The sequence below is a fragment of the Erythrolamprus reginae genome, chromosome 2, assembly GCF_031021105.1.
Source record: "Erythrolamprus reginae isolate rEryReg1 chromosome 2, rEryReg1.hap1, whole genome shotgun sequence".
NCBI classification, from domain to species: domain Eukaryota; kingdom Metazoa; phylum Chordata; class Lepidosauria; order Squamata; family Dipsadidae; genus Erythrolamprus; species Erythrolamprus reginae.
In genome coordinates this window covers 13,583,221-13,851,965 of record NC_091951.1, presented here as the reverse complement: position 1 = coordinate 13,851,965, position 268,745 = coordinate 13,583,221, and the positions used below count along the sequence as shown (strand labels likewise).

General features: G+C 43.0%; 7 protein-coding genes across 14 annotated transcripts; 5 read left to right on the top strand and 2 right to left on the bottom strand.

Moving 5' to 3' along the window:
- Positions 1-1,844: 1,844 nt before the first annotated feature.
- On the top strand, positions 1,845-19,846 carry LOC139159766 (zinc finger protein 665-like). 2 transcript variants are annotated; one of them, XR_011557847.1, is made up of 6 exons: positions 1,845-2,007; positions 6,596-6,733; positions 8,506-8,632; positions 16,261-17,857; positions 18,807-19,240; positions 19,643-19,846. XR_011557847.1 is itself a non-coding variant. In XM_070737144.1 (5 exons), exons 1-5 carry the CDS (start codon positions 1,981-1,983, stop codon positions 19,054-19,056), a joined length of 2,139 nt encoding a protein of 712 aa, XP_070593245.1. In that variant the 5' UTR covers positions 1,845-1,980; the 3' UTR covers positions 19,057-19,846. The 2 variants fall into 2 exon arrangements, 1 of the variants encoding a protein (XP_070593245.1); XM_070737144.1 differs by having other exon boundaries at positions 18,807-19,846.
- A 4,786-nt stretch (positions 19,847-24,632) lies between these two features.
- On the top strand, positions 24,633-31,195 carry LOC139159768 (zinc finger protein 665-like). The gene is made up of 3 exons (XM_070737145.1): positions 24,633-24,969; positions 26,012-26,138; positions 29,104-31,195. Exons 1-3 carry the CDS (start codon positions 24,889-24,891, stop codon positions 30,924-30,926), a joined length of 2,031 nt encoding a protein of 676 aa, XP_070593246.1. The 5' UTR covers positions 24,633-24,888; the 3' UTR covers positions 30,927-31,195.
- A 16,661-nt stretch (positions 31,196-47,856) lies between these two features.
- On the top strand, positions 47,857-216,256 carry LOC139159147 (zinc finger protein 850-like). Its single transcript, XM_070736499.1, has 13 exons — positions 47,857-48,166; positions 50,179-50,246; positions 53,197-53,323; positions 56,668-58,104; positions 62,957-62,992; positions 65,041-65,251; positions 65,428-65,620; positions 66,673-66,790; positions 66,944-66,981; positions 69,642-69,768; positions 74,074-75,735; positions 98,105-99,478; positions 215,585-216,256. Exons 1-13 carry the CDS (start codon positions 48,064-48,066, stop codon positions 215,827-215,829), a joined length of 5,739 nt encoding a protein of 1,912 aa, XP_070592600.1. The 5' UTR covers positions 47,857-48,063; the 3' UTR covers positions 215,830-216,256.
- LOC139159765 (vomeronasal type-2 receptor 26-like) lies at positions 113,929-128,729 on the top strand. The gene is made up of 5 exons (XM_070737143.1): positions 113,929-114,210; positions 119,565-120,377; positions 124,033-124,260; positions 126,637-126,763; positions 127,819-128,729. The coding sequence occupies exons 1-5, from the start codon at positions 113,929-113,931 to the stop codon at positions 128,727-128,729; spliced, it is 2,361 nt and encodes a 786-aa protein (XP_070593244.1).
- Positions 135,515-146,132, bottom strand: LOC139163197 (vomeronasal type-2 receptor 26-like). The gene is made up of 4 exons (XM_070744158.1): positions 146,049-146,132; positions 143,142-143,951; positions 138,251-138,377; positions 135,515-136,416 (listed from the first exon to the last, which is right to left on the bottom strand). The coding sequence occupies exons 1-4, from the start codon at positions 146,130-146,132 to the stop codon at positions 135,515-135,517; spliced, it is 1,923 nt and encodes a 640-aa protein (XP_070600259.1).
- Positions 166,663-173,568, bottom strand: LOC139159769 (zinc finger protein 85-like). 4 transcript variants are annotated; one of them, XM_070737148.1, is made up of 4 exons: positions 173,508-173,568; positions 172,984-173,034; positions 169,927-170,036; positions 166,663-168,590 (listed from the first exon to the last, which is right to left on the bottom strand). In XM_070737148.1, exons 3-4 carry the CDS (start codon positions 169,958-169,960, stop codon positions 167,839-167,841), a joined length of 786 nt encoding a protein of 261 aa, XP_070593249.1. In that variant the 5' UTR covers positions 169,961-170,036; positions 172,984-173,034; positions 173,508-173,568; the 3' UTR covers positions 166,663-167,838. The 4 variants fall into 4 exon arrangements, with proteins under 4 accessions (XP_070593249.1, XP_070593248.1, XP_070593247.1 ...); XM_070737147.1 differs by having other exon boundaries at positions 173,476-173,522; XM_070737146.1 differs by lacking the exon at positions 173,508-173,568 and adding an exon at positions 173,405-173,486.
- A 12,116-nt stretch (positions 216,257-228,372) lies between the features above and the next one.
- Positions 228,373-258,749, top strand: LOC139159763 (class I histocompatibility antigen, F10 alpha chain-like). 4 transcript variants are annotated; one of them, XM_070737137.1, is made up of 7 exons: positions 228,373-228,926; positions 233,789-234,064; positions 242,583-242,858; positions 246,265-246,546; positions 249,108-249,203; positions 252,238-252,279; positions 256,220-258,749. In XM_070737137.1, the coding sequence occupies exons 1-7, from the start codon at positions 228,857-228,859 to the stop codon at positions 256,246-256,248; spliced, it is 1,071 nt and encodes a 356-aa protein (XP_070593238.1). In that variant the 5' UTR covers positions 228,373-228,856; the 3' UTR covers positions 256,249-258,749. The 4 variants fall into 4 exon arrangements, with proteins under 4 accessions (XP_070593238.1, XP_070593240.1, XP_070593241.1 ...); XM_070737138.1 differs by lacking the exon at positions 256,220-258,749 and adding an exon at positions 254,480-254,508 and having other exon boundaries at positions 228,802-228,926; XM_070737139.1 differs by lacking the exon at positions 249,108-249,203.
- Positions 258,750-268,745: the final 9,996 nt, after the last annotated feature.

The window sequence follows — 268,745 nt, the reverse complement described above, 5'->3', positions numbered from 1 at the left end:
GTCTATCTAGTCTGCCCTTATACTATTTTTTGTATTTTATCTTAGGATGGATATATATTTATCCCAGGCATGTTTAAATTCAGTTACTGTGATTTACCAACCACGTCTGCTGGAGGTTTGTTCCAAGGATATACTACTCTTTCAGTAAAATAATATTTTCTCATGTTGCTTTGATCTTTCCCCCAACTAACTTCAGATTGTGTCCCCTTGTTCTTGTGTTCACTTGCCTATTAAAAACACTTCCATCCTGAACCTTATTTAACCCTTTAACATATTTAAATGTTTCAATCATGTCCCCCCTTTTCCTTCTGTCCTCCAGACTATACAGATTGAGTTCATTAAGTCTTTCCTGATATGTTTTATGCTTAAGACCTTCCACCATTCTTGTAGCCCATCTTTGGACCCATTCAATTTTGTCAATATTTTTTTGTAGGTGAGGTCTCCAGAACTGAACACAGTATTCCAAATGGGGTCTCACCAGCATTCTATATAGCAGGATCATAATCTCCCTCTTCCTGCTTGTTATACCTCTAGCTATGCAGCCAAGCATCCTACTTGCTTTTCCTACCACCCGACCACACTGCTCACCCATTTTGAGACTGTCAGAAATCACTATCCCTAAATCCTTTTCTTCTGAAGTTTTTGCTAAGACAGAACTGCCAATACAATACTCAGATTGAGGATTCCTTTTGCCCAAGTGCATTATTTTACATTTGGAAACATTAAACTGCGGTTTCCATTGCTTTGACCATTTATCTAGTAAAGCTAAATCATTTACCATATTACAGAGGCCTCCAGGAATATCAACCCTATTGCACACTTTAGAGTCATCGGCAAATAGGCAAACCTTCCCTACCAAACCTTCTCCTATGTCACTCACAAACATATTAAAAAGAATAGGACCCAGAACAGACCCTTGTGGCACACCGCTTGTAACATGTCTCTGCTCAGAATACTAGCCATTAACAATAACTCAAGTTATAATATATAACTATATCTATAAAGGGTGGGGAAAGCTTATTTTTTATTTATTTATTTTATTTGTCACACCATTATAGAATGGTAAATTTGTACAAATAAACATTAAATAGGTAATGATAAAAAATAATGATAGAAGACAATAGAACATTAGGACAGGGACGGTAGGCAGGATGGTGCGCTTATGTCTGCCCCTTACAAACCTCTTAGAAAGGGGGAGAGGTCAATTGTAGATAATCTAAGGTTTTTGTTTATTTTTTATTTTATTTATTTACTATATTAAAACTGATATTTTTACTTTATATATCTATATATATTCTATAGATCAGTGTTTCCCAACCTTGGCAACTTGAAGATATTTGGACTTCAACTCCCAGAATTCCCCAGCCAGCATTCGCTGGCTGGGGAATTCTGGGAGTTGAAGTCCAAATATCTTCAAGTTGCCAAGGTTGGGAAACACTGCTATAGATGAAGTTTTTATTTTTTATTATTATTACGATGACTTCCACTTTGAGCGGAGCGACTGTAGCTCCACTAAATGTTGTATGTTATGTCTCTTATGTTTGTTTGTTTGAAAAATCAATAAAATATATTTTTTTAAAAAGAAAGAAAATAATTAGAATTAATTAGAAAGAAATAATTATAATTAATTAATGAGAAATAACTAGAAAATAATTGCAATAAATATTTAGGTGATCTATCAAAATATTTATATTTGTAAGAGAGAATCTTAACTTTTATAAATGAAAGGCTTTTTCATGCCCCCCCCCCCCACTTTCCCTCCCACATCGAGGGAAGCAAAGGGGGAAGAAGGCGGTGCCTCTCTAGGAAGAAGCGCTCTGTGGCCCGTAGTCCAAACCTCCCGGAGGAGAGGAGAGGTTGGTTGTATTTCACCGGCGGCGGATTCCCGGATCCCGAGATCCCTGGGAAGGTGCGATCCCGCTTTCCCCGGAAAGGAGGAGGAGGCGACGGCCACAAGAGGAGACGCGGCGGGGCAGCCCGATGGAGCTGGCGGCTGAGGAGGAGGAGGTCGGGAGCAGACGTCGGCGGGATCCCGGGTGGTCTGCAGCAGCTTCGCCCCCGGAAGGCTGAAATCCCGGGAGGAGGAGGAATGGGGGTGGGGGGAGTTGGTCCTTCCCGGGGTGTTCCCGAAGATGTGGCGGGCCGGCTGCGGGAAGGCCGGGCGGAGAGCTGCTCCCTGACTGCAGCTTTCCGCTCCTCGGGTCCAGGACGGGTGGAGGCGGCGGCAGGTGAGAGGGATTTGGATCCCCTCCTGGGCGGAAGATCCAGTTCCCTTATTGGGCTCAGATAACAGGTCCTATCAATAGAAGATGCTTTGGTTTCCCTTCATAGAATCCTTTGTGTATCCAACCCCATTACAAGTGGTCCCTGATTTACAACCGTTCATTTAGTGACCGTTCGAAGTTACAACGGCAGGTGAGGGTCTCCCCTCCTGGGCGAAAGATCCATTCCCCTTACCTGACTCAGATGACAGGTCCTATCAGTAGAAGATCCTCTGGTTTCCCTTCATAGAATCCTTTGTGTGTCCACCCCCACCCCATTACAAGTGGTCCTTGATTTACAACCGTTCATTTAGTGACCGTTCGAAGTTACAACGGAAGGTGAGGGTCTCCCCTCCTGGGCAGAAGATCCATTTCCCTTACCTGACTAAAATAACAGGTCCTATCAGTAGAAGATGCTCCCGCCAATTTAAATGCTAGAATCCTGTGTGTCCACCCACAGTCTCCACTCCACTCAAAGGCAGATTGTATCAATAGAAGATGCTCTGGTTTCCCTCCACTTGCAATCCAAGAGTTCTCTTTCCCCACCCAGATTACAGGTTGTCCTCAATTTACAATTTATTTATTTATTTATTAGATTTGTATGCTGCCCCTCTCCGTAGACTCGGGGCGGCTAACAACAAGAATAAAACAGCGTATGACAAATCTAATAATTAAAAGTAGTTAGCAAAAACTTCAGAAGAGAAGGTTTTAGGGGTAGTGATTTCTGACAGTCTCAAAATGGGTGAACAGTGCAGTCAGGCGGTAGGAAAAGCAAGTAGGATGCTTGGCTGCATAGCTAGAGGTATAACAAGCAGGAAGAGGGAGATTGTGATCCCCTTATATAGAGCGCTGGTGAGACCACATTTGGAATACTGTGTTCAGTTCTGGAGACCTCACCTACAAAAAGATATTGACAAAATTGAACGGGTCCAAAGACGGGCTACAAGAATGGTGGAAGGTCTTAAGCATAAAACGTATCAGGAAAAACTTCATGAACTCAATCTGTATAGTCTGGAGGACAGAAGGAAAAGGGGGGACATGATCAAAACATTTAAATATGTTAAAGGGTTAAATAAGGTTAAGGAGGGAAGTGTTTTTAATAGGAAAGTGAACACAAGAATAAGGGGACACAATCTGAAGTTAGTTGGGGGAAAGATCAAAATCAACATGAGAAAATATTATTTTACTGAAAGAGTAGTAGATCCTTGGAACAAACTTCCAGCAGACGTGGTTGGTAAATCCACAGTAACTGAATTTAAACATGCCTGGGATAAACATATATCCATTGTAAGATAAAATACAGGAAATAGTATAAGGGCAGACTAGATGGACCATGAGGTCTTTTTCTGCCGTCAGTCTTCTATGTTTCTAAGTAGTCCTCAATTTAGAATTGTTTGTTTAGTGACCGTTTGAAGTTACAATAGAAGGTGTGGGTCTCCACTCCACTCAAAGGCAGATTGTATCAATAGAAGATGCTCTGGTTTCCCTCCACTTTCAATCCAAGAGTTCTCTTTCTCCACCCAGATTACAGGTAGTCCTCAATTTACAATTTATTTATTTATTTATTTATTAGATTTGTATGACGCCCCTCTCCGTAGACTCGGGGCGGCTAACAACAATAATAAAACAGCGCATGACAAATCTAATATTAAAAATAGCTAAAAACCCTTATTAAAAAACAAACATACACACAGTTGTTCCTTTAGTTACTGTTCAAAGTGACAATGACACTAGGAAAGAAGTGGTTGTTTTTCACACTTTAATGATTGTTGTGATATTCAATTCAATTCAGTTTATTAGATTTGTATGACGCTCCTCTCCATAGACTCTGGGTGGCTCACAACAATAATAACGCAATATATATCAAATCTAATAATTAAAAGTCATTAAAAATCCCTTATTAAAAGAAAACATACACACAAACATACCATACATAAACTGTATAGGCCCGGGGGAGATGTCTCAGTTCCCCCATGCCTGATGGCAGAGGTGGGTTTTAAAAAGTTTACAAAAGACAAGGAGGGAGTTCTAATCTCCGGGGGGAGCTGGTTCCATAGGGTCGGGGCCGCCACAGAGAAGACTCTTCTCCTGGGTCCCGCCAGAGGACATTGTTTAGTCGACGGAGAAGGCCAACTCTGTGGGACCTAACAGGTTGCTGGGATTCGTGTGGCAGAAGGCGGTCTCGGAGATATTCTGGCCTGATGCCATGGTCACATGACTTTTCAGTCAGGTTGTCAAGGTTCCAGGTAGCATCCAAGCTAAATCAGAGTCCAAGTCAAAGTACTTACTCAAAGTTCCAATTTATTTCCGGAGCCATCCTAGCACCTATGCTGGGAAGCCTGAATTTGAGTTTCCCACCCAGTTGAAAGTTCACATCCCTTTTCCCCCCTCTCACCCACAAACTTGTCACGTTGCCCACTCAGATTGTTCCAATTTAGCCAGTGCTCCTTCTGCTTCCACCCAGGTGGGTGCACATAGGATAACCTTGAACCATTTGAAATAATGTTTTGTGGCTGCATCTGTTCCCTCATGAAAATCACTCCTCCCAAGTCTATTTATTTATTTAATTTGAGTCCTATGCTGCCCAATCCCAAAGAACTCAGGGTGGCTCACAATAACATAAAAAAGATACAAATACAATAAAAAAGAAGTCAAATGTAGAAGTCTAAAACTATAAAACCCCAGTGGAAAAACCCAAAAAATTCCCATAAACATCAGGCCTTCTTTAGATAGTATGGCAAGCCGTTAATGTATCACCAACGCCTGCACCGAGTCTTCGGAGAGGGGCGGCATATAAATCTAATAAATTGAATTGAATTGAATTGACATAGGCGCGAGTGATCAACCAGTGGAACAGCTTGCCTGAGAAGATTGTGGGAGCTTCAACACTTGAGACTTTCAAAGGGAGATTGGACTCCCATTTGTCCGAAATGCTGTAGGGACTCCTGCTAGAGCGAGGAGTTGGACTAGATGACCTACAAGGTCCCTTCCAACTCTAATAATCTCTAAACAGTCCCAGAATGATGTTTCTCCATCCAGATTATTACACAGGATGGAGAAGTATCCAAAGGGAATCCAAATGGATATAAGGTTGACTCAGCCTTCCACCCTTCCGAGACCAATGAAGCAGTGGAAGTGATGTGCCGGTGCCTGGAGGCTGTTGGAGTCTGGATGGGTGTCAACAGACTCAAACTCAACCCTGATAAGACGGAGTGGCTGTGGGTTTTGCCTCCCAAGGACAATTCCATCTGTCCGTCCATCAACCTGGGGGGGGGGGGGAATTACTGACACCCTCAGAGAGGGTCCACAACTTGGGCGGCCTCCTCGATCCACAGCTTACATTAGAGAACCATCTTTCAGCTGTGGCGAGGGGGGCGTTTGCCCAGGTTCGCCTGGTGCACCAGTTGTGGCCCTACCTGGACCGGGAGTCACTGCTCACAGTCACTCATGCCCTCATCACCTCGAGGTTCGACTACTGTAATGCTCTCTACATGGGGCTACCTTTGAAGAGTGTTCAGAAACTTCAGATCATGCAGAATTCAGCTGCGAGAACAATCATGGGCTTCTCTAGGTATGCCGATGTTACATCAACACTCCGCAGTCTGCACTGGTTGCCGATCAGTTTCCGGTCGCAATTAAAAATGTTGGTTATGACCTATAAAGCCCTTCATGGCATCGGACCACAATATCTCTGGGACCACCTTCTGCCGCATGAATTCCAGCAATCGGTTAAGTCCCACAGAGTTGGCCTTTTCTAGGTCCCGTCGACGAAACAATGTTGTCTGGTGTGATCCCGGGGAAGAGCCTTCTCTGTGGCGGCCCCGACCCTCTGGAATCAACTCCCCCCGGGAGATTAGGATTGCCCCCACCCTCCTTGCCTTTTGCAAACTCCTTAAAACCCAACTCTGCCGTCAGGCATGGGGAAATTGATTCCCCTGGGCCGTTTCCGTTTTACATATGGTTTGTATGAGATGTATGATTGTTTTTTATGTTAAGGGTTTTAAATTGTTTTAACCATTGGATTTGTACTGTTTTGTTGTTGTGAGCCGCTCCGAGTCTCCGGAGAGGGGTGGCATACAAATCTAATAAATAATAATAATAATAATAATAATAATAATAATAATAATAATAATCGGTAAAATGAGGACCTAGATTGTAAACCGCTTAGAGTGGGCTGTAAAGCACTATAAGGTGGTATATAAGTCTAAGTGCTATTGCTATTGTTATATAGCATGGTCCATTTGAGGGTGGGAGAAGAAGCCCCTTTCATACAATGTTCAGTTGTTATAATCTAATAATTTTTCTGTCATTCTGGCTGATGGTTTCAAATGCAGGAACCTCTGAAGCAGTCAGTCTTGGTAACTCCTGAAGGAAGAGAAAGTTGCTCCCATCCTTCATCTATGAAGCAACTATGGAGAGGCATCTTTGAGGAGGATCAAAATCTTCGTTGTCATGGATCATCAACAGCTCAGGTAGGAAAGCTTTAGAAGAACAACACTTCAAAAGAGACATTGAAACTCTGGAGAAGGTGCAAAAAACAGCAACCAAGATGATTAAGGGTTCGGAAACCAAGACTTACAAAGAGAGACTGCGGGAACTGGGCATGGATAGCCTAGAGAGAAGGAGGGCCAGAGTGGACATGATAGCAGTCTACAAGTATACGAGGGGATGTCACAGAGAGGAGGGGATCACTTTATTCTTCAGGGCACCAGAGGGCCAGATGAGGAACAACGTCTGGAAGCTGACCAAGGAGAGATTCAACATGGAGATAAGGAGGAACTTCCTGACGGTCAGAGCGATCAACCAATGGAACAACCTACCAGCGGACGTTGTGAACTCCAACACTCTGGACATTTTTAAGAGAAGATTGAACTGCCACTTGACTGGTGTACTATAGGGTTCCTGCTTGGGTAGGGGGTTGAACTCGATGGCCTTTATGGTCCCTTTCAACTCTAACAATCAATCAATAAATAAACAAACAAACAAACAAATAAGGAAACATTTTGGGATCTGGTTCTGTCATGACACTCAATGCAGATAAGGAGGTCAAGTATCACCATTAGGATTCAGTGGCACAGTCCTGTTTCCAAGTTAGTGGGTGAAGCAGGACATATTGAGAAGAATATATTCATGGAATCATTTGTGCGTTTGCCGGGGAGGAGGTTGTGCTCTTTTGTGCCTTCTATATTCTTAATATATTAGTTGGGAGTACTCACAAAACAACCAGAGAAACCTATTTAGAGCAAGAGAATAGAGTTGGAAGGGACCTTGTGGGTCATCTAGTCCAGGGGTCCCCAACCACCGGGCCGCGGACCAGTACCGGGCCGCGGGGCATGTTGCACCGGTCCGTGGAGTCAGCAGCTGCCAGTCCTCCTGCCGCCGCCCCCTCCCTCCAGTGCTTCATCTCCCGCTGGGAAAGAGGCCTCGGGAGGCAGGTTCTGCCGGCCACAGGGCGATGGACGGGACAGAGGGGCGGGAAGGACCGGGAGGCTCAAGCCTCTTTTGGCTTCTGCCGTGGCACGCCTTTGCGTTTTTGGCTGGGGGGGGGGAGGCAGGAGGGTCGGCCTGACCCCCTCCCTCCAGCGCTTCACCTGCCGCCGGGCAAGAGGGTTTGGGAGGCAGATTCTGCCGGCCACAGGGTGATGGTGGGAAAGAGGGGCGGGAAGGACCAGCACCCCCATGCTTAATCCCGCCCCCAACCACACCCCTTTCCGCCCCCACCGGGCCATAGAAAAATTGCCTTGCTGAAACTGGTCCCTGGTGGAAAAAACGTTGGGGACCACTGATCTAGTCCAACCCCCTGCTCAAGCCCCTACAGCACTTCAGACAGATGGCAGTCCAAATTCCTTTTGAAGGTTTCAACTGTTGGAGCTCTCACAAACTCCATAAGCAAGTTGTTCCACTGCTTGATCGCTCTTCACAAGTTTGTGAAAGGCAAGGAGGGTGGGGGCAGTCCTGATCTCCGGGGGGGGAAGTTGATTCCAGAGGGTCGAGGCCACCACAGAGAAGGCTCTTCCCCTGGGTCCCGTCAGACCACATTGTTTCGTCGACGGGACCCGGAGAAGGCCAACTCTGAGGGACCTAATCGGCCCAACTCTGTGGGACATAGCCCAATAAATTGTATTTATTGCTACTGTTTATCCTTGTAAGCCGCCCTGAATCTGCGAGAAAGGCGGCCTATAAATCTAATAAAATAAATAAATTCTTGAGTCTCTTGTTAAGGTACTTTTTGTTTGACTTTCAGGATCCAGTCTCCTTCGAGGAGGTGGCTGTGTATTTCACGGAGGAAGAGTGGGCATTGCTGGATCCTAGCCAAAGAGCCTTACATGAGGAAGTCATGCTGGAGAATTTTAGGAGTGTTGCCGCTTTGGGTAAGTCTCCATTTTGTTCTGGGTTCAAATAATTGTGGAAATTGTTTGTGATGAGATGATGACGACACCTTTTTTTCTAAAAAAAAAAAAAAAGAACATTCTCGGCCTTTTTATTTCTAAGATCAAATTAAATTTATGTAGAGGTTGATGATCACTAGAAATACTTTACTGCACATTTCCCCAATTTACCGGATTGGCAGCCTGGAAATGGAGGCAGGAGGAAAAGAGAGGATCATTTTGTGGGAGGGGCAAGCACCTGTGCATCTTTGTGCGCGTGCACAAGTGCCCACAATGTTTGCAGCAACACAGGCACGAGGGGGGTCATGAGCGCCCATGACAACGCTTACACAAATAGGGCTTTGAGTGCCCATGACAATGCTTGCATGCCTCAGGGTTCGGTCCTCTCCCCCCCCCCTGCTATTTAATATCTACATGAAACCGCTGGGTGAGATCATCCAAGGGCATGGGGTGAGGTATCATCAGTATGCGGATGATACCCAGGTGTACATCTCCACACCATGTCCAGTCAACGAAGCAGTGGAAGTGATGTGCCGGTGCCTGGAGGCTGTTGGGGTCTGGATGGATGTCAACAAGCTCAAACTCAATCCAGACAAGACGGAGTGGCTGTGGGTCTTGCCTCCCAAGGACAATTCCATCTGTTCGTCCATTACCCTGGGGGGGAATTATTGACCCTCTCAGAGAGGGTTCGCAACTTGGGCGTCCTCCTGAATCCACAGCTAATATTGGAACACCATCTTTCGGCTGTGGCGAGGGGGGCGTTTGCCCAGGTTCGCCTGGTGCACCAGTTGCGGCCCTACCTGGACAGGGAGTCATTGCTCACAGTCGCTCATGCCCTCATTACCTCGAGATTCGATTACTGCAATGCTCTCTACAAGGGGCAACCTCTGAAGAGTGTTCAGAAACTTCAGATCGTGCAGAATGCAACTGTGAGAGCAATCATGGGCCTTCCTAGATATGCCCACGTCTCATCAGCACTACGTGGCCTGCACTGGCTGCCGATCAGTTTCCGGTCACAGTTCAAAGTGTTGGTTATGACCTTTAAATATGCACCAAGACAAATTCCTTGTGTGTCCAATCACACTTGGCCAATAAAAATTCTATTCTATTCTATTCTAAAGCCCTACATGGCATTGGGCCAGAATACCTCCAGAACCGCCTTCTACCGCACGAATCCCAACGGCCGATAAGGTCCCACAGAGTTGGCCTTCTCCAGGTCCCGTCAACCAAACAATGTCGCTTGGTGGGCCCCAGGGGAAGAGCCTTCTGTGTGGTGGCCCCGGCCCTCTGGAATCAACTCCCCCCGGAGATTAGAAAGGCCCCCACCCTCCTTGTCTTTCGCAAATTACTCAAGACCCACCTTTATCGCCAGGCATGGGGGAACTAAGACATCTCCCCCAGGCTTTTATATTTTATGTTTGGTATGTATGTGCTGTATGGTTTTTAATTGTTGGGGTTTTATATATCTTTTTATTATTAGATTTGTTCTATTGTTCTATTGCCTTTTTATTACTGTTGTGAGCCGCCTCGAGTCTTCGGAGAGGGGTGGCATACAAATCTAATAAATAATAATAATAATAATGAGTGGATCCATGATGAGGTTCCCACAAGAGGGCCATCCTCTCACATGGCTCAGTGGCGATTAGCCTGTGGTCTGGTAGTGGGCCACAGGCCACAAGTTGGAGACCCTTGCTTTATGGGAACTTTGTTATTTGAGCATTTGAGGAAGTTCTTCAGTGAAGATTGTCATTTCTTTCTGATCCAATTGTAGAGCAGGTGAGGAAGGTACTGACCAGAATGTCTCTGACATCTATTTTTTATAATCCCCCAGTTTCTTAGGTTGTCTGGTGACAATTTTCATACTAGCTGTTGTTGCGGCAAAACTCAGTTGCCAGTCAAGGGAATGGAGACCACAAGGAGATCGCATAACTCAGGTTTATTTGATGCATGCATCAGGTTCAGAAGATATAAAAGCAATGTCTGAACGCCTTGGATTGTTTTTTAGGGCTCTTTATACATTTCCAAAGGAGTACAAAAAACACACGATATTAGCCAATCAGATACTAGTTGTCAACGTTTCCTTATAAAGAAAGTAAAAAAGGGTTACAATACTTTGGAATACTGTGTTCAGTTCTGGAGACCTCACCTACAAAAAGATATTGACAAAATTGAACGGGTCCAAAGACGGGCTACAAGAATGGTGGAAGGTCTTAAGCATAAAACGTATCAGGAAAGACTTCATGAACTCAATCTGTATAGTCTGGAGGACAGAAGGAAAAGGGGGGACATGATCGAAACATTTAAATATCTTAAAGGGTTAAATAAGGTTCAGGAGGGAAGTGTTTTTAATAGGAAAGTGAACACAAGAACAAGGGGACACAATCTGAAGTTAGTTGGGGGAAAGATCAAAAGCAACATGAGAAAATATTATTTCACTGAAAGAGTAGTAGATCCTTGGAACAAACTTCCAGCAGACATAGTTGATAAATCCACAGTAACTGAATTTAAACATGCCTGGGATAAACATATACCCATTGTAAGATAAAATACAGGAAATAGTATAAGGGCAGATTAGATGGACCATGAGGTCTTTTTCTGCCATCAGTCTTCTATGTTTCTATGTTTCTAATATAGATGTAGAATGTACAACAAAAAGGAACTTGCGGTTAGTATGTGGGTTCATGCATGAAGCTATGTGCCTTGAGAGCAGGTGGCATATCTATCTATACACCATCAAAGCCATGTCCTTTTCCTGTAGCACAGCTATGTTCCACCGGCTGCAAGGCATAGATTATAAACACAAAATGTACTTTTGTACCCTAAATATGTCAAGCATTACTATATATGTGGGGCATAGGTTAAGGCTTAAGAAATGCAGAATTTGGGCCAGCACTAAATATGAATGTATATCTCAGGCTAGCTTCCTCATTGTTACTGCATTTTTCAGAGTATTAGACGCACCAGAGTATAAGACACACCTTAGTTTTGGGGGAGGAAAACGGGGGGGGGGGGGATCTGCCTCTGCCTCCCAGCAACTTGTATCCCAGAAAACAGCACAGGTGATATACACTGTTTGCTGTGTATTTCAATGCATGTGTGCCTGATCTGTAGAAGTAGCAAGGAATTGGAGAAATGTGCATTATGGCAGTATATTAATGCCAGAAAGTTTTCTTAAATGGAGTCACACTATCTCCTCCCATTTATTTAAGTAGATCTACTCCAAACATTACTAAGTCAAGGTTTAACTCAGCTGCCATATCTTAATACTAAAACAGGGACACTGTTACATTTCAGACTATGCTTGTACAGATGCTGTTAAAATTGATGTGACTTTCTGGAAGTACAGTTATACTCTGCTATTTAAAAGAAGATACAATATTATTTTTATTATTATTATTATTATTATTATTATTATTATTATCATCATCATCATCACCACCACCACCACCACCATCATCATCATCATCATTATTATTATTATTATTATTATTATTTATTAGACTTGTATGCCACCCCTCTCCGAAGACTCGGAGCAATAGCACTGGCCCTCTTCAGATCAAGCATTTACACTGCTCAAAAAAAAATAAAGGGAACACTTAAACAACAGAATATAACTCCAAGTAAATCAAACTTCTATGAAATCAAACTATCCACTTAGAAAGCAACACTGATTGACAATCCATTTTGCATGCTGCTGTGCAAATGGAATAGTTGTGCAAATGAAATATTCAATGAGAATATTTCATTCATTCAGATCTAGGATGTGTTATTTGGTTTTTTTGAGCAGTATATTTTAAAAAGCTTCTTCATTTTGTTGAGTTGTCTAGAACAACAATAAAGAAGTTTTAAAAAATAAGTCTAATAATTTGAACATTCTACAGACATTTATAGTTATTGACTTGCCTCCTTGCATCCAGGATCAGCAGTCTCATTAGCACAAAAAAATAAAAATCTGCCTCTATCTCCCAGCAATTTTCCTCCTTGCAGCTTTAGTTTCACCTTCAGTTTAACATGTGGCTTGCCTGCCTAAAGCCTCAATCATGCTTAGTACCGGGAATAATACATGCATTAATGGGAATAAGGAGATCGCTGACCATTTCAATAGCTACTTCTGTTCAGTTTTCTCAAAAGACACCTTACAAAATAATACTATAGAGGGATATAGCATTGCTTCCAGCTGTACGGATTCAGCTCCAGTGATCTTAGAAGCCGATGTCTTAGAAGAACTTGAACGATTAAAGATAAATAAGGCAATGGGTCCAGATGGCATCCACCCCAGAGTTCTTAAAGAACTCAGATCTGTCATTGCTACCCCCCTGACTGATTTGTTTAACCAATCCTTGTTAACAGGAGAAGTTCCTGAGGATTGGAGAATGGCCAGTGTTGTGCCTATTCACAAGAAGGGCAGTAGAGAAGAAGCTGGTAACTACAGGCCAGTTAGCTTGACATCAGTTGTAGTTAAAATGATGGAGACTCTACTCAAAAAGAGGATAAATCAGCATATAAATAACAATAACTTATTAGACCCAAATCAGCATGGCTTTACTGAAGGCAAATCATGTCAGACTAATCTCATTGATTTCTTTGACTATGTCACAAAGGTGTTGGATGAAGGTGGTGCCGTGGATATTGCCTACCTGGACTTCAGCAAAGCCTTTGATACGGTTCCACATAAAGAGCTGATAGATAAATTAGTGAAGATTGGACTTAATCCCTGGATAGTTCAATGGATTTGCAGCTGGCTGAAGCGTAGACATCAGAGAGTTATTGTTAATGGCGAGTATTCTGAGCAGAGTCAGGTTACAAGCGGTGTGCCACAAGGATCTGTTCTGGGTCCTATTCTTTTTAATATATTTGTGAGTGACATAGGGGAAGGTTTGGTAGGGAAGGTTTGCCTATTTGCCAATGACTCTAAAGTGTGCAATAGGGTTGATATTCCTGGAGGCGTCTGTAATATGGTAAATGATTTAGCTTTACTAGATAAATGGTCTAAGCAATGGAAACTGCAGTTTAATGTTTCCAAATGTAAAATAATGCACTTGGGGAAAAGGAATCCTCAATCTGAGTATTGTATTGGCAGTTCAGTGTTGGCAAATACTGAAAAAGAAAAGGATTTAGGGGTAGTGATTTCTGACAGTCTCAAAATGGGTGAACAGTGCAGTCAGGCGGTAGGGAAAGCAAGTAGGATGCTTGGCTGCATAGCTAGAGGTATAACAAGCAGGAAGAGGGAGATTATGATCCCACTATATAGAATGCTGGTGAGACCACATTTGGAATACTGTGTTCAGTTCTGGAGACCTCACCTACAAAAAGATATTGACAAAATTGAACGGGTCCAAAGACAGGCTACAAGAATGGTGGAAGGTCTTAAGCATAAAACGTATCAGGAAAGACTTAATGAACTCAATCTGTATAGTCTGGAGGACAGAAGGAAAAGGGGGGACATGATCGAAACATTTAAATATATTAAAGGGTTAAATAAGGTCCAGGAGGGAAGTGTTTTTAATAGGAAAGTGAACACAAGAACAAGGGGACACAATCTGAAGTTAGTTGGGGGAAAGATCAAAAGCAACATGAGAAAATATTATTTTACTGAAAGAGTAGTAGATCCTTGGAACAAACTTCCAGCAGATGTGGTAGATAAATCCACAGTAACTGAATTTAAACATGCCTGGGATAAACATATATCCATCCTAAGATAAAATACAGAAAATAGTATAAGGGCAGACTAGATGGACCATGAGGTCTTTTTCTGCCGTCAGACTTCTATGTTTCTATGTTTCTATGCAGCCTCAAATCAGCTGAGAGTCTGGAAGCTGATAATCAGTTGCTTGGGTTAACAGGCTCTGTTCTGTTTGCTGCAAGGAGGAAAATTGCTGGGAGGCAGAGAACAAAGGGTGCAGGTGGCTGTGTGGGGCTACATTCAGTGTATAAGATGCAACCAAGTTTTCACCCTCTTTTGGGGGTTAAAAAGCTGTGTCTTATACTCCACAAAATACAGTAGATCTTTCTGAACAATGATTTCCCTTGTCTGTAGCTCTCAAAAGTTTTCCTACAAGAAGAATGAAACCAACTGGAGGGGTGTGTGTTCGATCCTAGATAGAGGCAGATATTTCTCTCTCTGGAAACAATCAGAATATATCTGCTGAGCAAAGCTCCTCATTTGGCTCTGAGTAAATCATTTTTAAACTGAGAATAAGTGGCATTTGCTTCAGCCCAAGATAGTTTATAGGTTACTGTTAACCTGTTACTGTCAACAAAGCAGTGGAAGTGATGTGCCGGTGCCTGGAGGCTGTTGGGGTCTGGATGGGTGTCAACAGACTCAAACTCAACCCGGATAAGACGGAGTGGCTGTGGGTTCTGCCTCCCAAGGACAATTCCATCTGTCTGTCCATAGCCCTGGGGGGTGAATTATTGACTCCCTCAGAGAGGGTCCGCAACTTGGGTGTCCTCCTCGATCCACAGCTCACATTAGAGGAACACCTTTCAGCTGTGGCGAGGGGGACGTTTGCCCAGGTTTGCCTGGTGCACCAGTTGCGGCCCTATCTAGACCAGGACTCAGTGCTCACAGTCACTCATGCCCTCATCACCTCGAGGTTCGACTACTGTAATGCTCTCTACATGGGGCTACCTTTGAAAAGTGTTCAGAAACTTCAGATTGTGCAGAATGCAGCTGCGAGAGCAATCATGGGCTTCCGCAGGTATGCCCATGTTACACCAACACTCCGCAATCTGCATTGGTTGCCGATCAATTTCCGGTCACAATTCAAATGTTGGTTATGACCTATAAAGCCCTTCATGGCATCGGACCAGAATATCTCCGGGACCGCTTTCTGCCGCACGAATCCCAGCGACCGGTTAGGTCCCACAGAGTTGGCCTTCTCTGGGTCCCGTCGAATAAACAATGTCATTTGGCGGGACCCAGGAGAAGAGCCTTCTCTGTGGCGGCCCCAACCCTCTGGAACCAGCTCCCCCCAGATATCAGAGTTGCCCCCACCTTCCTTGCATTTCGCAAGCTCCTTAAAACCCACCTCTGTCGTCAGGCCTGGGGGAATTGAAATTTTCCCTTCCCCCTAAGCTGATAGAATTTATACTTGGTATGCTTGTATGTATGATTGGTTCTTTAAATTGGGGGGGTTTAGATTATTTTCAATATTAGATTTGTTCACATTGTCTTTTTTATTGTTGTTTGCCGCCCCGAGTCTTCGGAGAGGGGCGGCATACAAATCTAATAAATACAATACAATAAAGAGAAGGTGCTGTCTGGAAACCTGATGCGATTTCAAGAACATAAGTAGCAGTGAATCCAGTTCATACCTTAAACTATTACACAGCTGCCACACAAGCAATTTAAATTTGTTTTTTAACATTTCTGCAGTGATATCATGTGCAGTGGCAGTTTAGCATCTTCTCAGCATTCACATGACATTTAAAGGAAATCATAAATGTACAGTGTTCTATGTATATAAATAGTGTTAACTATGTATGTATACATAGACAAAACCAGCAAAATTTTGTTTGTGCGAAAATGTTTACAGTGCTTTCCGTTCATGAATATTTTATAAAACTTTTTTTTCCCCTTTTTGTGGCTTTTTCTTTCTTCCAATCAGCTTATGGACAAGAGCAGAAGAACTACAGGGAGCAAATGATCAAGTCTGAAGAAGACATGTCTGCAGATCAAGACCTGTCACAAGGGATTAAGAAAACCTGTAAATTGAACAGAGGGGAGGAATCTCCAGCATACAATGAAGTCCTTTATCTGCCAACCCAGGAAGTTGACCAACAAGCAGAAGAGGGAAAATATCCCACATGTGGCAAAGGAGACAAAGAGAACTCTGATTTTGCTAAATATTCTGTAACCCCGACCGAAGAAGAACAATATGAATATCAAGAGGATGAGCAAAGTATCAGCTCTACCTCCTACTTTGATTTACATCGTCCATCGTCCATCCAAGAGACACCGTATGCATTTATACATTGTGGGGAGAATTTCCGTTTTGGCAGTGATAAAGTTTCCCATAAAGAGGAGAAACGGTATGAGTGCGGAGTGGATTTCAATAAAAACCAATTACTTACTTTACCTCCCAAAATTCCCCCAAGGGAGAAACTTTATGAATGTCTGAAGTGTGAAAAGACATTTGCTCAGAGGGGAAACTTGGCCATACATGAACGGACCCACACAGGGGAGAAGCCGTACGTATGCCTGGTGTGTGGACGGAGTTTCAGTCAAAGCGGTCACCTTACAAGACATCAACGGTCACACACGGGGGAGAAACCGTATACGTGCTTGCAGTGTGGAAGGCAGTTCAGTGGACGTTCGAACCTGGTGAAGCACGTAAGGGGCCACACGGAGGAGAAACCCTACATGTGTACGGAGTGTGGGAAGAGCTTCCGCGACAACAGTGTCCTCGTTTGCCACGTGAGGACCCACACGGGGGAAAAACCCTTCAAATGCCTGGAGTGCGGGAAGAACTTCAGGCGGAACTGTCACCTTGCGGAACACAAGAGGATCCATACAGGAGAGAAACCCTACCGGTGTTCGGAGTGCGGGAAGAACTTCAGTCAGAAAAGCAACCTTTTGCAACACAAGCGGATTCACACGGGGGAAAAACCTTACACGTGCTCGGACTGTGGAAAGAGTTTTAATCAGAGCAGTCAGTTTATTTGCCATAAAAGGATTCACACGGGAGAAAAACCCTACCGGTGCGCGGAGTGTGGGAAAAGTTTCGGGCACAACGGTAGCCTTTTGCAGCACAAAAAAATCCACACGGGAGAAACCCCCTATAAATGTGCGGAGTGCGGGAAATGCTTCAATCAGAACTATAAGCTTTTGCAACACCAGCGGATTCACACGGGGGAGAAGCCGTACCACTGCAAGGAGTGTGGGAGGAGTTTCGGTTGTAGCAGTGACTTTATTTGTCATAAAAGGATTCACACGGGAGAGAAACCATATACGTGCCCAGAGTGTGGAAAGGGGTTTAATAAAAGCAGCCGGCTTACGTCTCATCGAAGAAAACACACAGGGGAGAAGCCGTATAAATGCACGGAGTGCGGAAAGAGATTTTCCTATAGGGATTGCTTCACAAGACATCAACGAACCCACACTGGGGAGAAACCCTACGTATGCTTGATTTGCGGAAAGAAATTCAGTGGACGTTCAGGTCTTCAAATCCACGTCAGAATCCACACAGGGGAGAAACCCTACAGGTTTGTTTAAAATGTTTATGAGTGACGTAGGGGAAGGTTTGGTAGGGAAGGTTTGCCTATTTGCCGATGACTCTAAAGTGTGCAATAGGGTTGATATTCCTGGAGGGGTCTGTAATATGGTTAATGATTTAGCTTTACTAGATAAATGGTCAAAGCAATGGGAACTGCAGTTTAATGTTTCCAAATGTAAAATAATGCACTTGGGGAAAAGGAATGCTCAATCTGAGTATTGCATTGGCAGTTCTGTGTTAGCAAAAACTTCAGAAGAGAAGGATTTAGGGGTAGTGATTTCTGACAGTCTCAAAATGGGTGAGCAGTGTGGTCGGGCAGTAGGAAAAGCAAGTAGGATGCTTGGCTGCATAACTAGAGGTATAACAAGCAGGAAGAGGGAGATTGTGATCCCCTTATATAGAGCGCTGGTGAGACCACATTTGGAATACTGTGTTCAGTTCTGGAGACCTCACCTACAAAAAGATATTGACAAAATTGAACGGGTCCAAAGATGGGCTACAAGAATGGTGGAAAGTCTTAAGCATAAAACGTATCAGGAAAGACTTAATGAACTCAACCTGTATAGTCTGGAGGACAGAAGGAAAAGGGGGGACATGATTGAAACATTTAAATATGTTAAAGGGTTAAATAAGGTTCAGGAGGGAAGGGTTGTTAATAGGAAAGTGAACACAAGAACAAGGGGACACAATCTGAAGTTAGTTGGGGGAAAGATCAAAAGCAACGTGAGAAAATATTATTTCACTGAAAGAGTAGTAGATCCTTGGAACAAACTTTCAGCAGACGTGGTTGGTAAATCCACAGTAGCTGAATTTAAACATGCCTGGGATAAACATATATCCATTGTGAGATAAAATACAGGAAATAGTATAAGGGCAGACTAGATGGACCATGAGGTCTTTTTCTGCCATCAGTCTTCTATGTTTCTATGTTTCTATAGGTGCACGGACTGTGGAAAGAGCTTCTGTAAATACAGTAATTTCCTTTGCCATAAAAGGATCCACACAGGAGAAAAACCCTACAAATGCCCAGAGTGCGGAAAGAGCTTCACGCAGAACGCGAACCTTGTCAAACACAAAAGGATCCACACGGGGGAGAAACCCTACAAATGCGCAGGCTGCGGGAAGTGCTTCAGCCAGACCAATCACCTTTCGCAACACGAAAGAATCCACACGCGAGAAAAAACATAAGGCAGAAACTTTCCTTCCAAATCTTTTCTCGTGAAAAAAAGGACGCTTGTGGGGGAAAAAATAATAGAAATATGTGCACTGTGGAGAAATGTTCAATCAGAGGAGTAACATGATCAGGCCTAAAAGAAACCACATGGGAATATAAACATGCCCACTGGGAGAAAATATTCAAATGGATCTTTGAATTCATTATTATTATTATTATTATTATTATTATTATTATTATTATTATTTAGATTTGTATGCCGCCCCTCTCCGTAGACTCGGGGCGGCTCACAGCAATAATAAAAACAATATATAATGACAAATCTAATAGTTAAACTCTAAAATAACAAGAATACATTTTAAAAAGTCTAAAAACAAAGAACCCCAATATATAAAAAACATACATACAGTCATATACACATAAAACTACATAGGCAGGGGGAGGTGTTTCAGTTCCCCCACGCTTGACGACAGAGGTGGGTTTTAAGGAGTTTACGAAAGGCAAGGAGGGTGGGGGCAGTTCTAATCTCTGGAGGGAGCTGATTCCAGAGGGCCGGAGCCGCCACAGAGAAGGCTCTTCCTCTGGGTCCCGCCAACCGACATTTATGGCTTCATTTTCCCATGAGATGTTATTTTTGAGAGAAATGCCTCGCATACATACAAACTCTGAATAACAGGACTGACCCTAAACTCACAACGTGAATTTGAATGAGCTGCACAGATTAAAAGTGTTGTGATAAAAGTGTGAAACTGACTGATACACAAATACCTCAATGGACTTTGAACTTTAATAAAGGCTAATACCTACTTCCTCAGCTCCACAAGCTTATTCTACCCAGTTATTCAAAAAATCGGCTAGAATTCTCTCTTAATTTAATTATTGAAGAATCTATTTGAAATGGTTCCCCACACACATCTCCACCCTTTCTCTTGGAACATGCTGCTTTCTGGGGCTGTATCTTTTGTAAAATTATAGATAATTTCTCCTCCTCCCCTCTTTTTTTAAAATCCTCAATCTCCAGGCGTAAATGAGATGTTTCTATCCATGGGCTGTAGTGGCGCAGTAGTTAGAATTCAATAGAATAGAATAGAATAGAATTTTATTGGCCAAGTGTGATTGGACACACAAGAAATTTATCTCTACGGCAGGCTACTTTTTCTGACTGCGGTCTGCCTGCAATTTTGCAGATCCAAACTCACCAGGTTCAAAGTTGACTTGGCCTTCCATCCTTCTGGCATAAAATTTACCTTCTGGTAAAATAAGGACCCAAATTGTTGGGGACAGTATTCTGACTCTAAGTCACATAGAGAGGGCTGTAAAGCAGTATACAAGCTTAAGTGCTATTGCTATAACTCATGACAATGTTTCCCATCTGGTCAAAGCTAGGGGCTGAAGGAAGAGTCCCCACAATTCCTTATTTGGGGGAAAAGTTTTAGTTGTTTTGGAAGTAGAGTGAAGCTGCTGGGGAAGAGGTCAGGGGAAAAATGCAGGATTCATGTCTTATGTAGATTTCATATCAGATACTTTTTAATTCATGACTGTGCATTAAGTAGTTCCTTGTACTTTTGTCTCTTGTCATTGAATACTATATCCTATCCCAGTGATGGGTAATCTTTTTGTCATTGTATGCGGAAAGCATGTGTGTGCACAACCATAATGCAATGTGCATGTGGTGTGCCCCCTGCACCCACATACAACCTCCCTACACTCCTCAACACATGCGCACACAACCCCACACACTCCCCCCACCCCACACAGGTCCCCCTAACCCATTTTTGGCCTAGCAGGGCCCCCTGCAGCCTCCTGGGACCAAAAATATGCCATGTAGGCGGGTTAATGCTGGGAGAGGAGGGGTCCTCCCCCACCCTTACATAATTGGGGGTCTGGAAGGGGGAGGAGCTTGCAGTTGCGAAAGTTTTTTTACTGTGGGTTCACTTCATGGCTTCTGGGGGGGGGGAGATTTTATGACTGAGGAGCTGGAAGAAGTTTCCAATCCTCCCTCCTCTTCCGGCTAGAGCCCTAAGCAGGGGGTTGGACTAGATGACCTACAAGGTCCTTTCCAACTCTGTTAATTTGTACCTGTAGAGCCGGGTGGCTGCTAGCTGCAGTAACTGTAACCGCTAGTTGAAGTTCAGCAGTTCAAATCTCACCACCAGCTCCAGGTTGACTCAGCCTTCCATCTGCACCTCTATAACTCTGTTTTGGTTCTGCAACCCAATAAAACCGACAAAGACTTCAGAGGATAATCAGAACTGCAGAAAAAACAATTGCTGCTGACCTGCCTTCCATTGGGGGCCTGTATACTGCATGAGTCAGAGGGCTGGGGAAATATTTACTGACCCCTTGCATCCTGGACACAAACTGTTTCAACTCCTACCCTCAAAACGTCGCTACAGACCACCGCACACCAAGACAACTAGACACAAGAAACGCCATCACTCTGCTAAACAAATAATTCCCTCAACGGTGTCAAAATATTTACTAAGTCGGCACTACTATTGCTACTAGTTTTTTCTCATCATTCCTACCAGCCATTTCCTCCCACTTATGACTATGACTGTAATGCTTGTATCCAGGGCCGCCGATAGACGGGTATTACTGGTAGCGGCGTCCCGGGCCCCGGCCAAATTGGAAAATGGGGGGGGGGGGGCCGGTGCCCGCCAAAAACTCCCCAACTCCTATTGAGACAAACTCTGCCTCTGCGGCCCGCACCTTCTTCCCACCCCCACGAGGAAAGAAGGCAGGGAGGCCGGCAGACAGGCAGGGAGCCCCGATGGCAGCCGCGGAAGGAGGAAAGACCGCGGGGTTGGCTCAGCCCTCTGGAAGCCAAGCCGCGCTGCTGGGGAAGCGGAATTGGGGAATCCGGGAGAGGGCTGAGCCCGGCCGGCTTCTCCGCCGGCCTTGTGTCCCCCCGAGGATTGCAAGGGCAAGAGAGCCGCGCCTTTCGGCTTCCGGAAGTGCTGGGCCGGGGGTTCGGGGGGGGGCATGAACGTCGCCCGGAGCCAATGGCTTCTTTTGGGCTTACTTGAATTCCTGCTGCTGGTAAGCGCGCGCGGGTGGCCGGGTGGGAAGGGCGAGGCGCGAGGGGGAGGCAAGTGGAGAAGCGGAGAGAGAGAAGTGGACCAAAAGAAAGAAAAGGGAAAGAGAGGGAGGGAAAGAGAAATGGAGAGGAAGGAAGGAGGGAGGGGAGGGAGGGAGAGAAGGAAGAGAAAGGAGGGTAGAAAGAGGGAGAGAGAGAGGAAGAGGAGAGATAGAAAGGAAGAGAGAGAAAGAAAGAGGGATAGAAAGAGAGAGAGAGTGAGAGATGCTCAGTGAGCCTTTCTTTGAAGTTGCCTTTCTTTGTTTCTTTCTTTCTCTCTTTCTCTTGCTCTCTTGCTCTTTCATTCTTTTTTCTTTCTCTTGCTTTCTTTCTTTCTCTTGCTTTCTCTCCTTCCTTCCCTCCTTCCATTTCTTTCATTCCCCCTCTCTATTTTTATTTCTCTTTCATTCTTTCTTTCTCTCTTTCTTGCTTTCTTTCTTGCTCTTTTTCTTTCTCTCTTTTACCTTCCCTTCCTCTATTTCTTCTTTTCTTTCTCCTTCCTACCTTCTTCCCTCCCTCCCTTCCTTCAGTCCTTCCTCTCTTACTCTCCCCTTTCATAAGTTTCCTTGCTTCCTTCCTCTGTTCCTGTCCCTTCCCCCTTTCTTTCTTTCTTTCTTTCTTTCTTTCTTTCCTTCCCTCCCTCCATTTCTTGCTTTCCTTCTCCTTCCTCCCTTGTTTCCTCCCTCATTCCCTTCTTTCACTCCTTCTTCTCTTACTCTCCCCTTTCACACCTTTCCTTGCTTTCTTTGCACCCTTCCTCTGTTCCTGTCCCTTCCCTCTTTCCTTCCTTCCTTCCTTCCCACCCTCCGTCCATTCATTCACCCATTCCTCTCTTGATCACCCCTTTTACCATTCCTTCTTTCCTTCCGATGTGGGCCCGGGCCGGCAGAGTAGTTTGCTTTTGCACCCCATCTCGAGCTCCCTTGGTGCCAACCCGGCCCTCCCCACTTCAGAGAGAAGGGGGAGAAAGAGAGAGAGAGAAAGAGAAAGAGAGAGATAAAAAGAGAAAGAGAGAGGGAGGGAGAGAAAGAGATAGAAAGAGACAAAGAGAGGGGGAGAGAAAGAGAAAAAAGAGAGATAAAAAGAGGAAGAGAGAGGGGGAGGGAGAGAAAGAGAAAGAGAAAGAAAGAGAGAAGGGTAGAGAGGGAGAGAAAGAGGTAGAGAAAGTGAAAGAGAGAGGGAGGGAGAGAGAGATAGAAAGAGAGGTTGGGAGAGAGAAAAAAGAGAGAAAGATATAAAGAGAAAGAGAGAAAGGGAGATAAAAAGAGAGAAAGGGAGAGAAAAAGAAAGAAAAGTAGAGAGAGAAAGAGAGACAAAGAGAGGGAGAGAAAGAGAGAGAGAGAGATAGAAAAGCAGGTGGGGGGGGGGGGCACACCTATTTTGCCAGCCCTCGGATGGGCCATAGGGATCCGGTGTATGTGGAGGGAGAGGTCCCCAGCTTCTGTTCTGCAGAGGGGAAGCCAAAGCCCCCGCATGGGTTATGCAGAGTGCCAGTGTTTGGGGCAAGGTGGGGGGTGGGGGTCTTCCTTAACCCCCATTTCTTTGGTGGGGCTAAGAGGCCTGCCCAGCAGGGCTGATGTGTTGCGGAAGGTCTTGTCGAGGGAGACCAGTGGAGCCCCCCCCCCGCTCCCATCCCCAGGGAAGGGGGTTCTGGCATCACTGCCACTGGCTTTGGAAAGAAGCCCCTGGCCTCTTCAGGGGGTGGAGGGAGGGGTCCGTAGCACAGGGCTGGACAATGGCTGAAGACAGTTGACTGCAGCTTTCAGAATTCCTCAGCCAGGAATATGAAGAAGACAGTTTGAAAATTTAAAAGGGAAGGAAGGAAGGGAGGAGGGAGGGAGGGAGGAGGGAGGGAAAAGAAAAAGAAGAGAAAAAAGGAAAGAAAGAAAAAGAAGAAAGAAAGAGGAAGGAAGGAAGGAAGGAAGGAAGGAAGGAAGGAAGGAAGGAAGGAAGGAAGGAAGGAAGGAAGGAAGGGAAAAAAACCAAAAGAGAAAAAAGAAAGAAAAAGGGAAGGAAGGAAGGAAGGAAGAAGGGAGGGGGGCCCCAGACACTTAGGCTGTATGGGGCCCCAAAATTCCTGATGGCGGCCCTGCTTGTATCCTTAAGATTTTTATTAACATTGTTTCCTCATTGCTTATTTGACCCCTATGACAATCATTAAGTGTTGTACCACATGATTCTTGACAAATGTATCTTTTCTTTTATGTACACTGAGAGCATATGCACCAAAGACAAATTCCGTGTGTGTCCAATCACACTTGGCCAATAAAGAATTATTTTCTATTATCTTCCAAAGTCTGGAAGGAGCACACAGGTTATTAAGCTTTCTCCCTTCAGAACGGGACGGGGCATGCGTGAAAGAGTTTTGACAGCCGTCGCCTTTTGCGGGAGGAGGGGGTTCAGCGACCTCCGGGGATTTTAAAATGGAGCCGGAGATGAGGGAGAGTGGACGCTCTAGGAAGGAGCGCTCTCTGGCCCCTAGTCCCCAGTTTTCCCAAAGGCAGGCGGAGATCCCGAAGTGAATTACAGCTGCGCTTCCCCGAATCCAGATCAGGACGAAGCGCAATCCCGCTTTTCCCGGGAAGGAGGCGAGGAGGGGAATCGGCAGCGAAGCCGCCGGGTTCAGAGACCGAAGCGCTTCCGCAGTTTGGGTCTCCCGGGCGTCGGGTGATCTGCAGCCGTCTGCAACAGCTTCGCCCCGGCTGGCTGAAGCCCCGAGAGGAGGAGGAGGAGGAGGCGAGCTTCCGTGGGTGGAGGAGCGAAGGAGATGGCGAAGAGTTGCTCCCGGGCAGCTCTGACCGGAGACTTCCCGCCCAGCCTTCCTCGGGTCCGGGAACGAAGGCTGCAGGTGAGCGGATTCCACCACCCCGGGAGGATCTCCTCGTGACGCAGTTTCCTTCAACTAGCCGTCCACCTAAAATGCAGGTGGTAGGTGGCAATGGAAGAGATTTTGATTTCCCTCCCATTTTCAGCCCCATATTTTTCTCCCCAACCCCTCCAGATTATTCCACAGGAGGAAGAGGGAATCCCAAGGGAATTCCGCATCTCTAACTATCGATATGACAAAGTCCCAACTTTGGAGACACAAGTGCAAGTTGTAACAATAGAAGAGATTTTGGGTTCCCTCCCCTTTCAGTTCCAGGGTCCTGTTTCCCCCATTCAGATTATTCTACTGGTGGAATAATCCCAAAGAATCCCACAGGCAATTTTCATCTCCACCCAGGGATATAAAATAACAGAATAACAACAGAATAAGAGTTGGAAGGGAACTTGTAGGTCATCTAGGAAAATAGCTTGATCTCTTCCTCTCTGTGGCTGCCCCTGAGATATTGGAACACTGCTATCATGTCTCCCTTGGTCCTTCTTTTCTGTAAACTAGAGATACTGAGTTCCTGCAAGGGTTCTTCATATGTTTTAGCCTCCAGTCCCCTAATCATCTTTGTTGCTCCTGACTGCACTCTTTCTAGAGTCTCGACATCTTTTTTATAGTGTGGTGACCAAAACTGGATGCAGTATTGTAAGTGTGGTCTTACTAGATCTTTATTGAGTGGTTTTAGTGCCTCATATGATCTTGATTAAATCCATCTGTTAATGCAATTTAGGATTCCATTGGCTTTTTGGGGGGGTTACCTTTCCCTTCAGATCAATGGTTCCATTTGGACCTAAAGAAAATCTCTCCAGGATGACTATGTTGTTACTTCAACATGCATGTTTTAATTCCATCCTTGTGCACTTGTGAATGCTTCCGAAGTGAATCTTTAGAAAGGCTGCTATAAAATCCAATGGTGATATGTCATTCTCCTTTGCAAAACTCATCTTTTGAAGAATTGGAAATCTGGAAGGAAACTTTCTGGGACATTCTGCTGAGGGACATATCCTTTGACTTCCAGGGTTTGGTATCCTTTGAAGAGGTGGCTGTGTATTTCACGGAGGAGGAGTGGGCGCTGCTGGATCCAAGCCAGAGAGCCTTGCACGAGGAAGTCATGCTGGAGAATTCTAGAAATGTGGCCGCTCTGGGTAAGGCCCTGTTTTGTTCTGGATTCAGGTATTTGTGCTCACAAAGACATTCTGGGGCTTCTTTCTCTCGAAGACTAAAGTAAATAACAGAGTTGGGAGGGACCTTGTAGGCCATCTAGACCATCTCCTGAGTCTCAGGGGAAGGGCGGCCTAGAAATCAGATAGATAGATAGATAGATAGATAGATAGATAGATAGATAGATAGATAGATAGATAGATAGATAGATAGATAGATAGATAGATAATCAGATAGATAGATAATCAGATAGATAGATAGATAGATAGATAGATAGATAGATAGATAGATAGATAGATAGATAGATAATCAGATAGATAGATAGATAGATAGATAGATAGATAGATAGATAGATAGATAGATAGATAGATAATCAGATAGATAGATAGATAGATAATCAGATAGGTAGATAGATAGATAGATAGATAGATAGATAGATAGATAGATAGATAGATAGATAGATAGATAGATAATCAGATAGATGATAGATAGATAGATAGATAGATAGATAGATAGATAATCAGATAGATGATAGATAGATAGATAGATAGATAGATAGATAGATAATCAGATAGATAGATAGATAGATAGATAATCAGATAGATAGATAGATAGATAGATAGATAGATAGATAGATAATCAGATAGATAGATAGATAGATTATCAGATAGATAGATAGATAGATAGATAGATAGATAGATAGATAGATAGATAGATAGATAGATAATCAGATAGATAATCAGATAGATTATCAGATAGATAGATAGATAGATAGATAGATAGATAGATAGATAGATAGATAGATAGATAGATAGATAGATAGATAGATAGATAGATTATCAGATAGATTATCAGATAGATTATCAGATAGATAGATAGATAGATAGATAGATAGATAGATAGATAGATAGATAGATAGATAGATTATCAAATAGATAGATAGATAGATAGATAGATAGATAGATAGATAGATAGATAGATAGATAGATAGATAGATAGATAGATAGATAGATAGATTAAATAGTTAGACAGACAGGGTTCACCCAGTCCACCACCTGAGCTCTATTGCTCTTCTTGAGCTTCAGCCATTGATAGTAAAGCTGCTGAAGGTGGCTGTAAACTTCCTGGGGTCCCTTGGATAAGACAGATAAATAGATGAATGGAGTGGTGACCCTAAATGGTTTCTGGGCTGAAGTGATGACCCTAATGATTTCCCTGAAGCCTCTGGAGTGCAAAAAAAGGGCCATCCCCAAGGCCAAAAATCAGATGGCCAGCCCATGCATGCGCACTGGAGCTGACATAGGGCAATGATTCATGTGCCCCCCAATATGGCTCCGTGTGCCATAGGTTCGCCACCACGGTTCTAAGTAATCTCAAAAATACCTTTTGCCTAATTCTTCCCTTTCAGCATCATTCTCCCAAATTTCATCAGTTCCCACTGCTGCGGCTAACTGCTGCCGGAGACTGTGAGTTCGATCCTAGGTAGCAGCAGATATTTCTCTCTTTGAGCACAATGAGTAAATGTCAGTTTCAAACTCTGCATTGGTGACAGGAAGGGCATCTGGCCAGGAAACGCTCAGCTCCATTCAGTTGCCCCAACTCCACTCTCATGCAAGGGATTATTACAGGATCATTACAATACCGGGGGCCCGGGGGGGAAGCTGTCCCACCATGAACTGGTTGTGGTGAGTTGGCCGTAGCCAGTTGGCAATGGCGAATTGACCATGATGAGTTGACTGTGGTAAGTTGTCCCAATCCGACAGGTTTTACATTTACAGCCATTTGCAGCATCCCAAGGTCACTTGATGGTAACTTTTGGTATTTTTTGCTAGTTTCAAGTGTTTACTTCTGATTCCTGCCAATGAATGCCCATAAGAGCAAACCAGTTTGCCTAACAATTGCCACATTTGTTTAACAAATTCTGCAAAACACATCATAATATTGGGCAAATTCACTTGGTGATCCATTCAATCGCCACCACAAGCTATGTTATTAATTCAGGGCTAAGTTACAGTTGTTTGTCAAGGTGCACTGTTGTGATTTGTTGGCTTGTTTCGGTTAGCTAGGCCAGTGTTTTTCAACCAGTGTGCCGCTGAGCTTCATTCTTCATGCCTTCCTTCTTTGCGGCAGATGAGCTTTGGGGCCCAGCAGGAGAGCGCTGGTAGCAGCAGCATTGGACGGTAAATATGAATAATGTGCCGCGGCTCAAAAAAGGTTGGGAAACACTGAGCTAGGCTATGAAACCTTCGACAACACCGAGCAGAGAATTTTAACAGAGCATGGATGTGTGATAAAGCCAAGACACAGACTTTGTTAAATAAGTATTATTTATAAACAATCCAGAATAAGCACTTAGCAAATACAGAATAATAAGCACTGAGCAATCACAAGATAGAAGCACAATGCAAAATACAATATAGATAATAAGCACGAAGCTTATACAAGCACGAAGCTTAAACACAACTCCCCCCTTCTCAGGCAAAAGTAAAAGGAAATGACTGAGCAGAATAATGAGCTTTTATAGATTCAATGAGGAAGTGACGAAACAGCCTTGAATATTAACTCTTCAAGTACAAGTTAACACTTTAAGTGCACATTAACTCTTTATGTACAAGTTTGGTACAAGTGTACAACAGTGTTCCCTCTAATTTTTTTGGGGGGTGGGCGGAAAAGTATAGTGTCTGAGCGGCAGTTCCTTTGGGACTGGGCGGCACTCTTTCCCTCTCACTCTTTCCCTCTCGGCTTCTGGGCAGGTTTGAAAAAATCTGAGTTGATGATGATTTTTAAGTGAGCCATTGCTCACTGCTCAGCTTAGAGGGAACTATGGTGTACAATATGCAGTTTACAATGGCAATCCCTAACAACCATGTACCCTGTACTAACAGTTGTTATTGGCTTTTTGTCATGTACTCAATAATTCACTTCTATTTTTCATTTTCTTCAAATCAGCTTCTAGACTGGAGCATGAGACCTCCATCAAATCTGAAGAAGACACACTTGTAGATCAAGAACCTTCACAAGGCAGTAAGAAAAGCAGTAAAGTGAACGGAGGGAATGAATCTTCTGGATATAGTGAAGTCATTCATCTCCCAGTCCAAGAAGTTCATCAACAAGAAGAAAAGGGAATATATCTCATATATGACAAAGAGAACTCTGATTTCATTAAATATTGTGCAACCCAAACCGAAGAACACTATGAATATCAAGAGGATGGGCGAAGTATCAGCTCTACCTCCTACATTGCATTACATTGCCCATCGTACATCCAAAAGACATCATATGCATTTGTAAGTTCTGGGGAAAATTTTAGTTTCAGCAACCATATAATTTCCCATAAAGAGGAGAAACCATATGGATGTGGAATGGATTTCAGTAAGAAACGATTGCTTCTTCTACCTCCCAAGGTTCCTCCAAAGGAAAAACCCTATAAATGTCTTCAATGTGAAAAAACATTTACTCAGAGAGGTAACCTTACTATACATGAAAGGATCCACACGGGGGAGAAACCCTATCAATGCCTGGATTGCGGAAAGACTTTTGCTGAGAGAACCAACCTTGCCACGCACAAAAGGATCCACACAGGGGAGAAACCGTACATATGCCTGCTGTGCGGGAAAAGATTCAATCAGAGCGGTCACCTTACTAGACATCGACGGACTCATACGGGAGAGAAACCGTATACGTGCCCGCAGTGTGGGAAGAAGTTCAGTGGACATTCCAGTCTTCTGAAGCACGAAAGAAGACACACGGAGGAGAAACCGTACCGATGTATGGAGTGCGGGAAGAGCTTCCGCGACATCGGTGTCCTCAATTACCACAAAACGATCCACACGGGAGAAAAGCCGTACAAATGTGCCGAGTGCGGAAAGAGCTTCAGGCAAGACTCTCACCTCGTGAAACACCGAAGAATTCACACGGGGGAGAAACCCTATCACTGCTTGGAGTGCGGGAAGAACTTCCACCTGAAAAGCAGCCTTTTGCAACATAAAACCATTCACACAGGGGAAAGACCCTACCGGTGCTCGGAATGTGGGAAAGGCTTCAGTCAGAACAGCACTCTTTTCCAACACAAAGCTGTTCACACGGGGGAGAAACCGTACGCATGCCTGGAGTGTGGGAAGCGCTTTAGTCAGAACTATAAACTCTTGCAGCACAAAAGGACTCACACGGGGGAGAAACCATACGAGTGTGAGGTCTGCGGGAAGCGTTTCAGTTGTAGCAGTGACTTCAGCTGCCATAAAAAAATTCACACGGAGGAAAAACCGTATAAATGTCTGGAGTGCGGGAAGGGTTTTAATAAGAGGAGTTGCCTTACATCCCATAAGAGAAAGCACACAGGAGAGAAACCATATCAATGCAATGAATGCGGAAAGAGGTTTTCTTATAACTTTGTCCTCCGATACCACCAACAAACCCACACTGGAGAGAAACCATACAAATGCTTGAAGTGTGGAAAGGCGTTCAGCAGATGTTCAAATCTTAAAATCCATCTAAGAATCCATACGGGGGAAAAACCATATAACTGTCCAGAGTGCGGAAAGAGCTTCCGTAAGGACAGTGACTTTATTCGTCACAGAAGGATCCACACGGGAGAGAAACCGTACAAATGCCTGGAGTGCGGGAAGAGTTTCACTCAGAACGCGAACCTTATCAAACACAAAAGAATTCACACGGGAGAGAAACCGTACAAATGCGCGGCGTGTGAAAAAAGCTTCAGCCAGAAAAATCACCTTTCTCAACACGAACAGACCCACAAAAGAGAAAAATCATAATTTGGGAGCTTTATCCTAAATGTTTTTTTTTTTTCTTAAAAAGGAAAAAACCCTCCTGGAAAAAAACCATAGAAATGTGCAATCTATGGTATAATGTTGGGTTGGAAGAGTAACCTTATCAGGCCCAAAGGAATCCATGCACAGTGTGGGAAGTGATTTATTTATTTATTTTTATTCATTTATTGGATTTGTATGCCGCCCCTCTCCACAGATTCGGGGCAGCTAACAACAGTAATAAAACAGCATATAATAATAATCCAATACTAAAAACAGTTAAAAACCCATTATTATAAAAACCATACATACATACACATATACCATGCATAAAATTGTAAAGGCCTAGGGGGAAGAGTATCTCAGTTCCCCCATGCCTGGCGGCAGAGGTGGGTTTTAAGCAGCTTACGAAAGGCAAGGAGGGTGGGAGCAATGCTAATCTCTGGGGGGAGTTGGTTCCAGAGGGCTGGGGCCGCCACAGAGAAGGCTCTTTCCCTGGGTCCCGCCAAGCAGCATTGTTTAGTTGACGGGACCCGGAGAAGACCCACTCTGGGACCTAACTGGTCATTGGGATTCATGCAGCAGAAGGTCCCTGAGATAATCTGGTCCGGTGCCATGAAGGGCTTTATAGGTCATAACCAACACTTTGAATTGTGACCGGAAACTGATCGGCAACCAATGCAGACTGCGGAGTGTTGGTGTAACATGGGCATATTTGGGGAAGCCCATGACTGCTCTCGCAGCTGCATTCTGCATGATCTGAAGTTTCCGAACACTTTTCAAAGGTAGCCCATGTAGAGAGCACTGCAGTAGTCGAGCCTCGGGGTGATGAGGGCATGAGTGACTGTGAGCAGTGACTCCCGGTCCAAATAGGGCCTCAACTGGTGCACCAGGCGAACTTGGGCAAACGCCCTCCTCGCCACAGCTGAAAGATGTTTCTCTAATGTGAGCTGTGGATCGAGGAGGACGCCCAAGTTGCGGACCCTCTCTGAGGGGGTCAATGACTCCCCCCCCCGAGGGTGATGGATGAACAGATAGAATTGTCCTTGGGAGGCAAAACCCACAGCCACTCCGTCTTATCAGGGTTGAGTTTGACTCTGTTGACACCCATCCAGACCCCAACAGCCTCCAGGCACCGGCACATCACTTCCACTGCTTCGCTGACTGGATTCAGAAGGAATTCCACCCTTATTTTCCAGAAAAAGCTTTTTGTTGTGAGGAATGTCTGGGTGGTGGGGAAACCTTTCAGGAACATCACCGGAATAGAATTAGCAGAGAAAATGTCTTATGTCAGGGGTCTCCAACTTTGGCCCCTTAAAGACTTGTGGACTTCAATTCCCAGAATTCCTCCATCAGCTATGCTGGTTGGGGAATTCTGGGAGTTGAAGTCCATAAGTGTTAAACTTCCCCAAGGTTGGAGACTCCTATTTGAAAAGGAATGCTTGAAAGAGGGGTAAAGATTGAAAGAGCCCCAATTAGGAATCCTGACAAAGTATTATTATTATTATTATTATTATTATTATTATTATTATTATTATTATTATTTATTGGATTTGTATGCCGCCCCTCTCCGCAGACTCGGGACGGCTAACAACGATAAAAAACAGCATGTAACAATCCAATTAATAAAACAACTAAAAACCCTTACTATGAAACCAAACATACACACAAACATACCATGCATAACTTGTAATGGCCGAGGGGGAAGGAATATCTTAACTCCCCCATGCCTGGCGATAAAGGTGGGTCTTGAGTAGTTTGCGAAAGACAAGGAGGGTGGGGGCCGTTCTAATCTCTGGGGGGAGTTTATTCCAGAGGGCCGGGGCCGCCACAGAGAAGGCTCTCCCCTGGGGCCCGCCAAATGTCATTGGTCGATGGGACCCGGAGAAGGCCAACTCTGTGGGACCTTATCGGCCGCTGGGATTCGTGCGGTAGAAGGCGGTTCCGGATGTATTCTGTAGTAGCATACAAGTAGCATAGAATTGCAGTGAGGTCTCAGGAATGTTCAGGCTGAATAATCTAAAGTTGGCAAGCCTGGTGCTCTGTGGATTTAGCCAAAAGAAGGAAAAACCAGAAATGCTTTTTAGCTTGTATTTAGCTGGTCTGTATATGGGCTGTCCTTAGTACTCACTGAGCTTGGTTGTTTTGTTGCACATGTTTCATTACCAAAATGCACTAGTGGTATTACCTAGTATGGTAATGAAACATCTGTAAGAAAAAAAACAAGCTTAGAGACCACACCATTCACCCCTGAGCTACAAATATTCTATTCTTCGTAGAAGGGCGGCATACAAATCTAATAAATAATAATAATAATTGCTGGTATTTTATCTTTTTTGCCACTGAATTTTTGATTATGTAATTCCTCAAGACCTAAAAGTGTAATTTCATTTATTTCTACCTTTTTCAGTTGTACATACAAAGAAAAATTAATAATGTTTATATGAATAAAGCTATAAAAATATAAAAGACAGTGAAAAAGGGGAACACGTTTCAATATAAGGTAGCTGAGAAGTCTTCAATTACCAGCAGTTTCTGTATCAAATGCCCAATGTATTCTATACATTGTTAATAAGTTACAGCAACACTATAGAGATATCCAATTTCTAGTAAAGTCTCTACGAAAATATTGTAGAAGTAGCACAATGTGCAAGTCTAGGAAAAAGGTTTACTTATGGTGCTGTGACATCATATAACCCTAACTGCTCTGACAGTTTAAGGTAGAGTTTCCCAACCTTGGCAACTTGAAGATATTTGGACTTCAACTCCCAGAATTCCCCAGCCAGTATTCACTGGCTGGGGAATTCTGGGAGTTGAAGTCCAAATATCTTCAAGTTGCCAAGGTTGGGAAACACTGGTTTAAGGGAAGCAGGAAGGGGCTAATGCCTCTCTGATAGCCCTGGGATAGAGTGGGAGAGGTAGAGGAGGCTCCAGACATCCTCATCAGACTGAGATTTTAAAGTCATTTTGATCCCATGATTGCCAAACTTGTGGCTTTTACTGGTCCCCCTCCAAGGTACTAAATTTGACATCATTGTTGCTTTGATGCAGATTGGAGTTGAGTGCAAGAGAATAACCTTGGCACATAGGTATCAAGTACACAAGGTGAAATATTCAACTAACCTCTTTTTCCATTGGATGTAAGTCAGTGTGGAGCGATGGCACAGTAGTTAGAATGCAAGTACCTGCAGGCTACTTCTGCAGGGCCATAATAAAAATTCATAGCAAGAATTCCTCCATCATTCATTCCTAAAGTTTGAAGCATACTTGCTCTTCTAGCTTAGAGACTGTTCTGCCGGACTGTCTGATAGGAGCCTCCCGAAAATTCAAGGGTACAAATTTCAGACACACACACGTTTGAAAATTCAAAACAATGTTCTTTATCACAAAATGCAAAATAAACTAAGCACTCTTTTTGTATTGCAAAGAGCACTCGTCCCCAAACAACCGGGTAGTCTGTACAATTAACCTTAAGCAGTCATTAAGTACTTAGCTAGCAGCTGTGAAGAAACTTCACACCCCTTCTTCCAACAAATGAGACACACACACACACACACATACGTTGCTCTGCTTTGGTTTCAAAGGCATAAAAATCAACAAAGTCTAGAAAACAGCAACACACGATTCCTGAAGAACTGCGATCAGATACTCTTTCACAATGGCCAAACCCATACGCTGCAATTTATAGCAGCAGCCCTAATTACTGGAGCCCCACCCAGCCACAGGTGGCCTCATTTTCTCTTGTAATAATCCTTCAGTTGTTGTCTCCTATGCATCACTCTACACATGCGTGGATGTGTCATTAATTCTTGTTCAGAATCCAAGGATGATACAGATGATTGATCTCCCCCTGGGCTGTCTGCCAGACTCCCCTCTTCCCTGCCACTCATGCCTCTTTGGTCAGAGGAGGCTTCATCAGCAGATTCCATCGGGAGCAAAACAGGCCTGTGGCATGTGGATGTCTCCCCCACATCCACCTGCACATTCCTGGGGCAGGAGCTGGGCCAGAGCTAACCACAACAGAGACTCTGAAGCCTTAGGGTACCAGGGACCAATTCCATGGAGGGAGGGTTTTTTCTGTGGATTGGAGGAGATGTGGTTTTCCATGCTGCCTGCACATTGTGGATGGGCATCACTTCTTTGGCCCAGTTTCTGGTATGCCATGGCCCAATGCCGGTACACAGATCAGGGGTTGGGGGACCCATTTTAATCCAATCGCAGGACAAAATCCTCTGGTTTTTTTAAAATAATTTTTATTGGTATATAAACTTTAAAAGCAAAATACAAAAAAGAAAATACGTACAAAAATGACATTATACAAAACAAATCAAAAACAAAACAAACATTATCTTACGGTCATTTTATGGTATACATATTGACTCTTATGCTTATAAACTATTCCATTCTTAGTTTTATTTATATTATCATTTATTTGTTAGGAATTTTATTATAACACCTATCATTCATATATTTCTAAATACTGTATTAATATTATACAATATCCTATTCATTCCTCTATTTGCCAACAAGTGCACGGAAACAGGACACATTAAAAAAAAAGGCACAAATGGATATAAAGAAGCAAAACGTAGCCATAAGCATATAAAATGAGTACATATAAATGAGGACAGGGACAGGAGGCATGCTGATGGGCTTATGCACACTCCCTTAGGGACCTCTTAAGAAATATGTAAGGTCCACGGTTTTGTGGTTAGCTCTGGCCCAGCTCCTGCCCGAAGGAATGTGCAGGTGGATGTGGGGAAAACATCCACGTGCCGCAGGCCTGTTTTGCTCCCAATGGAATCTGCCAATGAAGCCTCTGACCACGGAAGCGTGAGTGACAGGGAAGAGGGGAGTTTGGCAGACAGCCCAGGAGGAGATCAACCATCTGTATCATCCCTGGATTCTGAACAAGAATTAATGAAAATGAGGCCACCTGTGGTTGGGTGGGGTTGCTGTAATTAGTGCTACAGATAAAAGTGCAGCCTAGTGTTTTAGCCTCATGGCAGTTTATCTGATTCATTGTTTCGTCAAAATCATGGTTTTTGTGCTGTTCAAGATTGTGTGTGGACTCTCTGGACTTTAGAATTGGACTCAATTTCCTAGTAATTGGGTGAGCAATTGGATTGCATTTAATCTGTGCCTTGTGTGTACCAGAAAATCCCTTTGACATTTAAAAAGGAAGCTGTTTCTATTTTTTTGTTTATAAAAACCTTTGGGTTTTCCTTTTATCATGTGGCGTGTGTCTTCCTGGACTAATTACCCTGTAATTACGGGCACTTGAAACACGCTGGCAGAACACACGGTAGACTGCTTAAGGTTGGTTAGAGAAATTAACACCAGGATAAGTGTTCCAGACATTTACTACTTTATTGCAGGTCTTATTTTCTGCAATCAAGATTAGAGCGGATTTCATTTAAATTTTTAATTTATTGATAGCCCTTCTGTTGAGTCCAGAAGAATCCACTTCTGAAAAGAAAGACTAGGAGAAATAATAGCAGTGTTCCAATATCTCAGGGGTTGCCACAAGAGGGAGTCAAAAAAGGCAAAAAGAATCAGAACTCCAAATACAAACTGAATAATCAAATTATCACAGATAACCTCCATTCAGATAAGGACCTCAGAGTACTAATTACAAAAGACCTAAGTGCCAAAGCCCACTGCAACAATATCGCCAAGAAGGCTTCAAGAGTAGTTAATCTAATCCTACGTAGCTTCTGCTCTGGAAATCTCACACTACTTATCAGAGCATACAAAATTTTTGCCAGACCCATCCTAGAATACAGCTCATCTGTTTGGAACCCACACTGCATCTCAGACATTAACACCCTCGAAAATGTCCAGAGATACTTCACCAGAAGAGCCCTGCATTCCTCCTCCCATAACAAAATACCGTATGAAACTAGACTTACAGTCCTGTGCCTAGAAAGCTTAGAACTAAGACGCCTTAAACATGATCTAAGTATTGCCCACAAGATTATATGCTGCAATGTCCTGCCTGTCAACGACTACTTCAGCTTCAACCACAACAACACAAGAGCACATAACAGATTCAAGCTCAATATTAACCGCTCCAAACTTGACTGTAAAAAATACGACTTTAGTAATAGAGTTGTTGAAGCATGGAACTCATTACCGGACTCCGTAGTATCATCCCCTAACCCCCAACATTTTACCCTTAGACTGTCCACGGTTGACCTCTCCAGATTCCTAAGAGGTCAGTAAGGGGTGTGCATAAGTGCACTAGAGTGCCTTCCGACCTCTGTCCTATTGTCTCTCCTATATCCCATATATCTTCTCTTCTATCCCTATATCTTTCTTCTATTCTTTCTCTAATTCTATTTCCTCGAAGGTGTTCTCTATTACCTTCATTGTGTATTATTGTGTATTGGATAAATAAATAAATAAATAAATAAATAAATAAATAAATAAATAAATAAATAAATAAATAAATAAAATAAACTATTCTCCAAAGCTCCTGAGGGTAGAGCAAGAAGCAATGGGTGGAAACTAAACAAGGAGAGAAGCAACCTAGAACTAAGGAAAACATTCCTGATAGTTAGAACAATTAGTCAGTGGAACAGCTTGCCTCCAGAAATTGTGAATGCCCCAACAATGGGAAGTTTTAAAGAAGATGTTGGATAACCATTTGTCTGAAGGGGCAGGGTTTCCTGCCTAAGCAGGGGGTTGGACTAGAAGACCTCCAAGGTCCCTTCCAACTCGTCGTCGTCGTGGTGGTTGTTGTTACTTTCAACCTCTTGTAAGAGAGTCCTGCAATGGCTTAAGAACACAGATAGTCCTACCACTTGGGACCACAATTGAGCCCAAAATTGATTATTACTAAGTTACAGATTTGTTAAGGGAGCCTTGCCCTCATTTGTAAGGACTTTCTTTGCCACAATTGTTAATTGAATCAACAAACTTCTTAACTTAGTAACCTGGTTGTTCGGTGAATATGGTTTCCCTCATGGACTTTTAAAAATCAATTAATTTATAGGCCACCCAACTTCTTATGGATTCTTGACAGAAGGCCCCATAAAAGGAGATCCCACGAAACACCCCCCCCCCATGCTGCAACCAGTCATAAATATGAGTCGGTTTCCAGTCGTTTGTATTTTGATCCCATGCTGTAACGGTTGTTAAGGGTGAACAACGGTCCCGACCGTGTTACTTTTTCCCCCAGTGACGTTGCAACTTGGAACGGTCGGAAGTCGAGGACTATCTGCATTGCCAGCAAAGGCCGCCCGCAAAGGGGGGGGAGGTCCCGAGGGATGGAGGCAAGAGCCCTTTTTTTTTTCGGGGGGTGGGGGAGCTTAGCCTCTCTAGGACAGTGATGGGCAACCTTTTGAGCTTGGTGTGTCAAAATTCACCAAAAAACCGAGCATAACTCGGGTGGTGTGTCACCTTGAGAAAAAAAACATAATTTTGTGATATTTACAGGACCTAAATTTGGGGCTCAATTGTAATTGCAATTCGAGGACTACCTATAATGACATTCATAATCACGATAGTTTCTGACACTGGATTACACTAGGATGGGAAATACCAGGTGAAACGGGATGAACCAGAAACTCAAATATACTGCTCAAAAAAATAAAGGGAACACTTAAACAACAGAATATAACTCCAAGTAAATCAAACTTCTGTGAAATCAAACTGCCCACTTAGGAAGCAACACTGATTGACAATCAATTTCACATGTTGTCAGCACATTCAACTTTGTACAGAAAGTTGAATGAGAATGAGAATATGTCATTCCTTCAGATTTAGGATATATTTTTTGAGTGTTCCCTTTATTTTTTTTTACCAGTGTATTTTTTCGCAAAGCGTGTGTGCACACTTGTGTGCATGCTTGTTTCTCTCTCTCTCTCGGCGTGTGTGCATTTTGCATATATGAAACATTGGCGATCTGATCAGGGTGCGTTTCCTCCCTCCCTCTGCCTGTGTCGGAAAAAAATATACTGGAAGCTCCTTGAAACCAAACCCAGCGGAGCCTTATTTTACAAACGAAACGGCTCGTTCCGTCCAGCCCAGTGAGTTTGCCTAGCTCTCCCCCCTACTGCTACCTCTTCAGCGCTGTGCTCGCCACAGAAGCGCCTGCATAGGGCCGGGACCATCTTGCAAAGGGGAAGGAGAAAGGAGGAGTGAGCCACCGGGTGGCCTTGCGGAGGAGGCGGCAGTCGGGAACAATGCCAATAAGCATTGGCATTGGGCCAATTGGCATTGGAGGAGGGCCGGGTGGGAGCCAGGTGGGAGAGGGTCCCGAAGGAGTCGCCTGATTCAGAAGACGCTTTGGACTTTCTGGGCGGTCTCCAGTCCACCTGCAACTGCTGGCTGAAGCCCCGAGAGGAGGAGGAGCCGAACTCCCGGGGTGCAGGAACAGCGGCGGGTAGGGGGAGAGCCTCTTCAGGAGGGAGAGGCAGGTGAATGGCAGGTGAGGGGGGGTAGCCCCTCCCAGGAGGATCTCCTCATGGCGTGGGTTTATTTATTTATTTATTTATTTTGTCCAATACACAATGAGGGTTTTAGTGGGTATACACATAGTAAAATCCATGATGAAGGTTATAGAGGTGCGTGCATAAGCGCACCATTGTGCCTACCGTCCCTGTCCTATTGTCTACTTTTTATCATTACTTATCTAATGTTTAATATGTACAAATTATCACCCTATAATTGTTTGACAAATAAATAAATAAATAAAAATAAACAGAGGATATACTCATAGTAAAATATATCTAAGAAAGAAGAGAAGATAACCAGGGGTAGGCAAAGTTGGCTCTTCTATGACATGTGGACTTCAACTCCCAGAATTCCTGAACTAGCATGATTGGCTCAGGAATTCTGAGAGTTGAAGTCCACATGTCATAGAAGAGCCAACTTTGCCTACCCGGTCCTACACCATTTCCGACAAATGGCAGCCCAGTCTCCCTTTAACTAGTCGTCCACCTCAAATGCAGATGGTAGATAGCAATAGCAATAGCATTTAAACTTATATAAATGTGGAAGGGAGGTTTCTGGCATTTCGGCTGAGGAATATAATATCCTTTGAATTCCAGCACCCGGCAACCTTTGAAGAGGTGGCTGTATATTTCACAGAGGATGAAATATACAGCCGGGAGCTGCTGGGAGCTGCTGGATCCCAGCCAGAGCTTTATATGGAGAAGTCATGTTGGAGAATTCTAGGAATGTGGCTGCTCTGGGTAACGATGTGCTTTGATCTGGCTTCACTTAATTGTAGAAAGTCTTTTTTATCATCCAGACTCTGATAAAGATGTTCAAAGTTGAGGGAGACATTCCGTTTTTGTTGTTTTTTAAAAAATTGCGATTCCAAAGTAAACACAGGGGAAAATTGATAGGGGGGCGTTTGCCCAGGTTCGCCTGGTGCACCAGTTGCGGCCCTATTTGGACCGGGACTCATTACTCACAGTCACTCATGCCCTCATCACCTCGAGGTTCGACTACTGTAATGCTCTCTACATGGGGCTACCTTTGAAAAGTGTTCGGAAACTTCAGATCATGCAGAATGCAGCTGCGAGAGCAGTCATGGGCTTACCTAGGTATGCCCATGTTTCACCAACACTCCGCATTCTGCATTGGTTGCAGATCAACTTCCGGTCCCAATTCAAAGTGTTGGTTATGACCTTTAAAGCTCTTCATGGCACTGGACCAGAATATCTCCGAGCCCGCCTGCTGCCGCACGAATCCCAGCGACCGATTAGGTCCCACAGAGTGGGCCTTCTCTGGGTCCCGTCAACTAAACAATGTCGGTTGGCAGGCCCCAGGGGAAGAGCCTTCTCTGTGGCGGCCCCGGCCCTCTGGAATCAACTCCCCCCGGAGATTAGGACTGCCCCTACTCTCCTTGCCTTTCGTAAGCTCCTTAAGACCCACCTCTGTCATCAGGCATGGGGGAACTGAGACATCTCCCCCGGGCATATACAATTTATGAATGGTATGTTTGTATGCATGTGTGTTTAGAAAATGAGGTCTTTTAAATATTTTTAAACAGTAATTTAGATTTGTTGTACATTGTTTTTTCACTTTGTTGTGAGCCGCCCCGAGTCTACGGAGAGGGGCGGCATACAAATCTAAATAATAAATAAATAATAAATAATAAATAAAGATGCTTTTCAGGATACTTTCTCAACTGAGTTTTTATTCTCCTCTTGCTTCAAGGCTACCGACCCTCTGGAACCAACTCCCCCCGGAGATTAGAACTGCCCCTACTCTCCTTGCCTTCCGTAAACTCCTTAAAACCCACCTGTGTCGTCAGGCATGGGGGAACTGAGACATCTCCCTCGGGCATATATAATTTATGAATGGTATGTGTGTATGTATGTGTGCTTAGAAAATGGGGTTTTTAAAATGTTTTTAGTAGGAATTTAGATTTGCTGAAACTGTTTTCTGTTATTCTGTTGTGAGCCGCCCCGAGTCTGCGGAGAGGGGCGGCATACAAATCTAAATAAACTAAACTAAACTAAACTAAATAACAACAACAGAGTTGGAAGGGACCTTGGAGGTCTTCTAGTCCAACCCCCTGCTTAGGCAAGAAACCCCACACTACTTCAGACAGATGGTTATCCAACATCTGCTTTAAAACTTCCAGTGTTGGGGCATTCACAACTTCTGGAGGCAAGCTGTTTCACTGATCAACCATTTTGATTGTCAGGAAATTTCTCCTCTCTCCTTGTTTAGTTTCTACCCACTGTTTCTTGTTCTACCCTCAGGTGCTTTTGAGAATAGGTTCAACTCCCAGAATTCCTCCATCAACCATGCTAGCTGGGGAATTCTGGGAGTTGACGTCCACAAATCTTAAAACTTGCCAAGGAAACCCCTGTTTGAAAAGAGATGTTTGAAAGAGGAAAAAAGATCGAAAGAGCCCCAAATAGGAATCCTGGGGGGGGGGGGGGAGATTTCCAGTGATGGTCAGAAATATTCAGGACATTCAACATTCAGTTCTAAAGTTGGCAAGAAATATTCAGAAGATCATGTCTTCTGCCCATTATATCATCTCCCCCGTCTTCCTCAGCCCTCCCTTCCAGGTATTCCTTCCTTCTTTTTTCTTTTGTGACAACTACGAAGGTGTTTTTCTGAGATAATTTCTCAGCTTACAGTTCTGCCCTGACGTTCTTTTATCTACTGTTGTCTTGGTGATGGTTCTTCCTCCTTTTTTCCTCAAGGTTATTCCTTCTTCATGTTTACAGGTTCTTATAGAAACATAGAAACATAGAAGTCTGACAGCAGAAAAAGACCTCATGGTCCATCTAGTCTGCCCTTATACTATTTTCTGTATTTTATCTTAGGATGGATATATGTTTATCCCAGGCATGGAAGTTTGTTCCAAGCATCTACTACTCTTTCAGTGAAATAATATTTTCTCATGTTAGAAACATAGAAGTCTGACGGCAGAAAAAGACCTCATGGTCCATCTAGTCTGCCCTTATACTATTTTCTGTATTTTATCTTAGGATGGATATATGTTTATCCCAGGCATGGAAGTTTGTTCCAAGCATCTACTACTCTTTCAGTGAAATAATATTTTCTCATGTTAGAAACATAGAAGTCTGACGGCAGAAAAAGACCTCATGGTCCATCTAGTCTGCCCTTATACTATTTTCTGTATTTTATCTTAGGATGGATATATGTTTATCCCAGGCATGGAAGTTTGTTCCAAGCATCTACTACTCTTTCAGTGAAATAATATTTTCTCATGTTAGAAACATAGAAGTCTGACGGCAGAAAAAGACCTCATGGTCCATCTAGTCTGCCCTTATACTATTTTCTGTATTTTATCTTAGGATGGATATATGTTTATCCCAGGCATGGAAGTTTGTTCCAAGCATCTACTACTCTTTCAGTGAAATAATATTTTCTCATGTTAGAAACATAGAAGTCTGACGGCAGAAAAAGACCTCATGGTCCATCTAGTCTGCCCTTATACTATTTTCTGTATTTTATCTTAGGATGGATATATGTTTATCCCAGGCATGGAAGTTTGTTCCAAGCATCTACTACTCTTTCAGTGAAATAATATTTTCTCATGTTAGAAACGTAGAAGACTGACGGCAGAAAAAGACTTCATGGTCCATCTAGTCTGCCCTTATACTATTTTCTGTATTTTATCTTAGGATGGGTATATGTTTATCCCAGGCAGGTTTAAATTCAGTTACTGTGGATTTACCAACCACGTCTGCTGGAAGTTTGTTCCAAGGATCTACTACTCTTTCAGTAAAATAATATTTTCCCATGTTGCTTTTGATCTTTCCCCCAACTAACTTCAGATTGTGTCCCCTTGTTCTTGTGTTCACTTTCCTATTAAAAACACTTCCCTCCTGAACCTTATTTAACCCTTTAATATATTTAAATGTTTCGATCATGTCCCCCCTTTTCCTTCTGTCCTTCAGACTATACAGATTGAGATCATTAAGTCTTTCCTGATAGGTTTTATGCTTAAGACCTTCCACCATTCTTGTAGCCCGTCTTTGGACCCGTTCAATTTTGTCAATATCTTTTTGTAGGTGAGGTCTCCAGAACTGAACACAGTATTCCAAATGTGGTCTCACCAGCGCTCTATATAGCGGGATCACAATCTCCCTCTTCCTGCTTGTTATACCTCTAGCTATGCAGCCAAGCATCCTACTTGCTTTCCCTACCGCCTGACTGCACTGTTCACCCATTTTGAGACTGTCAGAAATCACTACCCCTAAATCCTTTTCTTCTGAAGTATTTGCTAACACAGAACTGCCAATACAATATCCTTGCTGGAAATGTTCAATTTCAGTTTGTAGTTGAAACATTGTATTTTCAGAGATTTCTTGATGTTTGCAGACAAAGTATACTGTGGGACAGAATAGAATAGGGATGTATTAATTGTATCCTTTTCCCTCTTACTTGAAATACCTCCTTGAATTTCAATCAGTGTATGACTGAACAGTGTAGGATGTTCCTGAAACTGCACTTGCTAGGATAAATGTCAAGGGATCCTTTGAAGAGATTTACACCCATAGAAAGTAAGGTGGACTCCACTCAGGAGTGAAATAAAAAAAAAAATACTTGTAACTCATATTTTAGATTTTTGGCAGTGGTTTGCTCTCCAAAGTTGTTTCAATCTAGTTTCTGAATGTTTCGTTACCAGATTAGGTAACAGCATCAGCAGGATTTTCTTGTTCTGGTCTCCTTAGGTTATAAATGTCTTATGTGCCAGTTTGGTCAGTTGCTCATGTGATTGATTGTTCGTTTGGATCTATGTTTAAATTCTGAGCAGCTGCTTGGTTCTCTGGTCAACTTCAACTCCCATGCTATGTTGGCTGGAGAATTCTGTGAGTTGAAGATCACAAGTGTTAATGTTGCCAAGTTTGGTGACCCATCTTCCACGAGCAGAAAAGGCATGTTTCTTCAGTGTCATCAGACATACAGGGGGTGGACAAAGAAATGGAAATACTTTACTTTTTGGCATCATGTTTGAACATGTTCAAAACAACCAAAACTTGATATATTTTAATGTTTTTTTTTAAAAAAAAATGATGTTATTTGATATGGTTTTTTTAAACTACCTTTTTTTTAACAGAAATTTAAGGAAATTGTAACTTCTAGAAATGGCAGACCTCTCAGACTTTCAAAGAGGCCAAATTGTTGGTGCTCGAATGGCAGGCGCTAGTGTAACAGAAAGTGCCCGAATGTTTGGCATTTCAAGAGGTAATGTCTCAAAAGTAATGACTGCTTTTGAAAGAGAAGGGAAAACGTCTTCAGCCAAACACAGGTCTGGTCGAAAGTCGAAGTCTGAGAGAGACCGTCGGACTCTAAAGCGAATTGTTAGAGCAGATCGCAAGGCCGCAGCTCCTAAAATCACTGCAGAGCTCAATAGACACATACAGAACCCAGTTTCCACAAAAACTGTTGGAAGGGAGCTTCACAAATCTGGATTCCACGAAAGAGCTGCAACGTGTTTCCATTTTTTTGTCCACCTCTGTATGTTCCAACTGATGGCCTTCCCTGGTTTTTTTTAATCCATGGCTTTGAATTGATGAGACTCCAATTTTGTTGGCATCCCAGACAAAGGTTTTTACAGCTACCCATTGATCCAGTGGATGCCTAAAGCCACTTTCTGTGAGTTTTATTGCTGTCCCCAAGATGCTAAAATTAAAGTTGCATTTTGATGTATGTCTCATTTATATATATTATTTATTTATTTGTTTATTTATTTATTGGATTTGTATGCCGCCCCTCTCCAGGGACTCGGAGCGGCTAAAAGCAACAATAAAACAGTGTACAATAGTAATCTAATATTAAAAATGATTAAAACCCATTAATATAAAAAACCAAACATACATACATACATACCATGCAGGCCTAGAGGGAAAGAGGATCTCAATTCCCCCATGACTGACGGCAGAGGCGGGTTTTAAGTAGCTTGTGAAAGGCAAGGAGGGTGGGGGCAATTCTAATCTCCAGGGGGAGTTGGTTCCAGAGGGCTGGGGCCACCACAGAGAAGGCTCTTCCCCTGGGTCCTGCCAAGCAACATTGTTTAGTTAATGAGACCTGGAGAAGATCCACTCTGTGGGACCTAACTGGTCGCTGGGATTCGTGCAGCAGAAGGCGGTCCCTGAGATAATCTGGTCCGGTGCCATGAAGGACTATATATGTACATTTGTGTGTGTGCGTGCTGTTTTTAAAATTACTTAATAATTATTATTTTTTTAAAGTCATAAGTCTTTTTTTCCAGGGCCAGCCATTGTAACTTCGAGCAGTCACTAAGCAAACTGCTGTAAGTCCAGGGCTGCCTACACAAGTGGGGGAGGGAAAGGGTGAGTTGGATACACAATAGCTGCTCCCACCCCCCAGTTCCTGGAGTCTGGACCCCCTTCCCCAGTCCCGATGCTCGCTCTCTCTTTTCCTCTGGGTCGGAGAATCACTAGACAGCTCTCCTCGTCAGCAGTTTCCTCCTGGAAGAAAGGGGCGGGGTGGTCGCCAGGGTCCTTTGAAAGGAGGAGGGGGAGACGGAGGAGGGGAAGGAGGCTGTCGGAGCGTCGCCTTTCTCTCTCTCTCTCTGGGAAGAAAAGCGCCCGGTCGCTCAGGTCTCAGGAGAGAGTGGATTGCCGGGGAATCGGATCGGTTACAGCTGGGAAACGCGACCCCGCTTTTCCCGGGGAGGAAGAGGAGGCGGCAGGGAAGGGGAATCCGGAGCGTCCGGAGGCTGGCGGGACAGTCCGGTGGCCTTGTGCAGGAGGAGGAGGAGGTCGGGAACAGCGCCGAGGAGGAGGAGGGCGGGGAGGAGGAGGCCCGGGCAGGAGCCAGGCGTAGGATCCTCGAGGATCCGCCGGACTCAAGAGGCCGAGCGCTTCTTCAGTCGCTTTGGGTTCCCCGGCGCCTGCGGGGCTCTGGGCGCTCTGCAGCTGCCTGCAGCAGCTGCCTGCAGCAGCTTGGCCTCGGCTGGCCGAAGCCCCGAGCAGGAGGAAGAGCAAGAAGACCGAGGGTGGAGGAAGGGGAGATCCCTGAACGGTTCCTAGACGGGCTGCCCCTCCGGAGATGGCGGGCTGGCTGAGGGGTCAGGCGGAGATCTGCTCCCGGGTGGCGGCGGCCCTACGGCCCTTTTCTTGGGCCCAGGAACGAACGGGGGCAGATGAGAGGGATGGCTCCTCCCGGGAGGATCTCCTGGTGGCCTCCTTTCCTTTCACTAATTGTCCCCCTCAAACGTAGGTGATTAGCAATAAAAGAGCAATAAATTGTCCCCCTCACACCCAGGTGATTAGCAATAAATGTAACTTTGGTTTCCCTCCCCTTTCAGACCCAAAGGTCTCTTTCTCCCCTCCCGGGTTTATTCCACAGGGAGAAAGGAAAATCCCAAGGGAAGTAGCATCTCCAACTATTGATCTAATCGTCTTTGGACACACTTGAATGCAAGTTAAGTTAAGACCCATCTTTGTCGCCAGGCATGGGGTAACTGAGATAGCCTGAGCACATATAATTTTATGAATGGTATTGAATGTATTGAATGGTTCTTAATGATGGGCTTTTTAAATGTTTGTTTCTTTTTAAACATTGGATTTGTATATTGTTGTGATTGTTGTGAGCCACTCCGAGTCTCCGGAGAGGGGCGGAATACAAATCTAATATATTATTATTATTATTATTATTATTATTGTTATTATTATTATTATTATTATTATTATTATTATTATTATTATGACAGTCTCAAAATGGGTGAGCAGTGTGGTCGGGCGGTAGGAAAAGCAAGTAGGATGCTTTGCTGCATAGCTAGAGGTATAACAAGCAGGAAGAGGGAGATTGTGATCCCCTTATATAGAGTGCTGGTGAGACCACATTTGGAATACTGTGTTCAGTTCTGGAGATCTCACCTACAAAAAGATATGGACAAAATTGAACGGGTCCAAAGACGGGCTACAAGAATGGTGGAAGGTCTTAAGCATAAAACGTATCAGGAAAGACTTAATGAACTCAATCTGTATAGTCTGGAGGACAGAAGGAAAAGGGGGGACATGATCAAAACATTTAAATATGTTAAAGGGTTAAATAAGGTCCAGGAGGGAAGTGTTTTTAATAGGAAAGTGAACAAAAGAACAAGGGGACACAATCTGAAGTTAGTTGGGGTAAAGATCAAAAGCAATAGGAGAAAATATTATTTTACTGAAAGAGTAGTAGATCCTTGGAACAAACTTCCAGCAGACATGGTTGGTAAATCCACAGTAACTGAACTTAAACATGCCTGGGATAAACATATATCCATCCTAAGATAAAATACAGAAAATAATATAAGGGCAGACTAGATGGATCATGAGATCTTTTTCTGCCGTCAGTCTTCTATTATTATTATTTATTGGATTTGTATGCCGCCCCTCTCCGCCCCTCTATTATTATTATTATTATTATTATTATTATTATTATTATTATTATTATATTGGTAACCATAGAAGAGGTTTTGTTTCCCTCCACCTTCAGTCCCAGAATTCTTTTTTCCCCCTGCCCAGATTTTTTTCCCACAGGAGGAAGAGGGAATCCCAAAGATTTTGGCATTCCCAGCTATGGATATAATCGGCTCTTGGAGACACAAAATGAACCCCTTGTTTCAATATTTTAATTTTTTTTGTTCTTCTTTAAACACTGGCTATGTTTTAAATTGCAGGGGTTGATGGCCACGGTGCCTCCTGAAGGCCGAGACGATCTCTCTGGTCTCCCAACGGAGCAGGTGTTGGGTTTCTCAGAGGAGGATCCAAATCAGAGCTTGTTGCCAGGTAAGTGAAAAGTCATTTCATTCTTCGGTTTCTTCTCCGCCTTTTAGATTAGATTAGATTAGATTTATTGGATTTATATGCCGCCCCTCTCCGAAAACTCAGGGCGGCTCACAACAAGGTAAAAACAATACATAATAACAAATCCAATACCCACCAATCCAATTTGTTTGTTTGTTTGTTTGTTTGTTTGTTTGTTTGTTTGTTTGTTTGTTTGTTTGTTTGTTTGTTTGTTTGTTTGTTTATTTATTTATTTATTTATTTATTTATTTATTTATTTATTTATTTATTTATTTATTTATTTATTTATTTATTTATTTATTTATTTATTTATTTATTTATTTATTTATTTATTTATTTATTTATTTATTTATTTATTTATTTATTTATTTATTTATTTATTTATTAGATTTGTATGCCACCCCTCTCCGCAGACTCGGGGCGGCTCACAACACAATAAAAACAGTTTGTAACAAATCTAATAATTTACAAAATAAAATATTAAAAAACCCCATTATTAAACAAAATACACACAAGCATACCATACATAAATTGTATAGGCCCGGGGGAGATATCTCAGTTCCCCCATGCCTGACGACAAAGGTGGGTTTTAAGGAGTTTTTAAGCTAAAAAATTCATAAAAAACAACCCCAGAATATTTAAAAAAACAAGCACACAATCAATCTAACACCAAAACAACATGGGCAAGGGGGAGATATTTCAGTTCCCCCATGCCTGACGGCAGAGGTGGGTTTTAAGGAGTTTGCGAAAGGCAAGGAGGGTGGGGGCAATCCTAATCTCAGGGGGGGAGCTGGTTCCAGAGGGTCAGGGCCGCCACAGAGAAGGCTCTTCCCCTGGGTCCCACCAGACGACATTGTTTAGTCGACGGGACCCGGAGAAGGCCAACTCTGTGGGACCAAACCGGTCGCTGGGATTTGTGCGGCAGAACAGAAGGCGGTCCCGGAGATATTCTGGTCCGGTGCCATAAAGGGCTTTATAGGTCATAACATAGAAACATAGAAACATAGAAGTCTGACGGCAGAAAAAGACCTCATGGTCCATCTAGTCTGCCCTTATACTATTTTCTGTATTTTATCTTAGGATGGAGATATGTTTATCCCAGGCATGTTTAAATTCAGTTACTGTGGATTTATCTACCACATCTGCTGGAAGTTTGTTCCAAGGATCTACTACTCTTTCAGTAAAATAATATTTTCTCATGTTGCTTTTGATCTTTCCCCCAACTAACTTCAGATTGTGTCCCCTTGTTCTTGTGTTCACTTTCCTATTAAAAACACTTCCCTCCTGGACCTTATTTAACCCTTTAATATATTTAAATGTTTCGATCATGTCCCCCCTTTTCCTTCTGTCCTCCAGACTATACAGATTGAGTTCATTAAGTCTTTCCTGATACGTTTTATGCTTAAGACCTTCCACCATTCTTGTAGCCCGTCTTTGGACCCGTTCAATTTTGTCAATATCTTTTTGTAGGTGAGGTCTCCAGAACTGAACACAGTATTCCAAATGTGGTCTCACCAGCATTCTATATAGTGGGATCATAATCTCCCTCTTCCTGCTTGTTATACCTCTAGCTATGCAGCCAAGCATCCTACTTGCTTTCCCTACCGCCTGACTGCACTGTTCACCCATTTTGAGACTGTCAGAAATCACTACCCCTAAATCCTTTTCTTTTGAAGTATTTGCCAACACTGAACTGCCAATACAATACTCAGATTGAGGATTCCTTTTCCCCAAGTGCATTATTTTACATTTGGAAACATTAAACTGCAGTTTCCATTGCTTTGACCATTTATCTAGTAAAGCTAAATCATTTACCATATTACAGACGCCTCCAGGAATATCAACCCTATTGCACACTTTAGAGTCATCGGCAAATAGGCAAACCTTCCCTACCAAACCTTCCCCTATGTCACTCACAAATAACCAACACTTTTAATTTACACTGCTTCCCACCCAGCTTCCAAAGATTTTTCATCCCTCTCCTTTGATTACAGGGAAATCAAAGCTGTGGATGGAAACTGCTGCAATGTCTCCTTTATCTGGTGGAGCCGTAACATTTCAGGTAAGGAAGACTTATCATAGCAGGAAGTCCTTTAGGTGCTATTCTGCCTGACTGGGCTCAGGCGATAGGAAAAAAGATCAAACACACAGGTGCTTTGCTAATCAGCAAACTTGTATTAAACAAACAGAAAAGGTTAAAGAAAACTGTCCTTATTGTCAGGAGTAAAACACAGTTCGAGGCAAACAGTCAGCCAAATACAAAGTGCAGGAAAAAGCAAACAAAGACAAACTGCACGGAGCAGAAACTGTTCAGGAGTTCTCTGGATCTTTGAGTCACGAGAGCAACAGCTAGTCCCAGAGTTTTCAACTCCCACTTGCCTGAAAATGCTGGGTTGAAATCCAAAGGCACGGAGCAGAGGCTTCAAAGCAGGAACCACAAAGTCACACAAACCACACAGATAAACACCCACAGTTTGCCTCTGCCTCTGTTCTCTTTTATACAGTGGTACCTCATCTTACAAACGCCTCTTCTAACGAACTTTTCAGGATACGAACCCGGTGTTTAAGATTTTTTTTGCCTCTTCTTCCAAACTATTTTCACCTTATGAACCCAAGCTGCTGCTGCTGGGATGAAGGGGTTTCTTTTTTCCCCCTTTTTTGAAGAAAGAAAAGGGTGGGGCGGCTTGGAGGGGGAAATGACTGCATTTAAATAACTAAGAGAACAGCGTGTCTGCAGGCACTGAAAGGGTGTCTTTTGAAGAAAGAAAAGGGAGGGGCGGCTTGGAGGGGGAAATGACTGCATTTAAATAACTAGGAGAACAGCCTGTTTGCAGGCACTGAAAGGGTGTCTTTTGAAGAAAGAAAAGGGAGGGGCGGCTTGGAGGGGGAAATGACTGCATTTAAATAACTAGGAGAACAGCCTGTTTGCAGGCACTGAAAGGGTGTCTTTTGAAGAAAGAAAAGGGAGGGGCGCCCCCTTCCCTTTCTTCCTTCCCACTCACCCTTTAGCCTAGCCTTGCTTCTTCCACCCACCCCCTTTAACTGCTCCTCCCTGCCCTCTGTTCGCCTCCCTTCTAAAGTTTGGGATTTTCCTGAAGGATTTGCACGCATTATTTGCTTTTACATTGATTCCTATGGGAAACATTGTTTCATCTTACGAACTTTTCACCTTACAAACCTCCTCCTGGAGCCAATTAAGTTTGTATCATGAGGTACCACTGTAACTGTAGCCTTCATTATGGGGACCACACCCAGCCACAGGTGCTACTATGATCACCGGTGATAGTCCCTTAATTGAGCCCTCCGTTGCATTGCTCTCCGGCTATGCATGTCTATTAGCTGTTCAGCACCTGAATCCAATGAGGAGAGGCTATCGGACGGGCTGTTTACTAAATCCCCTGGGCTGTCTGCAAGGTCCTGTGGGCTGTCTGCCAACTCCTCTGAACCATCTGCCTCATCCTCTGGGCTGTCTGCCACGTTTTTCTGGCTGTCAGCCAGGCTTTCGCAATCACTTTGTGATGCATCTCTCACATATGTGGGGGCAACAGCTGGCCCAGGCCCAAACACAACAGGTGCGTGGCCACTAAAATAAAATAAAATAAATAAATAAATAAACAAAATAAATTTATGAATTTAAATAAATTTATAATTTAGTAAATAAATAAATAAAATAAACTTCAGCTGGTGCAAAATGCAGCAGTCCATACAATTACAGGTGCACTAAGCTGCATTGGTTGCCAGTCAGTCTCCGAATGCAATTCAAGGTGTTGGTTATTACCTTTAAAGCCCTAAATGGCTCAGGGCCAGACTATTTACGTGACTGCCTCCTCTCTCATACCTTGCTGTGGCCAGTAAGGGCCCACAATTGACCTTCTCCAGGTCCCATCCACCAAACAATGTTGGCTGGCGGGACCTTTGGGAAAAGCCTTCTCTGTGGCGGTTCCGACCCTGTGGAATCAACTGCTCCTAGAGATTCATATTATTTCCTCCCTACGGTCTTCCGGAAAGCTGTTAAAACTTGGCTTTTCTGGCAGGCCTGGAATTAGGATTGAATGTTAGTAGTATTTTTTTATATATATAGTAGTTTTTGTACTGTAGATTTTATTGATGCTTTTTATCTTTTATCTTTCTATCTGTATTATTTTTATAACTATTGTTAGCTGCTCAAGTCCGTTTCGGAGTGAGTGGCAGATAAATGCAACAAACAAACAAATAAAATAAATAAAATAAAATAAAATAAAAAATAAAATAAAAAATAAAATAAAAAATAAAATAAAATAAAATAAAATAAAATAAAAATAAATAAAAAATAAAAAAATAAAAATAAATAAAATAAAATAAATAATATAATAAAATAATATAAAATAATAAATAAAATAAAATAAAATAATAAATAAAATCTACTAGAATAGAACAACGATCATGAATCGGTCTATGCAAGTGATGGCAAGACTCGAAACACGCCCTTGTGCAAAGAAAAAAACCCTGAAAAGTTTTGATACTGACGGAGATGTAACAAAGTGTATCACTGCTTCAGAGTCTTTCAATCGAAATGAATCATGGTAGGAAGAAATTCTAATTAGACAGGTGGATTAGGTTTAGGTTTAGGTTTATTGGATTTATATGCCGCCCCTCTCCGCAAACTCGGGGCGGCTCACAACAATAATAAAAAAACAGTACAGTACACAATACCAAATCCAATGCCCACCCATCCAGTTCCAATTTAAATTAATAATCTCATAAAAAACAGTATATATAAAAAACAGGCACACAGTCAATCAATCAACAAAACAACATGGGCAAGGGGGAGGTGTTTTAGTTCCCCCATGCCTGACGGCAAAGGTGGGTCTTAAGGAGTTTACGAATTGTCAAAGAGGCAGCTGTAAAACCCTTGTAGTACATTATGTCAGAAAAGAAGCGTTTTCTGTCATCAAACTCACGTTTAGTATATTGGAAAGGTGGGAGAGCTCTTCCTGGGACGTCTTTTGAGGAATGTTTACCTTGATTTTCAGGGCTCAGTAACCTTTGAGGAAGTGGCTGTGTATTTCACGGAGGAAGAGTGGGTGCTGCTGGATCCCAGCCAGAGAGCCTTGCATGAAGAAGTCATGCTGGAGAATTCTAGAAATGTGGCCGCTCTGGGTAAGGCCCTGTTTTGTTCTGGATTTAGGTATTTGTGGAAAATCTTTGGTTGCCGTAAATGCTCAGAAAGACATTCTGGGGCTTCTTTCTCTCGAAGACTAAAGTAAATGGAGTGGTGACCTTCACGTTTTCCAGGCTGCCACGATCCATATGCCCAATTCTCGGCCCTAAAGTTCTACACTTCCCTCCCCACAATTCATTGGTAAGTTGAATAATGATAAGCTTTGAAAGGAGCAAAGCAATTCAATCTTGACACACGAGCTGGGTAGAACTGTGGCTGGTAACCAGCTATTTAGTCTATTTTCTCTTTATTTATTTTGTCAAGCATGTATTTGATAATATACGTAAGTATAACATTATTTGAATACATAAGATGGGTACAAGTAAAAGGGAACATTTGGACAGGGACAGTAGGTACACTGGTATGCTTATGCATGCCCTTTACTGACCTCTTAAGAATGGGGCGAGGTCAACATAGAAACATAGAAACATAGAAGACTGATGGCAGAAAAAGACCTCATGGTCCATCTAGTCTGCCCTTATACTATTTTCTGTATTTTATCTTAGGATGGATATATGTCTATCCCAGGCATGTTTAAATTCAGTTACTGTGGATTTATCAACCACATCTGCTGGAAGTTTGTTCCAAGGATCTACTACTCTTTCAGTAAAATAATATTTTCTCATGTTGCTTTTGATCTTTCCCCCAACTAACTTCAGATTGTGTCCCCTTGTTCTTGTGTTCACTTTCCTATTAAAAACACTTCCCTCCTGGACCTTATTTAACCCTTCGACATATTTAAATGTGTCGATCATGTCCCCCCTTTTCCTTCTGTCCTCCAGACTATACAGATTGAGTTCATGAAGTCTTTCCTGATACGTTTTATGCTTAAGACCTTCCACCATTCTTGTAGCCCGTCTTAGGACCTGTTCAATTTTGTCAATATCTTTTTGTAGGTGAGGTCTCCAGAACTGAACACAGTACTCCAAATGTGGTCTCACCAGCACTCTATATAGCGGGATCACAATCTCCCTCTTCCTGCTTGTTATACTTCTAGCTGTGCAGCCATGCATCCTACTTGCTTTTCCTACTGCCCGACCACACTGCTCACCCATTTTGAGAGTGTCAGAAATCACTACCCCTAAATCCTTCTCTTCTGAAGTTTTTCCTAACACAGAACTGCCAATACAATACTGAGATTGAAAGATTCCTTTTCCCCAAGTGCATTATTCCTCCCCATTTTTATGGGGAGGAAACCACAGAGTCAGATAGTGAGTTCCAGACATTAACCACTCTGTTGCTGAAGTCATATTTTCTGCAATTGAGTTTGGAGTGGTTCACTTTGAGTTTGTATCTGTTGTGTGTTCTTGTATTGTTGTGGTTGAAGCTTGAGTAGTCATTGACAGGAAGGATGTTGTAGCAGATAATTTTATGAGCTATGTTTAGGGCATGCTGAAGGCAACGTAGTTCAAAGGTTTCTAAACCCATAATTTCAAGACTGATAGCGTAAGGTATTCTGTTGCGAGCAGAGGACTCTTCTCGTAAAATATCTCTGGACATACTCTATTGTATTAATGTCCTGTATGCAGTGTGGGTTCCAGAGTCTAATTCTGAGTCAAACTTTTAACATGGGATCGTTGTGTTAGAAGAACTTCTTTTTTTTTTACAATTTTTTTTACATAGATAATAAACCAAACAACAAATAAATAGAAAAGAAAAACAAGCTAAAAACAAACACAATACAATAAATATGATATGCCAGTATATAAACAAAACATATACATACAACATTTGGGAAACAAAAGCTTCCCCCCTGCTTTTTTTGGGTGTTCGATCAGAGAATTTTCCTTTGTCACTTAACATTAATTCTTTTATTTGACGTGTTGCTTTGCTTGAATTTCAATTATTTCTCCATTGTTCTTTCCTTTAGCCAATCGTAAAAGTGTTAGAAGAACTTCTAACCCACCTCTGCCCAGTTCTTATTCTTACCAGGAAAACTCAATTTCAGTTTATATTTCTACCAGAAGATTCTCAGAAATTTCTTTATGTTTGGGGGTCATGTTCACCTTAGGAGAGATAGTCTTTTGATTAAAGTAGTCCATTACTCTGTACTTTTAAATGCCCTCATGAATTTAAGCCAAGTATATCAGTATATAACCTAAGACATTTTTAAAGGCTCCATTGTAGCTGTAACTCAAGGACTCCCTGTACAATGTAGGATATTTCCAAAACTTGTGTTTGCTGTTAAGCATCAATTGAAAGGCCCGCAACTCCTTCTTACATTTTGTTCTTGATAACCCATGCTCCTGATTATTCAGTCTTCAAATAATGAAAGAATAGTTTTTTTTCAAGGAAAAAAAATTACAGAAATACCTCAGGAAAATAAGTGTGTAATCATCCAAAGGGATATAATGACTGAGGTTAAATTAAAGCTTTGGGCAAACAAAGAGGAACCTAGCAAAATCTTGGAAATTGAAAAATAATGGATTTTAACATTTTTCTGTGATTAAAGAAACTAAATATAATTAATAGTTAACCAAAATAATTAATGTGCTGAGGTGAGTGGCAAAGGGCAAAGAGACAGGTGTGGGTCCTAACACTTGCAAAAGCTGTAACTTTGGGAGTTAAATATTCCTCAAACCACTGTTAAATTTCAGTAGTGGCTGAACAAGTACAGTGATACCTTGTCTTACAAACTTAATTGGTTCCAGGACGAGGTTCTTAAGGTGGAAAGTTTGTAAGACGAAACAATGTTTCCCATAGGAATCAATGGAAAAGTGATTAATGCATGCAAGCCCAAAATTCACCCCTTTTGCCAGCCGAAGCACCCGTTTTTGCACTGCTGGGATTCTCCTGAGGCTCCACTCCATGGGAAACCCCACCTTCAGACTTCCGTTGCCAGCAAAGTGCCCTTTTTTGCAATGCTGGGATTCCCCTGCAGCATCACAAAAACATGGAAGTCCGGAGGTGGGGTTTCCCATGGAGGGGAGCCTCAGGGGAATCCCAGCAGTGCAAAAACCGGTGCTTCGCTGGCATCGGAAGTCTGAAAGCGGGGCATCCCAGCGGCAGTGGTGGGTTTGTAAGGTGAAAATAGTTTGTAAGAAGAGGCAAAAAAATCTTAAACCCCGGGTTTGTATCTCGAAAAGTTTGTATGACGAGGCGTTTGTAAGACGAGGTATCACTGTAATTGCAACTTGGTGGACTATCTATATAAGATATTATATATATATATCTATATAAGAAAAACATTAAAAGAACGCAGTCCAGGAAATGTGCAGAATTAACAGGTGAACCATTTTTCTGTGATGAAACTAACAAACTTTTTTTTCCTTTTTCAAATAAGCTTATGGACAGGCGCATGAGAATAACAAGGAGCCAAGCCTAGCACTTTTTGAAGGGATCCAGCCTGAAAATGGGATGGCTGGAAATCGGAGAGAAGCTCTGAAGAGAGTAAAAAGCTGTCTAAGAAGAAATAGGAAGAAGAAATCTCCTTCTAGCCACAAAGAAGTCCTTGGCCTCCCAACCCAGCAACTTCAGCAACAGGAAGAAGTCGGAAAGCATTTTGGATACGGCAAAATAGACAAAGCAAAATCTGCTGTCAGTAAACCTTATGTGAACCAAAAAGAACATGGTGAATGTCTAGAGTATGGGCAAAATATCAAACTTATCTCCTCTATTGTTTTACATCAACCACCATACATCTCAGAGACACCGTATGCACTTACAAATTGTGGGAGAGAATTCACTTTGAACAGTCATAAACAGGAGAATCCATATGAGTGTGAAAAGGATGCCAGCCAGAAACAGTTGCTTATTTTACCCCCAGAAAATCCCCCAATGGAAAAACGATATAAATGTCCAGAGTGTGGCAAGACCTTCACTCACAAATGTAAACTTACGGTCCACGAACGGACCCACACAGGGGAGAAACCATATACGTGTCTGGTATGTGGAAGGCAATTCAATCAGACTGGTCACCTTACCCGACATCAACGAACCCACACCGGGGAGAAACCGTATTCGTGCCTGCAGTGTGGAAGGAAGTATAGTGGAAGTTCCAGCCTTATCAAGCATGTAAGGAGCCACACGGGGGAGAAGCCGTATAAATGTACAGAGTGTGGCAAGAGCTTCAATCAGAGCAGTCACTATATTCGCCATAAAATGATCCACACGGGTGAAAAACCCTATCAATGCCTGGAGTGCGGAAAGAGCTTCGGGCGTAACTTTAGCCTTATGCAACATAAAAGAACTCACACCGGGGAGAAACCGTACCAGTGCCTGGTATGTGGAAAGAGTTTCAGTGGATCCTCAGATCTCCTGTATCATAAGAGGATCCATACAGGGGAGAGACCGTATAAATGCCCGGAGTGCGGAAAACGATTCAGCAGGAGAAGTCGCCTTACCGCTCACAAAAGGAAACACACCGGGCAGAAACCGTACATATGCCTGGTGTGCGGAAGGCGCTTCAGTCAGAGTGGTCATCTTACAAGTCATAAAAGAACCCACACCGGGGAGAAACCCTTTGGGTGCTTGAAATGCGAGAGGAAGTTCGGTAGGAAATCAAGCCTTGTGATACACATGAGAATCCACACAGGGGAGAGCCCATATAAATGTGCAGAGTGCGGGAAGGGTTTCCGTCAGAGGACTACCTACATCTACCATCGAAGGATCCACACAGGAGAAAAACCCTTCGAATGCTTGGAGTGTGGGAAGAACTTCAGGCGCAACTGTCACCTTAAGAAACATAAAAGGATGCACGCCGGGAAGAAATTGTATCAGTGCTAGGACTGTGAAAATGACTTTTATTCAGATATGGCTTTATCATACAGGTACTCCGGGACCGCCTTCTGCCGCACGAATCCCAGCGACCGATTAGGTCCCACAGAGTTGGCCTTCTCCGGGTCCCTTGAACTAAACAATGCCGTTTGGCGGGACCCAGAGGAAGAGCCTTCTCTGTGGCGGCCCCGACCCTCTGGAACCAGCTCCCCCCAGAGATTAGAACTGCCCCCACCCTCCTCGCCTTTCATAAACTCCTTAAAACCCACCTCTGCCGTCAGGCATGGGGAAATTGAAACATCTCCCCCGGGCCTATACAGTTTATGTATGGCATGTTTGTGTGTATGTTTGCTTAATGGGTTTTTTAGTGTTTCTCTTAAATTATCAGATTTGTTATATATTGTTTATTATTGCTGTGAGCCGCCCCGAGTCTACGGAGAGGGGCAGCATACAAATCTAATAAATAAATAAATAAATAAACTTATAACAGTTCATTTAGTGACTGTTCCAAGATACGACGACAATGAAAAGAGAGTCCCATACGTGAAATATTGAAGTGGTGAGGATGACTGGAGTGACATTCAGTTCAAAATGGTGTCTCGTCAGACTGCCTTCTGCCGCATGAATCCCAGCGACCAGTTAGGTCCCACAGAGTGGGTCTTCTCCGGGTCCCGTCAACTAAACAATGTCGCTTGGTGGGGCCCAGGGGAAGAGCCTTCTCTGTGGCTGCCCCGACCCTCTGGAACCAACTCCCCCCAGAGATTAGAATTTCCCCCATTTCCTTGCCTTTCGTAAGCTTCTTAAAACCCACCTCTGTCGCCAGGCATGGGGGAATTAAGATACTCTTTCCCCCTAGGCCTTCACAATTTTATGCATGGTATGTCTGTATGTATGTTTGGTTTTATAATAAGGGTTTTTAACTGTTTTAATATTGGATTGTTTATATGCTGTTTTTATTACTGTTGTTAGCCGGCCCGAGTCTACAGAGAGGGGCGGCATACAAATCAAATCAAATCAATCAATCAATCAATCAATCAATCAATCAATCAATCTACATGGAAGAACCATAAAAATGCCTGAACTGTTCAAATGGGTTAAAACATGGCACTTCTCTTATTTCCCATAGGATATCCCATGAGCATAAATGAACGTTTGGTACCAGTAGCCCACCCACTCTTAAGAAAATACGTACATATCTTGAGTTTGATCTTCAGGAACACTAAACCTGTGGATTGAAGAGCTGATCCATGTAGGAGGGAAAATATATCAAAAAATGAAGCAAAGCCACTATTTAAGAGGATTTAACAGATTAACAAGAGTTGGAAGGGACATGGCAGGTCATCTAGTCCAACTCCCTGCCCAAGCAGGAGACCCTACATCTGCCTCTATCTAGGATCGAAGTTACAACTTGTGAGGCAAGAGTTCTACCTCTAGGCCACAGAGGGTGCAAAGATAAGCAAACATATCCTGAACTTTTCTATCTCTCTGTCCATCACCTGGGGGGGGAGTCATTGCCCCCCTCAGAGAGGGTCCGCAAATTGGGCGTCCTCCTCGATCCACAGCTCACATTAGAGAAACATCTTTCGGCTGTGGCGAGGGGGGCATTTGCCCAGGTTCGCCTGGTGCACCAGTTGCGGCCCTATTTGGACCGGGAGTCACTGCTCACAGTCACTCATGCCCTCACCACCTCGAGGCTCGACTACTGTAACGCTCTCTACATGGGGCTACCTTTGAAAAGTGTTCGGAAACTTCAGATTGTGCAGAATGCAGCTGCGAGAGCAATCATGGGCTTTTCCAAAAATGCCCATATAACACCAACACTCCGCAGTCTGCATTGGTTGCCAATCAGTTTCCGGTCACAATTCAAAGTGTTGGTTATGACCTATAAAGCCCTTCATGGCACCGGACCAGATTATCTCAGGGACTGCCTTCTGCTGTACGAATCCCAGCGACCAGTTAAGTCCCACAGAGTGGGCCTTCTCCAGGTCCCGTCAACTAAACAATGTCGTTTGGCGGGGCCCGGGGGAAGAGCCTTCTCTGTGGCGGCCCCGGCCCTCTGGAACCCAATCCCCCCGGAGTTTAGAATTGCCCCCACCCTCCTTGCCCTTTGTAAGCTCCTTAAAACCTACCTCTGCCATCAGGCATGGGGGAACTGAGATACTCTTTCCCCCTAGGCATTTACAATTTATGCATGGTATGTTTGTTTGTATGTATGATTAGTTTTACAATAAGGGTTTTTTAGTTGTTTTAGTATTGGATTTACATGCTGTTTTTTATTATTGTTGTTAGCCGCCCCGAGTCTACGGAGAGGGGCAGCATACAAATCAAATAAATAAGTAAACTTGCAGTTATAATTATCCAAATTTATCTTCATCATCATAATTTAACAACCCCATCATCCCTTGTGGAGTGGAGTCTGGGAAACTGAATGGAGCTAGCAGAGTGTTTAATGGTTGGATACCCTTCCTGTCACCAATGCAGAGTTTTATTCAGCAGATATGTATTATTCAACTTCTATGCCACTCAACCCCAAAGGGACTCAGGGCGGCTATATATACTGCTCAAAAAAATAAAGTGAACACTCAAAGAACACATCCTAGATCTGAATGAATGAAATATTCTCATTGAATACTTTGTTCTGTACAAAGTCAACTGTGCATGACAGCATGTGAAATTGATTGTCAATCAGTGTTGCTTCCTAAGTGGACAGTTTGATTTCACAGAAGTTTGATTTACTTGGAGTTATATTGTGTTCCCTTTATTTATTTTTTTAGCAGTGTATATTCTCATTGTGGCCAGAGAGAGAAATATTTCCTCACCTACAAAAAGATATTGACAAAATTGAACGGGTCCAAAGACGGGCTACAAGAATGGTGGAAGGTCTTAAGCACAAAACGTATCAGGAAAGACTTAATGAACTCAATCTGTATAGTCTGGAGGACAGAAGGAAAAGGGGAGACATGATCGAAACATTTAAATACTGTATGTCAAAGGGTTAAATAAGGTACAGGAGGGAAGTGTTTTTAATAGGAAAGTGAACACAAGAACAAGGGGACACAATCTGAAGTTAGTTGGGGGAAAGATCAAAAGCAACGTGAGAAAATATTATTTTACTGAAAGAGTAGTAGATCTTTGGAACAAACTTCCAGCAGATGTGGTTGGTAAATCCACAGTAACTGAATTTAAACATGCCTGGGATAAACATATATCCATCCTAAGATAAAATACAGAAAATAGTATAAGGGCAGACTAGATGGATCATGAGGTCTTTTTTTGCCGTCAGTCTTCTATGTTTCTATATTTCTATTTGCCTCTACCTAGGATCAAACCCACAGCCTTCTGATTGTGGGGCGAGAGCTCCACCTCTATTCCACTGCACCACTTAGGGAAATTCTATAAAAGAGTGGAACATGGAAAGAGTTGGGTGGGGTTTTTTTTAATTTCATAAGTCTTCACCAACAAATTATGAGCCCCTCTTCACATTGTTAGGCCAATCTTGAATATTTTTCTTGAACTAATCTGGGACTGTTCTATGAGAGGCTGATGAGGATTATATGGTTGGTCACAGTTCACATCCCATGAAAATAGACTTGATGTCGATGGAAATGTTCAGCCGTGTTTTTAAAAAAAGCAGGCAAGAAGTATTTAATATCTCGTGTTGAAGTATTTGATGTGATGTCCCATAGATGAAAGGTTTGTTCTGCAGTGCAGAATAAATATAGTAGAATCAGGTTTAATGCTACAGAAATATTATGATAGTATGAAACTCTCAAACGTTTAATAACTACTTCTGCTGAAAACCCCTCCCCCCTAATACATGAAAGTATACTTTTTCCTTTCTACAACTTCCCATTTTATGCAACTTTGTACAAATTTACTATGGTGCTTGTCTTTTAATTTCACAATAAAATATTGGAGCTTTCTAAAGACTGTGAGTAGTACTTATTTATTTATTTATTGTTAGAGTTGGAAGGGACCATGCGGGTCATCAAGTCCAACCCCCTGCCTAAGCAGGAACCCTATAGCATCCTAGCCAAATGGCAGTCCAATTTCCTCTTTAAAATGTCCAGAGTATTGGAGTTCACAACGTCCGCTGGTAGGTTGTTCCACTGGTTGATCGTTCTGAACGTCAGGAAGTTCTTCCTTATTTCCAGATTGAATCTCTCCTTGGTCAGCTTCCAGCCGTTGTTCCTCGTCCGGCCCTCCGGTGCCCTGGAGAATAAAGTGATCCCCTCCTCTCTGTGGCAACCCCTCGGATACCTGTAGACTGCTATCATGTCCGCTCTAGCCCTCCTTTTCTCTAGGATATCCATGCCCAGTTCCCGCAGTCTCTCTTCATAAGTCTTGGTTTCTAGACCCCTGATCATCTTGGTTGCTCTTTTCTGCACCTTCTCCAGAGTTTCAATGTCTTTTTTGAAGTGTGGTGACCAGAACTGAACACAGTACTTCAGGTGTGGTCTGACCAGGGCGTAGTAGAGTGGTATTAAGACTTCCCTGGTCTTGGAGTGTATTCCCCTGTTGATGCAGCTTAGGATTGTATTGGCTTTTTTGGCTGCTGCTGCACATTGTTGGCTCATGTTTAGTTGATTGTCCACCAAGAGTCCAAGGTCTCCTTCGCCGTCGCTACTGCTGAGAGTGGTTTCTCCCAGGCTGTATGTGTGTCCAGGGCTTTGCTTTGCAATTCTTTGAATTTACGATGGACAATCCCCAAAAGAGTAATATGAGCCAGTTTTGGACTTCGAATGGTGGCATTCACCAATCAGAATAGAGCTGGAAGAAGTCTTGGAGATCTTTTAGTCCAGTGATGGTTAAACGAGCATTATCAAGGAAATGGAGCACCTCCCTTATGAAACCAGGTTGCAACGCCTTGGTCTCTTCAGCCTTGAAAGATGGTGTTTAAGAGGTGACTTGATCAAAGTGAATAAAATCATGCATGGGATAGAAAAGGGGGTTAGAGAAAAATTCTTTTCTCTACCACACAATACTAGGACGAGGGGGTACTCCCTAAAGCTCATGGGTAAGAAAGTGAGGACAAATAAAGGGAAATATTTCTGCACCCAGAGGGTTTTTTAGTTTATGGAATTCACTTCCAGAAGAGGTCATGACAGCTGTCAGCCTGGATAGCTTCAAGACAGGATTAGACAGATTCATGGATGCTAAGTGTATCAGTGGTTATTGAAACGGATGTCCATGTGCCTCCTCTATGTTGGTTGAGGCAGGCAGGATTCCCTTGGGTACCCTTTGTTGGGGGTCAAGGGAGGGTTTTGCCTTCTCTTTCTGCTCAAGATCGCCATGTACAATTGGTGGGCCACTATGTGATGCAGAATGCTGGACTCAATGGGCTTTGGCCCAATTCAGCATGGCTCTTCTTATGTTCTTATGTTTCTTCACAAAATGAACTTTTTAAATTGAGGACTACCTATACCAAGTAGGGATGGTGGGTGGTGGAGAGAGTTTCTCCCTACCCTGATTGCAATCCTCTCTGAAATCATTTGTGAACTACAACTGCTCCCTAGGCTGCTCGGGGTCTTCACGGAATCAGAATGTATTTCAGAATAAAATAGAGCTGGAAGGGACTTTGGAGGTCTTCTAGTCCAGCCCCCTGCTCAAGCAGGAGAATCCTTTGAGAGATCTACCAAAGAGAGGTCTACCAGATTCTGTAACTGCTTTGTTCCCTAGGCCAGTGATTTTCAACCTTTTTTGAGCCGCGGCACATTTGGTACATTACAAAATCCTGGGGCACACCACCAACCAAAATGACACAAAATGACACCTTAAGGCACTCTCCTCTCTTTTTCCATCCCTGTCTCCTCCCCACCCTTGTGTGTGTGTGTGTGTGTGTGTGTATACACTCTTGAACCATTTCCAAAAATAGGTGAGGGCTGGGTTTTTTCTCTCTCTTATTCTTTGGGTGCTTTTTATCATAGGCTTTTAATCAAGAGTCACTTCTCCCTCTCTTTTGTTTCTCTCTCCTCTCATTCTCTGTCTCAATCATTTTCTCATTTCTCTTTTTTCCTCCCCTTTTTGCTCATTGCTCTCTCTCGCTCTCTCCTTTCCTCTCCTTTTCTCTCTCTCTCTCTCTCTTGCTTTCTCTCTCTCTCTTTCTCTCACACTCTCTTTCTCTCTCTCTTGCTTTCTTTCTTTCTCTCTCTTTCTTTCTCTCTCTCTCACTCTCACTCTCTCTCTCAGCAAAAAGTTGTGAGGCCGGAACCTGAGCTTCCTTCTTCGCGGCACACCTGACCATGTCTCGCGGCACACTGGTTGAAAAACACTGCCCTAGGCTATCCCTCTGGTAAAGTCACAAAATTCGTTTTTCCTGCCATGTACATACATCCAAACTAGACTGCGTTGTCTCTCTGCGTCATGTAATATATGTGGGTACATGGACACTCATTCATTCATTCATTGTCTTGTTCACATAGTGTATCTTGGAGGTGGTGACCCTTGGGGAGCTGAAATGCAACAAAATTTCATTTTAATGTATGCCAATTAATGTATATAATTTTGGATTGACTGATTGATCAATTGATTATCATGTTCAGGTAATGTATCCTGGAGGTGGTGATCCTTGGGGAGCTGAAATGCAATGAAAGTTTATTTTAATGTATGCCGAATAGGGTTGACAATAACGCTATTCTATTCAAAGGGAAACCCCACCCCCGCGAGCTTTTGCGAAACCGAGTCCCGACAACTTCAGACACTTCTCTTCTGTTCTTTCTTAGATATATTTTACTATTTTATATTTTATTTTTATATTTTACTTAGATATATTTTACTATGTGTATATCCTCTATAACCTTCATCATGTATTTTACCATGTGTATACCCACTAAAACCCTCATTGTGTATTGGGCAAAATCAATCAATAAAATAAATAAAATAAATTGCGCTGAACCCCAAGGCGGGAGCCCTCGTTAGCCCGTCTCATCCCGTCTCGCAGGAAAAAAGACGGAGCGGCTGGTCGCTGCTAAGGAGGCTGCAAAGGAGCCTCGCCCCCCTTCCGAAGGCAGAAGCGCGCACTCGCCTCTTCCCAGAGGCCGAGGGGGAAGTTACGCTTATGAAGTCGGAGCGGAGAGCGGGGGGTCAATTGCAGCCGGGCTTCCCCAGATCCAGACCGCGAGGAAGCGCGATCCTGGGAAGAAGGCAGGCAGGTGAATCCGGAGGATCGCGGAAGGGCTGAGCGCAACGGAGCCGGGCAGGAGAGGAGAGGAGCAGACTAGACGCGGCGGGGCAGCCCGACGGCCTAGTAGAGGAGGCCCGGGCTCAGCGGCCGAGCGGTCCCGCCGCTTGGACTGCCGGGCGTCTGCAGGGCTCCGGGCGATCTGTAACCGCTTGCAGCAGCTTCGCCCCGTCTGGCTGAATCCCCAAGAGGAGAAGGAAGAAGAACAGCCGAGCTCCCAGGGATGGAGGAGGAGCGGGAGATCCCGGAGCGGCTCTTGGCTGGGCTGCCCCCGGAGATGGCGGTGGCCCTGGCCGAATGCTCCTTGCTCAGCCAGGCCGAGGAGCGGAGGCGGCGGCAGGTGAGGAGATCCCCTCCCGGAAGAAAGATCCGGTTCAGATTCGAGTTGTTGCCATAGAAGAGACTTTCTTTTCTCCTCCACTTTCAGCCCCAGAGTTCTGAAATAACCCATCCAAGTTATCTATGGGAGGGGGGAAAAGGGGGAATTTAACATCTCCAACTATGGATATAGCACCGTCCAGCTTTGGAGACAGGGTCACTTCCTTTGCTTAACTGTTTTAAGATGTCTTGTTTTTTCTTTCTTTTGTTTTAAAAAAATGCAATTTAATTGCAATTTTACAAGTAAAAAAAAAAGAATGTACGAAACAAACACATACTGTATACATAAAATATAATTTTGCTAATACGGCTTTCCGTTATTGGCACTTTCTTCCCAGTTCTACATTTTCCTAATTATGGCTGTTGTTTTATAGCTAAACATTTTTTATCTTTACCTATTCACTATGTACACTATTATTTATTATCCAATAATTTTTATACTGTTATATACATTATCTTACAACCATTAAGATTTAGGGTTACATCTGTCACATTTTCCCTTTCTTATCACATTTCTTATGACATTTCATTCTTATCCTAATTCACACATTAATTTTACTTTTCTTTTCAAGCCAATCATGCCATCTATCCCAAATTTTATAGTACTGTACCTTGTTTCCTCTCTCTCTCTCTCTTAATTCCATAGTTGGTTTGCTCGTTTCTGCACATCCATCCATCCATTCATTCATTCAATTTGTATGCCACCCAACTCCCTAGGGCAGGGATGGTGAAAATATTATTTTACTGAAAGAGTAGTAGATGCTTGGAACAAACTTCCAGCAGACGTGGTTGATAAATCCACAGTAACTGAATTTAAACATGCCGGGATAAACATATATCCATCCTAAGATAAAATACAGGAAATAGTATAAAGGCAGACTAGATGGACCATGAGGTCTTTTTCTGCCATCAATCTTCTATGTTTCTATGTTTCTATCACTGCCCTAGGGCCTCTAGGCAGCTCAACCCCCCCCCCCCATTCTTTTAAAACCCTGGCTATATTTTAAATGGCAGGGCCAGCCGATGAAGATGGCCACAGGACACCCTGATGGCAGAGAAGCTCTGTCTGGTCTCTTGGTGGAGCCACGGTTGGGCTTTTCAGAGGAGGATCCAGCTCAGGACTTGTTGCAATGTAAGTGAAAGATGCCAGGCTGGTGAAACCTGAAGATTTTCAATCTTCAATCTACACAAACTTCTGCCTTTAATTTATAGCACTTCCCAATAGCTGACTTCTTCAGCTTCCAAATATTTCTGGTCCATCCATCTCCTTTTATCTTGATCCTAGGGACTTCTCCTCTGTCTGGTGGAGTCGTAACAGCTCAGGTAAGGAGCCTTAATTTATTTATTTTATTTTATTTTATTTTATTTTATTTTATTTTATTTTACTTTACTTTACTTTACTTTACTTTACTTTACTTTATTTTATTTTTATTTTTATTTAATTTAATTTAATTTAATTTTATTTTATTTTATTTTTTATTTTTATTTTTTATTTTTTTTATTTATCTATCTGTCTGTCTGTCTGTCTGTCTACCTACCTACCTACCTACCTACCTACTTATTTATTTATTTATTTATTTATTTATTTATTTATTGTTAGAGTTGGACTTGATGCGGGTCATCAAGTCCAACCCCCTGCCTAAGCAGGAACCCTATAGCATCCTAGCCAAATGGCAGTCCAATTTCCTCTTAAAAATATCCAGAGTATTGGAGTTCACAATGTCTGCTGGTAGATTGTTCCACTGGTTGATCATTCTGACGGTCAGGAAGTTCTTCCTTATTTCCAGGTTGAATCTCTCCTTGGTCAGCTTCCAGCTGTTGTGCCTCGTCCGGCCCTCCAGTGCCCTGGAGAATAAAGTGATCCCCTCCTCTCTGTGGCAGCCCCTCGTATACCTGTAGACTGCTATCATGTCCGCTCTGGCCCTCCTTTTCTCTAGGCTATCCATGCCCAGTTCCCGCAGTCTCTCTTCGTAAGTCTTGGTTTCTAGACCTCTGATCATTTTGGTTGCTCTTTTCTGCACCTTCTCCAGAGTTTCAATGTCTTTTTTGAAGTGTGACCAGAACTGAACATAGTACTCCAGGTGTGGTCTGACCAGGGCATAGTAGAGTGGTATTAAGACTTCCCTGGTCTTGGAGTGTATTCCCCTGTTGATGCAGCTTAGGATTGTATTGGCTTTTTTGGCTGCTGCTGCACATATTGGCTCATATTTAGTTGATTATCCACCAAGACTCCGAGATCTCTTTCGCCGTCGCTACTGCTGAGAGGGGTTTCTCCGAGGCTGTATGTGTGTCCAGGTTTTTTTTACCTAGGTGAAGGACTTTGCTCTTGTTGATGTTGAACATCATTTTTTTGGTGTGGGCCCACCGTGTTAGTCTGTCTAGGTCTTTCTGTAGTTTGAGCCTGTCTTCTAGGGTATTGGCTACCCCTGCCAGCTTGGTATTCAGAACAGGAAGTCCTTCTCTCTTTTTAAATGAAAAAGGGTTTTTTAATTTTTATTCTCATGCAGATGTTTTTCTGTTCTGAGTGGAAACATGCCCTGTTAAACTGCTGTAAGATCATGGCCACCATGCTGCAGCTCAGTTTCAGGGTCTTGGCAATCTTATAGCCTAGGCCTGTGATGGTGAACTGATGGCACATGTGCCATAGGTGGCACACGGAGCCATATTGGAGGGCACATGAAGAGTTGCCCTATGTCAATTCCATGTGCGTGCTAGCCAGCTGATTTTCAGCCTTGGGGAAGACCATTTCGCCTTCCTAAGGCTTCCCCCAAACCCCGCAATGCAAAAAAATACCCAACAGGCAAACTGGAAGTTCAGAAAAACGGACTTCCGGTTTCCTTGTTGTGCTATTTTTTTCATAGAATAGAGTCATAGAATTTATTTTTATTTTATTTATTTATTTTGTCCAATACACAATGAGGGTTTTAGTGGGTATATATCTATATACACATAGTAAAATACATGATGAAGGTTATAGAGGAGATACTCATAGTAAAATATATCTAAGAAATAATAGAAAAGAAGGTGTAGTAATAGAACATATCAATGAAAGAATAGAAGAAGAGATATAGGAATAGAAGAAAGGTATAGGAGATATAGGAGAGCAATAGGACAGGGGACGGAAGGCCCTCTAGTGCACTTGTACTCACCCCTTACTGACCTCTTAGGAATCTGGATAGGTCAACCGTAGATAATCTAAAGGTAAAGTGTTGGGGTTTGGGGATGACACTATGGAGTCCGGTAATGAGTAATGAGAATCATAGAGTTGGAAGCAACCTCCAGGGTCATCGGGCCCAACCCCCTGCTCAATGCCGGACTCATTAAACCATCCCAGAAAGATGACTGTCCAGTCTCTGTTTGAAGACCTCCAGTGAAGGCGAGCCCACCACATCCTGTGCAAAACTGTTCCCTTACTGTTAGAAATTTATTTCTGATATCTAATCTAAATTTACTCCTTGCAGTTTCATTCCATTTTTTCTAGTCCTTCCATGTGCTAATGAGAATAATGCTGATCCCTCTGCTCTGTGACAGCCCTTCAGATATTTAATTAGAATTTTAAGATTGTTTTTTAAGGTATAATTGGATTGTTATTATTGTTTCCTGTTTTTCTGTACATGCTGTGAGCTGCCCCGAGTCCTCGGAGAGGGGCGGCATATAAATCCAATTAAATAAATAAATTTACCTTCTCCGGGTCTTGTCGACCAAACAATGTCGTTTGGCGGGCCCCAGGGGAAGAGCCTTCTCTGTGGCAGCCCCGGCCCTCTGGAATCAACTCCCCCCGGAGATTAGAAATCAAATCAATTAATTAATTAATTCTAACCAGACAGGTGGGTTGTCAGAAAGGCAGGTATCAAACCTAGTAGTACATTGTGTCAGAAAAGCAGCATTTTCCATCTTACAAAAACTTACTTTTAGGATATTGGAAATGTGGAAGAGAGTGTTCTGGAATGTCTGCTCTGAATAACATTTCCTTTGAATTTCAGGGCTCTGTATCCTTTGATGACGTGGCTGTGTACTTCACCAAAGAGGAGTGGTCTCTGCTGGATTCAAGCCAGAAAGCCTTACACAGAGAAGTCATGCTAGAGAATTCTAGGAATCTAGCTGCTGTGGGTAAGGGCCTATTTTGTGTCAACATTCTTCAGGAGGATCTGTTTTGCTCTAGTATTTAGGCATTTGTGGAAGCGTTTTGCTGTCACCATAAATGTTCAGTAAGCAGCTTCTACCTAGAAGAAGGACATTCTGGGATTTCTTTTTGTTTTTATAAGACCAGAGTAAGTGGAGAAGATGTTAGATACTTTACAAGATTTTTATTTATTTTTATTTATTTATTCATTTGTCCAATACACAAATACATAGGAAGAAAAATAGACATGTAGTAATATATATAAGGGTAAAGTGAACTTAGAGGAGAGGATATATGAAAGAAAGAAAATATATATGATAAGTGAGAGAAAGGAAAGACAATTGGATGAAAGGCACACCAGTGCACTCAGGGCCACCATCAGGAATTTTGGGGCCCCATACAGCCTAAGTGTCTGGGCCCCCCGCCATTTTAAAACTATTTTAAGTGGCCGAGCCACTCCATCCCCTGGGGATCATTTCCCGCTTCACGCCAAGCGAGGCGGTCCCATAGGCCAGTGTTTCCCAACCTTGGCAACTTGAAGATATCTGGACTTCAACTCCCAGAATTCCCCAGCCAGCAAATGCTGGCTGGGGAATTCTGGGAGTTGAAGTCCAGATATCTTCAAGTTGTCAAGGTTGGGAAACACTGCCATAGGCTATTTCAGGAACTGGGTTAAGCCGATTGTGTGGACTCATTTATTTATTTATTTATTTATTATTTGGATTTGTATGCCGCCCCTCTCCGAAGACTCGGGGCGGCTCACAACAAGTGAAAAACAATCCAATACAATCCAATTAATTAAAATATTATAAGTTTAAGAAAATCCCCAATACTAACATACACACATACAGGCATACCATATATAACTTCAACGTGCCCAGGGGGAGATGTTTAGTTTCCCCATGCCCGACGGCAAAGGTGGGTTTTAAGGAGTTTACGGAAGGCAGGAAGAGTAGGGGCAGTTCTGATCTCCGGGGGGAGTTGGTTCCAGAGGGCCGGTGCCGCCACAGAGAAGGCTCTCCCCCTGGGGCCCGCCAACCGGCATTGTTTAGTTGACGGGACCCGGAGGAGGCCCACTCTGTGGGACCTAATCGGTCGCTGGGACTCATCCAGGAGAAAGAAAGAAGCAGGAGCGGCGAGGGAAAGAAAGAGCCTCCTGGCATTGGTCAGGCGGAGCATGGCTTATTTACGGCTCATTGGCACTTCTCCCTTCTTGGAAGAGGCCTTGTTGACAAAACCATGTGCTTTCTAGCGAGGGGAGGGGGATCCCACACCTGGCAGCCACTGGCGAGGAGCTGGAAAGGACGAGGGGAGAGAAAAAGCAGGGTACCAGCAGTCGGGCAGGTGTCTTGAGGGGGCACTCCCATCTGGAAGGAAGGGAAGAAAGGCGAGGGCGAGCTATGAAGGAAGGAAGGAAGGAGGAAGGAAGGAAGGAAGGAAGGAAGGAAGGAATGGTAAAAGGGACGATCAAGAGAGGAATGGGTGAATGAATGGACGGAGGGTGGGAAGGAAGGAAGGAAAGAGGGAAGGGACAGGAACAGAGGAAGGGTGCAAAGGAAGCAAGGAAAGGTGTGAACGGGGAGAGTAAGAGAGGAAGGAGTGAAAGAAGGGAGTGAGGGAGGAAAGAAGGGAGGAAGGAGAAGGAAAGCAAGAAATGGAGGGAGGGAAGGAAGGAAAGAAGGAAGGAAAGAAAGAAAGAAAGAAAGAAAGGGGGAAGGGACAGGAACAGAGGAAGGAAGCAAGGAAACTTATGAAAGGGGAGAGTAAGAGAGGACGGACTGAAGGGAGGGAGGGAAGAAGGTAGGAAGGAGAAAGAAAAGAAGAAATAGAGGAAGGGAAGGTAAAAGAGAGAAAGAAAAAGAGCAAGAAAGAGAAAGAAAGAAAGAAAGAGAATGAAAGAGAAATAAAAAGAGAGAGGGGGAATGAAAGAAATGGAAGGAGGGAAAGAAGGAGAGAAAGCAAGAGAAAGAAAGAAAGAAAGAGAAAGAAAAAAGAATGAAAGAGCAAGAGAGAAAGAAAGAAAAAGAAACAAAAGAAAGAAAGAAGGAAAGAAAGAAAGAAAGAAAGAGAATGAAAGATAAATAAAAATAGAGAGGGAGAATGAAAGAAATGGAAGGAGGGAAGGAAGGAGAGAAAGAAAGCAAAAGAAAGAAAAAAAGAATGAAAGAGCAAGAGAGAAAGAAAGAAAAAGAAAGAAACAAAAGAAAGAAAGAAGGAAAGAAAGAAGGAAAGAAAGAAAGAAAGAGAAAAGAAAGAAAGAGAATGAAAGAGAAATAAAAATAGAGAGGGGGAATGAAAGAAATGGAAGGAGAGAAGGAAGGAGAGAAAGCAAGAGAAAGAAAGAAAGAAAGAGAAAGAAAAAAGAATGAAAGAGCAAGAGAGAAAGAGAGAAAGAAAGAAAGAAAGAAAGAAAGAAAGAAAGAAAGAAAGAAAAAGGCAACTCCAAAGAAAGGCTCACTGAGTGGATGCATGAAAAGAGGGACCTGGATTTCCACTTGCCTCCCCCTCGCGCTTACCTGCTCCCAGCGCCAGCAGCAGGAATGCAAGCGAAAAGAAACTATTGGCTCCGGGCGGCGGGCGGTGTTCACGCCCCCCCCCCACGAACCCACGGCCCAGCACCTCCGGAGGCCGAAAGGCGCGGCTCTCTTGCCCTCGCAATCCTCCGGGGGGACACAAGACCAGCAGAGAAGTCGGCCGGGCTCAGCCCTCTCCTGGCTTCCTCAATTCCGCATCCCCAGCAGCGCGGCTTGGCTTCCGGACCCCCACGGTGACTCCTCCTTCTGCGGCGGCCATCGGGGCTCCTTGCCTGTCTGCCGGCCTCCCTGCCTTCTTTCCTCGCGGGGGTGGGAAGAAGGTGCGGGGCTGTCGGAGAAGCTCCGCAGAGGCAGAGTTCGTCGCAATCGGGGTTGAGGAGTTTTTGGTGGGCGCCGCCCCCCCCCCCCCATTTTTCAATTTCGCCGGGCCCGTTACACCACTCCCAGTCTATCGGCGGCCCTGAGTGCACTTATGTAGTTTGTGGACGTTCTTTAGCTAAATGACTATCAGACTTTAGTCTGATTCCAGAGCAGATAACCAAAACAGCTTTAGGTGAGAAAGACCCTGCATTGAATAGCTGGTCCTTATAACCACTCCGTTTCTTAGGTTGCCTCATAATCCGTGGCAGTTTCTCATACTATCTATTTGGACCAAAGGGCCCTCCCTTTATCTCTCAGGTGAAGATGTGTAAGTTATTGAAATTTGTTGCAAAAATCAAAACTAGAAACACTACACAGATGATTGATTCAGCTGGATTCATAAACTTCTTTATAAATGTAGTAATGTATGTATGTATGTATGTATGTATGTATGTATGTATCAAATGTTTTTAGCTGAAATTTTAAAATATATATGTCACATGCTTTTTGCTGAATTTGAAAATTAAGGGAGACTAGGATAGATCTATTTCGGCCTTATTTTGGCCTCATCAGCTAGCCATACCCTCACTGGGACTTGAACCTGCAACCTTTGCCTTGTAAGGCAGAGAATTAACCTCTAAGCTACAGAATCCAATCCTTTCAGCTCTGTACCAAGGAAGGGTTACATTTTGTGTCGAATCACCCTGGTATATTGAAGGAACATCACAGCTCCTTTTTTGCCTCTCCGCCCAACCCAGGGCCATTTTCAAGGCAGTTAATTTTATTGATAACCGACAATTCTATCTGTATGTGTCAAATGTTTTTGCTGAATTTGAAAATTAAGGGAGACTAGGATAGATCTATTTCGGCCTTATTTTTGCCTCATCAGCTAGCCATACCCTCACTGGGACTTGAACCTGCAACCTTTGCCTTGTAAGGCAGAGAATTAACCTCTAGGCTACAGTATCCAATCCTTTCAGCTCTGTACCAGGGAAGGGTTACATTTTGTGTCGAATCACCCTGGTATATTGAATATATATATTTGCAATACCATTAGCAGAGTTATTCTTTCATGTAGCAACAGTTAAAAGTAAAACACAAGCAGCTTCTACTTCAGAGAGGACAGAGAGTGCAGAGTGGACTGAGCCACACCCAGCCTTAAGATTAAACTTTCCAGTTTCGATTCACTGCACAGACTGAAAAGTGGTCAGCTCCCATTGGCTGACTTAGTTGCCATGCCTCTTTATTGGCTGACCTTGTTAACATGGCTCTCCCAGCTCATGAATATCTTAACGTAAGTTCCCTGTAGAAATCAGAGCAAGCAACAATAACAGTTGCTGGAATTTTTCTGTAATGAACATAATGATTAATTATTTTTTCTGTTTTTTGTCAACTCAGGTTATGGGCAGGAGCATGAGAACTACCAGGAGCCCAGCTTAGCGCTACTCCAGTCTGAAGAAAGGAGGCTTGGAATTCAGGGGGTATTTCAAAAGAGTATGAAAAGTTTCCTAAAGAATGGAAAGGAGAAATCATCTCCTTCTGATCACAATGAAGTTCTCGGCCTACCAACCTGGCAATTTCAGCAACAACTAAGAAGTGAAAAATATTTTGGAGGTGACAAGACAGAGAGAGCGAATTTTGTTTTTAGTAAATATTGTACAAACCAGACTGAAGAGGAACGCTATGAACATCAAGAGTATGTGCCAAGTATCAGTCTTAGCTCTTCTCTTGTTTTACATCACCCATCATACATCCAGGAGACACCATATGCCCTTATAAATTGTGTAGAAAATTTCACTTTGAGCAGTCATCTTATGTCAGATGCAGGGGAGAATCCATATGACCATGGAAAGGGTTTTAGCAAGAAACAGGTGCTTATTTTACCCCAAGAAAATCCTCCAATGGAAAAACGATATAAATGTCCAGAGTGTGGCAAGACTTTTATTCATAGATGTAAACTTGCTGTCCACGAACGGACCCACACGGGGGAGAAGCCATATATATGCCAGTTGTGTGGGAAAAGATTTAGCCAGACTGGTCACCTTACAAGACATCAACGAACCCACACTGGGGAGAAACCATATACATGTCTTCACTGCGGAAGGAAGTTCAGTGGAAGTTCAAACCTTATCAAACATGTCAGGAGCCACACGGGAGAGAGACCGTATAAATGTACAGAGTGTGGTAAGAGCTTCAGTCGTAAAACAACTTTTATTTATCATAAAAGGATCCACACGGGAGAAAAACCGTACACGTGCCTGGAGTGTGGAAAGAGTTTCGGGCGGAACAGTAGCCTTATGCAACATAAAAGAACTCACACCGGGGAGAAGCCGTACCAGTGCCTGGTATGTGGAAAGAGTTTTAGTGGATCCTCAGATCTCCTGTATCATAAGAGGATCCATACAGGGGAGAAACCGTATCAATGCCTGGAGTGCGGAAAGCGATTCAGTAGGAGAAGTCGCCTTACGGCTCACAAAAGGAAACACACAGGGCAGAAACCGTACATATGCATGGTGTGCAGTAGGAAATTTAGTCAGAGCGGTCACCTAACAAGACATAAAAGAACCCACACCGGGGAGAAACCATACGCATGCGTGAAATGTGGAAGGAATTTCAGTGGCAGGTCTAGTCTTGTGATACACGTAAGAATCCACACGGGGGAGAAACCATACAAATGTACTGAATGTGGAAGATGTTTCCGTCAGAGAACTACCTACATCTACCATCGAAGGATCCATACAGGAGAAAAACCCTACAAATGCCTGGAGTGTGGAAAGAACTTCAGGCGAAACTGCCATCTTAGGAAACATAAAATGATGCACACGGGCGAGAAACCCTATAAGTGTTTGGAGTGTGGGAAGAGCTTCAGTGTTCGCTCGGATCTGAACTGCCATAGGAGGATTCACACGGGGGAGAGGCCCTATAAGTGTTTGGAGTGTGGAAAGAGTTTCAAATGCAGCAGTCACTTTATTTGCCATAAAAGGATTCACACGGGGGAGAAACCATTCAAATGCTCAGAGTGCGGAAAGAGCTTCAGTCAACAGAATCACCTCTTGCAGCATAAAAGAATCCACACAAGAGAGAAACTGTAGCTGGGGAGGTTTCAGGACAAATGAAGGGAACTTTTCTTCTAAAAAGATTATGTTGATGTTCGTCCATTGTGTTCGAAGAGAACCTTGACATCTAGCAGGTGGTGGGCTGTTTATGATGTGTCCTCAGGTGGCTGGTGCTCTGGATTCTGGTAGAACTTTGGTTACATTGAAAATAACACTTACTGAATGCAGAATATCATAAACAAAAAAACTCAATTTTTATTCTCCTCTCCTTTGTATTCAAAATACAATACAGACTGTCACATTCCTCTCTCTTTATCTTTAGCAATTAGAGCCCACAAACATTCCTACATGGGGCTACCTTTGAAAAGTGTTTGGAAACTTCAGATCGTGCAGAATGCGGCCGCGAGAGCTATCGTGGGGCTTCCCAGATTCGCCCATGTTTCTACAACACTCTGTGGCCTGCACTGGCTGCCGATCAGTTTCCGGTCACAATTCAAAGTGTTGGTAATGACTTTTAAAGCCCTACATGGCATTGGACCAGAATACCTCCAGAACCGCCTTCTACCGCACGAATCCCAGCAGCCGATAAGGTCCCACAGAGTTGGCCTTCTACGGATCCCGTTGATCAAACAATGTCGTTTGGCAGGCCCCAGGGGAAGAGCCTTCTCTGTGGCGGTCCCGGCCCTCTGGAATCAACTCCCCCTGGAGATTAGAATGGCCCCCACCCTCCTTGTCTTTTGCAAATTACTCAAGACCGACCTATATCGCCAGGTATGGGGGAATTAAGACATCTCCCTCAGGCTTTTATATTTTATGTTTGGTATGTATGTGCTGTATGGTTTTTAATTGTTGGGGTTTTATATATCTTTTTATTATTAGATTTGTTCTATTACTATACTGCTTTTTATTACTGTTGTGAGCGCCCCGAGTCTTCGGAGAGGGGCGGCATACAAATCTAATTTTTTTTATTATTATTATTATTATTATTATTATTATTATTATTATTATTATTCCTCCATTCCTCCTCCCTTATCTTAAGATATATGTCTATACAGTGTAGTTCAACAGCACCAGAAATAGCTGTGAAATAACAAATAATAAGCTAACTCACTCCGGAACCAAAACGACACATGTCCCATGATAGATTTACAACATTGAAACTCCGCCCTTCTTTCCTGCTGGTGCCCTAACGTGACGAATACATCACTCCAGTAATTAACCCATTCCTCCCCTTAATATCTTTTTCCTAACACTTGCTCCCTGCGCCTTTGAACTCTTCTGAAGTGAGGATTTAACCAGCAATTGTCTGTCTCTTCTTCACTGGAGTCTGGACTCATAGCAACATCTTGTGGCTGGCCTCTCACCTGTTCTGATACCTGTAACCCAGGGCCTGCCACTAATTCATAAACACTATCTGTATCAGAGTCATCAAGCTCTTCATCATCCTCCAACTGACCTGGAGTATGTACAACATCTGTTAAGGCCTATATGGGCACGAAATGTTCTGCCACATGTTGGGCAGACATATGTGGGCGTCATTGTCGCAGCATTTGCAGCTCTGGCTTTGTGGAGTGCTCGCTTCTCTTCTGCTATGGTTGTTCTTCTGTCCTCAGATATCTGGCAGCCTTGGTGTATCAGCCTGCTCCATGTTGATCGATCTTGTGCCATGTTTTCCCAGGAGGTGGTGTCAATATCGAGGGACTTGAAGGAGGCTTTCAATATGTCTTTATAGTGTTTCCTTTGTCCCATGTGCAATTGCTTTCCTTTAGACAGTTCACCATAGAAGAGCTGTTTAGGGATGTGATGGTCTGACATCCTTGCAATATGGCCTGCCCAGCATATCTGGACTTTCATCATCAGGGTGGGAATTGATGACAGGTCTGCTCTGGAGAGGACTTTGTAAAATAACAACAACCAAGAAGAATTTAACATCCCTGTCGAAGAATTGAATGCAGTGTCCCATAAAAGAAAGGACAGGTTTATCCTGGAGTACAGAATAAAAGTGGCAGAATCCAGTTTAATGTTAAAAACTATGATAGTGGTAAAACTGTTAAACACACAATAACTACCTCTGCTGATACTAACCAGGATTAAATCTCCTCTCCAAAAATTCACATTTTATGCAACTTTGTAAAAAAAGTTTACTACAGTCCTTGTCCTTTAATTTCAGAATAAAATATTTGAGGGTGTGTTTTATTTTCCATTTTCCATTTGTATCTCTAGATCAATTGCTTCAAATCAGTGTTGTGTTTTCCTCATTATTCAAAGACATTTAAAGATGGAAGATAGAATATGAAATGATTGGACGTCTATGGAGATTCTCAGTCATCCATGTTATGGTTGTCTTAAAGGTGGTGTGTTTTTTATCAAACGCAACTGAATTTTATTGTTTTTCTTTAAAGACATTTTTGCTTCTTATCCAAGAAGTTTCTTCAGCTTTGACTGAATGGTGGGGAATAGAAGGATATATTTTCTTTGCAGCCTGCTGATCATTTGAATTCTTTTTAGACAGTCGTTGAGGTCACTCGGAGGTTTATCTGTGTCCTCAGGGTCACCTAAATGGTGCAAATGGGTGTGGAGTCTTTTCCAGGATGTTTTTTGCCCTGTGACCCTTCAGTGTTGAACACAGGCTATTGGGGAAATTGTGGAGGTAAATTATAGACAGATATGGAGGAAAATGATTCAACAGATGAGGAGTTGGAAAGATGAAGAAGCTTCTTGGATGAGAAGTGAAACATTTTCAAAGAAAACAAGTTCCAGGTACCTCTTGAAAAAGCACCTATGGGACAAAATGATTGATCCTTAGAAACATGAAGAGAGGAGGAGAAAAGAGAAGAGACTAAAGAGAGAAGGTAGGAGGAGAAGTAGGGAAGAAGAGAAGGAGAGAGGTAGGGGAAGTAGGTTTAGAAAGAGAAAGGGGAAGGAAAGAAACAAGGAAGGGCTATATGAGATAGAAAGGATGGTAGAAAAGCAACCATGAACTAATAAAGCAATAAGATAAATATGGTATATATATATATATATTTGTAAAATTTATTTATTTTTTTCAAATACATAACAGAAAGAAAAGAAAAAGACATACACAAAACATATACATACAACATTTGGGAAACAAAAGTTTCCCCACTTTTTTTTTTGAGTGTTCAATCAGAGAATTTTGCTTCTTATTACATAATATTGGTTCTTTAATTCTTTTATTTGACGTGTTGCTTTGCTTGAATTTTTATTTAATTCTTCGCTCTTCTTTCCTTTAACCAGTCGTAGAATTTTGCCCATATTTTATAATAATCTGAATCTTCCTTTCCCTCTAATTTTTTGGATAATCTGTCCATTTCCGCACAGTCCAATATTTTTTTAATTGCTATATTTTCTTCTGGTGCTTTATCTCTTTTCCATTGTTGGGCATATGCTATCCTGGAAGCTGTTAATATGTGTACTGTATAACTAAATATCTTACCTCTTTTTCCATTTTTTTGTTAAAAATACCCAATAAATATAATTCTGGGGTTTTTTTCTGAATTCTTCTTTTGTTACAGTATTTCTTTTAGCCAGACTGTTATTTTATTCCAGAAATTTTTTGTTTGTACACATGTCCACCATTGGTGAGAGAACGTGCCTCTTTCTTTTTTGCACTTCCAGCATAATGGGGAGGTTTTTGGGAACATTTTTGAGAGTCTTTCTGCTGATAGATGCCACCTGTAAAACATTTTTAATTGGTTTTCCTTGAATGCAGTCGATTTTGTCATCTGCCAATTATTAGTCCATAATTTTTTTCATTTTTCTAGTTCAATTGTGTAGCCAAAGTTCGTTCCCCAGCTTATCATATTTTCTTTTACAATTTCCACTTCTGTCTCATAACGGATCAAGAATTTATATATTTTACCAATTAGTTTTTCATCATCTTTTAAGAGTATCCTGTCCAAGTATATATTTCTAAAGATTTTGTAAAATGAAATGAGAAATGAGATGATGAATATGTGAAAATATATGTATTGTAATAAACATTTAAAAAAATTATGGAAGAAAAAAAGAAACATGAACTTCTGGTGAAGAGGGAGCACATGTAATTTAATAAACCGAATTGGATTGGGAAGAACCACTTAATTCAGTGATTATGAGTGTTAAAGAGTGTGCAGAATGACCCTTGAATTATCAAGGACATGCAAAGCAGATTCCAGCAGATATCCAGGAGATATGAATAGTGATACAGAACAGAAACACTAAAGTATATAAAATAGTGTTTACTTTAGAAATGGCACAGTCACGTTAAACAGTCCAGTCATTCACATTCAAATCAGTCAATAACTCTCAATACAACGATAATATTACAAGCCTGTGTTTGTCTTTCATATCAGACATATATTATAGCTTACACATTCATTAAACTATCATTGAACACACATGTTTGAGCACCTCTTTTGCATCTTTCTTCTCCCAGAAGGGAAATGAAGTCTCATCTGGTACATTGGTCAGAAACGGTACAGGATCTCCTGCCTGAGCAGGGTGTGTGTGGATTAGATCAGCGTTTCCCAACCGGTGTGCCGCGGCACAGTGGTGTGCCGCGAGACACTGTCAGGTGTGCCGCGGCGAGAGGCGGCGGAGGAGAGTGGGCGGATCGGGTGGGCAATGGGGCAGGGCGGAGAAGCCAGGGACGCGTTTGGCCGGAGGCACCGTGGGGAGGCAGGGGCAGCAGCGGCTCCCTTTACTCCTACTGCCGCACCACCCTGCCCCTGCTCCCCACGGTGCCTCCGGCCAAACGCGCCCCTGGCTTCTCCGTCCTGCCCCATTGCCTGCCCGATCCGCCCACTCTTCTCCGCCACCGCCTCCTGCCTTGGGGCGAGGAATCCGAGAGTCCGGGACTGTGTGGCTTTGCGCCATGAAGAGAAAACGGCCGACTTTTCCCTGCTGCCGTTTTCTCTTCATGGCGCAAAGCCAGGGCCGCCGATAGACGGGTACTACAGGGAGCGCGCTACCGGGCCCCGGGCAAATTGGGGCCCGCAGTCAGCGGCTCCTTGCACTGAGCTCCCGCTCGCAGCTGTCCCCTGGCTCCTGCTCGATGCCACGGTTTTCGGCGCTGTCCTGCTGGGCCCCAAAGATGGAAGGCAGGAAGGAGGAGAGCTCCATTCTTCTCGCCTTTTTCCCGCCTTCCTTCTTTGGGGCACAGCAGGACAGCGCCGAAAACCGCGGCATCAAGCAGAAGCCGGGGGACAGCTGCGAGCGGGAGCCCCAGGAGGGAAGTACCGGCAGCGCCCCGCCCAGCTGAAGCTTCACTGGCGTCGGCGGCAAATGTCCTTTGTGGCCAGGTGGGAGGGGGGGGGCTGCAGCGGCCGCAGGCAGTCGCAGGGAGATGGCTGCGGCGAGAGGGAGCTCCAGGCGGCGGCGAGAGGGAGCGCTCTCTCTCTCTCTCAGCTGACTGCAAGCGGGAGCCCTGACGTGGCGGTCAATTGAGAGAGAGAAAGAAAGAAAGAAAGAAAGAAAGAAAGAGAGACATATAAGAGAGGCAGAGAGAGAGAAAGAGAGACATAGCAAGAAAGAGAGCCAGCAAGAGAGGCAGAGAAAGAGAGAGACAAAGAGAGACATAGCAAGAGAGGCAGAGAGAGAGAAAAAGAGAGACATAGCAAGAGAGGCAGAGAGAGAGAAAAAGAAAGAGAGACATAGCAAGAGAAAAAGAGAGACTTAGCAAGAGAGGCAGAGAGAGAAAGAGAAAGAGAAAGAAAGAGACATAGCAAGAGAGACAGAGAGAGAGAGAAAGAGAGACATAGCAAGAGAGAGAGAGAGAAAGAGGGACATAGCAAGAGAGGCAGAGAAAGAGAGACAGCAAGAGAGGCAGAGAAAGAGAGACATAGCAAGAGAGGCAGAGAGAGAGAAAAAGAAAGAGAGACATAGCAAGAGAAAAAGAGAGACTTAGCAAGAGAGGCAGAGAGAGAGAGAAAGAGAAAGAGAGACATATAAGAGAGGCAGAGGAGAGAGAGAAAGAGAGACATAGCAAGAGAGGCAGAGAAAGAGAGACAGAGCAAGAAAGAGAGACAGCAAGAGAGGCAGAGAAAGAGAGAGAAAGAGACATAGCAAGAGAGGCAGAGAGAGAGAAAAAGAAAGAGAGACATAGCAAGAGAAAAAGAGAGACTTAGCAAGAGAGGCAGAGAGAGAGAGAGAAAGAGAAAGAAAGAGAGACATATAAGAGAGGCAGAGAGAGAGAGAAAGAGAGACATAGCAGGAGAGGCAGAGAGACAGAGCAAGAAAGAGAGACAGCAAGAGAGGCAGAGAAAGAGAGAGAGAAAGAGAGACATAGCAAGAGAGGCAGAGAGAGAGAAAAAGAAAGAGAGACATAGCAAGAGAAAAAGAGAGACTTGGCAAGAGAGGCAGAGAGAGAGAGAAAGAGAAGGAAAGAGAGATAGCAAGAGAGGCAAAGAGAAAGAAAGACACATATAGCAAGACAGTGAGAGAGAGAGAGAGAAAAGCAAGAAAGAGATAGCAAGAGAGACAGAGAGAGAGAGCAAGGGAGAGAGAAAGATAGAGGAAGGGAAGGAGGGAGAGAGAAAGAGAGCAAAAAAGAGAGGAAGAAAGAAAGACGGATGGAGAGAGAGAAAGAAGGGAAGGAAGGAAAAGAGAGAAAGAGGGAGAAATAGAGCGAAAGGGAGGAAGAGAGAGGGTTTTTTTGTCCAAACTTTTCTTTAGCCCGCCCCCCCCCCCTTTCAATGTTCCCCAGGATTTTGAAAATATGAATAATGTGCCGCGGCTCAAAAAAGGTTGGGAAACACTGGATTAGATGACCTCTGAGATGCCTTCCAACTCTGTTATGAACATTGAAGGAGCCTGACGGATCCCCTCTCAAATCCGATTTGGACCCGCTCTTCCAACCCTCTGGAAATCTCACCGTCAACCCCTCCAAGAATTCTGCAACGCACCCTACGTCTTGTTGTCCCCCCCGTCTCCCCCCCCCCCCGCCCTTCGGACTCGAACGGACCGAGCATGCGCAGCAGAGCTTTGCGAGACCTCGGCAACGGCAGGAAAGAAGCGGGGAGGGGTGGCGACGGCCCTTTAAAAAAAAAGAGGGGAGCAAGGAGGGGCGGCAACGTTGACTCTAGGAAGAAGCGCTCTCTCGCCCCGCATCCTGAGACCTTCTCTAGGAAGAAGCGCTCTCTCGCCCCGCATCCTGAGACCTTCTCCCTCACCCACCCTCGAAGGAGGCGAGGGCGGGGATTGATGGCTAACAGAAGAACTGGGAGCGAGTCGTGGGGAAGCGCGAATCCGCGTGTCCGAAAAAGGGAAAATTGGGAAGGAGGTGCGGTGGGGTGTGTCCCCCCCCCAAAAAAAGAAGGGAGTGAGAAACCCACCGCGGGCAGAGAAAGAGTCTTTCCCCCACCCACCCCAGGGCCGGTTCAGCCCCGCTGTCTCTTTCCCACGGACATCCTATCCCCGCGTCTGCCGCTGGGAGCTTCTTAAAGCGCCTTCCCCGCCGGCCAGCCGTGGGGTTGATTTAAGGGGACCGGGGAGGAGCCAAAGGTGAGGCAAACTGCAACACAAATATATTGCCTTGATTTGCAATTGGGATTTATTATGGTCCTGGAGGGTGGTTTGCTTAGGGAGCTGATGGCCCGGGAACCCGATGGTGGGAAACTGGTAAGAAGCTCATCTTTCGGAGGTTTATTTATCACTGGGCACATTTTATTGTATTAATGTCTGATATGCAGTATGGAATCCAGACAGATGAGTTGTATTCAAAGATTGGTCTGGCAAATGTTTTGTATGCTCTGGTTAGTAGTGTAATTAATTAATTAATTAGATTTGTATGCCACCCCTCTCCGTAGACTATAATGAAACAACATGTAGGCTTCCGGTTTGGTGGAGATCGCGGCGGGACATCTTTGGCAGGGCTCTGCCAGGCGATCCCTTCTACCCCCTCCGAAGGTCGCATTTGCGATCGGATCGGGCTCGGATGGCCCGATCCCAGAACAGGGGGCTCTCCTCTGCCCGAGGAGCCATCACTGAGACTCCGGAGGCAGCGGTTCGCCCCGCAGCTTCGAAGACGGGAGAACCGATCCTCTTTCCTTAAGAGGACCGGCCAGCGCTTTCTTCCCTCGCCCAGCGGGAAGCCGAGAAAAATTTTTGAAGTGAAAGTTCCACATTTAACCTACTGAAAAAGAATACATTCGATAAAGGATTCAAGGTAAAAATTTCCTCTTTGTTTCAAGATTAAAATTTGAAGATTTGATCGTTCGAAAGCCTCAAGGGAAAGCTTTCTTTAACGAGGCGAAAGTGAAAGTTTTTTTTTCTTTGAGTCTCATCCGCAAATAACAGCCGAGATTAACTCATCTCATTTTCACTGTTTCCATTTTGTATTTGGATTTTGAAATTTATAAAACATTTTTTTTACCTTATGCTTCAATAAAAGAGCTTAAATTGGAAATGACTATTTAGAAGACCTCAATGCTTAAAAGAAATTAGCAATGAAGAGCAAAATTTCTTTATTATAGTCTGTTAAAAACATTGTGTTCCGGGCTGACATCTTAACAGCGGAGGAATATAACTTTGTTGCCTTTTTTTCTTTTTTACCCTGTTGTCTCTGCAACATAATAACATTATATAACAACTTGAAAATAAAAGTGAAATAGAAGGAACTGATACCTTTCCTTTGGAATATTCACCCCTGGATTAACCTAACTGGATTACTTGCTGATTGCTTTCGGATTACTTTGGATTACTTGCTGATTGCCTTTTTCTTGGGATTATTTTTTGAAAACTTTTTCACATCTGTCTGGACATATGAACTTCTGACTTCTAACCTGACTCCATTTTGAGATCTATTTTTTTTGCCTTTGTCTTGGATTTGGAAAAGAACACAGACTCCATTTTAACCACAAGAAAATTACTAATTTGACTTTCTTCTTGAGACCTGCAATTGGGATTAAGTATAATTGTATTTTCTGACATCTGGATTCATATTCTTCATTTATAATTTCTTGATTTATAAGAAGACTATAACTATACACATTGTTTTCTCTTTGATTAATTAATCCTTTTTTTGATCCCCCTCTGATTTTTTCTTTTTTTATTTCTATCTGTAAAAGAAGTTTGAACTGAAGACTATGCATTGTTAGTAAACCTTGGTTCCCTGCTCTATTCTAATTATTTGAACTGAAATATTACCCCCCCTTTTTTCCTTTTTTCTCTCTCCTTTTATTGCTTTATTAAGTCTTTTTTCCTTTCCTCCTTTTTCTTTACCTCCCTAGAATCTCCCTTTTTAAAATAGTTACTATTCTTTTTTTGCTGTTATTTACTCTGTTTTCTTATTAGACCACTTATTTTTAATCTTTACTTGTTTCTTATTTCTAAAGGTTTTACTTTTGTTCTCTGTGTTATTATATTTTTAAAAATTTTTTCTTAGTCTTTATAATAATAACAGCAATAGTAATAACAACATATATTGGATTTTGAATTTTGAATTTTTTATTTTTCTTTTGACAACTGAATAGTTATAATTTAAGGGTAATTGTTAATAAAACAGATTGAATAGATTTGGAATTTACAGAAATTTTCTCCCTTTCACCACATACAAATTTAGATTGATTTAAATTAATTCGAATTTTAAACAGTGGATTCAAATTTGACAATGTCAACTTCTTCAACGGTTGTTAAAACGGTTAAAAAACAAACCACAGCAACAATCTCTTCTCCACAAGTGTCCCCGCGTCCTTCCCCGACGCACCAGGCGTCAGCTATGTCTTCCAAGGATAAAGAAAAAGACAAAACAACGCAGCCTAATTTTGCAACATTACAAGAAACTTTAAACAATATGCAGGACTTTATTTTTAAATCTCTAGAGAATGCTACCCAACAAAGAGAGGTTATAAAAGAGGATGCAACACAACAAAGGGAAGCTATAAAAGCAGACTTGGCAGAATTTAAAAAGGAGATGGCCCAACTGAAAGCTGATATGGGCGAGGTGAAAGACCAGATAAAGGTGATCCAACAAACACTACAAGAAAGTGATGATCGAGTGAAAAAGGTTGAAGAGAAATCCGATAAAAATGCAAAAAGAATTGATTATCTTGAAGGGAGAGCTGATGCAAGACACAGAAGACATGATGAATCAATTACTCAGCTGGAGATGCAACGTGCTTCGTATGGACTACGATTTCAGAATATGAAAGAGGAAAAAGATGAAGATTTAAAAATGACTATGGCGGAAACGATTGGAGGAATACTCCAGGAGGATCCTGCTGCGCTAGCGAAAGAAATCGATGAAGTTTACAGGACTTCGAATAGTTACATCCGTCGCCACAATCTCCCAAGAGAGATTCATATCAAATTCACCAGAAAAACTTTGCGAGATGACATACTTCATTGGGCAAGAAACTCCAAACTCCAACATCAAGGAGTGGAAATAAAAATATTAAAACAAGTTCCAAGAAGTGTCAGAGAGAGCAGAAGAGATTACCAGTTTCTTACCAGAATTTTGATCAAAGAAAATATAACCTATCGTTGGTTAATCCCACAAGGTCTTTCTCTGACATGGCGCTCCACAAGATATAAGCTGGAAAATGTAGAACAAGCTAGGTATTTCTTTGAAAATAGTGGCATCAGCCACATGGACTTTTCAGACAAACAACAAGAGGCTCAACAACAACCACCACAACAGCAACCAGGGGAGATACTAGCAATCCAACAAGAAGAACTTTTGGGGGCCACTGCTCAAGTAATAGAGCAGGACCAAGGTGCTATAAGAAGAGTTCAGCCTCAGCGAGAAACCAAAAAACCTACTAAATGACAACAACTAAAGATCTAAAGATCTTTTCGGTAAATGTTAATGGACTTAATGAACCAAGGAAAAGGAAACAAATCTTTTCTAAAATCAGAAATCAAAATGCTCAAATTGCAATATTACAAGAAGTACATATCAAAAAAGATAACCAAAAATTATTGTTGAATCCCAAAATTGGAAAAATGTATGCTGCATTAGCAGATCAAAAAAAAAGAGGTGTGGTGATGTATGTAGAGAATTCTATAAATTCCAAACAAATATATAAGGATAATGATGGTAGAATACTGATTGTACAAGTTGATATTGAACCTAGACCTATAGTGGTTGTTTCTATTTATGCTCCCAATGAAGACCAAATGACATTTTATAAAAATTTACATCAAATAATAATAGATTTAGCTATTGAGAATGTATTAATAATAGGTGATTTTAATGCTATTGTGAATAGGCAATTAGACCATTCAGGGGGAGGGAGTCATAATAAAAGGAAAAAAACAAAAAGAAATCTATTACCCAGTACTTTCCAAAAAATGAAAACAGAATTATTGTTAAATGATATATGGAGGGAAAGACACCCCCATAAAAGACAATTTACGTTTTATTCTAATCCTCACAAAATCTGGACAAGAATAGACATGGTATGGACATCAAAAATGCTTGCAGAACAAATAAGGGAAGTAGAGATAGATGTTAATACATGGGCTGACCACAACCCAATAGTGGTTTATATAAGAAGGAACAACAAACAGAATATTTGGCGGATGAATAGAAATATACTAAATGATAAGAAATATAAGGATTGGATTGAAAAGGAATTAAAAATATTTCTTGAAATTAATAAAACCCCAGACACCACTCCACAGAATATATGGGATACACTCAAAGCTTATATAAGAGGGTTAACAATATCGTATACAGCAAAATACAATAAAGAAAATAAATTAAAGTACGTACAATTAATAAATGAATTAAAACAATTGGAATTTGCATCGCAGCAACACACCAAGAACAGAGACTTTAAAACAGAAATAAATGTAATTAAACATAAAATTAGAATTATAGAACAAAATCAAATAACTGAAAAAATTAAAAGAGCAAAACAACATTATTTTGAACATGCAAATAAACCAGGCAGATGGTTAGCATATAAACTTAGAAAGCAGAGTCAATCCAAATTGATAAAAAAATTAGTAGACAAAGATGGTACAATAAAATATGATACAGAAGGAAAGGCGGATATTGTTTATAATTTTTATAAAGATCTTTATGCCAAAGACAATGTTAGCGAAGATGAGGTTTTTAATTACTTACAGGCTTCAAAATTACCACAAATAACAGAAGATCAACAGACTATGTTGGATGGTCCAATAACAATGGAAGAACTCCTAACTATAATTAAAAAACAGAAAAACAATAAGGCCACTGGTCCAGATGCTATACCGGCAGAATGGTATAAGATAGACAATGAAATAGTAAGAAACTATATGTTAGAAACTTTTAATTTATGTAGACTTGACGGTAAAATTCCGAAATCTTGGTCAGAATCGCTGACAACTTTAATACACAAATCCGGCACTGACCCAGTAAAAATCAAAAATTATAGACCCATATCTTTATTAAATGTAGATTATAAAATATTTATTGCCATTTATGCAGATAGATTTAAAAGAATTATAAATGGAATAATACATCAAGACCAAAATGGATTTTTACCAGGGCGACAAATAAAAAATAATCTTAGAACAGTAATAAACACATTAGAATACTATGAACAACACCCAGATAAGACAGCATCCTTAATGTTCTTAGATGCTCAAAAGGCCTTTGACAACGTTAACTGGACATTTATAAAAATGCAATTAAACAAAATGAGATTTGGCTCAAAATTTGTTAATTTAATAGATACTATATACTCAAAACAAACGACTAAGATAATATTAAATAATAATCAATTACAAGCACTTGATATAAATAAGGGAGTTCGTCAAGGATGTCCTATATCACCATTGTTATTTATTATGACACTTGAAACTTTATTAATTAAAATAAGAGCGGATTCCGAAATAAAAGGTTTAACTATAGGAGACGAAACTTACAAACTCCAAGCTTTTGCAGATGACTTAACGTTTATAATTGAAGAACCGATAACAACTGTTCCTTCTTTATTGCAAACTATTGAACAATACGGAAAGGTAGCAGGTTTAAAGATAAATAAAAGCAAAACTTCTTTCTTAACTAAAAATATGAATAAAACACAAGAAACTAAATTAGAAAATATTTCTGGAATAAAAACCGTAAAGAAAGTAAAATATTTAGGAATAAACTTAACAGCGAAAACAATAACATTAAAAAATGATAATTACATAAAATTATTATCAGAAATTAAAAAAGATTTAGAAACATGGAATAACCTGAAAATATCATTTTTAGGAAGAATTGCCACAATCAAAATGAATATTCTGCCTAAGGTTTTATTTCTCTTTCAGGTAATTCCAATAAACCCAGGGGGAACTTTTTTTAAAACTTTGACAAACTTAGTTAAAAAATTTATATGGCAAGGGAAAAAAGCAAGGATAAAAATAAACTGTTTGGAAGACATTAAAGAAAGAGGAGGATTTGGTCTTCCAAACTGGAAATTATATTACCAGGCTGCCGCCTTAACATGGATTAAAGATTGGATAACCTTAGAGAATAAAAGAATATTAAATTTAGAAGGACATGATCTTATGCTGGGTTGGCATGCATTTATATGGTATGACAAGGAAAAAAATCACTCATATTTTAAAAGACACACATTAAGGAAGTATTTACTAGAGGTTTGGAAGGACATAAAGAAAAATCACTTCTTAAATGTTCCAGAATGGATAGCCCCTTTAGAAGCGATAACACATCCAAAATCTATAAAAGACACGAAAATATTTTATAGATATAAAGAATTATTAAATGATCAGATGAAGCTAAAGCCTAGGAATAAACTACAAGAAGAAGGGATAATAATAGATTGGTGGCATTATGCCCAGATTCGATCCAGATACCAGAAGGATATAACTCTTTACACTTTTAATAAAAGTAAGAATTTGCTAAGTCATTTAATTATTAATAATTCAGTAAAAATGATAGGGAAAACATATAAATTCCTTATCGCTCACAAAAATATAGAGTTGACTTTAAAAGATACCATGATAAGATGGTGCAGAAATATAGGTAAGGAAATAGATATAGATACTTGGGAAAAAGTTTGGATTAATAATTGGAAAATGACCAAGTCAGTTTCATTAAAAGAAAACCAAATTAAAATGTTTTATAGATGGCACCTTCCACCAAACAGGATAGCAAAAATGTTTCCTAAAACATCCCCACTGTGTTGGAAATGCAAGAAAGATATAGGAACTTATTACCATCAATGGTGGACATGTGGTAAAGCTAAAATTTATTGGAAGATGATTGAGAAGATATTAAAAGAAATATTAAAATATGACATAGATAACACCCCGGAATTTTACTTATTAGGAATTACTAATCAGACTTATAAGAAGGAAACTCTTTACTTAATAATACACATACTAACTGCGGCTAGAATAATATATGCGCAAAACTGGAAGGGGGAGGAAATCCCCAAGAAAGAAGAAGTTATAGCTAAAATATTAGATTGCGCTGAAATGGATATGATGACACGACGATTAAACGATCAAGAAGATACAAAATTCTATGAAACATGGAACAACATATATAAATGGTTAGATAAGAAAAAATAAGAGATAGATCTGTTTTTATTTAGGTAATAACAATATTAGATGTATTTGTTGATGATTTTGATATAGTAGTTTACTCACAAGCGATATATTAAAAATTCTGTTTTATGTATGTTTAGTAACTGAGATTTGTTTGAATGTTTGATTAGATGAATATATTACACATAAACAACATATTAAGCTTTTTTACTTATACCGTACTAACATTGTATTTAAGATTTGAAAATTTTTTACTAAACTTTTTAACATTTAACAAATGTTTGATTATGTATTCTTTTTTCTATTTGAATGTACACTTTCAAAAGAAGCGGGGAAATACATCCCCATTCTATGTTTAATGTTTGTATGTCTGTATGTCTGTTTTATGAAAAATAATAAAAAAATTGAAAAAAAAAAAAAAAGAAACAACATGTAATAAATCTAATATTTAAAATAATTTTAAAAACCCTTATTTAAAAAACCAAACATATACACAAGCATACCATGCATAAATTGTATAGGCCTAGGGGGAAGGGAATATCTCAATTCCCCCATGCTTGACGACAAAGGTGAGTTTTTAAGGAGCTTACAAAAGGCGAGGAGGGCGAGGGCAATTCTGACCTCTGGGGGGAGCTGGTTCCAGAGGGTCGGGGCCACCACAGAGAAGGCTGTTCCCCTGGGTCCCGCCAAACGACATTGCAAAGTAGGCAATAGCAAGAGCACTTATATACCACTTTGCATGGCTTTTACAGCCCCCTCTAAGCAGTTTATAGTGTCACCCTCCCCCCCCCAACAATCTGGGTCCTCATTTCACCGATCTTGGAAGGACAGAAGGTCGAGTTGACTATGAGCCTGGGGAGACTCCATCTGCCAAACTGCTGGCAACTGGCAGTCAGCAGATTCATAGAGTTGGAAAGGACTTTGTAGGTCATCTAGTCCCAGCCCCTGCCCAAGCAGGAGACCCTCTTTACAACATTACAGCAGAAGTAGCCCATCGCTCGAGGTTTGGGGGTTTTGAAAGAAAAGATTGGACAGCCACCTGTTTGAAAGGGGAAACCCTCTACCCTTTCAGACAGGGTCTCCTGCTTGAGCGAGGGGTTGAACTAGATTCAATTCAATTCAATTTATTAGATTTGTATGCTGCCCCTCTCCGTAGACTCAGGGCAGCTAGATGACCTCCAAGATCACTTCTAGCTCTATTCCGAAGGATTGAAGCTTTTCCTTGTTGGCTCAACCTTTGTTTTAAATTGTTCTTCTGGTGTATTAGAAAGAGAGGTGCAGACTTTTTTTTAGCAGGTTGAGTATATCTGGCTTGTCCACAGGAAAGCAGTTCAGAACCCACAGGCTCCTTGCTAGATGCAGCTGGGAAGGAGAGGAGCTGAATAGACACAGTGTGAGGAAGCCATTGAAATGGACATGCCGAAGTAGGTGGAGAATGGAGAGGAGCTCCAGGCCTTTCTGAAGCTGAGCCTGAGGAAGGTCGGGAGGCCCGGGCTGGAGACAGGCGGGAGACTGTCCATGACAAGCCGTTAAATTCAGAGGTCGAGCGTTTCTGCTGCTTTTGCTATTTGGAGTCCACCCCGGGACCCCAGGAAGTTTACAGCCACTGCAGCAGCTTTACTATCAATGGCTGAAGCTCAAGAAGAGCAGTAGAGCTCAGGTGGTGGACTGGGTGAACCCTGTCTGTCTTATCTATCTATCTATCTATCTATCTATCTATCTATCTATCTATCTATCTATCTATCTATCTATCTGAACAAGTATAGGATTATAGTTTGTATAAGTATAACATAAGTACTAAGTAATGATAACAGAAGACAATAGTAGGACAGGGACTGTAGGCACAATGGTGCGCTTATGCACGCCCCTTACAAACCTCTTAGAAAAGGGGAGAGGTCAACTACACAATCTGAGGTTAAAGTTTTTGGGGTTTGGGGAAGAAATCACAGAGTCAGGTAATGCGTTCCAAGCATTGATCACTCTATTGCTGAAGTCGTATTTTCTGCAATGGAGCGGTTTATGTTAAGTTTGAATCTATTGCATGCTCGTGTGTTGTTGCAGTTGAAGGTGAAGTAGTCACAGGAAGGACCTTTTGGTATATGATTTTATGAACTAGATCGGAGATGACATAGTTGTAATTTGTCTAATCACAGTATTTCAAGTATGGTGGAGTAAGGTGTTTTGTTGCAAGAGGAGGAGTGAAGGACTCTTAGTGTGAAATATTTCTGGACTCTCTCAATTGTATTTATGTCTGATATACAATGCGGGTTCCATAGAGGTGAACTGTATTCTAGAATTGGTCTGACAAAAGTTTTGTAAGTTCTGGTTAGCAGTTCAATGTTTTTGGAGAAGAAGCTGCGTAAGATTAGATTAACAACTCTTAATGCTTTTTTGGCAATGTTGTTACAGTGGGCTCTGGTACTTAGGTCATTGGATATGATGTGCTGCCCCCGGAGATGGCAGGCTGGCTGCGGGAGTGTCGGACAGCAAGCTGCTCCCAGGCGGTAGTCCTGGCTGAAGGCTTCTTGCTCAGCCAGGCCGAGGAGTGGAGGCAGCAAATGAGAGACTCGACCTTAGGAGGATCCCCCTCAAGATATGATTTTCTTTGACTAGCCTGTCCACCTCAAATGCGCTCTGTAACAGTAGAAGAGACTTTGTCCTTCCATTTCCTCTCCAGAGTTGTGTTTCCCCATCCTGATTATTCCACAGGAGGAATGAGAATTCCAAGTGGATGTGCATTTTGCCCATGGATATAAAACAGTCTAGCTTTGAAGGCATAGTGTTGTGGTTAGCTCTGGCCCAGCTCCTGCCCCAAGGACTGTTGATGTGGGGGAGACATCCACATGCTGCAGGCCTGTTTTGCCCCCGGTGGAATCTGCTGATGAAGGCTCCTCTGACCAAGAAGACATGAGTGACAAGGAGGAGGAGAGTGTGGCAGACAGCTCAGAAGGAGATCAATTATCTAGCTCCTCCTTGGATTCAGAACAAGAGTTAATGATACAGCCACCCATGCGGAGAGCGATGCATAGGCAACAACAACTGAGAGATTATTATCAAAGAAAATGAGGCCACCTGTGGTTGGGTAGGGCTGTGGTAATTAGTGAGGCTGCTATAAATAGCAGCTTGTGGATTTGGCCATTGAGGAGGATTATCTGATCGTTGTGTTTCATGACTGCTTTACTGATTTTGACCTTTTGTGTGCTGATTTTCCCCCGCTTTGAAACTAAACCAGGCCAAAGTGTGTTTCACTTTGTGAAAGAAGAAGGACTGTGAATTGCCTCACAGCTGCAAGCTAAATATCACAGAACTGATAAGGGACTTGTACAAATTACCAGTTTGTTTGGAGACGAGTGCTCTTTGCTATACCAAGAGGGCTTGGTTTAAGTGAATTTTCATTATAAAGAACATTGTTTTGAATTTTCAAATGTGTGTGTGTCTGAAATTGTATCTGTGCATTTTTGGGAGGATTCTACCAGAGAGCCCGACAGAACACATAGAAGAATACTCTTGTTCCAATGTTCATTTGTTGTAAACTTTTGTGATTCTGGATGTTATTTCAGATGCGGGAGCCCTTCATGAAGGAATTTTTGGTACCAACTAAAAGAAGAGAATGTATTTTGGGTCCCTCGATGGAGCAGCTGTTGGGAATGATCCCTGAGGAGGATCCAATTCGGGTCATGTCGCCATGTAAGTGAAGGTTGCTTCTTTGAGGGCATAGAAGCTTCAAAGTGCTTTCGTTCATGCACTGCTTTTACACGAAACGCTTGGGCCGCTGTTGGTTTATAGTGCTTCCCTTTTACCTCAATCGCAGGGAGCGGAAGGCTGTTGATGGATGTTGCAGAAAGATCTCCTCTTGGTGGTGAGGCCACCACAGCTCAGGTAGGAGAGCTTCATTGAAGCATAGAAGCCTTTGGGAAAGAATGGGGAAGTCCGTTTTGATCTTGGGACAATGCGGGACCTGTTAAGGAGATTACGTCTTGAGATCAGGAGTTGGCTCAGTCTCATTTTCAAATGGTTATCTTTGCTCTAGGCAGCCCAGAGCGAATGGAGCATTTTCTTTTTTCTGGGCGCTTGGAGAGGGAATAAACCACTTTGCTGTGGTGACTCCCTCACACTGCCTCCCATACCCCTGGCGCAAGGTTGCCTCCTGGAGCATCTGGGCGCGAAAAGGCAAAAGGGAGCGCTTCGCCCCAGCCAGATCAACTCAGCTTCAGCCAAACCGAGGAGTCACCACAGTGAAGGAAAGGCGTCGGCTATAAAGTGAGTGAGTAAGAGGAGAGGGGAGCCCTTCAGCATGGGAAGGAAGAGGAAGCAGGTAGCAGCAGCAGCAGCAGCCTCCTTTCGTTCAAAGAAGCGGGAGGTTCCCCCTCTCGCTCGCCTGGGTTTCTCTCTCTGGCGCAGTGCATGGGAGTCAGCCTCACGCCAGGTATATGGGAGGTGCGTGCTCCTCCTCGCGGCCTCAGAGTCCCTCTTTTTTTTAAGCCTTAAACTTTTGGATTTTTTTTTATTCCCCTCACATCACCTTCCTTTGGCAGCTACTGTCCTCCTCCTCTTCTTCCTCCTCCTCCTCCCACCCAAATTCTAAGCTTTTATTTCTTTGCTAATGGGTTTGCACGCATTATATGCTTTTACATTGATTCCTATGGGAAAAATTGCTTCTACTTACAAACTTTTCTGCTTAAGAACCTGGTCACGGAACAAAATAAGTTCTTAAGTAGAGGTACCACTGTATATGAAATCTGAGACAGAACTTCCTGGGACATCTGCTGACGAACTTTTCCTTTGAATTCCAAGGTTTGGTGTCCTTTGAGGAGGTGGCTGTGTGTTTCACGGAGGAGGAGTGGGTGCTGCTGGATCCCAGCCAGAGAGCCTTGCATGAGGAAGTCATGCTGGAGAATTTTAGGAATGTGGCCGATCTGGGTAAGGGCTTTGGCCTCAGTTAATTGTAGGAAGTCTTTTGTCTTAAGTGGAAAGAGAAGAGCATCTGACTAGAATTAAACACAGGAAGAAAATGACCTATGTCTCTTTGACTTGTGTTCCTCATAATCACCCAGTCTCCTAGATTACCGAATAACCAATGTCAGTTCTCATACTGCCTTTTTGGCTCTGAGTAAACATGTACCATATTTTTCGGACTATAAGATGCATCGGAGTATAAGACGCATTTTGAAGATGTAAACAAGAAAAGGAAATGCCTTCCCCTGCCCCCAGGAACATTTTGCAGGCCTCCCAAGCCCTCTGCATGTCCCGTTTTTGCGAAAGGCCTGCAGAGTGCTCTTGGGATCTGGAGAGGGCAAAAATGCCCCCGTTTTCACAAAAAATAGGCCCATTTATCATCTTCTAACCCTTTTTTGCCATTCCCAGTCCCCAGGAACACTCTGCAGGCCTCCCAAAGCCTCTGCAGGCCTCCCAAAGCCTTTGCAGGCCTGTTTTTTTTTGCAAAAACAGGATGTACCACCCAGAGCTTGGGGAGGCTAAAATGGCTGTATTCAGTGTATAAGATGCACCAATATTTCCATCCTCTTTTAGTGGGAGGAAAGTGTGTCTTATACTCCAAAAACTATGGTAAACTCCGTGTAGGAATGAGAGCAAGTGCCATTATTTCCCTAAGTAGTTCAGCCCAATATTGTTCTTTCAGCAGCTCTTTTAAAAGATCAGTGTTTGGAAACCTGGGAAGATTTCAAGAAGCTAAATAAGTTTAAATTTATTGCTGGACTAGGCAGTTGGCACACAATGCTGTGTAAGCAAATTCATATTTTAACATTCCTGCAGTGATACCATACTTATTGGCAGTTTAGCATCTTCTCAACCTTATCATACATTTAAAATTTCCATTCACTAGTTTATAGCTTCTCCAGTCAATCTTCCTCCTGTCCTACTTGGTGCTGTTGCAGTCTTCTTGGTGTCTGTATTGTCTCCTGTCTATTGGGCTTGTTACCACCAGGTGGATTAAAGCCCCTCAGTGCAAGGTCATGCCACTGCCTCCTTGCTGTTCACCTTCCTGGCTGCCAGGTTTCATCTGTCGCAGTCTGCTACCTCCAGGCCAGGCCCACAGAGTGGCTGTGGGTCTTGCCTCCCAAGGACAATTCCATCTGTCCATCCATTACCCGGGGGGGGGAATTATTGACCCCCTCAGAGAGGGTCTGCAACTTGGGCTTCCTCCTCGATCCATAGCTCACATTAGAGAACCATCTTTCAGCTGTGGCAAGGGGGGCGTTTGCTCAGGTTCGCCTGGTGCACCAGTTGTGGCCCTACCTGGACCGGGGGTCACTGCTCACAGTCACTCAAGCCCTCATCACCTCGAGGTTCGACTACTGTAATGCTCTCTACATGGGGCTACCTCTGAAGAGTGTTCAGAAACTTCAGATCATGCAGAATGCAGCTGCGAGAGCAATCATGGGCTTCCCTAGGTATGCCCATGTTACACCAACACTCCGTAGTCTGCATTGGTTGCCGATCAGTTACCGGTCACAGTTCAAAGTGTATAAAACCCTTATGGCATCGGACCAGAATATCTCTGGGACCGCCTTCTGCCGCACGAATCCCAGCGACCGGTTAGGTCCCACAGAGTTGGCCTTCTCTGGGTCCCGTCAACAAAACAATGTCATCTGGCGGGACCCAGGGGAAGAGCCTTCTCAGTGGCGGCCCCAACCCTCTGGAATCAACTCCCCCCGGAGATCAGAATTGCCCTCACCCTCCTTGCCTTTCGTAAACGCCTTAAAACCCACCTCTGTCGTCAGGCATGGGGAAATTGATCCCCCTGGGCTGTTTCTGTTTTATGTATGGTTTATATGAGATGTATGATTGCTTTTTATATTAAGGGTTTTTAAATTGTTTTAATCAATTGGATTTGTACTGTTTTATTGTTGTGAGCCGCTCCGAGTCTTCGGAGAGGGGCGACATACAAATCTAATTAATAATAATAATAATAATAATAATAATAATAATAATAATAATAATAATAATTCCTTCATTTAATTCTTAATGGCCCCTTGCTCCTAATCATTCAGTCTTTGGATAAAGATTGGGGGTTTATTTTCCCATAAGGAAAAAAAACAGGAAACGTCTGTTAAAATTAAGAGGGATAGTTGCAGAGGCACTACTAAAAATAAAACAGTAGTGGTTCCTTCCAGGCATACAAAAAAGAACTCAAATAAAATCTTAGATATACAGAAATAATAGATGCATCTTTTTTTTCTATTGTAAATTAACTTTTTCTTTCCTTTTTGTTTTCAAACCAGATCATAGGCAGAAGCAAAATAATTATAAGAAGCCCAGGGTAGCACTATTACAAATGATCAAGTTTGAAGAAGGCATGTTTGAACATCAAGGGGTATCACAAAGGAGTAAGAAAGACTGCATAATGAAGGGAGGGAAGAGTTCTCCTTTGGACTGTAATGCATTTCATGATATCCCAACGCAGCTAGTTCAACAACAAGAAGATAAAAGAAAATATAATGGAAGTGGTGGGAGAGGCAGCAAGAAATTTGATTTCTGTAAATACCAGCCTGAAAAGGAGCAATATGAATATCAAGATGGGAAGAGTGTCAATTGTACCTCTTCCGTTAATTTACATGGCCAATCATATGTCAAGGACATACCATATGCATTTATGAATTGTGAGGAAAGTTTCAATTTGAGCAGTCATCGTATTTCCGATAACAATGAAAAACAGTGTGAGGGTCCCAGTAAGAAACAGTTGTTTATTTTACCCACAGAACTTCCCTCAAAGGAGAAACCATATAAATGTTTGCAGTGCGGAAAGGCCTTCACACAGCGATGTAAACTTACCATCCATGAAAGAACCCACACGGGGGAAAAACCATATGTGTGCCTGGTCTGCGGAAAGACCTTCACGCAGAGATGTAAACTAATCATACACGAAAGGATCCATACAGGAGAGAAACCATACATATGCCCGGTGTGTGGCAGAAAATTCAATCAAAGCGGTCACCTAACAAGACATGAAAGAACTCACACTGGGGAGAAACCATATTCGTGCCTGAAGTGCGGGAGGAAATTCGGCGAAAGTTCAAGCCTTGTGATGCACGTCAGAAGCCACACGGGAGAGAAACCGTATATATGTACGGTATGCGGAAAGAGCTTCCGTCAGAACAGCGTCTTTGTTTGCCATAAAAGAATCCACACTGGCGAAAAACCCTACAAATGCACAGTGTGTGGAAAGAACTTCAGTCAGAACAGTAGCCTTTTGAAACATAAAAAAATCCACACGGGGGAAAAACCATATCAATGCCTGGACTGTGGAAAGAGTTTCAGTGTACGCTCGGATCTTACCTATGATAGAAAAATGCACACAGGAGAGAAATCATTTAAGTGCTTGGAATGTGGAAAGAGCTTCAGTTGCAAGCCTTACTTTATTCGCCACAAAAAGACCCACACAGGAGAAAAACCGTACAAGTGCTTGGAGTGTGGAAAGAGTTTCAGTCAGAAGAGTCACCTTGTCAAACATAAAAGGATTCATACAGGGGAGAAACCCTATCAGTGCCTGGAGTGTGGGAAAAGCTTTACTGCAGCCTTAAATCTTACATATCATAGAAGAATGCACACAGGGGAAAAACCTTACAAGTGTTTGGAATGTGGAAAGAGTTTCAATTGCAGCAGTTATTTTATTTGCCATAAAAGGATCCACACGGGGGAGACACCATATAAATGCCTGGAATGCGGGAAGCGATTCAATAGGAGCAGTCATCTTGCTTATCATAAAAGGATGCATACAGGAGAGAAACCGTACAAATGCGCAGAGTGTGGGAAGAGCTTTTCATATAACAACGGCCTTAGGTATCATCAAAGAATTCATACTGGAGAGAAACCATATGCCTGCTTGAAGTGTGGAAAGAAGTTCAGTGCAAGTGCAAACCTTACGATGCATATAAGAATCCACACTGGGGAGAAACCCTATCAATGCACGGAGTGTGGGAAGAGCTTCCATCAGAACAGTGTCTTTATTTGCCATAAAAGGATCCACACTGGAGAAAAACCGTACAAATGCACGGAGTGCGGCAAGAACTTCCGTCAGAACAGTAACCTGATCATACATAAAATAATTCACACAGGGGAGAAACCGTACGAATGCACAGAATGTGGAAAGAGCTTCAGTCACAAAAGTCACCTCACAAGACATAAAAAAATCCACACGGGAGAGAAAACCTGCAAATGCACAGATTGTGGAAAGAGTTTTAGTCGAAATAGTCACCTTATGAAACATAAAAGAATCCACATAAAAGAGAAACCATAACTGGAGAGCTTTCAACTAAATAAGTATTTTCTTCTTTTAAAGGGAAAAATAGAAATATGTTGACTGTAAAGTTCAGTGGTCAGTTGTCAAGCTTAAAGGAATCCACATGAAAGAGCCATAAAAACACCTAAAGTGTGGAAATACATTTAAAACAGTATTGCACTTATTTTTCATAATAGGTTGTATTTTGGGGGAAATGCCTGGAGTAAATGGAATTACGAGGACTGGCATTTTTTTACTTAACTAACCACAACTGGAGAAAACAAATAAATGTAGTAATTTAATATGGGGAGAGATAAAGGGAAAAAAAAGTTTGTTTGTTTTGGCATAGCCCTGAACAGGAATCCATCTAGGCTTCTAGGGTGTGTATTATCATAAGAAGACATGCAAAAAAGGGCAACCAGTATAATAAAGGAAATGGAGCATCTTCCTTATGAAACCAGGTTGCGACGCCAGGTCAAGAAGCACCAGGACAGAGGACAAGCCCCTGTCCCGGCCCTGCCAGAGATCATCCATCATAGCAAAGCTAATAAATTAAACCTTGTATGAGAGCACAGGAGTGGAATGTGATTTATTTCTCAGATGCTATTTGGTTTGTTGACAGCAAATTCCAACACTAAATTATCTTCCCTTCCCCATCCAAGTTAAGGCATATAAATCCAAATAAATAAGTAAGTAGGTAGGTAGGTAGGTAGGTAGGTAGGTAGGTAGATAAGTAAGTAAGTAAGTAAGTAAGTAAGTAAGTAAGTAAGTAAGTAAGTAAGTAAGTAAGTAAGTGATATTGTTTGTTGTGATGTCCTACACCTCTCTGCCCTTCCCACCTTAAAACTTGCCTTTATTCTGGCATGGCAAATCCTGATTCCATTCAGGTGACTCCATATTTGGATTCAATTAACTCGATTTTTCTCCTACCACATCAAAAGTAATTTCATTAAACTATCCAAAATGCAAAAGGTTATTGAACGAGACGGTTGTGTCTCTACTTCAGATTACTGCTGCCTGAAAATCAGTTTCTTTTTCAACAACTTAACTCAATAGATATGGAGAATAAAATAAGTTTCCTAAAGACAAGTCAATGCCCTTGTGAAATATGTATGTATTATCATGAAATTCTCCATTTATGGATGATTGCTGCATTGCAGAGAAAAATAATTCTTTTTTCAAAGTACAATGACATTCAATGTGAAAATGGACTGGAAAGACCAACAGGAGTGGGAGCAGGCAAAGCACTTGCTGTTGTTCTGACTGTCAGGGTCAGTGGCTAAAGAAGACCAAAAGGAGCATGAAGGCTCAGGTGATGGACCTGGTGATATCTTGGAGTTGTTCCTGGTTGTCCAGCTCTCAAAGATGGTGAACTGGTGAGGGAGCACAGCCTATTGTCAGGTGATGGCCCTAGCCAAAGGCTTCCTACTACTAGGAAGTAGTAGAAAGTAGTAGGAACCCATCAGTGATGGGCTCCTATGGGTATGGTCAAGTACACAGAACCGGTAGAATTTTTTTCCCCCTTCTGAGCTCTGGGTATGTTTTTCCTATTGCAGTAAATGTGTATAATTTTAGAAGAGCTGTATGTGTGTGTGTACATATGTGTGTGTACATACACATACAGTTTATATAGTAGATAATGTAGTATATTTTTGTGTTCCTGTGTATAATATCCATGTACACATACGGCATATATACATAGAATTAAATAGTATTTTTTGGATGTTCAGTAATAATAAATAGATGGGGAAATTGTATCTCTTTGAGGTGAGGAGAGGTCAGGCACCCTAACCCAAAACCTTGACGTGAGTGACGTCAAGTTGGCCACCTTTAAGCAAGTCACATGACCTTTAATCAACCCCCAGTCACATGATCAAACCACTCCCACCTAGCCACATGGCAGGCAGGCCACACCCACAAAATAAGTAACGCCCACAGTGTGGTAGTAAAAAAATTTGCAGCCCTTCACTGGAACCTATCTGGGTTATTACTACTAACCCAGAGGGAGGAACAAACTCGGGCAGCAAATGAGAGATTCAGATCCTGGAAGGATCCCCTCAGGAGGCTTTTGTTTCCATAACCACCTTGCCCAGTTTAATGATAGTTGTAACTACAGAAGAGACTTTGGTTTCCTCATTTTCAGTCCCATTGTTTGTTTGTTTGTTTGTTAGATTTGTATACCGCCCTTCTCCGAAGACTTGGGGCGGCTCACAACAGTAATAAAAACAATATAGTAGTGGAACAAATCTAACATTAAAAAACATATAAAACCCTATCATTATTTAAAAAAACCAAACAACACATTCATACCAAACATAAAAAGTATAAAAAAGGCTGGGGGAAAGGTGTCTCAACTCCCCCATGCCTGGCTGTATAAGTGAGTCTTGAGTAGTTTACGGAAGACAGGGAGGGGGGACAGTTCTAATCTCCGGGGGGAGTTGGTTCCAGAGGGCCGGGGCCGCCACAGAGAAGGCTCTTCCCCTGGGGCCCGCCAAATGACATTGTTTGGTCGACGGGACCCGGAGAAGGCCAACTCTGTGGGACCTTATCGGTCGCTGGGATTCGTGCGGTAGCAGGCAGTTCCGGAGGTACTCTGATCCAATGCCATGTATTTCCTCATCTGGATCTTTCCTCAGGATGTATTTGCATACACAGAGATGTGTGCAAAACAAAATTACCACTAAGCTTTACTGTAAGAGGTTGAAGCTAGAAAAGAGCAGAACTCAGATAATGGTCCTAGTGATCTTGGAGTAGTTCCTGGTCATCTTGCCTACAGAAATGGAGAGTTTGGGGTCAGGCAACATGGGACAAAAACCAGTTTCCTAGTGATGACAGAGATGCTTTTTGGTCCCATCAGGAATTGTCTTTCAATTCTAGCCTGCTGCTGTCATGTTTGCATGTGTCCCCATTGAAGCACTAAGCAGAACTAAAATGTCTTGTGAAAAAGGATGTGCTTAAAAATAAAAAACTGTAGCAGAGCAAAAATGGCATGTAGGACCCAAAAAGTGAAATTCAACCACACAGAAAAGAAAGAAAAATGCCAGATGATTTCAAAAGGAGCAGGAAATATAAAGTAAATTAGCCACATATAATGCTGGCAGCAAAGGTAGCCCACTATTCAAAAGAATTTGCTTGATTGACGACAACAAAATTAATGTTAAGGCCAATGGTTCTGGTAGAGTACTTGATTGTTCCTCTGAGGAAACTTTACTATCAGTAAAAAAATAATTATAATAGTCTTGTTGGAGAAATTGAGGTTCAAAAGGAGAGAGAAAAGGATTTAGGGATGGCTGCCTTATGAACCAGTTAGTCTGTCTGGTAGAAATTAATTTTATATAGAGAGGGAGAGATATCAAGTCTCAGGATAGCAATTAGCAATCATCTGCAGCTGTTGGATGACAGCCCATTGACCTTCTTCCTGCCCTTTTGGTTGCTCTGAATATCCGTCTCTCCCCCGGATTTCTCTTCAGCCCTTTTAAGATCCAGGGCGTTCAGGCTGGTCTTTGTGCCTAGCTAGCTTAGCTTCCTCTTTGTCCACTTCACATTAGACCAAGAGTCTAATAAAACAATATAAAGCATTCTCAAGAGGGATAGTCCTTTTTTAAATTTCTTTCTTGATTAAATCAGCTTCATTTAGTTGCCATCTCTCCTCCTTCCTTTTTTGAAGGCGGCCATTTCCCTCTCTCAGAACAGCCTCACTTCTTGACTGTTGAGCACTTTCTGAGGTAATAATTTGTTCCAGAATGTTCCTGTCAACTGTTTTTTCCACCCACATACTTGATTCCTTTCAGGAACTGTTTCCCTCCCGCCCCCATCTTAAGAGTTTCCTTCTGGGGTGGTGTGTGTATCCAGGTGTCCCCTCAAATGGGGGGCCATCATGCCCATTTGGGGGATGAGGGGCACATTATGACATTGATTTTGTAACTTTCTAACTAACATGTTACTTTGTACTTTAATTTGATTTATTTTCTCTCTTTTAAAATGAGGTTTGGGTTTATTAGCTTTGAACATTCCTAAACTGATAAACAGGCTAGAGACTAGCTCCAGATAAGAAAAAAGTTCCTTAGTACAAATTGGAAGTCTGTTTTATCTCTTTTGTGAATTCCAAACGACCTTTTTCTGCTACAATTTATGCCCTTGCTATTAGATCAGAGGTTTAGCCAACTTGACAGACACAGAGGCTTGAGTTTTAAACTGGAACATTTATTTCCTTACTTCAGCATCACAGCTATAATTCAGCAAAAAAACAGCAACTTGGCTTTCACAACTCCTTTTATACTGGAGCTGTCAAACAGCAACCAATAGGAATGCTCTATTCTCCCGCTCTTTGGCTTCTTACGCTTTAGCCAATCAGGCTTCAGCAGCCTTCCAGGCGGGTTGTAAATCGAGGACTTGGCTTTTCTGGTGGGGACGTAAGTCAAGGACTTAACACTTTCTGACGTCAGATGTCATTTTAATGAACTTTTGTGATATGATGGGATGCAAATATGTAACATACTTGACTATGTGTAACTGTTTTCCTATGCAAATGGAAGTTTGTTTTTATCCTGTACAATCAACTTTCCTCTTGCATTTACTTGGTTGTGTTAACTATAAAATTGAATGTAACACCGGGTTCGAGGTTCTCCTTTTTGCATAGGGAGATGAACAAAATTGGGAGAAACCACACTTAGCAGCAGTGACTGTGAGAGAGATCTCGGAGTTTTGGTGGATAACCAACTAAATATGAGCCAGCAAAGTGCAGCGGCGGCTAAAAAAGCCAACACAATTGTAAGCTGCATCAACAGTGAGATAGACTCCAAGACTAAGAAGGTACTAATACCACTCTATAATACCTTAGTTCAGTGATGGCGAACCTATGGCATGGGTGCCACAGGTGGCACGCAGAACTATATCTGCTGGCACGTGAGCTGTTAGCCTAGCTCAGCTCCAACGTGCATGTTTGTACCAGACAACTGATTTTTGGCTCATATAGAGGCTCTGGGAGTGCATTTTTGGCTTCCAGAGAGCCTCTGGGGGGCAGATGGTGTTCTGTTGGGCTCTCTGGTAGAATCCTCCCCAAAATTCACAGATACAATTTCAGACACACACACGTTTGAAAATTCAAAACAATGTTCTTTATAATGAAAATTCACTTAAACCAAGCCCTCTTTTGGTATAGCAAAGAGCACTCGTCTCCAAACAAACTGGTAATTTGTACAAGTCCCTTATTAGTTCTCTGATACTTAGCTTGCAGCTCTGAGGCAATTCACAGTCCTTCTTCTTTCACAAAGTGAAACACACTTTGCCCTGGTTTAGTTTCAAAGCGGGGAAAAATCAGCACACAAAAGGTCAAAGTCAGTAAAGCAGTCACGAAACACAACGATCAGATAATCCTCCACAATGGCCAAACCCACAGGCTGCTCTTTATAGCAGCCTCACTAATTACCACAGCCCCACCCAACCACAGGTGGCCTCATTTTCTTTGATAATAATCTCTCAGTTGTTGCCTATGCATCGCTCTATGCATGCGTGGCTATATCATTAACTCTTGTTCTGAATCCAAGGAGGAGCTAGATAATTGATCTCCTCCTGAGCTGTCTGCCACACTCTCCTCCTCCTTGTCACTCATGTCTTCTTGGTCAGAGGAGCCTTCATCAGCAGATTCCACCGGGGGCAAAACAGGCCTGTAGCATGTGGATGTCTCCCCCACATCCACAGTCCTTGGGGCAGGAGCTGGGCCAGAGCTAACCACAACAGATGGGGAGGGTGTTTTTACCCTCCTTCAGCTCCAGGGAAACCTTTGGAGCCTGGGGAGGGCGAAACAAAAGCCTACTGGGCCCACCAAAAGAGCGGGAGGAAGCTGTTTTTGCCTTCCCCAGGTATTGAATTATGGATGTGGGCACTTGCACATGCATGATACCACGCATTCACACTCTTTTGGCACCCGAGGAAAAAAAGGTTCACTATCACTTTCCTAGTCAGAGCACACCTAGAGTACTGCATTCGATTTTGGTCACCCCACTACAAAAAGGGCATTGAAACTCTAGAGAAAGTACAGAAAAGAGCAACTAAAATGATAAAGGGACTGGAAACCAAGACATACAAAGAGAGGTTGCTGAAACTGGGCATGGATAGTTTAGCAGAAAGGAGGGCCAGAGGGGACATGATAGCAGTATATAGATATTTGAGGGGTTGCCATGGAGAGGAGGGGGTCACAATATTTTCCAGGACACCAGAGGGTCAGACCAGGAGCAACAGATGGAAACTGACCAAGGAGAGATTCAACCTGGAGATAAGGAAGAACTTTCAGACGGTGAGAGCGATCAACCAGTGGAACAGCCTGCCAGGGGAGGCTGTGAACGCCCCATCACTCGGCACATTCAAAAGGAAATTGGACTGCCATCCGGCTGGGGTGGTATAGGGTTTCTTGCTTATTTTATTTATTTATTTAATTGATTGATTGATTGATTTTGTCCAATACACAATGAGGGTTTTAGTGGGTATACACATAGTAAAATACATGATGAAGGTTATAGAGGATATACTCATAGTAAAATATATCTAAAAAAGAATAGAAGAGAAGTTATAGGAATAGACATATCAATGAAAGAATAGAAGATGAGATATAGGAATAGAAGAAATGTATAGGAGATATAGGAGAGCAATAGGACAGGGGATGGAAGGCACTCTAGTGCACTTGTACTCGCCTCTTACTGACCTCTTGGGAATCTGGATAGGTCAACCGTGGATAATCTAAGGGTAAAGTGTTGGGGATTTGGGGATGACACTAGGGAGTCAGGTAATGAGTTCCACGCTTCGACAACTCGGTTACTGAAGTCATGTTTTTTACAGTCAAGTTTGGAGCGGTTAATATTAAGTTTAAATCTGTTGTGTGCTCTTGTGTTGTGGTTGAAGTTGAAGTAGTCGCCGACAGGCAGGACATTGCAGCATATGATCTTGTGGGCAATACTTAGATCTTAAGCAGGGGATTGGACTTAATAACCTGCAAGTTCCCTTTCAATTCTATCTATCTATCTATCTATCTATCTATCATCTATCTATCTATCTATCTATCTATCTATCTATCTATCTATCTATTTCCTTATGCATGTTTGAAGCATTATGACACACATTCTTCCTCCTTCTCTCCTCCCTCCCTCTCTCTTTCTCTTTTTGCACCAATGAGTTTGTGAACATCTACACAAACATGTTTTTCTGCAACGATGCACCTGCGCATCCAACCATGCGATCTTCAAGTTGGGAAAAGAATAATATTTCTTTCCCCTATAATTATCACAATGGGACCATTTTCTTATCCTTGCCTCAAACCCAAGGGCTGTTGTGTTGCAGTTGTTTGTTTAGCCTGTGTTCCAGAATGGCCTTGGGCTTCCAGCAATTTCAAAAATACTAGAATGGAGCACAAGGGAATATCTTGAAGTTGCCTTGAAAACGTTGGCAGAAACCTACATTTCCTGCCAATCCCTGGGAACTTGTGAGAAGAGTTTAAGGCATGGGTGTTCATCTGTATGAATGTGTGAAGTAAGCTTGCTCTCCATTCAACATTTCAAATTGGACTAAAACTCCATGCTGCTTGTTAAGATTGTGTGTGTGTTGGGCTGGTGGGATTGCTTGTTTCTTGGTATAATATTCAGCAGTGTTTCACCTGTCAGTACCAACTTTCGCAAATTATCTTTAACTTCCTGGGTCAGATTACAGGCTATTTTGAGACTAGTACCACAAAACGCATATTGTGCATATTATTTTGGAGCCCAAATCTTTATCTACAGTACAATAGAGTGTCTTGACAATTTAACCTTCGTAACTTTAACAGAGTGGGCTTCAACTCCCAGAACTCCCCTGTTAATAGTGGAATTCTTTTTAATATGATATGAAGTGATATAGCCAACATATTGCAAGGATTAACTGGTTGCCATCTCTTTGAGGCTTCTGATGTTTTGTCTTCAAGGCAAAACATAACTTCATAATGTTTTCCATTTTATATCTTGTGTTTTTATCTCTTCTGTTTTTATCCAAATGTGATGCGAATGTGCCATACGATAACTAATAAACTGGAATTACAGCAGTTCAAGTCCACCCAATTTTAAAGTTGCCACTCCCCCTCTAGTAAGTGTTCTTTGGCTCCCTATTTTATCTTCAGCTGTCCTTCTTCCCTTGAGCCTTCAGCTTCCACTGCCCAAAAGAAAAAGAAGATAAGAGCAAAATGCAAAATTATCAGGAAGGTATTGAAACAGTTTTCAATGTCTGAACCAAGCAAAACAAGAAACTTATCAAAAATGTTCTTTATAAATAATCTGGAGGGAGATTGCTGGGAACAGACATTTAGATCTGCTGGTTTAGTCCCATTTTTACTTCATTTCCAAGCAACTTCAAGATTCTTTGCAAGTGGAAAGTAGAATGAGAATAGATTGATCATTTTATTTATTCATAATATACATTGCTCAAAAAAATTAAGGGAACACTTAAACAACAAAGTATAACTCCAAGTAAATCAAAATTCTGTGGAATCAAACTGACCACCTAGGAAGCAACACTGATTGACAATCAATTTCACATGTTGTCAGCACATTCAACTTTGTACAGAACAAAGTATTCAATGAGAATATTTCATTCATTCAGATCTAGGATGTGTTATTTGAGTGTTCACTTTATTTTGAGCAGTATATAAAGAATACAGGTATGGCAAGCTTTTTTCTCATTAATTAGAAATATTCCCAGAACAGAGTTATATACCAGTAGTGCAAACTTTTGTAGGTTTATTCTTATATCCATATCAGAATAAGCACAGACACCACTCAATTCAGTATCGTCATTGATAGTCTCATGATCATTATTGAAGATAACAAAATAGAAAGACCTACAAATAGAAATAGAACAACTATGGCAAAGACAAGCAAGGATAGTACCAATAGTAATAGGCGCTTGGATGCAATCCCAAAACAACTGGAGCGGCACCTGAACACCATTGTCATTGACAAATTTGTCATCAGTCAATAACAGAAGGCAGCTTTATCTGGAACAGCTTCCAACATGCAACAATGTCTGTAACACCATCAAACATCCAGATTTGCCTATCCCATGTCCTTGGACTCGATAGGTAGACAAAAATGCCAAACCCAGTCTGACCATCTGGCTGGTCAGCGCCAGTGCAATGATTAATAATAATAATATTTCAGTTTTGTTTATTATTAATTACCAGCAAACACAAAAAAGTGGGAAATTTAACTGGGAAAATGTGATAAAAAGTAAGCAAAAAATAACCCAATGGGGGTGGCATACAAATCCAATGAATAAATAAATAAATAATAAATAAATAAAATAAATAAATAAATAAGGGAGAGAAAAATACAAACAACAAGCAAAAATGTATATTACAGTATCTGTCCGCCAGAATTCATCAGGTAGATATGCTGGCTGGGGAATTTTGGAGGTTGAAGTCCATACATCTTAAAATTAACGAGGTTGGAGAAAACACACATTTATAAAGTTTATTTATGGATATACAGTATATTAAAAGGTGCAAGCCTTTTTTTTAATAGCTAATGAAAACTATCCATAGGAGGAATCAGCATTTTCTTTTCAAAGTCCATCCCTAAGAGTTTCAAAGAGTTGCTAGAAGTAAATTCACCTTCCTTCCTATTCAGGAGTGGGGTTGCATTTATCTTCTTTCACTCCTAACGGCTTGACTCTCCTGCTAAGAATGAATTTGCATGTAGGTTCTTCAGTCCTAATCCAGTCCTTCAACCATTGCATTACACCAGGTGTCTCCAGTCTATTACTAAAGATAAAGAAATCTTTGAGTTTGGCTTGAGTCTACTTGAGACCACATGGACCTCTCAAGGTTTTTGTTGAAATACTACAGGAGTGATTTCCATTGAAACCTTTAACAGTTTAACAAAGTTGGAAGGGAGCTTGTAGGTCATCTAGTTCAACCCCACCCTCCACCCAAGCAGGACAACCCTACAACATTTCTGACAAATGGCATTCCAATCTCTTCTTGAAAATTTCCAGTGATGAAGCTTCCACAACTTCTGCAGGCAAGCTGCTCCATGGGTTGATTGTTCTCACTGTCAAAATTTCTCCTTATTTTTAGGCTGAATATTCCCTTGACCAGATTCCATCCATTATTCCTTGTCTGGCCTTCAGGTGCCTTGGAAAATAACTTGACCCTTTCCTCTCTCTGATGCTCATTTATCTTCTTGTAACTGAAATCTACAAATTTTCAAGTGGCCAAGGTTGAAAAACACTGTTATAAAATGATGTTTTTTATTTCCTTTCCAAGTCTACTACCAGGGAATTCCTGGTGATATTCCTACAACTTTAGCACCAAAAGGGGCAAGGAAAGCCCATCCAGTCCTAACCATTGCCCCATTCAGAATTATCTTTACCAAATTTCTTTACCAAATTTCCATTTTTTGGAAGACTTTGAGTGAATGACAAACCACCCTATCACATGACAGCCTATTACACTGGCTAAGTCAAACATTTGTCCTCTTCAGGATCAATCAAAGTCAACAAAGTGTTGCTACCATGCTGTGACTATATACTGCAAAAACCCCATAACCCAAACATGTTCTTTGTTCTGGAAATATCTTCCTCCTTGTGAAAGATTGGTGGACTCCCATCTGAGGCAGCTAAGACAAGGCAGAGATAACGGGAAAGGAGGTGACTTTGTGCCGCAATGGTCCCTCTCTCCTTTCTCTTCTTTTTCCTTCTTCCGCTGCTGTCCACAACATCCTATAAAGCCCTGAGGGCAAAATGCCCATTGAATCTAGTCCAAGATGGACACAAGGCTGCAAATTACTATAGACCTGGAACCTACATCATAAGTGGCATTGTCTCTCCAAAAATTGGTTCCTTTGAGCCATTCGTCTTCTCCAAGCCTCCTTGCTTGAAGCTTTATAGGTAATGTTGAGCCTCTGGAATGGTTGCGCCAATAGAAAATGCCTTTGTGTAACTGTGCAGGAAAACCTTTGCTGGGGAGGGGGAAAATAGAGCTTTAGTGGAGGGGAATTCTCAGATTTACTACCTTCATTGAGGAAGGTGTATTTTTCCTCCTGTGAGACTCCCCCCTCAATATTCACCCAACATCCAAATTAGAATAGGAATAGAATAGGAATAGAATAGGAATAGAATAGGAATAGAATAGGAATAGAATAGGAATAGAATAGGAATAGAATAGGAATAGAATAGGAATAGAATAGGAATAGAATAGAATTCTTTATTGGCCAAGTGTGATTGGACCCACAAAGAATTTGTCTTGGTGCATAAAAGAAAAGATAAGTTTGTCAAGAATTACAAAGTACCCTTAATGATAGTCTGGGTACAAATAAGCAATCAAACCATATTAGGAACCAGTCAATATAAGTCATAAGGATACATCCAACAAAGTTACAGTCCTACAGTCATTAGTGGGAAGAGATGGGTGATGGGAATGATAAGAAGATTATTAGAAGGGCAGACTTAGTAAGTAGTTTGACAGTGTTGAGGGAATTATTTGTCTAGCAGAGTGATGATGTTCGGGGGAAAAACTGTTGTGTTTAGTTGTTCTGGTGTGCAGTGCACTGCAGCGACGTTTTGAGAGAAGGAGTTGAAACAATTTATGTCCAGGATGCAAGGGAACAGTAAATATTATCACAGATCTATTTTTGACTAGTAAAGCTGTATCAGCAATTCCTGGGGCATTTTATTTATTTTCTAATAAAATTTATTGGTCACCCACCTTACCACAGATGTATGGTAACTATCACTTAACTGATATATTTGTGATTCCTGCCTCTGATGTTTCAGTATTTCAATGTCTGTATTTTTTTCTAATGTAGAAACCTTGTTAATCCACATCTCAATTTTCCAGTGTTAGGAACTGGCTAAAAATTAGTCTTCCCCTACAAAACACTTTGTGACCAATTCTTTTATTAAGGGAATCCGATACTTTTTCAGATCTTTTTCTGAGGAAGCCTGAAAAATAAATGTTGTTGCTTTACGGAACCTTCTCTGTGGCGGCCCTGACCCTCTGGAATCAGCTCCCTCCAGAGATTAGAACTGCCCCTACCCTCCTTGCCTTTCGTAAACTCCTCAATACCCACCTCTGTCGTCAAGCGTGTGGGAACTGAGACATCTCCCCCTGCCTATGTAGTTTTAGTGCATGATATGACTGTATGTATGTTTTTTATATTGGGGTTCTTTGCTTTTAGATTCTTAAATGTACAAGTGTTATTTTAAATTTTGAATTATTAGATTTGTCAATGTATATTGTTTTTGTCACTGCTGTGAGCCGCCCCGATTCTGCGGAGAGGGGCGGCATAAAAATCTAATTAATAATAATAATAATAATAATAATAATAATAATAATAATAATAATAATTCTTCATTTGATGGATTGATGTGCTGTCTGACATCAGTCTTGGTTCTTAACCATCACCTAGATAGATTTTCTCCAAAGATCCTATCCTTCAAAGTTGAGAAACATTGCTGTAGAGCATGAAAAAGCTCTAAATTTTACTAGGACCAAAATGACAATCTGATCATCTTTTTTTTTTTTTAATAAATTTTATTGATTTTATAAGTTTACAAAAAACAAACGTATAACAGTGCCCAGTGCATGTGCCCATCACCAAACAACACACACACCCCATCACCCCCACCACCCCTATAGAAGGATTCAAAGACTTTTGAATTATTTGTCTATCTATTGATCCTTGGCTCTATCTTGAACGCTTTTTTTTTTTACTAAAAGAGTGATTGTAGTTTATTTTTCGTATTTACATCACAGATTCTACTTAACATATAATCTTTTACCTTGTTCCATCGCACCATCAGCTTCTCTAGTTTATTCTCATCAAAATTATTTAATCTTATTTCCATAATTTCAAAGTGTATGTAATCCACCATGTACCAATACCAATTCTGTAGTGTCCATTTTGTAGAATCTTTCCATCCTAATACTATCACCGCTTGAGCACTTTCCAATGCTACAGTTTTAATTTCTTTAGATTCTCCTAGTTCCCTATATTTAATTAAGATTGCTGTTTCTTTTGTAATTATCCAATTAATATTTAACATTTTATTAATTTCATTCTGGACTACCTTCCAGAATTTCTGTATTTCTATACATTCCCAGATCATGTGCATAAAGATTCCTTTTTTCTGGCATCCATGCCAGCATTTACCTTTCTCTTTCCCCTGGTAATATGCAAGTTGTGCAGGTGTATAATACCACTTATGTAAGATTTTTCTTCTCATCTCTTTAACTCTCGTGTTTTTAATCTTATATATGTTTACTATTATTTCTTCCATTTCTCTTTCGTCTATTTGTAAGTCATCCTGCCAACATCTTGTTAGACTTTTAACTACCTCTTCTTGCCTCTGCAATAGCATTCTATATATGTTACTGGCTTGTCCTTTACTTTCATTTATCTTTACCCTTATTATTTTTTCCAAGTTATTTTCTTCTCGTAAGAAGGCTTCTTTATTCTCACTTTTATTTAAACATGTACATATTGCATTAATCTGCAACCATTGCTGTTTACCGATCAGCCATTCCAATCTAGTTCTACTAACTCTTCCATCTTTCTCATATAGCTGTTCCATTCTCATTACCCCTTTACTATTTAATATTTTAATGATTCTAATTAAATTAGCCTCATCCCCTATATTCAGTGCATGCAACGTTGATAGCTTGGATAACTTTATTCCACTTGTCCTCTGCCATTTAAGCCATATTTCTAAACATGCTTTAAAAGAATCGCTTAGGGTACTGATTTCAATTCTATTCCAATTTTTAAATAATAATTCTTTATTATTTATATTATTAATTTCTCTTTCTAATTCTACCCATTTCTTTCCCCCCCATAGCTGTAGCTCGATTAACCTTTCAATTTGAAATGCATTTCTATATATTACTAGAGATGGGCTTCCCCAACCTCCTTCTTTTTCTTGTGCATACTGCCAATGCTTCCTTATTCTAGATTTTTTCTCTCCTTCAATCCAAAAGTTTAGTCTATTATCCCATTCTCTTAATTTTGCCTCAGGAAAACTGCCCGGTAAAACTTGAAACAAATACATCATCTTTGGTATTATCATCATCTTAAGGGCCCTTATCTTAGCCATTCTTCCTAAATTTTTTCCCTTCCAATTTTTGATCTGCTTCTGGATTTTTTTCCATATTAAGTTATAATTGGCCGTTGTTATTTTGGATGGATTTTTAAATAACCAAATTCCCAAATATTTCATTTTTTTACAACCTAGTTTCAATCCTGAAATTTTTTGAATTTCAATTTGCTCTTTGGGGCCAGTATTTAAGCATATTATCTCTGACTTTTCTATATTAACCTTAAGCCCAGATTGATCTTTAAATTCTTGAAGTAATATCATTATTTTTTTCATCATTTCAATTGGGGTTTCAGACATTACTATAGCATCATCTGATCATCTAACTATACTTATATTTTTGGCAGTGAGTCACAAATGAGATTTTGGCACGTGCTATCCTTCTGGTTTGCCATTCAGGAGATCAGTCAGAATTCTGGGCTCTCACCAAACATTACCCTGGGCTACAATCTCTACGAGAACTACTCTAATAAAAGAATTACTTCTGATGCCGTAATAGATCTGTTCGCTGATGGGAAAAGCAGTATCCCCAACTTCAGCTGTGGGAAACCAAATCATCTGCTTGCTGTTTTGGAACGGGCTGACTCTGAAATTGCCAACCAAATTGCTAGTCTTCTTAGCATCTATAAAATCCCACAGGTAGGAATTGGAATACTGTCAGGTTTGTCCCAGCTTGGGTATTTAGGAAAGAAAGACCCTCAACTCCACTTATAGCAAAACATAGAAACATAGATATACGTACTTTTACTAAAGCCAAGTGTTACAGCATAAGCAAAGCTGGAACTGAATATTCCTGCTCAAACATGCCTTTCCACCATTTCCTGGAACCCCACCTCTTGACCAGTTCCAATAGTATTTGAATTTGAAAGTTAGCACCTCTTTGGAGTAGTTTCGCATTCTAGTCTCACAGTCATGTCCTTGGATATGCTGGCTTTTCCACATTGGCACCTCTGATTCCTATCATCCTCTCCTCCCTCCCTCCTTATATTCCCTTCCTTCACCTTGCTCTGTCGGGCTCCCTGGTACACTCCTCCCAAAAATGCACAGGTACAAATTTCAGACACACACACACGTTTGAAAATTCAAAACAATGTTCTTTATAATGAAAATTCACTTAACCTAAGCCCTCTTTTGGTATAGCAAAGAGCACTCATCTCCAAACAAACTGGTAATTTGTACAAGTCCCTTATCAGTTCTGTGATACCTAGCTTGCAGCTGTGAGGCAATTCACAGTCCTTCTTCTTTCACAAAGTGAAACACACTTTGCTCTGGTTTAGTTTCAAAGCGGGGAAAAATCAGCACACAAAAGGTCAAAGTCAGTAAAGCAGTCATGAAACACAAGGATCAGATAATCCTCCACAATGGCCAAACCCACAGGCTGCTATTTATAGCAGCCTCACTAATGACCACAGCCCCACCCAACCACAGGTGGCCTCATTTTCTTTGATAATAATCTCTCAGTTGTTGTTGCCTATGCATTGCTCTCCGCATGCGTGGCTGTATCATTAACTCTTGTTCTGAATCCAAGGAGGAGCTAGATAATTGATCTCCCTCTGAGCTGTCTGCCACACTCTCCTCCTCCCTGTCACTCATGTCTTCTTGGTCAGAGGAGCCTTCATCAGCAGATTCCACCGGGGGGCAAAACAGGCCTGCAGCATGTGGATGTCTCCCCCACATCCACAGTCCTTGGGGCAGGAGCTGGGCCAGAGCTAACCACAACACACCCTTCCCTCATTTTATGGCAGGATGCCAGTGAAGCAAAGCAGCCTGTAGTGTTTACAATGGCAGACCTGACAAATACTATTCAAAATACCATACAAGAGGACAACAATCAATAGTGTAGATTTTATTTATTATTATTATTATTATTATTATTATTATTATTATTATTATTATTATACCAAACCTTCCCCTATGTCACTCACAAACATATTAAAAAGAATAGGACCCAGAACAGACCCTTGTGGCACACCGCTTGTAACCTGACTCTGCTCAGAATACTCGCCGTTAACAATAACTCTCTGATGTCTACGCTTCAGCCAGCTGCAATGGATTTGAAGCTGGCTGAAGCGTAGACATCAGAGAGTTATTGTTAATGGCAAGTATTCTGAGCAGAGTCAGGTTACAAGCGGTGTGCCACAAGGGTCTGTTCTGGGTCCTATTCTTTTTAATATGTTTGTGAGTGACATAGGGGAAGGTTTGGTAGGGAAGGTTTGCCTATTTGCCGATGACTCTAAAGTGTGCAATAGGGTTGATATTCCTGGAGGCATCTGTAATATGGTAAATGATTTAGCTTTACTAGATAAATGGTCAAAGCAATGGAAACTGCAGTTTAATGTTTCCAAATGTAAAATAATGCACTTGGGGAAAAGGAATCCTCAATCTGAGTATTGTATTGGCAGTTCTATGTTAGCAAATACTTCAGAAGAAAAGGATTTAAGGGTAGTGATTTCTGACAGTCTCAAAATGGGTGAACAGTGCAGTCAGGCGGTAGGGAAAGCAAGTAGGATGCTTGGCTGCATAGCTGGAGGTATAACAAGCAGGAAGAGGGAGATTATGATCCCGCTATATAGAATGCTGGTGAGACCACATTTGGAATACTGTGTTCAGTTCTGGAGACCTCACCTACAAAAAGATATTGACAAAATTGAACGGGTCCAAAGACAGGCTACAAGAATGGTGGAAGGTCTTAAGCATAAAACGTATCAGGAAAGACTTAATAAACTCAATCTGTATAGTCTGGAGGACAGAAGGAAAAAGGGGGACATGATCGAAACATTTAAATATATTAAAGGGTTAAATAAGGTCCAGGAGGGAAGTGTTTTTAATAGGAAAGTGAACACAAGAACAAGGGAACACAATCTGAAGTTAGTTGGGGGAAAGATCAAAAGCAACATGAGAAAATATTATTTTACTGAAAGAGTAGTAAATCCTTGGAACAAACTTCCAGGAGACGTGGTAACTAAATCCACAGTAACTGAATTTAAACATGCCTGGGATAAACATATATCCATCCTAAGATAAAATACAGAAAATAGTATAAGGGCAGACTAGATGGACCATGAGGTCTTTTTCTGCCGTCAGACTTCTATGTTTCTATGTTTCTATTAATTAGATTTGTATGCCGCCCCTCTCCGTAGATTCGGGGCGGCTTACGCCAATGATAAAAACAATATATAATGACAAATCTAATAGTTATTTTGTGATTTCTCCAGGCTAGGGGTAAAAAAGACTGGTGTGCGCTCACAATAAGCTTAGAATTGTTTTTCAAAGAAATAAAAACAACACCCACTTTTAACATAATAATCAAATGAGAAAACCTTGATATGCTTACTCTCATTTTTTTGCCCCCCAAAACATGATTTCCAAAAGATCTTTTTTGTTTTTGTCTTCTGTACAATCATGTCTTATTCTTAAAGAATCTTGGCACGTTTTTCAGAAGTGGCTTGTCATTGTGTCATTCCTACATCTAATGGGCTAGAAAATTACAGTCCCAAAGCTCCCTTTTTCCCAAAACAATATGATTCCCAAGCAGTTGTCCATCCCTAATTGGAGGTAGAAAGACAGTTTTGGTGTAACGATTAAAGACATCACACAAATTGGCACAAAATGGCACAAACCCAGTTAAGTCTGTCTTAACTGTTCCATCTGTCTGGAACCCATACCACATCTCGGACATCAACACCCTTGAAAATGTCCAAAGATACTTCACCAGAAGAGCCCTTCACTCCTCCACTCGAAACAGAATACCCTACGAAAGCAGACTATCAATCCTAGGTCTAGAAAGCTTAGAACTAAGTATTGGCCACAAGATCATATGGTGCAACGTTCTACCTGTCAATGACTATTTCAGCTTCAATTGCAACAACACAAGAGCACGCAACAGATTCAAACTTAATATTAACCTCTCCAAACTTGACGGTAAAAAATATGACTTCAGCAACTGAGTTGTCGAAGCGTGGAACTCATTAACTGACTCAGTAGTGTCAACCCCTACCCCCAACATTTTCCCCTTAGACTATCCACGATTGACCTCTCCCGGTTCCTTAGAGGTCAGTAAGGGGCGTGCATAAGTGCACCAGTGTGCCTTCCGTCCCCTGTCCAATTGTCTCTCCTTATCTCATTTATCTTTTCTTCCTTTCAAATATGTTCACCTATACTTTTATATCTTCGGAGAGGGGCGGCATACAAATCTAAGTAATAAATAAATAAATAATAAATATCTTTTCTTCTATTCATTTCTTGCTTATATTATTACATATCTTTCTCTTCAATGTGTATTATGTATTGGACAAAATAAATAAATAAATAAAAATAAAATAAGTGACCTTGGCCAGTCCTGGTCACTTGTTTCTAGGAAGAAGAAACCATTTCCAAAAAACCTGTGAAAAAATACTGAAGGGATAAGGCCAATGCTGACTCCCTGCTTGCACATATCTAGGCCCAAAAGATGGTTATTCTTGTTGTGTTCCTTTGTCATTGTTTATTTTATTCAATTATTTCACTTCTGTTGTATTTATATGTTTGTTTCATTTCCCCCCTTTTTATTATTGTAAGCAGCTGGAGTAGCCCTACAGCAAGATAGGCGGCAAATAAATTTAACTAATTAACTAAATAATAAACAAGTAGTGTAGTGTCCTAGTGGGGAAAACACTCACCTTCCATTCAGAAGGTTAAGAATTTAATTCTAGGCAGCAGCAATTAGGGCACAAAGAAAAAATATTTTTTTGAATTTTAACATGCCTGGGCTAAACATATATCCAAAGGAAACTCAATGACTTAGTTATTGAGATAAAAGGGAGATAAAAGGGAGTGTACAAAAGCAGTTGTAGATTCTCAGGGGGGTGAAATTGAAACTAACATGATTGAAATATTCCTGTCTTCCACGTTTTGTATCACAGTGGAGTTGGAAGCTCAATTATTCTAAAGGAAAAAGATACATGTTAGTGGATTTTCCTAGGGACTTCACTTTGAGAAATAAAACAATTGATTCATGTTGTACTACAACTTGATTTTTAAGCTTTCCAGGTTTACTGAATGGCACCACTGTAACTCTTTGATTTAAAATAAATATCATTTTGTGAGCCGCCCCGAGTCTCCGGAGAGGGGCGGCATACAAATCTAATAAATTATTATTATTATCATTTATTATTATATCCATCCTAAGATAAAATACAGAAAATAGTATAAGGGCAGACTAGATGGATCATGAGGTCTTTTTCTGCCATCAGTCTTCTATGTTTCTATGTTTCTATATCTGCTGCGAACTCTGTGAAAGCATCCAGTCACTCTAATTCTACCCTGAAATAAGGGATTACATAAAAAGGGAGTAAAGGGAATAATTATGTAATTAATTAAATTGCTACCCTATAATACAAGTTACAGTTTGAAATAAAACAAATGGAGAGCAATGTTAAACAATTCCTTTTTTTCCCCAATGAACTCATAAAATTTGGATCTTTGTTCAAATTGGTCATAAACTTTAAAGCCCAACATGGCATTGGACCAGATTACCTCCGGAACCGCCTGCTACCGCACAAATCCCAGCGACCAATAAGGTCCCACAGAGTTGGCCTTCTCTGGGTCCCGTCGACTAAACAATGTTGTTTGGCGGGCCCCAGGAGAAGAGCCTTCTCTGTGGCGGCCCCGGCCCTCTGGAACCAACTCCCCCCGGAGATTAGAATTGCCCCTACCCTCCCTGTCTTTCGTAAACTACTCAAGACTCATTTATACCGCCAGGCATGGGGGAGTTGAGATATTCCTTCCCCCTAGGCCATTACAAGTTATGCATGTTATGTTTGTGTGTATGTTTGGTTTTATAAATAAGGGTTTTTAGTTGTTTTATTATTGGATCGTCACATGTTGTTTTTATCATTGTTGTTAGCCACCCCGAGTCTACGGAGAGGGGCGGCATACAAATCCAATAAATTATTATTATTATTAATTATTATTAATTGTAATTTTTTTTTTGGTCTTCTTTTGGGATTCTTTAGGTTAGTTATGGACTGGCTCCTTCTCTTCAAAGTGATAAATCACAATTCCCCTTTTTTTATCGCATGGTTCCGAAAGAAGAAACCCAGTACGAAGGGATTGTCCGACTGCTCCTGCACTTTGGATGGACATGGATTGCTTTATTTGCTCCCGATAACGCCAATGGAGAACGGTTCATTAGGACGTTGCCCTCCATGCTGAACCAGAATGATATTTGTGTTGCCTTCTTGAGACGATATTCCCGAATGATTTCGTACACAAGGACATTTCAAAGTGTACCAGCCAACCTGTGGAAACAAGTCTACATATTTTTATGTTATGCAGACACAGACTTTGCTTTTGGTCCAATTATCCGTTTTCATCAAATCTTCAACAGCCACTTTGATTCAACAATGGAAAAAGTCTGGATCACGACAATTGTGGGAGATGTCAAGCTAATCTTGGCTTATTCGCCTTTTTTATTCCAGCATATCCAAGGTTCCTTTTCCTTAGACAAGTCAAGCACAAGGACAACATTTGATTCTCATGAGCCCCGTTCCCTCTCCCTGGAAACATTTTGGAAAGAAGCATTCTCCTGCTCCTATTCAAAGCTGAGTCTGTCGGTGAAAGGTTGGAGAAGATGCAAGGAGAATGGGCATGTGGAGACCTTGCCTCCCCAGGAGCTTGAAAGAGTCCTGTCCCAAGACAAATACACCATTTATAACACTATTAAAATTGTGGTATGGGGTTTACAGGTTTCCCTTATGTCCAGATCCAGGAGGAACCTGGGGTCAAGGCAAAATAGGTTGGATGCTTCCAAGTTGCAACCATGGCAGGTATTCTCCTCAACTTATTTATTTATTTATTTTATTTATTTATTTATTAGATTTGTATGCCGCCCCTCTCCGTAGACTCGGAGCGGCTCACAACACAATAAAACAGTTCATAACAAATCTAATAATTTAAAGATTTAAAATATTTTTAAAACCCCATTATTAAGCAGACATACGTACAAACATACCATACATAAATTGTATAGGCCCGGGGGAGATATCTCAGTTCCTCCATGCCTGACGACAAAGGTGGGTTTTAAGGAGTTTGTGAAAGGCAAGGAGAGTGGGGGCAGTTTTAATCTCTGGGGGGAGCTGGTTCCAGAGAGGCGGGGCTGCCACAGAGAAGGCTCTTCCCCTGGGGCCCGCCAAACGACATTGTTTTTTTGACGGGACCCGGAGAAGGCCCACTCTGTGGGACCCAATTGGTCGCTGGGATTCGTTCGGCAGAAGGCGGTCCCGGAGATATTCTGGTCCCATGCCATGGAGGGCTTTATAGGTCATAACCAACACTTTGAATTGTGACCTGAAATTGATCAGCAACCAATGCAGACTGCGGAGTGCTAGTGTAACATGGGCATACCTTGGGAAGCCCATGATTGCTCTGGCAGCTGCATTCTGCACGATCTGAAGTTTCCGAACACTTTTCAAAGGTAGCCCCATGTAGAGAGCATTACAGTAGTCGAATCTCGAGGTGATGAGGGCATGAGTGACTGTGAGCAGTGAGTCCCGGTCCAGATAGGGCCACAACTGATGCACCAGGCGAACCTGGGCAAACGTCCCCCTTGCTACAGCTGAAAGATGGTTCTCTAATGTGAGCCGTGGATCGAGGAGGACGCCCAAGTTGCGGACCCTCTCTGAGGGGGTCAATAATTCCCCCCCCGGGTGATGGACAGACAGATGGAATTGTCCTTGGGAGGCAAAACCCACAGCCACTCCGTCTTATCCAGGTTGAGTTTGAGTCTGTTGACACCCATCCAGGCCCCAACAGCCTCCAGGCACCGGCACATCACTTCCACTGCTTCGTTGATTGGACATGGGGTGGAGATGTAAAGCTGGGTATCATCAGCGTACTGATGATACCTCACCCCATGCCCTTGGATGATCTCACCCAGCGGTTTCATGTAGATATTGAATAGCAGGGGGGAGAGGACCGACCCCTGAGGCACCCCACAAGGGAGAGACCTCGGGGTCGACCTCTGACCCCCCACTAACACCAACTGCGACCGACCGGAGAGGTAGGAGGAGAACCACTGAAGAACAGTGCCTCCCACTCCCAACCCCTCCAGCCAGCGCACTTGTCTCCTTCCTTGTCTCCTTCCAAAGAATCTCACTTTACAAAGAGTTCTTCTGACTTGCTTATTATTCCTAGAATGCACAAGTAGTCCTCAACTTACAAACAGGCATGGGTTTCAGCAGTTTCTGACCAGTTCTGGAGAACTGGTATGGAAATTTTGAGTAGCTCAGAGAACCGATACATACCATTTCTGACTGGCCCAACCCTCATATATACACTGCCTCCTGAGTGCCAGCTGATCTGGAAAAAATGGGGATTTTGCAGTATCCTTCCCCTCCCATGCCCACAAAGCCATGCCCACCAATCCAATCCATGCACACAGAGCTGGTATTAAAAAATCTGAATCCCACCACCACTGCTAACATCCATAATGGAACCTGCCTATTATAAATGTAATTCCTGTTGGTCGTGAAGCAGTCCACCCATAAGATTTTGCAAGTCTTTTTGCAGCTATTGTTAAAGGAATGTTGCAGTCTTAAGGTGAGCTCATTGTTCACTATGGGACACTTTTGCCAAAAACCAGAGGAAAATGCTGGTTTTCAGCAAGTTATATTACCATGGAAAACTGCACGTGACTAAATATGTGGGCCAGTTGCCAAATATCTGACATGGTTATGTGACCATCAGGGGGCAACTATGGATCTTTGAATTCAGGATGTAAGTACCCCCAGAGCAATCTGTCATAATTTTCAATTGTTGCTGAGTGACTGGTCTTAAATCGAGTGCTACCAATAAATAATTTCATGAAAAATGACTATTTCGTTCTGAAAATTTGATTGTGTTCACACAGCTGGCTAAATTACAACAGCTAAAGACCAAACAAAAATCATTACACAATATACTAAGCATGTCATTTAGGGCAACGAACGACCCACAAACTTTTGGGTAGAAGGGACTGTTTCCGTGAGTTTTCAGAGGAGCGAAGGGCGCATGGTTTTTGTGTGCTGTTTGCATCTTGTGGATGGGGCTTTGCTTGTTTGCCCAATCCAGTTTCTGGTTTGCCAGAGACTAGTATTGATCCATGGGCCAGCAGTTGGTGACTCCTGGTTTAGGGTACTGGTATAAACCTAGCTATTTAAGTTAAGCTCACAAATGGTGATAATATGACCACGTTGTAAAGGCTTGCTGGTTGTAAAACACTCGCACCTCAATAATGTGGGGATGCTGAAACACTCATAAGTGCACGGACCACTCATAAAGGTTTCAGTTTTAGCACTGTTGAAACTTCTACACTCCCTTTTTTTTTTTTGTCCAATACACAATGAGGGTTTTAGTGGGTATATATCTATATACACAAAATAAAATAAATGATGAAGGTTATTAAGGAGATACTCATAATAAAATATATATAAGAAATAATAGAAAGAAGATAAAGTAATAGAACATATCAATGAAAGAATAGAAGAAGAGATATAGGAATAGAAGAAAGGTATAGGAGATATAAGAGAGCAATAGGACTGGGGACAGAAGGCACTCTAGTGCACTTGTACTCGCCCCTTACTGACCTCTTAGGAATCTGGATAGGTCAACCGTAAATAATCTAAGGGTAAAGTGTTGGGGGTTTGGGGATGACACTATGGAGTCTGGTAATGAGTTCCACGCTTCGACAACTCGGTTACTGAAGTCATATTTTTTACAGTCAAGTTTGGAGTGGTTAATATTAAGCTTAAATCTGTTGTGTGCTCTTGTGTTGTTGTGGTTGAAGCTGAAGTAGTCGCCGACAGGCAGGATGTTGCAGCATATGATCTTGTGGGCAATACTTAGATCTTGTTTATGGCATCTTAGTTCTAAACTTTCTAGGCCCAGGATTGAAAGTCTAGTCTCGTAGGGTATTCTATTTCGAGTGGAGGAGTGAAGGGCTCTTCTGGTGAAGTATCTTTGGACATTTTCAAGGGTGTTAATGTCTGAGATGCAATATGGGTTCCAAACAGATGAGCTGTATTCGAGGATGGGTCTGGCAAAAGTTTTGTAAGCTCTGGTAAGTAGTGTGAGATTGCCAGAGCAGAAGCTACGTAGGATTAGGTTTACAACTCTTGAAGCCTTCTTGGCTATATTGTTGCAATCAGTTTGATTGTGGCCATCCCAGCTAATGACAACAGGGTCGTCTTCCGAGGCTGGTGTCCCGAGGCTGGTGGCTGCTCCTTGGGGGTTTACGTTTCCCCAAACTACCGACTCGTGCCTCTCTTTCCCCCTGCCCTTCCAGGGCAGATCTGATCTGGTTCTGTTCAGTTCCAAGTCTCCAAACAGCTGGGATTTGGGACTTCCCATGGAGTGCAGGGAACTGTGACCTGTGACCTCCAAAAATCCTCTCCCTTTGTTTCATTATATAAAGTAATTCTTCTCTTGTTTTCTCCACCTTTCCAGCTTCACTCTTTCTTAAGAGAGATCCAATTTTTAAATGATTCCTCAAGCAGGCTCTACATGGACAAGGATGGCGAATTGGCAGCCAATTTTGACATTATGAACTGGGTGCAATTTCCCAATCAGACTCACAGCAGAGTGAAAATTGGGAGCATAGAAAAGGCAGCAGAGGCTGGACTCAAGTTCACTATCCATCCTGAGGCTATTTCATGGCCCTTGCAGTTTAATGAGGTAAAGAGCACCAAGATGATTAGGAGACTGGAGGCTAAAAGATATAAAGAATGGCTGCTGGAATTGGGTATGTCTAGTTTAATGAATAGGAGAAGAGGTGACATGATAGCAGTGTTTCAATATTTAAGAGGTTGCCACAAAGAAGGGAAGGGTCAACCTATTTTCCAAGCACCTGAAGTTAGGACAAGAAGCTTCTTTCAAAAATCAAAAACAGAAGCACATACAGATAACTGATTCACCAGGATTCAATACCATTAGCAGATTATTTCATCAAGTAAACACAAGCAGGAGTTTAGTTTCATTTCAGCAAAGAGTACAGAGAGTGCAGAGATGATTGGAGCCACACCCAGCCTTTAGCTTAAGTTTCGATTCTCTGCACAGACTCAGAAATGTTGAGTTATCATTAGCTGACTTAGTTGCTATGTTTCTTCATTGACTGACCTTGTCAACACTGGCTCTCCCAGTCATGAATATTCTAACAAAGCAATGGATGGAAACTATTCAAGGAGAGAAGCAACTTAGAATTAAGGTGACATACCCTAACAGTGAGAACAATTAATCAGTGAAAAGACTTGCATTAAATTGCTTAAGATGCTGCAACATTTGTAAGGGTACAAATGGTTGTAAGTCACTTTTTTCAATGCCATTGTGATGGTGTAGTGGTTAGAGTGCAGTACTGCGGGTTATGTCTGCTGACTGCCAGCTGCCAGCAGTTCGGCAGTTCGATTCTCACCGGCTCAAGGTTGACTCAGCCTTTCATCCTTCCAAGGTTGGTAAATGAGGATCCAGATCATTGAGGGCAATAGGCTGACTGTGTAAACTGCTTAGAGAAGGCTGTAAAAGTACTGTGAAGTGGTATATAAGTTTAAGTGCTATTGCTTTTGTAACTTGGAATGGCCAGTAAACAAATGGTTGTAATTCAAGGACTACCCATGTCATACAGAAGGCTTTGCCAATGCCTTCTTCCAGAAGTCCAGGTGGTCCCCCAACAAAGTGCCTGACCCAGTTCAGCTTTGGAGATTATCCAAGGTTGCCGTTGTTGTATCTCCTATGGCTGCCAATTGTGAGATAACAGTCTCAAGCCTTCCCAACCCAGTTACTGGCCCTTTGACTGGAAAGGCTAGGAGTCACAGTTTTGAGAAGGCTGATAGATTATATGCTGCAACGTCCTGCCTGTCGGTGACTACTTCAGCTTCAACCACAACATCACAAGAGCATACAACAGATTTAAACTTAATATTAACCGCTCTAAACTTGACTGTAAAAAATACAACTTCAGTAACCGAAGCATGGAACTCATTACCAGACTCCGTAGTGTGTCATCCCCAAACCTCCAACACTTTACCCTTAGACTGCCCACGGTTGACCTCTTCAGATTCCTAAGAGGTCAGTAAGGGGCATGCATAAGTGCACTAGAGTGCCTTCCGTCCTCTGTCCTATTGCTCTCCCTATATAAGAACATAACATAAGAACATAAGAAGAGCCATGCTGAATCAGGCCAAAGCCCATCGAGGTCCAGCATTCTGCGTCACACAGTGGCCCCACCAATTGTCCATGGGGATCTTGAGCAGAAAGCAAAGGCAAGACCCTCCCTTTCCCCTGACCCCCCAACAAATGGTACTCATGGGAATCCTGCCTGCCTCAACCAACATAGAGGCAGCACATGGACATCCGTTTCAATAACCACCAATACACTTGGCATCCATGAATGTGTCTAATCCTGCCTTGAAACTATCAAGGCTGACAGCTGTCACAACCTCTTCTGGAAGTGAATTCCATAAACCAATGACCCTCTGGGTGAAGAAATATTCCCCTTGATTTGTCCTCACTTTCTTTCTTATGAACTCTAGGGAGTGCCCCCTCTTGTCCTAGTATTGTGTGATAGAGAAAATATTTTTTCTCTATCCACCTTTTCTATCCCATGCATGATTTTATACACTTCGATCAAGTCACCCCTTAAACGCCATCTTTCAAGGCTGAAGAGACCAAGGCGTTGCAACCTGGTATCATAAGGGGAGGTGCTCCATTTCCTTTGTCATTCTTGTTGCCCTTTTTTGCATCTTCCTATATCTTTTTTTGCATCTCTTATATCTTTCTTCTATTCCTATATCTCTTCTTCTATTCTTTCATTTATATATTTTATCTTCTCTTCTATTCTTTCTTAGATATATTTTACTATGAGTATATCCACTATTACCTTCATTGTGTAATGGACAAAAATCAATAAATATAAATAAATAAATAAATAAATAAATAAATAAATAAATAAATAAATAAATATAAAAATATGCTAAGAGCTGCCAACTAGAATTCCATTCCATAGGCCAAAATTTCTTGTGATGTTTTCTTCTGGATGTATCTTGTCTCTGTTATTAGGTCACACCTTATTCCAAGTGCACCAAAAGCTGTAGGACTGGTTATGCCAAAGTAGCTCGAAAGGGGCAGCCGATCTGCTGCTATGATTGTGTCCCCTGCCCAGGAGGGACGATTTCCACTCAAGAAGGTAGGTAGCACTGATACATAGCCATTCTTTTGAAAGAAAGGGCAAGAATGCCCTTAGGCAGGCTCTAAATAAGTCTGTTACTCAACCTTGGTAACATTTGTGATGCATGGACTTCAACTCCCAGAATTCCGCAGCCTGTTGACTAGAGAATTCTGGAAGTTGAAGTCCATACATTTTCAAGTTACCAAGGTTGAGAAACACTGCTGGAGAAACTTCTCTATTTTTCTTATTGAAAAGTATCAGATTTTTGGACCTATAGTTCCATGTTATTAGTGAAGGAGAAAAGCATTGCATTTTTAGAAGTTTAATTCCAGGCTGATGGTACTGTCTCTGTCCCATGCTGTACTCCAGCTCTTACTTGGAATGTTTCCCCCCAAAATACAACTAAATCATGCATAGCATCAATTGACAGGTTAAATAGTGTTCTAAATACAGTACAGTGGTATCTCAGTACTTGGTTACTCCAAAACCCATCAAATTTGGTACTAGATGCATTTTAATGCAAAAATGTTGTCTTGATACTTGTTTGTTTGGTACTTGTCACATTGGGAAAGGGGGTAGCCACAGAGAACAGACAGAAAGTTGACTATGCCATTAAGGTGTCTGTCAAAGGAAGAGGAGGATGACCACAGAGGATGGACCGGAAGTGGGCCATGCTGGGAATGGCACTGTGATAGGAAAATACACATAGTAAGCCCAGCTGAAACAAAAGGTAATGTGGTAACTCACGTAGTTTGTTTTGTATCCTGTTGTTTTGAATCCTCATCATGGCTCTCTGAACCAATTAACAATGAGTACCAAGGACAAGGTACCACTGTATATTCCTAAAATAATTTGCATATTCCTTTTTCCAGAATGTTGCTTTCAAGTTTCCATTTTGGCTTGATGATCTTCTATCTAACAAACAATCAGGACTAACTCTGATTAGCTTTTCTGAGCTGAACTAAAGTTACCTAGTTGCTGCCATCTGCTGTGACAATTAAAGCAAATTTTATTGCAGATCTTATTGGGCTAGCATGCTGCATTAAAATGATCTTTTTTTTAATCCTCTTTAGATGCAGATCTTTGCATCCTGTGTGGGGACTATCAGCATCCAAACAAGGCTCAAGATCACTGTGTACCCAAGATTATAACTTTTCTCTCTTACGTTGAAAATTTAGGGATAATCCTTGCTTCCTTTGCATTGTTCTTGACCTTAGCGTCAGGGTTTGTGTTAGGAATTTTCATTAAATTCCTCGAAACTCCCATTGTCAAAGCCAACAACAGAGACCTCTCTTATGTCCTCCTTGTCTCCCTCCTGCTTTCTTTTTTGTCCTCCTTGCTCTTCATTGGCAAGCCAAGCAAAGCGACCTGCCTTCTCCGACAAACAGCCTTCAGCATCATCTTCTCAATTGCTGTCTCTTCTGTCTTGGCCAAAACAATCATGGTGGTGCTAGCTTTCTTGGCCACAAAGCCAGGGAATCGGGTAAGGAGATGGCTGGGGAAGACTTTGAGCAACACCATTGTCCTTTCCTGCTCCATTGTCCAAGTTGTTCTCTGTACAATTTGGCTGGGCTCTTCACCTCCCTTTCCTGACTCTGATATAAACTCTCAACCTGGAGTAATCAACCTGCAATGTAACGAAGGCTCTCTTGTCATGTTTTATGTTGCTCTTGGATACATGGGCTTTCTGGCTGCCATCTGCTTTTTGGTGGCGTTCCTAGCTAGGAATCTGCCTGGTGCCTTCAATGAAGCCAAGTTGATCACCTTCAGCATGCTGGTCTTCTGCAGCGTTTGGGTGTCTTTTGTGCCTACCTACTTGAGCACCAAAGGGAAATACATGGTGGCCGTGCAGATCTTCTCCATCTTGGCCTCCAGTGCTGGGTTGCTGGCCTGTATCTTTCTTCCTAAATGTTACATTATTGTACTGAGGCCTGGTTTAAATACAAAAGAGCAACTCATGATAAAAACGAGCAACGCAGTGTAATGAGGTGCTGCAAAATCCCTGAGGGGAACGATGTCTTCAGAGGGATTTACAGCACCCCCAGCCAGGCGGGTCACTCACAAACGTCAATCCTAGAAAGAAGACTTGGACACATCTCTCTCTGGGTGAAGTGACACAGTGTTGAGCTGTGCGCTTCCTTTTATTGGGAGCATATGCAAATGGAAATGATTACACGTACATGTCAACTGATATGCAAACATCTAATACAGCTTTCAAGTCCTTCCTATCACCATATGTCATGTAACCAATTTCCTTGAATAGTTTCCTATGACCAAATGTCTCTTACATCTAATTTCCTTGAGCAAATGTCCTTTCAAGTAATGTCCTTTCATGTAACTAATTTCCTTGAACCATTTGTCTTTATCACAGCTAATCTCTGTTCACCATGAGCAAATGTCCTTTCATCACAGTCTCATCCTGTTGTCTTCAAGCAATGTATATTGCATAGCTTTTATCTTTTAGTGATGCATTCTTGTTATCAGGGGGATGTTGTTGAACCATTTTATGGCCAGCTATTTCCTTTAGTAGTTTCCACCAGAAGGGCAGATTAAACTATGTGAGTCCTGTCCTGGCAATAATGGAATCAAAAGTGAGCAAGGCATATTATGCTAGAAGTACAGATATAATATTATCCTATCCTAACATATATGCTACATTGGTATGCTACATCGGCTATAGTGTAATCCTTAGTAGTAGGCATATGTCAAAATCTGGTCTAGCAATGCAATTTCCTCTTTAAGTGGAAAGCACTTTAAGAGAAGCAATGTTAGAATAAAGGAGAAATGTCCTGATAGAACAATTAATCAGTGAAAAAGTTTGCCTCCAGATGTTGTGAATGCTCTAACCCTGGATGTTTTTAATCCAAAATGTTGGATAACCATTTGTCTGAAGTGATGTAGAGGTTCCTGCCTGAGCAGGGGATTGGACTAAAAGATCTCTAATTCTGTTTTTCTGTTATAAGTACCAGCAAAGAGGCTTCCTTGAGTAGCAAAGAGAGAAAGTATTGATTTTGATCCTGTGGAAAGCTAGCACCCACCCTTAGAAGAATGAAATATTTTAGGAAATATTAAAAAGGCAGAGTATTATATTTCCCTGGATGAGAAATTGGAAAACATGCTCTTGGAGAGAGAAACTCAGAATCTCAACTCTCTGTCCCACCCCCACCCACCCCAAGCATATACTGAGCTGGGACAGTTGTAGAGATGCAGATTTGGCAATCCATTTCTGCCTGCAGCAAAGTCTGGCTCTGAACAAAGGCAGGGCAAAGCCATTCAGCCACAATAGAAATTGCTCTTTCTTGCATAATCCACGATTGACCTCTCCAGGTTCCTAAGAGGCCAGTAAGGGGCATACATAAGTGCACTGGTGTGCCTTTCGTCCCCTGTCCAATTGTCTTTCCTTTCTTTCACCTATCTTATATATTCTCTTCCTTTCATACATCCTCTCCTCTAAGTGCTATTACTATTGCTATGTAGCCCTGGTGTTACGTGCAAGCAACTAGAATGACTCCAAGGTCCCAAAGGTACTTTTTCAAGAGGCAGCTGGATTTTCTGGTTTTTCTCTTTGAAGACATTTCATTCCTCATGCAAACAGCTGGTTATTTGCATTTTTTTACAGAGTCATTGAGGCCACTTGGAGGTTTATCTGTGTCCTTGGGATCACCTCAATGGTGCAAATGGAACCTTGTTTGGAACTGCTGAAAGGACTATGCTATAGACAGCTGATGTTGTATCCCCCCCTCTCTGTTAAGAGAGGGCTATTCAGTTTTGAAATAGACTGCCTGTTTGACCCCTCTTTCAAACCTGTGCAGAATGTGGACCTGTGCAGAATGTTTTGGAAAAAATGACTGTTGTCTTTTAAATGCAAATGGACTGCTGAATCTAGTCCTGTTGGGTTTGTTCTCCTGTGTTGTGCCATATGTTTACGAAGTTGTTTTGTTTCCCCAGTGTACAGATTTGGCTCACTACATTGTACAGTATATATCATGTTGCTCAATTGGTATCTGGGTATTTTATTGCTGGAATGGACAAACGTCTGTCTTAGTGAATTTTGGGATTTGACTAAAGTTCCAAGGCTTTAGTTGTTCTGTCGGGCTCTCTGGTAGACTCCTCCCAAAAATTCACAGGTACAAATTTCAGACACACACACGTTTGAAAATTCAAAACAATGTTCTTTATAATGAAGCCCTCTTTTGGTATAGCAAAGAGCACTGGTCTCCAAACAAACTGGTAATTTGTACAAGTCCCTTATCAGTTCTGTGATACTTAGCTTGCAGCTGTGAGGCAATTCACAGTCCTTCCTCTTTCACAAAGTGAAACACACTTTGCTCTGGTTTAGTTTCAAAGCGGGGAAAAATCAGCACACAAAGGTCAAAGTCAGCAAAGCAGGCATGAAACACAACGATCAGATAATCCTCCACAATGGCCAAACCCACAGGCTGCTCTTTATAGCAGCCTCACTAATTACCACAGCCCCACCCAACCACAGGTGGCCTCATTTTCTTTGATAATAATCTCTCAGTTGTTGCTGCCTATGCATCGCTCTCCGCATGCTTGGTTGTATCATTCACTCTTGTTCGGAATCCAAGGAGGAGCTAGATAATTGATCTCCTTCTGAGCTGTCTGCCACACTCTCCTCCTCCCTGTCACTCATGTCTTCTTGGTCAGAGGAGCCTTCATCAGCAGATTCCACCGGGAGCAAAACAGGCCTGCAGCATGTGGATGTCTCCCCCACATCCACAGTCCTTGGGGCAGGAGCTGGGCCAGAGCTAACCACAACACTTTTATATACTGTTGTTGCTCTCTAGCCCTATCTAGTGGTCAGAGAGACATAATACCAAGTACAGTATATTGTTTGAAGCTGACCCAACCCATTTTACTCATCAGCTTGGACTCTCAAACCAAGTGCATGCTGGGAAACCAGATTCCATTTTCTTTAGCATTTGGAGAAGGTGAAAGCACAAAAAAGAATCCATCTCAATCTGTAGCACATGGTCATCCAAGGACAATCCCACATCCCACTCACAGAGCATTGTGGGTGAGATTTAAATTGCTTGTATTTATTAATTGTTATGTTCCACAGTAATTCAATATTGTCGAACTTGTATTTGGTTCTCCTTGTATTTATTCCTATTTTCCTCACTTTCACCATATCCTGTTTTTTCAATAAAAAATTCAGATCTATGCACATGGTCTGTTTTATTGGAGGAGAGCTGCATGTCAAGCTGCACCCAAACGTGTAGTAAGGACAGAACAACGTTAGTAGTTCTACTTTAAATATAATCATAAAAAATGATCAAACAAATTCCTCAGGAATGTCTTCTTTCACATAAATGATGGGATGTAAAAATCCCTCCAAGTATCTATATTATTATGTGTTGTAATCATAGGTTCATAGGCACTGAACATTAGGAATGGAATCTTGCTGAAGAGTGATGTTTTAGCCTAATGGGTGCTGTATAAACCTTATTTCTTCCTCTATTGAAAGGGAGCAAGAGTCCAGGCTGAGTAAGCAAGTTGCAGAATCCATGACCACGTGGAAAATAATTAACTTGATATACAGCATGGAGAAAACGTATAGCTAACTTCCATATAAGGAAATATATGCCTTACTCTCATTCCTTTGCTAATCACCAGTAAACACACAATGCAGGAAAAGGCAAAGAATGGAGCTTCCATTAATTATCTATAGGGAAGTCACGAGGAGGTTGCCTTATACAGTGCATGAGTGAATGGTAGTTGGGGGATGGCTTAATGTATGTGGCATTCGCGAATTGGTTATTCTGTACCACATGTCAGGAAAAATGAAATACAATAAAAGGAGAGATCTTGATTCAATCGAGGTCATCTCATTGAGAATACAGTGTTCCCTCGATTTTCACGGGTTCGAACTTCGCGGAAAGTCTATATCACGGTTTTTCAAAAATATTAATTAAAAAATACTTTGCAGGGTTTTTCCCTATACTACGGTTTTTCCCACCCAATGACATCATATGTCATCGCCAAACTTTCGTCTGCCTTTAATAAATATTTTTTTTAATAAACTTTAATAAATAAACATGGTTAATAATAATCTAAATGGTTGCTAAGGGAATGGAAAATTGCAATTTAGGGGTTTAAAGTGTTAAGGGAAGGCTTGTGATACTGTTCATAGCCAAAAATAGTGTATTTACTTCCGCATCTCTACTTCGCGGAAATTCAATTTTCGCGGGCGGTCTCAGAACGCATCCCCCACGAAAAGCGAGGGAACACTGTATTCTCTGTGTTGCTTCATTTTGATGTGGCAATTATGGCATCCTGTGCCTCCCTAGAGGTTGACCCACTGGGGGAGGGCTGCTTGCCTTCAATTATGTAATATTGTTTTCAGTGTATCCCTTTTAAATGAAGAGCAATGAGACAAAGATTACATTGTTTGTGTTGTTAGAAAATTTATACTAAAATGTATACTATGAATTAGTTAGGGGCAGGGGAGGGTTCCTTCTGGTTTGGACCAGATCACCTGAACTGTTAGAGACCCACTGGTGATGTGACAATGGTATCATGGATCCGGTTTGGGCAGTGCTGGTCCTTGAGTGCTGCCAACTTTCTTTTGGAATTTTTGATAGAATTTTACATCTTTGGGTGGCTTCTCTTCTTTATCTGCTTCAAAAAGAGCCTCCCACCCTCCCCCGGGCTAATGCTCGCCTTTATTTCTTCACCTGAAGCACTGCTGTCACCTCCTCAGCTGTGTTTCAGGCTGAATCCCCCTATGGAGCATGCACAGAAGTGAAATTTCACAAGGGGATGCACGCACAAGAGTGTAGGAAGTATGGGTGAAAAGTCGTGATGCGAACCAGTGTTGAAGGTAAGTGGAACCCGTCCCTGGTTAGCAGTGTGGAAACAATGGATTCTTGTTGGGGTATGGAGATAATGGTTCCTTACTGGTCCTTCTCGATTACTTTCAATACTATCAATCAACCATTGAGATGAGATTTAGATGTGATCCTCTATCAGAAAATAGATATAAGGCTAGTCCAACCATTCGTTTAGTGACTGATTTTGCAATGGCACTAAAAAACCTACTCCTAGTCCTCCTACATATGACTGTTGCAGCATCTCCACGATCAGAAGTGTTGTCAGGTGCCATGTATTTATGAATGGAGTGAGTTGCAGCCATTTTCTCTGTTTCTCAGTTTGACATACTTTTTCGGGGAAGACGGTGCTTTGGAATGCCATACCAGAACATCAACAACTTACTGTCTTGTGGAAACCAAGGTCATCCTACTGTCAGGGTTCCAAGTAATAGATCCATTGCAAGCATCGGACCAGGGTATCTGCGAAACCGCCTTCTGCCGCACGAATCCCAGCGACCGGTTAGGTCCCATAGAGTTGGCCTTCTCCGACTCCCGTCGACTAAACAATGTCGTCTGACAGGACCCAGGGGAAGAGCCTTCTCTGTGGTGGCTCTGACCCTCTGGAACCAGCTCCCCCCAGAGATTAGGATTGCCCCCACCCTCCTTGCCTTTTGTAAACTCCTTAAAACCCACCTCTGTCGTCAGGCATGGGGGAATTGAAACATCTCCCCCTTCCCCGTGTAGTTTTGGTGTATGGTTGATTGTGTGCTTGTTTTTTATATATTGGGGTTTCTTTTTTGGACTTTTTAACCTAAAACTGTAATTTAGATTGCTAAATATTAGATTTGTTACTATGTGCTGTTTTTACCATTGTTGTGAGCCGCCCCGAGTCTGCGGAGAGGGGCGGCATATAAATCCAATAAATCTAATCTAATCTAATCTAAGCAAAAACTCTGAGGCAGGTGGATTCCTCAAAGAATAGCTTTATTGGAAGTATCATGTTGGCACATAACTTGTAAAAAACCAACTTTTGGCTTTTACCTAATTAAAAGTTTAAAAATATTACTCTCAACCCCAAGCAATGTCACCTGGCCCAATCAAGGCAGCATCCACTAGTCTAGTGACATCACTGCTTTGTCCTCCAGCCAGGTATGGGGATGTCCTTGGTCCCCAAGATAAAATATTTTATTTTGATTACACAACCCCAGCTATATCTAATCCCGCCCCTCCCTATGCCTTGCTCCAGTGGCACTGCACTGAAGCTCATGGATGGCTCTGGCCAGATCAGCTTCAGGGTTGACACTTACCAGGCACTGGCTAGAGACTGGAAGAGTTACCAAGGATACAGGTTACCAAGGTCATCAAGTATACTACAAAATACCTAACTGGATAACGTGATCCATGACAAGGAGGGAGGAAGTTGTCTATTCTTTAATTATACTGAATGAATGGGAAATAGCCAGGACTGTTTTTGCATTTTAAATATGCCAAAATGATGTACTCAATAAGGCAATTATTTGAGAAAGCCAAATGAGTTTCTGGATTGGTTGGGTTCATATTTGGAATCTTGACAAACTACTTATAAAAGATGGTGCTTGAAAAAAAAATCTGAATTGGCTCTGTGATATCTCTAAATTCCATTCTTCTTTATGCCACTTAATGAACACTACTCAGTTGATTCATACATCAATTCAATCTTTTTATTATGGAAAACTAACATGTATAAGAAGCATTGTGTATATTTTACAAATGTAAAATACATACACTCATAAACACACAATTTATATACCATCAATTACTACTTAAAAATTATCTAAGCACAAATGTAATGGCATGAAGATGGTGAGACACTGACTGATAATATGATCAATTGTTAAATATGAATGGCTGATCTTAGATAACACTCTTGAAATATTCTTATGTAAGAATCACTTTTCTATTTTATTTTTATCATTAAATGCTCTTTTGTATTCAGATCAGGCCTTAGTACAATAATGTAACACTTAGGGAAGAAGATGCAACCCAGCAGCCCAGCACTGGATGCCAAGATGGAGAAGATCTGCACAGCCACCATGTATTTCCCCTTGGTGCTCAAGTAGGTAGGCACGAAGGACACCCAAACACTGCAGAAGATCAGCATGCTGAAGGTGATCAACTTGGCTTCGTTGAAGGATCCAGGAAGCTTCCTGGACAGGAAAGCCACCACAAAGCAAATGGCAGCCAGGAAGCCCATGTAGCCAAGAGCACCATAGAACATAGCAAGAGAACCTTCATTGCATAGCAGGAGGATTTCTCCTGGCTGAGAGTTCTTATCAGAGTCCGGAAATGGAGGGTGTAGCCCTAACCAAGAGAAGCACAGAACAATTTGGATGCTGGAACAGAGAAGAATGAGACTGTTGGTGAAGCTCTTTCCCAGCCATCTCCTTACCTGATTCCCTGGCTTTGTGGCCAGGAAAGCCATCACCACCATGATTGTTTTGGCCAAGACAGAAGAGACAGCAACTGAGAAGATGATGCTGAAGGCTGTTTGTCGGAGAAGGCAGGTTACTTTGCTTGGCTTTCCAATGAAGAGCAAGGAGGACAAAAAAGAAAGCAGAAGAGAGACAAGGAGGACATAAGAGAGGTCTCTGTTGTTGGCTTTGACAATGGGAGTTTCTAAGAACTTAATGAAGATTCCTAACACAAAGCCAGTCATTAAGGACAAGAAGAGAGAAATAGAAGCTAACATGATCCCCAAATGTCCTTGATAGCTCAGAAAATTTATAATTTTGGGGATACATTGATCTCGGTCTTTATTTGGATACTCATCTTCTGGGCATTTGATGCATTCCTCTGCATCTGAAAAGAGGAAAAGTAATAGCTCCATTACAACGTATTCTTTTAAATTCACTCATGATTGGGGGTGAAGGTTCATTCTATGAATTTGTGGATTGGTTTCCAAATGTTTCGTTACTAGGGTAGATAATATCTTCAGTGGAGTTTAGGGGAAACTAATCACTCATGAGTAAAGATAACTAATATTCTGCATGTTTCTCGGTATGGAGAACTATGGCAGTCAGTAGTATGGTTGAAGATTGGAAAACTTTGGATCTCAGAGTTACTTTTTCTCATTGTTTGCCATGTGTGCATTAAGGTGATATTCTCCCTATTTATTCCAACAGTACAGACAAGTAACCTCAAACCTGCTATCCTTACATTTTCCCCACTCATTTTCATTTCCATGGTTGCTTTTAGAATCTTCTTTAAAATTCTGGTCATTAAACAAATCATGTTTTTTTAAGTGTATCCATTCTTCTGAATGGGCATTCTTTTTTTGCCAGAAATTGACAAAAGAAAAAAAAATTGATGCAAAATGTAATCATGTGACCAGAGGATCCTTCAGGTTTTATTTATTTATTTATTTTATTTATTTATTTATTGGATTTGTATGCCATCCCTCTCCGTAGACTCAGGGTGGCTAACAACAATGATAAAAACAGCATGTGACAATCCAATAATAAAACAACTAAAAACCCTTATTATAAAACTAAACATACACACAAACATACCATGCATAACTTGTAATGGCCTAGGGGGAAGGAATATCTCAACTCCCCCATGCCTGGCGGTATAAATGAGTCTTGAGTAGTTTACGAAAGACAGGGAGGGTGGGGGCAATTCTAATCTCCGGGGGGAGTTGGTTCCAGAGGGCCGGGGCCGCCACAGAGAAGGCACTTCCCCTGGGGCCCCCAAACAACATTGTTTAGTCGACGGGACCCTGAGAAGGCCAACTCTGTGGGACCTTATCGGTCGCTGGGATTCGTGTGGTAGCAGGCGGTTCCGGAGGTAATCTGGTCCAATGCCATGTAGGGCTTTAAAGATCATGACCAACACTTTGAATTGTGACCGGAAACTGATCGGCAGCCAATGCAAGCCACAGAGTGTTGAGGAAACGTGGGCGAATCTTGGAAGCCCCATGATGGCTCTCGCGGCTGCGTTCTGTACAATCTGAAGTTTCCGAAGTTGATTATAAATGTGAGTCAGTTATCTAAAATGCAATCATGTTTTATAATTGTGTTGCCCACCAATGGGTCCAAAGACGGGCTACAAAAATGGTGGAAGGTCTTAAGCATAAAACCAATCAGAAAGACTTAATGAACTCAATCTGTATACTCTGGAGGACAGAAGGAAAAGGGGGGATATGATCAAAACATTTAAATAAGTAAAAGGATTTTAATAAGGTTCAGGAGGGAAGTGTTTTTAATAGGAAAGTGAACACAAGAACAAGGGGGGCACAATCTGAAGTTAGTTGGTGGAAAGATCAGAAGCAACATGAGAAAATATTATTTTACTGAAAGAATAGTAGATGCTTGGAACAAACTTCCAGTAGACGTGGTTGGTAAATCCACAGTAACTGAATTTAAACATGCCTTGGATAAACATACCGTATATCCATCCTAAGATAAAATACATAAGGGAAATAGTATAAGGGCAGATTAGATGGACCATGAGGTCTTTTTTTGCCGTCAATCTTCTATGTTTGTATTTTTCTATAATGGCTGAAGTGTTTTACAGGTCATAAAATACCATTTCCAAGATTGTCATAACTTGACAGTCATTAAGGAAGGTTTACCGGTACTTTCTCACTGAAAACTATATGGGTAAGCCCATTTTTCCCCTAAAATCCCCTTACCTTCTTGAGTAGATGTAGTCCCCTCTGCACAAGGAACACAATCGTAGCAACAAACAGGTTCGCTTTCACGGGCCACCTTGACGGATCCGGGCCGGCAATTTTCCACACACTGTGAAGGAGGGAAAGTCTACACACACAAAGAGAAAAAATCAAGGATAGTGAACCAGGGCTCAGTTCCCTATAGGACTTAGACTTAACACTCAGAATAAATTTATTGTAACTTTAAAAGTACACTAATCAGCAATGAAATTTCATTACATACAATTCTCAAAGGGTCACCACCTCCAATATACACTACATAAACATCATTTATTTATTTACTTACTTACTTACTTACTTACTTACTTACTTACTTACTTACTTACTTACTTACTTACTTATTGGATTTGTATGCCGCCCCTCTCCGTAGACTCGGGGCGGCTAACAACATTAATAAAAACATCATATAAATCCAATACTAAAACAACTAAAAAACCAAACATCCATACAAACAAACATACCATACATGAATTGTAAAGGCCTAGGGGGAAAGAATATCTCAGTTCCCCCATGCCTGACGGTATTTAATGGTGTTTTGCCATAGTCCGGTGGAACAGCAGTCTCCCACTCCTTCCTGCTACCCCACCAGAACCGGAATCCTTCTTTTAATGACCCAATAATCCCTTGTTGGGTGGAATCTGAGCAATTTAATGAAGCTGAGCATTTACTGGCTGGAAGACCTGCCTGTTGCCAATGCAGAGTTGTTGCTTTTGCAGCAAATATATTCTCATTGTGTCCAGAGAAAAGGTCTCATAGCCTAGCTATACCGAGATATACCAACACCTTGCTTCTCTTCTCTTCTAGTCCAGTCCATTCATTCATTCGTTTGTTTTGTTTTATTTTATTTATCTATCTATCTATCTATCTATCTATTTATTTATTTGCTTTGTCAAGTACATATTGGAGGTATGTAAAGATATAATAATATTTATATACATGATACTAATAAAAAGAAAAATAACATTAGATATAATAATATTCATATACAGTACATGTTACTAGTAAAAAATATAAAGAAACATTAGGACAGGGGATGGCAGTTCATCTTGAACTCCTTCCTATTCTTAATTCCCACTAATTTCTCTTGCCTGTTAGTAGTTCAGATTCTTGTAGAGAGCTAAAGTTGACAATAAATATTTATACATATTTAAATTTCCCTGGTGCTTGATACCTTAGCTTTATTTATTTAGTTGTTTAGTCGTTTAATTTTATTAGCCACCCAGCTGCAATAGACTCTTAAAGTATTGTGACAGTATCTAAGGGCAGTTTAAAGGGTGTATAAACTGTTAGGATCTGCCACTCCATCTATTACTTTGGAAGGATGTCAGAGAAAAATCTATGGAGATGCTCAGTCATCCAGGTCATGGTTGTCCCAAAGATGCTTTTCAAAAGGCAATTGGACTTTCTTATTTTTCTTAGAGAACCGATATGGACTACAAGAGAAGCAATGAGTGTGGATTACCAAATGGGGGATTTTGTGAATACTTTTTTGCTGCATAAAAATCTCTCATGCTGAATTATTTCTCTTCCTGGTCTGAGAAGCAGAGCTAAGAAAAATACCTTCTATCTTATGGAAAAGATTCCACTTATTTGACTCTGACTAATATTGAAAACAACTGCATGGAAGATCTACCAATGTTCTTCAAAAACCAGCACATAGTGAAAGGAAGCAATCAAATGTCCTTACCTTGTTAAGCCAATCCAATTCTTCAATCCCATCCTGGTTAATAATAAATTTGAAATTTCCAGCTCCTTGGCCTTCCAGCATTGCAAACTCCACTCTGGTCATTGTCTCATTGGAGAGGACGACCCAATTTATAATGTCAAAGTCGGCTGTTAGGACTCCCTTCTCAACCAAACGGATACCTTTCATGGAAGAATTGTGAAATGTGGAGCTCTGAAGGAGAGGATGAAGCTAAAGTGGAAGAGAAAACTGCAGCCTGTAGAAAACACGAAGTAACATTTCTTATCTCAGCCGCCCATTTCGTAATCGCATCTTTTACAGTTGAGGGATTAATTCTAGACATCTGCTAGACATATTGGCATATTTAATGTGAATGTTCAAAGTTACAACAGCATTGGAAAAGTGACTTATGACCGTTTTTCACACTTACTAGAATTGCAGCATCCCCAGGATCATGTGATCAAAATTCAGATGCTTTATATTTTTGACAGTTGCAGTCCCGTGGTCACACAATCCCCTTTTGACCAGCAAAGTCAAAGATGGAGCCAGTTTCATTTATATATATAGTTTATATAGTTTATTAGATTTGTATGCCGCCCCTCTTCAAAGACTCGGGGCGGCTCACAACGTAACAGTGATACAATACATTACAAATCCAATAGTAGAAAATTAAATCAATTTAAAAAACATTAATAACATAGTAAAATCCCTAACTATACAATCATAAACATTCAACCTAATCCATCATACGGTAAGGCCGAAAACATAATAAAAAGGGGGGGGGGTAATTATCCCCATGCCTGGTGACATAGGTGGGTCTTCAGCATTTTACGGAAGGCGAGGAGGGTGGGGGCTGCTCGAATCTCTGGAGGGAGTTGATTCCAGAGGGCCGGGGCCGCCACAGAGAAGGCTCTTTCCCTGGGTTATGCCAGTCAACATTGTTTGGTCGACGGGACCCAGAGAAGGCCAACTCTGTGGGACCTAATCGGCCACTGGGATTCGTGCGGCAGAAGGCGGTCTCGGAGATATTAACAACCATGTTACCAATTTAACAATTGAAATGTTTCACTTAACAACTGCTGCGAGAAAAGTTGTAAATGGGGGACAAACTAACTTAACAAATTTTTCACTTAGCAGCATACATTTTGGGCTCAATTGTGGTCTAATGATCTAAGTGCCAAAGCCCACTGTAACAACATTGCCAAAAGGGCACTAAGAGTAGTCAATGTAATCTTGTGCAGTGTCTCCTCTGGCAATATAACACTGCTAAATAGAGCATACAAAACATTTGCTAGACCAATCCGGAAATACAGCTCACCTATCTGGAACCTGCACTGCATATTGGATATTAATATAATCGAGAGAGTCCAAAAATATTTCATGAGAAGAGTCCTCCACTCCTCCACTCACAACAGAATACCTTATGTCACCAGACTTGAAATCTTGGGCTTAGACAACCTAGAACTACGTTGCCTTCATACCGATCTAATTGTAATTCATAAAATCATCTGCCCCAATGTCCTACCTGTCAATGACTACTTCAGCTTCAACGACAACAATAGATGAGCACACAATAGATGCAAACTTTATTTGCATCATAATTTTTTTATTTTTTCTCCAACACAAAGTTTAAAAAAAAACATAGTTTCCAACACAAAATCCAGCTTATTGTCAAACATATACAAATTTTTCCTTTTTCCTTTGTAATCATTCAATGGAGGCTCTTATATATCTTTCTTTCACAAACTTAATGCAAACTCGACTTCAGAAAATATGATTTCAGCAACAGAGTGATCAATGCCTGGAATTCACTACCAGACTCTGTGGTTTCTTCCCCAAACCCCAAAAATGTTAACCTTAGATTGTTTACTGTTGACCTCACTCCATTCCTAAGAGGTCTATAAGGAGTGTGCATAAGCACACCATTGTGCCTACCATCCCTGTCTTATTGTCCTATTCTTCTCATTTATCTGTACTTACTTTGCTTATGTTTATGTTTATACCTTCTATCTTGTACATGTTTGACAAACAAACAAATATAAACAAACAAACAAACATTGGCTTTCATAAATTCAACCTGATTACCGAATGTTGCACATTTGGGAGCATCGTGAAAACCACCAACTTGTCACTAACTTAATTATAATAGCCTTACCATACATTTGTTCTGCCTGACTGGCTCAGGCAATGCGTAATAGTCCAAGGAAAAAAAATCAAACACACCCGTCCTCTGCTAATCAGCAAACTTGTATTAAATAAACAAAAAAGGGTTACTCAAAACAGTTCTTAGTGTCCAAAAACAATGATAGTGCAAGGCTTACTTCAGCCGCATACAAAAACACAGGAAAAAACAAAGACAACCTAGAGTGAGCAAAGACGTTTCAGGAGTCCTTTTGAATCTTTGAAGCAAACAGCAAGTCCCAGAGTTTTCACCTCCCACTTGTCTGAAAAAGCTGGATTGAAAACTCCAACGGCACGGAACAGAAACTTCAGAGCAGGAACCACAAAATAACACAGATAAACAGCCACAGTTTGCCTTGGGCCTCTGTTCCCTTTTATCCCTTTAGCCCTCATTAAGGAAACCACACCCAGCCCTCAGTATAAGAACCACACCCAGCCTAGGTGCTACTATGATGACTTGTAATACTCCTTCAGTCGATCCCTTCTCTGCATAGCTCTTCTGCTACGCAGATCAATACTGTATATTGATCTGCAGAAGAATCCAGAGACGAAAGACTGTCTGAGGGACTGTATGCCAAATCTCCTGGGTTGTCTGCTGAATCCTGCGTACCAGTGGCCTCGTCCTCCTGGCTGTCTGCCACGTCTTCCTGGCTGTCAGCCACATCTTCCTGGCTGTCAGCCACATCTTCCTGGCTGTCAGCCAGGCTTTTGCATTCAGTGTGTGACACGTCTCTCCCATCTGTGGGAGCAACGGCTGGCCCAGGCCCAAACACAACAACATTTAAGAGATTTTTCTACATTTCCTGTCCAGGGAATGGAGATTTTGCAATACCCTTTCCCTGAAGTGAGATAGCAATGGAGATTTTACAGCATCCTTCTCCTGCTGTGCCCACCAAGCCACACTCACATTCCACACCCATCAAGCCACACCGATTGATCCGACAGTAAAAACATTTGAAACCCACCACTGCACAAGAAGGGAAGTACCTGCCATGGTTCCAATGTTGGAGCACTTCTTCTGGTCCCATGCTTCACCTTCACCCTTTTGGATCTGGACGAATGGGCAGCATCTAAGGAATGGGCAACAGCCCAGATGGTATCATGAATGTAGAACTTGTCTAGAGACAAGATCGTTTCGATTTCCTCTTCAGTCAGCATGTCCAACTCCTCTTTCTCCATGCATCTTCTCCATTCTTTCACAGACAGAGCCCAATTTGCATCATTACAATTAAACAACCGATTTGCAAATTGCTCAATAGCAAAATAAGGGACCTGAAAATCAAATTTCATCCTTTCGTGTGACTGGATGAGGAAAGAAAAAAACCCATGGAAATACTGGAAAGAGAGTTGGTTATTGTTCAGTGGCAATGAGACATCCCACAAGGCTGTGATTATCAAGACTTTTCCTACAACGGGCTTGGTCAAGCTTTCAGCTGTTTTGTGAATCAGATATAATCCTTGAAGGAAGGAGCTCATCTCAGCACAGTAAACAAAGACATTGACTTGTCTCCATCTCTGGAACAGAGCCGATTTTATGACCATATAGGTGGCTTCCTCAGAAAAGCTTTGTGCTATAACAACACAAATGCCGTTCCTGAGAAGCATTGGGCTCAAAGTCTTCATGGCTTTCTCTCCAGTATTGGTATCTGGAGCAAGGAGTCCTACCAAAGTCCACCTGAGGTGCAGAAGCAGTTTGACGATCCCTGGGTAGTGGGCTCCTTCTTTTGGGACGGTGTGGTAGAAAAAGGGGAAGAGTATTTTATCATTGAAAACTTGTGAAACAAAAGTATAACTGATCTGAAACAGAAAAGAAGGAGTGTTTCAGCAAGTAGAACGCCAAAATAATAAAGCATATGATAGGATAGGTTAGGATAGATAGGATATAGAATAGAATAGCAATAGCACTTAGACTTATATAGACTTCATAGTGCTTTTACAGCCCTCTCTAAGCGGTTTACAGAGTCAGCCTATTGCCTGCAACAATCTGGGTCCTCATTTTACTCACTTCAGAAGGATGGAAGAATGAGTTAACCTTGATCCTGGTGAGACTGGAACTGCCAAATTGCAGTCAGTCAGCAGGCAGTAGAAGTAGCCTGCAATACTACAATCTAATCACTGAACCACCTAAGCTCAAATAGAATAGAATGGGATGGAATCGGGTGGAATCCGGCAGGTTCTGGAGAACCAGTAGCGGAAATTTTGAGTAATTATTTACAGCCCCTACTTGACAAAATCATACACTGGGACTGTAATAAACAATGATCATATTATCTTCAGGGTACAAATATATATGTAGTTTATAGAACCGCTAAGTTTATAGTCAGGGCTGTTCCGATGAGAATACGTTTTATAGAACATATTGGGGTGGCATGCAAAGGAGATGAACTCACTTAAGAATATTTTATATCAGTATCTTAGATTTGTTTAATATAATCCTTTGCACGAGTTATATTCTCATGTTTTACTACTCAATTTTAGCATATTATACTGCATTTTAACTTATTATTTATTCAAATTCCCTCTATTTTAGCCAATTTTATTGTATTTTAACCAGTCACAGTTTTATGACGACCGATGTGGTCCTTTTCCTCGCTTTGATATGGTCAATTGACTAATCAAATAAAGTTGATATTGATATTGAGTAATTAGGAGAACCAGTAGTGGAAATTTTGAATAGTTTGGAGAACCAGCAACCACCTCGGGCTGGCCCAGAGTCGGGTGGGAATGGAGATTTTGCCATATGCTTCTCCTGCCATGTACACCAAGCCATGCCCACAGAACTGGTAGTAAAATAGTTTGGAATTCACCACTGGATGGAATAGAATGGAATGGAATGGAAAATGGAACAGAACTTTTGCCAGACCCATCCTCAAATACAGCTCATCCGTTTGGAACCCATATCGCATCTCAGACATCAACACCCTTGAAAATGCCCAAAGATACTTCACCAGAAGAGCCCTTCACTCCTCCACTCGAAACAGAATACCCTACGAGACTAGACTTTCAATCCTGAGCCTAGAAAGTCTAGAACTAAGACGCCTTAAACAAGATCTAAGTATTGCCCACAAGATCATATGCTGCAACGTCCTGCCTGTCGGTGACTACTTCAGCTTCAACCACAACAACACAAGAGCACACAACAGATTTAAACTTAATATTAACCGCTCCAAACTGGACTATAAAAAATATGACTTCAGTAACCGAGTTGTCAAAGCGTGGAACTCATTACCAGACTCCACAGTGTCATCCCCAACCCCCCAACAATTTACCCTTAGATTATCTATGGTTGACCTGTCCAGATTCCTAAGAGGTCAGTAAGGGGCGAGTACAAGTGCACTAGAGTACCGTCCGTCCCCTGTCCTATTGCTCTCCTATATCTCCTATACCTTTCTTCTATTCCTATATCTCTTCTTCTATTCTTTCATTGATATGTTCTATTACTATATCTTCTTTTCTATTCTTTCTTAGATATATTTTACTATGAGTATCTCCTCTACAACCTTCATCATGTATTTTACTATGTGTGTATATATATATATATACCCACTAAAACCCTCATTGTGTATTGGACAAATAAATAAATAAAATAAATAAAGAACAGAATAAAATTCTTTATTGGTCAAATGTTATTGGACATGCAAGGAATTTATCTTCGGTGCATAAGCTCTCAATATGCACACATCAAACAACAAAGTCATAGTTACATATCACTAAATGTAAATCATAGTTAAAATCACTAATCATAAGATACAACTAAAGAGCATTTCACTGAGGCTGCCATTGGTGGTGCCATCTTTAATAGAAGCTCAAAATAATAATAAATGATCGGCTCTATCAAAGGATCCTTTGGAGAAACCCATGCTTCTCCAAAGGATCTTCTTTGATCAAGCTGACAAATTTGGTGGTGGTGGTGGACTTGCTTTGCTTGTTCTGCTCAGAGATGGCAGTTTTTTCCATCAGATTCTGGTGAATATTCATTTTGCATTTCTGATCTGGACTGGGAAGTTAGTGCCTCAATGTACAGTTTGACCAGGTGTGTTAGAAAAGCCGAACAATATAATCCAACAGGCATCCAAAAGAACAATAAAAGAGAAGTGTATTTCTTTATCATTCTTGCAAAAATGGTCCCCATATGATAAATTATCCATATTACAAGAGGCAAAATCATAATATGAATGCCACATATAAATATAAGTCACATCTTCAACCTCACTCCTCCTCTCCCTTGACCATTCCCCTTTTATATAATACTTTTATGTAATACTTTTGGCACTCTTTCAGTGCTTTTGACACCCCTTCATGGTCCTTTTCAACTTGGACAAACCCTAAAACATCCATCACCCTAATAACAGCTCATTTCCTCAATTCCATATCTTTAACATCAAAATGACCCTTCCCCACATTCTTGGTTGCTTAAACACCTCCCCTCTAAGGAGTTTCTAAGGACACACATATGATGTTTATAAGAACAAACTGAAAATTATCAAACACAAATATATTTTTGATTATACGGTTATAAAATACTGTAACTGTGCAATAGTTCTTCTTACATGCTTTATGTCTTATTTCTTACAAGAATAATATTCCATTTCTCCCAACGTGACACAAATAGTTCTATCACAATGGAAAGAAAAGAGAAAGAAGTCCAAAGAGATCATACTCCCCAGAAAGTCCTACCTGTGGGATTTTGTAGGTGCCCAGCATGGTTGAAATCTGGATGGAGATGTCAGAATTGGCCCCTTCAAGAAGACCCAAGAGGTTTCTTGGTTTTCCACATCTATAATTTGGAACATTTGTCTGTCCGTTCGAAAGTTGGTCCAATAAAGCATCAGATGTTATGATCTTGTTGAAATAGTTGTCATGGATGTTGTAGCCTAGGGTGATATTAGGTAAAACCTTGGGATCCCGGTTAATTTCCCGAATGGCAAAATAGAAGGAGAGGATGTTCCAATGTTTTGTAGGTCCTTTCCTGAATATTGGATGTGAAACACATGACTTCAGTAATGAACGTAATTCCCCAAAGTCCCCTGCCTATTCTGCCAATGGATCAGAACCTTTTGTGCCTAGTACTTTTATTCATTAAAATGTTAAGAAAGTTAGATATCAATTTCACACTGTACACGGTGCAAATTCAATGTATCCTATCATAGAATTCTTACTCTGATAGAATTCTGGAGTTCAAAAGTATTGTATTTTTCAGAATGTTTCATTGCTAATCATTCCAAATCATGTTTTTTCCAGCCCTAACAAGGTACTAATGATCTTCTTAACTCTTATCAGCTTGTAGACTTTTTCATTGCTTCTCTCCTCGAATAAGGCTTTTTCCAGCCTTATTCGAGGACTTTTGCTGACTTTTTTCATTTGTTTGTTTTCATTTGTTTTGGTTTATGTATTTTCTGTATCTTTTGTATTTTTGTTTGTTTTTTTAATGAAAAAACCTAATAAATATTTTTTTTTTAGAAAAAGGACAATGAAAGATGTGTTTTTCCCAGAGAAGTAAATGCGATTTATGTTTTCAGATCTGCTGGAAGGTCTTTTACAAAAAATGAGCAGACTTTTTTTGCAGTAATAACAACAACAACAACAACAACAAAACAACAACAGAATTGGAACTTGGAGATTTTCTAGTCCAACCCCCTGCTTAGGCAGGAAACCCTACACTACTTCAGATAAATGGTTATCCAACATCTTCTTAAAAACTTCCAGTTTGGAGCATTCACAACTTCTGGAGGCAAGCTGTTCCACTGATTAATTGTTCTAACTGTCAGAAAATTTCTCCTTAGTTCCAAGTTGCTTCTCTCCTTGATTAGTTTTCACCCATTGATTCTTGTTCTGCCCTCAGAATAGTTTGACTTCCTCTACTTTGTGGCAGCCCCTGAGATATTGGAACACTGCTATCAGTAATGCTAGAGAAATTGAGACCAAAACCAAGGAACTGATATTTCAAGGAATCAGACAGGTACATTAGATAAAACAAATGTTTAAATGCAGGAGAGATTCCAGCACACAACAGATTTAAACTTAATATTAACCACTCGAAACTTGACTGTAAAAAATATGACTTCAGTAACCGAGTTGTCGAAGCGTGGAACTCATTACCGGACTCCATAGTGTCATCCCCAAACCCCCAACACTTTACCCTTAGATTATCCACGGTTGACCTATCCAGATTCCTAAGAGGTCAGTAAGGGGCGAGTACAAGTGCATTAGAGTGCCTTCCGTCCCCTGTCCTATTGCTCTCCCATATCTCCTATACCTTTCTTCTATCCCTATATCTCTTCTTCTATTCTTTCATTGATATGTTCTATTACTATATCTTCTTTTCTATTCTTTCTTAGATATATTTTACTATGGGTATCTCCTCTATAACCTTCATCATGTATTTTACTATGTGTATATAGATATATACCCACTAAAACCCTCATTGTGTATTGGACAAAATAAACAAATAAATAAATTTTGGCACTTCACTTTAAAAATTCAAAAGCAGTTTGAGAGCTTTAGAAATCAGCCAAGTGGAATTGGCCACAGGGTGACTTACAAGAAAGATTTAACCAAGGGAGTTGCACGGAAAATGTGCTGTAGAAACCAAGCTTTGGTTGCGGAGATCAGCCCACCAATTAGATAGTCTCCTGGCCTGTAGTAATTCAATATCTCCACTTCATCTCTCCCCAGAGTTAGGGGACATTTGGCTGGAAGTATCCCAGAGATTTTGCTGGGCAACAGCAGCAGCAGTAGAAGCAAGAAGAGGGTCATTTTTGGTCTGTCTGGTTTGGCTTTGTGCATTCTGAAAGCTTTAATTTGATCGCTAGAAGAAGAGTGAGAAGGAGAAGGAGACAAATGCTGTTTTGCAAGACATAAACAATCTCTCATTGCTAACCCACATTCTGTAAAAGACCTTGGAATACTAATATCGAATGACCTAAGTGCTAAAGCCCACTGCAACAATATCGCCAAAAAAGCCTCTAGAGTTGTTAAGCTGATCCTACGCAGCTTCTGCTCAGGCAATCTCACGCTACTCACAAGAGCCTACAAAACTTTTGCCAGACCCATCCTAGACTACTGCTCATCTGTCTGGAACCCATACCACATCTCAGACATCAACACCCTTGAAAATGTCCAAAGATATTTCACCAGAAGAGCCCTTCACTCCTCCACTCGAAACAGAATATCCTACGAAAATAGACTAACAATCCTGGGCCTAGAAAGCCTAGAACTACGGTGCCTAAAACACGATTTGAGTATTGCCCACAAGATCATATGCTGCAATGTCCTACCGGTCAATGACTACTTCAGCTTCAACCACAATAACACAAGAGCACGCAACAGATTCAAACTTAATACGAACCGCTGCAAACTTGACGGTAAAAAATATGATTTCAACAATCGAGTTATCGAAGCGTGGAACTCATTACCTGACTCAATTGTGTCAACCCCTAACCCCCAACACTTCTCCCTTAGACTCTCCACGATTGACCTCTCCAGGTTCCTAAGAGGCCAGTAAGGGGCGTACGTAAGTGCACTGATGTGCCTTTCGTCCCCTGTCCAATTGTCTTTCCTTTCTTTCACCTATCTTATATATTCTCTTCCTTTCATATATCCTCTCCTCTAAGTTCACTTTCACCCTCTTTTATATTATCACATGTCTATTTTTCTTCCTATGTATTTGTGTATTGGACAAATGAATAAATAAAAAATAAAATAAAAACATTCAACCTTCAATGCTGTGGAAAGCCAGCAAACCCACCCCCAGAAGGATGAAATATTTGGCGAATATTAAAAGAGACAAAATGTTATATTTCCCCAAAGGAAAGAAATGGAGAAACATGCTTTTAAAGACAAAAAGCAGACTCGGGTCTTTCTTAATAGACCCCAAGCAGAAACTGAGGAGGCCGTCTTTTAGAAGATTTGATAATCCCTTCAAGACAGGAGTAGAAAAGTTTGAAGAAAGGCAGAACGATAAGATTAGAAAATAGACCTTCACTTAAGATTCAACACAGGACAAAAGCAGTTAACCACAGTAGGAATTGCATCACCCCCCAAACAGTTCCAACTTGAAAGTCACAGAAACCTACAAAGATCCATCCACTCATTCAACCATTTGTCAGCTGTCCCAGAACCATAAAACCTGGTGGGTTCTGCTTACCATTAAACCTTCTTTCCAATCAGTCTTTTCAGCCTCTATTTCTTTCCAGCATCTTGCCCCTTGCTTTGAAATGAACCAGATGGATTTTTCCCCCCAACAATGTTTTTCCAAATTCAGACAGCGCCAAAATTGAATATAAAAGGGATGAGAATACATTGGCCAGCATAGTCCCTGGCCTCTCGTTAGCCTTATCCCAAGTCCATTGTTGGGTTGGGGACATTTATTACCCAGCATTTCTGATGCAAAATAGTATTAGTGTTGCTCCTATATTTGATGTTTATGTCAGTGGCAATCTTTGGAATCTCTGGAGAGTGAGCGAGGAAAATAACAGGCAAATGACCCTGGTGTTGATAATAATAGGGAGAAGTATTTCCTCTGTGACCTCCTGAACTTTTGCTATTGTGTAGAAAGTTAGCACCCACCCTTCTCCTAGAAAAATGATACATTCTAGGAAAAGGCAAAATATTGTTTGTTTGTTTGTTTGTTTGTTTGTTTGTTTGTTTGTTTGTTTGATTGATTGATTGATTGATTGATTGATTTATAAGCTGCTCAACTCATTTCGGACTCTGGGTGGCATAAAACAAACTACCCTCCACATCGGCAAAAAGAATCCAAACCGCACATACGAACGGAATAAACAAACTCTCACTGCCAACCCACACTCAGTAAAAGACCTTGGGATACTAATATCGAATGACCTAAGTGCTAAAGCCCACTGCAACAACATCGCCAAAAAAGCTTCTAGAGTTGTTAACCTGATCCTATGCAGCTTCTGCTCAGGCAATCTCACACTACTCACAACAGCCTACAAAACTTTTGCCAGACCCATCCTAGACTACTGCTTATCTGTCTGGAACCCATACCACATCTCAGACATCAACACCCTTGAAAATGTCCAAAGATATTTCACCAGAAGAGCCCTTCACTCCTCCACTCGAAACAGAATATCCTAGGAAAATAGACTAACAATCCTGGGCCTAGAAAGCCTAGAACTACGGCGCCTAAAACACGATTTGAGTATTGCCCACAAGATCATATGCTGCAACGTCCTACCAGTCAATGACTACTTCAGCTTCAACCGCAACAACACAAGAGCACGCAACAGATTCAAACTTAATATTAACCGCTCCAAACTTGACGGTAAAAAATTTCATTTCATTTCATTTCATTTTATTGGATTTGTATGCCGCCCCTCTCTGTAGACTCGGGGTGGCTAACAACAGTAATAAAAACAACGTGCGACAATCCAATACTAAAGAAGCTAAAAACCCTTATTTTTAAAAAAACCAATCATACATACAAACATACCATACATAAATTGTGGAAGCCGAGGGGGAAAGAATATCTTAATTCCCCCATGCCTGACGACAAAGGTGGGTTTTAAGAAGCTTGCGAAAGGCAAGAAGGGTGGGGGCTATTCTAATCTCTGGGGGGAGTTGGTTCCAGAGGGCCGGGGCCACCACAGAGAAGGCTCTTCCCCTGGGTCCCATCAAATGACATTGTTTAGTTGACGGGACCCGGAGAAGGCCAACTCTGTGGGACCTAATTGGTCGCTGGGATTCGTGCGGCAGAAGGCGGTCCCGAAGATAACCTGATCCGATGCCATGAAGGGCTTTATAGGTCATAACCAACACTTTGAATTGTGACCGGAAACTGATTGGCAACCAATGCAGACTGTGGAGTGTTGGTGTGACATGGGCATATTTGGGAAAGCCCATGATTGCTCTCGCAGCTGCATTCTGCACGATCTGAAGTTTCCAAACACTTTTCAAAGGTAGCCCCATGTAGAGAGCGTTACAGTAGTCAAGCCTCGAGGTGATGAGGGCATGAGTGACTGTGAGCAGTGACTCCCGATCCAAATAGGGCCGCAACTGGTGCACCAGGTGAACCTGGGCAAACGCCCCCCTCACCACAGCTGAAAGATGCTTCTCTAATGTGAGCTGTGGATCGAGGAGGATGCCCAAGTTGCGGACCCTCTCTGAGGGGGTTAATAATTCCCCCCCCCCCAGGGTAATTGATGGACAGATGGAATTGTCCTTGGGAGGCAAAACCCACAGCCACTCCGTCTTATCAGGGTTGAGTTTGAGTCTGTTGACACCCATCCAGGCCCCAACAGCCTCCAGGCACTGGCACATCACTTCCACTGCTTCGCTGACTGGACAAGGTGGTGGAGATGTAAAGCTGGGTATCATCTGCATATTGATGATACCTCACCCCATGCCCTTGGATGATCTCACCCAGCGGTTTCATGTAGATATTAAATATGATTTCAACAATCGAGTTATCGAAGTGTGGAACTCATTACCGGACTCAATTGTGTCAACCCCTAACCCCCAACATTTCTCCCTTAGACTCTCCACGATTGACCTCTCCAGGTTCCTAAGAGGCCAGTAAGGGGCGTACATAAGTGCACTGGTGTGCCTTTCGTCCCCTGTCCAATTGTCTTTCCTTTCTCTCACTTATCATATATATTTTCTTTCTTTCATATATCCTCTCCTCTAAGTTCACTTTTACCCTTATATGTATTACTATATGTCTATTTTTCTGCCTATGTATTTGTGTATTGGACAAATGAATGAATAAATAAAAAATAAATAAAAGAATATAAAAAACAATTAAAACCCCTAAAAATAAAATCACTCATATCTGTGAAAGCCTGGCTGACAGCCAGGAAGATGTAGCAGACAGTCAGGAAGATGTGGCAGAGAGCCAGGAAGAATTAGCAGACAGCTCAGGGGAGGGGGCTGGCAGTTCGTCGGACAGTTTGTCCTCTCTCAGTTCATCTGCAGGACAATACATTAATTTATGCAGCCGAAGGGCCTTACAAAGAAGGGATCGCTTTAAGAAGCATGATAAGGCATGATAAGCACACCTGGGCTGGGTGTGGTTCCCTTAATGAGGGCTAACAGCGTAAAAAGGGAACGGGGCCAAGGCAAACTGTGGCTGTTTTTCTGGGTGGTTTGTGTGGTGTTGTTGTTCCTGCTTTGAAGTTTCTACTCTTGGATTTCAACTCAGCGTTGTGGGAATTGAAAACTCTGGGACAAGCTGCTGCTTTTGTGCCGTGAAAATTCAGAGACCTTTTGGAACATTTATGCTACATGACTTTTGTATTTGTTTGCTTTTCACTGAACTTTGAGGCTGGCTGAATTTTCAACTCAACCTGTGTGTTACTCCTGAAAGTAAGGACCGTTTGCTTTAGACTTTTTCTCTACTGTTTAATACAAGTTTGCTGATTAACTATGCACGTGTGTGTCTGACCTTCTTTCCTGAACCGTTAATCATTGCTTGAGGTCGGTCAGGCAGAACAGAATAAACAGCCACCCGTCAGACACACAGCATTCCAGTTTGGGGTGGTTTGTTTTGGCTTGTTCCTTCCTCTTCTCTGCTGCTATTTTTGATTTTTGTGCTTTTTCTGCCTGTTTGAAAATACCATGGCTGAAATGATGGCAGAGATGCAGGCTGTTTTTGAAGCTTTGCGTTTGGAGATCCACACTCTGACTCAAAAGGTGGGGTCATTGCAGGACCAAGTGAATGTGTTGACCCAGCAGGCGGCCCCACCCCAGGTGCCCCCTGTGGCTCCTCCTCCAGTGCCTCTCCCAAGGAGGAAATGTTTTGTGGCCATGCCCGAAAAGTTTTGGGGCGATCGGAGACTGTTCCCGGCTTTCCTCAGCCAGGTGCAATTATTCATCAACGCCCAGAGGGTTCATTTTCCTGGCGAGGAGGACAAATTGGCGTTTCTGTGCAGCCTTTTGGCCGGTTCCCCTGCTTTGTGGGTGTCTCCTTTGTTGGACCGAGACGACCCTCTCCTGCAGTGGCATGACGTGTTCTGCGCACACCTGAGACGGCAGTTTTCGGATCCAGTGAGGGAACAGATGGCCACAAGAGCGCTCAAGCAGCTGAGACAAGGCTCACGCCCCCTGGTGCAGTACCTCAGTGACTTTCGTATGCTAAGCCGACAGGTGTTGTGGAACGAGGCTGCTTTGCTGGAGGCGTTCCAGGATGGCCTTTCTGAGACTATGCTCGATGAATTGGTGCACGAAGCCTTGCTACATACCTTGGCTGAGTTGGAACAGCACTGCTTGGCTATTGAGGCCAGGTTGTTGGCGCGGGAGGTTCTTCGGTCTGGACGGTCCTCTCCCCGTGTTTCTGGTGCCACGCTGATGCCTGTTCCATGGCGGGGGGGGGGGGTTTCAACTGTGCCTATCTCGACTCCGGTTCCTGCGCCTCGTCGTTTCCTGCCAGCGTTGCCTCCTCGCATGACAGAGTGTGTTTCTGCAGGAGAGCCAATGGAGGTCAGTTTCGTGAGACTCCGTCAGACTCCAGAGGAGAGGGCTCGCCATCGTGCTGCCGGGCTGTGTTTCTATTGTGGGGGCTTGGGGCATTTCGCCAATGTTTGCCCGAACGTCCGGCGGAGGACGGTTGTTGCCGCTGTCCCGGTTTCTCCCAGCTCTCCTGCAGTCTCCCCGGGTACGGCTGACCAGCATCCGGAGACGGCTACCTGTGGTCCTGTCCCTGTTATGGATACATCGATGGCGGAGACCAGGCCCGTGGTTTCGCAGTCAATAGTGCGTCGGGAAACGAGGGCAGCCCGGCTTGGTGGCAACATTAGGTCGGGCTGGGATGCAACCCTCACAAGATTCTACGACTCATGACTCCGGAATGTTTCGTCACCTTACGATTTCGGCTCACCTGATTCTTGATCACCGTCCTGGACTTATTCCTGCTATTGCTCTCGTGGACTCGGGGACAACCACGAATTTCATGGATGAGATGTTTGCCCAGCGACATTCCCTGCCTCTTTGTCCTGTGGACCCCCCATTGACTGTGGAAACTATTGATGGGAGGGTTTTGTTGTCTGGCCCCATTCATTTCCGGAATCTGCTGGTGCGGATGTGCATCGGAACACACGAAGAGACCCTCCAGTTGTATGTTACGAGGGGTCTCCATTTCTCCCTTGTTTTAGGATTGTCCTGGCTACGGGCTCATGATCCCCATGTGGTGTGGTCCCAGAACCTTGTCACCTTTCCTGGTTTGCCGTGCGTGGAACATCATAGACATGTGTGTGCGGCTCAAGGACCCGTAGTTCCCGCGGCCCTGCTACCCAAGTGCCTTGCAGGGTTTACGGATGTTTTCAATGAAAAAGAGGCCGACCGGATGCCGCCGCATAGACCCTATGACTGTGCCATCGAGTTGTTTCCAGATGCCAAGCTCCCGGCTGGACGGTTGTATTCGATGTCCGAACCAGAGCTTGTCGCTCTCAAAGAATTCATAAAGAAAAACCTCGCCAAGGGCTTCATCTGGCTGTCAACCTCGCCCTTGTCAGCCCCTGTCCTTTTTGTTAAAAAAAAAAAGGGAGATCTTCATATTTGTTGCGATTACCGGCGCCTGAATGCCATCATGGTGCGCAACCGGTATCCCTTGCTGCTGATCCCAGAACTGATGGATAGGTTGCGCACGGCCACTGTGTTTTCCAAGATAGACTTGCGCAGTGCTTATAATCTGGTGCGGATACAGCTGGGAGATGAATGGAAAACGGCGTTTGGCACCCGTTATGGACATTTCGAATATACAGTGATGCCCTTTGGATTAACGAATGCTCCTGCCGTTTTCCAACATCTCATGAACGATGTTTCTCGGGACATGTTGGATCAGTTTGTGGTGATCTACTTAGACGATATCCTGGTGTATTCCCTGACCCAGGCCAGTCACTTGAACCACTTGCACCAGGTTCTGCACCGCTTGAGAGAGCAGAGCCTCTATGCCAAACTGGAGAAGTGCCAGTTTTTCCAGACAACGATCGAGTTCCTGGGACATATCTTCTCTCCAGGTGGCATCTCCATGGACCCAGGCAAAGTGCATGCACTCCAGACCTGGCAACCCCCACGCAAAGTCAAGGATGTACAATGGTTGTTGGGGTTTGCTAACTATTATTGTACTTTTATCCCCGGTTATGCCATGTTGACTGCACCCCTCACTCGCTTACTGCAAAAGCACGTCCCGTTTTGTTGGGGTGAGGAGGAGCAGCGGGCTTTTGACTTGCTCAAGGATGCATTCATGCAGGAGCCTTTGTTACAACATCCTGATCCCGCTCGACCGTTTGTCGTCGAGACGGATGCTTCGGATGTGGCGGTTGGTGCCGTGCTATTGCAAGCCCACCCACCAGAGGACACTTTGTTCCCATGTGCGTATTTCTCCCGAAAACTCACGTCTTCTGAGCGCAACTATGCCATATGGGAGAAGGAGCTGTTAGCGGTCAAGGCCTCTTTTGAAACGTGGCGGCATCACCTTGAGGGTGCCCGACATCAAGTCAAAGTCCGGACGGATCACTGCAATTTGGAGTACTTACAAACAACCCGTAAGTTGAACCAGCAGCAGATACGCTGGTCCTTCTTTTTCGCTCGGTTTCACTTCCGTATCCAATACACCCCCAGTGCTCAGAACCCCCGGGTGGATGCGTTGTCCCGGAAACCTGAGTTCACGTACCCAAAGGACCAGGCCCCGCTACAGACGATTCTGCCATCAGCAGCCTTCGCTGCGACCCAAGTCCCCCTCGATTTGCGCCAACGTCTGCGGGAAGCACAACGGGGGGGATGGGTATGTGGCGCAGAGGGTGCGGGACGTACGGCCAGGGACCCCCTGGACTGTTGAGGATGGCCTCCTGCGGTATAGGGGGCAGTGCTATGTTCCAGCCGGACCACTCCGTGGGGTCATCATGACTCAATGCCACGATAATCCGGCGGTGGGTCACTTCGGCCTGTTTAAAACATTGGATTTGGTCTCCCGGACCTTTTTGTGGTCGTGCCTCCAGGATGATGTGCAGTCCTATGTTGGCACCTGTGCTCAATGTCGAATGGCCAAAGCCGCTACTGGGGCCACGCCAGGCCTCCTACAGCCCATGCCAACGCCCACGAGGCCGTGGGGCGTGGTCTCTATGGACTTCGTCACTCATTTGCCTTCCTCCTCCCGGTTCACCATGGTGATGGTGGTGGTGGACATGCTAACCAAAATGGTGCATTTTATACCCTGTTGCCAGGTGCCCACAGCGCAGCTCACAGCCCAATTGTTTGTCCAACACATTTTCCAGCTCCATAGGCTCCCCGATCGGGTTGTGTCAGATCGGGGACCGCAATTCATGGCTAGGTTTTGGAAGGAGCTGATGGAGGCCTTGCAAGTGCAAGTGTGTCTTGCCTCCACCCAACACCCGCAGACGGATGGAGGTACGGAGAAAACCATCGGAATTTTGGAACAATACCTCCGTTGTTTTGTTTCTGATCGACAGTCGGATTGGTCCTGGTTCCTCCCAGTGGCGGACTACGCCTTCAATAATTCTCGGCATTCATTCATCCGAATTACGCCTTTCTACTTGAATTACGGTTTTCACCCCTGGTTGTTTCCTTTGACCCTCTTGGATTCCCTGGTGCCTATGATGGAGGATTTCCTTAGTGAGCTGCATGCCATACACGAAATGGTGAAGCGCTATTTGATAAAGGCCAAGGACGACTACAAGAGAGTGGCTGACCGATCCTGGAGAGACGTACCCCCCCCTGGCTGTGGGGGATCGCGTATGGCTCTCCACCAAGCACATCGCTTCGGAACTGCCACGCCGGAAATTGGACCCTTGTTTCCTGGGCCCATTTCCGATCGAGCGCGTCATCAATCCAGTGGCCTACCGTCTCACCTTGCCGGCGAACTTGAGGGTGCACCCTGTCTTTCATCGATCCCTCTTGGTTCCTGTTCGTCCAGACTGCCCGCTTCGTCCCCCTGTTCCTGTGTTGCCTGCCCCCTGTGTCCGTGATTATCTCCCTGATGCCCCGGTTCATGCCATTCGGGATTCTCGATGGGTGCAGGACTGTTTACAGTACCTGGTGCAATGGGTGGATGGAGACCCGGACAATTGTTCATGGGTGAAGGCTACTTTGGTGGATGCCCCTTCCACGCTCACTTTCCCCAGAAGCCGGGGCCGTTGTTGGGGGGCCCAGGGGGGCCTTCCCGGGGGGGGGATGGTGTTGTGTTTGGGCCTGGGCCAGCTGTTGCCCCCACAGATGAGGAAGACGCGGCACACAGTGACTGTGAAAGCCTGGCTGACAGCCAGGAAGATGTAGCAGACAGTCAGGAAGATGTGGCAGAGAGCCAGGAAGAATTAGCAGACAGCTCAGGGGAGGGGGCTGGCAGTTCGTCGGACAGTTTGTCCTCTCTCAGTTCATCTGCAGGACAATACATTAATTTATGCAGCCGAAGGGCCTTACAAAGAAGGGATCGCTTTAAGAAGCATGATAAGGCATGATAAGCACACCTGGGCTGGGTATGGTTCCCTTAATGAGGGCTAACAGCATAAAAAGGGAACGGGGCCAAGGCAAACTGTGGCTGTTTATCTGGGTGGTTTGTGTGGTGTTGTTGTTCCTGCTTTGAAGTTTCTGCTCTTGGATTTCAACTCAGCGCTGTGGGAGTTGAAAACTCTGGGACAAGCTGCTGCTTTTGTGCCGTGAAAATTCAGAGACCTTTTGGAACATTTATGCTATGTGACTTTTGTATTTGTTTGCTTTTCACTGAACTTTGTAGCTGGCTGAATTTTCAACTCAACCTGTGTGTTACTCCTGAAAGTAAGGACCGTTTGCTTTAGACTTTTTCTTTACTGTTTAATACAAGTTTGCTGATTAACTATGCACGTGTGTGTCTGACCTTCTTTCCTGAACCGTTAATCATTGCTTGAGGCCGGTCAGGCAGAACAGTGATGAACTTGTGGGTATGGGAACAAGGGAATGAACTTTATACTGGGTGGAGAAACCACAGGAATTCAGACTTGGTTTCTCACAGATGTGCCAACATGTCTCTGTTAATAAATTGGATACCTTTGATGAATGCGATGCCTCTGATTTAGTTTCAGATACTATTTGGAACCCTGACACCTGGGGGCTCAGACATCCTACAGAGCCAGCTATGATCCCTACACTAACCAATAGAATACAGGTTCTTGCACAGGAACAGAAAGCTCAAGTTCAAATCCCAGACAAGGTATAAATAGCCCTCGCTCTCAACTTATATGAGCCGGGGTGATGCAGCAGGTAGAATGCTGTACTGCAGGCCACTGAAGCTGAAGTAGATCTGAAGGACAGAGGTTCAAATCTCATCACCGGCTCAAGGTTGACTCAGCCTTCCATCCTTCCGAAGTGGGTAAAATGATGACCCAGATTGTCACGCTGAAAAATTGCCAGCCCCAGAGACATTTAGTAATTAAACAGTTAACTGTGTGTGCCTTACTAAGATCCTCCTATTATGATGTAATATACTGCCAAATCTAACATCACTTCCTTCTTCTTCATTCTAAAACTCCATTCACTTTTCTACCTCTATCACGTGAAGACATATTTGTTGTGTTGTCCCTCGAGACATGTTTTATTTTCTGCTTTATAATAAAGAAATCTTGTTTTGAACAAATGACTAAAGGCTTCTATCTATCGCCTCCGCGGGATTAAGGTTCAAACTGACTTTAATTACTTAGAAACATAGAAGACTGACGGCAGAAAAAGACCTCATGGTCCATCTAGTCTGCTCTTATAATATTTCCTGCATTTCATCTTACAATGGATATATGTTTATCCCAGGCATGTTTAAATTCAGTTACTGTGGATTTACCAACCACGTCTGCTGGAAGTTTGTTCCAAGGATCTACTACTCTTTCAGTGAAATAATATTTTCTCACGTTGCTTTTGGTCTTTCCCCCAACCAACTTCAGATTGTGTCCCCTTGTTCTTGTGTTCACTTTCCTATTAAAAACACTTCCCTCCTGGACCTTATTTAACCCTTTAACACATTTAAATGTTTCGATCATGTCCCCCCTTTTCCTTCTGTCCTCCAGACTATACAGATTGAGTTCATTAAGTCTTTCCTGATACGTTTTATGCTTAAGACCTTCCACCATTCTTGTAGCCCTTCTTTGGACCCGTTCAATTTTGTCAATATCTTTTTGTAGGTGAGGTCTCCAGAACTGAACACAGTATTCCAAATGTGGTCTCACCAGCCCTCTATATAAGGGGATCACAATCTCCCTCTTCCTGCTTGTTATACCTCTAGCTATGCAGCCTAGCATCCTACTTGCTTTTCCTACTGCCCGACCACACTGCTCACCCATTTTGAGACTGTCAGAAATCACTACCCCTAAATCCTTCTCTTCTGAAGCTTTTGCTAACAAAGAACTGCCAATGCAATACTCAGATTGAGGATTCCTTTTCCCCAAGTGCATTATTTTACATTTGGAAACATTAAACTGCCGTTTCCATTGCTTTGACCATTTATCTAGTAAAGTTAAATCATTTACCATATTACAGGCCCCTCCAGGAATATCAACCCTATTGCACACTTTAGAGTCATTGGCAAATAGGGAAACCTTCCCTACCAAACCTTCCCCTATGTCACTTACAAACCGCAACACAGATTGTGGGGGCAATAGCCTAGCTCTGTTAAAAAAGTGCTATTGCTAACATGTTGTAAGCCGCCCTGAGTCTAAGGAGAAGGGCGGCATAAAAATCGAATAAATAAATAAATAACTCCATGTGGTCAGCTGCCCAGGACCATCCACGTGGTTCTGCTTCACCATTAAACCACCTTTCCAATCAGCCTCCCAGCCTCTATTTTGATTCCTCTGCTTTTCTCCTGGGTTGGACCTGGATATTTCTTCCAATGCCGTTTCCCACAGTCGCAAGGTGGGTGATTTCACTACTGCCCCTTTTAAAAATAAACACAAACACACACCCTGCTACCTCTGAAAGGCCAAAAGGGCGGTTCATTATAGCAGTGTTTCCCAACCTTGGCAACGTGAAGATATTTGGACTTCAACTCCCAGAATTTGCTGGCTGGGGAATTCTGGGAATTGAAGTCCAAATATCTTCAAGTTGCCAAGGTTGGGGAACACTGGATTATATGCATTCCTCAACTTACAACTGCAATTGAGCTCAAAATTTCTAATGCTAATCAAGGCAGTTGATGAACTTGTTTTGCCAGTGAAGTGAACGGCTGCAGTTATTAAGTGAATCTTGAGTTTTGTTTGTTTGTTTATTTCTTACTTATTTATTTGAGTTGAAAGGGACCTTGCAGGTCAAGTCCAACCCCCTCTCAAGCAGGAAACCCTATACCACTCCAGCCAGATGGCAGCCCAATTTCCTTTTGAATATGTCAAGTGATGGGGCATTCACAACCTCCGCTGGAAAACCATTCCACTGGTTGATCGCTCTCACTGTCAGAAAGTTCTTCCTTATTACCAGGTTGAATCTCTCCTTGGTCGATTTCCATCAGTTGCTACTGGTCTGGCCCTCTGGTGGCCTGAAAAATAGTGTGACTCCCTCCTCTCTGTGGCAACCCTTCAAATATCTGACTTCAAATATCTGACTGATTTGTTTAACCAATCCCTGTTAACAGGAGATGTTCCTGAGGATTGGAGAATGGCCAGTGTTGTACCTATCCACAAGAAGGGCAGTAGAGAAGAAGCTGGTAACTACAGGCCAGTTAGCTTAACATCAGTTGTAGTTAAAATGATGGAGACTCTACTCAAAAAGAGGATAAATCAGCACCTAAAAAACAATAACTTACTGGACCCAAATCAGCATGGCTTTACTGAAGGCAAATCATGTCAGACTAATCTCATTGTTTTCTTTGACTATGTCACAAAGGTGTTGGATGAAGGTGGTGCAGTGGATATTGCCTATCTGGACTTCAGCAAAGCCTTTGATACAGTTCCACATAAAGAGCTGATAGATAAATTAGTGAAGATTGGACTTAATTCCTGGATAGTTCAATGGATTTGCAGCTGGCTGAAACTTAGACATCAGAGTGTTATTGTTAATGGCGAGTATTCTGAGCAGAGATAGGTTACAAGTGGTGTGCCACAAAGGTCTGTTCTGGGTCCTATTCTTTTTAATATGTTTGTGAGTGACATAGGGAAAGGTTTGGTAGAGAAGGTATGCCTCTTTGCCAATGACTCTAAAGTGTGCAATAGGGTTGATAATACTGGAGGCGTCTGTAATATGGTAAATGATTTAGCTTTACTAGATAAATGGTCAAAGCAATGGAAACTGCAGTTTAATGTTTCCAAATGTAAAATAATGCACTTGGGGAAAAGGAATCCTCAATCTGCGTATTGTATTGGCAGTTCTGTGTTAGCAAAAACTTCAGAAGAGAAGGATTTAGGGGTAGTGATTTCTGACAGTCACAAAATGGGTGAGCAGTGTGGTCGGGCAGTAGGAAAAGCAAGTAGGATGCTAGGCTGCATAGCTAGAGGTATAACAAGCAGGAAGAGGGAGATTGTGATCCCCTTATATAGAGCGCTGGTGAGACCACATTTGGAATACAGTATCTGAATGAATGAAATATTCTCATTGAATACTTTGTTCTGTACAAAGTCAACTGTGCATGACAGCATGTGAAATTGATTGTCGATCAGTGTTGCTTCCTAAGTGGACAGTTTGATTTCACAGAAGTTTGATTTACTTGGAGTTATATTGTGTTCCCTTTATTATTTTTTTAGCAGTGTATATTCTCATTGTGGCCAGAGAGAGAAATATTTCCTCACCTACAAAAAGATATTGACAAAATTGAACGGGTCCAAAGACGGCCCACAAGAATGGTGGAAGGTCATAAGTATAAAACGTATCAGGAAAGACTTAATGAACTCAATCTGTATAGTCTGGAGGACAGAAGGAAAAGGGGGGACATGATCAAAACATTTAAATATGTTAAAGGGTTAAATAAGGTTCAGGAGGGAAGTGTTTTTAATAGGAAAGTGAACACAAAAACAAGGGGACACAATCTGAAGTTAGCTGGGGGAAAGATCAAAAGCAACGTGAGAAAATATTATTTCACTGAAAGAGTAGTAGATCCTTGGAACAAACTTCCAGCAGACGTGGTTGGTAAATCCACAGTAACTGAATTTAAACATGCCTGGGATAAACATATATCCATTGTAAGATAAAATACAGGAAATAGTATGAGGGCAGACTAGATGGACCATGAGGTCTTTTTCTGCTGTCAGTCTTCTATGTTTCTATGTCCCCTCTGGCCTTTTTGCTAGACTATCCATGCCCAGTTCCAGCAACCTCTCTTCATGTCTTGGTTTCCAGTCCCCTTATTCTAGTTACTATTTTCTGTACTTTCTCTACTTTCAATGTCCTTTTTGTAGTGGGGCGACCAAAATTGAATGCAGCACTCTAGGTGTGGTCTAGGGCAGCGTTTCCCAACCGGTGTGCCGCGGCACAGTAGTGTGCCGCGAGACACTGGCAGGTGTGCCGCAGAGCTACGGAAGCTCCAGCTGGGCAGGGCGCTGCCGGTGCCGACCTGGAGCGCCCGCTCGCAGCTGTCCCCCGGCTCCTGCCCGATGCCGCGGTTTCCGGCGCTCTCCTGCTGAGCCCCAAAGAAGGAAGGCAGGAAGAAGAAGGAGAGCTTCGTTCTTCGTGCCTTTTTCCCGCCTTCCTTCTTTGGGGCCTAGCAGGAGAGCGCCGGAAACCACGACATCGGGCAGGAGAGGACAGGAGAGAGCGCGGGCCGGGCCGGGGCGCAGAGGCGGGCCGGGGCTGGGGAGCGCGCGGGGGTTGCCCTTTTGGTTTGGAGCTGCAAGCGCGGCTCCCCGAGGCAGGCGGGCAGGCAGCTTCCCTCCCTGCGCCTTCCCTCCCTGCGCCTTTCCCTTTCCCAGCTGCAGCCGCACCCCCCCGGTCCCCCCGCCAGTGCCCTCCCGCCGGGCCCTGGCGTCGGCGGCAAGTGTCCTTTGGGGCCCGGCGGGAGGGCACTGGCGGGGGGAGTGGGGGGGTGGCTGCAGCGGCCGCAGGCAGTCGCGGGGAGATGGCGGCGGCGAGAGGGAGCTCCAGGCGGCGGGAGCTCTCTCTCTCTCAGCTGACTGCAAGTGGGAGCTCTGACGGTGGCGATTGGACGTGCTGCTGGACGCCGTACTGCTGGCGCTGCGGGCTTGGCATATACAGCGTCCAACAGCACGTCCAGCTGCCGTCAGGGCTCCCGCTTGCAGTCAGCTGAGAGAGAGAGAGAGAAAGAAAGAGAGACATAGAAGAGAGGCAGAGAGAGAGACAGAGAGAGAAAGAGAGGCAGCAAGAGAGGCAGAGAAAGAGACAGAGAGAAAGAGAGGCAGCAAGAGAGGCAGAGAGAGAGAAAGAAAGAAAGAGAGACATAGCAAGAGAGAAAGAGAGACATAGCAAGAGAGGCAGAGAGAGAAAGAGAAAGAGACATAGCAAGAGAGGCAGAGAGAGAAAGAGAAAGAAAGAGAGACATAGCAAGAGAAAGAGAGACATAGCAAGAGAGGCAGAGAGAGAAAGAGAAAGAAAGAGAGACATAGCAAGAGAGAAAGAAAGACATAGCAAGAGAGGCAGAGAGAGAGAAAGAAAGAAAGAGAGACATAGCAAGAGAGACAGAGATAGCAAGAGAGGCAAAGAAAGAGACATATAGCAAGAGACAGTGAAAGAGAGAGAGAGCAAGAAAGAGAGAAAAAGCAAGAAAGAGATAGCAAGAGAGAAAGACAGAGGAAGGGAAGGAGGGAGAGAGAAAGAGCAAAAAAGAGAGGAAGAAAGAAAGAGGGATGGAGAGAGAGAAAGAAGGGAAGGAAGGAAAAGAGAGAAAGAGGGAGAAATAGAGCGAAAGGGAGGAAGAGAGAGGGTTTTTTTGTCCAAACTTTTCTTTAGCCCACCCCCCACCCCCCACCCCCCCTTTCAATGTTCCCCAGGATTTTGAAAATATGAATAATGTGCCGCGGCTCAAAAAAGGTTGGGAAACACTGGTCTAGGGTATTATAGAGTGGTATTAGTACCTCCTTAGTCTTGGAGTGCATTTTCCTGTTGATGCAGCTTAATATTGTGTTGGCTTTTTTAGCCGCCGCTGCACATTGCTAGCTCATATTTAGCTGGTTATCCACCAAGACTCCGAGATCTCTCTGACAGTCGCTGCTGTTAAGCGTGGTTTCTCCCAATTTGTATGCGCGTCTTAGGTTTTTCTTACCTAGTTGTAAGATTTTGCTTTTTTCAACATTAATTTCATTTTGTTAGTTTGATCCCACAGTACTAATCTAACTAGATCTTCAGAGAGGGGCAGCATACAAATCTGATAAGTTATTATTATTATTATTACTATTATTTATTTATTTGTTCAATTTTTATGCCGCCCTTCTGCTTAGACTCAGGGCGGCTTACAACATGTTAGCAATAGCACTTTTTAGCAGAACCAGCCTATTGCCCCCACAATCCGGGTCCTCATTTTACCCACCTCGGAAGGATGGAAGGCTAAGTCAACCTTGAGCCAGTGATGAGATTTGAATCGCTGACCTATAGATCTACAGTCAGCTTCAGTGCCCTGCAGTACAGCACTCTACCTGCTGCGCCACACCGGCTCAATTATTTCTGTATTTTGAGCCTATCCTCTGGGGTATTGGCTCAAAATACAAAATATGTCGTTAAACAAATTTGGCTTTCCCCATTGACCTTACATATCAGAAGCTGGCTGGGAAAGTTTTTTTAAAAGGTGATCACATGACCCCAGGAGGGGAAGTACATGCCAGTCACCCAAATTTTGATCATGGGATTGCAATGGTTGTTAAGTGTGAAAACTGGTCATAAGTCAAGGGTTTTTTCCAAGCTGAAGACTACCTTTACAATCTTCTTCCTCCTATCAGTCTCTTTCGCAGCAGTTATTCCATTTTCAAAATAACTTTGTGTTGGGGTTAGCTCTGGCCCAGCTCCTGCCCCAAGGAATGTGGAGGTAGATGTGGGGGAGACATCCACATGCCGCAGGCCTGTTTTGCTCCCAGTAGAATCTGCTGACAAAGTCTCCTCTGACCAAGGAAGCGTGAGTGACAGGGAAGAGGGGAGTTTGGCAGGCAGCCCAGGAGATCAGTCATCTGTATCATCCCTGGATTCTGAACAAGAATTAATGATACATACACGCATGCATAGAGTGATGCATAGGAGACAACAACTGAAGGATTATTACAAGAGAAAATGAGGCCACCTGTGGTTGGGGAGGGCTGCTGTAATTAGTGCTGCAGATAAAAGTGCAGCCTGGTGTTTTAGCCTCATGGCAGTTTATCTGATTCATTGTTTTGTCAAGATCGTGGTTTTTGCTCTTCAGGATTGTGTGCGTGGACTCTCTGGACTTTAGAATTGGACTCAATTTCCCAGTTACTGGGTGAGCAATTGGACTGCATTTAACTTGTGCCTTGTGTGTACCAGAAAATCCCTTTGACATTTAAAAAGGGAGCTGTTTCTATTTTTCTGTTTATAAAAACTTTTGGGTTTTCCTTTTATCGTGTGGTGTGTGTCTTCCTGGACTAAACACCCTGTAATTACAGGCAGTTGAGACACGCCGGCAGAACAACTTTGGTTGGCTTTCAATGGTTGGTTGTTTCTTACTTTATTTTACGTTTCTCAGTTATTTCAAGAACAAAGAAACACTTGTTGAGTTGGACAGTTGGGTTTATGCCGGTCTTTCCACCCCTTTCATCCCAGCAGTTGAATCCCAAACCATTTTTAATGTCTTGCCCCCCCCCCCAAGTGAGCTGCATGATTTAACCAAGGCCATTTTGCAGGTTTTCTTTAACTTTTCAGAATTTCAGAATTAAACTCCCATTCCCACTCCCTTGCAAACACAGCAAACAGGGTTGGGTCTGCAGAGGATCTGTGATGGGGCTGGCTCAAGCTGATCTCTCCATACCCATTATGCCAATCAATGCTCTCCCCCACCAACCCCCCCCCCCCCATCTCACCAAGGATTGGTTGAAGGGTGGGCCCTCTTCAGTGTCCAGATGGGAGGGTTGTGCATGGAAAGGGGGACTTCGCACAGGTAGAGGTATAATCCAGAAATCCGGTTGAGAGAACTGTTCTTTAAAATTTCTGCAATCATTTACTTTTTCTACACTTCCCGTTTTCTCTCCCCCATTCTCCCTCTCTCTCATTCTCTTTCCACTCTCTCACCCATTCTCCCTCTCTCTCATTCTCTTTCCACTCTCTCTCCCCCATTCTCCCTCTCTCTTTCTCTTTCCACTCTTTCTCCCCCATTCTCTCTCTCTATATATATGTAACTTTCAATGGCTGACAATCAGCTGGTCGTGATTGCCTGCAAGCAGGTGGATGATCAGCTGATTGTGGTTGCCTGCAAACTGGCTGATGAGCAACTCATCATCAAGCTAGTTTGCAGTTAGTCTGAATCAGCTGTTCGGCTTAACAAACCATTGGGAGCCCAGAGCAAATACAGTAGTACCCCTAGATACGAGCATAATTCGTTCCATAAGGGAGCTTGTATCTCGAGGCAACTCGTATCTGGAACAAGTTGTTTTTCCCCTCCGAGATAACCAGAAGCAAGGATTCTTGCGCCACCTAGTGGACGCTCGGCTTGTATCCCGAATTTGAGCTCGGGACTAGAACAGAAATGTCTCTCCCCTGGCTCGTATCTTGAAATACTCACATGTAGAGCAGCTCGTATCTAGAGGTACTACTGTAGTCTCCTGATTTTGGTTTAGGTCCAAAACTTAAGACCTTTGAGCAGGTTTCGGCTTCAAAACTAGACCAAGTTGATCACTCGGCTTTCGCAATCAAAGCATTTAAATGGCTGGTCCCCTCTATAGTGATTTCGGTAGGCGGGAAGGTTATCGCTGACCACAAAGCTTTTCCCGCACTCCGGGCAAATGTAGGCCTGCTCCCCTGGGTGATCCCGCTGGTGCCTATCAAGGCTGCCCTTGCGACTGTAGCTCCTCCCGCAGTTCATGCACTTGAAGGGTTTCTCCCCCGTGTGGGTTCTGAGATGTGTGGTCAGGATCGATTTCAGGCTGAAATATTTCCCGCATTCCTGGCACTGGTAGGGTTTCTCCCCCGTGTGGGTTCTCTTGTGCCTCTTGAGGCTCCCGCTCCGATTGAAGCATATCCCACATTCGGTACATTTGTAGGGTTTCTCCCCCGTGTGGGTTCTTTGATGCGCGGTCAGAGTCCCACTGTCACTGAAGCTCTTTTCGCACTCGGTACACCGAAACGGCTTCTCCCCCGTGTGGGTCACCCGGTGCCGGTTGAAATCGGATTTATATTTGCATATCTTCCCACACACAGGACACTGGATCCTCCACTTGCCTTGGTGACCCTCCAGCGGGACCAGGAGATCGTGGATGTCGGCATCCTGAAAGGTGGAAAATTTCTTCTCGCTCTTTGATGGTTTGGGACGCTCTTTTGGAGTTGGGAAGGTCTCCTTTCCTGCTTCAGAGGTGGTTGTTTCTAGTGACTCCATAGAGGATTCTTCGTAACTTTCAGTGTCCTGCCAATCACCTGGGGAAAAAGAAGGGAAGGGGAAAGAGAATATAAAAGGAAAGGGAATGGTAGACAAGACAAGAGAAAAAAGAGAAGAGAAAAAAATGAAAGTGAAAGGAGGAAAAACACTCCGCAGTCTGCATTGGTTGCCGATCAGTTTCCGGTCACAATTCAAAGTGTTGGTCATCACCTATAAAGCCCTTCATGGCACCGGACCAGGGTATCTGCGAGACCGCCTTCTGCCGCACAAATCCCAGCGACCGGTTAGGTCCCACAGAGTGGGCCTCCTCCGGGTCCCGTCAACAAAACAATGTTGTTTGGCGTGGCCCAGGGGAAAAGCCTTCTCTGTGGCGGCCCCGGCCCTCTGGAACCAACTCCCCCCAGAGATTAGAATTGCCCCCACCCTCCTTGCCTTTCATAAGCTCCTTAAAACCCACCTCTGCCGTCAAGCATGGGGGAACTGAGATATTCTTTCCCCCTAGGCCTTTACAATTCATGTATGGTATGTTTGCATGTATGGATGTTTGGTTTTACAATAAGGGTTTCTAGTTGTTTTAGTATTGGATTTACATGCTGTTTTTTGTTACTGTTGTTAGCCGCCCCGAGTCTACGGAGAGGGGCGGCATACAAATCCAATATTTAAAATAAGTAAGTAAGTAAGTAAGTAAGTAAGTAAGTAAGTAAGTAAATAAATAAATAAATAAATAAATAAATATGAAGGGAAGGGAAGGGAAGAGAAGAGAAAAAAGGTCAATTGGTCTAGGTTAATCAACAAAGATCTGGGGCATTTTCAACTCTTTTTCCATCTGACTCTCTATATCAGGGTTTCTCTATCTTGACAACTTTAAGAAACACTTTTAATTCCCAGGTGGCAGTTGATGGGCACGTTGACTGGGAAATTCTGACAGTTCCCCATGCTGGCAGAAGAATTCTGGGAGTTGAAGTTCATCCTTAGGGATTGGGCGGCATAGAAGTCAAATAGATTAGATAGATGATAGATAGATAGATAGATAGATAGATAGATAGATAGATAGATAGATAGATAGATAGATAGATAGATATGTTATGGATAGATAGATAGATAGATAGATAGATAGATAGATAGATAGATAGATAGATAGATAATGTGATGGACAGATAAATAGGTAGGTAGGTAGGTAGATAGAGAGATATAGATAGATAGATTAGATAGAGAGATAGATAGATAGATAGATGAGAGAGAGAGAGAGAGAGAGATAGATAGAGATAGAGAGATAGATAATGGAAGTTGAGAAACAACGCTCTCAATGCTGCATGAGGATAAATAGGAGTTTATCACTTCAACCTCCAACAGTCGTGCAAAAAGCATCCTTACCCACAGAAGTGACAGTTTCATTGCTCTTCAACATGACTTCCTTCCATTGGGCCCTCTGACTTTGATTTTGGAGAACAATCAACTTCTTCAGCCTCTATGATCACCAGCCTCTAAAGAGGGGAAACATCAGTTACGGTATGTACCTCAATATTACTGTCTTGGTCCAGGACGCCCCCCCTGACTCAGCCTATCTTAGAATTTTTCTGGGCAGATGGCTGCATTTCCAAGCAAGTCTTCTACTTCAATCATCAGACCTAATAACTTCCTATTTCACTTCTCAGCTTTCTATTTTAAATATATATGCTGTATAGTGGTACCTCATATTACGAACCCCTCGCCATACGAACAACCCAAGATATGAACCAGGGGTTCAGAAATTTTTTGCCTTTTCTTACGAACGTTTTCCATCTTACGAACCCGCCGCCGCCACCGCTGAGAAGCCCCGCCGCCCGGCTGTTGCTTTTTGAAACAGCCGGGGGGCTTCTCAGCGTCCTCCTGAACCCGAATGCCAAACCCGAACTTCCAGGTTCGGCGTTCGGGAGGCCGCCGAGAAGCCCCCTGGCTGTTTCAAAAGGTGACAGCCGGGTGGCGGGGCTTCTCGGCGGCCACCCGAACCCGAACTTTTGCCGAACTTCCAGGTTCGGCATTGGGAGAACGCTGAGAAGCGCCCAGCTGTTTCAAAAGGTGACAGACAGACAGCGGTGTTTTTTTTCCCCCTTGCATGGATTAATTCATTTTACATTGTTTCCTATGGGAAACAATGTTTCGTCTTACGAACTTTTTGCCTTACGAACCTCCCCTGGGAACCAATTAGGTTCGTAAGACAAGATATTACTGTATAAGTTTGTTATTTTTTTCCCCAGAATCTCTATTTGCATCCATACATATACCATTAGTAATATCAAAACATACATAATTATACATGTCTAGCCGATATATCATAAATCAATATCCTAGTTTTGCACCTATTTATACAATTTATCAGTCTGTTTTTCCCTCATTTCATAGTACTCCCCTCCCTCTATCTCCCTCTCCCCTCCCTTCCTTTTCTACTTCCTCTTTCTCCCTTTTGACCTTTCCCTGAGTGATTCTAATCATAATTCACCTTACCTTTAACAGACTGATAACATATACTCCTACATCTTTTAATTACCAGTGCCCCTTCTAAGATGATAATAATAATAATAATAATAATAATAATAATAATAATAATAATAATAATATCAGATTTGTATGCCGCCCCTCTCCGAAGACTCAGGGAAGCTCACAACAATAATAAAACAGTGTGACAATGTAAACAAAACTAATATTAAAAAAGCATCTAAAAATCCATCATTTAAAAACCATGCAACACACGCATACCATACATAAAACTACAAAAAGCCTGCGGGAAGATGTCTCAATTACCCCATGCCTGGCGATATAGGTGGGTCTTAAGTAGTTTGTGAAAGACAAGGAGGGTGGGGGCAGTTCTGATCTCTGGGGGTAGTTGATTCCAGAGGGCCGGGGCCGCCACAGAGAAGGCTCTTCCCCTGGAGCCCGCCAGACAACATTGTGTAGTTGACGGGACCCGGAGAAGGCCAACTCTGTGGGACCTAATCGGCCGCTGTGATTCCTGCAACAGAAGTCGGTCTCGGAGGTATTCTGGTCCGATGCCATGTAGGACTATATATCATATATATATATCATATATAATTTCTGTATCATATCTGAACATAATTTCTTTTTTTCTAGGTATATACTGCTATTCTAATGCTGCCTCCTCTATATCCTATTTTTGTCTCCTTGGTCTACCACCTCTAATTTCCAACTTTCTTTCAAAATTAATCACTATTACATAACTTCCCAAAATGTTCATTATCTCTTATGTCTCTTGATTTAGGCCTTTTTAAAAAAATTAACAAGATGTTCATAACATCATATTGAGGCATCTATGGAGATTCTCAGTCATCCATGTCCTGATTTCCCCAAAAGTGCTTTTTTCAAGAGGCAACTGGATTTTCTGGTTTTTCTTTGAAGATGTTTCAGTGCTCATTCAAGAAGAGAATTCCTTTTTAATATTTCCTAGGATATTTCCTTTTTTCTAGGAGAGTGGTAGGTGCTAACTTCCTACAGGAGATTTTAAATATTATTGAAGATTATGAAAATAATGCATCCTAGCAGAAAGAGCAGTTCTTGGATGGAACCCATTACCTGGTTTGTCAACTTTGGCAGCTTGAAGATATCTGGACTCCCACAACTCCCCAGCCAGCCTAAATGGCCTTTTCTAGCTTCAATTGTCTTATTTAATTTCCAAGAAGTTTTTGGAAGCTTCAGATCGTGCAGAATGCAGCTGCGAAAGCAATCGTGGTCCTCCCCAGATATGCCCATGTCTCAACAACACTCCATGTCCTGCACTGGCTGCCGATCAATTTCTGGTCACAATTCAAAGTGTCAGTTATAACCTACAAAGCCCTACATGGCATCGGACCAGAATACCTCCGAGACCGCCTTCTGCCGCACGAATCCCAGCGGTCGATTAGGTCCCACAGAGTGGGACTTCTCCAGGTCCCGTTGACGAAACAATGTCGTCTGGCGGGACCCAGGGGGAGAGCCTTCTCTGTGGTGGCCTCGGCTCTCTGGAACCAACTCCCCCCAGAGATTAGGACTGCCCCCACCCTCCTCGCCTCTCGTAAGTTATTAAAAACTCATCTTTGCCACCAGGCATGGGGAAACTAACACACACCCCAATTGTCAAGGCTGGTGTATGGTTTGATTGGTTGTGTGATTATTTTATTTTATTATAAGGGTTTTAAATTGCATTTTAAAATTGGATTTGTACACAGTTTATGTTGTTGTGAGCCGCCCCGAGTCCTCGGAGAGGGGCAGCATACAAATCTAATAAATTATTATTATTACTATTATTACTATTATTACTATTGCTGCTATTATTATTATTATTATTATTATTATTATTATTATTATTATTATTCATATTGGGTGTGCTTTCATTAATCTACCTTAAACAGGGAACTAAAATGCCCCAATTTTACTTTGCAGGGATAAAATTGTTGTTACCTTTGCAGAGACTTTTCTTCAATACTGCAAGATCAATAAAATACGTAGGTCCTATAGGAAGAAAAAAAATTCAGAGTTATTCTAAAATAAATTATTCTGAAAGGTGCCGATAGGGTTCTCTCACTCCTTGTTCACTCCGAAGTGAAATCGGAGCAATTGAAACAATGCTGGGAACGCTGCCACAAGTGGGCTCAACTGTGGTTGTAAATTGAGAACCACTTGTATATGTGAGTGTATACATTCGTGAGTCCACAGATTTAATCTTATTTACTTGGTTAAATGGCGCCGCTTTGCAACTGCATACGTTACCCTCTGCCTATAATAATGGCATAAGAAACTGGGGAAGGGGGGGGGAGACCCTTCTGTTTACACGACCCCTCCAATCCCCCCCCCCAGATTTCGTTTTCAGCGCCATCCTGACCTCGTTTGCCGAATGTTTTCAGTGTTTTCGTTCTTCCCCAATTTTACCCTCCCCCTCCCCCCGCCACCTACCCTTCCGCCCCGCTAGGCCCCTGTTCTCCTACCGGCCCTCTTTTCCAGGAACACCAAAACAGGTGTGCGGCTTCTTCTCTTCCTCCGGCATTGCTCATTTCCTGCCTCTCTAGGACTCCTCGCCTCTCCTATCCTTTCCAGCCGTTCTCCGTCGTCGTTCTCCGTTTTTGTCTCTCCGGCTGCAGATTTCTTCTTTCTCAGCTCTCCTTGCATTTCGACCGATCAGGATAGTTGGCGATCAAAGGTCTGAAAATTGTTTTTTTCTTTCCCCCTTTTAAAATTATTTAAGGGAATAACAGAGTTGGAAAGGATCTTGGATGTCTTCTAGTTCAATCCCCTTCTCAGACAAGGAAGCCCCCTATCCAGGTAGTCCTCGAGTTACGACCCCAACATTGAGATCAACCTTGATGCTGTTAAATGAAATGTGTTTCAATGGGTTTCGCCCCGTTTTACAACTTTTCTCGCTGTGGTTCTGAAGGAAAGTGTTCCATTTTGTGAAGTAAGTAAATATAGTTGTTAAATGAATCTGGCTTCCCCAATGGCAAGTATTTTGAGCAGAGCCTGGTTACAAGCAGTGTGCCACAAGGGTCTGTTCTGGGTCCTGTTCTTTTTAATATGTTTGTGAGTGACATAGGGGAAGGTTTGCCTATTTGGCAATGACTCTAAAGTGTGCAATAGTGTTGATATTCCTGGAGGTGTCTGTAATATGGCAAATGATTTAGCTTTACTAGATAAGTGGTCAAAGCAATGGAAACTGCAGTTTAATATTTCCAAATGTAAAATAATGCACAGGCAAAAGGAATCTTCAATCTGAGTATTGTATTGGCAGTTCTGTGTTAGCAAAAACTTCAGAAGAGAAGGATTTAGGGGTAGTGCTTTCTGACAGTCTCAAAATGGGTGAATATTGCGGTCAGGCGGTAGGGAAAGCAAGTAGAATGCTTGGATACATAACTAGAGTTATAACAAGCAGGAAGAGGGAGATTGTGGTCCCACTGTATAGAGCGCTGCAAAGACCACATTTGGAATACTGTGTTCAGTTCTGGAGACCTCACCTACAAAAAGATATTGATAAAATTGAACGGGTCCAAAGACGGGCTACAAAAATGGTGGACAGTCTTAAGCACAAAACTTATCAGGAAAGACTTAATGAACTCAATCTGTATAGTCTGGAGAACAGAAGAGAAAGAGGGGGACATGATCGAAACATTTAAATATGTTAAAGGGTTAAATAAGTTTCAGGAGGGAAGATTTTTTAATAGGAAAGTTAACACAAGAACAAGGGGCACAATCTGAGGTTAGTTGGAGGAAAGATCAGAAGCAATGTGAGAAAATATTTTACTGAAAGAGTAGTAGATGCTTGGAACAAACTTCCAGCAGACGTGGTTGGTAAATCCAAGGAACTGAATTTAAACATGCCTGGGATAAACATCCATCCATCCTAAGATAAAATACAGGAAATAGTATAAGGGCAGACTAGATGGACCATGAGGTCTTTTTCTGTCATCAATCTTCTATGTTTCTATATTGACTTTGCCTGTCAGGTCGCAAAATTTTCAGGATGCTGCGACCGTCATAAAATATAAGTTGTTTGCCAAGTGTTTGAATTTGGGATCTCATGACCATGAGGCTGCTGCAAACAGCATAAATAATGGATTTGGACTGTGTGCAGCCATGTGGACACCGCAGCAGTCGTTAAGTATGACAAACGATCATCGTGAGTCACTTCTTTTTTCAGTGCTGTCACAATCTGGATCGGTCACTAAGTGAACTGTTGTAACTCGAGGCGTACCTGTACGCTTTCAGATGCATGGTTGTCCCATTTCTGGGACATTAGAGACTACTCCCTGGTCGACGAATGTATTATGAGAGTATTTTAATTGGTTCTTAGGTTTTTTAGATTATTAATTTTAATTAATTGGATTTAGGATGTTTATTGTTTCCTATATGTTGTAAGCCGCCCCGAGTCCTCGGAGAGGGGCGGCGTATAATTCCAATTAGTAAATAAATAATTTCATTGTCCTAGGATTGGAAGGGACAAAATAAAAATGGTAAAGCTTTTGTAAAGACTTTCAAGTCTTCAAAACGCCTGGAAAGGTAATCGAATACCAGGTAGTCCTCAACTTATGACTCATGATTGAGCCCACAATTTCTTTTGCTGACTGAAACCTTTGTTCATTTTGCTGCATTTTACGATCTGTCTTCCCTCTGTTGTTAAGTTAATTATTGCCATCGCTAAATTCGTAAAACAGTTGTTCAGTGAATCTGGTTCCCTGATTGATTTTGCTTGCCAGAAGGATTTAAAAGGGTTTCACATGACTCCGGGACATTGCAGCCGTCATAAAATACATGTATGTGTCTTGAGTTTTTGATCACAGGGCAATGGGGAGACTGCAATGGCCGTAAGTCTGAAAAACGGTCATAAGCAGTAGTGGGTTTCTGCCAGTACAGCTAATTGTGCACAGCTCTGTGGCTCTGGCGCACAAGCGCGCGTTCAAGTGAAATTTTGCTTCCTGCACCTGTACAGGTAGCAAAATGTCACATAGAGACGCATGTGTGGGCGTTTCGGCGAGGTTTTTTTTTTGCATATGCTACACAGAAGCAAAAAAACTCACCAAAACATGTGCGCATGTGCGTCCCCATGCAAGATTTTGCTACCGGCACAGAATGCAGGAAGTAAAATTTCACTCGAATGTGCGTTCACGCACCAGAGCTACAGAGTTGCGCGCAATTAGCCATACCGGCAGGAACTCACTACTCATCCTAAGTCATTTTTTCGTTGCAGTTGTAACTCCAAACCGTCACTAAATGAACCGTTGTAAACTGAGGACTAGTAACAGTGTTGTTCAGTGAATCAGGCTTCCCCATTGACTTTGCTGGTGAGAAGATTACAAAAGGGGGTCAACATGAACCCAGGATGTTGGGACCATGGTAAAATATAAAAGTTGGCTAGTGTCTGAATTTTGATCAGGTGACCATGGTGGTTCTAAGGATGAAAAACGGTCCTAAGTGACTTCTTTCAGTGCCATTGTAATTTGAATGGTCGCTGAGTGAAGCATGGTACATGGAGGGCTACCTGTAACGGGGTTGGAAGGGACCTTGGAGGTCTTCTAGTCCAACCTCTGCTCATGCAGGAAGCCCCACACCATTTCAGGCCAAGGGGCTGTCCAGTCTCTCCTTGAAAGCCTCCATTTTCTGAAACCCCCCCCCCTCAAAATAAACTTCCCGTGGCGAGTGGTTCCACTGATCCATTGTTCTCACTGTCAGGAAATCTCTTCCGAGTTACCGTTTCCATCCCTTGTTTTCTTGATAAAATATAAATGCAGTTAGAACCGTGGTTAAAAGAAAAACACCCACAGAAGTTGCTTTTTTATTTCTTTTGTCTTCTTTATTTTTAATTCGTTTGCTATTATTTTTACTTTAAATTTGATTATTATTCTTTTCATTTTGCCAAAACTTTGTCGCTTGATTGACAGGGACCCAAAAAGGGCGGGCAGATTTGCGAAAAATCTCACCTTGTCGTTTTGCAAATTTTCGCACAACGCCTTTTAACCCTTCGCCGCCATTGCAAATGAAAAGGAAGGCGAAGCTTTTTCCTCTCCGTTGCACGGAAAGGGGAGGAAAAATAAGCCAGCCCCCTTGTTTTCTTTCCAAAGCAGCCGACGTGGGCTGCTGCGGTCCAGGATGATGGGAACTGTGATCTTTTGGGGGACAAAAAGCCTTCCACGCTGGCGCCACGCCAAAGGGTTGAAGCGAGTGAGTTCCGCTTCCTAGAGAGCCCCTCCCTGGAGGCGGAAATGGTAATGGGGTTCAACCGTTTCCGGCCCCCTCTTTCATCACAGGAGGGAAAAAGACCGTTGCGTTCGGCACGTGTGGCGTCGTTGGGGGCTTCCCCGCGTGACGGTAGGTGGCCGAAGGGGGGGGCGGGGGGGGGGCTCTGGAGACGATCCCGGTCGAAGAGCGAAGAATCGGTCCAAGCTGGGCTGGGCTGGGCTAGTGGGAGGAGTAACAGCCGCCGCGAACCCTACTTGGGGTGGTATCACTTAGTGGTTATGGAGCCCGTCTCTCTCTCTCTCTCTCTCTCCTCCCTCCCCCGCGCCCGGCGTTCAGTATCGCCTTCTGTGGCTGGGCTCTGCATTCCGGTAGCCCAAGAGAATAGGGATATAGAACAGAAAATAGAATAGAGATAGGATGAGAATAAGAATAGAATATAGAAAATAGAATAGGAATAGAGGTGAGGATAAGAATATAGAAGAAGAAATAAGAATAGAAATAGAGATACAGAGGATAGAATGGACTGGAATGAGACTAGAATAGGAATAGGATGGAATAGAGAACAGAACAGAGATAGTATAGAATGGAGTGGAATGGGAATATAAAATAGAATAGAAAGAATACATATAAAATAGACATCGGATTTTTATTTTATTTATTTATTTTTATTTTTATTTATTTTATTTGTTTTGTCAAGTACGTATTGGTGGTATACAAAGATATAATATTTATATACATGATACTAGTAAAAGAGAAAAACATTAGGACAAGGGAGGGAAGGCACTCTGGTGCACTTATGCATGCCCAGAGGATAGAATGGGATGGAATAGTATATAGAATAGAAAATAGGAGAGGAATAGGGATAGGAATTGAGAGATATAGGATGGGAATGTGAATACAGTGCAATATAAGTACTGAACTAGATAAAATTATAATGGAATTAAACAAAAAGGAGGACTCAGAATATTATGAAATTTGGAATGCATTTTACGACTGGCTTAAAATGAGAAAACAGAATAAAGCTGTAAATAATTTAGCAATAGGTACATGATTTTGTATATTTTATGTTAGCATAACTCTATTTACTGAGTAAAAATGATATACAGTATGTTGTTGAAAAAGATTATAGAAGTACAGTATGTGAATTATAGAAATTACATAAGCATAAAGTTAATGTAAATATCAATTGCTGTAAAATAAGCCTAGAGGTTATTTAGTAGGTGTTAATATGTTAGAATAATGTCTTGTCCTGGTTTATTTAGTTTTTGTATATGTTTTTTAAATGTTTTTCCTTTTTTGTAATTGTTTTTAAATGTAAATTCAATAACAGGAAGCAACACTGATTGACGGTCAATTTCACATGCTGTTGTGCAAATGGAATAGTTGTGCAAATGAAATATTCAATTATAATATTTCATTCATTCAGATCTAGGATGTGTTATTTGAGTGTTCCCTTTATTTCTTTGAGCAGGATATTTTCTTTAAAAAAGGAATAAATGTAGAAAATAGGATAGAATAGAAATAGAGATGAAATGGAATGAGAATAGGAATATAGAGGAGGAAATAGGATATGAATAGGAATAGGATAGAATGGGCTGAAATGGGAATAGAAAATAGAATCGGGATAGGAATACAATAAAAACTACTGATGGAATGGGAATACGAATATAGAATAGGAACAGAATAGAGGGGATAGGATGAAGTGGAATGGGAATATAAAATAAAATAAGTATATAATAAAATAGAGATAGGATAGAATGGGATGGAATAGGAATAGAAAATAGGAGAGGGGAAGGAATAGAGATCGGATGGGATTAAGAATAGAAAATAGAATAGGGATAGTATAGAAATAGAGATGGAATAGAAGGGGAATAGATATATAGAATAGAAAATGGGATAGGAATAGAGATAGGAGGGAATGGAATGGGAATAGAAAATAGAATTTTGATAGAAATACAATAAAAATACAGGTGGAATGGAATGTTATGGGAACAGGAATAGAATAGGGATTGAATAGAATGGGATGGAAAGAATAGAAACAGAGATAAAATAGAATGGAATAGGAACAGAATATAGAAAAGAAAATAGAGGGATGGAATAGTGTAGGTTATTCTCAATCGTCAAATGATATGGGATGCCTATCTTGACACTAAATTGATTAAACACTCTGCTCTTGTAGGAATTATTATTTTTATTATTATTATTTATTGGATTTGTATACCACCCCTCTCCGCAGACTCGGGGCGGCTAACAACAGTGGTAAAACAACATGAACAATCCAATTAATAAAAACAACTAAAAAACCCTTATTATTAAAAACAAACAAACAAACATACACACAAACATACCATGCATAACTTGTAGTAGCCTAGGGGGAAAGGATAACTTAACTCCCCCATGCCTGGTGACAAAGGTGGGTCTTAAGTAATTTGCGAAAGACAAGGAGGGTGGGGGCCGTTCTAATCTCTGGGGGGAGTTGGTTCCTGAGGCCCGGGGCCACCACAGAGAAGGCTCTTCCCCTGGGGCCCGCCAAACGACATTGTTTGGTCGACGGGACCCGGAGAAGGCCAACTCTGTGGGACCTTATCGGCCACTGGGATTCGTGCGGTAGAAGGCGGTTCCAGATATATTCTGGCCCAATGCCATGTAGGGCTTTAAAGGTCATTACCAACACTTTGAATTGTGACCGGAAACCGATCGGCAGCCAATGCAGGCCACGGAGTGTTGTAGATACGTGGGCGAATCTAGGAAGCCCCACGATGGCTCTCGCGGCCGCATTCTGCACGATCTGAAGTTTCCGAACACTTTTCAAAGGTAGCCCCATGTAGAGAGCATTGCAGTAATCGAACCTCGAGGTAATGAGGGCATGAGTGACTGTGAGCAGTGATTCCCTGTCCAAATAGGGCCGCAACTAGTGCACCAGGCGAACCTGGGCAAACGCCCTCCTCGCTACAGCCGAAAGATGATGTTCCAATGTCAGCTGTGGATCGAGGAGGACGCCCAAGTTGCGGACCCTCTCTGAGGGGGTCAATAATTCCCCCCCCCCCAGGGTAATGGACGGACAGATGGAATTGTCCTTGGGAGGCAAGACCCACAGCCACTCCATCTTGTCTGGGTTGAGTTTGAGTTTATAGACACAGAAACATGATTTCTTGAGTAAAGCTTTTCGAGTTAGGAAGAAATCCCTCTGAGCTGAGCTGCTCCCATGTTCAGAAGCTCTCTGCTTTTCTCAGACTTCCAGTTTATTTTTTATAACAAGTTTCTTGTGTATACAAGTACTGTACAAAATATTAACTTTTACTGATTTGGTTACAATGAATAAATGGTTAATACAAAACATATAATTTACAGAGAGATGTCAAGGTGTGAAGAGTATCTAATTAAGTTTTTACCTTAGACAAACAGAAGAATTTTAATTAATTTATATAGACAGAAGCTGAGTAAATAATCTTTTCATTAAGCTGAGTAAAAAAGTAGGCTGCTTAGTCAATATCAACCAGTCAGGCATTCCACATTTTTGGCAAATATTGATAATCAACCTACAGTTCTATTTAGAGTAAAGATCCCCAGCTCTTTCTATTGTTCTAGTTAAGAGTAAAGCTTAATACAATTGTGTGTAATTGAGTACATAAGTTTGCTATAAGAATAAACTGCAACTGACTGAGAGGAAAGGACTTCGGAGAGGGGCGGCTTACAAATCCAATTAAATCTAAATCTTCTTTGCTTGGAAAAGCTTTACTCAGAAATCATGTCTGTGTTTGTGATTACAGTACTACAGACTAGAAATAGAGTTGGAATGGAATAGGATGGGGATAGGATAGAATTATTTATTGGCTAAGGGTTATCGGACACACAAGGAATTTGTCTCCAGTGCAGAAGCTTACAGCGTATATATAAACAGCAAGTCATTGGTCATAAATCATAATTACAGTCATTAATTGTAAGTTACAAACAATTAGAGCAATAATCTTCCGGATCTAAGGCCTCCATTTTGAATGCTCCAAAACAAAGGGAAGCTGCATGTCAGGAGTTTGGGGGATGGGATTTCTTTTGCTGCTTTTTATCTTTACCCCCATTTCAAGGGAGGGCGGTAGATGATGCAGTAGGCAGTTGAACTGGCTAGGATACCCTGCAGAGACCCCATGCAAATAAATTTAAATAAATATGCAAGTCCTTACTTGGGCGAGGTCAGAAAGCTTACCCAGAATTTATTTTAAAGGATCTGCCTTGGCTTGGAGTTTGTTTAGCACAGTGATTTTCAACCTTTTTTGATCCACGGCAAATTTTTTACATTTACGAAACCCTGGGACACATTGAGGGGGGAGGCTAAAAAATGTTTGGACAAAAAAGTTTTCTCTCTCTTCCTCCCTTTTGCTCTATTTCTCTCTCCCTCCCTCTTTCTCTCCCTTCTTTTTTCTCTCTCTCCATCCCTCTTTCTTTCTCTCTCCCTTCTTCTCTTTTTTGCTCTTTCTCCCTACCTCCCTCTATGTCTTTCTCTCTCCCACCTTCCCTCCCTCTTTCTCTCTCTTTCTTTCTTTCGTAGAAACATAGAAGTCTGACGGCAGAAAAAGACCTCCTGGTCCATCTAGTCTGCCCTTATACTATTTTCTGTATTTTATCTTAGGATGGATATATGTTTATCCCAGGCATGTTTAAATTCAGTTACTGTGGATTTATCTACCACGTCTGCTGGAAGTTTGTTCCAAGGATCTACTACTATTTCAGTAAAATAATATTTTCTCATGTTGCTTTTGATCTTTCCCCCAACTTTCTTTCTCTCTCTTGCTCTCTCTTGCTTTCTTTCTCTCTCTTGTTCTCTTTCTTTCTTTCTCTCTCTCTTGTTTTCTTTTTCTCTCTCTTTCTCTCTTTCTCTCTCTCTTGCTTTCTCTCTCTTCTCTTTCTCTCTTTCTTTCTCTCTCTTTCTCTCTCTCTCTTGTTTTCTCTTTCTTTCTCTCTTTCTCTCTTTCTTTCTTTCTCTCTCTCTTGTTTTCTTTCTCTCTCTGAGCTTGACGGCACACTGACCATGTCTCACGGCACACTAGTGTGCCATGGCACACTGGTTGAAAAACACTGGTTTAGCAGTCTAAGGTTTTAAAAGCAAAAGTTTGTAAATATGGCCGAGATGAGAAAGAAAATCAGGTTTTGATGGCAATCGAGGTGTTACAGAGAGCCATACAAATAAATTTAACAAATAAATTCAACAAATAAATACTTATGTCCTTCCTTGGGCTCTAGACTACAAAGTTTCCGAGCATTTGTCGTTAGCGATCTGCATTTGCTTTGAGCTTGTTTTGCAGTGTGATGTTTCAGATGAACGTGTTTTTTTGTAAATATGGCGGAGATGAGAAGGAAAAACAGGTTTTGATGGCAATCAGGGTGATTCAGAGGCCCATACAAATACATTTAACAAATAAATACACACATCTTTCCTTTGGCTAGGCCAGAAAACTTCCCAGCATTTCTCTTGTTAGGGATCTGCCTTGGTTTTGAATGTTTTGCAGTCTAGTATCTCTAATAAGATAAGATAACCTTTATTGCCACATTTTTTTTTCTGCAATCAGGCTGGCACACATTAAAAAAATGAAATTCTGACGCCCGCTCTCAAAAGAAATGTGTGTGTGTGTACCCATGCATATATATGCACATACATGTACGTATGAGCTCTCTGTGTCAGTGTATAAGAAATTATGAGCTAGGATAGCTGTAGCAAGTCAGCCAATGGGAACTGTTTGGTGACTAAGAAACAGGATCTGTGGTGAGCCATGAGAAGACTGCTCGGAGCCTGGGCGTGGCTTAGCTTATCTGGTCTGATATAAGAGTTAGTTTTGTCCCTGCATCATGAATTCTGTACTTATCTGCTGCTGGATTTTGAGTTCTGGTTGTTCTGATCCTGCCTTCTGCTGTATGGGCCTTGTATACTTGCATCATGCTTTATATTATTGTACATAATGAAGTTTCTTCTATAAAGGAGTGTGAGTGTAATTATGAGCCGGGATATCCATAACAACAAGTCAGCCAATGGGAACTGTTTGGTGACTAAGAAACAGGATCTGTTGTGAGCCAGAGGAGACTGCTTGGAGCCTGGGTGTGACTCGGTGTATATACCATATTTTTGTGGAGTTTAAGCTGCACCTCCCCACCCAAAAAGAGGGTGGGAATGTTGGTGCATCTTATACACTATACATCCATTTTTGGCCTCCCGAAACCCCTCCACCATGTACAATTTTTGAGAAAAATGAGCCCCTTTTTTGCAAAAACAGGGTGTGCAGATGGTTTGGGAGGCCTGCAGAATGCTCCTGGGGGCCAGAAAGGACAAAATCTTTTTTTTCTTACTTACCTCTTCAAAATCTTGGTGTCTCTTATACAGTGGTGCGTCTTATAGTTCGAAAAATGTGGTTTATGTATATATGTTTTTCTCTCAAGTCACCTGGCATGCCCAAATATGGGAGGAAGCATACTGCTTCCTTTTGCCTTTCAGTCCCACTCCAGGAGCCATTCAGACACCACATTTGTAAAGAACTGATTTTCCAATAATAATAATTAATAATAATTTATTAGATTTGTATGCCGCCCTCTCCGGAGACTTGGAGCGGCTCCAAACTTGTAAAGAACTGATAAAGAAATAAAAGGAGACTACTATAGATCTATTTTGAGATTTTTGGCTCTCATCAGCCAGCCATACCCTTCTAGGATTTGAACCTGGGCGGTTTTGCCTTGCTAGGCAGTGTTTTTATCCTCTAGGTACCAAGTAACTCTACAGAAAAACATGGAATCTTTCCCTGGCTCAGCTGATGAAAGGGAGCAGAGGCTGTGGCTTAGAGGGTTAAAGCACTGCCTAGCCAGGCAAAACAGCCCAGATTCAAATCCTAGAACGGTATATGGCTGTTGTGGTTAGCTCTGGCCCAGCTCCTGCCCCAAGGACTGTGGATGTGGGGGAGACATCCACATGCTGCAGGCCTGTTTTGCCCCCGGTGGAATCTGATGATGAAGGCTCCTCTGACCAAGAAGACATGAGTGTCAGGGAGGAGGAGAGTGGGGCAAACAGCTCAGAAGGAGATCAATTATCTAGCTCCTCCTTGGATTCAGAACAAGAGTTAATGATACAGCCAGGCATGCAGAGAGCGATGCATAGGCAACAACAACTGAGATATTATTATCAAAGAAAATGAGGCCACCTGTGGTTGGGTGGGGCTGTGGTGATTAGTGAGGCTGCTATAAATAGCAGCCTGTGGGTTTGGCCATTCTGGAGGATTATCTGATCATTGTGTTTCATGCCTGCCTTGCTGACTTCGACCTTTGTGTGCTGATTTTTCCCCCGCTTTGAAACTAACCCAGAGCAAAGTGTGTTTCACTTTGTGAAAGAAGGACTGTGAATTGCCTCACAGCTGCAAGCTAAGTATCACAGAACTGATAAGGGACTTGTACAAATTACCAATTTGTTTGGAGACGAGTGCTCTTTGCTATACCAAAAGAGGGCTTGGTTTAAGTGAATTTTCATTATAAAGAACATTGTTTTGAATTTTCAAACGTGTGTGTGTCTGAAATTTGTACCTGTGAATTTTTGGGAGGAGTCTATCAGAGAGCCCGACAGAACAATAGCTAGCTGACGAGAGCCAAAAAGCTCAAAATAGATGTATACTAGACTCCCTTTATTTCTTTATCAGTTCTTTGCAAGTTTGGAATATGAATGTGTGTGTGTGTATTTATTTATTTATTTATTCAAGTCACCCTGGTATATCCAAATAAGGGAGGAACACACAGCTTCCTTTTTGCCCCTCAGCCCCACCGGGGGCCATATTCTAAGGCAGATAAACTTTTTATAGCTGACAACTATAATTTATAAGTGTAACATATTTTTGCTGATAATTTTCTCGCCTCAGCTGGTCATAGAAACATAGAAGTCTGACGGCAGAAAAAGACCTCATGGTCCATCTAGTCTGCCCTTATACTATTTCCTGTATTTTATCTTACAATGGATATATGTTTATCCCAGGCATGTTTAAATTCAGTTACTGTGGATTTATCTACCACGTCTGCTGGAAGTTTGTTCCAAGGATCTACTGCTGTTTCAGTAAAATAATATTTTCTCATGTTGCTTTTGATCTTTCCCCCAACTAACTTCAGATTGTGTCCCCTTGTTCTTGTGTTCACTTTCCTATTAAAAACACTTCCCTCCTGGACCTTATTTAACCATGGATTTCAAGGACCAGGAGACAGATGTATACTGGCATCGCAGGCTAGTGTTCTTGCCATTTGAGTCTGAGAGTGAGATTAAAGGGAAGTTGGAGCCTGGAGAACCACCAGAGACTATAGAACCCCCAATGATGGTATTGTTTGAATCAGAGGACAATGAGGAATTTGTGGATCAGGACCGACCCCCTGTTAGATGCAAGGATCAGGAGGATGAGATCTAGGCATGAATATCTCTCTAGAAGGGTTTTTTTGGCATTGAATAGATCTATGGGACACTTGGCCATGCCTTGCCAAGGGACAGGCTGATGAGAAAGCGGGTGTGATGAACAACGTTTCAACAATGGCATTGGGAAGTGGGCTTTATGCTTTCACAGATCTTCTCCTTGTCTGTTCCAAATTGTCTGAGCTCTTCTGAACTGTAAATTTTGCCAGTCTGTCAGCAAACATTCCAAGAACTGTGATTAATGACTCTGGGCTCGGCAGCCTGCATCTCTGTTATCTCCACTTATTGCCAAAGGCTTCCAGCAGGAGATTCTTTTGTATTAACTCATTGCTTCCTTGGATTTGTGTCTAACTATGATATTTTTTGAAATAATCATTGTTTGAAAAGAGGTATATCTCTGTGTGTGATTATATATATATAATATATAAAATTCAGCAAAAATATGTGATACATATATATATATCACATGTTTTAGCTGAATTTTTAAAATTAAGGGAGACTAGGATAGCACTATTTCGGCCTTGTTCTGGCCTCATCAGCTAGCCATACTGGGATTTGATCCCGGGGCTTCTGGCTTGTAAGGCAGAGAATTAAGTTTAAGTTTAATCAGATTTGTATGCCGCCCCTCTCCGCAGACTCTAGGCCACCAGATCTGATCCCTGATTAACCTCTAGGCCACCAGATCTGATCCCTTCAGCTTTGTACCAGGGAGGGGCTATATGCTATATATCAGGGTAATCCAACAATACACCAGGGTGATTCGACACAAAAATATGTAACCCTGAACCGGGGTGGCGCAGCAGGTAAAGTGCTGAACTGCAGGCCACTGAAGCTGACTAGATCTGAAGGTCAGCAGTTCAAATCTCATCACCGGCTCAAGGTTTACTCAGCCTTCCATCCTTCCGAGGTTGGTAAAATGAGGACCCGGATTGTGGGGGCAATATGCTGGCTCTGTTAAAAAGTGCTATTGCTAACATGTTGTAAGCCGCCCTGAGTCTATGGAGAAGAGCGGCATAAAAATTGAATGAATGAATGAAAAATATGTAACCCTTCCTTGGTGCAGACCTGAAGGGATTGGATACTGTAGCCTAGAGGATAATTCTCTGCCTTACAAGGCAAAGGTTGCAGGTTCAAGTCCCAAATTTTGGTTCAAGGCCAAAATAAGGCTGAAATAGATTTTCACGGGTATATGTATGTAGATTGTTCTGAGTTCGGGTTTTGCACGGGGCAAAACCCGAACTCAGAACAATCTACACACACACACACATACACACATATATATGTCACATGTTTTTTTGCTGAATTTGAAAATTAAGGGAGACTAGGATAGATCTATTTCGGCCTTATTTTGGCCTCATCAGCTAGTCATACCCACTGGGACTTGAACCTGCAACCTTTGCCTTGTAAGGCAGAGAATTATCCTCTAGGCTACAGTATCCAATCCCTTCAGCATATATATATATGTGTGTGTGTGTGTGTGTGTGTGTATGAGAGGAACTTAATGCTTCCTTTTGCCTTTCAGCCCAACCCAGGACCATTTCCAAGTCAGTTAATTTTTTCATAGCCAACAAACTATATTCTGTATGTTTCATATTTTTGCTGATCTATTTTGGCCTCATTGTGGCCTCATCAGTTAGCCATACCCTCACTGGGATTTGATCCTGAAGCCTCTGCCCTGTAAGGCTGAGAATTAACCTCTAGGCCGCAGGATCTTACAAGGCAGACATATCTGTTTTCGTAGATTTTCACAGGTATAGGTATTTAGATCTTGGCATATTCAGGTTTCTTCCCGTGTAAGGTTCAGAGAATCCTAGCGATATTTCAACGAGGTCCCACTCGTTATCTTCAGGCTGGTGCTTTCGGCTTTGTGCTTGGATGAACAAAGTGTGATCTGAGCTGCTGTCCCTCTATAAATACTGGTGGGTGGGTGTGGTGTGCTGGCTCAGCTGCTGCAAGCATGTTGGTTGGCTGTGTTGAAACTTCCTGATTATTTGGTGGGGTAGCACCTTGAGTAATTGATGCAGTTGATGTATACAGATTAGTTGATGTTTGCAGATAAGGAGTGACATCCTGAGTAGTACTACACAGGAAGAAAATTCGAATAAGCCAAGACACAGACGCACGTGGGTGCAAACACACACACACACACACACACTTAATTGGATTTATAGACTGCCCTTCTCTGTAGACTCAGGGTGGCCTACAAAACAAGAATAATACAAATAGAACATGTAAGGAACCTAAATGTTAAAACACATCTAACTCTAATGAAAAAAACCCAGTTATTAAAAAAAACCCAACCATCATTCATTACATCATTCATTACATCACAATTATGCAGAGGGCCAGAGCTGGCTGTCGATGTTTATTGGCCCCAAGCCTGCCGGCAAGGGTGAGTTTTTAAAACCTTACGAAAGGCCAGGAGGGTGGAGGCAGTATGAATCTCTGGGGAGAAGTTGATTCCAAAGGGCCAGAGCTGCCACAAAGAAGGCTCTACCCCTAGGTCCCACCAAGTGGCATTGCTTAGGCAATGGGATATGAAGCAGGCCAACTATGTGGGACCTGACTGGTCGCTAAAATTCAAGAGGCAGGAGACAGTCACATAAGTAACCTGGTCCTAAGCCATGTAGGGCTTTATAGATCATGACCAATACTTTAATTGCGTTCGGGCACCAATCGGTAGCCAGTGCAGCTCGCGGGATGGTATTGAGATATGGGTATACATTGGAAGGCCCACAACAGCTTCATGGCTGCATTTTGCACTAACTGCAGTCTCCAAACATTCTTTAATTAAAGGTATCCCCATGTAATCTGGGCCTTGAGCTCAAGCTGCTGCTACTCAGTGCCAGGTCGGTGGTTAATAAAGCTGTCCTCATCCGGGACTTGATCCTGGAGGAGGAGGCCGACCTGGTATGTGTGACTGAAACCTGGCTGGGCCCAGAGGGAGGAGTTCCTCTCTCTGAAATTTGCCCAGCTGGGTTTCAGGTATGGCACCAGCCGCGACCCCAGGGAAGGGGGGGAGGGGTGGCTATTATAGCCAAGGAGAATTTTCGCCTACGTGGACTCATTGCTCTTGAGATTGCAAGTTGTGAGTCCCTCCTGGTAAAGTTGGACCTAGGGGTTCAGGTGGGCTTGTTGCTCACGTACCTGCCTCCCAGCTGCATGACAACAGCCCTGCCTGTGTTGCTTGATGTGGTGGCCGGGTTGGCGGTGGAGTTCCCCAGACTCATTGTCTTGGACTTTAATCTGCCATCACTCGGCGAATCCTCTGGGTTGGCACAGGAGTTCATGGCCACCATGACAGCCATGGACCTGACTCAAGTAGTTCAGTGTCCGACTCATGAGAGGGGACACACACCCGACATGATATTTCTCTCGGAGCAATTGAGTGATGGTCTGAGATTAAGGGGCTTAGATGTTTTGCCTTTGTAATGGTCAGACCATTTTCTGCTACGGCTTAACATTGAGGCTCCAATCCTGGCCTGCAGGGAGGCGGAACTGACTAGGTGGTTCCGCCCCAGACGCCTCATGGACCCATAGGGCTTTCAGAGGGGGCTTGGGGTTTTACCAGATTCACTTGTGCACAGTTCGGCAGAGTCTCTTGCTGTGGCCTGGAACAAGGCTGCGACGGAGGCTCTTGACTGGATTGCGCCGTTGCGACCTCTCTGCGGCACTAGATCCCGGTGCGCTCCTTGTTTCACCAAGGAACTCCGGGTGTTGAAACGCCTGAAGAGACATCTGGAGAAGCGGTGGAGGAAAAGTACATCTTAAGAAGAGGCAAAAAAAAAATCTTGAACACCCGGTTCTTATCTAGAAAAGTTCTTATGTAGAGACGTTCTTAAGTAGAGGTACCACTGTATAATATACATTGTCTGTCTGTCTGTCTGCCTATACACATACCATATACAGATGCGCTATCTGTCTCTCTATCCACACACAAATATACATACAATATTAATCACAGAGAGGGTTCGCAATTTGGGCGTCCTCCTCGATCCACAGCTGACATTGGAACATCATCTTTCGGCTGTGGCGAGGAGGGCGTTTGCCCAGGTTCGCCTTGTGCACCAGTTGCAGCCCTATTTGGAGAGGGACTCACTGCTCACAGTCACTCATGCCCTCATCACCTCGAGGTTCGATTACTGCAACGCTCTCTACATGGGGCTACCTCTGAAAAGTGTTCGGAAACTTCAGATCGTGCAGAACGCAGCTGCGAGAGCCAACGTGGGCTTTCCCAAATACGCCCATGTCACACCAACACTCTATGGCCTGCTTTGGCTGCCAATCAGTTTCCGGTCACAATTCAAAGTGTTGGTCATGATCTTTAAAGCCTTACATGGCTTTGGACCAGATTACCTCCGGAACCGCCTGCTACCGCACGAATCCCAGCGACTGATAAGGTCCCACAGAGTTGGCCTTCTCCGGGTCCCGTTGACTAAACAATGTCGTTTGGTGGGCCCCAGGGGAAGAGCCTTCTCTGTGGCGGCCCCAGGCCCTCTGGAACCAACTCCCCCCGGAGATTAGAATTGCCCCCACCCTCTCTGTCTTTCGTAAACTACTCAAGACTCATTTATACTGCCAGGCATGGGGGAGTTGAGATATTCCTTCCCCCTAGGCCATTACAAGTTATGCATGGTATGTTTGTGTGTATGTTTGGTTTTATAATAAGGGTTTTTAGTTGTTTTATTATTGGATTGTCACATGCTGTTTTTATCATTGTTGTTAGCCACCCCGAGTCTACAGAGAGGGGCGGCATACAAATCCAATAAATTATTATTATTTTTATTATTAATGATTGATTAAAACACAAATGAACATGTGTTTGTAAATATAGTGGAGATAAGGCAAAACAGTGGCAATGGGTTGTTGCAGGAGAAGCTGCATTGTAAGTTGAGTTCAGTGTGTTAAGAACGAAGCCTTACCAGACTTCAAAGGCACATTTGCCTAACTATTAGATGCAGCCTGTGGAAGGAAGAATCTGGAGGAATATGGCCTTTGTCCTTTCTCTGCATAGCGGAGATTCCAAGCTGCTCTGTCCCTTTGATCCCTAGGAAAAAGCCCCTCCCTCCTGTGGGCTGCAATCTGTCAATCTACCTCCAGAGGACAGACTCAGAATCCAGAGAGGACCTTGACAGACTCAAATACTGAGCCCAAACCAGTAAAATGAAATTCAACACGGAGAAAATTAAAATCCTACACCTAGGTAAGAAGAATCAAAAATACGCATACAAACTGGGTGAAACCACACTCAATAGCAGCAACTGGGAGAGGGATCTCGGAGTCTTGGTAGACAGCCAACTGGATAGGAGCCAGCAGTGTGCAGCATTGTGCAGCATTGTGCAGCAGCCACCAAAAAGACTGCTGCAGCACTATGCAGCAGCAGACCTAAGCTGCATAAATATAGGAATACAATCAAGGACCAGACAGCAGAGTATACAGCAAACCTGGAAAACAGGTTTAGGAAATAATGGAATTATCAGAGAATTCATGAAAAAACCCAGAATAAATCGGAGGGGGGAACACTGTATTAAAATATTGAAAAATCAGGGGAAAATAATGTTTTCTTTAAAAAATGGACCGTGCTGCCTGGCAGAGTCAAGTAAAAATGAGCATAACTATGGCAACAACTTGCTTCCTCAGCTAGATATTTCTCCATGGCTTAGCCATTTGGTATGCCGATGATACCCAGTTATACATCTCCACCCCATGTCCCGTCAACGAAGCAGTGGAAGTGATGTGCCGGTGCCTGGAGGCTGTTGGGGCCTGGATGGGTGTCAACAAACTCAAACTCAACCCAGACAAGACGGAGTGGCTGTGGGTCTTGCCTCCCAAGGACAATTCCATCTGTCCGTCAATTACCCTGGGGGGAGAATCATTGACCCCCTCAGAGAGGGTTCGCAACTTGGGCGTCCTCCTCGATCCACAGCTCACATTAGAGAAACATCTTTCAGCTGTGGCGAGGGGGGCATTTACCCAGGTTCGCCTGGTGCACCAGTTGCGACCCTATTTGGACCGGGAGTCACTGCTCACAGTCACTCATGCCCTCATCACCTCGAGGCTCGACTACTGTAACGCTCTCTACATGGGGCTACCTTTGAAAAGTGTTCGGAAACTTCAGATCGTGCAGAATGCAGCTGCGAGAGCAATTATGGGCATCTCTAAGTATGCCCATATTACTCCAACACTCCGCAGTTTGCATTGGTTGCCAATCAGTTTCCGGTCACAATTCTAAGTGTTGGTTATGACCTATAAAGACCTTCATAGCACCAGACCAGATTATCTCCTGGACCGCCTTCTGCTGCATGAATCCCAGCGACCAGTTAGGTCCCACAGAGTGGGTCTTTTCCGGGTCCCGTCAACTAAACGAGGCCGCTTGGCGGGACCCAGGGGAAGAGCCTTCTCTGTGGCGGCCCCGGCCCTCTGGAACCAACTCCCCCAGAGATTAGAACTGCCCCCACCCTCCTTGCCTTTCGTAAGCTACTTAAAACCCACCTCTGCCGCCAGGCATGGGGGAATTGAGATACTCTTTCCTCCTAGGCCGTTACAATTTTATGCATGGTATGTCTGTATGTCTGTTTGGTTTTTATTATAATGGGTTTTTAATTGTTTTTAGTATTGGATTATTATTATATGCTGTCTTATTATTGTTGTTAGCCGCCCCGAGTCTTCGGAGAGGGACGGCATACAAATCCAATGAATGAATGAATGAATGAATGAATGAATGACAAACTGTGCCTTAACTGGGTTGCACGTTCCAGGGAAATGTCAAGGAAATATCAGGGAATTTCAAAATGCTTTCCTTCTGGACATCCTGAGAGAGATACTCTAAAAAGCTTTGGTCAAACCACAGCACAGAGAAAGTGCAGAAGAGAGCAGCCAGGATGATAAGGGGACTGGAAACTTAAACATACAAAGAGCGGTTGCAGGAACTGAGGTTGGCCTGTTTGGCAAAGAGAAGGACCAGGGGTGACATGTAGCAGTATTGAGGGGATGCTACAGAGATGAGGGGGGTCAGGCTGTTTTCCAAGGCATCAGAAGGCCAAACAAGGAATAATGGATGGAAGCTGACCAAGGAGATATTCAGCCTGGAAGTGAGGAAAAACTTGCTGACGGTGAGAGCGATCAACCAGCAGAACAGCTTGCCAGTGGAGGTTGTGAGAGTCCCAACACTTGCGATCTTCAAGGGGAGATTGGACTGCTATGGTGTAGGAACTCCTGCTTGAGCTGTGGGTTGGACTAGATCAGTGTTTCCCAACCTTGGCAACTTGAAGATATCTGGACTTCAACTCCCAGAATTCCCCAGCCAGCATTCGCTGGCTGGGGAATTCTAGGAGTTGAAATCCAAATATATTCAAGTTGCCAAGGTTGGGAAACTCTGGAGTAGATGATCTGCAAGGTCCCTTCCAACTCAAATAAATAAATAAACAAACAAACATATAGAATTTGGGGAATATACACACACACAGAGACACATTTACAACCTTTGCTGCATCCCCATGCTCACATGATTTAAATTCAGCTGCTTGACAATTGGTTCATATTTATGATGGTTGCTGAGTGCCTGGTTCTTGTGATCCCCTTTTGTGACCTTCTGACAAGCAAAGTCAATAGGGAAACCGTTTAACAATCGTCTTACTATCAAGCCGGTGCAAAAGTTGGTGATAAATTAATGGCATGCCACACTGTCTGTTGTGTTTGGGCTTGGGCCAGCTGTTGCTCCCACAGATGGGAGAGATGCGGCACAAAGTGAGTGTGAAAGCCTGGCTGACAGCCAGGAAGACGTGGCAGACAGCCAGGAGGATGAGGCCTCTGGTTCAGAGGAGTTGGCAGACAGCACGCAGGACCCAGCAGACAGCCCAGGGGATTTGGCATGCAGTCACTCAGACAGTCTTTCGTCCTTGGATTCCTCTGCAGACCAATTCATAGACATGCGTAGCCGAAGAGCTAAGCAAAGGAGGGCTCAATTGAAGGATTATTACAGGTGATCAGAGTAGCACCTGGGCTGGGTGTGGTTCTTATACTGAGGGCTGGGTGTGGTTCCCTTAATGAGGGCTAAAGGTATAAAAGGGAACAGAGGCACAAGGCAAACTGTGGCTGTTCATCTGTATTGCTTTGTGGTTGCTGCTCTGAAGTTTCTGTTCCTTGCCTTTGGATTTCAACCCAGCCTTTTCAGGCACGTGGGAGGTGAAACCTCTGGGACTTGCTGTTTGCTCTACAGCAGAGGTCCCCAACCTTTTTTGCACCAGGGACCGGCTTTAAGCTAGACCAGTTTTCCATGGCCCGGTGGGGGGGGGGGAGCTAGCTGTCAGCGGCGCCGTAAAAGGGGCGATCAAGAGAGGAATGGGTGAATGAATGGACGGAGGGTGGGAAGGAAGGAAGGAAAGAGGGAAGGGACAGGAACAGAAGAAGGGTGCAAAGGAAGCAAGGAAAGGTGTGAAAGGGGAGAGTAAGAGAGGAAGGAGTGAAAGAAGGGAATGAGGGAGGAAAGAAGGGAGGAAGGAAAAGGAAAGCAAGAAATGGAGGGAGGAAAGGAAGGAAAGAAAGAAAGAAGGGGGGAAGGGACAGGAACAGAGGAAGGAAGGAAGGAAACTTATGAAAGGGGAGAGTAAGGGAAGAAGGTAGGAAGGAGAAAGAAAAGAAGAAATAGAGGAAGGGAAGGTAAAAGAGAGAAAGAAAAAGAGCAAGAAAAGCAAGAAAGAGAGAAAGAAAGGCAACTTCAAAGAAAGGCTCACTGAGCATCTCTCACTCTCTCTCTCTTTCTATCCCTCTTTCTTTCTTTCTCTTCCTTTCTCTCTCTCCTCTTCCTTTATCTCCTCTCTCTCTCCCTCTCTCTTTCTCTCCCCCCTCTCTCCCCTTTCCCTCTCTCTTTCTCTCTCTCCCTCTCTTGCTATCTCTCCCCCCTTTCCCTCTCTCTTTCTCTCTCTCCCTCTCTTGCTATCTCTCCCCCCTCTCCCTCTCTCTTTCTCCCTCTCCCTCTCTTTCTCTCTCTCTCCCCCTCTTTCTCTCTCTTCTCACTTTCTCTCTCTTGTTTTCTTTCTGTCTCTTGCTTTCTCTCTCTCACTCTTTCTTGTTTTCTTTCTCACGCTCTTTCTCTCTCTTGTTCTCTCTCTTGCTATCTCTTTCTCCCCCCCTTTCTCTCACTCTCTCTTTCTCACTTTCTCTCTATCTTGCTGTCTGTTGCTCTCACTCACTCTCGTTCTCCGTTCTTCTCAGCGGTGACGCGCGCACGCCCTGCCCGCCTCACCTTTGCGAGAGCACTTTCGCCCCGGGCTCTCAGCAAGGGGGTTTGCAGGAGAGGTGGGGCCGGCGAAGGTGATATTCAATGTCGGGGGCGCACAGGCGGTTGCACGTGCTCCCTATATCCCTGCTAGCCCACTCGGAATATTCAAAATAAGAAAAGCCTTCGCCGGCAAAGGTTTTTCTTATTTTGAATACTCCGAGTGGGCTAGCAGGGAGATAGGGAGCGCGTGCAACCGCCCGTGCGCCCCCGACATTGAAGACCTCCGCTGAGAAAAGCCTTTGCCGGCATTTCCTCTCGGCGTCAAGGAGGCGCAGCGGCGGGCGGAGAGAGGGAAGGGGGGGGCAGCGGCGTCCCTCCTGGCCTTGGCGGGCCGCCCGACCCTCCCCACCTCCTGCAAACGCGGCGGGCGGCGGGGGGGGAGAGCGAGGAGCCGGTTCCGGCGGGCGCGGGGCTTGGCTGGCTGGCGGGGGGAGCGCCGCTGGTGCTGCGGAAAGGCCGAGGGGGCCCTGGCGCCGCGGACCGGCTGAAAACCCCCAATGGCCCGGTGCCGGTCCGCGGACCGGCGGTTGGGGACCTCTGCTCTACAGATTCAAAGGACTCCTGAAACGTTTCTGCTCCATGCAGGTTGTCTTTGTTTGCTTTTTCCTGTGTTTTGTATTTGGCTGAATTACACCTTGCACTATCATTATTTCCTTACACTAAGGACTGTTTTGGTTAACCCTTTTTTGTTTGTTTAATACAAGTTTGCTGATTAGAAGAGCACGTGTGTGTTTGATTTCTTTTCCTTGGACTGTTACGAATTGCCTGAGCCCAGTCAGGCAGAACACTGTCTATAGAAGACTTGATGTTTATGGGAACTTGGGAGGGGTGATTTCAGGAGGGAACAGATGCAACCACAAAGCATTCTTTCCAAGGACATCCTACGCCTCCACCCGCCAGGGTGGAAGCGAAGAAAGGACTGGCATAATATGAATGGACAACATGACAAGTTTGTGGGTGGGGGACAAGGGATGTGAACTTTCAACTGACTGGGAAATTAGAAAACTATCTTTCAGCTGTGGCGAGGGGGGGCGTTTGCCCAGGTTCGCCTGCGGCCCTACCTGGATCGGGAGTCACTGCTCACAGTCACTCGTACCCTCATCACCTCGAGGTTTGACTACTGTAATGCTCTCTACATGGGGCTACCTTTGAAGAGTGTTCGGAAACTTCAGATCGTGCAGAATGCAGCTGCGAGAGCAATCATGGGCTTCCCCAGGTATGCCCATGTTATACCAACACTCCTCAGTCTGCATTGGTTGCCGATCAGTTTCCGGTCACAATTCAATGTGTTGGTTATGACCTATAAAGCCCTTCATGGCATCGGACCAGAATATCTTCGGGACCGCCTTCTGCCCCACGAATCCCAGCGACCGGTTAGGTTCCACAGAGTTGGCCTTCTCCGGGTCCCGTCGACAAAACAATGTCGTCTAGCGGGGCCCAGGGGAAGAACCTTCTCTGTAGTGGCCCCGACCCTCTGGAATCAACTCCCCCCAGAGATTAGGACTGCCCCCACCCTCCTTGCCTGTTGCAAACTTCTTAAAACCCACCTCTGCCGTCAGGCATGGGGAAATTGATTCCCCTGGGCTGTTTCCGCTTTATGGTCTGTATGAGTAGTACGATTGTGTTTTATATCAAGGGTTTTAACATGTCTTAACTATTGGATTTGTACTGTTTTATTGTTGTGAGCCGCCCCGAATCTCCAAAGAGGGGCGGCATACAAATCTAATAAATAATAATAAAATAATAATAAAATTCAGATCCAGGTTTCCCAGTGTAGGTGTCTGGATGGCTCTGGAAATAAATTGGAACTTTGAGGAGTACTTTGATTCAGATTCTGGTTTAGTTCGGATGTTACCTGGAAGCTTAACATAATACCGTGTTTCCCCGATAGTAAGACCCCCCCGATTGTAAGACATATGGGGGTTTTCAGGGGGGTTGGCTAATATAAGGCATACCCCGAAAGTAAGACATATGTCTTACTTTCGGGGAAACACGGGGGTATTGCGGGGGGGAGCCCGATGACTTCGGGAAGACCCAGGCAGCGCGGCAGCAGCCCTGGCGGCGGTTCCCTCGGCCCCAGCGCCGTCCTTCGCTTTGCAAAGAGTTCGCGGCGCTGGCGAGGGAGCTGCGCGCCCAGGAGAATCTCCCTTAGGCAGCCTGGTGCCAGCTGCCTCCGTGGCGCAGGCACCGCCTCTTCATGGAAACCCCCGAGCCGGCTTCGGAGGAGCAGCCGCGCGCACGCCGAGCCTTGTGGAGAGCTCCGAGCGGCCGGCAGTGGCCTGTCCTGGTGGCCTGCTTGACCTGCTGCACTTTGCTCGGCTGTACTTTGTTCGGCTGGAGCTGCGCCCTCCTTTGCCCGCCTCCTTTCCGGCAGCTCCCCGCGCGCCCTTCGCCTCGCCGCGGCGAGGCAAAGGGGATGGGTGCGTGGGGAGCTGCCAGAAAGGAGGCGGGCGAAGCGGCGGCCCTGGCCGAAGTGGCAGAGCAGTTCGCGGCGCTGGCGAGGGAGCTGCGCGCCCAGGAGAGTCTCCCTTACGCAGCACGCCACCGCCAGCTGGCACCAGGCTGCGTAAGGGAGATTCTCCTGGGCGCGCAGCTCCCTCGCCAGCGCCGCGAACTGGTCTGCCGCTTCGGCCAGGGCCGCCGCTTCGGCCGCCTCCTTTCTCGCAGCTCCCCACGCGCCCATCCCCTTCGCCTCGCCGCGGCCGCCCGCCCTCCTTCGCCCAGCGCCGCTTGAAAGGACCCCCCCCTTGGCTTCTGCTGAGGGTGGGGGGGTCCGGACGCCCCCTTCTCCGGCTCTCCGGCATATCTCAGAAGCCAAGGGGGGGTGGGGTCCTTTCAAGCGACGTTGGGCGAAAGGGCGGGCGGCCAGCAGCAGAAGGCGAGAGGTGCCTCCTTCTCCGGCTCTCCGGCAGATCGAGCGCGCGAAGAGGCACCTCTCACCTTCCGCCGCTGCTGGCCGCCCTCTTTCGCCCAGCGTCGCTTCGGAAGCCGCCGAATGCCGTCAGGGGGGCGCTTGGTGACCGCCTCTCCGTTCGCCAAGTGCCGCTCGCCAAGCACCCCCCTGACGGCGTTCGGCGGCTTCCGAAGCGACGCTGGGCGAAAGAGGGCGGCCAGCAGCGGCGGAAGGTGAGAGGTGCCTCTTCGATATGCCGGAGAGCCGGAGAAGGGGGCACCTCTCGCCTTCTGCTGCTGGCCGCCCGCCCTCTTTCGCCCAGCGCCGCTTGAAAGGACCCCCCTCCCTTGGCTTCTGCTGGGGGTGGGGGGGTCCGGACGCCCCCTTCTCCGGCTCTCCGGCATATCGCAGAAGCCAAGGGGGGGGGGGTCCTTTCAAGCGGCGCTGGGCGAAAGAGGGCGGGCGGCCAGCAGCGGCGGAAGGTGAGAGGTGCCACTTCGCGCGCTCGATCTGCCAGAGAAGGAGAAAGAAAGAGGTCGGGTTGTGTGAAAGAGGCCGGGGTTGGGGGAAGGGGAGACGTAAGATGTTTTTGTTTTTTTTGCAACGCCGCTCAAAAGGTGCCTTGGCTGGAAGAGTAGCTGGTTTCCAGGGCATAAACTGGCTCGCTTCCGGGGATGGTAATGTAAGACATACCCCGAAAGTAAGACATAGTGGGGCTTTTGGGGGTAAAAAGAAAGTAAGACATGGCCTTACTATCGGGGAAACACGGTAGCTGCAATGATTCACTTAACAAAGAAACAAGAAAAGTTTTATAATGGAGCAAAACATCCTTAACAAATTTATCACTTAATGACATATACTTAGGGCTCAACTGTGGTCATAAATTGAGGACTACCCGCATGGGATTCTGTTGTGGTTGGCTCTGGCCCAGCTCTTGCCCCGGGAATGTGGAGGTGGAGGCAGGGGAAACGTCAACATGTCCTAGGCCTGTTTTGTTGCCGGCAGAGTCAGGGAGTGCAGTTTCCTCAGACGAAGAAGGTGGGGGTGACTTGGAAGAGGGGGGCTTGGCACACAGCCCAGGAAGCCAATCACCATTATCTTCGGGCAATTTGGATGAGGAAGTGTTAGACCCACGCAGGCGCACACTTATGCATTGAAGAGACCAATTGAGGAAATATTACAGGAGATAAGAGAGGCCACCTGTGTTTGGGTGGGGCTCCAGTAATTAGAGCTGCTGCTATAAATAGCAGCGTGCTAGTTTGGCCGTTGTGGAAGATTATCCAATCGCAGTTCTTCAGGATGGTGCCTCGCTGTGTCTGAACTTTGTTTGTGGATTTTTCACGCCTTTGACACCAAAGCAGAGTAAAGTATGTGTGTTTCACTTTGTGTGAAGAAGGAGGGCTGTGACGTTTCTTCACAGCTATTAAGTACTTAAGGACTGATTAAGGGACTTGTACAGCCGACAAGGTTGTTTTGGGGAAGAGTGCTCTTTGCAATACAAAAAGGGTGCTTTGTTTCTTTTGAATTTTGTGATAAAGGACATTGTTTTGAATTTTCAAAGGTGTGTGTGTCTGAAATTTGTATCCGTGAATTTTCGGGAGGCTTCTACCAGAGAGCCCGGCAGAACAGATTCCTTCCCTAATTTTACCCACGTCACAACCCAGTGAAGTTGGTCAGAGAGAATGCAATAAAGTAGCCTGAAGGTGGCAAAGAACAGTCACTTGTCTGAAATAGCTCTGTTCTTATTCTGACTTTGTTTATCCTTGAAGACGCTTCACTTCTCATTCAAGAAGCTTCTTCAGTTCTGACACGCTTCTTGAATGAGAAGTGAAACGTTTTCAAGAAAAAACGAAGTCTGGTTGCGTTTTGAAAAAGCGCCTTTAGGACAGTCCCCAATTATTTTGCCGGTCACCAAGCCACACGTTCTGCAATCTTCAAATTCACATGTAGGGATAGTTTTTTTTAATCTAGTTTTTAAATTCACATTTGGTGATAATATCCTGCTCTATGAGTTTTATATAAAATTTAGCTATTCATCATAAGTACGTGGTAATGCATTCCAGGTGTTGATCACTCTTGCTGAAGTCATATTTTCTGCAAACTAGTTTGGAGCGGTTTGTGTTAAGTTTGAATCTATTAAATGCTTGTGTGTTGTTGCAGTTGAAGGTGAAGAGGTCACTTACAGGAAGGAGATTTTGGTATATGGTTTTATGAATTACTGTTAGATCAGATGGGAGGTGACGTAGTTGTAAATTATCTAATGTATTTCAAGTCTAGTGGAGTAAGGTATTTTGTTGCAAGAGGAGGAGTATATACAGTGGTACCTCATGATACAAACTTAATTGGTTCCAGGAGGAGGTTCGTAAGGTGAAAAGTTCGTAAGACGAAACAATCCCATAGGAATCAATGTAAAAGCAAATAATGCCTGCAAATCCTTCAGGAAAATCCCAAACTTTAGAAGGGAGGGGAACAGAGGGCAGGGAGGAGCAGCTAAAGGGGGCGGGTGGAAGAAGCAAGGGTGAGTGGGAAGGAAGAAAGGCAAGGGGGGCGCCCCTCCCTTTTCTTTCTTCAAAAGACACCCTTTCAGTGCCTCTGCAAGCACGCTGTTCTCTCCAAAGTCTTTCCCCCTCCAAGCCGCCCCTCCCTTTTCTTTCTTTAAAAGACACCCTTTGCTGTTCTCTCCAGAGTCTTTCCCCCTCCAAGCTGCCCCTCCCTTTTCTTTCTTTAAAAGACACCCTTTGCTCTTCTTTCCAGTCTTTCCCCCTCCAAGCCGCCCCTCCCTTTTCTTTCTTCAAAAAAGGGTGGGGAAAGAAACCCCTTCATCCCAGCAGCAGCGGCTTGGGTTTGTAAGGTGAAAATAGTTCGGAAGAAGAGGCAAAAAAACTTAAACACCCGGTTCGTATCTTGAAATGTTCGTTAGAAGAGGCGTTCGTAAGATGAGGTACCACTGTACTAGTATCCTTCCCTTCACTAGACTAATGCCCAGTTCCTCCAACCATGCATTGTATGTTTTAGCCTCCAGTTCCCTGATCATCTTGGTTGCTTTTCTCTGCACTCTTTCTAGAGCAGTGGTTCTTAACCTTTCTAATGCCGTGATACAGTTCCTCATGTTGTGGCCCCCAATCATAGGTCTAGCGCCAATTCTCCCAACAGAGCTTTAAGATGATTGGCAGGAAAGTCAGGGACATCCTCACTGTAAACACCTGATTGGGCGGATTGTAAAAATGTGTCCTAAGGCACCAGAATAGAAACTTTAGTTCCTCCAGTTCTAGAGACCTCACCTACAAAAAGATATTGACAAAACTGAACGGGTCCAAAGACGGGCTACAAGAATGGTGGAAGGCCTTAATCATAAAACGTATCAGGAAAGACTTAATGAACTCAATCTGTATAGTCTGGAGGACAGAAGGAAAAGGGGGGACATGATCGAAACATTTAAATATGTCAAAGGGTTAAATAAGGTTCAAGAGGGAAGTGTTTTTAATAGGAAAGTGAACACAAGAACAAGGGGGCACAATCTGAAGTTAATTGGGGGAAAGATCAAAGGCAACATGAGAAAATATTATTTTACTGAAAGAGTAGTAGATCCTTGGAACAAAGTTCCAGCAGACATGGTTGGTAAAACCACAGTAGCTGAATTTAAACATGCCTGGGATAAACATACATCCATTGTAAGATAAAACACAGGAAATAGTATAAGGGCAGACTAGATGGACCATGAGGTCTTTTTCTGCCGTCAGTCTTCTATGTTTCTATGATTGGGTGGATTGTAAAAATATGTTCTAAGGCAGTGTTTCCCAACCTTGGCAACTTAAAGGTATCTGGACTTTAACTCCCAGAATTCCCCAGACAGCATTCGCTGGCTGGGGAATTCTGGGAGTTGAAGTCCAAATATCTTCAAGTTGCCAAGGTTGGGAAACACTGTTCTAAGGCACCAGAATAGAAACTTTAGTTCCTAACACCATGGGAAAATTGTATTTTCGCATGGTCTTAGGTGACCCCTGTGAAACAGTCGTTCGACCCCCAAAGGGGCCCTGACCCCCAGGTTGAGAACCACTGTTCTAGAGTCTCAACATCTTTTTTACAGTGTGGTGAACAAAACTGGGTCCAGTACTCTAGGTGTGATCTCGCTAAGGCTGTATAATTAGTACCTCCCTTGATCTTGATTGTATCCCTCTGTTAATGCAGTTTAGGATTGTATTGGCTTTTTTGGCTGCCGCCGCACACTGCTGACTTGTATTTAGCGGGTTGTCCACCAAGAGTCTAAGATCCCTCTTGCAGTCACTGCTATTGAGTGTGGTTTCACCCAGTGTATATGTATATCTTTGGTTTTTCTTACCTAACTGTAGGGTTTTTCTTTTCTCTGTATTGAATTTCATTTTGTTAGATAGGGCCCTTGATCTGGATGACTAAGAACCTCCATACACAGTTGGGGACCGATTATTGCTTCTATTGTGAGGAGTGTGTCATTGTCTCATTTTCCCGCAGGTTATTTTATTGCTTTTATTTGGGGAATCTGGGACTTATAATTATCATTTATTCATTCATTCAAATGTGACTATCAGGCAAGCAAAGCATAGAAACATAGAAGACTGACGGCAGACAAAGACCTCATGATCCATCTAGTCTGCCCTTATACTATTTTCTGTATTTTATCTTAGGATGGATATATGTTTATCCCAGGCATGTTTAAATTCAGTTACTGTGGATTTATCAACCACGTCTGCTGGAAGTTTGTTCCAAGGATCTACTACTCTTTCAGTAAAATAATATTTTCTCATATTGTTTTTGATCTTTCCCCCAACTAACCTCAGATTGTGTCCCCTTGTTCTTGTGTTCACTTTCCTATTAAAAACACTTCCCTCCTGAACCTTATTTCACCCTTTAACATATTTAAATGTTTCGATCATGTCCCCCCTTTTCCTTCTGTCCTCCAGACTATACAGATTGAGTTCATTAAGTCTTTCCTGATACGTTTTATGCTTAAGACCTTCCACCATTCTTGTAGCTTGTCTTTGGACCCGTTCAGTTTTGTCAATATCTTTTTGTAGGTGAGGTCTCCAGAACTGAACACAGTATTCCAATTGTGGTCTCACCAGCACTCTATATAGCGGGATCATAATCTCCCTCTTCCTGCTTGTTATGCCTCTAGCTATGCAGCCAAGCATCCTACTTGCTTTCCCTACCGCCTGACTGCACTCTTCACCCATTTTGAGACTGTCAGAAATCACTACCCCTAAATCCTTCTCTTCTGAAGTTTTTGCTAACACAGAACTGCCAATACAATACTCAAATTGAGTGCATTACTTTACATTTGGAAACATTAAACTGCAGTTTCCATTGCTTTGACCATTTATCTAGTAAAGCTAAATCATTTACCACATTACAGACGCCTCCAGGAATATCAACCCTATTGCATGTTTCCTGTGATTTTGTATGAGGGAACTCCTGTTGTATTGTATCCTATTACCTGTTGTACTGGCTGCCTCTGATCTATCTCATTTTTCTCTTGTTTACAGAGAGTTACTAACATCGGTTTACGGCTGCCTTGTAATTTAATCCTTGACACTCCTCTGAGTGGTGCCATCACTTTGCCCTACCACACTTACGTTCGGTTCAATTATAGCCATTCAGACATTGCTGGAAGAAAGCCATTGAGACAGGAGATGTTTCGAATCTTACTGGAGACCGTGCAGACCCCAGGATCGAAGGAGGAAGCCGTGGATTCAGTGGGGAGCCTCGAGATCCCCGAGGCTCGCAGCCCTGGGGAACAATGGGAAAAAAATGTAAACAAAATCCTGAGGGAAGAGAAAGGTAACTCCTACGCCCAGCGCCAAAACTTCAGGCAGTTCCGCTACCGGAAGTGCGCCGGGCCCCGAGGGGTTTACAGCCAGCTTCACGATCTCTGTTGCCAATGGCTGAAGCCAGGAGAGCATTCAAAAGCCGAGATACTGGACCTGGTGATTTTAGAGCAGTTCTTGACAATCCTGCCTCCCGACATGAAGAGCTGGATCAGAGAATGTGGAGCAGAGACCTGTTCTCAGGCGGTGGCTCTGGCTGAAGGCTTCCTCTTGAGCCAAGCGGAGGACAAGAAGCCGAAAATCCAGGTGAGGATGGTGGCCTTTCGGTGGTACAGTGATACCTCGTCTTACAAACCCCTCATCATACTAACTTTTCAAGATACAAACCCGGGGTTTAAGGGTTTTTTGCCTCTTCTTCCAAACTATTTTCACCTTACAAACCCAAGCTGCCGCCACTGGGATTCCCCCGCCTCCGGACTTCTGTTCCAATGAAGCGCCCGTTTTTGTGCTGCTGGGATTTCCCTGAGGCTCCCCTCTATGGGAAACATCACCTCTGGACTTTTGGTTTTTTGCGATGCTGCAGGGGAATCCCAGCAGAGCAAAAACGGGCACTTCCCTGGCAACGGAAGTCCAGAGGTGGGGTTTCCCAGCGAGGGGAGCCTCAGCGAAATTGCTTCATCGCAAAAACACGGAAGTCCGGAGGTGGGATTTCGAGGACTTCCGTGTTTTTGCGATGCTGCAATTTTGCTGAGGCTCACGTTGGGAAACCCCACCTCCGGACCTCCGTTGGCAGCGAAGCACCCGTTTTTGCGCTGCTGGGATTCTCCTGCAGCATCACAAAAACACGGAAGTCCAGAGATGGGGTTTCCCATGAAGGGGAGCCTCGGGAATCCCAGCAGCGCAAAAAATGGGCACTTTGGCTGGTAAAAGGGGTGAATTTTGGGCTTGCACGCATTAATCGCTTTTCCATTGATTCCTATGGGAAACATTGTTTTGTCTTACAAACTTTTCACCTTACAAACCTCGTCCCGGAACCAATTAAGTTCATAAGATGAGGTATCGCTGTACTTTCAAGGTCTCTGAGGTGATTTGAGTCACGCCCCAGTTTGGGAAGGCTTCCCATTAACGTCTTAAGGCGTATGGCTCATGGAGGATCTTGGTCAGCATTCGTTTGGAGGAGATCCTGAGATATTTTATGGTACAGAGGTAGCAGTGGTTTTCTTCTGGGTCACTGCCTTCCATCAGGATCTGAGCAGAGCCTCCAGATGCTGTTGCCAAAGAGGGTGGATTCTAACTTACCTTAAGTCCAGTTTGCTTCCCCCCACGCCGCACGCCTGTGCCTCATGCACAGTGCTTAGAAATAAAAATCTCCCCCCCCCCAAAAGAACCGAAAACAAGATGATGAAACTCTGCTACTATGCATGTACAACCCAGTTGTACATCTCCACCCCATGTCCAGTCAACGAAGCAGTGGAAGTGATGTGCCGGTCCCTGGAGGCTGTTGGGGCCTGGATGGGTGTCAACAAACTCAAACTCAACCCAGACAAGACGGAGTGGCTGTGGGTCTTGCCTCCCAAGGACAATTCCATCTGTCCGTCCATTACCCTGGGGGGGGGGACTATTGACCCCCTCAGAGAGGGTGCACAACTTGGGCATCCTCCTCGATCCACAGCTCACATTGGAACATCATCTTTCGGCTGTGGCGAGGAGGGCGTTTGCCCAGGTTCGCCTGGTGCACCAGTTGCGGCCCTATTTGGACAGGGAGTCATTGCTCACAGTCACTCATGCCCTCATCACCTCGAGGTTCGATTACTGCAACGCTCTCTACATGGGGCTACCTTTGAAAAGTGTTCGGAAACTTCAGATCGTGCAGAACGCAGCCGCGAGAGCCATTGTGGGGCTTCCCAGATTCGCCCACGTATCTACAACACTCCGTGGCCTGCACTGGCTGCCGATCAGTTTCCGGTCACAATTCAAAGTGTTGGTCATGACCTTTAAAGCCCTACATGGCATTGGACCAGAATACCTCCGGAACCGCCTGCTACCGCACGAATCCCAGCGGCCGATAAGGTCCCACAGAGTTGGCCTTCTCCAAGTCCCGTCGACTAAACAATGTCGTCTGGCGGGCCCCAGGGGAAGAGCCTTCTCTGTGGCGGCACCGCCCCTCTGGAATCAACTCCCCCCGGAGATTAGAACTGCTCCCACCCTCCTTGTCTTCCGTAAACTACTTAAGACCCACTTATGGGGGATTTGAGACACCTTTCCCCCAGGCTTATTATAATTTATGTTTGGTATCTATGTGCTGTTTGGTTTTTTAATTATGATAGGATTTCTAGTTTTTTCTTAATATTAGATTTGTGCCTATATATATTGTTTTATCGTTTGTTGTGAGCCGCCCCGAGTCTTCGGAGAGGGGCGGCATACAAATCTAATAAATTATTATTATTATTATTATTATTATTATTATTATTATTATTATTATTATTATTATTATTATGTGCAGAAGGGGAAAAAACCAGGGAAAAAATTTGGGGAGGGGCTTCAAAAATTCAAAAAAGAAAGCAGTGTCCATGGACCGACACCGAGAAAAGTAGTTCCATGACATCATTGTGACATCACCAGGGGTTTTCTCCCAGTTCAAACAAACTGGTCCGAACTGGAAGGAACCCACCTCTGAATATAAGCTATATCCTGCCTCCCCACCCATCAGTAACTTAAAACTTTTCTTCTTGCTATTTCCAAGGGGATGAAAATACATGGTTCTCCCCAAACCGTTCCCAGCTTCACAGTTGTTGGGGGGGGGGGGAGAGATCCTTAAAAGAGAGGTCTTGTTTCCTGTCCTGTTCCAACCTTGTATGGATCTCTGATACTGCTTTGCAGAGCCTGTTTGCGGATGCTAACGATTTCCCCAAAATTAAGAAGGAGGCTCCCTCGGACGCAGGACAGAGACAGTTCTTCAAGCAGATCTTTGAGAATGAAGATGCCATATTGCAGGGTAAGAATCAAGAGATTAGATAGATAGATTGTCGTCTTCTATATCTCTAGGCAGAGAGAGAACTTCTGGATTATCAGACGGGGATAGCCCTGGTGAATTTCAGATGTTTGGTTAAAAAAAAAAGTTTAAAAGATGCAGAGCCTTGATGGTTTCTGAGCTTGGTTGTTTTCTTGAAGACGTTCAAAAGAAATTAGAATAACATTGATGGAAGGGACCCTAGAGGTCTTCAAGTCCAACCCCCTGCTTATGCAGAGAACCTTATACCATTTCAGACAAATGGTTGTTGGATCTCTTCTTAAAAACTTCCAGTGTTGGAACATTTACAACTTCTGGAGGCAAGTTGTTCCACTGATTCTTTCCAGTGTCAGTGAAATTTCTTAGTTGCTTCTCTCCTTGATTACTTTCCATCCATTGCTTCTTGCCCTGCCCTCAGGTGCTTTGGAGAACAGCTTGATTCCCTCTTCTTTATGGCAGCTCCTGAGATAATGGGACACTGCTATCACGTCTCCCCTGGTCCTTCTTTTCATTAAACTAGACATTCTCAATTCCAGCAACCGTTCTTTATATGTTTCAGCCTCTAGTCCCCAATCATCTTTTTTGCTCTTCTGTAACTAACTAATTATCTAACCAACAAGGTAACATACTCAGTGCTAGGACTAGGTTATCAGTGCTAGGACTAGCACTGATGATGTTACCTAGTTAGGGGAATGATATTACTTAACATAGAAACATAGAAGACTGATGGTAGAAAAAGACCTCATGGTCCATCTAGTCTGCCCTTATACTATTTCCTGTATTTTATCTTACAATGGATATATGTTTATCCCAGGCATGTTTAAATTCAGTTACTGTGGATTTACCAACCACGTCTGCTGGAAGTTTGTTCCAAGGATCTACTACTCTTTCAGTAAAATAATATTTTCTCATGTTGCTTTTGATCTTTCCCCCCAACTAACCTCAGATTGTGTCCTCTTGTTCTTGTGTTCACTTTTCTATTAAAAACACTTCCCTCCTGAACCTTATTTAACCCTTTAACATATTTAAATATTTCGATCATGTCCCCCCTTTTCCTTCTGTCCTCCAGACTATACAGATTGAGTTCATTAAGTCTTTCCTGATACGTTTTATGCTTAAGACCTTCCACCATTCTTATAGCCCGTCTTTGGACCCGTTCAATTTTGTCAATATCTTTTTCTAGGTGAAGTCTCCAGAACTGAACACAGTACTCCAAATGGGGTCTCACCAGCGCTCTATATAAGGGGATCACAATCTCCCTCTTCCTGCTTGTTATACCTCTAGCTATGCAGCCAAGCTTCCTACTTGCTTTCCCTACCGCCTGACTGCACTGTTCACCCATTTTGAGACTGTCAGAAATCACTACCCCTAAATCCTTCTCTTCTGAAGTTTTTGCTAACACAGAACTGCCAATGCAATACTCAGATTGAGGATTCCTTTTCCCCATGTGCATTATTTTACATTTGGAAACATTAAACTGCAGTTTCCATTGCTTTGATCATTTATCTAGTAAAGCTAAATCATTTAGTTTAGTTTCATCATTTTTTAGTTAAATCATTTCGTTTAGTTTTAGTTTAGTTTTATTAGATTTGTATGCCGCCCCTCTCCGAAGACTCGGAGGGGTGGAAAGTCTGCAAGAAACCAACCAACCTCAGAGAGCACCAAGGGCTCCTCATTTCAACCTTGAGCTACAAATATTCTCCTTTATTTGAAGGAAGAGCCTTTTAAAAATTCTTGTTTTTCTCCACCGTGACGACTTTAACATTGATTACCGTATATTTGGGAATATAAGATACCTCCTTTTCTCCCCTAAAAGAGGGGGGAAATGTTGGTGTGTCTTATACACCGAATGCAGCCATTTTTGCTGTCCCAAAGCCCTGCCCTCTACCCGCAGAGAGCTCCTAGGTGCTGGGCAATGGCAAAAACACCCCTGTTTTTATGAAAATTGGGCCAGTTTTTCGCAAAAATGTGGCGGGCAAAGGCTCTGGGGAATCCTGCAGAGAGCTTCTGGGGACTGAGGGAAGACAAAAATGCCTCCATTTTCTTTTGGGGGGGGGAGGAAACAGATAAAAAACAGCCCATCTTTCAAATGGGTGAAAAATTTGCCATCTCCCAGCACCCAGGAGCTCCTTGCAGGCTTCCCAGGCCCTTTACACCACCCTTTTTTTTTTTTGCAAAAAAAACCAAAAACAGGCAGAAAACTACCGTTTTTTGCAAAAGCAGAGCTGTTTTTGACTTCTAATTACCCCATCTAACATGACTGGAGGAGGAATTCTGGGAGTTGAAGTCTACTAGTCTTAAAGCTGTCAAGTTTGAGGATCCCGGGGTTAGGGGTGCCAGGGTATTAAAACTTGGCAAGTTTAAGGCTTGTGGACTTCAACTCCCATTCCTGAGCTAGCATGACTGAAGGAGGAATTCTAGGAGTTGAAGTCCACAAGTCTTAAAGCTGTCAAGTTTGAAGTTGGTTAAAAAAGTGTATATGGTTGTAAAAAGTGTACATGTTTGTAAAAAGTGTTCTGCTACACTGGTATTTTACTAAATAATATATTACTACACCATTTGGTTCAGAATTCCTTTTTCCTTGTTTTCCACTTCTAAAATCTAGGTGCGTCTTATACTCTGGGGGTTTTAGTACGTTTTTTGAGTTTTGCCCCATTTTACAACCTTTCCTGCCGCACTTGTTAAGTGAATCACTGCTGGTGTTAAATCAGTTGACCTAGTTGTTAAGTGAGTCTGGATTCCCCATCTCGCAAAAGTGGATCATATAAACACTGCAGCTGTCATAAATCCGAGCCAGTTGCCAAGCGTCCAAATTTTCAACATGTGACCAGGGGGTCACAAAACGTAGTCCCGGGACACTGTCCCCGTCATAAATATGAATCAGTTGCCAAGCATATGAATGTCAGTCCTCTTACCATGGAGGATGCTGCAGCAGTCATGGGAGCGGGAAATGGTCATCAGTCACTCTTTTTGACGCTGTTGTAACCTTGAATGGTCACTAAGGGAAGTGGTGTAAGTTCGAGGACGGCCTGTCCAATAAAAAACTCGCAAAATAATTTTTAAACATTGAAACATAGAAGACTGACGGCAGAAAAAGACCTCATGATCCATCTAGTCTGCCCTTATACTATTTCCTGTATTTTATCTTAGGATGGATCTATGCTTATCCCAGGCATGTTTAAATTCAGTTACTGTGGATTTACCAACCACGTCTGCTGGAAGTTTGTTCCAAGGATCTACTATTTCAGTAAAATAATATTTTACTGAAAGAGTAGTAGATCCTTGGAACAAACTTCCAGTAGTAGATCCTTGGAACAAACTAAAAAGTATTAATTTCTGTCACTGCAGTTTTGCAGATTCTAATGGATTTGATTTCAGCTTTCTACTGAGGATAATGGGAAAAGAAACCCATAGTGAAGTAAACAAACCAGGGTTTGTTGGAACACCTCCTGAGCTGTGTGAATCCTAGAAAAACAAGGGCTTTGTAGTGTCTCCAGGCTGGGCCTTGTCCCATTTGGTCTTTTTCGTGTGCAAATAAAACAACCACTTTCCACTACGTTTTTTGTCCATGTACAGGCAATGAGAAATCTTCGATGAGGCCTCCGAATATGTCTGCTCTTGTTTCTTGGCAGGGGTCTACTTCCAACCAGCCACCTATGGTAAGAATAAAGGAGGCAGAGCAGGGGTCGGTTCCACTTACCTTTGCTAACGATGCGCATCATGACATTTCATTTGTATTTGTATTTATTAGATTTGTATGCCGCCCCTCTCCGAAGACTCGGGGCGGCTAACAACAATAAAAAAGACAATGTGAACAAATCTAATATTAAAAATAATATTAAAAACCCCAATTTAAAGAACCAATCATACATACAAGCATACCATGAATAAATGCTAAAAGCCTAGGGGGAAGGGAAAATTTCAATTCCCCCATGCCTGACGACAGAGGTGGGTTTTAAGGAGCTTGCGAAAGGCTAGGAGGGTGGGGGCAACTCTGATATCTGGGGGGAGCTGGTTCCAGAGGGTCGGGGCTGCCACAGAGAAGGCTCTTCTCCTGGGTCCCGCCAAACGACATTGCTTGGTCGATGGGGCCCGGAGAAGGCCAACTCTGTGGGACCTAACCGGTCATTGGGATTCGTGCGGCAGAAGGCGGTCCCGGAGATATTCTGGTCCGATTCCATGAAGGGCTTCATAGATCATAACCATGCTCCGCTCATGCACACATCCTTTACATGCAGTTTCACTTCTGTGCATGCTCCGAAGGTGGATTCAGCCCGAAACACAGCTGAGGAGCTGATCAGCTGTGTTTCGGGCAAAGAAATAAAGGTCCATATTAGCCCAGGGATGGGCCGGAGGGCTTTTTTCAAAGCAGAGGACAAGGAGAAGCCATCCAAACACCGGAAAAAAATTCACCAAAAATCCCCCCACCCCCCAAAAAAATGGCATGCACAGATCAGCACAGACAGAACCAGATCCGTGATGTCAAAATTACATCACCGGTGGGCTGCTAACGGTTCGGGCAATCCAGTCCGAACTGGGTGGAACTCACTCCTGGGATGGGAGACCAAAATGGGTTAGAATATCTCCGGGACCGCCTTCTGCCGCACGAATCCCAGCAACCGGTTAGGTCCCACAGAGTTGGCCTTCTCCAGGTCCCGTCGACTAAGCAATGTCGTTTGGCGGGACCCAGGAGCAGAGCCTTCTCTGTGGCGGCCCTCTGGAACCAGCTCCCCCCCAGATCTCAGAGTTGCCCCCACCCTCCTTGCCTTTCGCAAGCTCCTTAAAACCCACCTCTGTCGTCAGGCATGGGGGAATTGAAATTTTCCCTTCCCCCTAGGCTTATAGAATTTATACATGGTATGCTTGTATGTATGAGTGGTTCTTTAAATTGGGGTTTTTTAGATTATTTTTAATATTAGATTTGTTTACATTGTCTTTTTATACTGTTGCTAGCCGCCCCGAGTCTTCGGAGAGGGGCGGCATACAAATCTAATAAATAAATAAATAAATAGTAGCCACTGTACATTTTCCTGGGTGGCACTCAGTAGTGGGTTCCTGCTGGTATGCCTAAATGCGCACAGCTCTGTGGCTCCGGCACACAACTATGGGTTCGGGCACAATTTGGCTTCCCGCACCTGTGCAGGCGCAAAATCTCACACGGGGACCCACATGCACGGAAACAAACAAAAAAAACCTGTGCAAGATTTTGCTACTTGCACAGGTGCAGGACTCAAAATTGTGCTCAAACCCACGCTCGTGCACCAGAGCCACAGAGCTGCGTGCAGTTAGCCGTAGTGGCAGGAACCCGCTACTGGTAGCATTGACCCCTTTCTCCTTCCCTCCATTTCCTTTTCTCCCTCTTTTCCTTCTCTTTTTCCCTCCCCTCTCCAGAGTCCGCTGTCTTTTGAGGACGTGGCTGTGTATTTCACAGACGAAGAGTGTCCATTGTTGAACGCATCCCAAGTGGCCCTGCAACTGGAGGTCATGGTGGAGAACTACCAAAACCTGGCCTTTGTGGGTGAGTCCCCCGTGTGGCGTCCCAACAGGCTTGAACCCAGAAGTTGCCTTTTCAGGACTTTTTTGTTTGTTTGTTTCTCTTGAAGGCGTTTTGCTTCTCATCCAAGAAGCTTCTTCGGCTCTTGACAGGATAGTGGGGAAGGATTTGTATTCCTCGCAGACACCTGGTCATTTGCATTCTCAATCTAAATCTAGTCCAGACGCAAACTGAGCCAACGTGGTATATGCAGTAAGAATGCAGTGAGTCATGCGCAGATCTGTACGTGGGGTTGGGAGCCCAAGGAGAGCAGCAGGGAGACGGCTGCTTCTCCCTGGTGGCTGGAATGGGGGGGGGGGGGGATTTCTCCTCCAGCATTATTATCAAATTATTATTTATTAGATTTGTATGCCGCCCCTCTCCACAGACTCGGGGCGGCTCACAACAATAGTAAAACAGTGTACAATGAACAAATCTAATACAGTAGTACCTCTAGATACGAGCTGCTCCACATGCGAGTATTCCAAGATACGAGCCACGAGGGGAGAGAAATTTCTTTTCGAGACCCGAGCTCAAATTCGGGATACAAGCCGAGCATCCACTAGGTGGCGCAAGAATCCTTGCTTCTGGTTATCTCGGAGGGGAAAAACAAAGTCTAAAGCCATTTGTTCCAGATACGAGTTGTTCGACATTCAAGCTCCCTTCTGGAACGAATTAAACTCGTATCTAGAGGTACTACTGCATTTTAAAAAATATCTAAAAACCTAGGCACAAGTGAGAATAATCTCCCCCCTCCCCCAAGCAGTCCTGCCCCTGCTACTCTCCTAGGGCTGCACAGTGGTTCTCACTCTGCTGCTTGTGCCTGGGGTGCTGGAGGAGAAATCAGCCCCCCCCTCCTTTCCAGCCACCGAGAACAAGCAACACTGCCGAAGGAGCAGATTCTGTGCCAAAGGCACCCTGCAGCCGCCACTTATTTACCACCCCCCTCCTTCCACCTAATTTGGCATGAGTCTGAAGTTGTTCATTGGGGAGGGGGGGAAAGGAAGCGAAGCTTCAGAAGAGCAGGAGCAACAGCTGGAGGGGGAAGAGCAGGAGCGACAGGTTGGCTCAGGCACACGGGACAACAGGGTGGGGAGGGAGACAGGAGTGATCCCCTCCTCCTGCCAGCCTCGCGCAAATTTCAGGGACTTGCCCTGAACCCAGCAAAAGCAATAGCACTTAAGACTTACATGCCGCTTCACAGTGCTTTACGGCCTTCTCTGAGCGGTTTTCAGAATCAGCATATCGCCATCAACAATCTGGGTTTTACCAACCTTGGAAGGACGGAAGGCTGAGTCAGCCTTGAGCCTGGTGAGATTTGAACGGCTGAACTACAGTCAGCAGAAGCAGCTTGCAGTACTGCGCTGTAACCCCTTTGCCGCCAAGGCTCTTGACATCAAACTAGGGTGCATGGTGTGGTATTGTGTGTGTGTGGCACCGTGGCTCGGATGGCTCGGAAATTGCAAGCCACCGTGCCGTTAGTCGGGAGGCTGCTTTCCTCACCCTATCTGTTCAAGAAGGGCGAAGACCGCTAGGTGGCTTCACGGGCCCTGGCAATGCCCAGCTTCCTGCTGCTGCATGAGATACAAAGTCAGGTGGGCAGCCTTTATGGCACTCCTACCAATACCAGCACTCGGCGAACTCCTCTTTTTTCCTCCTAGCATGGGCGGTTCGGCCTGTAAGTTGTGGCTAGGAGGAGGAGGCACCGTCAATGCTGCGTAAGGAAAAAGTGGCTAGCGGTAGGGTTGGGAGCCAGGCTGGGCTGGGTTGCACCCGTGCACGGACAGGGAGGCACACACAGTGCATCATGGGTGCTGGTGCGCAGGAGTACTGGCACATGCGTACTTTTAGCACACGGCGACAATTAGGTTTGCCGTCACTGCCCTAATGCATTAATATAAGCCCTGGTCTTATTTTTCAGGGAAACAGTATGGAGTGAGGTTCCACTTATGCTATACCTGTACATTCGGTTTTTTAAAATTTATTTACTTACTTACTTACTTACTTACTTACTTACTTACTTACTTACTTACTTACTTATTGGATTTGTATGCCGCCCCTCTCCGGAGACTTGGGGCGGCTAACAGCAACAATAAAACAGTGTACAATAGTAATCTGATGCTAGAGATGATTAAAAAACCCATTAATATAAAAAACCAAACATACATACAGACATACCATGCATAGAATTGTAAATGCCTAGGGGGAAAGAGGATCTCAATTCCCCCATGCCTGACAGCAGAGGTGGGTTTTAAGCAGCTTACGAAAGGCAAGGAGGGTGGGGGCAATTCTAATCTCTGGGGGGAGTTGGTTCCAGAGGGCCGGGTCCGCCACAGAGAAGGCTCTTCCCCTGGGTCCCGCCAAGCGACATTGTTTAGTTGATGGGACCTGGAGAAGATCCACTCTGTGGGACCTAACTAGTTGCTGGGATTCGTGCAGCAGAAGGCGGTCCCTGAGATAATCTGGTCCAGAGGCCTCTGGGTATAACCGCACACTCCAGTAGGAGTGCAGCCACCTCGGCGGCCTGGGCCACTCAATGCCCCCTGGAGGATTTATGCAAGGACCTCTCTCACTCCTTTTATCTGCCACTATAAGATCGACAAGTTTGCCTCAGCACAGGCGGCTTTTGGGCGGAGGGTCCTACAACAAGTAGTGGAAGTTACCCATCCCTCGGGACAATAACTTTGACATGTCCCATCCTGACTGTCGACTCCTCCCTCCAAGGAGAATGAGCGTTGACTCACCTGATATGCTCTTTCCCTTGGTAGAGGAGTCGACAGTCAGTTCCCTCCCCTTTTCCAACTTCCTTAGGCTTATCTACCTTCTTCTTAACTTGTTTTTTTCTCTGTTCAATGTAGAGCTGATAAAGTTTTCCTGTATATAGTTCAGGTTTTTTTTGAATTGGTTGAATCTAGGTGTCTGAGTTGTGCTGCCATTCCGAGTCAATGTTTTCAGTTACGTCATCATTTTACTCACCTTACCTCTCTCTCACCAAAAGCTTTTTTTGTTTTCATTTGATCCCCTTTCCCCCCATGTTTTCTCTTGGTTTTTCTCTTATTCTAGGGAGGGAGGCATGGCGGAACGAGGATGAGGACGAATCAAAAAAAGTATCCTTAAAAAGATCCAGATCCACCGAGCAGGAACCGCAGAGCGAAGGGACAGAGAACCGGGTCAAGGTCATGAGATGGGACGAGTTCTCTCTTTCGGAAATTCGTCCCAACCCAGGTGTAACGGTGCCCCCCCAAAGATATCCGGGGAATGCACCTTTGCCATCCGCGAGCAGGAACGTTTGCAAAACGCCCGTCCAAGCGAAACCGAGCACGAGAAATGCCACCTTGGTTTCTAAGAGCACGAATTCTGCCGAAACGCCCGCCCAAGGGCAATTGGCTCAGAAACCCAGAATGAATACGTGTCCCGTCTGCGGGAAAAGCTTCGCCCACCGGTCTCTCCTGCACGAACACGAAAGAATCCACACCAGGGAGAAGCCCTTTAAGTGCAACGAATGCGGCATCAGCTTCAGCCAGATGGCGACCCTCACTTCTCACAAACGCATCCACACGGGCGAGAAACCCTATCAATGTATGGCATGCGGGAAGAGTTTTAGTCACAGCATCACTCTCCATTCTCATCGAAGGAGTCACAAAATTTAAATCGAAGCGGCAGTGGCCGGTCGCGTTCAAAATCCAAAAGCTTCCCAAAAGAGCAAAAATTTTGCGCAGGGCAGAAACTGATGGTTTCATCTCCACCGTGGAAAGTACCTCACGCTTTAGGTACAAACTCTTTACAAATCTCTATAAATAGCCTTTTTTTTCTCTCCCCCCCCCCCCCCTTGGGCAGCTATCTGAAATGTGGATTTGGGGTTTTTTTTTTCTCTCTTCCCCACCCCAACATGAATCTCCCGAAGTTCTTTTTTGCTAGTTTTTTTGAGAGAAAGCTTGGATTTATTTAATGATCAATATTAAATGCTTTTATATCTCTTTCCCCCCCCCCTCCTACTATTGTAAGCCACCCAGAGACAAGTCGAGGTGGTAAGACAGGCTGCATTTAAACACTAAACAATAAATAAATAAACTAGAATCCCAGCTAGTGAATTTATTTCAATGTATGTCTGTGGATATTCGATCATCCAATGTCCTGGCTTTCCTAAAGGTGCTTTTTTAAGCTTTTCTGGGTTTTTTTCTTTTGAAGATGTTTCGCTTCTCATCCAAGACGCTTCTTCAGCTCTGACTAATAGTGGGGAGTGGAAGGATTTACACTCCTTGCAGACAGCCCGTCATTTGCATTCTCAATTTAAATGTAGTCCAGACGCAAACTGAGCAACGTGATACATGTAGTACAATGTGGTGAGCCACACACAGGTCTGTACGTTGGGGAAACAAAACAACCACAACATAGGAGAACAAACCCATCAGGACAAGATTCAGCAGTCCATCTGTATTAAAAGACAGAAGAGAGCAAAGTCCACATTTTGGACAGAGGAGCACTGGTTGGCAACATTGAACAGCTCTCTCTCAATGGGGAGGGGTATGACATCATCTTTCTCTAGTCTATAACATAGTCCTATCAACAGTTCCAAAAAATCTCCACACCCATTTGCACCACTCAGGTGACCCTGAGGACATAAACCAGGTGGCCTCAACAGTCTAAAACAGTGGTTCCCAACCCTTTCTTTGGCCATGGCCCACCTAAGCATCTCTAAAATTCTGATACCACACATACACGTCCCTGTGACATATAGAAACATAGAAGTCTGACGGCAGAAAAAGACCTCATGGTCCATCTAGTCTGCCCTTATACTATTTTCTGTATTTTATCTTAGGATGGATATATGTTTATCCCAGGCATGTTTAAATTCAGTTACTGTGGATTTACCAACCATGTCTGCTGGAAGTTTGTTCCAAGGATCTACTACTCTTTCAGTGAAATAATATTTTCTCACGTTGCTTTTGATCTTTCCCCCAACTAACTTCAGATTGTGTCCCCTTGTTCTTGTGTTCGCTTTCCTATTAAAAACACTTCCCTCCTGAACCTTATTTAACCCTTTAACATATTTAAATGTTTCGATCACGTCCCCCCTTTTCCTTCTGTCCTTCAGACTATACAGATTGAGTTCATGAAGTCTTTCCTGATATGTTTTATGCTTAAGACCTTCCACCATTCTTGTGGCCCGTCTTTGGACCCGTTCAATTTTGTCAATATCTTTTTGTAGGTGAGGTCTCCAGAACTGAACACAGTATTCCAAATGTGGTCTCACCAGCACTCTATATAGCGGGATCATAATCTCCCTCTTCCTGCTTGTTATACCTCTAGCTATGCAGCCAAGCATTTTACTTGCTTTCCCTACCACCTGACTGCACTGTTCACCCATTTTGAGACTGTCGGAAATCACTACCCCTAAATCCTTCTCTTCTGAAGTTTTTGCTAACACAGAACTGCCAATACAATACTCAGATTGATTAAGGATTCCTTTCCCCCAAGTGCATTATTTTACATTTGGAAACATTAAACTGCAGTTTCTATTGCTTTGACCATTTATCTAGTAAAGCTAAATCATTTGCCATATTACAGGTGCCTCCAGGAATATCAACCCTATTGCACACTTTAGAGTCATCGGCAAATAGGCAAACCTTCCCTACCAAGCCTTCCCCTATGTCACTCACAAATATAATTCTTACTATTCAAAGAGTGAACTCCTACTCGTGCGGGGGAACCCTAAAAGGCCATTGACTTAGTTTAAAGAAGGTTCCACTTGTCCCCATTAAATAATCAATTTGCCCTCCTGTGGGGCGAGGGCCCCAGGTTGGCAACTACTGCTCGAAAAGAATGCAGATGACCAGCTGTCTGCAAGGCATATCAATCCTTCCACTCCCTACCATCCATTCAGAGTTGAAGAAGCGGCTTAGATGAGAAGCGAAACATCTTCAAAGAAAAACCAGAAAGTCCACTTGCCTCTTATAAAAAGCACCTTTGGGACATTTCAATGTATGTTAAGAGTGAGAGCCAGTTTGGTCTATGGTAGTTTTAAGAGGAGCAGGGAAGCCACGTTTTGGGAGATGCAGGAGAAGGTTAGAAATAAACACCACATTGAATGTGCAAGAAAGCACTTACAAAATTGGGACACTAATTTCTAGGTCTGTGACGGTGAAATCTATGGCACGCATACCAGAGGTGGGACGAAGAGCCACCTCGGCTGGCACATGCGCCGTCGCCCCAGATTAGATCTCCATGGTGTTTCTTTTGTGAGCGTCTTATTTCCCGGCAGACAAAACAGAAACTTGCAAAAGAAAAAGATCTCCCACTCCACACACACACAAGCATGATTGTGCATGCGCACATTTGCACACGTACACACACTGTTCCGTTTGGGTGTGCGCACGTGCACATAATTTGAGCTCCAAATTTATGTTGCTAAGTGATATTATTATTATTATTATTATTATTATTATTATTATTATTATTATTTATTCGATTTATATGCCGCCCCTCTCCGTAGACTCGGGGCGGCTCACAACAACAACAAAGACAATATAAGAACAAATCTAATAATTTAAAAAACACTAAAAACCCCACTATTAAAAGCAAACATACACACAAACATACCATGTATAAACTGTATAGGCCCGGGGGAGATGTCTCAGTTCCCCCATGCCTGACGGCAGAGATGGGTCTTAAAAACTTTACAAAAGGCAAGGAGGGTGGGGGCAGTTCTAATCTCCGTGGGGAGCTGGTTCCAGAGGGTTGGGGCTGCCACAGAGAAGGCTCTTCTCCTGGGTCCCGCCAAATGACATTGTTTAGTCGACACGTTGTAAAGTGAATCAGTGCGGTTGTTAAGTGAGCAACACTATTGTTAATCAAATCTGTCCTCCCCATTGACTTCGCTTGTCAGAAGATCGCAAACGAGGATCACGTGACCCTGTAAAAACACTGCGGCCCTCAAATATGAGCCAATTGCTAAGCATCTTGAGTTTTTGATCATGTAACCATGGAGATGCCGCAATGATCATAAGTATGAAAAAATAAACAGTCCTAGGCCATATTTTTCAGTGCCATTGTAACTGTGAACTGACATTAAATGAATGGTTGTAAGTCGAGGATTGCCACTATATCATCCCCATAGGGCTTTACAGCCCCCTCTAAATGATTTACAATGTCAACACATTGCCCCCCAACAACCTGGGTCCTCATTTTACTGACATCAGAAGGATGGAAGGCTGAGTCGGTTAGGATTGAACTTTCAGGCTGTGGGTAGAGTTAACCTGCAGTACAGCATTTTAACCACTACTCTTCCAGAGCACTGCATGCCCCCAATTTCAGCGGTGAATTGAACTTTAAAGGACATTGGCGGACTCAACAATGGGGAGGTGATAGTTAGGAGGGTAGGAAGGGTTTCAACACACATCAAATAATTTACAGAGGGGAGAAACCCCATAGATGTTCAGTATGTTGGAAGAGCTTCAGCCAGAGTGTACATCTTACTAGGCATCAGAAAATCCAAAAAGGAAAGAGACTATTGGCCTAGAACAGTTTAACAATTTAAGAAATGTGGACTTCAACTCCCAGAATTCTCCAGCCAACATGCTGACTGGGAAATTCTGGGTGTTGAATTCCACACTTCTTGAAGTAGTTGAGAAACAGTGGCCTAAATTCTACAGAGGTTCTCAGTCATCTAGTAGATCATGGTTGTCTCAAAGATGACTTTTTTCTGGAGGCAACTGGACTTTTGGGCTTTTCTTTGAAGACATTTTGCTTCTCGTCTCAGCTCTGAGAAGCTGAGATTTTGGGGGGGGGTTTGGATGAGAAGCAAAATGTCTTTAAGGAAAACCCAGAAAGTTCAATTCCCTTTGAAGAAAAAAAAAAGCACCTTTGGGACAGTGGCCTAAAAGTATGGGTGGAGTTTCAGTCCCATCACAAGCTTTGCGTCCCTACCAGAAGCTTCACACCAGGGAGAAAACCATGCAATTTCTCGGATTGTACCATAGGTTTTGTGGGTAAAATCAAGTTACGAGACACCACACCAGCAGAAAGCCATGTGTGATTTGACTGTGGAACAAGGCAGATTTTATTAACGTTTGTTGCAGAAAAATCAGTTTCCAGAAGTACACACAGATGACTTGATTCAGTTGGATTCATTAACTTTACGTACAAGAATATAGATGAAGTAAATTTTACAATACCAATATAGATTCTTCTTCAAGCAGTTGCAGGTAGCAGAGAAGAGTTAGTTTCATTTCAGCAGAGTTCAGAGTGGATAAGAGAGCAGAGTGTAGGCTTGGAGCCACGCCCAACCTTAAGCTTCTCAGTTTTGCTTCTCTGCACAGATTCAGAAGTGATTAGGTCCCATTGGCTGTCTTAGTTGCTATGCCTATTCATTGGCTAACCTTGTTACCATGGCTCTCCCAGTCATGAATATTCTAACAGATTGGACTTTACCTTGGGGAACTCACATGGGCAGGAAGCCTTATACAGTTGGGGGGGGGGGTATTTAGTCAGACACCAGTTGTGCAAGTTCTCCCACTTAAAAAGATGAGAGAGGCCTGTAATTGACATAAGTAGATCTCAACCATGAGACACAAATTGAGAAAGCACATCCAGAAAATCATATTGTCTGATTTTTAATGAATTTAATTTGCAAATTATGGTGGAAAATAAGTAATGATACCTTGTCTTACGAACTTAATTGGTTCCAGGATGAGGTTCGTAAGGTGAAAAGTTCGTAAGATGAAACAATGTTTCCCATTGGAATCAATGGAAAAGCGATTAATGCGTGCAAGCCCAAAACTCACCCCTTTTGCCAGCCAAAGTGCCCGTTTGCGATGCTGGGATTTCCCTGCAAAAACACGGAAGTCCGGAGGTGGGGTTTTCCCATGGAGGGGAGCCTCAGGGAAATCCCAGCAGCGCAAAAACAGGCGCTTTGCTGGCAATGGAAGGTCTGGAGGTGGGGTTTCCCAATGAGGGGAGCCTTCGCCTGGCAACGGAAGTCCGGAGGTGGGACATCCCAGTGGCGGTGGCGGGTTCGTAAGTTGAAAATAGTTCGGAAGAAGAGGCAAAAAAATCTTAAACCACGGGTTCGTATCTTGAAAAGTTCGAATGACGAGGGGTTCGTAAGACGAGGTATCACTGTATTTGGTCAATAACAAAAGTTCATCTCAATACTTTGTTATATATACTTTGTTGGCAATGACAGAGGTCAAACGTTTTCTGTAAGTCTTCACAAGGTTGCCACACACTGTTGCTCTTATGTTGGCCCATTCCTCCATGCAGATCTCCTCTAGAGCAGTTATGTTTTGGGGCTGTTGCTGGGCAACACGGACTTTCAACTCCCTCCAAAGGTTTTCTATAAACTAAGCACCCGTGTGCAGCCCTTGACCACATCTGGATGTGCTCATCCATATGGCCTTTGACCTACACAAGGAATACTACTTCCTAAACCGGTAGTAAATCACTTCTTTCGGGCACCCTTGTAACTTTGAACGGCCAAGCAAATGAACTGCGGTTAAACCCAGGAGGGTCTGTAATTTGGGTACCTGCCCTCACACCATAGAAGAACCACTTCGGAGCCTGCAAACCCCTTCGGAAATTTCACCACGAAAACTGCAGAAAAACACCCCTCACACTACCCTTCATTCAACAGGATGCAAACACTGACAACTGTGAGAAAGTCATGGAAAGTGTTGTTTTTGCAAAGGAAGCAATTTTTGAGACGTGGGTTTAAAAGTTCAGTAAGATATTGGGACATTTAAGGGTAAAAAGGTCAAGATTGGAAAACAGGAAGGGTCTGCTTTTCCAATAAGCGAGTCAGCTTGGGCAAGCAGATTAGTTAACAGTTTTAGCCTAGTATCATCATCATCTTTTAATGATCCCATAATTCCTTGCAAAGTGGAGTATGGGCAATTAAATGGAGCTATTGTGTTTCCCCGAAAACAAGACTCTGTCTTATATTTACGGAGAGGGGCGGCATACAAATCTCATAAATAATAATAATGATAATAATAATAATAATAATAAATAATAATTATTTGAACCCTGAAATAAGTGCTTGGCCTTATTGCCATGCACCCTAGAGCCCAATGGGGCTTATCGGGATGTCTTATTTTGGGGAAAACGGTAGTAGCAATAATAATAATTTATTAGATTTGTATGCCGCCCCTCTGTGAAGACTTGGGGTGGCACACAAATCTAATAAGCAGAGTGTTTACTGGCCAGATGCCCTTCCTGTCGCCAATGTGGAGTTTTGTTCAGCAGATACATTCTCCTTGTGCCCAGAGAGAGCAACATCTGCCCCTATCTAGGATTGAACTCACACTGTGTGGTGAGAGCTCCATCTCTAAGCCATCCCACCACTTCTAACCACACAGCTTAGTAGTATATAATGGAGAAATTAATTAACCACTTCCCTAAATTTATTATGCTTATGCTGCACGTTTTGTCAGGAAACAAGAAATATTGGTTAAAAAAATTAAAAATTTGATAAAAGGAAGTGTGGAGGAAGGGGAACTGGGCAAAAGGTGGGGAAAGAGATTTCAGTTTCATGGGGAACTGGCGTTCTGGAAAGATTGCAACCCTGTCTTTGTATTCCTCTGTGTGCTACCTTGCTAGCCACCCGTTCTTGGAAGAAAGTATTTTAATATGCAACAAATTGCTTTGGGACACCTGTCTTATTCTGTTTTCTTACAATTTTTAGGCTTCTTATTTCCCACTCTTCACGGGGCTTGGAAGTAGCTTACTCAGGGTGGAGAACCGGCACAGCTGGTTTCAACCAGAGAAACCCTATTCAGATTTTTATTATTTTGCTCATTCCTGTGTTTTAATTTTTTTTTGTCTTAGGGGCCATTCAATCTTTAGGGCCCTCACATCCTGGCTCTAAAATTTCTAGAAAGCTATTTGATAGCCTTATTTCTTCCCCCAAAAACCCATCACCCATATCATTTTGAAAGGAGCACTGTAAACAGGTTAGAATTTAGCTTTACTAGATAAATGGTCAAAGCAATGGAAACTGCAGTTTAATGTTTCCAAATGTAAAATAATGCACTTGGGGAAAAGGAATCCTCAATCTTATTGCATTGGCAGTTCTGTGTTAGCAAAAACTTCAGAAGAGAAGGATTTAGGGGTAGTGATTTCTGACAGTCTCAAAATGGGTGAGCAGTGTGGACGGGCAGTAGAAAAAGCAAGTAGGATGCTTGGCTGCATAGCTAGAGGTATAACAAGCAGGAAGAGGGAGATTGTGATCCCCTTATATAGAGCGCTGGTGAGACCACATTTGGAATACTGTGTTCAATTCTGGAGACCTCACCTACAAAAAGATATTGACAAAATTGAACGCGTCCAAAGACGGGCTACAAGAATGGTGGAAGGTCTTAAGCATAAAACGTATCAGGAAAGACTTAATGAACTCAATCTGTATAGTCTGAAGGACAGAAGGAAAAGGGGGGACGTGATCGAAACATTTAAATATGTTAAAGGGTTAAATAAGGTTCAGGAGGGAAGTGTTTTTAATAGGAAAGCGAACACAAGAACAAGGGGACACAATCTGAAGTTAGTTGGGGGAAAGATCAAAAGCAACGTGAGAAAATATTATTTCACTGAAAGAGTAGTAGATCCTTGGAACAAACTTCCAGCAGACGTGGTTGGTAAATCCACAGTAACTGAATTTAAACATGCCTGGGATAAACATATATCCATTGTAAGATAAAATACAGGAAATAGTATAAGATTAGATTTAGATTAGATTAGATTTATTGGATTTATATGCCGCCCCTCTCCGCAGACTCGGGGCAGACTAGATGGACCATGAGGTCTTTTTCTGCCGTCAGTCTTCTATGTTTCTAGAATGGTCTAACTTTTTTTGTTGCAAATAAATTAGCTAGAAAACTTTGCACACAGTTATGGACAGAAGGGCAATAACTGGGGTTTTTATAATGAATCCACCTGGGTGATTTATATTTATTTTTTAGTAATGACTCCACCTAGGTAATTTTTTTAGTCATGGGCCATTTAGGCAGTGGTGAAATCCAATTGGTTTTTTTTACTACCAGTTCTGCAGATGGGGCATGGTGTGGCTGATGGGAGTGGGTTGGTGGGCATAGCAGGGGAAGGGTACTGCAAAATCCCCATTCCGTCTCCAATCCTGGGAGAAAGATATTGGAAAATCTCCATTCCCATCCCACTCCGGGACCAGCCAGAAATGGTATCTGCCAGTTTTCTGAACTACTCAAAATTTCCGCTACTGGTCCTCCAGAACCTGCTAGAACTTGCTGGATTTCTTCCCTGAACCTAGATAATTTTTTAGTAATGAGTTCACCTTCTGAGAGGCCATCCTGCACTGGGGTGTGAATACTGTACTTTCTTCCTTGTTGCCTATTGCTTGTTAATTAATACCTGCTTTTTGTTTTTCAAAGCTCTATAAAAACTTTTTCTGCCTTGTGTGATAAATTGGCTACTTTGGCACCAGAGAAAAACAAATCCAGCCTCTGGCTAACTAGACCAAGTCACAGTTTGGCCATCAAGGGAAGTGTGAGGTTATGTACATTCCTGCGGGTGCTGCAAAGTCCCTGAGCGGAACGATGTCTTCAGAGGGACTTAGAGCAACCACAGCCATGGGGGGTCACTCACGAACGCGAATCCTAGAAAGAAAACTTGGACACATTTCTCTCCGGGTGAAATGACACAGTATTGAGCTGTGCAGCTCCTTTTATTGGGGGCCATTTGCAAATGGGAGTGATTACACGTACATGTCAAGTGATATACAAACGTCCAATAACATAACTTTGAAACATGACACAACTTCCAAGTCCTTCCTATCTACATATGGCACGTAACTAGTTTCTACTGAACAAATGTCTCTCATGGCCAATTTCCTGGGCCCCTTTTGTTGTTAATACAGCTATCTCCTGTTTACCACAAAGCAAGGTCTTTTATCACAGCCTTCGTCCTGTTTACATTCTTGTTATTCGAGGAGAGTTACTTTGAACCGCTTTATGGCCAGTCACTTCCTAAGCAGATTTCACCAGAAATGCAGACTCACTGTGTGACCTTAAAGTTCAGTCCTGTTCTGGTTAATGAAGTCGGAGTGTATGAGACATTTATGTCAGAAGTCCAGATATCAAATCCTATCCTACCCTACCATAATGCTATTGCAGCTACACATTCCAATGATAGTTTTTCATTAGATAAATGTATTCTTGGGGGGGGGGGGATGAAGACGCCCAGGCATTGAGAAATACATTAGAGTTATCCTGGTGACTTTGGGAAAGAAAGGAAGTTTTAAAAAATCAGATGTAATTTATTTTACATTTTTTAAAAAATAAGAAAAGATTATTGGAAGTTTGTTTCCTTCTATCCAGATTCCAGGACATGGCACATAAGTGCTGCTTGACCAAGATCTGCAGTATTGCCATGGTGTCATGACTGGGTTTGTTATCTTCTGGGAGGAGGTATCTGAAGCAGAAAAAAATTAAAGTGGACTGTGATTAATATTTGTTTATATGCTATAGGTCTCTTTCTGTGTACAGTATTCAAGTGTTGCAAGTCCAATTGGCAAAAAAAAGCACAGGATCGTATTGGTTGGAAACATGTGGAAGAAACTTTCATCCTGCAGTGGATAGACAATGGCTAAGATGAAGATATAAATACATATAAAATTATCATTTTAGCCAGTCTATCCACTGCAGGATGAAGACCTCTTCCACACACACGTATATGCATATATGTATATGTATACACACATACACATGTAATATGCAGCAACTGCCAAAAAAGCCACACAGTTTTAGGAATAGAATCAATGTCACGTAAAGTGTTAATATCACTTTATAATGCCCTTGGTAAGGCCAGACTGAACTCTGCATTCAGTTTTGGTCGTCACAATGTAAAAAAGATATTAAGAGTGCAGAGAAGAGCAACAAAGATTAGGGGACTGGAGGCTAAACAATATCAAGAACAGTTGCAGGAACTGAGTATGTCTAGTTTAATGAAAAGAAGGACCAGGGTAGACACCATAGCAGTGTTCCAATCTCCCAGGGGTTGCCACAAAGAAGAGGGAGTCAAACTATTCTCCAAAGCACCTGAGGTTAGAACAAGAAGAAATGGCTGGAAACTAAGCAAGGAGAGAAGCAACTTAGAACTAAGGAGAAATTTCCTAACAACAATTAATCAGTGGAACAGCTTGCCTCCAGAAGTTGTGAATGCTCCAACACTGTAAGTTTTTAAGAAAATGTTGGATAACCATTTGTCTGAAGTGGTGTAGGGGTTGCCTGCCTAAATGGGGTTGGACTAGAAGACCTCCAAGCTCCTTTCCAATTCTGTTACGACAGTTTCAGACTATGTTGGTGAAGATTCTCTGTCACCCAGCTAGAGTCGTCTTTCTTTTTCCATTGGTTAGAAAGGTTTGTTGCGTATCCAAGTAGCTTTTTCCGTCTGACCAGGTTGGTTGGAGAACTCCATATATGTCCTCGTGGTGAATAGACTTCCATATATCAGTGTTTTTCAACCAGTGTGCCGGGGCACACTAGTGTGCCGCGAGACATGGTCAGGTATGCCGCGAAGCTCAGAAAGAAAGAGAGAGAGAAAGAAAGCGAGAGAAAGAAAGAAAACAATAGAGAGAGAGAAAGAAAGCAAGAGAGAGAGAGAGAAAGAAAGGCAGGGAAGGAGGGAGAGATAGAGCAAAAAAGAGAGGAAGGAAGGAAGAGAGAAAGAAAGAGGGATGGAGAGAGAGAGGAAGGAAGAGAGAGAAGGAGGGAGAGAAATAGAGCGAAAGGGAGGAAGAGAGAGAGAGAATTCTTTTGTCCAAACTTTGTTTAGCCCCCCACTCCCCCCCCCGCTCATTGTGCCCCATGATTTTGTATATGTAAAAAATGTGCCGCAGCTCAAAAAAGGTTGAAAATCACTGCCATATATGTCCTATTCTAATTCCATTCCATTCTATTCTACAGTGCCATCAATGGTTCACAAAGCAGCTGCCCTAGGTACCTATGAAAATTCACTCCTGCCAGTGATAAGGCTTGGGAGGGAGCATGTGGTGTGGGGTTTCCTGCCAAAGCAGGGAGTTGGAATAGACCTCCAAGGTCCCTTCCAACTCTGTTGTTATTATTTATTTATTTATTATTTGGATTTGTATGCCGCCCCTCTCCGAAGACTCTTATCTGTGTATGTGTATTCGAACATATCTATAGCATACAGCAGTGTTTCCCAACCTTGGCCACTTGAAGATATCTGGACTTCAACTCCCAGAATTCCCCAGCCAGCATTTGCTGGCTGGGGAATTCTGGGAGTTGAAGTCCAGATATCTTCAAGTGGCCAAGGTTGGGAAACACTGGCATACAGTATGTATATAGGTGCATATTTATTTGGAAAGCAGGCATCAGACTTTAAAGTATAAATATATTAAATTATATAAATTTTATAAATAATTAATAATAATTTTTAACGCCTGCCAGTGTGTTCACAGAAAATAATAACAACAAAGGTTATCTTATTTTGAAATTGTAGCCACTGACAGCCTTCAAACAAGTGTTTAACTTGAAAGGAGGCTCCGGCAACCCTGAGCTGCAAAATATTTCCCCTTTATTGCATATCTTCCCTTGGTTACTTAATTAAGCCTCCTATTTCCATCCGCAAAATACAACGAGTCGCAACCTAGCCCAACGCTAAACCACAAAAACTAAGTTTGGCCCTGAGCCAGCTTAGTACAGTATGCTATGCCAAGGCCACTGCCTGCCTACCCGCCTCGTCTGAATGCAAATACTGTTACTTCAGCAGCCCTCCTCTCCCTGCCCTCCATTTTGCTCCGTTCTGATCCGGGTAAGACAGTTTTCCCCTCCATCAGGCCACACCTCTCCCCCCTACCGGATCTTCTCCCCGCCATTTTGCAGTGGCTTGGCTGCCTGGTTTCCCTCTTGTATCGTGTTGTCTCCATGGGAACAAGAAGACGCTCTGGGCTCCTCCCCTTTTTTGTCTTGGGGTCTCCGGGGATGAAGAAATCCCGCTTGCAGCCTGCAGAGGGCGACATTCTTCCTCCCATGGGCAGCGGAACCCTCCACACAGACGCCCATCAGAAGGAACAGAGGCACTTTCGGAGCACGTGGTTCTGGCTGGGGAGGATTAAAGAAGAGGAGGGAGGGGGGAAAGGTGGCGGGAAAGAGGCGGGGCCGAGAGAGCAGAAGCCACGCCCTCCCCTCTGGGTTTCCCGCTGCTTCTTTGGAGGATCGGAGCTGGATCCTTCGGGAGAAGCTCCTGGATTCTACTCGGGACAGGTGGGGCTGCTCTCCCTCCGGCCAGGAGATCTTCTCCCCGCCAACAGGAAGAGAGCTGCGGATCCCCCTCTTCGGCTTGCCGGGGTTTTCCTCGGAGAGATCGAGAGCTCTAACGTTGCCTCTGGGGAGTGGATCCCTCCAAGGGGGCTCCTCGCCCTGCCAAGAATCCCCGGGTGGATCCGAGAAGGACATTTGGGGTAAAGTTTCTTCCAGAAGGTCTCTCTGTGGTCCGTCAGAGGAGGGGATCTCCGAGCATTCAGCTGGAAAAAGTGGAGTAAACGGAGCTTTAAAAAGTTCGCGCAGGGGAGGGGAGCGTTGATTGGCTAATAATTGTCAACTCGCCAGGGGAATCCCGGTTCGGACCCTGGAGCGCCTGCGCAGTCGGGGGCGTTTGGTTACAAGGAGGTGCGCGACGGGGACCGCCGAAGCGATGGGGCCGCGTTGGGGGCTCCTCGGGCTTCTCCTGGCCGCCGGTTGCTGCCTTCTGGAGAGCAAACGCAGTGAGTACCGTCACCCGTGGTTGGAGGTTGAAGCTCGGGTCAGGGTAGGTGAGTCAGAAGTGGGGGATCAACCTGCGACCGGATCCCAGTTCTTTTTTTAAAAAAGTATTTTTATTGATTCTTAACCATTTTAATATACACACAGCATAAAACAGTGCAGAGTGAAAGGTGCCCACCACCCCGACACATACACATACCTCACCACCAAATCGGGGTGTTTTCTTATATAACCCACTTTGACCCAAGAGCAATACAGTATATCTATTTACATATTATAGAGCAGTGGTTCTCAACCTTTTTAATGCCGGGACCCCTTAATAGTTCCTCATGTTGTGGTGACCCCCAACCATAAGTCGAACGGCAATTCTCCCAACAAAGCTTGTAGCTGATTGGCTGGGAGGTCAGAGGGACGCCCCCACTAAATGCCTGATTGGTTGGATTGTAAATATGTTCCAAGGGACCAGAATAGAAGCTTTAGTTCCTAACACCATGGGAAATTTGTCTTTTCCTGTGGTCTTAGGCGACCCCTGGGAAACAGCCATTCGACCCCCAAAGGGGTCCCGACCCCCAGGTTGAGAACCACTGTTATAGAGTGATTCCAATTTATTTCTTGTAGCTTGGTCTCAGATCCTACTCGCCACATATCATCTTACCCCATCAATTGTCTCAAGTCAGTTTCATTATCCAAATGTATCCTTTTATCCATCATTTCAAATTGAATATGGTCCATCATGTACCTATAACAATTTTGCATTGTCCATTTTGTTGCATCCTTCCAACCCAAAGCTAATACCGCCTGAGCGCTTTCTATCGCTGCTTGTTTTATTTCTCTAAATTCTCCCATCGCATTACTTTTAACTAATACTGCCATTTCCTTAGTGATTGTCCATTGTGTATTTAACATTCTATTTATGTCCTCTTGCACTTTTTGCCAAAATTCCTGCACTATGGGGCATTCCCAAAACATATGCATAAATACTCCTTTATCTTGACACCCGTGCCAACAAATACCCCTGACATTCTGCTGAAAGTGTGCGAGTTGAACGGGAGTATAATACCACTTATGTAATATTTTCCTTCTCATTTCCCTAATTCTTGTATTCTTAATTTTCCTTATATTGTCTACTGTATTTTCCATCTCTTGTACCTCTACTTGTATCTCATTTTGCTACCATTTAGTCAATCCTTGAATCGTGTCCCCGTCTGACTGCACTAGCAACTTATATATATTGGTTGCTTGCACCTTTATACCCTCACTTTTTTCACCGGATCCCAGTTCTTGACTTTTTTTGCACCCCAACGGAAATCCTGGCAGGACCCAGGGGAAGAGCCTTCTCTGTGGCGGCCCTGGCCCTCTGGAACCAACTCCCCCAGAGATTAGAACTGCCCCCACCCTCCTTGCCTTTCGTAAACAACTTAAAACCCACCTCTGCCGCCAGGCATGGGGGAATTGAGATCCTCTTTCCCCCTAGGCCTTTACAATTCTATGCATGGTATGTATGTATGTATGTTTTTATATTAATGGATTTTTAATCATTTCTAATACCAAATTATTATTGTACGCTGTTTTATTGTCGCTGTTAGCCGCCCCGAGTCTCCGGAGAGGGGCGGCAAACAAATCCAATCCAATAAATAAATAAACAAACAAACAAACAAACAAACCCCTGAAGGTGGCAGTAGAGTAGAAGAGTAGAGTAGAGCAGGGGTCCCCAACCTTTTGGACCTCAGGGACCACCAAGGTCATAATTTTAAATCCCACAGATGCTTAATTCATAACTTTAATTGGCGCAGGCCACTAATGTAATTTTTTTTTAAAAAAAGATAAATGCATTTGTAAAATAATGACGCAAGAACTTCTATTATACTAATATGAAATGCACCTATTTAACATAACAAAATTACAAATGCTTATTTGACTATAATAAAATTATTTAAATCATAAAATCTTTAAAGGTTCTTTAACTGTAACAGAATTATTAAAAGTAGTGTAATTATTACAAAATAATTGAAGTTTATTTGATGGTGGCTTGCTGATGTTGTTGGGTGGATCTGTAGTCCTTCCCTTCCCTCTCCTTTCCCTTTCTTCCTTGACTGGATTAATTGCACTCGGACATATCTGGCCCAGGGGCCAAGATTGCTCCATGGACCACCCAAATTTTCTCATGGACCACCAGTGGTCCACAAACCACAGATTGGTGACCTAAGTAGTGTAGTGTAGTGTAGAACACCTTGGAGGTCCTCTATTCCTGTTCCACTATTTATTTATTTATTTATTCATTCATTCATTCATTCATTCATTCATTCATTCATTCATTCATTTATTTATTGTTAGAGTTGGAAGGGACCATGCGGGTCATCAAGTCCAACCCCCTGCCTAAGCAGGAACCCTATAGCATCCCAGCCAAATGACAGCCCAATTTCCTCTTTAAAATGTCCAGAGTATTGGAGTTCACAACGTCCACTAGTAGGATGTTCCACTGGTTGATCGTTCTGACTATCAGAAAGTTTGTTTGTTTGTTTGTTTGTTTGTTGATTGATTGATTGATTGATTGGATTTGTATGCCGCCCCTCTCCGTGGACTGGGGCGGCTAACAACAGTGACAAAAAACAGAATGTAAAAATCCAATACTACAACAGCTAAAAACCCTTGTTGTAAAACCAATCATACATACAAACATACCATGCATAAATTGTAGAAGCCTAGGGGGAAAAATTATCTTAATTCCCCCATGCCTGACAGCAGAGGTGGGTTTTGAGGAGCTTACGAAAGGCAAGGAGGGTGGGGGCTATTCTAATCTCTGGAGGGAGTTGGTTCCAGAGGGTCGGGGCCGCCACAGAGAAGGCTCTTCCCCTGGGCCCCACCAACCGACATTGCTTAGTTGACGGGACCCGGAGAAGGCCGACTCTTTGGGACCTAACTGGTCGCTGGGATTCGTGCGGCAGAAGGTGGTCCCTGAGATAATCTGGCCCGGTGCCATGAAGGGCTTTATAGGTCATATAGGTCCTTATTTCCAGGTTGAATCTCTCCATGGTCACTATATACCAGTGATGGCAAACCTTTTTTTCCTCCTGTGCCGAAAGAGCCTTTGTGTGCACTATCGAGTATCTGTGAATGCCTACAGCCATAATTCAATGCCTGGGGCTTCTCCCATCCTCCCGAGACCCTCTGGAGACTGGAAACGGCCTGTTTCCCAACTTCTGGTGGGTTCAGTAGTCTTGTGTTTTGCCTTCCCCAGGCTCCAAAGGCCCTCCAAGAGCCTCTGTCAGCCAAAAATCAGCCGGCCGGCACACACATGCAGGTTGGAGATGAGCTAGGGCAACGGCTCACGTGCCAGCAGATATGGCTCCGCGTGCCACCTGTGGCACCCAGGCCATAGGTTCACCATCACTGATCTATACAGTGTACTCTCCTCCTCCTCTATTCTCTGCTTTCCTATTCTCCTACTCCCCTACTAAATACAGTGGTACCTCATGATACGAACTTAATTGGTTCCAGGAGGAGGTTCATAAGGGGAAAAGTTCGTAAGATGAAACAATGTTTCCCATAGGAATCAATGTAAAAGCAAATAATGTGTGCAAATCCTTCCCAAACTTTAGAAGGGAGGCGAACAGAGGGCAGGGAGGAGCAGCTAAAGGGGGCGGGTGGAAGAAGCAAGGCTAGGCTAAAGGGTGAGGGGAAGGAAGCAAGGCAAGGGGGGCGCCCCTCCCTTTTCTTTCTTCAAAAGACACCCTTTCAGTGCCTCTGCAAGGACGCTGTTCTCCTACTTTTGTTAATGCAAAGTCTTTCCCCCTCCAAGCCGCCCCTCCCTTTTCTTTCTTCAAAAGACACCCTTTCAGTGCCTCTGCAAGCAGGCTGTTCTCTCCAAAGTCTTTCCCCCTGCAAGCCGCCCCTCCCTTTTCTTCAAAAGACACCGTTTGCTGTTCTCTCCAAAGTCTTTCCCCCTGCAAGCCGCCCCTCCCTTTTCTTTCTTCAAAAGAGTGGGGGGAAAAGAAACCCCTTCATCCCAGCAGCAGCGGCTTGGATTTGTAAAGTGAAAATAGTTCGGAAGAAGAGGCGAAAAAATCTTAAACACCGTGTTCGTATCTTGAAAAGTTCGTTAGAAGAGGCGTTCGTAAGATGAGGTACCACTGTACTAGAATAGAATTCAATTCAATTCTTTATTGGCCATGTCTGATTGGACACACAAGGAATTCGTCTTGGTTCTGTTCTGTTCTGGTCCTTTGCTATTTCTATTGCTGCCCTGTGGGCTATATTTAAGCATCCCACCCCTCCACTATAGCAAAAGCAGAACTGAAGATCACATGCCAACATTTCCTGGCTAACTTCCTCCAAACAGTTCTTCTCCACCCTGGCCTCTGCTTGTGCAATTATATCTCAGTAAATTGTTTTTACAACAGTCTTACATTCCTCTCCCAAGGAAATGACCTTGAAGACTGAGTGTCTTTGAGAGGCCCGCTTCTTACGGGTTCCCTCCCTCCAGAGTTCCTGGCAGGCTGACAGTGTCAGGCCACAGTCATCATTTGGATCGCTACATATTGTTTTTATCACTGTTGTTAGCCACCCCGAGTCCGCAGAGAGGGGCGGCATACAAATCCAATAAACAAACAAACAAACAAACAGTGTGATCAACCTGGCTCTGATAATAAATCGAACCTTGGATGAAAGAATTGGACTGGAATCTGATGTATTTCTCAGATGCTATTTGGGGCACTGACAGCCAGCCAAAGAATGCGAAGCTCAAATGTATCGTGGCAGCTCTGGACAGTTCCTTATTGCACCTCATGCTATTGCAACTCCTCTGGAGTCTCAGTCTGCAGCCCGTTTCCCCCTCCAAATCCACCCTGTCCTGGTTTCTCCCTAGGCTCTTCCCCCCACGTCATCCGTGTGAGCTACTCCTCTGCGACTGAGGATTGTCCGGGGCTGCCACTCTTCTCCGCCGAGGGTTACGTGAACAATGAGCTCATCACTCGCTATGAAAGCCGCACCAGGAAGATGCATCCTCGGGTAGACTGGATAAATACACTGGAGAAGGAAGATCCCAGATTCTACGACAGGTACACCTCGATTTTGCGAGATGACCAGGAGGACTTTCAGGAGAATGTGTACATGCTCCAAAAACGTTACAACCAAAGTGGAGGTGAGTGAGCAGTGAGCGGGTAGTGGATGGTATCCTGCAAGAGGAAAGCAATAGAGGGAAAAGCTCCATTTTTCTTACGGATCTTCCTGCCTTCCTCATTAATTGGCTCAATAAGCTTGTTCCATGGTTTCATGGTAAATGATTTAGCTTTACTAGATAAATGGTCAAAGCAATGGAAACTGCAGTTTAATGTTTCCAAATGTAAAATAATGAACTTGGGGAAAAGGAGTCCTCAATTGGAGTATTGCATTGGCAGTTCTGTGTTAGCAAAAACTTCAGAAAAGAAGGATTTAGGGTTAGGGGTAGTGATTTCTGACAGTCTCAAAATGGGTGAGCAGTGTGGTCGGGCAGTAGGAAAAGCAAGTAGGATGCTTGACTGCATAGCTAGAGGTATAACAAGCAGGAAGAGGGAGATTGTGAACCCCTTATATAGAGTGCTGGTGAGACCACATTTGGAATACTGTGTTCAGTTCTGGAGACCTCACCTACAAAAAGATATTGACAAAATTGAACGGGTCCAAAGACAAGCTACAAGAATGGTGGAAGGTCTTAAGCATAAAACGTATCAGGAAAGACTTAATGAACTCAATCTGTATAGTCTGGAGGACAGAAGGGAAAGGGGGGACATGATCAAAACATTTAAATATGTTAAAGCGTTAAATAAGGTTCAGGAGGAAAGTGTTTTTAATAGGAAAGTGAACACAAGAACAAGGGGACACAATCTGAAGTTAGTTGGGGGAAAGATCAAAAGCAACGTGAGAAAATATTATTTCACTGAAAGAGTAGTAGATCCTTGGAACAAACTTCCAGCAGACGTGGTTGGTAAATCCACAGTAACTGAATTTAAACATGCCTGGGATAAACATATATCCATCCTAAGATAAAATACAGAAAATAGTATAAGGGCAGTCTAGATCAGCGTTTCCCAACCGGTGTGCCGCGGCACACTAGTGTGCCGCGAGACACAGTCAGGTGTGCCGCCAAGCTCCTAGGGAAGCTCCAGCTGGGCGGGGCGCTGCCGGTGCCTCCGAGCTCCCACTCGCAGCTGTCCCCCGGTTCCTGCCCGTTGCCGCGGTTTCTGGCGCTCTCCTGCTGGGCCCCAAAGAAGGAAGGCGGGAAAAAGGAGAGCGAGTGGGAGCTCGGAGGCACCGGCAGCGCCCCGCCCAGCTGGAGTTTCCTGGCGTCGGCGGCAAGTGTCCTTTGGGCCCGGCGGGAGGGCACTGGCGGTGGGAGCGGGAGCGTGCCGGCTGCAGCAGCCCCAGGCAGTCGCGGGGAGAGGGGGGGCGGCGAGAGGGGAGCATCAGCGCCACCCCTCTACGAGCAGCAAGAGCCTCAGCGACAGGGCACGCCGTTTGCCTTTCGGCTCCGTCGCTGAGGCTTTTGCTGCTCGTGGAGGGGAAGGCGCCGATGCCCAAAGCCTCAGCGACGTTTGGCTGCCGGGGGGGGTGGGGAGGAGAAAATCCTCCCCCCCCTCCAGGAGCAGCAAAAGCCTAAGTGACGGATCGCGCCGTTTGCCTTTCGGCTCCGTCGCTGAGGCTTTTGCTGCTCGTGGAGGGGGGGTTGGCGGTGCCGATGCCAAATGCTTTCCCTCCGCGGTGGGGGGTGGAGGGCAGCCGCAGTCAGCCCCAGGAGACAAAGAGGGAATGAGAGAAAGGAAAGAGACAGAAAGGGAGGGAGAGAAAGAACAAGTGAGAGATAGAAAGGATAGAGAGAAAGGGAATGAGAGAAAGGAAAGAGAGAGAAAGGGAGGGAGAGAAGGAATGAGGGAAAAAGGGAGGAAGAGAGAGAAATGAGAAACATGAGAGAGAAAAGGGGGAAAGACAGGAGAAGTACCCAGAAATGAGACAGTGGTATAAATTTCAGGAGGGATGATTGATGATTGACTGTACAGGTATTTATAAGGGGATGTTACCTGGGATTGTATATATGAGGGGGTTATTTATGTATGTATGTATGTATTTATTTATTTATTTATTTATTTATTTGATTTGTGTCATTTTGGTTGGTGGTGTGCCCCAGAATTTTGTAAATGTAAAAAATGTGCCGCGGCTCAAAAAAGGTTGAAAATCACTGGTCTAGATGGACCATGAGGTCTTTTTCTGCCGTCAGTCTTCTATGTTTCTATATATTTCTATTACACTTGTATGCTGCCCCTCTCTGAACCCTCAAATCATGATGATTTCAAGGGAGACTCAGTTTTGATCATAAACCCCTTTTTTACCCCAGAGCCTTTTGAATGGGAAGACCCAACCACTGGCTGAAAACGCCGGTACACGTGGACCAGACTGCCACAAGGCTTTAAGAATTCCCCGACCCTATTCAGGGCAGCCCTGGCCACGGATCTCGAAGACCTAGTTTTACCACCTCCAAATGTTGTTTTACAATACGTGGATGATCTATTGGTGACAGGTTGCACAAAAGACGAGTGCTGGGAAAACACGTCCCAACTCTTATTGCTCTTACAAGAAAGAGGCTACAAAGCCTCTAGAAAGAAAGCCCAACTAGTGCAGCAGAATGTCCGATATTTTGGATACGATATCCAGAAAGGCCAACGTACACTAGGTCACGAAAGAAAACAAGCCATATGTCAATTGCCCGAACCTAAAACGAAGCGGGATCTGCGAGGGTTCTTGGGAGCTGCCGGCTTCTGTAGGATCTGGATCCCCAACTTTAGTGTTATCTCAAAGCCACTTTACGAGGTAACGAAGGGCAGTGAGAAAGAGCCCCTCCAATGGGGAACAGTCGAAAAATCCAGCTTCCAAGCTTTAAAGAAGGCTTTGTTGGATGCCCCCAGTCTTGCCCTGCCCGATCTTGAAAAGCCATTCTGTCTTTTTGCAGACACCAAACAGAACATAGCCGTAGGTGTCCTAACGCAAAAGCTAGGCAATTGGCAACGGCCAGTTGCCTACCTTTCCAAACAGTTAGACAGGGTATCCCAAGGGTGGCCGGCTTGCCTCAAGGCCATCGCGGGAACTGCCCTCCTGAGCCAGGAGGCGAACAAGCTCACCTTCAGCCAGGATCTGCACATTCAAACCCCACATGCCCTAAAAGCGGTTCTCGAAGCAAAGGGACACATGTGGCTCACTAATCCGAGAATCCTGAAATACCAAGCAATGTTGACCCATAATCGTTCAGTCACCCTGGCCCAGTCTGCCGCTTTGAACCCAGCTACCCTTTTGCCCGAACCAGACTTAGTCCAAGTCCATGATTGCATCCAGACATAGAAACATAGAAGACGGACGGCAGAAAAAGACCTCATGGTCCATCTAGTCTGCCCTTATACTATTTCCTGTATTTTATCTTACAATGGATATATGTTTATCCCAGGCATGTTTAAATTCAGTTACTGTGGATTTACCAACCACGTCTGCTGGAAGTTTGTTCCAAGGATCTACTACTCTTTCAGTAAAATAATATTTTCTCATGTTGCCTTTGATCTTTCCCCCAACTAACTTCAGATTGTGTCCCCTTGTCCTTGTGTTCACTTTCCTATTAAAAACACTTCCCTCCTGAACCCTATTTAACCCTTTAACATATTTAAATGTTTGGATCATGTCCCCCCTTTTCCTTCTGTCCTCCAGACTATACAGATTGAGTTCATTAAGTCTTTCCTGATACGTTTTATGCTTAAGACCTTCCACCATTCTTGTAGCCCATCTTTGGACCCGTTCAATTTTGTCAATATCTTTTTGTAGCTGAGGTCTCCAGAACTGAACACAGTACTCCAAATGTGGTCTCACCAGCGCTCTATATAAGGGGATCACAATCTCCCTCTTCCTGCTTGTTATACCTCTAGCTATGCAGCCAAGCATCCTACTTGCTTTTCCTACCGCCGGACCACACTGCTCACCCATTTTGAGACTGTCAGAAATCACTATCCCTAACCCTAAATCCTTCTCTTCTGAAGTTTTTGCTAACACAGAACTGCCAGTGCAATACTCAGATTGAGGATTCCTTTTCCCCAAGTGCATTATTTTACATTTGGAAAGATTAAGCTGCAATTTCCATTGCTTTGACCATTTATCTAGTAAAGCTAAATCATTTACCATATTACAGACCCCTCCAGGAATATCAACCCTATTGCACACTTTAGAGTCATCGGCAAATAGGCAAACCTTCCCTACCAGACCTTCCCCTATGTCACTCACAAACATATTAAAAAGAATAGGACCCAGAACAGACCCTTGTGGCACACCGCTTGTAACCTGTCTCTGCTCAGAATACTCACCATTAACAATAACTCTCTGATGTCTATGCTAATTGATGATGTCTAGACTATTGATGAAACTTTTGCTAGCCGTCCAAGCATGACTGATGTTCTGATACAAGGTGTGCATCATGTGCTCTACATGGACGGTACTAGCTTTCTTTTAGACGGTGTCCGAAAAGCGGGTTACACAGTTGTAACCCTCTCGGACATCTGGGAAGCCTTGCCCCTCCCTCCTGGAACTAGCGCCCAGATTGCCGAACTACATGCGCTCACAAGAGCCATGGAGCTAGCTGAAGGGAAATGCGTCAATATATACATTGACTCTAAATGCGCTTTCCTGACAGTCCAGGTTCATGGGGCTCTCTACAAAGAGAGAGAGATCTCATTACTGCGGGAGGGAAGGACATTAAATACGGTGCCCAGATTTTGCGTCTCCTCGACAGTGTGTGGCTACCAACGAAAGTGGCGGTTATGCATTGCCGAGGACACCAAAAGGGTCACACTGATGTTGAATTGGGAAATGCGAAGGCAGATAGGGAAGCTCGCTTAGCAGCCCTGACACCTCTCTCTAAGACCCCATCGGAAATGCCATCTCATTCTTTTGCCTTGTGGATCCCCGACACCCCCATGGCGCCTCACTACTCGCGGGAAGATGTCAAACTCACCATCCCTTTAGAAGCAACACAAACAGAGGAAGGGTGGTGGGTGTTGCCTGACAAACGGGTTTTCATCCCGACTCATTTAGCCTGGGAGGTTGTTAACCAGGTTCATCGCCAGCTACACTTAGGGGAAACGGCTCTAGCCGATGCCCTCAAAAGGGAAGTCTATATTAACAAACTCCATTCACTGGCTGCGAATGTGTGCGCCAGATGTGAAATCTGCGCTGTTAATAACCCCAGACAAGGTCCCTCACTCCCGCAGGGACACCAGCCGCGGGGTAATTACCCTTTTGACTCCCTTATGATAGACTTTACTGACATGCCCCGCTCTGGCCCCTATAATGCCTTGCTAGTTTGTTTGTTTGTTTGTTTGTTTGTTTGTTTTGTCCAATACACAATGAGGGTTTTAGTGGGTATATATCAATATACACATAGTAAAATACACGATGAAGGTTATAGAGGAGATACTCATAGTAAAATATATCTAAGAAATAATAGAAAAGAAGATATAGGAATAGAATATATCAATGAAAGAATAGAAGAAGACATATAGGAATAGAAGAAAGGTATAGGAGATATAGGAGAGCAATAGGACAGGGGACGGAAGGCACTCTAGTGCACTTGTACTCGCCCCTTACTGACCTCTTAGGAATCTGGATAGGTCAACTGTAGATAATCTAAGGGTAAAGTGTTGGGGGTTTGGGGATGACACTATGGAGTCCGGTAATGAGTTCCACGCTTCGACAACTCGGTTACTGAAGTCATATTTTTTACAGCCAAGTTTGGAGCGGTTAATATTAAGTTTAAATCTGTTGTGTGCTCTTGTGTTGTTTTGGTTGAAGCTGAAGTAGTTGCCGACAGGCAGGACGTTGCAGCATATGATCTTGTGGGCAATACTTAGATCTTGTTTAAGGCGTCTTAGTTCTAAACTTTCTAGGCCCAGGATTGAAAGTCTAGTCTCGTAGGGTATTCTGTTTCGAGTGGAGGAGTGAAGGGCTCTTCTGCTGAAGTATCTTTGGACATTTTCAAGGGTGTTAATGTCTGAGATGCGATATGGGTTCCAAACAGATGAGCTGTATTCGAGGATGGGTCTAGCAAAAGTTTTGTAAGCTCTGGTAAGTAGTGTGAGATTGCCAGAGCAGAAGCTACGTAGGATTAGGTTTACAACTCTTGAAGCCTTCTTGGCTATATTGTTGCAGTGGGCTTTGGCACTTAAATCTTTTGTTATTAGTATACCAAGGTCTTTAACCGAGTGGGGATTATCTGTGGTAATTTGATTATTCAGTTCGTATTTGGAGTTCAGATTCTTCTTCCCAATGTGTAGGACAGAGCATTTGCTAGTTGAGATTTGGAGTTGCCATGTGTTAGACCAGTCAGAAACAGCGTCAAGGTCTTTTTGGAGAGTAGTTGTGTTATCGGTGGTGTTGAAGAGTTTTACATCATCGGCGAAGAGGACACAGTTGCTTGTGATGTAATGGCAAAGGTCATTGATGTAGAGAATGAAGAGCGTTGGTCCCAGTACACTACCTTGGGGAACACCACTTTTAACTGGGACGGGGGTGGATATGGTGCTTCCTATTTTGACCACTTGTTGTCTGTTTGACAGGAATGCTGTAATCCAGCTATGGAGGGATCCTGAGATGCCATAGGATTTGAGTTTTAGGAGTAGTTTGTCGTGGACCACTGAATCAAAGGCTTTGCAGAAGTCAATATAAATTGCATCTGTAGATTTCCCTTGATCTAGATGAGTTGTCCATATATTTTTGCAGTGGAGGAGCTGCAGGTTGCAGGATAGTTTTTTTTCTAAAACCAAATTGTTTGTTAGAGAGCAAATTATTAATTTCTAAATGGAGAGTAATTGATTTGTTTATAATTGATTCCATGACTTTGCATGGGACGCAGCATAGTGAAATTGGTCTGTAGTTATCTACAAGAGAGGGGTCTCCTTTTTTGAAGATGGGGATGACCATTGCTTTCGACCATAGCTTAGGAAGTGTGCTGGTTCTGAAGGATTTTTCAAAAATTATGCTTAGTGGTTCAGCTATGGCAGAAGAGAGCTTTTTTTAGGAAGTATGTACATAGAGCATCTGGTCTGACTGATAGAGAAGGTTTAAGGTCACGTAATGCTTTTTCAACTTGGTCTTCAGTGATTGTTTAGTTATTGTTTGTACTTATACGGGATGGCCTGAGTGCATCCCTACCAAGACTAAATGAGCCACGGAAGTCACCCAGGCTCTACTAAACCTCATCATTCCGAAGTATGGGTTGCCCTCGAGAATTTCCTCAGACAACGGTCCGGAATTTATCCATAAGAGCACCCAGAAGATTGCTTTGGTGCTTGGCATTACTTGGAAACTTCACTGTAGTTTTCATGCGCCCTCCGGTGGTCGTGTGGAGAGGTTTAACAGAACTGTTAAAGATAAACTAGCTAAAATATGTCAGGAAACTCAGCTTAAATGGCCAGATGCTCTTCCAATGGCCCTTTTTGCTGTGAGATGTGCCCCTCAAAAGAACATACATGTTTCGCCTTACGAACTATTGTATGGGAGAGTCCCCAATCTTTTACCCCCCACGGTCCAATCCTCCACACATGTGGCAGATTCACTTAAAATTAAACAGTTACAGACGTTAAATGCCACTGTCAATGAACTCCAAGATTATGTATTACAATGCAGACCCCACATTCTTGTAACTTCTACACATAACATTGTCCCTGGCCAAGAGGTGTGGGTTAAAGACTATAACAGGGAAGTACTCAAGCCCAAATGTAAAGGACCATATACTCCCCTCTTGCTGTCAAGGTTGATTCCATCAAATCTAGGCAGATAGACTGGCATATAGCTTGATACAAATATAACCACTTATTAACCACAAATTCTTCTTTATGCCTACCGCAGGTACTTTCAGATTTGTAACTTTCATTTCTGTATTTTTACATCATATAACCTTGTCTCTTTGATATATAATTGGTTATTTCACTCTCCGCTTTTGCATATGTATAAATACTCCCAAGGGACAGTTTTATAACTGTTCAGAAGTGTTTTGATATAATTCTGAACCACATGCAATAAACTTGTGCATCTCAAGTCGTTCTTATCCTGCTACACTATCATGTCTGCTCTGGCCCACCTTTTATCTAGGCTATCCATGCCCAGTTCCCGCAGTCTCTCTTTGTAAGTCTTGGTTTCTAGACCCCTGATCATTTTGGTTGCTCTTTTCTGCACCTTCTCCAGAGTTGCAATGTCTTTTTTGAAGTGTGGTGACTAGAACTGAACACAGTACTCCAGGTGTGGTCTAACCAGGGCGTAGTAGAGTGGTATTAAGACTTCCCTGGTCTTAGAGTGTATTCCCCTGTTGATGCAGCTTAGGATTGTATTGGAACCCACCTCTGAAACAATCCCACCCACCCCCCAATCAAATTCAGGCTTGACACCTCGTTTATGGTGAGTTCCTTCATAGTGAGGCTGAGTCTTACAGATCCCGAATTCTGTCTTGACCTCAGGTGGTCCCCAAGGTCTCTTCCTGTAATCCTTGTCTTCCCTGCTTTCTCGTCTCAGCAGTCACAGAATTCGAGCTCTGCAGGGAGTGGCTTTCCCCGATCTCCCAAGAGAGATCTTTTCCTCCTTAACTCTGGGGATGCTTCTTTCAGGGTATCACATCGTCCAGATGATGATCACTTGTGAAGTACGGGAAGACGGGACCAGGAGCGGACGCTGGCATTACGGCTACGACGGGAGGCATTTCCTCAAGTACGACATGGGGACCTCCAGCTGGTTCGCAGCCGACAAGGAAGCCCTGTTAATCAAGTGGAAATGGGAGAGTGAAACCGCCATCATGCAACGCTTCAGGGGCTACCTGGAGAGCACCTGCACGGAGTGGATGAAGAAGAACGAGCACTATGGATTGAACGCGTCCTTGAGGAAAGGTACAGAGAAATGGCCAGGGAGAAAAGTGTGGGGAAGCTGCTACTCCACGTATTGTTTCGGTGTGGCAAGTGTTTCCTGTGTAGGTTCAAAGACAGACAGATGGTGGAGTCTTTAGAAGGCAGAACCAATAATAATAATAATAATAATAATAATAATAATAATAATAATAATAATAATAATAATAATAATAATAATAATAATAGTCTTCGCATACAAATCTAATAATAATAATAATAATTGTTTGTACATACTCCTGGTCAGTTGGAGGATGATGAAGATATTGAGGACTCTGATTCAGATAGTGTTTATGAATTAGTGGGAGGCCCGGGGTTACAGGTAGTAGAACACGTGGGAGGCCAGCCACAGGATGGAGCTATGAGTTTAGGATCTAGCGAGGGAGAATCAGACACTCGCTGGCTCAACCCTAAATTCAGAAGGGCCCAAAAACGTAGAAAACAGAAGTCTGAAAGAAGATATTAAGGAGAGGAATGGGTTAAATACTGTAGTGATGTATTTGGCACGTCAGGGGGTCAGTGGGGAAGAAGGGTGGAGTTTCAACGTTGCCGATGAGAAAAATGGAGGTTTTTCTTGCTGCTCTCAAGTAAGAAAAAGTATTCTGTGTTGATTAACAGTCAGGGCTGCTGTTTTTAGAGATCAGGCTGTTAGGAAAATAAATCTTGTTAAGTGGAGAAGGAGAAGGAATGTGAGAAATGCAGTCAAGGGAGATAACAGAACAACAGATAAATGCGTGTACGAAATGTGTTTGAATTCCAGAAGAGCAGAGAAATAAATGGAGTTTCTTTATTCATGATATAATGCATATGATAAGAGTTATTTGTAATTGCTAAATTTCTACCAGAAGCCAGAACAACAACAACAACTATTATTATTATTATTATTATTATTATTATTATTATTATTATTATTATTATATTTACATGCCGCCCCTCTCCGAAGACTCTCAGTCTTGTCTGCATTGAACTTGAGCCTGTTAACTCCCACCCAGACCCTCATGGATTCAAGGCACCGGCACATTGACCGCTCCACTAAATTGACATGGGTGGAAATGTACACCATGGGGCCGCTCTGGAAACAGCAAAGGACTGACCAGAGGTGCCACTGCCAGTGAAAAAGGAATTCAGGAGGGCAGCACTCATAGGCTCTGTTTTTACTGGCAGAGGGTTGCAGGAGGCCATTGCATCCGGAAACAGCCCTCGGGAGCCCATTTTCTCTGGCAGAGCTTTGGCGCTGCCACCAGAGTCTCCAACACGAGTGATGTTGAGCTGGCTCACCCCAAATCCCGAGGTCAAACACAGTCCTAATGTGGTCCTCAATGAAATTGAATTTGACATCCCTCGTATAGGGTCTCCTGCTTGAGCTGGACTCTTTTAGCTCTGGCTTGAGCTAGAAGACCATCAAGGTCCCTTCTAACTCGGTTTTGATTCCGATTGGCTTTTACTCATCAGAACTTTGCTAAAGGACTTTGAGACACTGCAACCGTCATAAATGTGAGCCAGTTGTCAAGCATTCAAATGTAAATCACGTGGCAGTGGGAATGTTGCAACCATCATTGGAGAGGGGCGGCATACAAATCTAATATATTATTATTATTATTATTATTATTATTATTATTATTATTATTACTATTACTACTATTATTACTATTATTACTATTATTATTATTATTATTACTACTACTATTACTATTATTATTATTATTATTATTATTATTATTATTATTATTATTATTATTATGTCAGTACAACACAGCAAACAAGATCACTATGCTGGATTTCGTATTTCATCACCGGTCGGGCGCTTCCCAAGCACCTAGGACTGCGTGATGTAGCGGCGAATTATGTTTGCCGATCCCAGTAAAGCGGCCTTTTGCAATTGACAGATGGAGATTTTGTCAATTCCAATGGTTTTCAAATGTCCGCTGAGATCCTTTGGCACTGCGCCCAGCGTGCCAAGTACCACTGGGACCACTTTCACGGGCTTATGCCAGAGTCGTTGCAGCTCGATTTTTAGATCTTCGTATTTCATTAATTTCTCTAGCTGCTTCTCTGGGATTCTGCTGTCCCCTGGGATTGCGATGTCGATGATCCATACTTTCTTTTTCTCGACGATCACAGTGTCTGGTGTGTTATGCTTCAGAATTCGGTCAGTCTAAAGTCAGAAGTCCCACAGTAGTTTTGCTTGCTCATTTTCAACCACTTTTTCAGGCTTATGATCCCACTAGTTCTTTGCCACTGGTAAATGGTAGTTCCGGCAGAAGTTCCAGTGGATCATGATTATTATTATTATTATTATTATTATTATTATTATCATCATCATCATCATCATCATCATCATCATCATCAATGTGAAAAGAGTTACGAATTACTTTGTTCGGTGCCATTGTAACTTTGGTCACTAAATGAACAGTTTTAAGTCGAAAACTACCTGCATTTAAATAAAGTGCTTTTATGTTTTTCTGGCTAAAAGAAACTGTTCCAAGCAACTTGGATCTATTGGGTGACACCTAGTTCTGGTTGCATGTGTGATAGCAATAGCATTTAGACTTGTATACCGCTTCACACTGCTTTTTCAGCAGTGTTTTTCACAGTCAGCCTCTTGCCTCCAACAATTTGGGTCCTCATTTTACCCACCTCAGAAGGATGGAAGGCTTAGTCAATCTTGAGCCCGGTGTGATTTTAACTGCTAAATTGCAGGCAGCCGGCAGGCAGCAGAGGTAGCCTGCAGTACTGCACTCTAACCACTAAGCCACCGTGGCTCACGATGCACAATAATAATAATTAATAATGATTTATTATTAGTAGGAGACCTCACCTACAAAAAGATATTGACAAAATTGAACGGGTCCAAAGACGGGCTACAAAAATGGTGGAAGGTCTTAAGCATAAAACGTATCAGGAAAGACTTCATGAACTCAATCTGTATAGTCTGGAGGACAGAAGGAAAAAGGGGGACATGATCGAAACATTTAAATATGTTAAAGAGTTAAATAAGGTCCAGGAGGGAAGTGTTTTTAATAGGAAAGTGAACACAAGAACAAGGGGACGCAATCTGAAGTTAGTTGGGGGAAAGATCAAAAGCAACGTGAGAAAATATTATTTTACTGAAAAAGTAGTAGATCCTTGGAACAAACGTCCAGCAGACGTGGTTGGTAAATCCACAGTAACTGAATTTAAACATGCCTGGGATAAACATATATCCATTGTAAGATAAAATACAGGAAATAGTATAAGGGCAGACTAGATGGACCATGAGGTCTTTTTCTGCCATCAGTCTTCTATGTTTCTATGTTTCTATTACACTTTTATGCTGCCCCTCTCTGAACACTCAAATCATGATGATTTCAAGGGAGACTCAGTTTTGATCATAAACCCCTTTTTTCCCCAGAGCCTCCAATGGTGAAGATGAGCAGCAGGACGGAGCTGGTGGATGGGATGGAAACTCACATCTGTGAACCTTATGGCTTCTACCCCAGGGAGATTGATGCCTTCTGGACGAGGGACGGGGAGGTCTGGCTGCAGGACACCTTCCATAAGTCTGTGGCCCCCAATTCGGATGGGACCTACCACTACTGGCTCAGCATCCAGATCGACCCCCAAGAAAGGGACCGTTATCAGTGCTATGTGGATCACGACGGTCTGGCTGAGCCTCTGGAACTGGCCCTTAAGGGTGAGAAAAGCTGCCTGTCTATGGGAAATTGCTTATGGAGATCAGGGGTCAGCAACCTGCGGCTCTGGAGCCGCATGTGGCTCTTTCATCCCCCTGGTGCTGGTCGGCTCCACAATTGCTAGGGCTTTTAGTTAGAACAGGTAGAGGAAATAGGATGCCATGCAATGAAAAGACTCTATGGTACGGGAACCTACTTCCTCTAAGGAGAGGAAAAAGGATGCCACACTAGGAGAAGACTCTATGATGGGTGAACCGGACTTCTGGTTGGCTCCATAATTGAATGGGGGCTTCCAGTTAGGACCTTTTTGGCTCTGAGTGTTTAAGGTTGCTGAACCCTGATAGAGATTCTCAATCAAATTTGGTTGTCCCAAAATGTTTTTCAAAAGGCAACTAGACTTTCTTCGGTATTTTTACCTACGGGGTGCTTAGATCTGGCCCACAGCGTGCTTAGATCTGGCCTATGGAGCCATTATGGCAACAGCAAAGGACCAGCCTGCGGTACCTCTATCAGGAAAAACGGAGCCTGGGCCCACCTAAGCTTCATTTTCACTGTCAGAGGGTTGCAGGAGGCTGTCACAGCTGAAAACTCGGGAGACCATTTCCACTGGCAGAACTTTCCGGCCCTCACAGGCGCCTCCAACACAAGGGATGTCAAGCTGGCCACACCCACTTTGGCCACACCCACCTTGGTCTCCCAACATCAAACACAGCCCTGATGCGGCCTTCAATGTAATCAAATTTGATATCTCTGGTATAGACCACTGATGGTCCGTGAGAAAATTTTGGTGGACCGCAGAAAAAATATTTGCATTTTAATGTTTCATCAAATACTATTTATCTTTTTCTAAAAAATATATATATTAATAGTCCACGAGATTTAAAATTACTAATTTAGTGGTCCTGAGATCTGAAAGGTTAGTGACTGCTAGTGTAGATGTAGAATGTGTGGAATGGAAATTTGGGCATCTCCTATGACAGTGATGGTGAACCTATGGCAGGTGGCACAAGGAGCCATATATGCTGGCACGCAAGCCGTTGCCCTAGCTCAGCCCCAATTTGCATGTGTGTGCCGGCCAGTTGATTTTTGGCTCGCACAGAGGCTCTGGGAGAACGTTTTTGGCTTCCAGAGAGCCTCTGAAAGAATGGGGAAGGGCATTTTTACCCTCCCCACCAGAAGTTGGGAAACAGGCCATTTCCAGTCTCCAGAGGGCCTCCGGGGTGGTGGGGGAGGCTGTTTTCACCCTCCCCAGGCACTGAATTGTTTATTTATTTGTTTGTTTATTTATTTGTTTATTTATTTATTTATTTCAATACACAATGAGGGTTTTAGTGGGTATATATCTATATACACATAGTAAAATACATGATGAAGGTTATAGAGGAGATACTCATAGTAAAATACATAGAATAGAATAGAATAGAATTTTTATTGGCCAAGTATGATTGGACACACAAGGAATTTGTCTTGGTGCATATGCTCTCAGCTTACATAAAATAAAATATACATTTGTCAAGAATCATGTGGTACAACACTTAATGATTGTCATAGGGGTCAAATAAGCAATGAAGAAGCAATATTAATAAAAATCTTAGGATATACGCAACAAGTTACAGTCATACAGTCAACATGGGAGGAAATGGGTGAAAGGAATGATGAGAAAAATTAGTAGAATAGAAGTGCAGATTTAGTAGAAAGTGTGACAGTGTTGAGGGAATTATTTGTTTAGTAGAGTGATGGCGTTCGGAAAAAAACTGTTCTTGTGTCTAGTTGTCTTGGTGTGCAGTGCTCTGTAGCGACGTTTTGAGGGTAGGAGTTGAAACAATTTAAGAAATAATAGAAAAGAAGGTATAGTAATAGAACATATCAATGAAAGAATAGAAGAAGAGATATAGGAATAGAAGAAAGGTATAGGAGATATAGGAGAGCAATAGGACAGGGGACGGAAGGCCCTCTAGTGCACTTGTACTCGCCCCTTACTGACCTCTTAGGAATCTGGATAGGTCAACCATAGATAATCTAAGGGTAAAGTGTTGGGGGTTTGGGGATGACACTATGGAGTCCGGTAATGAGTTCCACGCTTCGACAACTCGGTTACTGAAGTCGTATTTTTTACAGTCAAGTTTAGAGCGGTTAATATTAAGTTTAAATTTGTTGTGTGCTCTTGTGTTGTTGTGGTTGAAGCTGAAGTAGTCGCCGACAGGCAGGATGTTGCAGCATATGATCTTGTGGGCAATACTTAGATCTTGTTTAAGGCGTCTTAGTTCTAAGCTTTCTAGACCCAGGATTGAAAGTCTAGTCTCGTAGGGTGTTCTGTTTCGAGTGGAGGAGTGAAGGGCTCTTCTGGTGAAGTATCTTTGGACATTTTTAAGGGTGTTAATGTCTGAGATGCTTGGCACCTGAGGAAAAAAAGGTTCGCCATCACTGTTCTATGACGTAAAGACATCTGACATTTCTTAACTCGGTAGATCTCTTTATTTTTCTCACTGTTGGAGATCTTTTTGCCCAATAAGCAGATATTTGGTGGTTCCCATTGAGTGATTTACTCTTTTTCTCAATCCAGTTCCACAATCCAGGTTCAACCTGTGGTATATCATTGGTGCTGCTGCAGCTGGCATTGTCATTATGTGTGCAATTGTTGGGATCTTGGCATTTCGCAGTAAGTATCCTTTTCTGGGTAGTTGAAAGAAGATGGGGCGATTCCTCCCATGTGTCTCCCTTCAGGGAGCTTGTTTGCTTATCTGCTAGTTGCATCTTTGTTTATTCATTTATTTATTACCTGCCTTTGTTATTTTCCCAAATAACTCAAGGCAGAAAACATATGCAACACACCTCCCTCCTATCCCCCGCCCCCCACCTCAACAACCCAGTGAGGTGGGTTGGGCTGAGACAAAGTCACCTAGCTGACTTTCATGGCCAAGATGAGACTTCAACTCATGTTTGGTCATTTGCTTTTTAGCCTGGTGCCTTAACCACTGGGTCAAACTGCCTCCTCCTCTTCTCCCTCTTCTTCTGTTTCTCCTCCTTCCTTTTTCTTCCTCCTTATCTTTCTCCTCCTTCCTCCTCGCCGTCCTTTTCTCCTCCCACCTCTTCCTCCTCTTCTGGTCTTTCTCCTCCTCCTTCCTCCTCTTCTCCTTCTTTCTTCACCTTCCTCCTTCTTCCTTCTCTTCTTCTTCCTTCCTCCACTCCTTCGCTTTCTCCTCATTCCTCCTCTTCTTTTTTTCATTTTTCTTTTTGTTCTCCTCCATCCTCCTCTTCTCCTTCTTTCTTCACCTTCCTCCTTCTTCCTTCTCTTCTTCCTCCTTCCTCCACTTCTTCTCTTTCTCCTCATTCCTCCTCTTCTTTTTTTTTTCATTTTTCTTTTTCTTCTCCTCCATTCTCCCTTCCTTCCCTGCTTTCCCAACCCTCTTGTGGAGCATCTGAAATCTCAGCCTCTTGCTGGAACTCCAGCCTTAATTTAGTTGAGTCTGATGTTCGGACAGTCCACTCTCCTTCTGAGTTGGGAAGGGGCACCACAGAACTGCCTCTTTCAAAGGCTTTGGTCAAAGAGAAGGGTTTCAATGAAAATGTTCTTGCTGCTTCTGCTGCTGTTTTCCCCATTTCACTTCCATTCAGGGGAATGATCCATTGATCATTGATAGAAACATAGAAGACTGACGGCAGAAAAAGACCTCATGGTCCATCTAGTCTGCCCTTATACTATTTTCTGTATTTTATCTTAGGATGGATATACGTTTATCCCAGGCATGTTTAAATTTAGTTCCTGTGGATTTATCAACCACGTCTGCTGGAAGTTTGTTCCAAGGATCTACTACTCTTTCAGTAAAATTTTCTCACGTTGCTTTTGATCTTTCCCCCAACTAACTTCACATTGTGTCCCCTTGTTCTTGTGTTCACTTTCCTATTAGTGAACACAAGGACAAGGGGACACAATCTGAAGTTAGTTGGGGGAAAGATCAAAATCCAGGGTTCCATTTGTATCAAAGCAAATGAATGCTTGAATTATATTGGGTTGGCTTTCGGTTGAATCCAAGAAGTGTGCTATTCTCTATTACTGCTCCTCTTTTTGGAACTAGGACAACATCCCCGTCCCTGAGGTTCCAGTTTAATCCCTAACCTATCTTCCCCTTGGAGGGTATTAAACACCTATATTTTCTCCCAGGCCTTGGGAGCCTCTTTTCAGGCATCAGCTTTTGTGGTGTATATTAGAATTTGTTGCATGAAAATCAATTCCAGAAGCACACACAGATGACTGATTCAGCTGATTCATTAACTTCTTATAAATATAGTAATATAATATACATTGTTCAAAAATATAAAGGGAACACTCAAAGAACACATCCTAGATCTGAATGAATGCAATATTCTCATTGAATACTTCGTTCTGTACAAAGTTGAATGTATACCTTCTTTATAAATATAGTAATATAATATACATTGTTCAAAAATATAAAGGGAAAACTCAAAGAACACATCCTAGATCTGAATGAATAAAATATTCTCATTGAATACTTCGTTCTGTACAAAGTTGAATGTATAACTTCTTTATAAATATAGTAATATAATATATACATTTACAATACCATTAGCAGAGATCTTCAATGTAGCAACAGTTAAAAGTAAAACACAAGCAGCTTCTAGTTCAGAGTCTAGGGAACAGAGTGTTTTCAGTTTCGATTCTCTGCACAGACTCAAAATTATTTAACTCCCATTGGCTGACTTAGTTGCTATGCCTTATTCATTGGCTGAGCTTGTTACCACTGGCTCTCTCAGTCGTGAATATTCTAACAAAATGCACCTTTTGAAGTGGGGTCCAGGAGAATTTGCTGCGGCCAACTCTCCATGGCCAATTTCCTGCGGGACAAGAGTTAGAATAAAATTGAAGAAATGGAGGAATAGAATTATTAAAGAAAGGATGTCGAGGGAGGGACAAAATAAAAGGTGAATGGCAAAAACTAAAATTATTTTTAAATATTTTAAGTAATGAAATTCAATTGTTGAATTGTCCAGTCGCCAGTTGGCCGTGGCAAGTTATCCCGTAAGCGAGTTGGCCAAGGTGAATTGACTCTGGCAACATGGCCGTGGCGAGTTGGCTGTAACGAGTTGTCCCAATCATAGTTCCCTCTAAGCTGAGCAATGAGCCATGGTTCACTTAAAAATCATCATCAACTCAGAGTTTTTCAAACCTGCCCAGAAGCCGAGAGGGAAAGAGTGAGAGGGAAGGAGAGAGAGGAAGAGAGAGAAACAGATAGAAAAAAGAGAGGAAGGAAAAGAGAAAGAAAAAGAATGGGAGTAAAGAAGAGAGAAAGAAAATCAAAATCTAGTTTGAAACTAGCTCAACTATTTAAGTGACATTTTGATATTGATAGAGTTGCCCTATTATGAGCTCACTGTTATAGACACACAGTACAGTATTTTATTTTGAAATTCTCTGAGGCAAAACAGGGTGGGTTTTTTATTTGTTTGTTTGTTTGTTTGTTTATTATTTCTGTGCCGCCCAGTCCTGAAGGGACTGCCGCTCAGACACTATACTTTTCCGCCCACCCCCCCAAAAAAATTAGAGGGAACACTGGTCCCAATCTGTTCAAAATGAGCTCATTAAAGCTTATGCCTTCCTATCATTGATTGGCTTCTGTTGTGGTGTTCTCCTCTAACAAGGCTTTCTTCCTCTTGTCTCTCTTTATACAACCTAGGATTCAAGAAAGGAGATGATGAGCCAAAGAATGACCCTCCTTGTGAGTAGAAATATTACCAAATGTTTTGATTTTTTAATGTTTTCCATCTGAGAATCAAGTCAGGCTGTGAGTTGAGAGCAAACCCTAGCAAAGATGTCAATGAGAATGATGGGCAAGTGGAGTAGGGGGACAATCCAGATTCAAAATTTTCTGAGGGACATAAAATTATTACGGGCTGCCTGCAGCCCCCTCAAGTAGGTTTCTTTGTTTATTAGATTTTTATCGCACCTTTATAAAGTAACATCTCCAACAAACATTCCACATCCTATTTTCTCCACAACAACAACCCTGTGAGGTGGATTGGGCTGAAAGAGACCAACGGGCCCCAGCAAGCTTTCATACAACTCACCGTCTCCTGGTTTCCAGCCTGGTGCCTTCACTACTAGACCAAGCTGGCTATAGATTGGAGCCCCTCCAACCAACTGCTCTGCAGTGACTATTTGGCTCTAAGTCTGTCATTTTAGACTAGGGTTGGTCTAAAACTGTGGCCCCTTTATGATTTGTGGACTTCAACTCCCAGAATTCCCATGTCGTTCCGGAAGGGCTGAAGGGCTCTTTTTGGCAGCCTTATAAGAGGTAACATGCCTGCTAAATGTTGGAAATGTAATCAGATACAGGATTTGTATTATCCTGTGGTAGACATGATCAAAGGCAAAAAAAAAATATTGAACAAAAATACATACTGTTCTGTCAGGCTCTCTGGCAGAATCCTCCCCAAAATTCACAGGTACAAATTTCAGACACACACACGTTTGAAAATTCAAAACAATGTTCTTTATAATGAAAATTCCCTTAAACTAAGCCCTCTTTTGGTATAGCACTGTGAGGCAATTCACAGTCCTTCTTCTTTCACAAAGTGAAACACACTTTGCTCTGGTTTAGTTTCAAAGCCGGGAAAAATCAGCACACAAAAAGTCAGTCAGTAAAGCAGTCACGAAACACAAGGATCAGATAATCCTCCACAATGGCCAAACCCACAGGCTGCTATTTATAGCAGCCTCACTAATTACCACAGTCCCACCCAACCACAGGTGGCCTCATTTTCTTTGATAATAATCTCAGTTGTTGTTGCCTATGCATCGCTCTCCGCATGCGTGGCTGTATCATTAACTCTTGTTCCGAATCCAAGGAGGAGAGAGATAATTGATCTCCTTCTGAGCTGTCTGCCACACTCTCCTCCTCCCTGTCACTCATGTCTTCTTGGTCAGAGGAGCCTTCATCATCAGATTCCACTGGGGGCAAAACAGGCCTGCAGCATGTGGATGTCTCCCCCACATCCACAGTCCTTGGGGCAGGAGTTGGGCCAGAGCTAACTACAACACATACATGGTAAAACAACATATAGAAAATATGATAAAACAACATACAGATTTAAAACCAGAAATATTTTGGGGTATCTTACCAGAAAAATACAATAAAGGAAATACATATTTAATTTTACATGTGCTAACAGCAGCTAGAATTGGGTTTGCACAACAGTAGAAGAACAAAGAAATCCCTATGGATGAAAGTGTAATTAAAAAAAATATTAGAATGTACAAAAATAGATAAATTAAAATTAAGGAGAAGGAAGAAACAGAATATTTTTTGACACGGGATTTGTTTTACCAATGGCTAACTAATAGAAACAGAAGTTACAAAATTAAAAGCTTAAGAGAATTATTAATTATATAAACGTAGACTCCCCGAGTCTACGGAGAGGGGCGGCATACAAATCTAGTAAATAAAGGTTTACTAAAATGGATAAGCAAATACTATTATTACGTGATTGTTATTAATGTTATGAATATCATTGCTATTATTACCATTTATCATTTCTCAAAAATAAATATACCCAGATAACACACTTGCTCAAAAAAATAAAGGAAACACCCAAAGATCTGAATGAATGAAATATTCTCATATAATACTTTGTTCTGTACAAAGTTGAATGTGCACAACAGCATGCGAAATTGATTTGTCCATAAGTGTTGCTTCCTAAGTGGACAGTTTGATTTCACAGAAGTTTGATTTACTTGGAGTTATATTGTGTTGTTTAAATGTTCCTTTTATTTTTTTTGAGCAGTATATAAAACTGATGAGCATGATGTTGGCCACTGATCCTTTTCTAGTCTCCTGTGAATTTCAATTAAATAAATTTGGGGAAACATAATCTAATTTCACTGCAGTGTCAAAGAAGGCTTCTTGCTCTCTTTAACAGATTAATAGTTGGAAGGGATCTTGCAGGCATAGTTCCTCTAAGCTGAGCAGTGAGCAATCGCTCACTTAAAAATCATCATCAACTCAGAACCCTACACCAGGGGGTGTTCCTCCCAGTTTGGACCGGATCTTCCAAACAGTAGTGACCCTCTGGTGACGTCAAGGATCTGATGCATTCATCTTTTCTTTTGAAATTTTGGGTTAATTTTACTGTGTTTCGATGGCTTCTCCTTTTTCGCTGCTTGAAGAAAGGCCCTCCCATCTGCCCCCGGATTAATACTGACCTTTATTTCTTCATCCGAAGCACCACTGATCACCTCCTCAGCTGTGTTTTGGGTCGATTCCAGCTACTGGACATGCACGGAAATGAAATTACATGAGGGTACACAAGTGCGAGCAGAGCACACATGCTTGCAAAATGGTGGCGAAGTTAAGTGGAACCCACCCTACACCACTTCAGACAAATGGTTATCCAACACCTTAATGACAATAATAATAATAATAATAATAATAATAATAATAATAATAATAATAATAATTTATTAGATTTGTATGCCGCCCCTCTCTGAAGACTCAGGGTGGCTGACAACAATAATCAAAGACAATATAACATTGCAACAAATCTAATATTAAAACAGAGCAATATATAAAACCCCAACAATTAAAAACCATGCAACACATACATACCAAAAACATAAAATATAAAAGCCTAGGGGAGGTGTCTCAGTTCCCCCATACCTGGCGATATAGGTGGGTCTTGAGTAATTTACGAAAGACAAAGAGGGTGGGGGGCGTTTTAATCTCTGGGGGGAGTTGATTCCAGAGGGCCGGGGCTGCCAAAGAGAAGGCTCTTCCCCTGGGGCCCACCAAATGACATTGTTTGGTCGACGGGACCCGGAGAAGGCCAACTCTGTGGGACCTTATCGGCCGCTGATGAGCATGATGTTGGCCACTGATCCTTTTCTGGTCTCCTGTGAATTTCAATTAAATAAATTTGGGGAAATATAATCTAATTTGACTGCAGTGTCAAAGAAGGCTTCTTGCTCTCTTTAACAGATTAATAGTTGGAAGGGATCTTGCAGGCATAGTTCCCACTAAGCTGAGCAGTGAGCAATCGCTCACTTAAAAATTATCATCAACTCAGAGTTTTCCAAACCTGCCCAGAAGCCGAGAGGGAAAGAGTGAGAGGGAAGGAGAGAGAGAGAAAGAGAGGAAGAGAGAGAAACAGATAGAAAAAAGAGAGGAAGGAAAAGAGAAAGAAAAAGAATGGGAGTAAAGAAGAGAGAAAGAAAATCAAAATCTCGTTTGAAACTAGCTCAACTATTTAAGTGGCATTTTGATATTGATACAGTTGCCCTATTATGAGCTCACTGTTATAGACACACAGTACAGTATTTTATTTTGAAAATCTCTGAGGCAAAACAGGGTGGGTTTTTTATTTGTTTGTTTGTTTGTTTTTTTGTTTTTTTTGTTTATTTATTATTTCTGTGCTGCCCAGTCCCAAAGGGACTGCCGCTCAGACACTATACTTTTCCACCCACCCACCCCCCAAAAATTAGCGGGAACACTACTTGCAGGTCATCTAGTCCAACCCCCTGCCCAAGCAGGAGACCCTACCTAGGATCGAACTCACTACCTCCTGATTGTGAGGCAAGAGCTCCACCACTAGGCTTGGTTGAAGCTCTCCAAGATGATTTCAGTCATCTTAGCCTTCTCTTCATCTTTTTGTTTTCCCCTACAGGTACAAGTTCACTTATGACCAATTGCTGAGTAATCGTTTGAAGATAGAACGGACCTCCTCAGGGATACTTTAAAACTTGCTTCCAAAATGGCGGAGACTGCCCACCTTCCCCCCCCCCCCCCCAAATTCGTAGCATTTATGGGTGTTTACAACTTCCTGCAGTCACAGGACCGTGTTTTACGATGCTTTGGTCAAAAGCCAGCGTTTACTTGCATTTTTCAGCAAAACCAAAACCAATAAGGATCAAATAATACGTTTAAGAAGGAGAAAAGGAGTTGGGGGAAAGAGTAGACAGTGAGAGGAAGAAAAAAAGAAGAAGATGGGTGTTGTATCCTTACAAGAATCAACTGCAAACTCTCTGAGTAAGTAACGGTTCTTTTTATTAGAGCAGAAGGTAACGGTTCACAGAATGGAAACAAGACAACAACAACATGTCCGTGCCTGGCAGCTATATATATCCTGGGCTGCCAGGCTGAGCCAACCAATCACCTTGCAGTATTTTCTCGCCCAAGGAATATGGGGCGGGTACAAGGCCTAACTGTCCTCTGGACACAACAATGGGGAAAAGAAAAAAGATACTAAGCTAAGGAAGTGGAGATGGAAAAAATACATATATAAAAAGGAAAGGGTAGAAAAATTAAAACAAAATGGATGATTGGGGTTAGAAGACCAGAGACTGTCTGCTGTTTTGTTTGTTTTATCCGTAAAAGCATTAAATTAGATTTTAACAGTGATAAGATAAAGAGAGACTGCGGGAACTGGGCATGGATAGCCTAGAGAAAAGGAGGGCCAGAGCAGACATGATAGCAGTCTACAGGTATACGAGGGGTTGCCACAGAGAGGAGGGGATCACTTTATTCACAAGGGCACCGGAGGGCCAGACGAGGAACAATGGCTGGAAGCTGACCAAGGAGAGATTCAACCTGGAAATAAGGAAGAACTTCCTGACGGTCAGAACGATCAACCAGTGGAACAACCTACCAGCGGACATTGTGAACTCCAATACTCTGGACATTTTTAAGAGGAAATTGGACTGCCATTTGGCTAGGATGCTGTAGGGTTCCTGCTTAGGCAGGGGGTTGGACTTGATGACCTGCATGGTCCCTTCCAACTCTAACAATAAATAAACAAACAAACAAACAAATAAATAAATAAATAAATATGAATTGTTTAGGTTTGATATATAAAATTAATTTAAGTGTTGGATTATAACGCACTATGTTTCTTTTTCTTCGCTTCAATACAATATAAAATTATATATTGGAGGTATGAATAGATGATAAATACTGGAGACTTCAGTTTAGTTTAGTTTTTTCTCTTTTTTTGATGTGTCTATTTTTCTTTCTGCTGCACCTTATGGATTAAATGAATACACATTAGAAGTACAGTGGTGCTTCTACTTAAGAACGCCTCTTTTCTAGATAAGAACCAGGTATTCAAGATTTTTTTTTGCCTCTTCTTAAGAACCATTTTCTACTTACGAACCCAAGCCCAGAAAAAATTCCCTGTAAATTTGAGAGTGGCATGAAGGCCTGGCCAGTTTTCTGCCATTCCTCCTTTAATCCCAGCCATCTCGGGCTTTTCTGGGCTGCCAGAGGAGCCTTTCGGTGGCGCTTAGGGAGGCTTTGGCAGTCCAGAGCGAACGGAGAGTTTTCCTTTCTCTGGGCGCTTGGAGAGGGAATAAACAACTTCACTGTGGTGACTCCCTCACGCAGCCTCCCACACACCCAGCGCGAAAGACAAAAGGGGGCGCTTCATCCTGGCCAAATCAACTCGGCTTCAGCCAAACCGAGGATCACCATGGTGAAGGAAAGGCACCGGCTTCAAAGCAAGTGAGCGAGAGAAGAGGGGAGCCCTTCAGCATGGGAAGGAAGAGAAAGCAGGGAGGAAGCCTCCCCCCCTCTCACCCGCCTGGGTTTCTCTCTCTGGTGCATTGTATGGGAGGCAGCCTCTCACTGGGTGTATGGGAGGAGCGTGTTCCTCCTCTCCGCCTCAGAGTCCCTCTTTTTTTTTTTTAAGCTCAAAGTTTTAGATTTTTTTTATTCCCTCACCTCACCTTCTTCCTTCGGCAGTGACTGTCCTCCTCCTCTTCTTCCTTCTCCTCCTCCCACCCAAATTCCAAGCTTTTACTTCTTTCCTAATGGGTTTGCACATATTATTTGCTTTTACATTGATTCCTGTGGGAAAAATTGCTTCTACTTACAAACTTTTCTATTTAAAAACCTGGTCATGGAACTAATTAAGTTCTTAAATAGAGGTACCACTGTATCTTCTACATAAAAGATTTGGTAAAAGGTAAAACTGAATGGTTACTATGTGAAACTAAAAAGGACTGATTCAAAATAATATAATGAATATAACAATACAATGATAGAGTGGATTTTGATGCTAATGATGTGATCTATATAATTATGATATGTTAAGAGTTCTGTTTTCTTTTTATATAGGATATTGTGTAATAGAGGAAGAAATAGATAAACAACAAATTGGTTAATGCACTTGCCCAATACAATTTAAGCTTAGCAAGCTCTGTGAAGTGAGTCTTAATGTTTGAGACAAAACAAAGAGGTGACAAATGAAGAAAAGTTAGGAGAAGCTTCTGGGCTCGGGTGTAAATCCAGTCTGGTTGCCTCCAAGTTTTAACAATTAGAACAGTATTTTTCAGTCTCATAACTTTAAGATGTGTGGTCTTCCTTTCCCAGAATCCCCCAGTCCATACTCTTGCCCAGGTTTTTAAAAATGATGCTTTAGAGCAGGGGTGGGAGACTCTGGCCTCTTTATGACTTGTGGACTTCAACTCCCAGAATGCCTGTATCATCATGGACCTCCCCAGGGTACGTACAACCTACTTCCAAAATTCTGAGGGCGGGTCAACTCCCTCACCTCCCCACGGTATTTATGGCTGCTTGCAGCTTCCTGCAGCCGCATGACAGCATTTTAAGATGTTGCAAGATCCCATCTGGGTCGGTCGCGTTCACATCACGATAATGACTTCCTGCTGCTGGCTGATCTATTCGGACTGCAATGGAATAAATGTTTGAAAAATGTATTTGAATGAATGTAAGCTTTTTCAACTGCCTGGATGTTTAGCAAGTAGCAAAACCTAGGCCAAGTTCAACATGATGTGGTAAACCCAACGAGGTTAACAGACTGGTTCGGACATGGTCGTGTCTCCTGGCTGACTCAGGAATTTTGGAAATTGAAGTCCACAAGTCATAGCAATAGCACTTAGGCCAGTGGGTCTCAACCCCAGTTCCTCCCTGCTGCTCTCCATCCCTCTTTGGACGGTGTTGTGGTTAGCTCTGGCCCAGCTCCTGCCCCAAGGACTGTGGATGTGGGGGAGACATCCACATGCTGCAGGCCTGTTTTGCTCCCGGTGGAATCTGATGATGAAGGCTCATCTGACCAAGAAGACATGAGTGACAGGGAGGAGGAGAGTCTGGCAGACAGCTCAGAAGGAGATCAATTATCTAGCTCCTCCTTGGATTCAGAACAAGAGTTAATGATACAGCCACGCATGCGGAGAGCGATGCATAGGCAGCAACAACTGAGAGATTATTATCAAAGAAAATGAGGCCACCTGTGGTTGGCTGGGGCTGTGGTGATTAGTGAGGCTGCTATAAATAGCAGCGTGTGGGTTTGGCCATTGTGGAGGATTATCTGATCGTTGTGTTTCGTGACTGCTTTACTGACTTTGACCTTTTGTGTGCTGATTTTTCCCCACTTTGAAACTAAACCAGAGCAAAGTGTGTTTCACTTTGTGAAAGAAGAAGGACTGTGAATTGCCTCACAGCTGCAAGCTAAGTATCACAGAACTGATAAGGGACTTGTACAAATTACCAATTTGTTTGGAGACGAGTGCTCTTTGCTATACAAAAAGAGGGCTTAGTTTAAGTGAATTTTCATGATAAAGAACATTGTTTTGAAGTTTCAAACGTGTGTGTGTCTGAAATTTGTACCTGTGAATTTTCGGGAAGATTCTACCAGAGTCCGACAGAACAGACAGTAGTATTATTAGTTATTAAATGAGAATAATGCCAAACTACTCTAGTGCAGGTAGACTTCGACTTACGACCACAGTTCAGCCTCAAATTTTCCTTTCTAAGCAAGGCAGTTCAGTCACTGTTTGCCTTATTTTAACAATCTTTCTTGCCACAATCATTAAGTGAATCACTGAAGTGGTTAAGTTGTTAAGTGAGTCTGGCCTTCCACATGGACTTTGCTGGTCAGAAAGTCACAAAAGGGGGATCAGATGACCCCGGGACACCTCAACTGTCATAAATATGAGCCAGTTGCCAAGCATCCGAATTATTATTGTAAATTGAGGTCTACCCTTATTCTAGAATTCCAAAAACACTAATAAGCTCAGGACTGTCTCAGTATTAAGTATTACATTCTCAGACTGAGGCACATAGTCAGGTCTTCCATTCTGGAGGGAAAATACTGACTGCTGATCGGCTAGACCAGGGTTAGGCAAAGTTGGCTCTTCTGTGACATGTGGACTTCAACTCCGATGTTTGACTCAGGAATTCTGGGAGTTGAAGTCCATAAGTCATAGAAGGGCCAACTTTTTCTACCCCTGGGCTAGACTGTGTCTGGCAGCTCCCTCTAAAAGAAACATAGAAACATAGAAACAGAAGTTTGACGGCAGAAAAAGACCTCATGGTCCATCTACTCTGCCCTTAGACTATTTTCTGTATTTTATCTTAGGATGGATATATGTTTATCCCAGGCATGTTTAAATTCAGTTACTGTGGATTTATCTACCATGTCTGCTGGAAGTTTGTTCCAAGGATCTACTACTCTTTCAGTGAAATAATATTTTCTCATGTTACTTTTGATCTTTCCCCCAACTAACTAAAAGGGCTGGCTCTCAGACAGAGCCTTTGCTGGATTGTAAATACAGTAGTACCTCTAGATACGAGCTGCTCCACATGCGAGTATTTCAAGATACGAGCCACGAGGGGAGAGAAATTTCTGTTCTAGACCCGAGCTGAAATTCGGGATACGAGCCGAGCGTCCACTAGGTGGCGCAAGAATCCTTGCTTTTGGTTATCTCGGAGGGGAAAAACAAAGTCTAAAGCGATTTGTTCCAGATACGAGTTGCTCGACATACAAGCTCCCTTCTGGAACCAATTATACTTGTATCTAGGGGTACTACTGTAGTTGCCAAATAAAGAGCTGTTGTTTTGAAACCACTTTTCTGCCTCTTCCATTCACCCTATCTAACCCTGGCGACAAAAGTGGGATTGTAAGGCAGATAGACCAGAAATGAGTTGACAGCCTCGCAATCCATCCGTAAGCAATATTGGAAAAATAAATTTATCGTCCTTTTCACTCAATGAAGGAAAATGTAACTTGCCACCTAGGAGCGGACTGCCTATAGATGTAGTCTTTCTCTGGATGAATGCAATGAAAGATGGGATTCATTTATACAGAATGCCGTGTGTTAAAAAATAGTTAGATAAAAGTGTCAAAGAATGTATTTATGAAATTATATAATTTTGCCTTCGCAAGTATGTGTAGAATTATAATGTGACATGTTTTATTTAGTTGTTTTTGTTCTGGCTATTTACATTTTTTCCCCTTTCTTCAATCATATATGCACCCCTGTTGCTGTTATTTTTGTGTTTTGTTGTTTATTTTGTACAAATAAAAACTGCACATTATCAACCAGTATACCAGTGTCATGTTGATGCTTAAGTTAGAGCTTTCCCCTTTCAGAATGTGTTCCCCGATTAAGAAAACCTACTGCTCAATAGGTTGATTGTGGAAATTAATGGCACTGTAGAATAGAATGGAATTGGAATTAGAATAGAATATATATGGAAGACATATATGGAAGTTTATTTACCACAGGGGGCATACAGGTGTGGACAAAAAAATGGAAACACCTTGAAAAATCATCAAAATATCTTTTAAGATGGTGTTGGTCCACCTTTTGCAGCAAATACAGCCTCAATTCTCCGAGGTATTGATTCATACAAATTGTGAATTGTTTTCAAAGGAATTTTAGCCCAGTTAAAGCACCCTCCAGTTCTTTTAGAGACGATGGTGGTGGAAATCGACTTCTTACTTGAATCTCTAAAATTGACCATAAATGCTCAATAATGTTGAAGTCTGGTGATTGTGGTGGCCAGATGAGATGCTGAACTTCATTAGAATGTTCCTCAAGCCATTCTTTAACAATTCTTGCTCTATGGATTGGTGCATTATCATCTTGAAAGATGGCATCCCCCTCTGGAAACAGTTCTTGAACCATAGGATGAATTTGGTCAGCCAAAATTCCTAAATAGTGATGGGTGTTAATGCTTCCATGAAGGGAAATCATTGGCCCGGTGGATTTCCAAGAAATAGCATCCCAGATCATCACTGAACCCCCATGTTTGACGGTTGGGAGAAGGCAGTCTATTTAAAATGATTCTTTTGGCTGTCTCCAAACGTAAACACGGCCGGAGGTCAGAAAAATGGTAAGCGATGATTTGTCAGAGAAAATCACATTTTGCCACTGCTCGAGGGACCATTTTTGGTGGTTTCCACACCACTCTAAACACTTTGAAACATTTGTCTTTGAGAGCAGAGGTTTTCTAATCCAGATTTGTGAAGCTCCCTTCAAACACTTTTTGTGGAAACTGGGTTCTGTACGTGTCTATTGAGCTCTGCAGTGATTTTAGGAGCTGTGGTCTTGCGATCCGTTCTAACAATTTACTTTAGAGTCCAACGGTCTCTCTCAGACAACTTCGACTTTCGACCAGACCTGTGCTTGGCTGAGGACATTTTCCCTTCTCTTTCAAAAGCAGTCATTACTTTTGAGACATTACCTCTTGAAACGCCAAACATTCTGGCACTTTCTGTTACACTAGCGCCCGCCATTCGAGCCTCTTTGAAAGTCTGAGAGGTCTGCCATTTCTAGAAGGTTATAACCAATTTCCTTAAATTTCTGTAAAAAAAAAAAAGTAGTTTAAAAAACCACAAATAACAGAATTAAAAAAAACATAAAATATATCAAGTTTTGGTTGATTTGAACATGTTCAAACATTATGATGCCAAAAAGTCAAGTGTCTCCATTTTTTTGTCCACACCCTGTATATGGAGTTCTCCAGCCACCCTGGTCATACAGAAAAAGCTACTTGGATACGCAGCAAACATTTCTAACCAATGGAAAAAGAAAGATGACCAGTTGTCATGATTGATACGACTCTAGCTGAGTGACAAAGAATCGTCACCAATTATAGCCTAAAACTGTTGTAACAAAATTGGAAAAGAGCTTTGAGGTCTTCCAGTCCAATCCTCTGCTCAGGCAGGAACCCTATACCAGGAGGTGTTTCTCAGTTTGGACTGGATCTCCCGAACAGTAGCGACTCTCTGGTGACGTCAAGGATCCGATTCGTTCAGTGTTGGTCCATGAGCGCCACCATCTTTTTTTTTTTAATTTTTGGTTAATTTTACTGTGTTTCTTTATATATATATATAAAACTTTATTAATTTTCTTAAAATTCACACACAAACTTACAAACAGTTAACACATAGTAGGGGTTACAGTTACCCCTCTCATCTTAGAAGATTCATTTTTAATACAGAAAAAGAATATGTTCTTAATTCATTAAGTCAACATATTAATCTAAATGAAAAGAATATTGTTCAAACATTCTAATAATATAGAAGTTAAGTTAATAAAAAAAGAAAAAATATAAAATCATTTTGGTATATTCATACATTTCTCATATTGTTCAATTTTTATTTTTATCTATCCACTTATAAACTTTATTCCAAATAGTATAAAATTCAGATTCTTTTTGGTCATTCAACCTTCTTGTCATCATATCCATCTCTGCATTTTACTGTGTTTCGATGGCTTCTCCTTTTTTGCTGCTTGAAGAAAGGCCCTCCCATCTGCCCCCAGATTAATACTTTTACCTTTATTTCTTCATCCACTGATCACCTCCTCAGCTGTGTTTTGGGTCAATTCCAGATACTGGACTTGCACGGAAATAAAATTACATGAGGGTACACAAGTGCGAGCAGAGCACACACGCTTGCAAAGTGGTGGCGAAGTTAAGTGGAGCCCACCCTTACCCTACACCACTTCAGACATTATAATTTATTAGATTTGTATGCCGCCCCTCTCTGAAGACTCGGGGTGGCTGACAACAATAATCAGACAATATAACATTGCAACAAACCTAATATTAAAAGAAAACAATATATAAAACCCCAACAATTAAAAACCATGCAACACATACATACCAAAAACATAAAATATAAAAGCCTAGGAGAGGTGTCTCAGTTCCCCCATACCTGGCGATATAGGTGGGTCTTGAGTAATTTACGAAAGACAAGGAGGGTGGGGGCCGTTCTAATCTCTGGAGGGAGTTGATTCCAGAGGGCCGGGGCCGCCACAGAGAAGGCTCTTCCCCTGGGGCCCGCCAAATGTTTGGTCGACGGGACCCGGAGAAGGCCAACTCTGTGGGACCTTATTGGCTGCTGGGATTCGTGCGATAGAAGGTGGTTCCGAAGGTATTCTAGTCCACTGCCATGTAGAGCTTTAAAGGTCATTACCAACACCGGTGACCGGAAACTGATAGGCAGCCAGTGCAGGCCACGGAGTATTGTAGAAACGTGGGCGAATCTGGGAATCCCCACGATAGCTCTCTTAAAAACTTCCAGCGTTGGACCATTCACAACATCTAGAGGAAAGCTGTTCCACTGATTAATTGTTCTAACTGTCAGGAAATTTCTCCTAAGTTCTAAGTTGCTTCTCTCCTTGTTTAATTTCCATCCCTTGCTTCTTGCTCTACCCTCAGGCACTTAGTTTGACTCCGTCTTCTTTGTGGCAACCCCTGAGATATTGGAATACTGCTATCATGTTTCCCTTAGAAAGTATGTAGAGAAGAGCACAAGGATGATTAGGTGACTGGAGGCTAAAACATGAAGAACAGTTGCAGGAACTGGGTATGTCTAGTTCAATGAAAAGTAGGAGTGTTCCAATATTTCAGAGGTTGCCACAAAGAAGAGGGAGTCAAACTATTCTCCATAGCACCTGAGAGTAGAACAAGAAGCAATGAGTGGAAATTAAACGAGAAGCAACTTAGAATTAAGGAGAAATGTCCCGATAGTTAAAACAATCAATGGAACACCTTGTCTGCAGAAGTAGTGAATGCTTCAACATTGGGAGTTTGAAGATGTTGGATACTCATTTGTCTGAAGTGGTATAGAGTTTCCTGCCTAAGCAGGGGGTTGAACCTCCAAGACCTCTTCCAACTCTCTTATGATTATATGTGTGTTTTGTCGGGCTCTCTGATAGAATCCTCCCAAAAATTCACAGGTACAAATTTCAGACACACACACGTTTGAAAATTCAAAACAATGTTCTTTATAATGAAAATTCACTTAACCCTGCTGTTCTGTTTAAGAAAAGTAACAAATCTTATGTTCCCGGGTCACCCTGACCCGGACCGAAAACTCTTCATTTGCAGTGCTTATGTTTGGTCTTTTTGAAAGCTTTTTTCACTTGGAAAGTAGTCTGAACATTTCTGCACACAATGATATGAAAATTGAAATGAAAAAAGTAAATCTTATTGGTTTATTTTGCGGATATAATGCACGCCCCCCCTGTTTTTGTGAAATTTTTTTCAATTTATGGATAGTTTTGCTTGCAAAATGCATTCTATTTTACTAAAGTTGGTATGGGATTGGTAGCTTGAACATTTCTGAACATAATGATATGAAAATTGAACTGGAAAAATTGATGCATATTGGTTTATTTTGTTGATGAAATGCACGCCCCCCCCCGTTTTTTTTAAATAGTCTTCACTTTATGGATAGTTTTGCTAGCAAAATACATTCTATTTTACTAAAGTTGGTGTGGGATTGGTAGCTTGAACATTTCTGAACATAATGATATGAAAATTGAACTGGAAAAATTGATGCATATTGGTTTATTTTGCACATAAAGTATGCCTCAATTATTTCAATTTATATAAACATTATGCTGTTAATTTCAAACTTACATACTTTTTTTTTAGTAAAATGGATTTGTTTCATAAAATTAGTTCTCTGGCTACAATGTGGTTGATTTTCAAAAGGATATTCCAAATATTTCTAGACAAATATGTATAAACAGTGACAATAATGGCACACAGCAAGGCCGAGGGGGGGTGGCCCTTTTGTGGCAAAAATAAACCAATAAGAACCATTTTTTTCAGTTCATTTATATTTTTCTTATATTCAGAAATGTTCAATTTAGTATATCAAACCTTTTGGGGGAAAATTCCTTAGGGATTTGTAGCCTTAAAAAATAGAAATTGACACGAAATTAAAAAAGGATGGGGGGAGGGGCTTTTTGATCAAAATAAAAATATAAGTCTCAATTTTTCCAGTTCAATTTTCATATCATTATGTTCATAAATGTTCAAACTAGTTTTCCAGTTGAAAAAGTTTTCAAAAAGATCAAATTCAAGTACCTAAAAAAAATATTTTTGGTCCGGTCACATACGAACAGAAACAGATTCAGTTATGATTTTTTTTTGCCCAGAAAACAATTAGCCACCACCCCAAAAATATTTTTTGATGATCAGCATTGTTAAATTGAGTAAATGAATGCCTAAGATTTTAAAGAATATTTCGGATTTGGAGCATAAAAAAATAAAAAGTGAAAATGGTTGCAAGCAGCCAAGGGGGGGGGGGAGGCCTTATTTCTGATGTTAAAAAACCAATAAGAATCATTTTTTTCAGTTCTTTTATATTTTTCTTATATTCAGAAATGTTCAAGCTACCAATCCCACACCAACTTTAGTAAAATAGAATGCATTTTGCAAGCAAAACTATCCATAAATTGAAAATTTGTTCACAAAAACGGGGGGGGGGGCGTGCATTATATCCGCAAAATAAAACTTTTTTCATTTCAATTTTCATATCATTGTGTGTTCAGACTACTTTCCAAGTGAAAAAAGCTTTCAAAAAGACCAAACATAAGCACTGCAAATGAAGAGTTTTCGGTCCGGGTCAGGGTGACCCAGGAACATAAGATTTGTAACTTTTTTTGCCCAGCAAAAACTAAGCCCCCCACCCCCCCAAAAAAATTCTCATAGAGAGAACCCCTGAAATGATGAACCAGCATGAAATTTCAAGTTTCAGATATGCAGGGAAAATTTTTTGCAGGGACTCAAACTTGGCTTCGGGTCACATACGACCCGAACAGAACAGCAGGGTTTTAAACCAAGCCCTCTTTTGGTATAGCAAAGAGCACTCGTCTCCAAACAAATTGGTAATTTGTACAAGTCCCTTATCAGTTCTGTGATACTTAGCTTGCAGCTGTGAGGCAATTCACAGTCCTTCTTCTTTCACAAAGTGAAACACACTTTGCTCTGGTTTAGTTTCAAAGTGGGGAAAAATCAGCACACAAAAGGTCAAAGTCAGTAAAGCAGTCACGAAACACAAGGATCAGATAATCCCCCACAATGGCCAAACCCACAGGCTGCTATTTATAGCAGCCTCACTAATTACCACAGCCCCACCCAACCACAGGTGGCCTCATTTTCTTTGATAATAATCTCTCAGTTGTTGTTGCCTATGCATCGCTCTCCACATGCGTGGCTGTATCATTAACTCTTGTTCTGAATCCAAGGAGGAGCTAGATAATTGATCTCCTGAGCTGTCTGCCACACTCTCCTCCTCCCATGTCTTCTTGGTCAGAGGAGCCTTCATCATCAGATTGCACCGGGGGGGGGGGGGGGGCAAAACAGGCCTGCAGCATGTGGATGTCTCCCCCACATCCACAGTCCTTGGGGCAGGAGCTGGGCCAGAGCTAACCACAACAATGTGTATGTATATGTACATATTTATTTAATTGGATTTGTATGCTGCCCCTCTCCAAGGACTCGGGGCGTCTCACAGCATATACAAAAACAGGACAATAATATAAATCCAATTAATGCTACATTAAAAACAACCATTCAATTCAGTTAAAAGAAAGTAAAACCTATCAAACCAATCATTCAACACTTCATACTTAAAACATTCATTGATCAGGGGGAAGATCTAAAAGTCCCAAGCCTGGCGGTAAAGATGAGTTTTTAAGCTCTTTCGGAAGGCGAGGAGGGTGGGGGCAGTACGAATCTCTGGGGGGAGCTGATTCCAGAAGGTCGGGGCTCCCACAGAGAAGACTCTTCCGCTAGGTCCCGCCAGCAGACATTGTTTGGTCGACGGGACCCTAAGGAGGCCAACTCTGGGGGACCTCACAGGTCGCTGGGATTGTATAGCATATGTACATGGGTACATATTTATTTGGAAAGCGGGCATCAGACTTTCATTTTTTTAATGTCTGCCAGTGTGTTCACAGAAAAGTGACAACAAAGATTGTAGTCACTGACAACTTTCAAACATAAGCTTGAAAGGAGGCTCCTGCAACCCTGAGCTGCAAATATTTCCCCCTTATTGCAAATCTTTCCTTCGTTATTAAATTAATCCTCCCTTTTCCATCCGCAAAATACAACGAGTTTCAACCTAGCGCAGCGCTCAATCACAA

Excerpts from the sequence above, each read along its gene's own strand:
- LOC139159766 (XM_070737144.1), top strand. The coding sequence starts at position 1,981 with ATGGAGCTGGCGGCTGAGGAGGAGGAG. Across the intron at positions 6,734-8,505 it reads ATGGATCATCAACAGCTCAG|GATCCAGTCTCCTTCGAGGA; the intron begins GTAGGAAAGCTT and ends TTTGACTTTCAG. Across the intron at positions 8,633-16,260 it reads TAGGAGTGTTGCCGCTTTGG|CTTATGGACAAGAGCAGAAG; the intron begins GTAAGTCTCCAT and ends TCTTCCAATCAG.
- LOC139159768 (XM_070737145.1), top strand. The coding sequence starts at position 24,889 with ATGGCGAAGAGTTGCTCCCGGGCAGCTCTGACCGGAGACTTCCCGCCC. Across the intron at positions 24,970-26,011 it reads TCCGGGAACGAAGGCTGCAG|GGTTTGGTATCCTTTGAAGA; the intron begins GTGAGCGGATTC and ends TTTGACTTCCAG. Across the intron at positions 26,139-29,103 it reads TAGAAATGTGGCCGCTCTGG|CTTCTAGACTGGAGCATGAG; the intron begins GTAAGGCCCTGT and ends TCTTCAAATCAG.
- LOC139159147 (XM_070736499.1), top strand. The coding sequence starts at position 48,064 with ATGGCCACGGTGCCTCCTGAAGGCCGAGACGATCTCTCTGGTCTCCCA. Across the intron at positions 53,324-56,667 it reads TAGAAATGTGGCCGCTCTGG|CTTATGGACAGGCGCATGAG; the intron begins GTAAGGCCCTGT and ends TTTTCAAATAAG. Across the intron at positions 65,252-65,427 it reads CCTGGGAAGAAGGCAGGCAG|ACCGCTTGCAGCAGCTTCGC; the intron begins GTGAATCCGGAG and ends GGGCGATCTGTA.
- LOC139159765 (XM_070737143.1), top strand. The coding sequence starts at position 113,929 with ATGAGATTTTGGCACGTGCTATCCTTCTGGTTTGCCATTCAGGAGATC. Across the intron at positions 114,211-119,564 it reads GCATCTATAAAATCCCACAG|GTTAGTTATGGACTGGCTCC; the intron begins GTAGGAATTGGA and ends GGGATTCTTTAG. Across the intron at positions 120,378-124,032 it reads CCAAGTTGCAACCATGGCAG|CTTCACTCTTTCTTAAGAGA; the intron begins GTATTCTCCTCA and ends CCACCTTTCCAG.
- LOC139163197 (XM_070744158.1), bottom strand. The coding sequence starts at position 146,132 with ATGAATATTCACCAGAATCTGATGGAAAAAACTGCCATCTCTGAGCAG. Across the intron at positions 143,952-146,048 it reads CCACCACCACCACCAAATTT|ATCAGTTATACTTTTGTTTC; the intron begins GTCAGCTTGATC and ends TTTCTGTTTCAG. Across the intron at positions 138,378-143,141 it reads CAACATTGGAACCATGGCAG|ACTTTCCCTCCTTCACAGTG; the intron begins GTACTTCCCTTC and ends TTGTGTGTGTAG.
- LOC139159769 (XM_070737148.1), bottom strand. The coding sequence starts at position 169,960 with ATGTTGAAGAGCAATGAAACTGTCACTTCTGTGG. Across the intron at positions 168,591-169,926 it reads TGAAACTGTCACTTCTGTGG|GTGATTGGCAGGACACTGAA; the intron begins GTAAGGATGCTT and ends CTTTTTCCCCAG.
- LOC139159763 (XM_070737137.1), top strand. The coding sequence starts at position 228,857 with ATGGGGCCGCGTTGGGGGCTCCTCGGGCTTCTCCTGGCCGCCGGTTGC. Across the intron at positions 228,927-233,788 it reads CCTTCTGGAGAGCAAACGCA|GCTCTTCCCCCCACGTCATC; the intron begins GTGAGTACCGTC and ends GTTTCTCCCTAG. Across the intron at positions 234,065-242,582 it reads ACGTTACAACCAAAGTGGAG|GGTATCACATCGTCCAGATG; the intron begins GTGAGTGAGCAG and ends TGCTTCTTTCAG.